At 41.5% G+C, this 260,946-nt stretch overlaps 3 protein-coding genes across 4 annotated transcripts; 2 read left to right on the plus strand and 1 right to left on the minus strand.

Moving 5' to 3' along the window:
- Window positions 1-26,349: 26,349 nt before the first annotated feature.
- On the plus strand, window positions 26,350-138,418 carry TRPC7 (transient receptor potential cation channel subfamily C member 7). The gene is made up of 13 exons (XM_050905336.1): window positions 26,350-26,396; window positions 66,401-67,178; window positions 89,711-89,893; window positions 106,172-106,336; window positions 112,262-112,478; window positions 117,898-118,131; window positions 120,021-120,285; window positions 126,651-126,846; window positions 129,730-129,951; window positions 132,950-133,030; window positions 136,075-136,128; window positions 137,454-137,529; window positions 138,276-138,418. Exons 1-13 carry the CDS (start codon window positions 26,380-26,382, stop codon window positions 138,416-138,418), a joined length of 2,631 nt encoding a protein of 876 aa, XP_050761293.1. The 5' UTR covers window positions 26,350-26,379.
- Window positions 138,419-192,386: 53,968 nt separating this feature from the next.
- SMIM32 (small integral membrane protein 32) lies at window positions 192,387-192,707 on the plus strand. Its single transcript, XM_050905047.1, has one exon. The coding sequence runs from the start codon at window positions 192,387-192,389 to the stop codon at window positions 192,705-192,707; it is 321 nt and encodes a 106-aa protein (XP_050761004.1).
- Window positions 192,708-201,932: 9,225 nt separating this feature from the next.
- SMAD5 (SMAD family member 5) lies at window positions 201,933-224,008 on the minus strand. Of its 2 annotated transcripts, XM_050905113.1 has the most exons (8): window positions 223,939-224,008; window positions 213,490-214,099; window positions 211,999-212,250; window positions 210,660-210,779; window positions 209,785-210,006; window positions 207,017-207,273; window positions 205,967-206,059; window positions 201,933-205,591 (listed from the first exon to the last, which is right to left on the minus strand). In XM_050905113.1, exons 2-8 carry the CDS (start codon window positions 213,890-213,892, stop codon window positions 205,577-205,579), a joined length of 1,362 nt encoding a protein of 453 aa, XP_050761070.1. In that variant the 5' UTR covers window positions 213,893-214,099; window positions 223,939-224,008; the 3' UTR covers window positions 201,933-205,576. The 2 variants fall into 2 exon arrangements, with proteins under 2 accessions (XP_050761070.1, XP_050761069.1); XM_050905112.1 differs by having other exon boundaries at window positions 201,933-206,059.
- Window positions 224,009-260,946: the final 36,938 nt, after the last annotated feature.

Consider the following 260,946-nt stretch of genomic DNA (forward strand, 5'->3'; position numbering starts at 1 on the left):
TCAGGCAAAAAATGTTACATAATATTAAACACTATCTGACTTACCTAAAACATTTAAGTTTTCTGAATAATAGATCAAACTGGGGCTGAACACCCTTTGCCTCACTTCTTTTCCACCATTTCTCTCTGAAGATAGATTTATGTAATATTTACTTGCTCATAGGATGTGCAGATTGGCTTCATTCAGAATTCCGGGTACCTTAATGGACACCTTTGCAGTACACTGGATTTACATCTTTTGTCTCGTTGCTTATGTTGCCTGTATTCATGAATATAAGACCTGACTTTCAGCTGGGGTAAACTATATAAATGAAAATTGCATTCCAAATGTAATTTTGATTATATAATTTTAACAGTGTTGTTTTGCTTTCTTTGGGGTCATCTTTTCCAGAAAGGTTATATTTACCTTCAAAATGCTATTTCATTTTCTCAATTGAATAAAAAGTCTTGAAAACATTTTTATGTAAATTTCAATGGGAAAGGTCCTGACATTTTGTCAAAATATACAGCTCTCCACTCAGCTTGCATTTATTCTTCTTTCATTTTTCTTTTTAACCAGATGAATATCATGTGGAGGGAGAAAGAAGAGAAAGGAAGCATTCACGGTATGATATTACAGATCATTAATTTATGATGTGATGTTATCCTACATTTTGGAACTGGGTCTGTTCTTCTCTTAGAGCAGTACATTTCAGTCTTCAAAAATAAAATGTGCTGTACCAGGCACAATTCTTCTTGGCATTGTTGCAGGCATAATCTGTCTTGCACACTTATGCCCATATGCTGTTGGAGAACTAACACATTCTTCGAATAAAACAGTTGTTGATAATTCAGGAATTGCAGTAAACATAGAAATTAATTTTAATTGAAGCAATTCTGAGGTGTCCAAGCTGTATAATGATACACTTTGTATGCTAGAAATATTAGGACGACTTTTTGCCATCCTAAATATGAGAACTGCTAAAAATATATGACCACTACTTTATGCTTTTTTTAACAATAATTTGAGCTGATACTGCTGAATCACATAACGATCTTGTAATCTCATTCCAATCCACCCCAATTCCTGAGCATGTGTGCGGTGCTAGGGGACAAGTGAGACTGACTCTCTGTGACTGCTTATTTGCTAAGCCCTGAGGCTATGAAATGCTAAATTACAGCCAGAGTGCTTAGCACCTTGAGGGACCAAGTCCTTCATCCCAGGGATATCGACAGCACAGAATTGCAAGCATGCTGCAACGGTGGTTTTGTTGTTTTGTTTTTTTAAGATCACCTTCAGTATTCTCAGAATGTCTAGTTTTGAAGCTTTCTCAATACTTTCAGGCTCTCTTCTGCAGTTTTGCAGGAAGGTGATTAGTTATAGCAACTGGAAAGGGCATGGAGATTTATTCAGGCATAGATTCAAGAAGTGCAAATGTCAAAAAAGAAGTTGAAGGAAGTAAATGTAAGAACAATCCAAAAGAGAGCAGCCATGGTAACAAGTTTACAGTACTACGTATTCTGCAAACACCATCCTGCGTGGTGATACCTCCTGGAATTTGATATGGATCCATAAGCTGCTTTTTCTCTAGTTGTGTTGCAGATAAAACCTATAATGCAGAATGTATTTAGGGAAATGTCTTGGCCCAGTGTGTGTGATGGCTGATGACTGAGATGGAATCTAATTTGATTAAGTTCTTAAAGTTCTTATATATTTGGGAGATTTACACAAAAGTGGATAGACAGAATCAAAAAGCCACAGGTCCATTATATTTGAAAGCTCCCATGTTTCAGGTTGCTATAAACAGAAGCACGAGATTGTTGAACCTTGCTAAGCACTTTTGAAAAGAGCATTACTTTCTGAGATATCTAAGAGTGAATGTGAGAGCAAGCTCTTTGCTGTGAAGTCTTAACCACAACTTTCATGTAATTGATCCTCACAAGGCATAGGTCACGTTGTCTTCAAAAAAATGTGTATGGTACATGGCAAAAAATCATGCTGTTTATCTGTAATTTTTTCATTTAAATAGAAATAATTTTTTTTCTTTAAAACATATTTCACTATTTTACAGACAGATTGACTCGTTAATTGTTGGCAAACTCAGTGTGTGCTGTGTGGGTGGGTGTGTTTCTGAAAAGAGAGGTCTTGTTTTAAACATTAAATTCCAAAACAATTTTCACAGGAGGAAGGCAAATATACCATAAGGAGACTAACTCATTGCCCCAGTAGACAGCCGCAGCTGAATTAGCCGTTGTGGATATATGGAAGCTGAACGACTAACAAACGTGTTTCTTATGGACAAAGTTCCTTATCGACAATGCTGAGCAGTGCCATATTGTGCATTTAGGACATCAGAAAGACAGAGTCTTGGTGGTCACAGCCCATGAACCCTGTTTCAGTGATCTGTTCTTCAGTGTGAGCTAGCAACGCCTCTCTCTACCTCCTTCCTCTGATCCAGACCAAAAGCTCCACCTCTGACAAGGCTGCACATGGTCTAACTCTCACTCCAAGGTCAGGTCGCTTATCTCAAACCCCGACTGTTGGTAATCTGGACACTGTCTTGAACTCCAGGGTCAGTAAAGGTCTTCAGTGTATCTCCAAGAACCGGCCTTCCTACCTCTAATTCCCTTTTTTGCCTTCTGCAATTTTACAGTTTTTTTCCCCCAATGTCCTTCTGGTCTGGCTTTGAATAATCAAGTCTTCCCCTATTTACAGCTATGAAGCACTGCTGCTGTTCTCTTTGTAAACTCAGACTGGCTCCCTCTTCCATCTCATTAAATGTAAAAAAGGGTTTCTTTAAAATTATTTCAAAGTCCTTCTAAGCTATCTCTACTTATATTATGTTTACTTCCAAGCTCTGCATAGCTCTCTACCAGGAACAGAAATGGTTAGATGCCCTTTGGAGCAAGAACAGGTTGATCCTTAAGAAAAAAGTCCAGCTAGTTGTGCCACTTACTTATTAGTTCCACCACTATTGATAGCTGTGTAGCATGACAATTTGGATAGCAAATCAGGACGTAAATATTTTCCAACATCAATTTAACATGGAAGTTTAAGGAATGTCCCTTGCTTCTATTTACCATGTTCTGCTGTATGGCTGCTGAAATCTCTGGCTGTTTCAGCCAGTCATTCATTATTCTGGCATTTCCTCTTTATGCAATTTAGTCCACCTTCCACCATTTGGGCTTACAAACTTCCTCAGCATTTCAGCTATGAAGACAGGTAAGAACCTGAGGTCTTTTGCTTGCCTGTTCATTTCTTTCAAGGTGCCTGAGGCACGTAGAATTTTTAATCATTTTCTCAATCTTTGTCAAACTGGACTGAAATACTTCTAGTCTGTGTGTGAGACCCTGGCATCTGAAGTGTCACCCAAGTAAGAACTAGGAGCACAGTGGTGGAATCAGACTTGCCTAAACAAAACCATGGACCACTAACATCTCTTACACAGATGCAATGATGAGAGCTTTTAGCCTAAGATTAGAAGTTAATTTTCTACTGTGGTGTTATTGCATGTATGATTTGATAGTTGTCTGGCTGTACTTAAATAGATACAATATTGAACACTACAGCAACTGAGTAGAAAAAAAGACTGACTTTAAAGAATGAGAGGTACAGACGTAGGGTTCAAATAAGTACTCGGGCAACTGGGAACATCCTCAACCCGTGAAAGCCATAGTCACAAAAAGAAACTCCTGACAAGAAAATGTTTGTCTGTATTATTAGTCATGTTTCATTATATTTCATTAAATAGATTTATAGTGAAAATCAGAGGATAAACTCTTAGTGCTTATTTCAATGCAGCATTTATACAACAAGCACTGCTGAAGCAACTGGAGCATGAAAATATATGGGATTCCTAACTTATAGGGTGCTTAACTCTAACATGAGGTTTTCTTGTAGACCAAAAGATATTTCCATATCTCACTGCTAGTATTAAGCAGTTCTGACAATCAATCCCACAGGACAATATTGGAATCCTTGATATGGGATTTCAATACTTCAAAGTTAGCTGGGTCAGGAAGAAGATTGTTTCTGAGCACGATTGTTTTATTGTTCTGGTACTGGCCATTTCCAGGATATTTACAGCTCTGAAATCCATTCTGTTGTTTAAGAGGTGCTAGGATGTAATTCCTTAAGAGGTTTGGATTGTGCATATGGCTGTGGGGGCCATTGAAAATCAATTTCTTGAAGTCTTGTATGGGATTTAACACTGAAACTCCAGATTTATGCTGTATTGAACCATATCTTCATGCAGATTAAAGGTGCAGAATAATAGTTGTTCTATTTTTGCTTCTGCTTGCACAGCAAATGGATACCTCATTGATGAGAAGTGAATGGAGAATGTCCTCCTTGTAGCACCATTTTTGTGTTCCTCAGATTTCCAAGAACCTTTTCTTTGAGTTATTAAGACTTCAGACTTTATGGCTGGGAGAACGTCAGGGAGAGTCCTGACAAACTCCTTGTAAAGTTTAGTTGAAAATAGCATTTCAGGCTGAAAAACAGAAAATAATTTCAAATACACTGATAGATGTAGTTTGGGATTATTTTTTTCATGAACAAAGTGTCCTTGATGCCTTTATATAGCTGCTGACAAAGTGCAAGTTAAGCCCAAGCGACAAGAAGTGTCTTTTAATCTTTTCAACATGGTTCTTGTTGCAGTAATGCTTGAGTTAAAGTCAGGGAGGAGCAGATCACATGAGTCCCTCTGCAGTCCCAGGACAGGAAGAGTCTCAAAAACTCGTCTTTCATCTTGTGTTCAGGATGGCAGTAAAAGATCAAATTACCAGCTTTCAATTCATGTGACAAAGTTTATACCTTAAAAAGAACTTAATTTTCATGAAAGGTTTCTTTAGGTGTTGCATCGTCCTTCTGTTGTGCTGATGATCTGGTGTTGAGCAGTGATTGTAACTGAAGTTCTTGTCTTCATGTCATCACATTGTATTAGATACATCATTGACTCCGTGGTGGGTTTTTGTGTGGTTACAATATAATGGGAAGGATATTTGTGTCCAGCAAACTAAGTAAGAAAAATAATTAGACGAAGGCAAGAAAGGAGGAGACACAGGAGCAAATAGAAGCAAAATCACATGAGTGTTTGAAAGAGAGCTACAAATAATCAGTCGGCTCTTGGTTTTGTTCCTCTGGGTTTGCAAAAGACTTGATATCTGTCTTCTGGCAGGTGGCTGTGTTTTTCTGGAAGAAATTGCTACACAGGGTTGGTAACTGCACCTGGATTTATCTCGGCAAATAATTTAAATGCTGTGGGTCCTACTGGAGTTTCAAATGGGTTACGCCATCGAATCTGGTTGGAGACACCACTGTTTAAAATCCGCTGCTCCTAAAATTCTGCTCCTAAAAGAAGCAGAAAAAGCATTAGGAAACTAATAGCATAACTATTCTTTTGTAAGATTAAAAGTAAGGAGCAAGAGTTGAGGCCAGAGGGACACTTACAACGGCTAATGCAATTTATAACTAGTTTGCTCTGCTTTGCTGTCTTGCTAATTTGTTTTAAGATGTTTCCTGATCCTGTCATCTAGATTTAGCATGCAATTCACCTTTCAGACAAAAAGGAATTTTCCACTGCTGCCAGAGCAGTGGGAGAGCAGATGGCTGAGCGCTGGGAAAGGCGGCGGCTCCTTGGTGCAGCAAGGGAGAGGGTAGCCTGCGACACCGTCCCCAGAGCCAGGATCCCTTCTGGGAGGGGAGGGTGAGGCATACTTGATTTCTGGTTCACTAATGCTTAACAAATAGTTTGAATTGCCTTGGAAGGGCATCATTAATGTCATTAAGATGAAGATTGGTATAGCTGCTTAGTGCTAATCTTGTAAAATCTCTGATCCTGGAAAAGAAAAAAAAAAAAAAATCAGTGGAACTGAGATGAAATTTTAGTTGGGGCTGAGTACACAATGTCAGAAATGAAGTGCACTTCTGAAAGTACCTCCTGGTCTTCGGTGTGGATGGAAAGCTCTTCATTAAGTTTTCTTCCAAATAATGCATAAAATGAGCTACATAAGGATACCATAATTTTACTCTAATTTAACACTCACATTCCCTTAACTATCCCGAGTCCTGCAGTATAGTGTGGCAATGGCAGTGGGTAATGTTTTAGGAAGTGCTTTAGAGCTGACAAGATAGGCAGGGATTTATTAGCGGATAGATTTTGTACCCCTTTGGCATCAGTTTGTTTCCCTGCAGTAAGTGATGGGATTTCTTGGCTGTGCTGTGTCCTTCTGCTTCTCATCCATCCCCACTTTATACTCCTGCCCCTCCAGGGCTAAACGGATGTGTCAGTTCAGATGCCAAATGAAAAAAATGGGTCGAAGAGGAAAGTAAAAATGGAAAAACTACTTGGTTTTGATAGACAAAAATAACTTCTAGTTGTTCTTTTTTGTTGCTGTTTTGTTTGCATTTAGCTAAAATGCTTCTTCCCCAAAAATTTAATTTGGAGACAAGCTGAATCATTTGTTCTGTTTTTACTTTGGTGTTATTGAAGTCTTTCGACCTTTTTTTTCTTTTTTTTATTGGTTTCAATTTTAAAATGTTTTCCATCTGAGGATTGTGAAATGCAGCCTTTTCAACCCACCGGAGACAAAAAATCCCTTCCTTTCAGAAACAAAGATATGATGGCTTTCAATGCTTCTTTTGGAAGCGTCCATCTTCCTCATTTTAAAATGAAGTTATTCTCAGTTGCCCTGAAAAAACAGCTCCTTTTACTCTACCATTCTGAGCCTTCCCACATTGAGATCTCTAATGCAGACTGAGGCCTGTACATAATATTAAAAATAATTAAAAAAACCCAAACAAACCAAAAAGCCAACACCTTTTTGAAGTTTTAACTTTTCCTCGCTGTCTAGATTCATCCTGCTGAACAACTAGGGAAAAAAAAAACCTAGATAGCTCAAAATTTGCTGTGTATAGACTACAAATGCAATAGGTAAAGGGGAAATTTGAATACTACAGCTGCGTGTGGTGAGCTTTGACCTGTAAATGCAGCTCTGAATACACATTATGGTTCAAAAGATACCACCAAATGCTTATTGCAGCAGTACCTCTGCAAGACTGTTTTATGCTGTTTCCAGGTAGCTGCTAGAGAGCATTTCCTCTGACCTTCTGTCTAGCTATGACTCTGCGTGAAGAATAATTGCATCTTATTTAGTCTTTGGCAAATGAAGGTGTACAAGAGAATTAAAAGGAAAATACAACTTTTTCCTGTGAGATTGCAGATGATCTCTTCAGCAGAGATCATTTTCCTTCAGAGTTGCAAAGAGAATCACAGAGATTATCTGAGAAGAGAATCTCTGCATCTCCTGAGCCATTCTCTTGCTGCTCAGAATACAAACAGCAAACTAGACTCCTGTTGCTGGACTTCGACTTAGTTCATTATAGGATGTTACTGGACTATTTTTGGAAATGCTGTAAGTCTATTAAAGTGTTAAAATACACTATGAGTGTCCAGTCATGGTTTCCAAAGCAGAAAGGCTGTTTTCTAGAAACAGTTTTGCTTTTCCCCACCAGACAAGAGCATGATGCTGATTTGTGATTGACAGTGCAAGAGGTGCTCTGGCCCTCTGGGGAGGGGAAGCTCTTGTGGGAACGGCACTGCTTTGTATGAACCCTAGGTACTTCCTGCAAGCTGATTTCTGGTGGGCGAGAGCTTACGTGAGAGAGCACTTGGTATCTTGAAGCTCAAAGCTCAATAAATCCAAACCAAAAGGAAAAACCTTTGAGAAAACACAACTTGGAGGGAAATCATCTTTCTTATCCCCCTAATTATTGGAAGGAAAACATAAAATGCAGGGGCAAATGTTGATTTCCATTGGTTTCAGTAAGTAATAAACATGTGGCCACAATATTTCTTGGTTATTTTCTTTGCCTTGCATAGAATAAGCAACGGTGGCAGACCTTTCCATCTGGTCTTAACACGGGAAGGCATCTGCAATGAGACTGCTTCCTTGAGGGCGTTGCAGTAGAAAGAGCTTAACTTAATAAAATGAAATCAAACAATATGGAGACTTCTCCTTCAAAGACTTTCCTTTAAGTCATTGAATTAAAGGCATCAGTTGGATAGGAAACCACACATTCAAAGACTTCTATGAGGAGCAGAGCAGCCAGCCTTTCAGCTATAGGTTAATATAATGTCTCTGATGTTCTGCTCCACCTTATTTGTCACTTTAGCAGAGTGCATCCAGGCAATTAGTTTAATGTTGTATCACCCTTCCCCTCTCTCCATGAGGAATTTCATTTTAATCACTGCAGAAATATTGACTGTAATAAGAAAGACTCATAGTCTATTAATTTCTTTCTCCATAGTAGGTTGCCATCACTAATAAGCATTACAGTCAGTTCATGCAGTGCTAGCTGTAGTAGCCAGCACTTTCCCTGATAAAATCTAGTTTCAGAAGCTTTCCAAATTTGGGAACTTTCAAGTGTTTAGGAGGAAATTATCCACATAGAACTAGAAACAGTTGTGATTTTTATTCCCAAAACTGAAATATATAGTGGAATTATACCTGTTTTGAGGAAATTTGACTGGGAATTAAAGTTGGGCATTTCTCATTTTGGAGACAGTCAAAACTAGAGAAAGATGGAAGACCAGGAGCTTCAGGATCTACATCCTTATCCTGATCTGCTCTTTTACCCCAAAGCAGTCAAATGCCTTGATGTCCAGCTGTGATGCATATTTTGGAACAAATCTTTGTTTACATGCATTTTCAATGCCTGAGGCTCTTGCTTTTGTTCCACAGTGGAATGGGGAAATCCTGTGATATTGAAATTACTTTTTTACATTGAAATACATACCTCTATTGCCATGATCAGCGGGGTCCTCCTTAGTAGGTATGAGAGCTCTCACTACTTCTGCACATTGACTTCATTAGTTGATAACTGTTTCCAAAAGTCAGTATTGAAAGCATTTCACTGGGTATAAACTTAGACTTTCTGGGTACAAGTCTAGTGCACAAGAGCCTGGTAATCCCTTCTCCTTTTTCCTAATGAAACTGCAGCATTCCTCCCCCCCCTTATTTTTTTAATTCAGCAGCTATGTGGTAGAGCTGCAAGAGCTGGCCTTTAGGGCTCTGCTGAAGGCTTAGCTATGTAGTTCAGTAATATTGCTTCATACTGTATAATGAACTGTACTTTTGAGGGAATGAACACACATTTCAAACATAATAATTCAGAGAAAAATGTTTTTTTATGTTTCTTTTATTAAAAATGAAACCATTCTCTTTGTATTTGCAATTTTGATCTTAACACAGGAATAATAACTTCAACAAGAGCAACAAAAGAATGTTGCTTTACTCCATACTAAGGGAAATATAAAGTTATAAGCAAGAAATGAAAGCTGTCTTGGCCAGTCTGTCAGCCAGAATGAATTCTAGAGCTGAAAGAAAATGAAGGAATTACAACTTATATTAATTTCAATTTCCTCACAGGCTTTATCCACATGATTACAACCAAAACAATCTTCTCAAGAAATGTGTTTTTCCACTAAACGACAAGGATTCATGTTGTGAAAAGGGCAATTGGCCACTGAGGTAAGATATTGCCGTATGTATTAGAAATTACAGAGTTTGTTTGGCTTCTTATTCTAAACTTTTGCTTGTTTGCGTTCGTTAGTTAAATAGTAACTTAGTAGCATTTGAAGCATGTTTGTCGTATTCTACCTGATGTACCTAATTCAGCTGAGCTTTGTTCTAAAAACTGCTATTATGCAGAGATATATTAGAAAAACTGTGCCATCTCCGTTAGCTTTCACATACCCCCTCTGAGATTAAACCACATCCCTGCCTGAAACTCTCGTTTGCCTACGCATGAAGGATTAAACTTATTCTACATAGTCAGATGTACCACGGTCAGCTTAATTTTGTAATTGAATTTTCTCAAATGCATTTTTTATGCTCATTACCCCATGAAAATTAGTGGGAGTTAACGTACAATAAGCTGAACAGATGAATAACCTAGTGTTTGAAATGCTCTGCAACAGTTCGTTTGGACCTGCACTACGAGCGAAAGAGCTGATATTTTCCTTTGTTGCAGTGCCCAGGGAAGCAGAGATGAAGTATCAGGTTTTGCTATTTGGATGCCATAAAACAGAGATAAAAGCCAGGTCTTTGTAGAAAATACTTTGCGTGATAACATACTAGTTTAACAATATTAGTCATGGAACATTTACATGTATATTTATTTTTTTGAAAGGCTTTCCCTAATCTTTGAAAATAAATATAAACATGTTACCCATATAGGAAAGCAGAGCATTCAGCTGCATCAAAGGATGAAGCAATATAGATGATCTGCATGATAAAGATGGAGATCAGCGGTTTATATCTTCAGCAGGAGTCCATGGGGAGGTACAGAAACCATCTGCATCGTAACCATTTTGTACAACTCTACACATCAGTTATTTACTCCAAGCTCTTCTTTGATCCTGTGTGTGGTATTATCATTGATCAGAAACCCCAGCTCAGCTCAGGAAGTATTGGATGCCTCACTTTCTTCAAAATCAGTCTGGAAACCTTCCCAGGGAGGCATCTGCTCCTTTAATTTGCTACGGAGATGTAGAATTTGTGAAGAAAACCAAAGCTGGAATAAACTTTAAGCATCCTAAATCTTGATGCTGTTGTGGTAGAAAGTGTGTGTAAAACAAGTGGAAAAAGCCCCAACAGTTGTTTTACTTTTAACCCTAAACTGTAACTGCTGACGTAAAAGGGACCAGTCTGTGTTGCAGAAACAATCCCTTGTTTCAATGATTTGTATGTGATAGAAGTGTTCTTCAATGGGTGCTATTTGGAAGATTATCAGTTACATTAAATGGGAAAATACTTGCCTATCTGAAGGCAGGTTTCCTCACTGGTTTTTTTGCATTTTACTTTCTATTCTATATGTTGCATACATCCAGAGGCCAACTTTCTGAACTTTCAGAGACTCTGCTACTTAGTATAGCCAGGGGTACTCAGTAGCAGTCCAAGATAATGTAGTATAAAACAAATAGTGTACAGTTCAGTATTGAAGAAATATTTGACTTGCCTGGGACTTTCTTGAACTCCTTTCTCCACTGTTCCCTTTGTCCTGTCATCTTCTATACCTTTTTTTACCATAACCTACCTTTATTTGGGAAGAGTTCCATTTAGGTTCCTCCAATCTGACATCTATAGGTCTAGCTCACCCTAAGTTCTTCTGAGCAGAAGTTAATCATCGCGTCTTCTCTCCTGAGCTTTTGCAGCAGAGTGCAAGAGAGACTTAAATTAGCTCTGCTTTTACTCCCAATTCAGAGCTTGCTTGCCTGTTTCTGCACTGCTACCGTCCATCTTGTTTTTCAAAAGTACCTCATGGCACTGACAGCCTGGGTGACTTGGTGGCGGGGAGCAGGTCTGCGACTGATGCAATAAGCCTTAACCAGCTAACCTGAGCATTAAATCTAGCTGTGGGGTGGACTGCAAATTTTCCATAAGAAGCAGGGGAAATAATGCAGTGGGAGCCTGTACCTAGTTTTATAAGCCCACTGCCAAGGTGTCATTTGAACGTGTGCTACTCACCTCATCTGGAGTGACTTGCTCCAGGCTGTGGAGGGAGTTAGCGATCAGATTGTGGCCAGAAATTTATATGCCTTGGGGTCTCTTTGCTTTGCTCTGACAAGGTCTTTTCTTAGTAGCACATGTGAGAGCACTTTTGCTGAAATTCTGTCTCTTTTCACTGAGGACGTGTTTTGTTTCCCTCTCCTTACCCTTTACTTTCTCTGTCTCGAAGTCCTCAACTCATTTCTTGCTTCCATTCCCTGTAACTGGCTTGCTGCTGCTCACCTGTAAATCACCAGCCTCCAGAAATTATTTTCTCTGGTTCTCTTTTCAGCCTAACTTATCAGGTGCCGCTTTGAACAAACAGCAATGTACTTGCTTTGAGTAGGAAACACATGAAATATATCCTTCAGCTAGCTTTTTTTTTTTGGTGGTGGTTAGTGGCATGAAACCAGGATTATTGCAAATAAATCCTGGAACCTGGCTGCTTATTACTTGCCCCTGAGTGCACCCAGTACAGAGTGGATGAAATTCTTGCTATTTTTTTCACTTTTTTCTGTAACATCAACTACAAGACATTCAAAAAAGATCTTGGCAAAAGTTAAGATGCTTTAATGCATTTAAAAGAGCAAAAAAGGTTGTTTGTAGATGTTCTTTCTTCTTGTTTTCCTTCCATCCCAGGAAGAGGACCCTTTCAGTTTACAGTCAAAAAGATCATGATGCTGGGTTGTAAGTGTATAGTCTGGTCTGGAGTAACTGTCCTGGGGAAGTGACAGTTTGTTTGTAAATGCAGCTGCTGTTGTTGAATTTAATGAAATCTTGAAGGGAAATTAGTGTAAGCATGCCCTCATTTTTTTTCTGCAAACCAGATTTTCTCATAGTATTATGCAGCTATTTGAAATGGGAAAATTTAATCCCTTTTTCATTACGTAGACTGTGTGTGTGGTGGAAGGGAATTGCATTGCAAGTCGAGTAAGTGGCATGACTACAAACCTATAATCAAGCTCTTGAATATTAAAGCAGTTCTATGCATTTTCCACCTCAATGACCCCAAGAATCAGTTCAGATTGAACCTGGTTAGTGCTGTTTGACAGAAGAGATCAATTAAAGCTTAGCTTCCTGAGAAAATTTTAGAGCTAGAGTTAGGTGAATCAGGAAACAAACATTTCTCTGTAACAGATTTTGGGAGTGGACTAAAAATTGCTTAATAGCCGACTATGGCTGAGGCACTATTACTGAACATATGCCAGAGTCTAATTCTGTATTTTCAGCAATAGAGTTACAACTCATTAAATGGTGTTTTCATGAACCAAGTGCTGTAACCATGAGTATTCTCCATTACCTTGCCCTACCTTCCCACGAAAATATGTCATCTAATATGAATTTTTTTGCGAGCGGACAATATGAGCAAAGAGGAGGTGGGAACTCAACATTACAGTGTTATTTACTTACCCTTAGAAACTGTATTTTCACCTGACATGTTTTCATGTGAATTTTAGTCTGCTTTATTTCTTTTCAATTTTATTTTGTGATTTGTCTGAAAATGATACCTTTTCTGCTCTTCATCCTGTGCAAGTACTTTCTCTGGGAGCAGCTCTTGCTTGCAGCTGCACCCACAGCTGTAGCTGCGAATGAAAAGCAGACCAAATGTGTCCGCTTTCTTGTTTCTGCAACAAAGAGTGAGGATGCACAGAAATGCTTTTATTCAAATTGCCATGTTCAGAGTGTTTTTTTATTTTCTTGACTTGAAGTGCTACTTCCATTTTCACTTTTCTGCTTGAGTGAGAAGATGACTGGTGTGAAGGTGAGCAGTGGTGGAAAAAGGGTTGACATCTTGGAAAAATAACTATTTCTTTGCCCATGTTAATGAAGAGAAAACTTTCAAACACAATATTATTGTAGGAAAACAAAGATATGAACACCAGAAAATATTTATATCGCTCACTTAAATCCTGGGTCTTGCTGATGGTTTGATATTGCTATGCTAGTGAATAAGTAAGTGCTTTATTTAACAGGCATTTTTTCACTAAAATTTACTTATGTTTCTGTCTCTTTCTTGGCAGAGGGGAGGGGGTAGATTTCACAGAAGGCAAATCAGAAAAAAGTAAAGGCTGGCTCTAAACAAAACTTCCTTGCTGTAGAGCTCAGTTAGAGTCAGAGGGCCACGAACAAATTATTGACAATGTAGTTTCTTGAACAAAAGAGCATATCTGAAAAATCTGGGGGTAGAAAAATCACACTGACATAAATATTTTTACTTATAACAGCTATAAATCTAAAATGTCCCTGCAAAGCCCCATACGCTTATTCTGGTTTTATACCAGGACAGGGAATATCATGTTCTGACATTGAAACATAGAATACAAAGGCAAATGATTTTTCTAGGGAACCACATAGCTTACAGATGGACAGGGAGGACATGTTCTCACTTGGTTTACAGACAATTGGCCTGGCTTTACTAGTCAGACCTCTCCGGTGTTCAGTTCATCTTTCCTTTAGTGCAATTCTGGTTTTAATTTGTAATTATTCTGATCTTTTCTCCAGCTATTATAGGGTTGTGGTTGGTTCCTGATTTACATCTAATGTCCTGTGATATCCAGAATGTACAGAAGCTCTTCAGAGTCCACCTCTTCCCCTTTTAAAGGTTTTAAATGTTTAACTTTCACTTTATGCCTGTGGATTGTTACATAAGGAATAACCATTGGAAGATCCCTAAAAATAACATTAAACTTACTCACTGCCTTCCACTTAATGAACTTCACTTTTCAGGACATCCTTCCCATATTTTTCCTTCTCTTTCCTACTATATCTCTTAGCTATTTAAATCCAGCTGTCCACTTTCCACGGGTTCATAAACTTCTCTTTTCTTTAACAAGTGAATGCCATCGTCATCTCAGAGTGTATAAAACAGAAGGATAATGAATCACTACCACAGAAATGAAAGACATAAGGAAGAGCCAGCTTGGATGCTAACTTGCTTTCTAGAGCCTATGGGAATACGTAAGAATAGAGGAAATATGCTCTTTTCGTTCAGCCCAAGCATTCAAAGCCTGCCTTCTATCAGCCTGCTAAAAGCAAGTCTTAGCTTATCTATGTGCCTCATGTCCTGTGTGGACGTGGGGCTTTCTCTGGTGCGTGCAATGCGTCTGCTCTGTCGCCTGCATCTGCCATCCAGCCTGGCTGAGGTCCAGGTGCAGATTGCCTGGATTTAAGGATTTTCAGCTCCCTCTGTTAGCAGTACCTCTTGATACTTGGTGAGGGAAGGGCTTTGCCTCTGGACACCCTCTCCCCCTCCATTGCTACTGCAGCTACATCTTCTTCCTATAGAAGTGCAAAGCCAAAACAGGAAAACAGGCAGAAGGCTGCAAACTCCCCCTAATCACTCTGGGAGCAGTGTCTAGGCAATATAGCAAATTTTCACTCATGCTTCCTGGGTAATCCGTGAGTGGATTATGATCTATTTCATGCCTTCTGGAAAAACCATGCCGTGGACATGCCTAGTCTCTTCTCATTTCAATCTAAAATGTGACATGAGGTGGTAAGAAAAACACCTTTTTATTCTTTAGTTTGCTAGACCACCAACCCTCTTACACCTTTAGTCTCAGCACCTCTATCCTGAAAGATTATTTACACCTATGCTCTTACTATTTTAAAAATAATCTATGTGTACACCAAGGTAGGAAAAGTATTACACAAAGAAAGTAGGATAGCCTTAATTAAATGATTTAGTGTTTGTGTAGTCAGTATGATTAACTTTTGTCCCTGTAATCACCTGAAATGATAGGACTAACAAATATTGCAAGGCATTTTAAAATTAAATGAAATGTTCCTTTGATTACATTAAAGATAATGTATTTTAGAACTATTCCTTCAGGAGCTGTTTCTCACCGGTGACAGCACTGATCAATTTGCCTTGTCCTTCCCTGCAGAAGTAATCTCTGAGTCTCCTTGAGTCATCATTTGATCAAAGTGCATTTGCAATTGGGTGATTTGAGCTGTCTGAGTTGTCATCTTAATGTAAAGGTCCTAAGGGAAAGAAAAATGAGAGAGAATGTGCTTATGCATAGGGTAATAAATTGATCTGAGTACGTGGATAATTACATACAGGTAGCAAAAAGCAAAAGATTTGGGGAAAAAAACCCCACTGTTCTTAAAAGGCTTGATAAAGAGCTGTTTGTGTTGTTATTTTTCCAAGAAACCCAAATCATGACTACTAATTAGTGCTACCCGCAGGTGTTTGCAGGGGAGAAACAACTCCTGGATAACAACAGCAGGACAGAGAAGTCCAATGCTCTTATTTCTTCCACAATTTATAGTTTCTTTGTAAAAATTTCCTCCAAAGGAGGAAACCATAAGAAGTATTGACAGTGCCAGTCTGATGAGCTATGAAGGTGTGGCTGGTTCATGCTCCCATACAGACCCTTGGTTCACCAGGGGAAGCTCTGCAGTCCTCTGGGAGGGCTTGACCAGAGAAGCAACAGCACTGCTGTTTTCATCTTTAGGGAAGATAATACTTCATTTGTGGATGGTAATACTTTATTTAGCAAAATCTTGGCTATGCAGAAATATGGCTTTTGGTTCCAGCCCAAGCAAGTGGGAGTGAGTTTGCATTTACACTGCTGTAGCTGAAGGGGGGCCCAGTCCCTTCTCAAAACCCATACTGGGGAGAGCACCAGTGCGCACTGAGTATGTTCTTGTGGGGGAAATGATGGCTGTAGGGAAAAGCCATCTTCCGGACAAAAGATATACAGCATTAAAAAAAAAAAGATTATGACATTATAAATATATGTATTTTACTAATACATGTAAAAGTTTCTACTTAGAGGGATTTTTGGCATTTCTAAAACAAATTATGGAGAGCATATTTTGAAGTTATTTGTAAAACTTGAAATTTTGATATTCTGTCTCTGGCTTGTCTTTTCTTTTCTTTCCCTGAAAATGCCAGAGGCACGTGGTTATTTTTAAGATGTTCTGAGGTAAAAACAATCTTAATCTTTGGACCAGAATTATGGGAACACAGGATATATAGGGAATTTCTCTTATCCCATTGTCGTGGTTTAACCCCAGTCAGCAACTAAGCACCACGCAGCCGCTTCCCCCTCCCCCTCCCAGTGGGGTGAGGAGGAGGAAAGCAAAGGAAAAATAAAGTAAAACTCGTGGGTTGAGATAAGAACAGTTTAATAACTAAAGTAAAATATAATACTAACAATAGTAATAATGAAATATAATAATAATAGTAATGAAAAGGAATGCAACAAAAGAAGGGGGGGGGAAGAAAAAAAAAACCAGTGATGCACAATGCAATTGCTCACCACCCGCTGACCGATGCTCAGTTAGTTCCCGAACCGCGATCCGCGCCTCCCGGCCAGCTCCCCCCTGTTTATATACTGGGCATGACGTTCCATGGTATGGAATACCTCTTTGGCTAGTTCAGGTCAGCTGCCCCGGCTCTGCTCCCTCCCAGCTCCTTGCACACCTGCTTGCTGGCAGAGCATGGGAAACTGAAAAGTCCTTAACTTAAGATAAGCGCTACTTAGCAACAACTAAAACATCAGCGTGTTATCAACATTATTCTCGCACTAAATCCAAAACACGGCACTGCACCAGCTACTAAGAAGAAAGTTAACTCTGTCCCAGCCGAAACCAGGACACCCATGCTTAGAGTCTGTCTCCAGTCTTCCAGGAGATGAGTAGACATTACTTTTTGTGAGTATTTCTATGGCATTTGGTACTAAAAAGAGGATGGGTAGAAAGGATGAGGGCAACAGTGTCATTGCTCTCATGCACAAGCCAGTAAAACCAGGGAGAAAAGGAGGATGTAGGGGGATCCAGGGCAATTGCAAACTTGGTATAGCAGGTTATGGTGTAGGTCACCTTGGAGAAGCTCAGAGTAAGCTCAAGAGCTTTCCCCGTTGTTGACCTGATGAATATTGGGATATAAACTCCTCCAAACAGCCTGTCAAATATGTCTCAGCACTGTTGTTACACACAGGCAAGAGACTGAGGCATTTCATAAAAAAGCACAAAGAATAAATTGCTGAAGAGTAAACTGGATGCCTGCATGATGGTGACTTTTAATTCAGAGTACAGTCTAAGAATATTGATGCTATCCAGAAAGCAGGATGGGATTTCCCACAGCTGCAAATCTTGATCAAAGTCCAAGAAAAAAACCCAACGAACACCAAAAAACTAAAAGCTGAACAATTTAATTAGCTCTTGTCTCTCCTCTCTTCACATCCTTCTTGGACTATATCATCACTAGGAGAGGAAGATACAGATTTAGGAGGCGATTTGGGAACAGAATTCAGTAACAGAAGCATTTTCTACTGCACGACTGCATTTGGGAGATCCTTGGGGGTTACGATAGCACAGCCTTGATGCAAGGACATGTCAGACTTCCTTCTTCCTGTGTTGCATTAGGCACCTAAGGTGACTAGCTTAAAAACCTGTTACTGTACCTTGAGGTGGCCTCAGACCTGCTGCTCCTAACTGATGTTGAGTAGCTCTTTGTGCCAACTCTTAGTCACTATTCCAGGCTGAAAGAGGATAGCAGGGCTAGAACCCATAGAGTGTCTTGTAATATTTGATAAGTTTCATTTTTCTGTGATTGTTTCTTCATTTTCCACTTGCCCTCTCCTTTCCTATTCCCCATTCTTTTAGATTTATCACTTGTGAGTCAACAACCTATGGCAGATATTTTTAGATTAGACAGAATCTAATAATTTGCGTAGATGATATGAAGTCAAGTATATGTTAAGGTTCATGTTGGTTCCATTCACCACAATTAAAACTGCTATAATCCTATAAGCCTTGGTTTGAGAATTTTAGCTTTGGGGCTACCAGTTGCCTTCATGATGGAAATTGGATGGAGCAAATGTTCCCCCTCCCTTTCCCACTTTCTTAAATGGATTTGCAGCTTTGAAAGTTGTTAGAAATTAGTGGTTCCATCTGGCTTGTCAGCTTCCTGTAATTTAAGTGTGCAGTTTCTGAAAGTGACTTTCTTCAGTACTGTGTTTCAAAATATGCTTTGATATAGAACGAGAGGCAGAACAATTTCATTTATAATTAGAGTTTAGTTTGTAAAGAGTCATTTAAAAAAATAAATAAAACCACAAGGTATTTCATTTGGACTGTAGTGTAATGCATGTGAAGAGCAATCAAAAGTAGTTTATTGATTTAGTGCCAAAATACTCATTGACAAGACAAACCGTTATTTTACTCAATCAGTTGAGTTATTTTACATGACTGACACCACAAGAACTTGAACTGATACTAGAAATGAGAAATCACGCATTTTCCTTACTTCCAACCCTTTCAGCTCTTACTGGTTTGAAAGCTCAGTCCACCTGGGCAGACTCTGTACATAAAGAATCAGAGAACTTGAGTTTAAAATTCCAGTGAGGATGGGAAAAGAGTTTTCTGACTAGTACAAGAATGGCTTGTACAGGTTCTGCTACTCCAGACAGTAACAACAAAGCTTATTCTCCTGCTTTTACCTAACCAAAGGTATGATACACTGGGTAATCCTCAAGGTTTTTCTACCTTGGGTAATGGTCATTGCTCTTGCATACTGAAGCCAATTGCCATAAGCTAAGTTAATAAACTTTTGTGTTTTCACTTTATCGACTTTGAACTTCAAATACGGCTCTGACTAAAGCATTGTGAAATTACCGCTGCTATGCAATGGCAAGTTTGCACTGAAGTTCAGGTTGGAAATCTCACCCTCTGTTTGAACACAGACCTTTTTTTTTTTTATTTTATTCTGACAGGATGCTATGCTGAGTCCTAACATATTTCAAAGATTGTTCTAGACACTTACAAAAGCCTCTTTGTGAGCTAAGAATTTCTGTTGACTTAAATTTAACCTCAAGAGGAATCTGGGTGATTTTGGGGGGAAAAAAAAAAAAATGCTGTGCTATGTAATCTGTCACTACATGGTACTTCAGTGAAGTCTACTGAAGCTGCAAACTTGCTATTGAAAGAACTTTAAACATTTTCTGGTGTGCTGGGTATCGTCTTATTTCATTTATATCCTATGATAGACAGGGTGTAACCTCTGAAAATATGCCAAGGAAGTTTCATTGCCTGGTAAATGTTACCTGAGGTACTTCTGTGCCAATTGCCTGAATTCCTTGTGTTCGTTCTTTGGTATGCTCTTTCTCCAGTATTCTGTACATTCCTAGCAAGTGCCATCTTACACAGCTTTATAAAGATGTACTTTCCTTTTCTTTTAAGAGAAAAGCTCTTAAAAAGTGCTTGAAACACTTGCAGAGACTGTATAATTTACCAAATTAAAGAATTTCAAAAAGTGATTGCTAGGAATTGGTCAGAAACCCTAATTCTTGCTTTGTTCTTGATTCTTGAATGCTGAGGTTTTGATATGTTTCCATGAAAACTTAGAAATTTTTTTTCTAATATAACTTCCTTGAAATAAAATTTTATAAATAAAAGACAGTTTCTTTGTTTAGTAAGATACACCTTCCAAAAAGGCACAGTCAACAGTCTTTACTGTATTTCTTTTTTCTGTGAATTTTATTATCCATAAATAAAATTGATAGTAACTTTGAGGTATGAAAATTTTTTATTAAATTATTATTAGCATAATTTATTAACATAAATTTTGTGTAACCTTATGTTGGTTTTGGTCACAAAATTAAGAAAGAATGCAACTTCTGCGCAGAGGCAACTAACCAAAACCTTAAAATCCAAAAACTATCCAGAAACGCTTTAGACTCCTTTTGGTTTCCTCTTAAGTCTTTCCTTCCTGGACTTCCTCAGAAATGAGGTTATTTGAGCAATAACTCAGCTCGGGAATCTTTTCTGTTCTAGTAAGTAAACAATGGTTCCTTTTTCCAATTAAAAAAAAGCTATGATTAAAAACCTGTAAGTCAAAGAGCAATTTCCTGAATAATGGGATGTCTGAAAATGTATGCTCCAGTGGTTTCAAATATTATGGTCATGCAGAGCAGGAGTTTGGTTGCTGCAGATCTGCATTTTCTTACTTACACATTTGCCTTTTCTTAAATTCAATTACATATATGCAAGGTGCTCATTGCAACAGCAAGTATATACAGTATATGTGTATATAAATGTATATGTGTGCATGTGTGTATATATATACACACACTGGCTTCTTCAAAGGAGACTGATATATCCGTGTTGTTTATGTAATTCCAGCGTTAGCTGCAAGGACAGGAATTTGCGGTCTCCTGTCAAACTATGTTCCCCACCATCCTTAGTCCCCTGGCATGGGACCACAGTCCTACAATCCAAAGCAGGTGAAGCCTCTCCTGTTAAGTGAACCGATACAGGAATCAAAATCTCCTAATAGCCCTTTTCAGAAAGAAAACAATTAGTCATCCCAATTACTGACATTAAATAATACAATAAAATGTCAGCATTGTTCTGCTGCAAAAAAAAATTAAAAACATATTAGGGAAAAGTAAGGCAGGTTGGTCTGATATGAGCTGTAAGATTATTTCAAAGCACAAAGAACTTCCCAGCAATAAAGAGTATTGAGCGGAACATGACAAAAGGATTTAAGATGCAAAATAAAAGCCTTTAACAACTCTTTATAGCTTCATTTTGAATTTACAGACACTTTCGGGGATAAGAAGTTTGGTATTAAGACTGTAGCTTGACAGATACCAAGGATTTGAAATCTAAAGCTTGAAGTTCTCATAAATCTTTCTATTAAGCTCTTCAACAAGTTCCAGAAATTCAGGCAGTTGGATCTGCAGTTATTTATGTGCTACCTGACACTAGCTAATAAAAGTGTCCTACTTCCTCAGAGGTATATAAAAATGTAAATTGTTTTGAGACCTCTAATTTACACATCAGATTTACGGATCTATATTTCACTTTTGCACATTTTTGCTAAATGAGCATTATGGCCTGGAGGGAGGGAAAAAACCTGTAAAATCCTACACTGCTTTATATACCTAGATATGCTTTCTGGATGAAATTCTACCTAATTATTAATAGTCTCTAACATTGTTCAATACAATACCCAAGAGCCCCAAGACTAGGAAGAATTGCATATTGTGAACATGAGAGCAATTTGTGCATTAACTTTAGTTTCCTCGTGCTATGAGATATTTAAACAAATAGCAAGCTTCAAGCATCTGAGTAACCCTGTTTAAATCCTGATGCCTTGGTAAATACTTAAGAAAAGCTTTTCACTGAAGGAGAAAAATGTGAATTTTTTAAAATTATGCATGTATTTTTCTTTATGTGTATGTTGTGGCTCATTAATTCCTCTCCTTACTTGCAGACTACAACACAGATGACATTTTGATTATCAGATGCTGCCTTGTGACAAGAAATTGCAAATTCTCCCCCGAATGCGTTAGTCTGTGATGCAGGAAGGCTGAAAGAGCCGAGACTGTGAAGAGGAACTGTAGAAATTACTCAGCCACCTTGAACATTGCAGTGCAGCACTGGAGTGATCATGATGAAGGGATATATTGAATATTCCTGTGGGAAAACAGCTTTAGAAAGGGCTTATTCTTCATAATTTACAACTTCTCACATACCTCTTTTGCCTCTTCCACACAGGGCATGATTTCACCATTACTACCTGGATATAAGGAACACGGAGATTTTTCCCAGACTAATTCACTGAATTTCAATTTTTATACTGAAATTTTCCAAGTTACTCATGGCATTTTCCTGGTGGGATTTAGTCATGTAGTTCCTGTTAAATTACAAAGTAAGTCTCCAAAGTCATTGGATGACTTTCAAAATCACAGGCTTGATGCTCTAATGTCAATAACGATTTCACTCAATTGGGTACATTGGTTCCCCGTACAGCATGTATTTTTCTTACCTGGAAAAGGCAAATTAAGTTTACTTTCCTCTATGGGCTGAATTCTAGAAGGCAGATTTGCCTCACAAGATATGACATGACACATTGGAAAAGTTTGAATATTGAAAGCAGTAAACAGAAGAAACTGAACAGGCTGCTGGGTTTTGGTCTTGGGCATGCATTCCCTGTTCCTAAAGCAATACTGATGCACAAATCAAGAAGCAATTGTACGCTGTTACGGTGACAATATGTTTACAATGTCTGTTTATAGGATTTTATTCCCCTCTGTTTTGTAGATGCAGAATTTTCAGGGGGTCAGTTATGCATTCGCTCAGTGTGCAGTGATCCTCTGCAAGCACAATTCATTATAGGGAGACTTTAAATACGGCCAATACAAGTAGCAACCAAAATCTTGTTTCAGTAGCTGAATCCAGTCACTCCAGTAGGTTTCCCCTACTGCTGCATGAGAAGGTTAACGCAGTTTACAGAAACTCTAAATGCTTTATTATATCCTTGCTTTGGGGAGAGGTGGATTTTGTTTATAGTCAGCCATATTTATAATAGACTCGTACATGTTTCCAGCATTGTAGCATATTTTTCTTAGATACACTAGAGTGGTTTTTTTTTCAGGAAAAAATAGACAACACAGCTTTCAATGACTAAAAATGTACATACTCCATTGAAGTACATTCCTATACAATATTAATTTTATTTTTTTATAACTGTGGGTAAAGTCAGACAAAAGTAGAATTAATATAAGTAAAGCTGTATTTATCTACTTGTAGAGGTGGAGGTATTTTCAGTGCCCACGATCTATTTCAATGACAGTTGCAAAATTCAGATTAACATTCAGGTTGTATCCATATATTCATGCAGATCAAGACAGTTTGGAGTAGATGCCATTTCGAGGCTGTTTGTTACTTTTGTTACAGAGTTTAACGCCAGCTATTGACACACCTTATTACCTTTTCTTACGTGAATAGTCCCCATTGGTCTCACTGGGATTGCTTACAAATGGCATGGGATAAAAACCGGAGTGTTCCTGGCATGGCACACCCAGCCCCATCTCTACAAAGGTCAACAGGACTTTGACACATCTCTGACACATACACAGGCAATACTCAAAACAGGTTAATTTGTATTGTATTTGTCTTTGTTGATACAACTATGCTGATACAACTAAAGCCAAAGCAAAATTTGAAGAAGAACTTCCATGAATGGACTGTGCTCAGTTGGGTCACAAGGAGGGGAAGAGAAGCACAAGCAGAAAGCCTGTAAAAGAGAATGGGAAAAAAATACCAAAAATCCAGTGTCATGGTGTCAAATGAGCACTGACTATTAAACACCACAATACTAAAAAACTCACTTTGTTCATACAAAAAGTAGAGCTGAATGGGGAAAAATAATAAAAAGGTAAAATATAAAGCATTTTTCTTTTTACACAGTTTTGCTACGCACTGTGAAAACTCACTCTCAGTCTATCTATATTTCTTGATTTCATTCAAATAGTAAAAAATCTCACAGATTATGGACAATATTATTGCATTTATGCAGTGTTGTGTCTTTTTAGGTTGGATACCTTAATTTATTATGATGCAAAGCAATTCATTCTGCTTTATTAATGGAAGTAATTCATACAAGCAGTGCCTAAACCTGCTCTCATAGAAATCGGAGCGAATATTCTCCTTGGCTTCAATGCAGAAGGGAACAAGCCTTACAATGTTATGCATCTGGGGAGCATAGACATTTCTGGAAAACCTTTTATTTCTCTGTACAATGGGGTAAATGAAGAACAGAAAGACTATGTTCAAGCTTAAATGAAAACCCAGTAGAGAAATATCAATTCAGTTGTCTAACTAGTGGATAGTATTTCTTCCAAACAATCAGTAAGCAGAATAAATGGAATAAAAGCTGAATAAATAAAGTTTGTATAGAAAAGAACTATATGACTGCATCATACAGTATTGAAGATACGCCTTGCAAAGCAGCTCCGTGGGGAAATAAATGTATACTAAAGTAAGCCAATGAAAGGCTGACTGAATACAAAGTACTCTTTATCTTACGCCATTACAGACTAAAGAAAGAGTGTCCCAAAGCCCCCTCCCTGCCCTTCCTTCACATACATGTGCTGCGTCCTGAGTGCATTGAAACCAGAGGTGTCAGCTCACCTGGACTGGAACGGGACAAGCCTCACTTGGGGAAAGCCTCTGTCACAGTGTTTCCTACCAGCAAATGTGAAGCTTATGAGTGACCATTCTGTGCTTTATCAGTGGCTCCCATCTTTGAGTAAAAATCCTAAAAAAGCAAGCCAAATTCAAGGGAGGGAAATGTGGGATGTACAAGCCTTCAGTAAGAGCCCAGGATCTGTGCGTTGCACTGAGCATAGGCTAGTCTCTTCTGAATCTACCTGGTGTTACAACAACCGATGTGAAAACTGATGGTGTTTCTGTGTTCTTTCCTTTGTTGTAGTTTGGTAAATCTATTAGTAGTGGCTGTTTTCGGTGTTGGTGTAAAATTCCAGAGGAAATACTTGTTTTAATGCTAGACCTTTCCCTACAGCTGCCTATTGTTGGTCAGTCTATCTGGACTGTGAAAATGGCTTGCCTCCTTCACAAGCTCAGGAGATACATTTCAGACTTTAAGGGCTTGGCTAGAAGGGAACTGGAGGGAATGAGCACTATGGTGGCAAACCTTAACCAAACAGCTAGAGAAGGTCTTTGCTTCGATCAATGCTACTTATCCAATAACAGCCCAAACCAGTTTCACTACATTATTTGCTTGTTGCCTGAATTTAGATGGGGGAAAAAAGTTGCTTTCCAGCATTGTGGAATTACAATAACTTGATATATGCCCTCACCAGAATGTCATATATTCTCTCATCCTGCAATTAATCTTGTAAAAGAGCAAACAATGACATAGAATTAATCAACCACTGTGACAAAAAGATTGTGATGGAAAGATGAACCCAGCTAAAATTAATTTTTTGAGCGACAGCTTGAAGCTTAAACAAGTGGAAAACATGGTGCAAATTGTACCTAGCTTCAAGAAAGGGATTTTAATGAGAAATGCAATGGCACAGTAATACTAATCAGTTAGAAAAACATGATCCACCTTGGACCACTGAGTGAATACCCTCCCCGTTCCTGCATTTTCCCTTCTCTTGTACAACAGACTGGAGGGAAGCAAAGATTGTACTGCATCAGTCACCCAGAGCAAACTGCAGAGGTGAAGTGCTGGTGCATTTGAGGGAGCAGTTGAGTGGACTTGTGCTCGTGTGCCAATGACTGAGACAATGTCCTTTGGCAAAGGCTGTATGATTACTGAAAACAGAAAGTGATTGAACCTTCCATGTATGCTCTGTTCTTTACTAGACAGAAGATAAACAGGAAGTGTCCTGTGAGCTACCTTTATGTCTGTCACACACTGACAGCTGTCAGGTAAGGAGAGGAACCTTGGGATCCTCATGCAGGCATTATTCTGCAGCTTCAGACAGGACAAGCATCAGGGAAATCACATAAATGTCAGCTGGTGTTCAGACCCTTAAGCCTTAGTTCCTGGCTGTAATACAGCAGACACCATCACCTTCTTATATTTAGGGATGTTCAGCTTTGTATGTTTTGTTTCTTTGGAGTTTTTTGGTGTGAGGGGCTTTTTTAGAGCTGAGAAGTCTTTTGTGTTCCTTATTTCCTTGAAACTTCAGAGAAAATCAGGTAATTTTTCCCAAAAAATGCATGCTTCCCTGTATTTCCAGGGTTGATGGAAGTCACGGAGGAGCCTGATTACTCCTCCCACAGGTTACTGGCTGAAGGGAAATTAACCCTTCCCCATTGCAGCTGAATTTCATCTTGAATAACAAAAGGAGTGGGTAGATCCCAGCTATTTCTCATGTTCTGCTCAACTATGGTTTAGCTGTCCTTACCTCTGCTAGTACTTTCTGGGTAACTGAAATACTGCTGACTTGTTGAATGCTGAAATGCTGCTGAACATCAATGAAATATTATCCTTACTTTTCTTTGCAAATTTTTTGAAAATATCACTGTTTTTTTCTTCCAAAGTTTAAGAGCTTGACTGACATGTACAAGGATGCAGTTTTGTTCAAGGTAACTTCCTAACTTTTCCATTTTTTAGGTTAAAAAAGCTAGTTCACTTAAAGTTCCTTTGTTGCTTCAATTTTTTATAAGTGAAAGTATAAAGCTAGTAAATATTTATGTAGTTGTAGTGATGATAATAACATGACTTCTCTTGGCTTTCAAACCTGTTTCAGGATTTGCAAAATCTTGTTTTTAAACAACAAAACCAAGCCCACAAACTTCCTGGCAGTAAGCTGTCTTCTTTATCTAAATTTTGCATATGTTAGATTTATTCCTTGAAAGAATATTTGAAAAAAGTACTATGAAACAGAATAGTTTTTAAACTCTGTAGGAATAATGAAGTACTTTACCGTGATAAAATATGATTGATTGGCTCAAAGAAGGCTTGCTGTATGTCTCACCATCTCAGATGGAAGGTGTACCTTCAGCTGATTAATGATCATGTATTTTTCTATGATTCCTTAGAACGGCAAAAAATGTACTAAAAATGGACCTTTATATGGAGGTGAAGATAAATGCCTGAGATGTGCATGAGATACATATTAACAGTGAATATATTGAATCTTAGTCTCCTTTTGTGCTTTCCTGTTCCAAGTCCTATGGACTCTAAAAATGGAGATAATTTAGCAGATAACAAAACAAAATGTGACATATGGAGTGATAGGGCTGCCTCCCATGCAACACCATACTTAAGCTAGTGAGATTTTACTGACTTCAAAAGAGGTCCCTCTTGGGTACTGTTAGCAGAACAGGGTTGGTAATCAGCTCTGTGCATCTGCAGCTTACTCCCTTCACTTCTCGACATATTCTTGCTTCCACTGCATCTTTGCAGCCTTTTTGAGTGATGTTTCATACATACAATTAAGTGACAAAATCGATCCCTTACCCACTTAAGGGGAGATGAGCCATTACAAAATAATTTCTAAACAAAGGTGTCATCATTGTGCTATATTCAGCTTCTGATTCTTAAATCCAGAAATTTGGGAGAAAATGAGATACAGCTAATCAACGTCCTCCTCCTTTCCCTCCCAAATGTTAGTTTCCTTATTTTAATAAAAGTCACTGCAATCATATGGAAAAAATGTTTGTCAAAACAACTCATATACTATGGCTGCGGAGCATGTCATGATATATAATTTTCTTTCTTTATCTGAGAGTTGTTATTGTTTCCCTTCAAGTCTCCTCTATTCCAGGCTAGTTGATTCCAATTACTTCAAATGCTCACTGTAGGTTGTGTTTTCGACGCCTACAGTCATCCGCCCTTTTCATTTTAATTGTAAAGAATTGAGAGAGATGAAACAATAAGTTGCAATCAACTGAGTCTCGTACTCTAACTCCTAGTTAAAGCTGCGTAAAACGGAACGGTTACTTCTTGTGTCTGCCAAGGAATATTCGAGTTTACACATCTGAATATACTGTTATTCTTTTTCTACACTGGCATATGTATGCTATGAACCAGATTCCTACCTTATCTCTGTTGGTTCAGAAGTTTCACAAGATGGCTATCTTTTCCTGTTCTCTGTTCCTGGAGTTCATGTACTGAAACTCTGGGAAGAGCATGATCTCAACCTGACATTACCTCAGTTTGCTTATATTTTGCAAGAATTAAAATCCTCTTTTCTTGTTTTCATTCTTATTTTGGTTTTATGTATATTTTGTTAACATTCTTATTTTAGTTGTACCGCTTATACTATGACAGCATAAGAAAAGCATTTTATGAAGACACAGGAACCCTCTTTTTTAATTGAGTGTAATTAATTGCAGAAAAATGCACTCAATTGGATGCAGCTCTTCATAACCAAGGCTACCTCTAGACTCTCTCACCATAAATAACCTGGTCTGTGAGCTGAGTAGCTCATCTTTCTCCCCCATGTCTCTCCCTGTACAGTGACATCTGTGGCTAAGCTCATCACACTGTGCACCGAGGTTGAACAGTAACAAAGCCGGGAGAAAGCTGAACTTTTCAGTCTCTGTCATACACAGTAAACTGTATGTCAGGAGAGCCACAGAAAGGAGTAAGACCAGTGATACCAGAATGGGGAGATATCTATGACGTTAAAACCATAGTGAGGATGGGTTATAAAGCTTTCAGTTTAAAAAAAAAAAAAAAAAAAAAATATCCAGCAGAAGAAATTTAAATAACTTCTGGAATGGAGAACAATTTTTAGGGTGACTAAAATTTAAGTTGAATTTCTACATTCAAGCTTCTCTCTGGTTTGTAAAATCACTTTACAGCACAAAAAAGCAACAGATGTGATCATAATTTTCCTGTGACTGTTGGTTCCACCTGCTGTATTGATTTATTTGTCTCTTCCTTCTACTGGATTTTGCTCCCATGATTTTATTTTTGTAAGTAAAAAGATGTCATCAATTAAAAATTCTTATCTTTGCTGATTATTTCTGCAAACACCTCTCAGAATTAAGTTTCAGGTTAACTTTGAAGCTATTTCAGGTTTACTTTGAAGCTGTAGTTTTTCAGACCTTTCTAGAATTCATCAATAGCCAGATGGAAGTACGTGTGTGGTGTCTGGGCTCGCAGGTCAGGACAGCCATGGTAAACAATCCTGTTCTGAAAACTTGGAGGGTTACCAACTGGCTCAGGAATGGCTACCATCTTCTAGACAATCCTTACAGTGCCAGCTCTGGTAGCACCCTTGGCAGCAAACAGCTGGAGGAAAGGATGATCAGAACAAGATGACCAACTGACTTTGGAGAAAAAAAGTTAAATCAAAGTTGACTGCCCATAATCCATGAAACCTCAGGACAACATGCAGCTGTAGATCCCCTGTCACTCCAGCAGTGTCAGTATTTTGGAAGGAAGGAGAGAGAGAAGGGACTGGGAGACCCCAGAGGAGCATGAGAAACATCTGCTGCTCCTGTCCTTTATGGCCCTGGCATATAGACCCTCGGGAGTACTGAACTTTCTGGCCTGCTTTTCAACACGTATTTGAGACCTCTGGGGGTCGTCTTGCTGCAATATGCTGTAGACACCCAGCTGTACATAGCTTCTGCAACAGATGTGCTTTCCAGATGTCCCTGGGACTTAAATAGAAGTATATGTGGAGCGGCAGCTGGCAACACTCAGCTCCAGAGGAAGAGGATGTTGATAAAAAGAAGGCAATGCTCCAGGAGCTTGCCCTGGTGTTGGCTTCAACTCATTGTTCTCCTGCTATCATTGAAGCAGACTGGAAGGTTCGGCACTGACAAAAGAGACTTTTCCTCACAGTGTCCATGAGAGCCTAAACACGTCCTATACAATGGTCACCACTAAGCTATGCTAGTGCAAGTGTTGGAGGTCTCAAATCTGACAGCTGGTTGAGCACCACATAATTCTTCAGTCCTTTTTGATTTCTCCCCCAAATTACTTTTTGAGGGAAATTTTCTGGGGGTTAATTATATATGGAACTGAAAGAAAAATCCAAGGTAGTTTTACCTCCTAAAATGAAGAAATTCCATGGCAAGCTTCCTTTTGAAATTTGTTGTGAAGCCAGACAAACAAGCATTTATTAGTAAAAAGCAAAACCAGCCTGTATGCAGCCAGTGCAAGGGTCAGCAAACCAGTTAAGCAGCTCCCCAGGCAGCATGCCGCAGGCCCTTTATTTTGTGTGTAATTATGAGTAGGCTGCTGCTGCACTGCACCCAAACTCTTCTTGAAGTGACTTTTCCAGAGTCCCTTGTCCAGCCTATTAGTATTAATGCCTCCTGGCCAAGTCTCATTTCTTTGGTATATTTTTTCCCCTATTTTCTGTCTCCTTTACTCAGTACTTCTCCACCGCCCTAGTCTGGCAGGATATGGTAATGGCTTTTGCACATAGGATATAAAAGTTTTGAGAATGAGAGCAGTTGAATCGAGGAACCAGAATGATAATTCAATGGAGTTCTCAGTTGTTGCCTTTTAAATGCCTTCTCTCTGTATAATTAAGAGCTTTATCTGGCTGCCCTTTTTCATATCTGTATTATTGTTGAGATTGATAAGACTACTCATATGAGTAAGGATTAAAAGATCATCCCTAATACGTTTTAGGAGTGCATTTTAGTGCTGCTGGAGGTCCGTAGTGTGTAGCTGTAGAACTGTGCTGAGTGTTGCTGGCTGCATATTTAATGTGTTTGGTGGGGTTTGGAGATTTTGGGTAACACTTATTGCCTCTTCTTTGGACAATATATTCATAGTTGGTGAACAATGCTGCAGAATAATTAAAAAACCCCAACCGGCATAAGTTCCTTCTCTCAAGGCAAGGAACTTAATCATGCATCATTTTTCTACATCTACCATGAGATCGTAGGTGTTGACACTTCTGAGTTGTTAGATATTTTGCTCTGTTTACTTCAGTAATTAGCTGTGTATGAAAGTATCCCTTGGCAAAAAACACTATGAAGCTAATACATCACTTAAATTTCACCAACACCTCGGTTTTATGTGTATTTTGGCCTTTGTATTGGTGGTGAGGAGCAGAAAGTTTCTCACGTGCCTAGAAATTGTTCTTAGTGTTAGACCAACAAATTCCTATACACATATTCCTGAATGAGTAAGGCAGCGTTCAAGAAGTAATAAATGGTAATCCCAAGCATATCTTTATTTTTGTTGTCCTTTTTTTTTGTTCCTTTAACTTCTCCTTTTTTCATAAGAACAAGTAAACTTGATTGTATTAGCAGTAATAGAAGAAACATAAGAGAAGAAAAAACCACCACACAATCCACACAGCTCGCACTCCCACAATTCAGAATGTCAGCACTACAAACAGACTGAGGATGGGTGAAGCAAGGAGCTGGGTGATTTATTTTTTTTCTTTTTAGCATGTAATTTCATGTGAGATGACCTACATTCCCGCTGTGTCTAAATGCACCCATAGTTAAAACAAAAATACAAACAAAGAAAATATGGTTCTAGCCCAGAAATAGTTTAGTGGAGTCACTTTGACTTATGACTTCAGCTTTATTTCTCATTGTTGCAAGTCCCCATCAGCCAGTCTGGCCACTCCTTCTGCTGGACCGTTTTTCATGTCAATCATCTGCTAACAATAGCAGACTCCCATTCGAAACTGTGCATCTTTTGTTATCAGAAATCAACTTTATCTTCAAAACAGTTATCTTTTAAATTACCATCATGGAAAGGACGGGGGAGAGAAGGTTTATTTTCCAATTTTTTCTCCAAGAGCTTGCCTTTTATGCACAAAGCCTCTGGAAGGAAAGACATCATTAACGCAGCATCAAAGAATCCAAAGAAAGAATAACCTTTTCTCAAAGCAGGGGTGGCTATTTAATGAACAATTCGCTTAATTTTTAGCCACCTTCTCCTTTCAGATGAAAAGCAATAGAAATATATGTCAAAGAAACCAATCATGGCAAAATCTCCGTCCAATAGGCAGAGTCTAATAGAAAGAGATGATAGTACAAAGGGCTGAAAAAAGCAGCTCTTCTTTCTTTTTCTCTCTTTTGTTGCGAGCACAAAGATAAGTGCATGGCAATCAGATGATTTTAATGAACAATCCAGTTGTTTTGCCTGGATGGTATAATTCCAGATGCAATCTGTAGAAGCTGTTTGAATATGAACTGGTTCCTTTCTAAATTTTCACTCATCTGGCAGGAGCATACTGCTAGTTGTCAAGGCAGCCCAATTGCAGTGGATCTGTCTTCTCTAGAGGGTGCAGACAAAGATGTGTGAAAGAGCGGTTGCAAGAAAAAATGGTTTTGAATGCTTTTTCCTCCACACACTTTGCAGGGGTTCAGTTTTATAACAGTGTGCAGGACCTGTCTGGTTTTGAGCGGGAAGTTCCGTCTGCACTGAATATAACATCTGTGGTGGTTATAAAAATCCCTAAGCTTTGGAGTTAAAAATTCTACTGTGTGCAATCAAAATCATAAACGAATATGGAGGCATAATGTGATCTTTTTTATTACACTTATTAGCTTGTTTTGGGAATGTCTGTGTGGCAGGTGTGTTACAGAAGTGGGAGAGAGAAGACTGTTGGTAGGAGTAATTGAGCATGATGTTACAAAGAGATTCAACTGATAAGTACACAGAAAATCTTCAATATTCAGTGAAACTATCTGGTAGTAAGATGGTTGGAGAAGTCATGTGAAAAGGCTGTTTTTACCGAAGACATTAAAAGATCTCTTAAAATTCCAGGCAAGTTTTCAGCAAGTCAGGATTTATGGACAGCATTTGCTGCTAGTCACTGTCCTCTTTCCCCTCACTTCTCGTTACCATGATCTTTTTAATGATATATTTGAAATATCAGGCCTCAAGCTGTATTTTTCCTCAAGAGTGGCTGCCTTTCTCTTCTTTCCATCTCTTCAAAATCAAAAGAAGCATATGCAAAACCTGTACGTTACATTTATGTAATCAATTCAATATTTTCTCAAAAGCAAAGTAAGAAAAATAGCTGTCTATGCAGAGAAGTTGAGAGGACTTCGGCATATGAAGAACATCTATATTGTTGACAGTAATTATAATGTTCCTTTTTTCTCCCTAATGGTTCTATTACTTGTATTATTACTTCTTTTCTTATGAAATGAATTATGTTCCTGGAGCTTGTGAAGAGACTCAGGCCTACTAACTAGACCTGGGGAGGTGAAGCAAAAATCTTATTCATCACTTAAAACAGCTCATAGCAAAGTATGGAAATAATAACTAGTTGGAAAATTCAAGTGATTTCCATGTTTAGTATTTTATGTGTACTTTTGACTGTAACTATTAAGGGCTTCTCTTGGATTCTAATGAGAAATTTACAGTTGTATGCCTGAATCCAAAAGATTAAATATAGGCATTAGAGGTTGCCTGGATGATTGTGCTTAATAGTCATCTACTGAAAAAGCTGTATTTTCAGCACTCAGTTTCAGTAATTTAGTACTGAAGGAGCCTTTCTCTGCTGGACGTTCATGGGAAGAGCATGAAGGGCACTTGTTAAGGTGCTGGGCTTTTCACTCTCACAGCTGGCTGTACTGAGGTATTGGATTTGGAAAGAATTGGCATCTTGTGTGTGTACTATCTGTGACTACAATGTACTGGCTTAGCTCTGCAGCCTGTACCTGATGGTGACAAGAACATCCTATAAGTTTGCAGAGATGGGAAATCTTAGGAGGTTTTAGGAAGGGACTCCTAGGATATTGTTTCTAAAGGAAGTTCAGCTTTTTGTTGTTATTATTCTTTTGGGAATACATATTTTCTTGTCTTTTCAATCAGGGTTCTTGCTTGGTTTTCTTCACTGTGAATCTTAAACATAGCATAGTACAGCAAATGCGGATTTCAGTTCTTTGTCTTTAAAGATGCACCCTCAGATTTCCAGCTGGTAAACTCTAGGGATTGATGTGTGACATTTTACTGATACAGTAATCAGAAGTAATTAAAAAATACAAGTCATGAATAAAAACATAACTTGAACAAAACCTAGACTTAAAATACATATTTTATTGGTTTTATCTAGCCTTCTTATCAAAATGATAATGCTTTGTCTAATTTGAAATATTAATTGTGTACTATAGGTAAAGGATCAAGGCAAACTGTATGTGCATGAAAGTGTGGCTTTGCAGATGATGCATGACCTGCATTTCCCAGCTGTGTGTAGCACTGGGCTGACAAAGCAGCTCACGAGTTTGAGATGAGAGCCCCTTGTGCAAGAGCAATCCTTGCCCCTCAGTTCTAAACTAGACCGCGTTCTCCCGCCCTCCATCTCTTCCGTTTTCAACCTAAGCAAACGCATTTTGCTTTCCAATGATAAAATCCAGCCATATTTAATATAAGTTGCTTTGCAATTTCTCTTGCATTTTTCTTATATTGTTTCTGCAGTCCTCAATCAAGAAAATCCTACATTAAAGCTTTTTGGTCCCTTTCCTAATGAAAGCAACTAAAGTCAATTTACTGGGCTTACTATGAACTTGCCTGAGTTTTTTGGGAAGGGGAAGAACTCCTAAAATTGGTGTGTGTGTGTCCCAAAAAAGACCCACGAAGCTTTGCAGCAAGGATCTCATGGTGTGAGAGAAGTGATGAGAAATGGATAGTAACATTTTCACAGCTCTTTTTGCACAATGATCTCTTTGCTTCCAGTTTAGGAAGAGTTTCTGTGTCTGTCTTAGCATGCAGTGAAGTCTACAAGGGCAGATCCGTATAGTGAAGCAGTTCTTGCTGAGGACTCGTGCCATGCATTTCAAAATGTTCAGTAGCTGAAAGCTTTGGTGTCCTTGAGAAGGACCAGCTCAGTTAGCTATGGAAAACTCTGCTAATGTGAAGGCTATGTGTAAAGTCTGACTTTTATTTCTACCTTTGCCAGAGTTGTGTTGTGACTTGGAAAGTGTCTCTTTGTCCTGTTAGTCAAGCATCAAAAATACTTCAAGTAATAAGTTGTACTAATACAATAATTATTCCTTAAAGAAAGAGAGATGTGTGTGAGATCTTCAACATTCAGAAATGCATTTAAGGGTGGGGGCTAAATAATGCTGTGGCGTTCTCACATTTGTCGTATAGAGCTGTTCTTCTAACATACGCGTTTATGAAATAGTTTGGATGAGTCAGTCTTACATTTATCTCACAGGGACTTGGACTGGTTTTTTGGATCTGGACACTGTCATTCCGCAATGTATTTTTATAGTGAGGGTTTCTGTTTCTATTTCTGTTTTAAGCCAGTTTTAATTTCCTTCTTGGCTATATTTAAAGGGAATCTATTACTACAGTCCGCTTCCCCAGAGTAACTTGATGGATATAGCTTTTGTAACATTGCATAAATTAGAAATATTTTCTCTTTATTACATAGTGTAGCGGTTCCATTTATTAACTTGTGTTGGGGAGAAAAAAAACTTTAGATCTGATTCTTTCACTTGCAAGTAATTTACTGTGAGTTGTTTTGCTTTATTGGATTCAGAGTTAGCTTCCAACATGGCAAGGGAGAGAATTAACAGTTGAAGGAGAAACATGTATTTTGGCATTGCATCAATATATTTATGTTTTTACTTGGCTCCTAATTTCGGCTTCAGGTCTTGCTGTTGCTGTTGTATGACAACTAGAACAGTCTTGTCAGAATTTTTTCTGTATTAGAGGTCTTGGAAGGGGTAAACAAATGCTGGTGTATTTCTAAAATGTAAAAGTTCCCTAAAAAGGGTAATCAGGCTAGCCTTATCTAATCAAAATACAAGCAGTACCCTTATAGCAGATCTCTGAGGTCATTTGAGATGCCTGGAGAGAATTTGAGAGATCCCTTGGGCCTTTGCTGCCTCTGATTCCCAGCGCAATAGCAGGAGAACAGAAAACAAGACATAGCCCTGCGCTTTACATTAGGTCAACTGATTTTTGCACAGGGGCCAAGTCCTTCTGAAAATAACAGCAATAATACTGATATTGTTTATCTTCTTCTAAGATCTTAAAATATCTGGATGTCTAAGTGATGTTGTTTGTCTCTTCCTGCCTGGAGTCCCAGCAGTGGGCTAGTAGAGGTAGCCAGCAGCAGCTCTCATCTTTCATCCCTCTACCAGGGTTTCCATCAGACCTTGGCTCTTCCACTGACAACTGCTCCTTCTGAGAACTTTGCAGGACATTTTTCTGAGCCAAATATTGAGGACAGATACTTGGAACAGGATCCCCTGGATTACTGAGGTCTGGAGTCACAAGTCCCTAATTTTCCACAGGCTTAACCAAGTACATTGCTTTGGCCAAAGTCCTCAGGCTCCCGCTCCCAAACAGGTGCCCCTCTTCCTGTGTTACAAGGACTTAGGGCAGGTGTGTGGTGCCAGCGCTGCAGACCACCATTCCTCATCCCAAAGAAGAACGGGACTCCAGACCCCTCTGCTCTCTAGTGAAGAGCTGTAGGAACTTTTGGCTGCCTGCATGCTGCTGCTTCCCTGGGCAGCAGATAGTGTTTATGGGAGACACAAATCCTTGCTGCCACCTGCTTCTTCAACTTTCTTGCAGCGATGGACCTTGAACTGAAGTCTAAAGTGAAGCCTGACTTTATTAAGTCAAGAGGGGTCTATTGCTGACTTGACTAGAGCTTGGACTTAATCTCTTATGGAGTCAAAGGATAGCTGACTGGGCCACACATGCTAACAAGTTTAAGTCTTTTTCTCTTTGGAAAAACTGGTGCAAGAATGGTTAACTTCCAAGTTGAGACCATTGGGTTGCAAAGTCAAGCAACGTGTTTAGTGAACGCCTTAAGGCAGTGCCATATTCTGTGCAAGCTCTATAATCCAGCCTGGTATTGGACAGGGACCTTTGAACAAGGTCACTGTCTCCTTTCATATACAGGTTGAATTGTAATTAAGGCAGAAATTTTGAAAAAGAAAACCAGGGTCTTCTCTCAGTGTTCAGTGGTTGGGAGTGGAGCCCCAAAAGGGTGTTTCTGTTGCTGGCTGCGTCAGTGCGTCTCTGTGATGCTGGGAGGAGTGAGGACACCCCTGTGCCTGGGGAGGCTGAAGTGAGATTGTAGGAACAGCTTCATTAAACTCTTTTGTGCGTCTGTCTAAATATAGTTTTTCTGTATGCAATTTCCTATATTGGTTTATAATAAGGAACAGTTTTCATGTCTGCTGCACTACAAACTCCTCCATCTATCAGTGACTCATCTGGCAGTGCAGCACAAAGGAGCAGCCTGGATTAAAAACGCTTTCCTATATGGAGCTGACAGAGATTTGTCAATGTTTGAAACTTTCCCATCACGAGAGATTTTTTTTTTCTCTTTTGTTTGGCTGCCACTGGCTTACATTATCATTCTTAATCTTGTAAGACTCAGAAAAAACTAAAGAAGAAAATTAAAGCTTTTTTTAGCATAAGAGGAATGAAGCACATTTTACTGTTTTTTCAACTACTGTCACATAGTCTGTTCCTGTGTGGCTGCTGGTTTCTCCTGCTCTCTGTAAACAATGTGAACTGCACTCATAGTTAGTTTGATTCATTTCCATAGCCTCGTTTGTGGCTGTTATCTGTCTCACAAGGAAAAGCCATCAATTCTGACACCGTTTAATTTACTTTTATTGGACTACAATAGTACAAAGGGATGCTTATATGTGGATTTGATTATACAGAAAATTAATCTTTTTTACGCTTTCAATAAATATGAATGGTTGCCCAATACTTCTCATTTTATTGCTGCCTCTTTCAGGCTCAGGCAGGCTCCCTTTGAAATTAGTTGGATTTTGCTATTTATCTCAAGATTAAAAGTAAGCATGAAAGCCCTTTGATTTTTTTGTTCTTTTGCTTAAGGACAACTACATGAGTATCAGGCATGTATCTAGCACAGAAACCACAATCCTACAGATCATTTCTTACACAAGTAAAATCCTATTGTGTAAATCCGATGACCATGAAAATCAAAACTCTGTTGCTAGAAACTTTCACAGTTCATTTTTCAACTTAAAATAATACACTTGGGATGTATGAACTCTTGTTCCTTAAGTATTATTAAATTGTCTCTTTAAAACTTTCCACTGATGGCCAGGTTAAGACACATAAATAATAGCAAATGAGCAGTAAATAATATTATTAAAGTAGAAAGTAACTGGTTGCTCTGCAAACAAACCTGTTAAACTTCCTACTAAGTGACAGTAATTATAGAGCATGTCTTGCAGAATCTCACCCACTACATACAGGGTATTAAAAAGTGTCCTGTTGTATCAGATGTGGACATTTCTATTTGCAAGGGGACGGCTGCCCCTCAGCTATATTCTAATGAAACATGACCAGAAAATCTAAATTGCAAAGTGGTTAATGCATTTAAATGGAAAAAATAATGTGCTTAGAGGCCATAAACATTTGTTCTTTTTATTCTGTAGTCGCTCTGTAAAGGATAGCCAAGGTTACACAATGACTTTCTAGAAACTTTCTTTTAGCGCAGGAAATACCGCTGGTGTTTGCATTGTAACTTATTTCAGTTATTGTGACGGCATGAGGATCCTGTAGTTCCACTGCATGGCATTGCACCTCTGGTGAGTATTAAATGCCACTATTACAGACTCTAAATCTACAGGCTGCTTTTCTTGGTTTATCTATCTCCATGACTAGACTGACACACGCCGGACACTGTGGTTGGGGCATTCTCCTGCTGTCACTAAACAGCAAAATGAATATTCCTCATGCTTCGCAGAAAACGTGTGGGAGGCAAGAACAGCATAAATGACACATCAGGTCTATTAAAGCAAAAGCTGATGTTGGTGGCAAACTGTAGTTAAATCCTGTCACGGAGAAGCTTTGCAAGTTCCTATGTCAGATGTTGGTCTCTCTTGTCATGCTGAGAAGTCCTGTGGATCATGAATTTTGGGCTAGGATTTGGCAGGAATCAGGCTGCTTGATTTTTAATATCCTCAGAGAGCCCCCCACTAATCAGGAAAGCACCTTAATGATCATGTAGCCTTGTGACATGAAGGTGTCATCTTCTGTCTGCTATCCAGACGGAGCCTGGAGGATCTCAGCTCACAGAGGAGGGGTCAATGGAGAAGCTGTGAGAAAACCTCTTAGTAAACCCCAAACTTCTTATGGAGATGCACCAATTTTAGACATGACTTCCCTTGGAAAGTTTCTCAAAGCCAGGAGATGTGGCTAAAAATTGCCTGCAATAGTCCACTCAAGGTGTGAGAGATTCAGACACTTGGGGTTGGGTTTGTGACCTGATGGACTGCTGGCCCTCATCCCTTTCCTCAGCAGCCCACCCAAACACCACTGCAGCCCAGCACAGGTCTAACAGGAGATGCATCTCCCCTTTTGTGCTCCTCAGAAGCTCACCAGGACTGTGATTGGGGCTGCTGTATGTACGCAGCAAGGAGCCGGGGACGACGGGAAACCATCCCCAGTCGTTTGTGCAAAAGCCAGGGAGATTCCCGGTCTCCTTTCTATCATGTTATTCACTAAAAACTTCCCTTCTGCAAGAAAAGTTTTAGTAAGGTAACTTTTTAAGTCTGTGAGAGAAGTTAAATAACACTAGAAAAGATACAGAATTCAATCTTTCCTAAAGCTTTAGATATGCTACCTGGTATTAACTCGGTAAAACATCACTGTACAAAAAAAAAAAAAAAACAACCAAAAAAAACAAACCAAAAAAACCACCAAACCACCAAAACCCTTACTTTAGAAATTGCTACGGTCTTTTTTTTTTAAAAAATAGCACAAAACTGCGGTGGACTGTTCTTTTGAACATTCCCATTGCCCTGGTGGTGTTCAACATGATGGGGGAATTGTTTGAAAGGAAATAAAATTTTAATTATACCTAGAAATGGTAGCGTCTGTCCCATCTGCATAACCTAACTAGTATGGCTGTCAATAAAAGTCAAACCTCTAAACAGGCAGATCTAGTATTTATGAAAATAAACTTACCTTAAAATTGTAAATAGAGCAAATTCTTTTAGATCTGAATAGTAATTGTATCTTGGAGCAGCTGATCCATTTGCTGGGAACCAGAAGAGCAGTGGGGCAGGCACTGCTTAAATGAGATTGGGAAAGAAAAAAACTTTGTTAGTCACTAAGGAGCATGTATTGCACTGGAAACTGTTACGGACTTGTCTGACATAATGGGTATGGTCAATTATAGGTAATCCTTGGTAATTAAGTATTGATCTTGTTTGCTTCTTAGGTATGGCAGCAGGAAAAAAACGGTCCCCACGCAGCTGCTGCTGCTCAGTTTATCATTTTAAAAGGCACAGTCCATTTGACTAGCACTCCTGTGTTGGTAGGTTGGATGCAACTCCCTGTGGGTCAGCTGTAGCTCTTCAGCTGTCAATGTAGGTCAACTGGCTGCCATGGAGGATGTTCCTTATCCGTAAAAGCACAAGTCCTCACGCGCAACTTCACAGCGTGCTGCATTGGTCTGTCTTGTAAGAAAGCTCATTTCACTGGAGCAGAGAGTGGTCCAGCTGCTCTTGTGACATTAGCAGTCCTAGTAGCCCTTTTTATATCTGCCCTGCACCACATGTGTTGCCACCCCCCTGTGACACAGCCACTGCCAATGTTCTACCTGGTGTGACACAGCCATAACATCACCAGGGCTGGTGCCTGTCGTTCGTGCTGCATCACTGTGAGGTGGCTGTTATCTTCCATCATTCAAAAGAGAAGAAACAATTAAATAACAATAAAAACGCAAACGATAACTCCTAAAATAAAAAAAAAAAAGCCAAAACATACAAACAAAAAAAATCCCACCAACTGGTAATGCTGGGGAGGGAAATTAAGTGGCTGTGGCAGCAGTTTAAAGAACAGCAGCTCAGCAAAGGTTAAAAGAGAATTAAAAGCAGCAGGTCCTACCCACTGCCCAATTTTAAAGATGTGTGTGGAATTCGCTGTTGAGATTTGCAAGTTGGAAGACTAAATTCTGGAAGAAAAATACTCGTGGAGTTGACTGAAGGTAATATTTCACACCTTTGGAATTAAAGACATGTCCAATGCCAAACCTTCATCCACAAGTGGCTGGTAATGCATGAGGAAATGCTTTGTACTGTGAGGGTGACTGAGCACTGGCAGAGGTTGCCCAGAGAGGTTGTGGAGTCTCCATCCTTGGAGATATTGAAAAGCCATCTGGACATGGTCCTGGGCAACTGGGCCTGCTTGAGTAGAGGGGTTGGACCATACGACCTCCAGAGGTCCCTTCCAACCTCAGCCAGTCTTTTATTCTGTGAATTCAAAATGTCTGACCTAAAATGAACATAGCAATCCTTGTAAAAATTTCTGTCATTAATTGCATAGTTGTCGTGACTAGTCTCTCTTGGTTTTGTGTCTTGCCTCATTTTTTTGTTCAGCCAAGAAATTTCTTTGCTTTTCATCCAGGCTGGTGCTGGACTCTTTATGTGAGTTTTTTGCCCTGAGCTACCTCAGGGTTTTCAAACCTGGAGCCAGCTTGTTTCTGTCCTCACTGTAACTCTGCCTGACTCGTACACTTCCGACTGCCTCCAGAGCAGACCGTGGGATAGCATGTCCTAGAAAAAATCCTCTTGTCACTGTAGTCATAGTTTAAGAGGAATCTGAATTTTATATTCTCTCCAATCTCTGCATGTTTTCAAAGGGATATTTTAAAAGGGACATTTTATTTTGCTGGTGGGTTTTTCTTTTTCTTTTAGTTTCAAGGACCATTAAGAAGCCTCCTGCAGTTTTGCCTCATTTCCCTGTGTAGATACTGCTGTTGGTTTATAGGAACCATTGTGTCCTTCTGTGATCAACGTATTTATCTTTTGAAACTTGATTAGGAAACTGCAGGCTGTATTTTTTCCGTTAAAGCACTTAATTTTTTCCCTTAAGAAATCCATTGACTCGCATGTAACACTCTAAATCCATCTTTTAATAGGCATGTTGTTTTCTCTTTTATTAGAGAACTACTTCACCTTCTCCAAAATACCCATGTTTCAATATGAAAAAGCCAAACTCATTTGGAGCATTTGCTTGCTCCTGTATACAGACTCTCGTGTAGCTGCTTCTGACTGCTTTCCTCTGTTGCAATTATTTTGCGTAGACAAAAATTCACCAGCAGCACTTAAGTTCAAAACGAAATAAGCTCTAGCAGGGAACAGTTTTCTTTTTCTTAGGCAACACATAATTATCCACTCCTCATTTCATATGAAATTTGTTTTCCCATTAGGCTTACAAGGGGCTGCAGCTGTCTCTTTCCCTTCAATCTCCCAAAAATACTCCACTGTTGGATTTGCTTTCTGGTCATTTAAGCAAATCAATTTAAAGCAAAAAATCACTAAGTTGCCATATCTGGAAAATGCATGCCTATGTTTATCTACCTACACAGGGATGGTTAGTGTACTGGCATAGACTGTACTTTTTGTTTATTATAGTTGAATAGCTGGTTCTATACCCAACACAGCAGGTACTGAAGTACACTGATTTTGGCCTCAGGAAGTAACGAGGTTGTAGTAGTGATGTTTTGGATTCCCCTTGCTGCGTAACAAGATGAAGTACGCAGACAAGCTGCTAGGGAGATTGCATGTTTACTCGGGATTTCTGCTTAAAGACAGGAACTGGCTTTGCAGCTACCTTTACAGTAACAGATTGGATGCAACAAGGATTTTGCCAATGCTGCAAAAACATTTCCCTTCAAATCCTGTTTATTTTTGGTTTTGGCATACTGAAACAATCTTCTAATTTCTGCATTTTTATAAGGAAAAATTACTCCTTTGTTATTTCTTTCTACAGCCTAAACAGAATGATTTGAAAGACTTAGTTTGAACAAAACCATGAAATCTTTCTTGTTTAATTCCGTATTCAAAGTGAGTAGGGGCAAAAGATTCTCACCCTTCTCACAGTTAAAGCAGCAGATTGGAGAAGCACATAGCACGTTCACTTTCTGCATACTGAAAGAAATGTGAAAGTATAAAATGGCCACGGTGACCTCTGTCTACAAATTACTCAGGTTTGGTTTAGGTAAAAACATTCCCTCTTCCTGAAAGAAAACCATTTTGAAAAGGTGGCGTATTTCCTCGATGCAAGCCTGAGCAGGACCCCCAGTGCTACCTTCTAAAGCTTTCCATGGAAGCCTGTTAGCAGAGGAAGCATTAGACTCTTTGACTATGGTTAGCCTCTTTCAATATAAGCATGAAAAAAACATTTTAAAAAATTTACACTGGTCAGAAATGTGAGTCAAAATACATAAATCTGTCTCCGGTTATCAACTCAGCATCTTTATTTATGAGAAGAAGATGGACAGGAAAGATTCAGGAGGAGCATCATTCACACTCTCTTGAGGCGCTGTGGATAATCAGCCTCAAGGGAAGCCCTGTAAACTCAGTGGGCTTTCTACCTACTGGGTTTAAGTTTATTTTAGACCTTTGGTCATGTCCTGGTGCCACTGAGCCAGAGATACTGCTAAATAGTCCCCTGGACTTCCCATGTGCTGTATGTACTGCAATAGCTGGACAAACCTACACAGTATCCCTTGAGTATTCTTTTAAAATTCTGAACTGGTGGAGGAAATAATGTTAGATTTCCATTAGAACTTTGAAAAAGAAAGATTTCTCTCCTGTCCCATTATCACCTTGTTAAATCTCTTTAAGATGCACCTTCTTGCCCTTCCAAGTTTCTCAGAAGAACAGTATAAGACAAATAGCTCTCATGACTCATCTCTTAGTGACAGGACTGTCTATCTGTGTTTTGGGGAGATAAGGTCTTGTTATCTGGCCTTCAAAATTGGTTGTGGACTGAATGCATATAGCAAAAATTTACAGAATATTCTTTTCCTACTGCTTTAAGATACACATATACGAACAAATAAAACTAATCATAGAAAGATGATTTACTTAATTCTATAGTCTACGAGTCTTGGCCACAGACTTTATCTTAATACCATGAAGCCTCTCCTAAAGACTGGGATGAGGCCCAGTTGCCTCATCCAAATTACACCACTGATTAAATCAGCCCTTTTACAGTGATGTTGCTGACATGGTTGACATTGTTTTCCAAATGATGGTTCAGTCCAGGTCTGTGAGGACGACTCCAAGAGCAAGACAGACAAGTCCATTTTGTTTCCTCCAGAAAGCATTGGCTCCTGTTTGCACACTGGCCATGTTAGGGTGTGCCAAACTGAAAGCTGTGTTATACCATCAGGTTTACCTGTGCCACCCCCATAATGCTCAGCTCTTTTGTGTTTATGAGAAGATACAAAAAAAAATTAATCTGGCTTCATTTGAAACTTTACTGATTCTTGGGGACTTTGTCACAAAACTTCTACTGATTCCAGACAAAGCACAAACAAGCTTTGTAAAGATCAGGAAAATTTGACCTGCCTGTTTGTTTAAATGATCATTGGAAAGAGGATTTCCCTTTAATAATCTTTATTCCAGTCACCACCATGAAACCATAATAACAGATAAAACATCAGCAACCATCTGTTATTCATTAAGCAATGCAAACCCACAGTCTATTACTAACCGCAAGTGCAGAATCCACAGTAATTAAATTTGGGTAATTTTTTCAGGAAATACTTTTGCACAGCAGAGATCTACCCAGGCAGTTGCTTTGCAAAATACTGACTTGTCACTGGTTGGGATAAAAGGAGAGTCAGAATAACAAGGTTTCCTACTCATACAGTTAGTTGGGTCTCACTTTTCTAGAACTGAGACAGCAATTTTTCTGGCTCTGCTTGAAAGAGGAACTTAAAAGTGATGGGTCATTGACTGTTGGCTTTAACAAGAAGGACAGAAAGCAGTTTGAGGTTTAAAGTTCAGTATCAGGACAGAAAAAGATTTAGGGCGAGATTCTGATTACTGTATTTCAAGGAAAGGCTTCTAAAATGATCTAAAGTTTTGGAACAAAAGCCAAGGCAAAAAGGAGCTGTCAGGCTGGATTTGGGTCAAGACGACAATAGGATGGGTAGACTGTGAATTATCTTGTGCTTTTTTTGAAAGAAATTTGGAAATTATCCAAACCCCCTAAATATTGGGTTCTGGAGTTATGGAAGATGAGAGATATGTCTACATCTGGTGAATAAATTTGTTTCTAATATTAGGCAATAGTTAACTCTCCAAATTCAGGAACATTTTGCTAGATGTATTCATGCAGGACAATCATCTTGTGGCAAGTGTTCAGGCTGAACATCATCTATTAGGGGTTTAGATAATTTATAAATAGTAGCTTGAGTCTCTAAAAGTGGGATTTGTCCTTTCAGACTCCGGTGTCTATAACTATACCCGAAATCATTGTCTACATTAATTTATTGTCAGGAGGAGAACAGGTATGCTGAGAACAGATTTGAGTCATCTAAGCAAAGCATATCTCAGCCCAGGAGTGCTTGTTTCTTTCCTTTGACAGCAAAGAGAGACTGTATGTCCAGCTAAGATTGTGATTACATCCTCTGCTCTGTAAACCCCCAAAGTTAGGTAAGATGAATCCCACCTCTAGAAGACATTGAAAGGAAGTAGAAACTTGCTCCAGCAGCAAGTTTCTCATGCAGAAAGAAACAGTGGAAAGGCAAAGCTCAAGCTGAGTTGTGAGGGATCAATGGAAGCTCCTTTCACCAGGTGGAAAAGACAGAAGGAAGGATGACCTGCTGTGGGTGAATGATTGCTGGGTAATTCCTGGAGAATCTCAGTTAATGGAGCTGCAGCTTAATTAAACCTCATCATTCATAGCTTGTCTTGCTTGCTTGTCTTGAACAGTAAATAGAGGAGGGAGGCAAATAGTACAAACTCTAGTGGCCTATTCACATTAATGAGCGTGAACCGTGCAGTAATGCAGTCAGCAGTGGGGTCAGGCTGGGGAGGAAAGGGGGATTCTTACCATGGCTGTTCTCCCCAAGGAATAGGAATGGGCTGGTCAGGAGAGCATTTGTTTGTAAGTAGAAAGAAAAGAGCCAAAACCTGCTTAAAATGTGATCTGAAGGTTTTTGACAAGAATACATAGCATAAGGACGCTCCCAGGCTAGCATACTGAGGCAGGTTTGGGTAGAGCACTATGAGTATGGAGTATGTGTGACGCTATAAATTTCATTCTTTGGGCTCCTTGCTTTAATTTGAGGAGAAATTAAAACCTGGGGTCTAATGAGAAGGCTCATATATAGTCAAAACAAAGCAGGTTAGAGGAGCATAAACCAAACTGGCTAAAAGCAATGATTGAAATTTTAAAAATTGCCATTTCAAAAGTTTGCACCGGAAAACCAATGCATGCATTGTCAGACTGTCATCTGCCTGACCTATGTTTGAGTAAAAGCAATCTTCTTTCATTTTTTCCTGCTCTTGCCACATATGCATCTGTCTGCTAACCTACTTGTGTAGTTCTGGCACTGTTTGAAGAATAAATAGTGTATCTGATCTCTGAGTCCAAGCTGAACGGCATAAGTAAGGAAAATAAGTAGGGACACAAAGAACCTGCTTTTCACCACTGTTTCAACGATCACATTTTTTTCCTCAAATAAATGTCTAGTTAAAAAAGAAGAAAATGTTCTCCTGTCTATGTCCTTTAGCTGATACCATCCCTTTCTGAGGGGCAGGGAAGGCTGTATGTGGTAGAGATATTAAATAACCACAGATGTGTTCTGGAAATAACTACCTTTCTGGGCTCACTGTGTAATATTTTATATTGCCTTATACTCGGCATGCAATACACTTTAGTAATGATGGTTGAAAATTTTTTTTAGTTTGATAGTCAATCCTCTTTTGATCAAAATATTTGCATATTTTTTACCTATCAACAATGGAGACAAAGTTACTCAAAGCTCAGTCACCTCATGCAGGGTTCTTAAATGTCACAGTTGATTATTACATAGATTAAAAATCAGAGTATAAGCATGAAGTATTTATCATACCAGTTAGGTTCACAAAAGATATGACATGAAATCCAGAATGTGAAAGGCCAGAGACATTTCTGAATCTTTCAGCATTTTTTGAAAGGTATGTAATGTTTTTACCATTTTCTTGTGATAATGTAGCGTGAATGGTCTGTCTCTATTGTTCATAAATCTGATTTTCTTGCATCCTTCCTTGCAAAATAGGAGCATGCCAAGTATAACTTTAAGTGAATTACAGCTGTACTTGACATGGTGGAATGAAAGGCCTGTTTTCCCTGACTCTCAAAGGTGACACTATTGACATTTTATATTTATCATGAAACAAAGCATGCAGTTTCAAGGATGCTCAAACGCTGCTGCCTTTAGAATAAAGTGCATTTCAAATGCTCTGAGGGGGTCATTCAAAAAGCTCATTTTCCAGAATAGTAAACAGCAAGAAATATGTGCTCTAGGCACATGAAGAAAACAAAGTACCTCAGGGGTAGTTTAATGCAATGGAATATAAACTTATTTGAAGTCAATCGGCATGCACACTGATTTACTGCAATGCATGCCCTGGCCTAGCAATATTACTTGGATTACATTGGTCCCCTGTTGAACTGATGTTGAAGGAATTTGCACAGTATTTAACCCCTTAATCCCCAGGTTGCTAAATAGATGCTAGGAGTCTGTTTTGTCTTTGATTTGCCTGGGTACCAAGCAAGAACCCCAGTGATAATACCAATGTGTAGCTGATCGTGACTTTTTAGAATTGTAAAATTTCACACCAAATATTCCTGAATAGAGATGTGCAACATAATTGCTGAACTGTTATGTTATGGTAGAGTTAAATAACTCCCTGTGCTGAATATGACGCTTCCCATCTCTGACAGTATCCTGTGGCGTATTGGCACATGTGCTTCAAGTTCATTCTGCACATTGCCTGTGCTGAATCCATCATGAAACCATGAATGATGAGAAAGAAATAGAGATGGTAATGTCAATAGTGCAGGGCATGGCATTGCTACGTGCAGTCTTGGTTTGGAACGGATAGGGGAAAGATGCTCTGATTAAGGTTGCAACTTCTTAATCCAAATATCGAAACTCATTGTGAGCTTAAAACTCCTATCTCTGAGCTCACTTCACTTAGCAGGGACTGCATTGAGGGTGATAAGAGAGATCTTATGTAATTTAAGTATTGGTGTACAGTACAAAAGATGAAGCAAAGGAAGAAGAGGAGCTCTATTCCTTTCTTGAGTTTCTCTTATCCAAGACTGAGGAAGCAAAGGCAGCAGCCAAACTAGAAATGGGTGCTTAAGAAAGGCAAGTAATTGACTGTTAGCCTTCAAAAAGAGATCTGATGAGAATTTATTATCTGTAGTATTTCACTTACAGCATATAATAGAATTTAATGTTGGAAGCCAGGTATCATGTATCTAATACTGATAACTATTTAAATTAGTCTCCAGATTAATGTTTATGTAATACCTTTGTTGCGTGGGTGTTTTTCAGACAGATATGAGGTTATCTGACTGGACAAATAAACATGTCCTTGGAAGAAAAATAGACTTTGCTGAATTAGGAAATATACCCAGAAAGATATCTATCGATGTAAAGTGTCTCTCAGGCTGATTTTTTTTATCGCTGAAAGTAAGGACTTTGTTAGGCACGTCTGCAGCTCACAGTCTAGCTGTCATGACATGGATATTCTTTATTAAAGTATTTCAGAAGGCCTAGCAATTCTCTATTGTCTGCAAACAACTTCTGACCATTGACAAAAGAAGATGCCCGAACGCTTACCCTTTAGAGGATAACAGTTGCATGAAATAAATCCTTGGCCTTTGAGTCATCCCAAATACATTTCAACATATCTGATTCTTTCCTCACACTGCCACATACTTAAGTATTTCAGATGTTTTGAAATCGTTTTTCAACAAAAGAGTCAGATCCTCAGCCCCCTTCTCACCACCACCTTGATACACTCATGAATGAAGGTTTTCAGAAGGAAACACTCTTTGTTCACTCCATAATAACACAGATTAATCTGAATTTTCTCACGTTTTGGAAAATATTTTGGATTTGTTTCAGGTTCTGCCCTCAATACCACATATTGACTATTAATTCCTTTTTAGCACTAATGTGTGGGCAAGCTGGTAGTGCGGGGGGCAAAGTGAACTGCCCTCTTTGTAGTGAGGATACTTGGAGGACTTGGAGCCCTCCCCCAAATTTCCCTTTTGTATTTACCAGGAGCAGGAAATTTCCCAGGTTTGCTGGGATTCAACCACAGGCAGGTTCCACTTTGGCATATATGTTTACTACTATTATGTTCATTTTATGCAAGTATCAAATTGGGGGACACTTTAAAATACTGTTGAGAGCTGGGTGTTTTTGAGATTCTAGTATACCAGTCACATTGCATAGCACAAAGATGATGACATTAACACAGATTTTGCTAAAAGGAGCTAAGTCACACACACAAAAAAGATTTTTTGTTTGTTTTTGAGCTAAAAAAGCTGAGAAGGATGCCAGTGAGAAACTGTTATAACTTCCGGGGGAAGCTGATGAAGCTACTGCAGGCCGATGATGCTTTTCTTGTCTACTGTTCTCACAGCATTCACGTGTGAACTTGACAAAGCCAATGTGGAAGGACATTGGCAGAGTCTCACCAGAAGGGCTGTGTTGTTTCATATTTTCTTTCTTCATCTTTTCTTCTGTGCTGAAAATGCAGAATAAGATGAAGGAGCCACAAATCTAAGCTGCGTGCTGAACATGATACAATGTTATACAGAATAACCCTTCTTTTGTGGATTTTATTTTAAGAAAAGAAAAATTATTAGAGATGAAAGCATTTGGGATGGAAGATCAAAGACAGAAGGAACGAATTAAATAAATACAGTGCCTGGAGCTTGTTGACTTCATTCAACATACTGTGGACAAGGAATTTACTAGTGGTTTTGTGAATTGAGCTGGCATCTTTGCTAATTTTCTCTTTTGTTCAAGCAATGAGTAGATATATTATGTCAAACACTTGGGAAAATGCATGGGATTTCTCCAGGCTAAATTTGGTGCACTTAATTATCTTTCTGTCATCAGCTTTCAGTGGTAGATCTGCCTACCCAAGATCTGAATCTTTCTACCTCCTCCTGTTGACTCTAGAGGCTGCTGAGGGGGACTTCAGTCTCCTCTACGAATTTGTTAGTTATTTCTGGACTTGTTTCCTTCACATAGAGAGACTGATGTGTGTATGAGCTGATCCTTCATCATTGTCACTGTCTTAAAGCCAAAAAAGGCCTTTGTACGGCCTTGCTCTCGAATACTGCTGTTCTCACTGTGCTATTTTCAAGAGTATCTGCTTTTGACCCGTTACTGGCAGTCCTGGAAAAGTTTCCAACAACTTTCTTGTTTCTGAAATATCTTAAGTGGCTATTTCTGATTTTTTTTTTTCTTTTGGAGATTAGAAATTTTTTAAGTACTGCTGGAAAGTTCACCTTCAGCTAGCTTGCTTTGGCTGATAACTCCGAGACCACTGGCATCACTTCAGCATCCATAAACAGATGTGCTTTAGACAAGCCTGGTCTGGTGATAACACTGTTTACAATAATGCTCCAGAGAGGAAGAAGGGCAAAAACCACGTCAGATTCAGAACTATATTTGTTGTCTTTTTGGCCCAGGACACATAGCAGGATGCTTTAGGACAGACAGGCTGCTAACTACAAAAGTTCACAGCGTTGGTGCTAAAGTGTACCTACTTAGCTGTCACCAATACAGCCTGAACCCTCTGTGTTTGCAAGTACTGAAGTGAAAATTTAATGGAAACCCTGATTTCAAGGGCTAAGTTTTTTCATTTTGTAGCTTGGGGTATTACCTAAGACTCTTCTGAATTAGGGTAAGATTGAATGAAGCAGATCATCATCTGTCCTACATTGTGTATGGTTTCCAGTGCACAAACGTTTAGGTGGAAAATCTTCTTTTAGACAAACGCAGTTAATCTTGCTTCTGTTTCTTGGCTTCTTCAAATGCTTGAAGAAATGGAAAAGCTATTGCAAAGTGTTATCTAATTTCCCCTGTAAAAGAGAGAAATTGTGAAGCGTAGCTGTCTCTGGGCTCTCAGGACCTTGTCTCTGCACAAGAGGCTCATCAGGACCGCACCGGCCATAAGGAGGACTTGTGTCCTCTTGCTCTTTGGCCTTGGTGATGGTCCCTGTGGGAGTCCAGAGCTACTCTTAATTACCCTACAGCACTAAGCTACTTTAAATTACCGCTGATGAAAAGTGGGCAAGGAGAAAAACAGCTTTGATATCATGCCTGTTTAACCTCTGATTATTTCAGATACCTACAGGATAAGCATGGCACAGCTGAGGGTTTGGATTCTCATTGGTAGTGTTTGTATTCATCCCCTAAGAGGCATCAAAAATACCGTGTTTTGAAGGCTAGCAACAGTGCATATTTCTGAGGGGTTGAAAAGTCAAAGAACATTTTTGTGCTCAAAATTTGAACCAGAACTGAAAACTTAGTGTTGACATAACCTTTTCCATGGAGTGGCCCTTTCTTTAAAATATGTTTCAACGTTTGTTTTAAAAACATATTATAACATTGATATTTCACATTTTTCCACTTTAAAATGATGTCATATTTACAGATTACACTCTAGAATCAGGTAGTGAAAGTAGGTATAAAGTATCTTACTATCATAGAAGCAAAACTGTCTCTTTTGACCTATAATTAATGGCATGTAAAGAATCAGTTATGATTTTGTAATTCTCTGGTTTTGTTTTGCAAGAAAACAATTTCTGAAAAGAGAATTTTCCATCACGTTCTGACTCTTATATGGAATATCTAGTTTTATTTTATGTCTTTTTCTCCCTCTGAAATATTCAGTATATAGAGATTTTTTTACTCCAATGTTTTGGTTTAACCCCAGCCGGCAACTAAGCACCACACAGCCGCTCGCTCGCTCCTCCCACCCAGTGGGATGGGGGAGAGAATAAAAAAAAAACAAAAACAACTCGTGGGTTGAGATAAAGACAGGTTAATAGAACAGGACAGAAAGGAAGAAAATAATGATAACAATAATATTAACAACAATAAAATGACAATAATATTACTAAAAGAATTAGAATATACAAAACAAGTGATGCACAATGCAGTTGCTCACCACTTGCCGACCAATGCCCAGTTAGTTCCCGAGCAGCGATCTGCCCCTCCTGGCCAGCTCCCCCCAGTTTATATACTGGGCATGATGTCATATGGTATGGAATACCCCTTTGGCCAGTTTGGGTCAGCTGTCCTGGCTGTGTCCCCTCCCAACTTCTTGTGCCCCTCCAGCCTTCTCGCTGCCTGGGCATGAGAAGCTGAAAAATCCTTGACTTAGTCTAAACACTACTTAGCAACAACTAAAAACATCAGTGTGTTATCAACATTATTCTCACACTAAATCCAAAACATAACGCTATACCAGCTACTAGGAAGAAAATGAACTCTAGCCCAGCCGAAACCAGGACACTCCAAACAACCAAAGATGTATGCTGCTTTTTCAGGGCTCTTATTTCAGCTGTTCATTGTGTGCATTGATTCTCATGATGACGAAGTAGCAGTAAGTCTTACGTTGATTTTTCTGTATGTACAATGTTTTGGGGAAGAGTCTTACCAGTAATCTTGTCCATGGGAATACTTGTAAGGAAATAAAAATAGGGGAAAATCACATGATCACTGTGAATTCTATCCGTAGTAATCACACAATCATATGCAATTTTGTACCTTATGAAGTTCCTTTCCCATAGGTATTTATTTCATTTCACAGAGTAGAGGAAGATTTGGCATTAACAGATGTAAAAGTTCTTGGCTATGCAATTAGAATAAAATCCTTTTTCCTTGAAATTATGCCAATTTACAATACTGTGAACAGAGGAACAAAAAAAATGAACAGAATGCTATAAAAAAACCTGAGAAGGTCTGAGAGGGAAATAAACTAATGAAACACGTAATTAACTGTACCTGGACAGAAAATAAATATTCATTTTTTATATTGGAGACAGATATCATCCCATTACTCTTCAGTTACTATATCTTCCTTCCTCGGGAAAAACTTTGCTTGACTAAATCCTTCCAGCTTTGTTCTGTTATATGATATTTTCAGAGGGAGTAATATTTAATTGAGATATAAGTAATTCAGGGCACATCAGTAGAAATGTTAAGATTGGACATCATTGTGAGAGTAAGACATATGCTCTGACTTTTAAATGCAATTAGAGTGGGATCCAGAAAGAGAAGGTATCATGGGGAAGAATGGCCATGGGATTTGTAACCAAATGTATTTGGGAAGCGTGCAGGAAGTGTTGCATAAAATCTGATTATAAAAGATAGCAGAGGGAAAGGATTCAGAAGGGAAATGGGAAGAGCTCAGGGCTAAATTTATATATGCCCAAGTGTAAGAGTGGCCATCTGGCAACTCATCCCTAACCTGCACTCTCGGGAGAAAGGAAGTAATGCTTTAGATGCAGAAAAGATGAGCAAAAATAATCAAACACTTAAAAAATAGAAATAGGATAAAGAAAATTAGAAAGGGTCCAGAAAGCTTTGGTAAAGTTTGGGAAGAAGCAATGAAACCAGAGGAGAACAGAAAGATTATTGTAAAGGGTAAGGGTTGATAAGGTGTTTGTAAGCATGTAGCCTTTCACAGACTGCTGTTCAGAAATCTTTAACAAAGCTGCAGGGCCATCTCTCCAGCTGCTGTTTTATGAAAAGAAAAAGAAGGGAAAGGTGTTGTACAGTGTCGTTTCCAGACTCTGATATCATCCTGAACCGCAGAATCACCAGGAATTCAGAGTGTAAAGAATTGGTGCCAGTACAGAAGAAAGCTCTCTTCCTCATGTCTGTGGTAGTCACATGTGTGTATCTGTGTGGCTTTGAACGTGAGCTCGAAGTGGTGTAGGGAATGAGTATGGGTTTGAGCAGGTGCTTAAAGTTAAGGATCCGTTCAGTTGTGTTGAATGAGAGTCTAAGCAACCATGGAGAAAATGAATCTTTTTTTTTTTTTTTTTTTGTAAAGTAATCTCTGAGGTTTGCAGAGGTTCAGCATCGTACTGGGGGGTGGGAAACAGCAGCAAAACCTCAAATATGTGCGCATGCACTTCTATAAGCAGAAAAGAATATACAGCCGGTAATGTCTCAGAGGATAAAGGACAGTCACTGCTGTTAAAATGAGCATCAAAAACTATAGGTACAATGCTCTCTGCAGCCATATCTACCTAGCTATGTATAGAAATATCACTGTCTATGATATGACCTTGACAAAACCTAGTCATAACTTTTAGAAGGAAATGAGTCTGTAATATAAGGAAGGGCACAGGTTATGTTTGTTAGAAGAAGGGAATGGAATTTCTATCATTCTAGTTTAAATTTCCCTAGCTTTTTAATTTGTAAATAAATATTTTTTTTCTGTATTTATAACTTTATAATGGGAATGAGGTTCTATAAGAAATTAAACACATTTCTTTGTATTCCAGAGCTTCTTCTGAATTAAATGTTAACTGTCCGATTTATTAACAGAAGACTTCTTCTTTGACATGTAGGGATCATTTACTTTTAATGGGAAAAAATTGCACCAGATCTGATTATCATATAAATTGTTCTTGAAATAAAATGGGTTAAAAGAAATAGGCACTTGTCAGACCAATCCTATTGCTGGTAGTGTCTTAAATCAACCCAGCACTTTTGTTCCCCTGCTGCTTCTCTTACCTGAGGGATATCACTTACTTATGACCAAATTTATCTATTGGGGATAGATTGCCGCTAGTCTTAGTAAAGTTATCCTGAAGTAGTTAGGTCAGTAAAAGAAGTAGTTAAAAGAGAAAAAAATGTCACTGAAGTGAATAAAACCATCTTAGAGATAATGGTTCACAGCTAGACAGAGAGTGAGTAATCAAAATGTATTCTGCTTATTATGTTTTCTAATATGAGGACACTTTGGCATTTATTTCACTTTTTTCATATGGAAGGATATTAGATGAGATTGTACAGCCAACAGGGTTACTATTCATAGATACCCTTGTAAGCTGCCAGTCATCACAACCGATAGCTCTGGAGAATGGAAAATTCATGAGATGGTAAAAGTAATATAAAGATGTAAAGCAATATTTTGCGTTTCATCCCTGGGTCAAAGCTGGTTCAGGTGGGTTTCATTCCAGAAATAATTAGAAATACATGCTATATGTGTTGTAATTATCTTCTAGAATTTTTAAAGATTACGCAAGGTAGGGCTACGTGCTAATATCTAGTTATAAGTAGTAGGATGTTGGTACAGCTAGTTCTACGTGGGCTTGGTAGGACATGATATATGCTTTTGGTTGCCCATCTTTCACAAGTTATAAGTGCTGGCCGGTTTCAGCCCTTCCTCCTTCCCCACCTTTCTTGCCTTGGCTTCTTCAAAAGCACAGCAGAACTCTGCTTCTTTTCTCCTGATCCTTTGGTTGTCATTTCAGGTCTGGGGAACAGGAGCAGGGAGCAGCGCAAAAAGGGAAAAAAAATGGAACCCTACCAAGCTTGCTTGTACTGTTAATGCTTTTGCTTTATTGTTTATATTTTAGCTGAGATGGTTAGTTTGAGAAGTTGGTGCTTAACACAAACGTGTGTTTGAAGGAAGGATCAAGGCAAGGTTATCAGTGACTAAATCAAACAGTAGTCTCTGGACAAAACGGTTTCGTAATGAAAAAATGTTTATCAATAGAAGCCAAAATTCTTCTGATAAATCATTGCTCAGCTTACACTTGTGTTCTGGTTTGTTCTGGTTGTGACAGCAGTAAAGGGATTGAACAGTGGAAATGATTAAGAGACAGCAGAGAGGACTCTGCTGAGTAACTGGAGAATTAACTACTCTGAAAATGAATCAGAAGCTTAGTACCATGATTTCTGAGTCTTTTTGTTCCATTTCATTTAAGTTTTTCCCCAAAAAATTCTTTCTTCAGTCTTTTTTGGTGGCATATGGATAACTGTCTGAAACATCAGACCTGAGCAAACAAAAGTAGAACTTTACATTCATTTTAAGGCCTTCTCATGCAATTCTCTTTCTGCAATATGTCTGGGAATAAAATAATATTTGAGGATAAAGAACACTGAGCTCAATAAGAACTCAAAAGCTTTCAAAACTACAAACCTTGAGAGGAATTTAAAGTCTCCATATTTCATTCATTCAATGTCATGACATAACTACGCAATTCCACAACTTCTAAAACTGCTTAATTGTTTCCACAGTTTTGTTCCTGCAGAGAAATATGTGCTTGCTTGGTTTTGGTAGGATGCAATATTTACTGTGTGTTTTGTTTAGTTTTAAAGATACAGGTGAGATGAAGTAAATAACAACTCAATTATTTCATACAAGAGTTGTTCTTGCCCCCAATGAGGTAAGGGCATTTTTGGTACAGCATACAGCAATGCAAATAGTTGATGATGTGAAGGAAAAAACCCAAGTTTTCTGTAATTCTTTAGTCAGTAAGTCTTTATTCAGAAGAGTTTTGCGTAATATTAGAAATAGATTTCTCAGCACACTCTTTTCATGTGAAACTGTTGCAATAGCAAAATGCAAAGCTAATCAAGATGAAAGGCAACTTGTAGAAGTTCAGAACCTTGTGATAAATGCCTTTTAAGAGAGCCAGGTGTAAGATTTCTTGGTTCTGTAACTGTGGGTTTCCTCTAATTCTGAGATGTGCCTTACCAGAAACCTATAACAGTAGTCTGAATATTTTTAATGTGCATTAATAATAACAGACTATAGACTTCCTCTTTTTCCCTCCTGCTTTTGCACTTCACATGTGTTAATCTGTCATAATTAATTGCAATTGGGAGTGCTGTCAGTATTTTATCAGCTGCAGATTTATGGAGTGGTTAAGCTGTTGATTATTGAGATTATTAAGAAGGTCCTCCTGATAACTCTGAGTGCTAGACATTGCTGGGGCTTGAGTATTTTTTTTTAGAAAAAAAGATGCGCATGAAAATAGAAGTGGTGAATATTTTCCAGTGGAGTTAGAACTAAGAAGCATCAGGAGACGTAATTGCAGCTGTACAGACACATGGAGCAGTAACGTAGTACATTGATTCCATACCTGATTCTTTTTCAGGATATATAAGGGAGAAAGATTACCTATGTTTAGTCAAATCAATCACATATTCAACCCTAAAATGAATATTTTTCAGATAACCTGGCAATACTGTCTATGAATAAAATAAATGAAAGAATGTTGGGTTTGTCTAATCTCCACTTCCCATCTACCCAATTAAAAAAAAAAAAGTGAATAAATTGACCTTTGCAAGTGTTCCCAAGCCTTAGAAAGGAAACATAATACGTTTAATGCAAGAGCCTGTAAACAGATTTGATTCTTAATTAGTTTGTTATGGTGACAGACAAGTATTGAAAGGCAGAAAATAAAACCCTGAAGGGGGAAGGGCCAGACAAATACCAAGATACTTGGAGGGCTATTTTTTTGCTTAGAGAAAAAGTTGTCAAAAAGCAAAAGAGAGGGGTTGCTCTTACTCCCAAGCTGTGTTAGCTACCTAAAGCAGAGGTTGGTGTCTGTGCAGCAATATATCATTTCAAGTTATTTCAACTGCATAAGTGAGTATATAGCTGTAGACTCTCTCTTTTTTTTTTTTTTTCTTTTTTTCTTTTCTTTTCACAGGATGTCTTTCCCCACAGAATGCTGTTCTCCCCTGAGCCTGGTAATATCCACATTCTTCTCATATGTTCACCCCTCTGGGCCCTCCTGACTTTCTCAGTGAACTCCAATAAGCCATGAATGGGGGCAAGAATAAAGCAGTCAGTGCATTTTAGAGGGCTGGAGGTATCAGCACAGGACACAGTGTCAAAACAGAGTGCAGTGAATCCTGCAGGTATGGGTGCCTCCCACAACAGTTAGAGGTTAATACACTCTCCTCCTTATTCAAGCCATAAAACCTCTCAGTAGGAAAAGGCTCACCCTCCTCACAATTGTGAGTACAGCTCAGGCTGGTGAAGGTAACTTAGCCGCCTGGGGATGTGGGATGAAAGCCCTGCACCAGCTGTCTTTAAGGGTGTCTGAAAGGCATGGTCTGGGATGCTGTTACAGTGCTGCTACAGAAGCCACACCAAGCTCTCAGTGGTCCCTGCTAAAATGGTCAGTGCCTGTGCCCATCATTTCCCTCAGGTGTTTCCATCAAATAACGTCTTCAGCCAGGCTGATTACACACATTTGAGACTGAAAGTTGGTGAAAAATCTCCTCTCAATCAGTGCCCTCGCTTCACCCAGTGCTGTGAGGGGGTGGGAGAGGGAGAACTTGGGGGCAAATCAACATCCTGCCGTCCTCTTGCGTGTGCTGCTCAGAGAGCCCTGCACTGCCTCCCACCGTCACCTCTCCACGCAGAGGGTTTCCTCCAGGCTTAAACTCCCAGAGACACGCCAGGTGAGGCGGACTGGTGTTATTTGGTAATTGCAATGGGGTGCATGATGAGGTGGGGATCCCTGCATCCAGGTAAGGAGGAGCGAGTGGGCAGGGGAGTTGCATAGATGGGGAAGGACAGGGAAGGTCATGGGTTTGGAGAGCCCTGTGTGGCTGGAGCTGTGTGGGAGGCAGTGGGAGCATCCTGGGGGGGCCCTGGGAAGAACACCTGCTCTTACCGCTCGGGATAGAGTGCAGAAGGGTGCATCAGCGCTCCCGGGTGCAGTTTGAAGTTGTGGTTCTGGCGGCTCTCCTCTGCCAAGCAAGAAAACTGATTGATTGCATTGACTGACTGTTTTGCGTGTTGGTTTCATTTCCCCCCCTCCGCTCCCGCCACACACACATGCACACCCCTCCTCTGCCACCCCCTAAGAGACAAGGTCTTCTAGGGAAGGCAGAAAACGATCTAAACCTGGGCACGGCAGACGGGGAGAAGCGGCACTAACCACTCCCAGGGGAGGGGCGGCACAGCCGGATGAGGCAGACGTGCGGCGTGTGAGGAGGAGAGCCCCCGACGGAGCCCCCCGCCCCGCTGGGCAGCCTGCAGGCAGCCCTGCCCTCTCCAGGAAGGCTCTCTCGCCACGCCTGCTCTGGGGCAGCCCTTGGGAGGGCGCAGGAACACTCGCCCAGCTCGGGCCGAGAAGGGGGCGCGCCGAAAAAAAACCCCATCAAATCCACACCTACAGGAGGACAACGGCGCGGGAAGAGGGGGAGGGAAGACGGGGAGGACAACGCAACTTCACACGCCAACCTGACAGCAGGCTCTTCCTCCAGGAAGCGAATCCCCGGCGCTCCCGGGGAGCTCTGCCCCAGCGGCGCCGGGGGGATGAGGATGAGGCGCCGCCTCGACCGCGCCGGCGGCGGCTGCAGCACCGCGGACAGCGCCCGCCCCGTCCGGCCGCGCTGAGCGGCGTTTCAGCACCGGGGACAGCGGCACTTCAGCACAGCGGACAGCGCCATGGGCGGCCGCGCCCGCGCAGCGCCGCGCCCCGCGCCTCTAGAGTGAAGCGGACCCGGCCCCGACGCGCACATGTAAGCTGCTGCCCCTGCGGGGAGCGGCGGGGCTCTGCCTCCTCCGGAGCCGGCTCTCCTTTCAGCTCCTCTGAGGAGGAGTGCCCTGGCTCTAATGTCGGTCCCCAGTTACGTACGGGGAAGTTTTGTCGGGGTTAGAGGTGTCTCGGTGCGACTCGGTCTCCTACAAGCCCTGAGTATGGGCTGGTGTGAGTGAGGTGGGCGGCTGCGTGTGAAATTGGTTTGGCTTTCTAGTCTTGGAATTTGTGCAAACATGCTTGGTCTCAGTGTACCTCGAAGGGCTTGTTGTTTGTTACCGGCCACATGGTTTGGAGCCACGTTGTTGTCTTCTTTTGTAGCTGGGTGAATTTTTTAAGGGTTTGTTTTTCCTGGAAACAGTGTGGCCAAGGCGAAATGAGGAAAAATGGGAGGTGTAAATACAGGACACTGTATCGTGCCTGTTGCAGCTTGCTGGGTCTAACGGTTGTCGGGAGTCCTTCTCTCCCCGTTTTTTCTTGTCTTGAAATAACTATGAAGTGAGCCATGAAACGGGTGCAGCAGTAGGGAAAAATGAAATACAGCCAGAACCGAGATTACCAGTTCTTTTCAGAGCTTTTTCTTTCTCTTTTTAATAGAACTGTTTGTTGAAAATCAGCATTACACTGCCCCCTGCTTGCACAATTAGAAATATTTTTTGTTGCTCTCGTCAGTAGTAAAAATTTATGAATGAACAGGTATTCCTCTGTTGTGTTCTCGGTATGATCTGAGCCTGAGTTTTGAAGTGCTTCAGCAATGAGGATGAATTATTCCTAGTTCCCAAAGCCAGATTAAAAAAAAAAAGTAAGACTCATTCTTGTCACGGCAGTTCATTTGGTGGCCAAACATGTTAATGAATGGACAATGGGAGAGAATGTAAAAGTAGTCTTGACTTTGGTATATCTATCTCACATGTGTTCTATGATACCTTTGTAATAATCAGTCATCTTCACAACCATATATTAAGGGGAAGCAAGGAAGGAAAAAACCCCAGTACATACATTATAACACAAGAAGAAGCCGAATACAAGAACCAAGGTGAATATTTTACAGTCTCTCCTGCTGTAAAAGTCTTGTATTAGTGCATGACATTGCTTTGGAATGGGAAAGAAAATGCTGATGCTTAGTTTATAAGAAGGGGGAGGGTGAGACAACTGAGAAGCAGTGGATGGGTTTTTCTGAAAGATTGCTGGAAGAAAGCCAAATTCCATTTCCTTTTTTCACATCACAAGGCAGAGCTGCCTCCTTTCTAACAGAGATCAGGGAGGACATGAAAAATTAGATGCTGGTAAAGATTTGGTGGTCTGTCCTCAGTGTTTCTAGGTTATTGGCCTCAGACCTTACACTTCATGACAAGAAGACGATGGGAGTGTTAGTGTGTATCATTCATCAGCATCCTTTAATGACATGAGAGGCCTGGTTTTTCTTCCTGAATGTATCTTGTGCTGTCATTTCTTAAAGGGATTTGAAAAGGTGTGGTTTTGCTGACTGCACCTGGACTTCCACAAGGAGAGAGGCCTCTTTTCGAAGTTTGACCTTGAAATAGAATTTCCTTTTATCTATATGAGCAGCGGGAATGGTGGGGAGGGGATATTACTTCCTGCAACTGCTTAGTAGGTCTACTCTGCAAGTGAAGGAATATATGCCTAAATAGAGCTAAAAAAATCTATTAATTGTCCCTAGATATGTATGCAACTTTTCAGGTAGGGGACTGACCGTGTTGCTAACAGTATTGAATTAGTGTTTTGGACATCCCAAGATTAAATAAGATGGCACTTAAGCATTTCAAAGCATAGAAAACTTTGGAATAAGCTGCTGTTAATCAAAAGCAACCACCCCAAATGATGCTGTGTCTGTATACATAGTAAGTCAGCGATATGTGAAAAAGGATACTTAAAACTTCTGTCTTAAAGGAGAACATCTTGACTTAAGGTAAGATTTAGAAGGCTATTTAAGATATTGGAGAAAAACAGGGTATCAGAGAGCTCTAGTAATACATGCCTATGCAGCATTTGGAACGCCAGAGTAGCCTATTGCATCCAGGATAATAAATGTGTGCAGTTGTGTTCAGTCTGTGCTCCTGACCTGAAGTCTGGAGTCTGCTTCAAAATATGTTGCAATTTTTTTAACTAAAAGTTGCAACATCCTTCTATTTTTGCTCTGAACAATCTGACTTACTCTTTTAAATGGATTCATTTCTATATCAATTTGTGTCTGCTTGTAGAGCAGAATTTCCTTAAGTTTTGTTCACATCTATAGCATGTCTTAGATGCTCAGGGTTTCTGTGTGGAAGCAAGGGTTAATAGAGGAAAATGGTCCGTTTGATGTATAAACGAGTTGTGTCAATTCTAAAGAGGCCTCAGGAAGTCTGCAGCCTTTATATGCCCTGATTCTTTTCAGAAATATTGATGTAAGTAGAAAGAAAAATAATAAGTAACGTGTCAATCTGACAGTTTCTGAGGTTCTGCAGGAACCAAGGGTAATGCTTTCAAAATGGCTTTCAGAAACTTACATTTCCTTTTCAACGAGACAGAGTCAACGTCTCATCAAAGCCTACTCTGATGGTTGCTTTACCCAACGTGGGGTATACTAATGGTTACATATCCTCAGTTTCTTCTGTAGTCTCTGGACAAAGGGGGCCATTGAAAGGGCACAGGGAGACTCCTGCCAACCTCTCTCCACTGAGTGAAAGCAAACCTAAAGTGTAGTCAGAGACCATAAGTTCCTAAAGCTGCCTTTGTAAATGCCCTGTTCAGTTTTTAGGCTTTAAGACAAGTAAAGGTTGACATCACCTGAGAATTCCGGAATTGCTGCAGTATGTAATACCCATTGATTTCAATACCTATTCAGACTTCAGATGTTTTAAAAACTCGGGCAGATACTATTTAGCCTGTCCTACATGCTTTTAAAGTTCTGGTTCAAAGCCATAAGTAAAACCTCCAATTTAGCCTCTTAAGGCATTTAGGCCTTTCAACATTTCCTCCAAGCCTTAGCTCTAGGTAGCAGCCTTGCCCCTCCATAGGTCCTTGTGTGGGACCAGAGAGGCAGCAGAAGGTCCCGCGTGGCATAGTCTGGAGCACTGTGGAAAGGAGGATCAAGGAGAAAGGACATCTGCTGGGGTAAGCTCAATATGAAGCAGCCCAGCTTCCTTCCTATGTCTGCCTTGTCCTACATGTCTGGGACCAGTTAAAAGAGTGTGGCTGTAAAAAAGGAGAGTTTCAGCTTCAACAGTGTTTTCAGTGACACCACATTAAGAACAAATCTCATGTTATGCCATGTTCCCTTTTCAGATGTTGAGTGTCTCAGCGCCCAGTACCATCAGTGCAAGTTGCAAGGACCTACTCTTAGCTGCTTTAATTAGAAATTGAGATGTTCCCAGAGGAAGATTTGTTAAGAGCTAAATCACCTTTCAGAAATTGCTGTTCTTCTCCACTCACTGCAGGAGTCCAGACATCTTATGGCTCCCTCAGCTGTGTAAAGCTGGATGCGCTTTCCTGCAAGCAGTACTTAGGCCCCGAGATTTTTGATTTTCTTTTCCCAGATCATTTTCTCTCCCACAACACTGCATACATTGGCATCCTTTCCTAGAAGAACACAATATTTAATTGCAGCGCCTGATGAGTTTGATCACTAGCTGTCTCAATAAAATATGCAAATACAGAGTCATTTCAATGCAAAGCACCTTTACACAAAAATGGTAAGAGAAATGCAATCAAGTTACAATTACTTTTTTTTAAGAGGGCACATTACACATGCTCAGTAAATATGATTAGTTCTAAACCTGCCTGCACATAACTGAAAAGCAGAAGAGAAAAAGGTACCGAGTACAGTCATGACATTACAGTAGGGTTCAGTTTCCAAGATCTTCAGCTGCTGCATATATTACCCTTTGCACTACCACTTCACTATCACGATTCAGTGCTCAGGTCAATCATAATTATAACTTTCTTTTCAGAACAGGAGTTGCTAGCTGAGCATTTCTCGTGAAATTATTCAAAGTTAAAAGTATAATTTTTTATTCATCTCTTCTTCTCTATAAAGATGATGAAGTGCGATAGCTGAGATATTGATCTTCTCTGCTCATGAGCAAGACTGGGGGTCATAATTCATCTGAGGTGAAGCCCTCTGAATTATGGTGCTCTTGCCCTTACCTGCAGGCAGTGGAGATCAACTCTGTGCTGTAGGGACATCCCTGCAGAACATTTATTGCAAGATAAATGTTGTAGAGTAATTATCTTTTTGGAAAGCAGGTATGCTTTTCTGTTTCCTCTTTTTCTGATGCAATTTCTGTTGTTAGAAACAGTGTATGAAAACAGTGTTCTCTCGGAACTGAAGAAAGTGAGATGAAGGTCAGGGTTTTGGCATGTTATTACATATACAACAAACTATCAGGGTTCTCCTTTAGAGGTAATAGCATACCAGGAGAGAAAAGGTTTTCTAAGAAAAAAAGAACAAAGTATCAAGAATTGTACTTGGGCATCAGGCAAAACACCTAATAGATTCCTCACTGCTGGAAATGATCCGTATTTCTGAGTTGCTTCCAGTACTGACCGTTAAATATAACTACAAACATAAGGTTGCCAAATATCTTACCATACCTGGTTTTTGAACGTCAGAAAAGCCCAGTGGAATTCCTCCAGCTTGAAGCAGCTATTGCAATTAACTGCCCTAAAATATTTAGGCATGTGCAATCCTGCCACACTCACAGGTCATCACTGAGCAGCTAGAGGAGCTGGACTGGTTTCCACTTGATCCCAGCAACAGTTGCGTAAGCCATCACCAGCTCATCCTTTCGAGTTGCTTAACGTTTTAAGAGGTTTAATATAACATCCAGGAAATCCCAAGACTGCAGATGTGTAAAGTGCTTTCTGGTACTGTAAGTCCCCATTTAACAAAGTCACAGTTCAGAAGTGTGTATTTGTATGTATAGTCCTTACTTGAACTCAGTAAGACTTCTGTGCAGGTTTAAAACTTAAATGCTGTCCTGAATAGCTAAGGACATGAGCTCCAGTTTAGATAAGCACTTTTGCATATGGTTAATACTTCATTTTAAGCACATGTTAGTCCTCTTGGCCTCACTGGGACTGCTTCTGAGACGAAAGCTAATTGCTGGGGACATTGTGTGTGTGCGTGCACATGCATACCTGTTTGCGAAATTTGGACTCCACTGCAATCAATGGAACTTGTACTGTTGACTTCAAAGGGGCCCCAATTTTACCCCAGGCATTTTGCTGCTTTAGAGACCTCTGTCTCCCTCTCAGTGTTAGATATGTTAATGGTATATTTCCTTAGCTGTTATTGTTTTCTCTTACAGAAAACTTCATGCAATCTTGGGAATTAATTTACTTAACCATATCTCCTTCGTTATTATTAAGTCCCTCATCTCTGTGTACTTCTTCAACTTTCAACCACACTAGAAGGGATTAGTTTTAAGATTCGTATAGCACTTTATCTCTCAGTGGAGCATGGGATGATAAGTTCAGTTTCTTCCAGCTTTTATTAAGTTGTTATACTGACGCATCAAAGCTTAGGGGGAGAGGTTCTTAATTATGAAGCTCTCTTTCAACTGTGTATGGTCACAAAATTGCTTTCTTAAGATTTGTTTAAATTTTAATGTAGCTGCTAAAAATTTGCAGTAAAATTTATTTGAAACTCTTCAGTACTAGATTTCTGTTCTAGATCAGTAAAAAAGTGATGAATTAAAAAGATAGATGCATATGTATATGTTAATTCCATAAGAACAGTTACCTTGGGAATTTCTGTGTCCTGGCACTTCAGGCATTTTGTGTTTCTGATACCCTTTGTTTTCCTGGGTTTTTGCTTGATTCCATTACTCTTTTCTTAGGTATTATTGAAGGCAATATCTCTACTCCACTTTGTCTCCTGGCACCTTTCCCTCTCATCATTCACGACAGCACTTTCAAACTCCAGTAGTATTTTTTCAGAGCAACACATGAACTTTTCATTGAGTGAAGGTCAAAACTGACTTGGAGAACAGATGGAGCATGGAAGGATGAACCTTTGCCACCCACTGAGCATTAACACCTGCTTATTTGTTACATCTGCCCGCTGCAGCTTAGAGACTCCTGAAAATTTTACCCAAGTGATTTAGGACTTGCTATTGGACTGAGTGCAAATGCTTTTTGTGAAAGAGGTGTTGTTTTTACCTTTTTACTCAGGCTGCACATTCTGTGGGCTTAGGGTCTAAAAAAGGGACTATGACTTTGTTGAGATGCTACTGCAATAAATCAAAAAAGAAGAGCAACATCAAGATGGCACTGAATGCAAAGTGTGAATGTTTTGAAAACACAGACCAATTTAGGATTTCAGTTAATTTCATACAATGGTGTGTTTACTCCCCCTTGAGCCCGGTTGCACATAGCATAGTTTTCTTTGGGGGTTCCAGAGAGGGTAGAATAAGAATAGTTTGCCTCCATCCCACCAACTCCAAGTGAAGGTGTTTCAGCCACATAATCAGTGTGGAAACTAATGACCCTTTCTGATCTGCCCTCTGTTTGTGGTCAGATACCCCTGTTCTTGTCTTTCTGCAGTAGCTCTCTGAAAGATGCTTACTGGGGAGCCATGCGACACGAAATCAGGAGTTATTCCTGTGTTTTTCAAGACTGGCCCCTGGATTTGGGTAGTTGTCTTTAGAGTAGCTGCCAACTGTATTTCAGTGAGAAAATTAGACAGTTGCTCATTAAACTGCTCTAGATTAGGAAACAGGAAAATGGTGTTATGTAGCATGAAAAAAAGCAGTGAATGAATAGGTGGTTTGCTGCTACCAGCTGAATCTTAGCAGAATATGCAACATATTTATCCTTGTTACTGTTATCCTTGTTAAAATTAGAAGCATGCTTTTTAACTTTATGGAACATACGTAGCTTATTGGCCTGATCCAAGGTCTATTGACGTGGGGACTCCTGCTAACTTTCTTTAGGGCTCATGCCCTCGAGGATAAAACTCAAGAAGAGTAATTGGGAGAAATATTATGTTGTGGATATCATTCCTAAATACTGTGTAATGAAGTTTTAAATAATAAAAATGGAAAACAATGTGTTCATACATTTCTTTTTGGCTATTTCTCAAGTTAAGAATGTGCTGTGTATCCTTGTTGAAATTCGGAAGAGTGTACAAGTCAGAAGAGAACTTGTCTGTTGTTCAGAAAACTAATCTTCTTTATTCCACATGTATCCTAAATGATTTTAAACATCTGGCCCAGATCATAAAAAGCTAGTAAGATCTGATCATAATGTGACATTTCTAACCTTATTTCATGTTACGTGAGATTATGACTCTCCGAGAATATAACCAACCTTCCTTTCTGGTTTTCTGCAGGTTGAGAAACAGCAATTACAAAAACATGCATCGAAGGCACACAACCCTTCGGGAGAAGGGCCGGAGGCAGGCCATCCGGGGCCCAGCCTACATGTTCAATGAGAAAGGCACCAGCCTGACTGCAGAAGAGGAACGCTTTCTCGATTCTGCAGAATATGGCAACATTCCTGTTGTGCGAAAAATGCTGGAGGAATCCAAAACCTTGAACTTTAATTGCGTTGATTATATGGGACAAAATGCCCTTCAGTTAGCTGTAGGGAATGAGCATCTGGAAGTGACAGAGCTCCTCCTCAAAAAGGAGAATCTCGCTCGAGTTGGAGATGCACTTTTGTTAGCCATCAGTAAAGGATATGTGCGCATTGTAGAAGCAATATTGAACCATCCAGCCTTTGCACAAGGACAGCGTCTCACACTCAGCCCCCTTGAGCAGGAACTGAGAGATGATGATTTTTATGCTTACGATGAAGATGGAACTCGGTTCTCCCACGACATTACCCCTATCATACTTGCTGCCCACTGCCAGGAGTATGAAATTGTTCACATCTTACTTCTAAAAGGCGCGCGGATTGAAAGGCCACATGACTATTTTTGCAAGTGCAATGAGTGTATTGAGAAGCAGAGGAAAGATTCCTTTAGTCACTCTCGATCGAGAATGAATGCCTACAAAGGATTAGCGAGTGCTGCTTATTTGTCTCTTTCCAGTGAAGACCCTGTCCTTACCGCTTTAGAGCTAAGCAATGAATTGGCCAGACTAGCCAACATTGAAACTGAATTTAAGGTAATTTACCACTGTGCCTTTTTCCTTGGGCTGAATGTATTCAGGGTACTGTATGTTTTACGGGTTTGATAAAGTCTTGGTTTGCCGTGTGAGGCGGGGGGGGGGGGGACCAGAAGCTACAGAAACTGCCAGATGTGTTAACTACACATTGATTCAGAGCACTGTGCATTCTCCAGTTAATAAATATTTGTAACTGAATATTGCATATTATAGCAGAGACATTCTTACTCGGAGTTTTTATGTTGCACACTGTGATTGCTTAGAATCTCTAGTTTGCAGTAGGAATAAAAATTAGATTATTACAAAAATGGAGACTCCTTTTTTGTAAGAAAGGTAAGTCTTTTTAATTGAGCAATCTATTTTAGAGGCAGAGCTCTAGAGGTTGGTTTAATGGCTTAAGAATCCAGTACATCTAGTTCTGTTACAATGATAAAAGGTATAAATTAAGCAATTTTGGTTCTCTGTAAAATAATTGAAATTGCATTGCTTCTTAATGGTTTGGTACTGCATCTGTATATGATGAATTTCATGAAAAAGGAGGAGAGAAAAGATCAAGAGATTGTTATAAGTTTATCATCATGCCAAACATAACAGTGGAACTTGCAGAACTCTCTTACAAGTTATTCAAGATTTCCATTATCATAATGAGTTTGTAAACGTCCAGTGTCATTTGCATTATTTCTCTAAGTCATTTACATGACATAAATAGCATTGTCTCCCTTTCTAAAATAAATTAGTTATGAAAAAACTAATTTTCAGTGGCTCAGTCATCAACATAAGACTGTTTTCTGAGTTATGACTGTTGTGCAGCTACAATCACGATCAGTGACACTGGGGTAATAAAATCTACGTTGTGAGTAAACTGGGGTAGGATGCCTGCCAGGAATCCATTATTTTTAATTTAGAAAACTATTCAAGTGGTAAAGCATCCATTTCAGGATTTGTAGCTATATGCGCTCCAATTTAAAAGTGAGAAGAAAGAACGTTCTCAGGCTGCTGCCTTTGAAACAGTGTAGTAAGTCTCTAACAGGAAAAAATACCCAAACCACTGAGCTCTTTTGGCAATAAAATTAGGGCAAAAATCTTGCAAACTCTTTCTACCCGTGTGAATCAGAATTGCAAGGACACAATTTAAAAGGGAGTTTTTACTTGAATGGCATTCAGACCTAGTAAAGCAACCTCGTTGGGTTCAGTGAATCTGGCTGCTTGAGTGAGGGTTACTTTAGTGTGAAAGCTCTGTGGGCTCACACCCAGAGTTAACAACATTAATATCTCATTAATGTCTCAGCTTCTTTTCAGTAGAAGAATATATATTGTGTGGCGCATGAGCAGCCTCAGTATTGCATGCCTGTCAGTTCTGATAAGTGTCTTGCTGCAGAAAAGTAAATCTATTTCTACCAGAATCCCTCCTTTTTTTCATAGAGCTGCCAACGTGGTCTAGACTGGCACTGGCAGGTAAAAGAATCCTCCAGGAACAAACAAGCAGTCAAATGTTAAATAGTCTCATGGTGGTTGTATCTCCCCAGCATTGGCAAATGGATGCGAGTAAATCAATACCAGAAAAACCATTAGAAACCCTTTGCCAAATTACTGTATTCCCAGGAAGGCTTTCCAATTTCATTGTCTTGTTGGAAGGTTCTGTGCAACACACATCTACGTATGTTAGTGAAGTACCTCAGAAGTACCCACACCACTAGTTTACTTCACAGTTGTCACATTCCTTTAGTATATTAATGCTTCCAGAAATAAGAAACTTATCAAGATTACAATGTATTCTTACTATAGAAAAAAATCAGATGTATGTATTTATGCAAAAATATTTATTCTTATTAACATAATCAGTGTGATGTGGAATAGGGTATTAATAAAACAGGGTTTTTTTCACAGAAAATGACATTTTGAGAATTCATTTCTAGAAAAAAATGCGATTGCTGAAAATGTACTTAAGAAGCCCACAAATAATGAAAATTTATGAAATCAGACAAGATCCAGAGGACTTTTTTTTGTGCCTAAAATACCTTCCTAGAATTTTTAATTTTTATTGCTAAAGTTCTGTAATTACAATTGGTGCTCAACAGATTTTTAAAATTATCACTTGGGATTATTTCAGAAGTTATTTATATGCAATCTTAGCGATACAGTTTTCAGGAGGTACAAAAAGTCCTTGAAATGGAAGGACACGAGTAAGATTTTAATAATATAGGTGGACAAATAGTAATTAAGTAATCTGAAGAAACTCCTAGCATGAGATAATTAAAATATAAATGCAGTGCCTCTCACCTGCTGCTTGCTGCCCTAAATCTCTTATGCAATAGCACCACTCAGCACATCAGACTGAGGAGCCAGTACATGCACTATGTTTTTAGAGAACATCAAATTTTTTAGGCGAGTTGCCTCTTTGTACAGATATGAAAGGTGAAACAAAACAGCCACGTGAACCACTTTAAAGGAGAAAAGTTGCCTTAGCTGTGGTTGGCCACAGTTTGAGAGAGACTTCGGTGAAGATTACTAGATGAAAATCATTTTATCCATTCTTTTTCACAGCGGCAGAAGCTGAATAGGTTGTTCTCACCCTAAATTGCTAAGATTCAGTCATACACTGCAGTTCTTATGAAATGCCTTTGCATAAGCATTGCACATCACAAAGTAGTATGGGAGTGTTATTAAGGTGAAAATGGGAGTCTGGACATATGCTAGATGACACTGCTGGCCTTTAGCAGCCTTTCTATTGACCGATCAATAGGTCTTTAGCAGCAAGAGTAGATGTTCTGGCTATCAGTCTGGAGTGGATATATTGCCTTATCGAACTCCTTTCTTGATGTGTTGATTTTGGCTCAAAAGCAACGTCAAGATAGTCAGCTACTATGTCTCTTGCCACATGCTGAAAAGAATAATAGCAGTGGAGACTTGGAGCTGGAAGAAAGAGGGAAGCTGTCAGAGCCGATCAATGCCGATGGTTTTACTAGAGCAGATACTCTATTGGGGTAAATCAGTGCCTTTTTACTGAAGCTTAGATGAGGCCACAGAAGATGAGGATCTGTCCCATTATTTAGAACAGGACAAACGTATAGTTTAGATCAATGTTGTTGTGCCATTATTTCAAGGAAATGTCAGCTTTTGCAATGCTTATTGAAGAGGAGGAAAAAAACTGAAGTGGAATAATCTTACATTCACAGAGAAGTCATTTTGTTTTTTCCCTTAATTTTTCTAGTGTCAAAATCTTGCAAAAAAGTTTTCCTATTAATGGGAGAAAACAAATCACTTTGAAAGATGTAGTCCACGAGTCTAGAAGTAAATAATCCCCCTTCCCCAAAACAAGATGAAAAATACTGAGCGGGTTGTTTCTACTGAAGATACCAGCAATGTGACTGCATTAAATGTCCTGGCAATTAGCCTAGAAATGGGGTGGGTAGGAAACCCCTCAGAGGTGGATTCTTGAAATTTCAGAAAAGAGAGAAGTAAATGTCAGAGTCACTGTGTACATTTGCAGGTCCTTATGCAATGACACCCTTCCGTAGTGGAGGCAGCCCAAGTTGAAAAAACAACCTTAATTCAGTGCTTTGCCATTTTTGTATATCCCATTTGAAAGCTCAAAATTAAGAACCAGTTCATGACTTTCTCATTCTTTCCAGTTTTCATTTTGTGTTTAAAAAAAAAAAGACTCAACATCCACTGGAGCAAGGGCAATACAGATTGGGGGCCTGATTTAGTCCACTGGATTAGGCCCTTGGTCTGTATTGCCTTTGGAAAGAGAGAGAAAGAGAGGGGAGCCTTCCTCCTTGTGTGGCCTAGAAGGTTCCTAGCGACCATGCTTCTGCAGACCGTAGGCACAACTGGGTAGGAAACTGAGGGGTTTATTTCAATTAAAAATCAAAAGTAAAATTAAAACAGAAATATAGGACAAAGTTGATGTGCTTTGTAGTTTTCTATGAAGGGTGGAAAACGGCCATTAGGCTAGTGATTAAAATACGAAGCTGTTTTGAGGGAGAAAACACATAATGTCAACCTAGCAGAGCTAGGATCCCTTTAGTCCACACAGGGAGGAAGACTCCCCTCTCTTTCTCTCTCTTTTACTCAAATTGAAAAAAATTTGTGTACACTCCCATTTCTTTCAAAGTTGGCAGACCCTGGGCCTGAGTCATAAAGCAAATAATCCTTCTCTCATCTACCAGTGTATTCTGTTTGTTTTGCTCATGTAAGTAAGCTTGATGTCACTTCCAGTGTGAATAACACAGCCAGGATTTGTCCATATAAACAAGTCATCACCCATGAGCCAGGCTGATGAGAATTGCTCTCTTTGGTCAAGAGAAATCGATCTTCCCCATGTCACCTTGGCGTGAAACAATATGCAGATGTCTTCACAGTTACCAGCTGTCCACAGCCAGGTGACTCATTTTGAAGACTGAAATATTAAAAGCAGAGTCAACAGAATCATTTTTATATGTCCATCGAACCCCTTAAGAGATTACATTTCTAGCAAACAGCCTGCAGGAAATGTCCTTGCAACTGTCTTTAACAGCAGTATTAGGCTTACTATTACTATCCACGTCCTGGAAGCAGCGAGTGAAACACAGAAAAATATCTCTGTTTACTTTTTTTAGAGCTGTGACTGTGCACTCCTGTTTCTGGTGAGATCCCACTCTACACCCGGGTCTGTTTTACAGCCTTGCATGCTCTCAAATTCGACTACATGCTTGTGTATGTCAGGAAACGTCCTTGTGATGAAGACAATCAGCCAATTCATTCCATTTAGCAATCCAGACAAATTAAATTATAGAATCGCAAAGGAGGCTACGAAAAGATCTCACCAACCATAAGTGGTAAATAAGATCTCAGCTCCTGTTGATTAAAATGTTACCGAAAGCATGATCCAAACCACCACCTGGAAGACATATGGTGCGTGGTCTTTGTTTACTACTCCTACCAACATTGTCAGTTCCTTTACTACAGCGTACCATGTTTTGTTTCTACATTATATGCCTCTTGCTGTCACTTTTCTTTTAACTGTTGTCCTTTCTCTAAAAAATGTGGGGATCCAAAAGCAGACCCTAGCTGTGAGCCTGCTCTTGTGTGCAGGTGAGCATCATGTCCAGGCTCAGAGGGCTGATGGGCTGCAACTGGCTGCTATGCTATTTGTGGGGAGCGATGGCTTGTGTGGCAGCAAGTCAAGTGTGTAGATGCCTACAGAGATGTGCCTGCTAGGAACTGCGTGTTGTTTCATTGGGGCTGCAGTAATGTAAAACAGCTGAGGCTCAAATCCCTAAATTCTCATGATGCTGAAAGAGTGGCAAAACAGCCCTGGAGCCTCAATGACTTGTATCTGTTAGGGATGATCGGGCATTCCTGCAGTACAGCTCTTGCTCCAGTAAGTCAGCCCCACTTTTTTCCTACCTAAATATAAATTGTTAACTTCATAGGATGTGCTTCGCCTAAATTTCTTAAGAGAAATGACTTTGTAAATTTTCTCAATATTTCTGGCTTTACCTCTGCAAATGAGAAATTGGGACCAGATCCTGCACTTTGCAGACGACCCTGTACTGCTGTTGCAAAGTAATAAGTGCTGACATACCTGGTTATGTCTTGCTGAGAAGCTGCAGCTTTTTAAGGTTTGTGGCTCTGCAGCATTGAAGAAGCCCTCCTAACCTCTTCATTTCTCAGGCAATCTGCAAATCCTGGGCATTGCTGAGGACAAATACATCAGAGATTGTAAACTCCTTCCTTTCCCCATATTGATTACTAAACTTGGTGAGATTTGACCTAATGAAAGAAGTCTAACTCTTCAAATACAAAATAAATAGGGGTTTTTATTTTTAAATTTGTAAGAAAATAAGAGGGGATTGTAATAAATACTGAGAAAATAAGATATAAAAATTATGTGAAGGCGTAAGAAAACCTGGAAAGAAGAGCCGACTGCAAAAGTTCAGCTCTGCTGTCTCGACTGGAAAATATTTTAGCATGAAAAATACATGCTGCACGGAGTTAAAAAAATCATTATTAGACTATTGTTTTTTTTAAATGAGTGATAAAAAAACCAGGAAAGGGCAGAAAACATTGGGAAGCAAAATAGTAGGAAGGGGAATAGCAGTGGACTTGGAAAGAGAAACATTCTTGAAAACCATCAGGCTGTAAAGCAGTAAGGCTGTGCTTAGAAACTCTGCTTCCTGCCCAAACCGAACACTCTTAGACTTGTTTGCTCTCAGGACTGACTGATCGGAGATAGCCCCTGAAACTCATCTCCCATTCGAAAAAGAGATTGTCGTGGGAACCTCCCTAATTAGCCCCATGAACACTCTTGTAAATCAATCACTTTATTTTTCTGCTCATGACCCGTTCTTCCTTGAGTGATCCTTTTATCCCTTCATAATCTCTTGCCTCAACATACTCTCTGCCAGATATCTTCCTTCTGATATGTTTGGGAACTCCTTTTGTGACTCATATTCATTATTTCAGCAAGATGCTCTTTGAGGCTTTAGTGTTTTTATCTGGCCTTTCTTTAGGTTTTCATTTAATTTTCCAGAATTTCTGTTCTTTTCTATTTTTTTCTTCCAGACAGGACTTGCGTTTTTTAAAGAGATGTTTTTTTACTTGTGCAACTCCCTTTTTTTCTGCTGCTTCACTTTGCTGGGTTTTAGGAAGAGAAGGCAGAAGGGAACTTCAGAAATCGGGCCTGGTAGGCAGAATATATTCACTCCCTTTTACTACTGTTTTTATTTTCTCCTGCACAAGTATCATCAATCTTACCTAGTTCCTGTTTTGAAAATTAAGCATCACCATTATAAATACTTTTGAGTATCTGAATGGCCGCTATTCCCAAGTGATTGTCTCTCGCACCAGGTCCTGTACACCGTTGTGACGCAACTGTTATTCCTCCTCCTGTGAGTTTTCTGACAACCACTCCAAAAAGCAGCTGCTTGGGAGTGAAAACCCCCTCTTCCCATTGTATCCCTTTCCTCTGCTACCTCTTCTGACTCTCATTGCTGAATTTCTAATTGAGGGAGCAGGGCACCGCGTCATTCAGCTTTATCCCAAATTAATGCCTGATGACACCGGTCATCAGCCTTTGAGGTGGCTGGGCCAGGACATCCCTTTCAGACCCTTTTTGTGTTGCAGTTTATGTTCTAATTAGCTTGTTCTCTGCTTCTCCTGTTGGCTCTATGCTATTTCAGTACCCTCGGCTTCTCTAAGGCAGATCCCTGCTGCCTTTGAAGCCATCTTGATATTCAAAGTCAAAAGGGTGACTCACTTTTTTATTTTTTTACCTAAATATACGTGACACCTGAGAAAGGACAAAAATGTATACATTGCTAAATGCATTTACACTGCTAGTGCATAGCCAAAAGACTTGTGGACTTCTGTAGACATGATGAAAACTGCTATTTCTAAAGATACGCTAGTAAGCTACAATCTTTTTTTCAAGTTTTTTGGATATGAACTTTTCCAGGTCGGTCTTTAATGAGAACATCATTTTTTCTTAGAGAAGGTCACGGATGTGGTTTGGTGGTTTTTAACCTTAAAAAAGAACTGTTTGTTCTCACCTAAAAGCCAATTTTCTCTACTGCCTCGAAAACATGTGCATTTAGAAGCTACGATTCTTTTTTTCAATTTTCACTTGTGCAAAGCAAATGCATAAGTAGGTGCAACCAATTACCCAACTCATAATACGGGAAAGAATCAAGTCCCAGTAAAGCAGGAAAACAAATTTCCTACTATTAAAATTTTAACTTATTTTTGGAACAAATTAAGTATTAAAATAAGAGAGGAAATTAAAAAATATCACGGAAATAGCCTGGGAGAAGGAGAATATATTTAAGCCTTGTAGTGAAATTTGTGTTTGGCTCACTGAGTGGGACTCACTCTGTACATGAGGAACTCATTCTCCATGCTGTTCTTTTTCAGAGACAAATCCACTAATAATAGATGCTACATTAAGTTTGCCTTGAGAGCTAAATTAATTAATTGCAGATACGTTTTGCACGGATGTGTAGCAGAGACTGTGGAAAATGGATGTAGAGAACCCTTCTGACCTTAAAAAAACACCAAATTTGTGACTCTTGTATTGTTCTCTTTAAATATTTATAGATCAAGAAATATCCTCTATATTTTGAGAGCTGTTATTGTAAGTACTCTTTCTATGCCTGTTCTGTGATTAAATCATTTTCTGCCTGGCACATTGCCCAAGCAAAATGGTTTTAAAATGTTGCATGAGAAGAAAATCTCCAAAGCTTTTCAGAGTGGTTTAGAACCGATGCCAAAGCTGTGACGCCTGGAGCTGTCTTGAAAAAAATACATTTGTATCTGCGAATGTGAAGGTATGTTAGCATCTGTCTGTGTCTATTCACAGTAAAGCAGAGTAGTAGACGCTGTGATTCATAGTGAAGGGTGTAACTCAGCCATCTAGAACCCAGACCTGCACCTGGAAAAAAGAAGACCATTATTCATGAAAGCTGTAACTCCAGGGACAGTACCAGCCACTGAGCAGTCGCGTAAAATTGGATCCTGGCCGCTGCCTACAAGGTCATTTAACCTACTTTATGGATGATTGAGTGACATTGTTGTTAAAATCTCCCAGCTAACTTTGATCAAAAAAGAAAAAGGAAACCTCTTTAAAAGTTGACAAAATACTTTCTGCAGGAAAATGTTCTCTTCACTTTCCCAAAGGAACAAGCCCATGTCTCTACTTTGAAAGAGTGCAGGGGAAAAAAGATTCTTTCAACACATCAGATCAGAGACAATGCATCAGTGTAAGAAAATGTAGTATTTTAACTAATGCCTTAAGGGTTTTGATCCCCTCAAAAAATTGTTTGGAGGAAACTTTTGGCACCTGGAGATGGCAAGACAGAAGCAACCCTGGAAATATTTGAATCTCTCAGCGAGTACAGCTGGGATACTTTTGTTTCCTGTGATGCTATGGCAAGTGAGACTTTCGGCAATGCCAGTTTGCACACCATCAGTGCAATGTTTATCACCCTTTACAGCTCCTTGGGAAGTAATTTCTAGTCCTACTCAGTTAAGGATGAACAGCATTGCAACTGCGGCACTTACAGCTTACTGTTTCCAGTTTGATTGCACGTAACAGCCCTGATACTAGAGCAGGATTCCAGTTTAGGTGAGCAACAGACATGACCATAAAAATATAAAATAACATGGAATCCCCTTATAATCATTAAGGGCAGACAACAGGTGGATTCACAAGCTGGGTGGGAAGGGGAGAGCAATGGAAATGGTTCACGTAACAAAGCAGCATAGCAGCTGCCTCGCCGCTGTCAAGCATTTCAGAAGCATTTTCATGTAGATAAGTTTTCAGCCAACTGATGCAACAATTTATTCAGGTAGCGAAATAAGTGCAAAACCTGGAACCAGTTGGAATTGGGCATATTTCTGTTGCTTTAAGGTCATTTTTGCTCCTGGGATTTCAGTGTTTCCTTACAAATAAGCAGCCCATCCTCCATCAAGAGTGCATTTCTGTCAAGTTGAAAAATCCCTATTAATGGATGTGGTTTTAAGGGACCTGGAGGGCAGGAGTTGGTAAGGGTGATGAGCAGAATTAACTCCCTTACGCATAAATAATCCTGGGAGGAATCTGTAGCAAAAGAGGGGAAAACCCAGCAACATTAATGTGTTTGTTCCTCCCCTGCCAGAAAAGTCTCATATTAAATTTCTGAATCTGAAGCTTCAACACTGCAGTAAATGGGTTGCACCAGGGCTGTCAGTGTGCTTTCTCTCTGCATAAATGGCTGGTGACTTCTGTTTTTCTTCCTGTTGTAGCCTGCTGTAGTGATTATATTAAGTCCAGATTTTCCATCTAGTTCTTAAACCCTGGGTATGATGAGGAATTTAGAAATTAATTTTTGTTATGTAAGGTGACTTTTATAAATCATTCTGAACTGCCAAGGCCTAGTGGCAACTAATTTTACTGAGCCATGATTTTCAGGAAATATATTTGTGTGTGTGACATCTTACATAGAGTAACTCGGAGCATATTGAACATATTTAGAGGAAAGGGTTTTAGAGTTGAGAGATCTCCTTTTCATCCTTCTTGAACCTGAACTTTTGATAGTGAATACAAGGGGAGAGTCATTTACCTTTGATACAGGCAATCTCTGAATATTTTGTAGTCAGGGTGAAGCATAATAAAGCTTGCAACATGTTAATCAGGAATGTAAGGTGTTTTGACTAAGTAGAAGGAAAAAAACAACTGACATTTTGAGATAATTTGTTGTGTGTGGAGGCGATTTGTATGAAGGTAAGGTTAAATACAGAGTTATATTAAGTTAAAGTTACTGTGATATAAAAGCAAGTGAAATAAGGATAAATTAAGTGAATATAGTGCCCGTGTGTGTTGTGGAGTCATATACACCACATATAGCTGAGTAAAGGACAGTAAGTAGCTGGTGTGAAGATTTAAGTGGCTTTTAACTGGCTTTTGGGAGCTCTTTTAGCAGAAGCAATGCTGTGATACCTGTTCCTCATCCTTTTTCTGCTTCTCGGAGACAAGGAGTTAAGAAAATTGTTTGGTTTTAGAGATGACTTTGATTTTAGGAATGAAGATGATTTGCCTGCATTGTGTTAGTCTTTTGTGTGCAAGCACTACTCTACAACAGCTTTTTGAGTACAGATGCTTAGAAGGATGAAGCTAGCAGATATAATGACTGTCACAAACCCAGCAGACAGGCAACAAATAGTTTAGAAATACTTTCAAAATGTAATTAAACATAAAAATTTCAGCTTACCACGATGTTATTAACTTCACATTTTGCATTTTGTAACAGCTTTAACATGGGAGAAAAGCCCCAGTAGCTGGCAAAATCATGGCTCATTTGACCATCATATCATCTTCAGATTTGTGGAAACCATGATTTCATCCTCACCCTTTGAAAGAAATAGGTACAATGAAGCTGGTGGACTAACCGATGGGTCTGATCCGCGTCTGACCACTGCTCATGGATTCCTCTCTTAATACATATGCGGAATAACGGATCGCATCTTGGGTTAAAAGAGATCCATCAGAGCAAACTAATCAATCAGCAGTGGTAGCAGTAGGTAGGATTTATGCTCTACCACAACCTTTCCCAAAGATCTGGGCTATCCCACAGAAATTTACCTTTGCCTCTCCAGTCTTTAAGCAATAAAGGGGAGACAAACTCCTCCGTGCCGCCTCTCGCTGTTCTGCCAGCTACCCGGCCCAGGTGCCAGGGGACTTTCTGTTCGCGCAGGCACATGGAGGCTGCTGCGGCAGAGCCGAACCGCCTGGGACTGTGCTCTGCCATGGCCCTCGCTGCCGCTCGGGAGAGGAGCAGCTCGCGTTTCTCTGCCAGGTTTGCTGCCAGCTGCTAGTAGCGTTGTGATAAATAGGGGGAATGAGTTGGCCAGTTGCCTGTGTTTAGTTAACAGTGACAGAGTGTTTTCCTTTCTTACCCACTGAGCGTACAAGACAAAATGAGTCCTGGTATTCAAAACTGGTGCACCTAGTCGATGGTAATGCAGAGAGGGCTCCTGCCACCTGCAGCTGGCTGTTTGGAAAGGAAAGACATATTGGCCCTTTCCATCCTAGTCACTGGATCCTCTGCAATGAGTACAGAGCTTGTAGGACTTTGAGCTTGCCCTTACTAGCACGCTCACAATTCATCTTAGAGAGTTTTCTCAGAGCACTTACTGATATAAAATTACATAGTAATACAATTACCCTTCCTCCTCCTCTCAGCAATAAGTGGTACCAAGAGGGGGTATACTCTAGAGTGCTAAAGACGAAGACATTTTTCAGAAAGACAAAATCAAATTATTGGAGAGGAAAACAGATGGAAAATGATGCTATTGCTATTGTAATATCAGTCCAATACAATATTGGTAAGCTTTGTGTTTAATTAGTAACACCAAATGCCCAAGCATTCCACTAATACCAGCATTGGTTTTCAGGGAATAGTTAGGAGCCGAGTGGTTTATTATGAGCAAGATGACTGGTTTCCAAAGACTGCTGCTCATTATTCACGTTGGGCAAGGACATCTACTGGAACTACAAATGAGCATAATTAGGACTATTGCTCTGAATAGAATAACAATATTAGATCAGCAGATGGGAGAATGGAGTCAGGTACGTTCATCCAAGGCACTGTAGGGAATTAATATCGTATTAATGAATGTAAACGAAGTAACACATTCTGAGGATCTCAAATCCAGCATTAAAGAGGATGCAGATGGGAAGTGATTTAGTTTATCCCTCACTGTGTTGTTAATTGTTGTTATTGTAGATAATTATAATGAACTCATCCTCACTGCGTCTAGGCAGACTATCCACGGGATTGTGGATAAACAGGAATGGTATACAAACAATTTTACATTGCCACAAAATGGTGCTAGGTACTTTAATGTCTATGTTTTTTTGGCATTTACATGATCAAAAATGGCAATTTCCTCGAATATAATTTGTTGCAGAGAACTTTACACCAGTGCAGCGTGGAAATCGCTCATTGCCAAGTGTGTCATTTCATTGTCACTATCCAAGCCCCAGGACCTGGACTTATTTCAGAACAGAGAAATGTAATTATACACTTTTTATGTTCATATTTCTGCTTAAGAAAGTGCTGCAGCATCACTTCTAAGTCTGCTTTTCTTAGAGAGAGGATGATGTCCATATGGTCAAGAGTTCTCTGCGCCAGGACTCTGCAGCTGGGACCACATTTTTCTTAAGTGCTCGGCTGCCGCTTAGGTGCTGTGGGGACCAGAATTTCATCCATTCTGATGCTTGTGACTAGTTTTCCAAGGAGCTGTTGTTGCTGGACATTGGGAACTGTGGTAGTTGGCTGTTTGAGATCTGGAAGACGTATGGTTATTTTAGTTATCGATGCAAGTTGCATCATGGCTCCCAGTTAAGCCAGCATTCACGTGCAGGCTGGATTTAGAAGGACTCTTTCTCCTGATATGCAGGTGCAGCTTGTAGCCAAAATTCCCATGAGAGATGGGACTCATAGCGCCTTTGAACATAAGTGTGTTCCTTGAGCAAGATGAAAGTGCCAAATTTAGCTCAGCTTAGGGGATAAACATAGCTGTGTTAAGCAAACAATTGCTTGAAATTTAAATCCATGATTTTCTCCCTGTTTTTCCCATCTGGTTTTCAGGAAACGTAGGGGTTTCAAGCAGCTGAGCTGAAAAGAGCCACCCAATTGAAGGAGAGCAGCTAATACATTTAACGCAAGGAAACTATCTATTCAGTCTCAAATTGTATAGCAAATATGGATCTTCCCTAGTGGAGCTTGTAACAGACAGATCAGGAATGTAATAAACATGGGAAAATGCCAGAGAGAAAAAGTATGGATGGCACGTGAAACGAGGAGCTTGGCCCAGAGGTAACTTTTGTGCTTTGATACGTCTGTCACATCAGAGCCGCAGATTTGCTGCCCGTCGTCTTGTGTGTAAGTGCTCTGTTGAAAATAATAGGTGGCAAGAAAAAGAAGTTAATCCCAGCACTGCGTTGGACCCCTGCCCTTGTGAAATGCATCTGGGGGTAAAAGAGGGATTCTTTCTGCATGACGATAAGAGTAAGGTTGAGATAAAGGTTCCTCTAATGCAAGGGGCATTTGCATTTTTAAAAATAAGAAAAGCCGTTTCTCGGTGTCATGTTCCCACACAAGGAGCAAGCAAATACTTGAAATTATTTGAGGGAGAAAAGGGAGAGGGATTTGGAGTCCTGCACTGCATCATGAGCTTGATTTTACTGCTGACATTAACAGATCCTAAACTCTTCTTCCCCAAGAGAATTAGCAGAGTATTATTTTGAAATGTGTAGCTTGTATTTAATAAAGAGAACCTGTTGACAGGACACAGGGAGACAGACCCTCTCCTTCACTGAACATCTGTATTCACTGCATTTTGCATGCCAAATCGTTTAGTTAATACCGCTGTATAGCCTGTCCTGTTTATGTGACATCCAGGGGCTTGATAGTTCGTCTTCTGAAAACAGGTGTTTCAGCATAAACATTCCAATGATCTTGGGAAAATCTGCAGGAAGGTAAAAAAACACCTTTTAATTAGTTGAGGAATCAAAAGCATGTAGCTTATTTGTGATGTGCGTTCAAAAACCAGCTGAGATGATATGAAAGAGAAGTACATGAAGCATCAAATGCCATCTTATACTGAAAAGCTGCTATGCCAACCTTGAGATTTTAAATACTCTAATTTTAAAAAAATATTGTCAACCAACATAGTTTCTGTTCTAAGTATATTTAAATACCTTCGGAGACTTGGAATAGGGTGTTAGTTCTATGTTGAATAGCACTTATGTTTCTGCACACGTGTGCTACAGAGATGCTCAGTACTGGTATTTGTCAAGAAGAAGGTGACATTGTGGGAAAGGAGTAGAGGAGATGGAGATGTTCTTATGGCAACTTCTTAGACGCGTATTAAAAAAAAGCTTGTACTCTGTTCAGGGTGAGAACTTTAAACAAGCCAAGTGATCCACTAACTTCAGCATAGAGAGAGTTCACATGTACAGGAAGCTTATTTTAAGTTTCAATTAGAAAAAATTCAATATAAGTAATAAAAAAAGTTGAGAGTGGACTGATTCTGAAATTTGTTGTGCTAGGGAATCTAAAACTTCGGCTAGAGTCAGGAATTGTGTTCTATCTCAGTCCTTAGCTTTTTCCTAGGATTATGTGAATGGATTCCTGGCTTTACTTCCCCAAATAATCCATCCATTAATTTTAGATTAAAAAAGAAAAAAAATACATTTTAAAGAGTTGTTTCAAGGGAATATCAAAGTGAAGTATTTTGCATTTTCCAATGTTTTTATTGATGGAAAGAGCTTGCAAAATTTATTCATTGATTTTGGTCCCACAGAAGCTGTGTTTATCACAAAATTTTCCGGAAGCAATTATCGGTAGAGTTGGTAGATACATAAGAGCTAGAGCGCAAAAGAGTAGAAACAAAACAGGGAGGTGCAAACCTATCCTTCCTGCTGCTTTTGACAGTTCCCACTTTAAAGCTCTTGGAACGTTATTCTTGAAGGTTACGCATATGCCTGGACCTGTGAAGGATGCTGTAAAAGCACAGTAACAAATTTTAAGGGATTTTCTAACTCCACCACAGAAATCATTAACACCATCTTGGCTAGCTTCTTTAAGGATTTGATATATCTACCAGTTAATAGGTATAAGGTGAAATCCAAAAAGTCAGTGGTTTGATTGATTTCTTACTGGTCTATTCCCTTGTTGAAGGGATATGCTCTCTCAGAGAGCAGCTTCTGCGGTGCATATGAAGAGATGAATTGCAGCTAGAAAGCCTAACCTACTGAGGAGAAAAAAGAGGCACCAAAAAAGATTTCTTATGGTAAATCAGTCAATGCAACTGCCATTGAAATGCTTGTAATGATGCGAGGGATGTTATTTTCATGGCTTAGTGGAAGCCACACAATTTTTTTGCTCCTCAGTCAAAGCATACTGTTGTTTTCTGGACTTCTTTGGCCAAAAATAATGTCAACACAGACAGCACTGTCTGTTTTGTCCTTGGGCTCTTTTTTTGGACGCATCTCTTGGTGTCTCCTGACGCTCCCTCACAGGATTTAAAATCACCCTTTGCCTGGAGGCACTGCCCTCTGCTCCACCATGCTGCAGCCTGGCACTCTTCAGAGAGCAAACAGTTGCCATGCTTATCTTGGCTGCATTTAAAAAGGTCCAAATTGCTTGGAAAGCAACAGAGACACACTTTTGAAATGTCAAACTCTTGTATTTGAACAGATTGCTTATTATATTATGCTTGCTGGAGGTGAAGAAGTCAAGGTGTGGATCATTGAAAAAATGAACCAGCGACATCTGTTGCTACCTCCAGACATACTTAGCAACATGCACCTGAGTAGTGAAATGTTTTAAATGAGCACTTGGCTTTATTTTCAGAGACATGCCCACTGAATATGCCACAGTACACCCAAAGCTCCAAAAAATCACTGATGTGCTGCCACTTAAGAAGCAAGAGAACATAAACAAACTTGACTTTGTGCTTTCTGGAAAATTAACTGTACAGCCTTGGTATAGTCTATGCATGTAGGCATTTAGTCTGGAAACAATAGAAATGCATTCAGTTGTATTCAAACATGTCAGCAGTTACGTGCACCGTCGACAGAGATCTTTGGAAGGGGTGTTCAGCGCACTTCAGAAGATAACACGGTTACATGAGCAGGATCAGTGCAGGGCCCTTTCTTAGCATCTCCTCTCATCGCCTTCCCTCCCACAGGCCTTGTGCTTTTTTTCATTCCTAAACATATGGCCAGGCACAGACAGTGTAAATACCCAGAAGGAAATTTGTCCAACAGCTTCTAAACTGGCTTGTGCATATTTTATGTGATATCTAATTGGCAAATATTTATAAGCATTTTGAATATTTGACATGATGGTTTATTTAAAAATTTCATTTCAAATCTAGCATGTAATATCACTGGCTTTCTGCCCCCCTCCTTTCTCTCACCTTTGTTTTCTTTCTACAGGCGTATTTATTTGGGGGAGTTTTCTGTTCATATTTACAGAATTACTTCTCCATTTTATTTCTGCTGCTGCTTCTCAAAATGTTAACCTAAGCAATGCAATATTTCTCTCCATGATATATGTGTATGTGTGATGTAGATTAAATACAAAGAGCCAAGAGCTTCAAGGAAACATAAAGAGAGGCTCTGTGCAACATGCCTACAGCTTTCATTTGCACAGCAAATTTAATGCTACCCAAAAATGCCAGATTTACTGCCGAGTACAGAGCTCCTGCATTGCTCAGAGACAGGAGGTTGGATTCAGCAGATTTGTGCCATGCGGTTAATCTGTGAATGCACTGAGAGCACGCAGAGGCTTTCTCATGCTATGATAGCCCCACTCACAGATGCTGGACGCTCGTGTCCATTAGTTACAGAAGTCTTGGATTTGTGTGGAAGCCCTCAACTTCCAGTGGAGCAGATTTATAAAAGACGATATACCATGGACACAGCCCTTGAGAAATAGTGGCTTTAATATATAGCCATCATCCTGTGTCTGCTCCCCTTTTCCTTCTTCTCTTTGGGGGGAAAAAAAAAAAAAAAGTGTATTGATAAGCAGCATTAGGCTGCTTTTTTTTCTAGAAAAAGGTCTGTAGCTTAAATCATTCTGAGCCAGATATGTGGTTATCTATTCAAAGGGAAACTCCTCTGTGATACTAGCTTTTCTGATCAGAAGTCTGACTCTGAAGCTTTAGTATAGGCTAACAGAACTATTAGTTGTATACAGGATAGCAGTAAAAACTGTGAAACTTGGAATTATCTCCGCTTAGCATATCTATTGATGGGTTGTGGTTCCTGTCCTGCTCTTTAAGGATGTTATTTGGAAGCAATTATTAGAGTGAATTTAATTAAATGTTCTAAATGGTAACATATGGAGTGATTTTCATGAATAGTGCACTTGTACAGATTGTTCTGTATTTGTGCGCCATGCACTGTCCTGTGGGTCTGTGGCCCCATTTCCAGTAATAAATGTGCAGTGAATAATCTACAATGATTACAACCAAAAAAATCTGCAGGTTGATTGACAAACTCATCCTACTTCATAATTCCTGAAGCCCGAAAGAAGATTGCTTCAGTGCTTCACTGAAACACATGCTTGCAAGTATGCTGGATGGGGCTTTGAGCAACCTGGTCTAGCGGAAGGTGTCCCTGCCCATGGCAGAGGGGTTGGAACTAGATGATCTTTAAGGTCCCTTCCAACACAAACCATTCTCTGATGCTATGAGTTATGATTTCATCAGCATCAGCAGGACTTAAACATAAACCCAAGTGTGTTCCTGAATCTGGGACTGGGAAGGTAGTTTGTAATTGCATATAAAGTTGTTTGATCCTCTTAGTTTCTGAACCACTGGCCCCACTCCAGTTTCTGGTGAAAGCTCATCTGCACTGAGGGGTTCAGCAAATCTCAGACCTGCTCACTGTATGTTGCAGCATTGAGGCCAGACATCCCCATGTGCCATCCAAAATGCACCTGCAATGTTGGCATTTCAGAGGTGGGCTCCCGCGGATGAAGTTCCTTTTCGATCCTTGACTGTGATTGTTTTTTAATTTTTTTTTTTTTAATTAACTGGCCAAGATAGGTTGCTGGTCTTACTTTTTCTCGTCACTAAACTTTTTACTCAGACTGCATCCCTCTGACCTGAAACAGCTCTTTTCTGAAGAAATCTGGGTGGTTTTGAACAGATGTGGAGACATGACAGAGTTCATTTAGAACATAATCAACAGATAATAATAGGGTACTCAGAGAAATTGCAGTGAATGACAAGTACCATCAGCCTTTTCAAAACAGCAAAATTAGACATTTTTAACTCCACATGCACAACAGTGTTAGAAGAAGCAGGAAATGACTAATTTGGAATCCTTTTATTATGTTCTAGTTTTTAAAAAATGATATTGTAACATTCTCAAGCATTACCCTGATCCTTCTCTGCTCGCTGTCTCTATAGGAAATAAAATACTGTTCCATATGTTATTTGAAGCAGACTGGCTCTCTTGTGTACTTAGTTGTATCCTTCATCTTCCTCCCTGAGGCTTGACAGCGGTCAGCTTGTCAGGATGCGGCCCCAGCATTCCTCAAGTATGATTTGCGGTTTTCATTACTGTAAAGATCCATCTATTTTATGAAAGTTGTAATCCTCAGACTTCTGTAATGTGGTAGCTAGTGGGAGTACTCAGGAAGGTTTGGGTTATTGTCATTGCCCGTGTCTGGTTTTGCAACGCTGCTGAGAGGACTGAGCTGGATTTTTTGTCTCCAGCCGTGAATTTCTTGTTGCGGTAGGAGGGAGGACCCCCACTTGCAGCCCACCGCCTGGTCAGGCTTGCAACCAGGATGGTTCCCCCCAGAAACGTATTTAGACTGGGAGGGCCATGAAGTGCCTGGTTTGGGTGTCGAACCCGGCTGGCAGAGGCAGTGAAGTGGGGACTGGCCCTTTGCACCCCAAGACACAGTGGCCGTCTGCCCCTCTGTCTCCTGGCAGGGTCACCAGGAGTCCTCAGGGCTCTGATCTTCAAAAATCTTGGGGTAACAAAAAGTAACTGGAAATGCGTCCCGGTTCTCCTTCATCTCTTCCTCGTGACTCTTCCACCTCTCGCTAACCCTAGCCCTGGGGCTGCAGCCTTCTGTCCTATGCAAAAGCGAGCCCCACCACTGTCACAGCACTCCTTTGTGCAGGGTGTGCAGGATCTCAGATGCTTCCAAATGTGTGAAATACAGGCAATTTATACAACACTGGCGCATAAATCACTATAGCTTCCATGTTGTTTGTAAATCTTCTTGGCTTCCTTGAGTTTTTCGCCATGAGTCATGACTTGCAATTCAGTATTTTATATGCAGGTAGGTCATTTCTGCTTGCGTCATCAAAGCTACACTATGCAAGCCAGGGTCAGGAGAAGCTTGGCTGTCAGTCTCCTGCTAATCTCAGTTTTTAGTAAAGATACAGCCAATAACCTGTGCTTGCAAAGGGAAAGACACTGACATGAGGAGAGTCACTGAGTGGCTGTGTTCTCACCGTCAGAATGAACAGGATTGTCCACGCTGACTGTGAGCATTAAGGAAGCCAGAACAAAGATGACAAATGCTTTTGTAAAAGGGATCGTCAGAAGACACAGCAGGTTCAGTGATCATTGAGGCTTGCCTTAATACGTGAGCAAAGTCTCCTGAGAGCAGGAAGCTGCTCTCCTGCCTGGCTGCAGATTGGCTGGAAGGCACTTCATTTTATTTTGTTTTATTTTATTTTGCTTTATTTTATTTGGTTTTGGTTTATTTGGTTTGATTTTATTTGGCTTGATTTTATTTGGTTTTATTTTATTTGGTTTGATTTTATTTTATTTTGTTTTATTTTATTTTGTTTTGTTTTATTTTATTCTTTATACAGCCTGTATCTTGGGTAGATTGTGTTGCTGCTTGCGTCTACTTAAAAATTGGAGTAAATAATTTTGAACAGAAAAATCATTCATAGTCTCTGCAAATGTACACAACCAGTAAAAACATTAGGCTTGGAGATGTGAATAAAGTTGGGTCTTGATGGAGTTTGCCAGCTGGGAGCCTGCCATTTACAGTTGCTTTAGAAGCACTTTCCTAGTTGCTAACTAAACTGCTTTCCTTAAAGAAAGCAGAAGAGGAAAAATAATCTGAGCTAATACATACTAGTTGTTCAGATGATATAGAAATGGTGATGAGAATTACCTAAAATGTGCTGGCTAAGAGATAAGCTTGTGATCTTTGCAAACAGTACATAGAGAATGGTATTAAAGCTTAGCAGAGTTCTCACCCTTGTTTTTTTTAAACCTGCTGGGCTAATTAAGTGTCTCCATTACCTGTGGCAGCCAGGTATTTCATTCCCAGCCCACATCTATTTTCAGATCTATCTGTATTTGCTGTCCTTCACAATTCCTGCAGTTAATTCCAGGCTGATACTTTTGTTTGGGCATCTATTCTCTCAGTGAACAGACAAGCTTTCTATTTATTGAAATTCATCTTGGTATGGCGAAGATTAAAGCATGGAATTGATTAGAGAGGAGCGCTTTGAATCCATAAAGTATGATCTGTCTTTCATTTACATTTCAGACCTTACTTCACCCCACGTTTGATAACATTCACTCTACAAATGTTAGGTCTATCTCCACAAAATACTTAGGTACTAGATTTAGATGCAAATGTACAATCATTTTCTGCCTGAACCTTGAGGACATCTGAAATCTTAGTGCACTAAATTGGCACATTTATAGAAGTCTTGGTGCCTCCATTTCTGCAATGGGGCATGCACCTGCTCTACCAGAGATAAACATCTGCTGGTTGTTTTATCTCCTTTTAATGAAGATTTGAAGTTCTTTCTGAACTCCATTTATCAACACCCCAATTAGAACATGCGGTCTGATTACAGCACTCAAGGAGGAAAAGGGAAACCCAGATTTCAACCTTTTTGGTAGATAAGAGGATATAAACATACAAGTTCCACCTTGCAGAAGGTCTCGCCACTAAAATATAGGCTACTTCCCAGCTGTCCTCCTCAGCCCCTTCTCCTAAACACCTATCAGAAATGGCATCTTCCCGTTTCTGCGAGAACGCTCTAATCCCAGCCCTGAAGTGCTTTCTGGTTCCCTGCGACTATTGAATTTTTCTGTGCTGAGTGAAACAGCTTTTCATAGCCTTCAGAATACAGGACAGCATAGTAAGCAAAGTTGGGGGACACACACACACATTAGAAGCAACCTCAAACGTATGACAAAGTCATTAAACCAACTTATTTTAAAAATATTCATTATCAAGAGCATCTCAGTTCTGAAGGGGAAAAACTGTCCAAAGAAATTTAGCCATGTCTAATAACATCATATTTTAGACAGTGCTGTTCTACCTAATTAATGAATGTTTGCACAGTGCTTTGAGATCTTTGCCTAACAGGGAAGGCTAATATGTTTCCATGTGTAAATGTTAGAATTAATAATTTAGAAAATATAGGAATACAAAGCCAGGTTACTCTTATCATTTCATCAAAGCCAGGTTTAACTATCTTTTTTGTTGGCTGCTGGGTTAATTAGATAAGCTGCTGAATTTAATTAACTCATCAAACCTAATTTGAAAAGATCTCTCAAGTCAGTAAGAGCTTGTCTTACGCTTATTATTTCTATTTGTTGCATTGAGTCTTTAATATCACCATTTTGTTAGGATATTAATTGTAGCCTTAATTGTGTTCTAATTTACTGCATTTACTCGGTGGCATTTTCCTCGTTTTTTAAGTGTCAGTATGTGAAAATCAATCACAATTTAATTTAAGGCAGTGAAATTACTCTTCTAGCTCTCTATCAAGTCAGCTACGTGCTATCTCTTTTCCCATAAGTGTGATTTGGGTTTGCAAGGTGAAATTATTTCACAGGAAATCATGTTGAGTTTCTGAAGTCCCATTTCCTGGAGAAGTGTTATGACAAAAATGATCCTCTGGATGCTCTTTCAGGACTGTTTAACCAAATTGTCAGGTAATAAATTTGAAACTGAAATTGGTATCACAACTATATAATTCATTTGACATCTGTGTGTGATGCTCCAGCTTGTTGTACCAGTCTGAAACTCCTTGAAAGTTACTAAAGAAAGAATTACTAGCAAAGAATTTGAATTGTAAAATTTGCTGTCATTTCTAATCCATTAGCAGGACCTTTGTTTGGCCATCTTTTCACATTCCTAGAAGATATGCCACAGAGAGAGGAGAGATCAAGCGATTGCTTAAAATCAAAATTTCCCTATAAATTATTTCCTTGTTGTTCTGTAAAGCATGCTCTATTGTGATGTAAACTATGCTGCTAATACAAACATTGCTAATTAAGCCTGGAGGAGTTCCTGTATATTTGTGAAAAGCTAGCTACATCCTGGGCGAAATCAAGTGCTTGCTTACTATTCCAGCCAGTAGTTTTGCAGAAGTAACCTTGCTCACAACTGCTCTCTCTTGCTTTTTTTGTTTGTTTTTTGAGGCATGCTTTCAAGTTAGTTATTAAATATGAGTTATTAAATAACTCATTTTCCTCTGTTTTCCCTTAGAATGACTATAGAAAGCTATCTATGCAATGCAAGGACTTTGTCGTGGGGGTGCTGGACCTGTGCAGAGACACCGAAGAAGTAGAGGCTATTCTGAATGGAGATGTGAACATACATTTGTGCCCCGAGCACCACCGGCCAAGTCTGAGCAGGATTAAACTTGCTATTAAATATGAGGTCAAAAAGGTAAGCTATTTCTTTGGGTCCCTGGTGAATACATCTTCACATCTAAAGTATGCTTCCTTGATGTCACCTGAAAAATAACAAATGAAAGAGAGATTTCAGTGGGACTAGGACTATCCCTAGAATTTTAGCATTTTATGGCTTGATTTGCATTTTCTCACATACTTTAATATGGAGTAGGTTATTTGCAAAGGGCATATTACAGCAGGTATGGCATTTATTTTAAAGTGATTGATAGACATGGATGTATAGATGGCCCAAGGGACCGCCCATGGAGCACAGTGCTTCTTGTGCAGGTCATGACCATGAGTCTCTGAAGACTTCAGCAGGGACCAAAAGTTGCTACCATACCAAACAGGTTCTTCCTTCCTTCACCGTGATTTACATGAAGGTAAGGGACAAACCCAGCAGATGCTGTAGCATCTTTGGCCACAAACTATAAAAGCAGATAATTTAGTCCATATCCTCACCATTCCCAAACCATTTGTCTTTCCTTCAAACTAGATCTTCTGCTTCAACTGAGGAAATAGCTGGTCTCTGCAGCCTGATTGAAGTCAGCAGACCAAGCCTCCTGTCTCTGCTCTCCAGTGCTCCCTGACCACTTAGCTCTGGTCCACATCTCGTGTTAGTCAGTCTCCAAAGCCACTTGTAACCGTCAGAAATGTTACCTTTTCTGTAATGTTACAGAAAGGACATATACAAAAAGGAGCAATTTTGTCACAGTCAAGACCCTTTACTGCAGTGTGATGGAAAGTGGTATTTAAATTTTTAAAAAAAGAAGTTTTGTAATTTTTATTCAGAATTAGATCAAAACCTCAAAAATCAATTTCTGACTAACTTGGAATTTTGATTTTTTTGAAAGCATGTGAAAGTAGATAAACATTGATAAAAAGTGATAGATTCCCAGCTTCCACTCTCCTAAAGCTCCAGATCCATATTCTAAGAGTTCAGATTTCCCCAAATCTACAAAACAGAAGGAAGATGTATATTTTAAGGAAAAAAACACAAAGACTGAATGACTTTTAGAAGTATTTTAAACATTCAGCTTTACGGAAGTGTGTTGTGTGAATGGAAAATTTGATTCTGGCAAATCCGAGGCCTGGGTGGTCCCAAGTAATTGCTTCTACAATAAGCATTGATGGAAACTGGGCTCCTGCTATGGGACTCGAAGAGCGTTCCAAATTTTCAAGCTAACATCTGCTCTCTCATTCCCCTCCCAAACCCACCACCTGCTTCAGTTTGCCTCTTGACTGTGCTGCTCTGCTGGCTAGAGAAGGTCTTTTCCTGTTGTGAAAGCCAATAATTAAAGAGAATCTTAAAACTCTTATTTGAAATGAATTGCTTTCATGCGGGAGCACATAGTATGGAGCCAAATATTTCCTCCTAGGATGTTGTGTCTCTGCATCATTCCTTCACCAAAACTGAGCATAACTTCTCAGTTCACTCTTGGTTAGATGTCTTTCAACAAGCTGGGTCAAGTTTAGTTATTGAAGCTGTTGCTTTGGTAACAGGAGGCCAAACTTGCTCTGGTGCTCTTTCAGAAAATGAACTCATCTAAAAGACACTGATAGCACCTACCTCATCAAGGAATAGTCCCCAGTGACCTATGGTCTGAGAATTATCATGAAGTTGGTCAGAACCTCAAGCCTTTTCAATGTATGAAGTCTTCCGCACTATTTTGCTTGTTTATTCTTCTAAATATTTGTGTCATCCTTTAGATATCAAGACCATCAGCCAGAGCTAAATTGCTGTTAGTTATTGTGCTGCTTTGAGTACATTCATCCTAGCTTAGTCGGTTTCAGACGAACATTTCCTCCATTTCTTATGTTGTATGTAAGCGCACCTTTTCATAATGCATGAACACTGGCCTAAAGCATTTGTGGTAGGTCATATACAGTTGATCTTTTTATGTATAAATACCTTCCTATGCCCAGGAAAGCTGAGCATCCTTTCTGGATCACAGCAACTTGTTGCTCACCGATAATAACTGTTAAACTAATTACAGAACATAAACATGAGCATTCATCAACCTCATGTTGACTCTCAGGTTAGCATTTTTCAGAATATTCTTTTCAGCAGGCAGTATATGTGTAAGATGAGCATTTAACTGCTAACTTGAAAGTAAGATAGTTCAATTTTTGGGAGGCAGAGACACATTCAGATAAACGGCTTCGGTTATTGGCAGTGACTTATGACAATAGACTGATATTTATCACACTTGCTGAACAAAGAGATTGTGTTATGGTAACACAATAATGATTTCCTTAAGAGGCAATATGTTTCAGGTACAAGTTTTTTATGCAGCTGAGAGATATTTAGGCTTATGTATACAAACCCTGTGCTTTGAAATCTATTTTCATTTTAAGAAAAACTTATAATAACGCGGGGTGAGAGGGAGGGTGAATTATTATACATATTTAATAAATCAATTCTTGGACAGATTCTGTAAATTTCAAGTCACTTTTTCAAAGCTAGTGCAATGACTCATAGGCATAAGCGAGATCACATGTGGCCCTCCAAGTGTGAAAGGCAGACTGAGGCAGGCGCACCAAGTGACTTCCCACCCACGGCGCCCAAACCCCCAAGCCCCATCACTTGGTCTGACAGTGCTGCCTGCCCAGGCCAAGTCCGGGTGCTGAGACGTGGGTGGCTGTAACTCACCCAGAAACAGTCCCAGAGATGTGGAGACCTTTCTAGTTTTTTAACTGCACTCTGGGACTGGAATGACACAGAAATAGTTGTGTTTGCCATATTTCTTGTCCTGGAAGTTTGGTTGGCAGGGTAGGACTACTGAAGGGACTACGGCTGTGCCTGCCACCCCTGCTCCCCACCTCTACCATTAACATCAACATTCAGATGGTCAGTTTTGCATTCTCCAGCTCAGAAAGCTCTAGATGAGCTAGAGAAATAAAGTTATTCTTACTTAAATGAGTACAGAGCTTCTGAAGTATTTTATATTCATTCTTTCCCATGAACAGCAAGAAGAATCTTAGACGAGACAACTTTAGGGACTTCAGAGTGGTCTGAGAAAATAAAATTAAAGAGGTTATGGGGTTTTTTTTCATTAAGTTAGTATCCAGACTAAGTATTTGCATTTGCATCTGAAATTTTAAGAAATATTTGATGTTTAAAAAAATCTATTTCTACCATTAGCTTCTTAATTCACACTTCCATATTAGTGCTCTAAGTGCCTACAGTAGGCTTTCTTTGATAAAAATTTGCAGAGAACAATTTATATTGAAAATTATTACTTAATATCCATGATTTTACTTTTACAGCTGCTGATGCAGTCTGCATTTTATCTCACTTTTATTTCCAGAGGCTGGGAAAGATGTCAAGGGCTCCCATCCTCAGGCAGAAGAGCACTTGCATCTGTAGAGCTTCATCAGGCCTTTGCACAAACTTTTAAAATCTTCCTTGTTCTTTTAAATTTCTCTGTTACTTCATCATCCTCATACAGTGCAGTCACCACGGCCACAGTATCTAATGGTATGACATTATGGTATACCATAATGGTATACCATAAGGTATGGTATTTTTCTTTAATAGTGGCAGCTGGTCTGCCAGCTTCTCCCATCCCCTGCCCAGCTCACAGCCCTCATGGCGTTGTCCTCCCCCTCAAATGCCAATGGCCACGGAGGCCAGGAGGCGGCTGATAGCAGAATTTTGAAACCGAGAGCCATCAGATTTCATTTTATGGATTTAAATCAACTCTGCCATCTTTTGTCTTTTTCTTCCTATGTGCCCACCTGAAAATTTTAGGGATGCAATTGATGCTACATATACAGCTTAAATTTGAAGTCCTAATTTAGGTTCCAACAGAATATCATCTTGATCTTGAATTCAGGAATTGTGTTCCCCAATAAGTCACACTTGGTTGGAGGTAGAGGCTGCACCTCCCTCGCGTGTAGAGTGCATGTCATGCCTGCACAGCAGGGAGCTCAGCCATCAACCTCGTGGGAGCTTTTAGCCCCAAACACTGCGCTTCTTGTGCCTCTGTCTTTGAAGGGCAAATCCCTGCTTGAAAATCCCCAAGTGCAAGGGCAACCTGCCCTTGAGCTGAATGTTCACAGACCTGTTCATTGATCACGCTCTATCGGTGCAGGAAAACCTTGTATGCACTTCAGGGCTAAAAAGGGGACTGAAGCCTTCTTACCTCCTCTACTCAGTAAACCTGCAACTGGTACCTTCAACAGGTTTTTGTCCAGGCCCTAAATGATCTTTCTCTGCACTTTTTCCTTTGTGCTTCCCATTAGAGTTCCCTGTTACCTTGCCCCTTTGCTACTCCAAAAAAGCAGTTCTCCGTTCAGCCAAAAGGACACAGTTTATTGATCGTTATCTTTTTTTCCTAATTTACAAAATTTGAGATGAATCTTGGAAAGTTATTCAAGAAAGCATCAAAAGTTCCAGACTTCACTTGTCTGTCTCTTTTTTCCCTTTGTTTCTGCAAAGCATGCTACTAGCACATACGAGATGCTGGCAAGAAAGCAAGTTTAAGGCTCTAATATGACTGAAGGCCTTCATACAGAGGATCATTGAAGAATTAAGAAATTCTGCCTGTACATATTTCGCAGCAAGGAGAAAGCTAAAATTACAGTAGTTTACAAAGTGATCTTTAAAAAAGCTGTATTACTCTAATTCTCTACCTTTCCTGAAAGAACTAAATAATCACTCTATACCCCAGGATGCTTGGAAAACTGCACTCAAATGTCCTCCTTTTGAGTTTTCCAGAGACATTTCTCCCTTCAAATTAGCTGTCTTAATGATTTATGATTCCTCAAAAATTATTACAATGGGAACAGTTTGTCAAGAGCAAAACAGACAATTTGCAAACATTTGAGCATTTACTGAGTCCTGGATTCTTTCCAAGAAATGGACTTTTAGCCCATGTTATGGGATTGTTGCAAATTTATTATTGTCTCCCCTGATATTGTTTAGCTATGCTTCGGACTTACACACTCCAGTCAAGAACTGATTTCTTTCTCCTCCAGCTGTGCAGGGCCTCAGGCGAAGGGTGGAGAAAGGTTGGGTGCAGGAAGAGCAAGAGAGCACCCTGCTGATGCTGTAGCAAGGTTGTTCAGGTGGTTTCTTTGGATATTGTGGGAGAGGGCTGTGGAACCATCGCAGTGTGAGAGCAAACACCGTGGCGGAGTCCAGCAGCTACTCATGGAAATGGCAAAATTAAAAGCAGCATTAAGGTGAAACAGGAATGATTTAGGTTGAGCGTTGCTGGTAGATTATAGCCAAAAGTGGCGTGAGTTGCTGAATTGGAGTTCTGGTCCCAAGAAAAGAAAGTAAGTGACCTTGAGCTTCTTGAACCAAGGATGCTCTCGGCTGTTATTCATGCAGGCTTAAAACATCTAAGTGAGAGTTTACTTCATGTTCTTGACTGAAAATTGCAGAATAATGTTTTTTATTTTCTTGAAACAATTAAATGATTTTGTTTTCAATCAGATACTGGAAATATAAGGGTATCACAGGTTTTCCCTGTGTGTGAACTCATTTCTAATTAAGCCAGGGTATGATTTCTGTCTGTGAGAGGCATAGGTACAGAGGCCGGGACAACTCTGTCTCGGACTCTTCCCTTGGACAGCCAATAGTGAGAAACTGCAGTTTTTGATGTACCACAACAAAACCATTTTACTGGTGTATATCAGCTTCACAGAGCCCTTCGTATTTTCTGTTCCCATTTTTGTCTGTACTGCTATGCTCCTTTCTTGTCATCCTTTAATGTTGGCAGGGAGCTTATATGTTGACATTTACGTTTAGGTCTAAAGCTGTTGCTTCTCTGTAGGAGGTGACATTAATTCTCCTTCTTTCCCAACATCAGAATTATCCGTGCTGTATTCTTTTAATTGCAGATGTTGAGTACTCACCTCTGTTTTCTCAGCAGCTCAGTTCATAGCCATCACAAAGCCAGAGCACCTTTCTCTTTCACAAGTTTCAATTTAATTAACAGTAAGACACACAAATTGGGTTTAAAAAAAAAAGATTAATAAGAATTAAACAGAACACCAGATGGCTGTGTAAATCCTATTTAATAGAGAGCTGGAACAGGAACTTTTCTCATAACTGTATTATTAATTAACATATGGAGGATGCTCCGAACAGAATACTCATGGCTGCATTAGATGATAATTTTTCACTGCATTGGTCACGTGGCTCAGATACTCAAGGGCATGAGAAGTCCCAGCTCTCATCAACTGCTGCAACAACCTCTGCTTCCCATTCATTTGCTCAGAGGATGCGGTTTTACCCTGCACAATACCTTGTGCACGAAATGCCTTCCAGGGTCCTTCTCAGCATTGAATGGGGCCCCACCTGCAGCATTTCCACCCCACACAGGAGCCAGAGAAGGTTAGTCCCTGAATGGGCAAAAGAACCAGCCCTGCTCCTGCTGAGGAGACAACTCTGCCCCTCAAAATGTGCAGTAACAACTGACACTGTCCCAAACACAGGCTGGGGCAGAGCTCAGCTGGCACATCTTAGGAAGGTTAACTGCAAAAGCTTGGTGTTTGCAAGAGAAGCACAAGAAAATAAGCTGGAGAACAGAGGGTAGGAGAAGCTCAGGGACGACAAGTTCTGAAAGTCCTTTTGGAGAGCAAGGAGTATATGTGTGCCCCGGTGGGTAGCTACGGCTCTGCGAGCTCTGTGTGCTCTCAATTTGCAGTTATCCTGCAAATTCCTGCAATGCTGTGCCCTGGGGAGGGACCGCTGCAGGGGAAAGGTGGAGAGGGCACACTGGGGCACACCGCCTCGCACACAGCCTGTGCATTAGCCTTAACACAAACGGAAAACTACATTTCGGTAACCCAAATGAAATGTTTCAGCTCCACAGCTTTCAGAGCTGTGTAGGTCACAGAAAATCTCTCTTGCGGCTGTTTGTCCTTCTTTGGAACAAAATTAAGTTTAGGAATTTCCCATGGGACGAACATTGATCTTTTTGTACCCCAATCGTTGTAACATGCACAGATATGGCTTGAAGCAGGACAGGGTTATGTTTTACCGTCTAAATGTGAAGCCTCAAGGAGGAGAACTCCTCAAGAAAAAAGGCTTTCAGGAAGATGGCTTTTTGCTTTTGTTTCTGTAATCCCTGGTTAATTTTTTTTCACTCTTTAGATTCAGGAATATATAACTGAGGTCTTGTGGAGTCATTGATGGCTTGGACTGTGGTGGTGGGAAGCAAAGTGTCTCTCATTTTCATCACTGGACAACCAGTCGATATTGTACAAATGTAATTTAATATCTATGTGAACAGTAGAAACACTGTGGTCATTCTGGACTCTTAAGCTTATCCATATAATCTTTCTTTTTACATTTTTAATCGCATATTACAGATGTTTTGTCAGAGATTGGAAAGGGAAGGAGTTACTTCCCTTCCTCACAGAAAGTGTTTTTATGTCTCTGAGTATTTCATTAGCAAGGTTCCTTCCTCCCACTAAAATCTGTGGTTCTGATGATTTCCTTTTGCCCAGATGTTTTAATTTCTTTTCTTTTCCAAGATGAATCTCATTTTGTTATTTCCTGCCCATACATCCATCCTCTCAAGGCTTGAATGAATCATTTCTCCATCCTGAGCGGTGTTTGCAATATTCCTAATTTACTGTAACATGCAGACTTAATTATTTCATTTGCAAAGTGCCACAGAGTCTTAGATGTCCATCAAATATTGACAAGAGAGCACGGGAACACATCAAACTCATTGCATGGATGTCCATCACAGATGAAAGGACTTAAAATTACCTTTATTAATAATAAAATTCTCTTAGAAAAGAGCAATTAGTATGGTCTGCTATAAACCTGACCTTAGTTGCCCCCCGTTTTGGCTTCATCTATCTCCCCATAGGCAGTAGACCTGCTAATGTGCATTTTGGATGGAAAGTCAGATGGGGATGAGTACAACCCCTCAAAAAAATAATAAGATTCAGTATTTCAGGTTACTGAGGGTGTTTTCCTAAGTGGTGTTCAAATTCAGATGTCTGCATGGGTACTGACCCAGGGAGTGGTTCTCCTACATGAGATTCTTGTCACACACCTCTAGATGTCTACATTTGAGTATGTTTTTGGGACTCTATACCTCGTGGTGAGAGGAGTCTCATCCTATGAGTGAATCTTTCCGTCAGCTCTGCTGGGAGTGAAGCCATCTATGCTGGAGGCATCCGAGTTTGAGTACCAGCCCAGCCTTTCCTCACCATGTAGCCAAGGGAAAATAGTTTACTGACTCTCCTGGGGGAGGAAGAGGCTAAAGCATTTTAAATTTCTCTTTCTGTGCCCTCTGCAGTTGTTTTTTTTTAGATACAAAAGGGAGCTTGGGTTTTGGTAGCTTTTTATTGTGGTATGTTTTCAGATGAATAATTGAATAATAAGGATTTCCAAGTGGTTTTGATTCTGCACAGATATGAAAACCCTGGAATATTAGAGGCTGGGACTTCCAATTCATTTGCTTGTTTTCAGCTAAATAATTCAGTGATAAGATTTATTCATACATGTGAAAAGAGGAGAAACCAGACATTAGCAATAAATCTCTTCAGAAAACATGCAGCCCACTAGGATATGAAACTGAAGTTTTCTCAGGAGCCAACACCTTATTCACTACCCTATAGAAGAATGCTTAGCACAAAAAAGAGCCTCTATCCTTGTCTCAGGGAAGTGAAATTATAAAGAAACTTTAGGTAGAACAAGGTTTAAACTGAACCAATTAAAGAATTTGTGTAAACTCTACATTTTCTAGTTGCACACCTCAAATATATCAGACTTAATTTTATATTACTTGAATTGAAAATGTAACAGACCAACAAAAAAATCCCATTCCATTCCTTCCACTGCTAAGAGGATTATTAATTTTGTGTTTTCACTCAGCACTGGAGAGCATTTCTGTCAATGGGCGAATTGCATTTGAAATGGTCCTGGCAGTTTTATTTACCCCATTATTTTCATTTTCTATTAGACTGATTTGTTTTTATTGGGTTTTATGTTGTGCCCGTTTAACAATCTGGTGCCTGGTCAAATCCTGTTTCCATCCACGTTGCTCATTCTAACAGGACCACGCTGTCTCCTTTACAGAGCTGCACCACACGGGTGGTTTTGGGCAATTACACAAGCACTGGGCTGACCTTCACTGCCTTGGTTCTGTCTTCTTGTCACCTTTGCAAAGTGAGATCCCGATCCTGTTAATGTACTCACTGATTTAGCAGAGAGCAGAAGATCTGTCCCAAACATCACGCTTGCTTTTATAGAGCAGACGGAGGCACAGGAAAGGGCTGTGGTTGTAAACTGTAGCTATGCTAAGGTTTCAAGTGTTCAAAATCAGAATTTTGGATTAGATAACTCGGGTAACCAGGAAGTGGATCCAGATACTGGATTTCCATAGAACTGGGGAATATGTGAGTATCTTGGGATTTAATGCAACCAAGTATTTCCCCACTGCCAAATGGTTCTAATAAGAAAGATATTTTGGTTCAGAAAGGTGCATGTAAAAGGTTTTACGAAAGGTGTAATTTATTACTAAAACCGTAATAAATACTTCTGGGTTTATGCCTTAAAAGTAACTCAGAGAATGAGGTTGCACAATTTGTTGGGGTTTTTTTCCCTGATAATTCCAGCTCATCTGGGCTCTGCTTACAAATATAAACCTTTCCCTTTGCTACCAGGTTTATAAATGCTGATGTTAGTCTCCAGATATCAAGTCTGAATATTCACCAAGACTGTCATGAAGCTCATCTACGGGATAAGGAAGAACCTCATGAATATTTGTGTGATGCCATTAGACAGCCAAATGAACCCCAGGGACAGAGGGAAAGCTGCAGAAATCCTCAGGGCAGGGATGTTTCCTTGCTTCATGTTCTCTGTGTGTGTCTGCAGCAACTGCAATATCTCAGAGGACCTTTTCTCATGTAGTGTTTATTTTTATGCAATGGTTAGATCCCACTGAAACGAGTCTTGATCAGTTGAATTTTCTTTCATCCAAGTTGAACAGGTTCCATGAAATTCTTTTTCGCGTCTGGATGAAGGAATTTGGACCTGCCGATTTACTCTGCCTTGTAAGGTCACTCTGGTGCAAAGTGTTTTAAAAACTGGGCATGTGGCCATGGAGGATCTCTTTTGTGAAAAGGTCACAGTCTCACAGCATGGGTATTTGGATTGGAACTTTACTTACTATTTTTAATCCATAAATAATAGGGCAAGTAGTTTTCTATTTCTTTCTTAAACTTTCTACAGTTTTACTTGCACCTCTTATCAGGCACAACAGCAACCAGTGAGCCAAGTTCCAGCCATATTTACCCTCTGACAGCCTCATTTGTCATGGTTTAATAGCACAAGCACTTGCTAAAGGCAGATTTTTTTTCCACACTCTGAATCATGAAATAAATACATTATATCCCATCTGCTTCTGTTAAGGTGTCTCAGAATAGTTTCTTCAAAACAAAGGGCTCTTTGTTCACTTGGAGGTTCACAGAACAGAGTACAAGGTGAAGATAAGAAAAGGCATATGCATATGTTGGCCTTTTCCTGCGCTGTGTATTTCCTAGCAAGCTTCAGTAATTTCCACTGAGCTCTGTCATCTCCTGCTCTGCATTGGGTGAAATGACTCTGCAAGTAAGTGGGTCTTTTACTGGATCGAAAAACTCTTCCAACACGTTTTCAATTCTTTTTTTTTTCAAGTTTTTTTTATTTTCAACAAAAGTATGTTTCAGTTCAAGAAAAGTATTTTATTCAGTATAAATCCAGACTCTTTATTTAGGCTTCGAGTCTTAAAAATGCTTAAAATATCAAAGGAATCTTCAAAAGTGAAAAGTGGTTTAAAAGCAAAGAAACTATGTTTTGGTTTAAAAGCAAAGAAACTATGTTTTGGTTTAAAAGCAAAGAAATTATGTTTTGTTTTAATATTTTCATTGTCTTTTTTTTCTGTCATGTGCACGTGGGCATATGTTTACTCTTTAATTCATCTGATCCTCTTTGGCGAAATGGCAGTATATTTTTTACCCTTCAGGGGCAGAGCAGTAATATCCTGCTTCGATCTTTCCCTGAGTTTCTTCCACCCCTGCCAATGTTTGCCGATACTCCCACAGCATCTTCAGCAACCCACTGAAAAAGGATGATTTCCTATCTCCTTTGAGGAAGGTTTCACTGGGAGAAACACGACATTGCCTACACAGAAGCGGAGATGGGCAAGCCCAACTTTCCATCCCTCCCTGCCTCTGGTTTTGCTCAAGCACAGCGCCGCTGCCGAGCCAATGCCAACTCACCTTCCAGACCAGGACTGGCTTCGGTCCTGCTGGGAACACCAGCACGGCAAGCTCAGCTCAGGCTGTATTTGTCTGTGAGGTGTGTCACGAAGTCTTCTTAATAATACTTACGTACTTTCATCTTTTCAGAGCACAAAAGGTGTGTGGTTCAGATCCCACCCGGTTTTTCCAACGTACGGATCCCTGCAGGAGCACTGCTCCTGTGCTCCCTGGTGACATCCCCGGCAAAGTGGGAAAAGCCATGTATACAATCCACTTGATGCATCCCTCATTTTCCCTTGTAATTCAGAGGCACAAGGTGACGATTGACTCAAATGAGTCATCAAAATGGTTTCGGCATTTTCGCTGGGACCTCCGGCATTTGAAGCATCACGCACCCAAGCAGGGGTTCCTGTGAGCAGGTGCTGCAGCCTAAAACGTGTTAATCACTGTAGGCTTGCAGAAGCGATGAGCTACATCAAAAGACAAATGTTTAATAATGAACCCAGAAAGGTTGTTCAAAGGACGTGAACGCAGCTACACGATGGAAAGAAAAATGGCTCATCCCTGCCCCTGCCTCTTGACATTACCAATGTTCTCCTGAAAATCTATTTATGCAGCTCCTTTGCTAGCTCTCACTCACTGATTAAACACACCACCGCTTACCTGAATTGCAGCTTTTGTTTGCTGAGGTTTGCCAGCGTTTGTTATAAGGCTTACAGCAAAGGGGTGAGCTGGAGAGGACACGACAGGAGTAGCTCTGTGAAAGCAGGACATTAAAGTCAGAAGTTTGCATTGTTAGTTCTGACATGCAGGTTTTTAAAGTGTTTTCACTGGTTCACTGATGAGTTTTTCCTTCCTACCTCAGCCCCTGGCTATTTAACGTAGGGTGCATTAACAAAGCAAGATGATCCCGTCTGAGTGGTTGATTCTTTTGCCTCAGTGGGAGATTTCTGCACTCGTAAGGAAATTAGTATTATTTTAGTAATAAAAGAGATATCGTTTTTTTTCTGCATGATTAATTCCAATCATCTGAAGCTGACCTCTGCCTTTTACCTGTCTTGCCATAAGTTTCCTTATTTCTGTCGACAGCATTTTTCTGTGCAAGATAGATATCTTTTTCTTTCTTCACCTGGCTGTAGCTTATCTGTTATGTGTCACAGGACAAGAGAGATGCCCTTCAGGTAGGGACCATGGTGTGCTTTGGATAGGGGGTTTAAACAGTGCCTAACCACTGACAGCTTAGGCAACTGCCGTGCTAATACTGAACAGCAGAAGTGACCGGGGTCCTCATCACAGGCTCTTTCTCTGTCCAATATAATAGAAAATAAAAAATGAAAGTCTCTTTATTACAGTGTTCTCCATCAGAAGTAACTTCCTATACAGTTATAGAGATATAAAGGTACTTTATTGTCTGTATAGTGGAACTCATGCATTTTTGAACAAGTATGCTGAGGAAAAAATCTCACTCTGTCATGAGAGCTGTATACTGCTTTCCCACAATGCATATACGTGATAAGCTATGAGAAAGAGCTGTCATACAGCAAATTAAATAGCAATGTGGAAAAGATATCTTTCAATGTGGTATCCACAGTGGTCTCTAAAACATTCACTGTATTTCTGTGTGTAAAACAGTTCCTTTGGGCCCTTTCAATTCCCACTGAAGGCTTTGAGAGATTTTTTCCATATTCTAGACAAATATTCACCTCACTCCTTAATCCCCTGTAGCACAGAACAGTGGCTTTTGGAGGTGTCAATACTTTCGTCTGTCTTTCAGTGGCTCTCAAAAATGCCACTTTGGCAGCTTCATTATTTGAGCTGGCTCTTCAGATTGATGTGTGATTTTATTTTTTTTTTTTTTTTAGCCTCTTTCTAACTTAAAAAAATGTGTAACTGACAGGCTGGAAGGAAGTACAATTTTCTTCCAAAATCAGAGAGGTATGCATGGTATAAGGAAAAACCACTGCCATCTACTGGGGTCCCTGTGCCGTGGGACCAGAAAAGCTCCCACTGCGGTTTCTGAATGCAGAAGCATTGGAAAACATTTTGCTTGAGCTCCCAGATCCTGATGCATTACCTTTATCAGCTTGGAGGGGACTCACTCTGCCCATGAGATAAAGCACTTAATGCTTTTAAATGGCTCTTTTTGGACCCGTGCAATCCCCTCCACTGCCAGTGCTTCCATTTCAATCAGCGATATCCTGCCCTTCTGCACAGCTCCGGCCACACCGGTCTTGTTGTAACACTTTCTGCCTTTATCTTCTGGGATGCAGCACAGGAGCAGCCACAGTTTGCCCCTAAAAGCCTCCTAGCCTCATTTTCCAGTACTGAAGAAAGGAAAATAACATTTAATGGGAACTTTGAAAAAGCATTGCAGCATTTAGGCCTCCGAAATTCAATATACTATATCACCATTTTTCATTACACTTTGAAGCATTCTACCTTGAAGCTTTTGTCTCATACTCTGTTCTTCTCTGTGCCTATGACACTAAGCAAAACATTAGTGTAATCTTTAACTTGGTGTCAGTGCCCTTTCCCAGAGATGAAAGTTAAATGGCTCTGTAATGTCTCTGATGAGATCTAAGATCAATTTCTGAAATTTTGATAGACAGAGGGTTGGCATTGTCCAAGAGTCACTGGGTATTTCATTAATATCTGATGGAGCAAACATAATGAAGAACTTTACTGCTTGCTGTAAGCAAATAACAGATCAAAACTCATTCATGCTCTGATCTTTCTTATCCTGATCTTATTTTTCCCTCATTTTTGTAATAATCAGAGTAAGATGAACACCATCAAGGCTCTATGGCATGCTGCCAATCTTTATTGTCTTGTACAAAATAAATTGTTCCAATGAACTGGGTTTTAGGGCAATTCCTTCTCAGTTTTCCTATATTTGTATATTTTCATTGTAGCTGTTCCCAGACAGAGTGAAAAAATGAACAGATTAAAATGTCTGATGAATTCTCTGAAATGTCAACCAGCAAAAGTCTTTGACTGTCTCATTGCCAAGGACAACTGAATTCCTGTGAATCAATTCTCATAATGCAGTGAACAATTATAAGAGCTGTTGCTTTGGCCCTTCATCTCAGAAGCCTACACATCTACCAGTGTAATTTTCCTTTCCATGAGTTGCTACAATTGCTGTTGAATTCATCATATCTGAAAACAAAATTTATGAAGGGAATCAATTCTCTGTCTAGCTTCCTTCTACTTCACCTTTCTGTCCATTTATAGAAAGATAATAAGCCCTAGCAGCATTAGCACAAACACAAACACTGGCCATTAGGAAATGCCTCCTTGCAATACTGCTGTCATCACCTTAACCTTTAACTTTAAATGCTCAGAAGGACTAGGACTGATGATTTATAGATTATCTTTTTTGAAAGCTGTCTTTTTTTGAAAGCAGCTTAAAATAAAGCATATTAAAATGTTAATATTTCCAGGAAAAAATTCTAAAGACAACAGAGGTTAAAAGTACTTACCAAATTTCTTCACTCTGATTTATTCAGTGGAAGGGGTAAAGTCTTATTTTCTATTTTTTTCTTTTTAAGAAATGCAGGCCCCAAAGCCTAAATTCATCTGAAGAAGCACATTTTAAATAGCTGCTAATGTGCTGTTAAAGAAGGAAATGAGCTATTCCACAGCAATCCTAATTACTGTGCAACTGTATTTCATTCTGCACTAGCAATGAACCGATCATTTAAACTCACAGTAATGATTTTGTTATTATGCAAACATCTAGAAAAGAGGCCATTAAATTCCCAATTTGGTCATTGTTTCATAGATAGTGAAGACGAAAGCACAGGTAGAATTTTCTCTACTTTTCAGTCCCAATAAAACTACCGAGTACAGCTGAAATCCCCCCAGCTGGTTGCAGCTTAAAGGGCTGAAGCAGGGCAATGGGGCAGCTGCCAGACATGGTCCGTGTCCACCCTGCCAGGCAGGGGCAACAGCGGCCATGAAGCCCCCTAGTAGCCTCTGCTTTCCTCCTCTCTTTCTCTCTCTGCCCCCTTCATCCTCCCCCTCACCTCCAGAAGGTTCTGCTTTTTGAAATAGTGGAGGGTTTTACATTTCCCTCCTAAGAACATTTATTCAGCCACAAAACTCATAAATGAAACACTCAGTTCTGCTAATGTAATCAGCTACATTAGCAGCATATTTATTTTTCATCTTTTCTTTCAGTTATTTTGCCTTTTAGTTGTCTTCCTTTGTGATTAAAGATAGTCACATTCTAAATTCAATCACCCTGAAGAACAATATGAAATAAAAAAGTTTAATTTTTTGTTATAAAACTCTTCCGTGGGATCCAGTGGTGCAGTAATTTTACCATTAAGAAACTGCCCTTTTCAGTTGTCTGCTGCTTGCCTTTTCTTTTTCCTCTGAGAATAAACTCAAGAAGAATCTCAGTTACAGGCTATAAAACACATACCCTCTGTACCAGAGCACCACAGCTTTTCCTTCTGCTTTTAAATTTGTCTTTTTGTCCGATGAGTAAAGAATGAGCTGTCATTTTTTGAAAGGTACTCTGAGATAAAGCATTTAAAGCAGCAAAATACCAGCCAGACCTCTTATAGTTTACAGGAGAAGGAGAACCGTGCAGAATGGTTCACTTTGGGTCCGTATGCAGTGAATAGAACAACATAATATTAGTGCTGTGTTGAGCGACTATTTCAATGGCCTGTGTCTTTAGCAAGTTATCAGAGGCTTTTTTCAGCTTGACATCAAAGTGCCTCTCTGTTTCTTTTCTGAATCTCGGTGTAGACTGTCTTACCTCAAGAGGTAACTTGCCTACAGAGGCACTTGGCCTAGATGGTTTGCTTCTAACAAAACTTTTATCTAGAGAAGACAAGAAGCAGAACTGAAACATTTTCTGCCAGAACCTGGGGGTTTTGGGTGCCTGGTTTGCAGTCTTCTGTTTGTGACACCGTAAGCTATGTTGGACAGAAAAGACGTGCCCTGTCTTATTCCACTGGCAAGTTCAGCAGATTATTCACTGAAACCTCGTCCTCTTCAGGCAATGCTACTGATACTTCTATTTCTGTTTCTCTTACAGTTTGTTGCTCACCCCAACTGCCAGCAGCAATTGCTCACCATGTGGTACGAAAATCTCTCAGGCTTACGGCAGCAATCTATAGCTGTGAAGTTCTTGGCTGTCTTTGGGGTCTCCATTGGCCTGCCCTTCCTCGCCATAGCCTACTGGATCGCTCCCTGCAGCAAGGTACAAACTCATTAGGGTGCATGGTTTTTATGGTCATTTCTATCCAGGGCCTGGAATGAAGTCACATATTTTTCTGTAACGCCGCTGGGAAGTGATTCATGCTACCCTCTAAGATTGCCCCAGAGGAGAGCAAGCTTGAGGTGTTGCTTGATATACACAAATGGAGCTATTAAGCATGGTTTGAGGTTCATCTTTACAGGTAAAAAAGGTGGGGTGGTGGGGGAAGAGGGTGAGACAGTGGGTGACAAGAAAAGAATAGGAACAAGAAATGGATAGGAGATAACAACATGGGAGTGGGGTGAAGAAAGAATAGAAGAACCACCAAAATGGGAAATAACTAAAGGAGATTTTTGTTGCCCTTTTAGTTAACTCTTATGTTTAAACTCTTGTTCCTTTTATGTTCTTTTTGTTACAGTTTCCTCCCTTCTTCAGGGCTCCTTTCTTCCCTTCCCTTCTTCTTTCTGATCTTGTATTTTTAGTTAGTGGAGCATTATTACGGCACTTGTGCCTGAAACTCTGGCAAGCCCCAGGGGACTGCTTAGTGCTGCAGAGAAGACTAGACTTAATCATACAATCTTTATGGTTTTGAGGGAAAAGATGATGAAACTTGGAAAACTGCTGTGTATCTAAATATGGCTGTGCTATGTCTCACAGCATCAGATGGATCAGGAGAGTTTTGCCGAGACCTAGAGGTCAAAGGACCAGAGCCAACCATTAGCTTAGGCAAAAGCTTGAGTTGTTTGTGGAATGAAATCTGTAGTGAGGTTTCCATTCTGAAAGAGTCTGCTCAAACAAGTGGAGATAAATAGGTGCGTGGCTGAGTGATAAACAGCTTTTTCACTACTCTTGCCACAGAAGAAAGGGGTGGCAGGGGAGAAGATCATTTCACATTCAGCAATAGCCAGCAACATCATCCATTACAAGTTAGAGGTCTTCAGCAGGAGGCTTATCAGAGGTACTTAAATTTGATCAAAATGACCCCTGGCGCTGGTAATGTATTCAGTCTTGAAAGCATCTTCTTCCATTTCCTTTAAAAGCCAGTGAGGAATCCTTTCTAAATTTGTCAAGCCCAAGAAATTATTGATCCATGGATGGGTATTAAGGAAAGACTACATTTTGAAAAGATTTATGTTAGTGCAATCAGACAGACCTTTTGAAAACAGTCTTCCAGAACATCTGAGATAATAAAACATGTTTAAGTCTTGGTGTCCTCCAAAATATCTCCAAGAAAAGTACTTTCTCTTAGGGTAATTGAGAATGTAACTGCATTTTCTCAAGGTTTGTATCAACACAAAACCCCACAGCTTTTATGAATACTGGACAGGACTCCGGAGTTTCACATAGAGAAGTGCATGTGAAAGCTGGGCTGTGTAGCGGGTGGTTGCGGTTAGGTCGTAGAGGGAATTCATGTGTGGAATTACCACGTTGATTCTGTTATGTCAGAATTCAGTCTAGCAGGGATTTATGAAGCTGTTTAATTTCCTTTACTTCTGTTGAATGTGCTGGGAGTTGGCACACCAGCCAACAGCAACATTTGTGGTGTATTAGAATTACAGAGATTGCATTTGAATATAGCAGTAGGTGGGGAGAACAATTAGACTAGAAATAAGTGGAGAATTTAAATGAAAAGCTAAGGGGAAAAAAACTGCGGCAAAAAATTCAAAATAAATCAGTTTTACAGCAGAAATAAGAAATTATTGAGAAAGTTATTTGGTTTTAATTTCTTGAGGTAGGTGTATTAAAATTAAAAAAAAATGTAGGGAGGGGGACTTAACTTTTCATTGACTGTGATTTCATTACACTAAACCTTGCGTGCGTTCTCATTTTTCAATGTCCCTTTCTTTTCCCCCCACTTTGGATTGTGAAAAACTATACGTAACCTCCTATCATAAAGTCAAATTGAAAGTTATTTCAAGCAGGAATTGTCTTTTAATGCATGGGTTTGCATTGATCAGAACAATGTAGGCTTGATTTTTGATTGGGGCCTGTGATAGAAATAACTGAATAATGAACGCATTGTTCCCCAAGAATTGGTATGTCACCCAAAATCGTCGTTATTAGGTTCAAGGGCTGAGGGTTGACGCACGAGCCTTGTATCCTCTCATAGTGTTATTGCAGACAATTTTACATAGGCGGCCTATCCGCTGAAAGGATGGTGATGTTAACAGAAGATTTGCGTGTGATGCTCTGAGCAGCCCAGTTTTGTCCTGGTCAATTTTACAAGTGTTTTGTTTGGTTTTAAGTCATGGAAACAATCTTGATGTTACACAACTGGGTAATGAAATGATTTTTCCATAGTAACAATCAGCTAAGATATTTAATTTAAATCAAATAAAACCTGTCTTAAAAGACACATGGATGCCCAGGCATGAGTCAGGGACTCATTTCTGGACTAAGACAGTGAGAAAAATGAAGGAAATCTCTATAATGTGGAATACCGCTTATAGGAGCTGTCCTGACCAATACTACTGAGTATCACATTCTTAAGATGTATTGGTCAAATTCTGCAGTTTCACATAGGGTAATAGAGTAATTCATATCTCAAAATAATTCCTTCGCTGTCATATCTTAGCAAGGAATAGGTTTTCAAGCCTTTACTCCCTAACAGAAATTTTTCTTTAATAAAACTCTGCAGGGTTAGAATATACCATATCAAATACCACCCTTGAAAATCTGGTAAATAGTATTAACTGGAGTTTGCAGCTGAACTCTTAAGTCTTCTTTTGCATTCAGTTGCACAGAGCTGTCTTTATTAAAACCAATTTTAGCGTCAGTCATTCATTCACCTCTGGATGCACAAACTGTTGACAAGACCCACAGAGTGCAAGCCCATCCTATCCTGAAATATCTGTGTTGACTCATCCATCTCATGGAGGCCATGACTCTGAAATGAACTGTTGCTTTATATGTTGGTGTCCAAAACTTGTTTCACTGGTGATCAAAAGAGAAGATAAGAGACAGAATGGAAAAATTGCACAGTCTGCTGCCCAAAAATACAATGACAAGAGCAAGCGGGAATGTTTGGACTGTCTGCAGAACTTCAAGAAGTATTTTCTTTCTTCTCTGGTTGGTTGAAGTGCACATTCTAATATTACCACACTAGCAGAGATCATTTATACACAGCTCTCATTGCCTGGGTTGTTCTCTGGCTTTCATGTAGCCACGCTGGGGATTTATGGACTGTAGCTCCCACTGCGACAGAGTCAGCATCATTTAAGCACTGGAATTTAATGGTTCACTCCACCTAAAGCTATACCTGTACCTTTTTACTCTGGGTATTTTCCTCACCAGTTAAGCTACATAAAATTTCTACAATATTCTTCATGTTTCTGCTATGAGCATAATACTGAAAATAGCAATGGCTTTTTTCTTTATGATGTTTCTATCTTTATTTGTTCCTGTCTTTTGGAGTAGAGATTAATTTGCATTTGGAAAACTTTGTTTCAATATCACGTTTTAAATATTTTCATTTTGACATGACTGCATGCTTCATTATTTTCCTATAATACATATAGGATACTAAGTCATGAAATGAGCTGTTCTCTTAAGAATGAACCTTTGTATTCACACCCTGTCAGTGTTTCTGTCTTAACAGTGAAAGCCAGGCACTTCCCTGCAATCCCGATTTGATGAAAGGTGATATTTTGATTTTTAAAAGTAATTGAGAAATTGATACATCCAAGTAAATACACACCTTGAGTTTAACTGTATCATGTTGCTTGAAAAATATATCTTATTGTCATAAAGCATTAGCCTGACTGGAGGAACTGACACTTCATTGACTTTATACAGAATATTCTAGTCAATACTTTCACCTCCTGTAGCTCTTAGCTAAAAATCAGTTTTCTGAGAAGACATGAGAAGCATCAGCTCAAGAAAAAAATCGTAAGCTTTCCACAGTAATAAAGGGGATAAAATGCTGATGTAACACTGACTAAATGCAGACTTTTGTTAAATCAGTAGAGAACTAAGTGAAATTACCCACAGAATTCATTTGGTTCTGTAATACACAGGATTATTTCTCTGATAACCAAGGCTGTGCTACTTTAAACTCAGGTCTCTTCTTTTTAAGTTTCTATAGACAGCCGAAAAAGTCTAATTATTTGGAGAGAATTCATGGTTCAATAGACAGTGCTTTTTCTCTTTTAGTGAATTCAGGGTAGAAATAAGTCTTGCACAGGTTGCAAATGCACTTTCTTAAAACTTTGTTGGTAAGGCCCCATATGCCTGTAGTTGTTGTCCCACTTTACTCTTGCAATTTGAGCTCTCCAAGACAGGTCATATGAGGAAAACATCTGAGATTACTACTGTATGGGACATTATTCAAACATAACCCGTCACCCCATCAGCTCTGTACTGGAAATACAAGTTCTGCTATAAAGTGTAAATCTACCCAACACCAGCCACAAAAAGCTGTTGAGAACTAACACTACGCCAAGGTTTACAGCAGAGGAGTGAACCAGCATCACAAGTGTTAGGATTGGTTTTAACACACTTCATTTACTCCTACATCTGCCATAACATTCCTAGACAAGATTAAAGAAACTTGGGGTTTGATTCAGTGCAATACCTACCCACTTAAACACATCCTTATTGACCTCAGAAAAAAGCAAGCATGTTAATAAGGGCTCTGGGATGGAGTAGATTTTTTTCTTTTTCTTTATTGGAAAGTCTTTCTGGTATTTAGAAACAGGCAAATTTTCCAATAGGATTTACTATTCTGTCAACTTCATAGAAGATTTATTTGACATTTTAAAAATTCAGAGAAGAAAAAGAAATAAGAACCGGAATCATAAGGCTTCCTTTAAATTTCTGCTAAACCTAAAGAGCCCTGCTTTTAAAATATTTCCTGCTCTGCAATCACCAGAGACCCGGGCTCCTTTGAACAAAGCTGCTATTGGAGATAAGTAAGAAAACAAGGAATTTCCTTTTTCAGTCCTTTTTCATATTTCCTATGAAGTTTTATGATCAAGTCAGTAGATATTAAGAAAATTTTGAGGATACTTTGTTATCAAGGGAAATGAATCAATGAGTAATATACTGCAAAAAAAATCCCATTTGCTTTGAGGGGGTTTTGGAAAGGGCACATACAGGACGGCACTTCCATTGCTGTCTATTCTGGCCAAAACCACAGGCATCGGTCCTTGTGCTCCTAAAAATGCTTTTACTCTGAAATCTTTCTGGAGTAATGTTTTCTTAGATCACAGAAAATGTAAAATGAAAAGAGTGTTATTTAAATTAATTAACAAAGAAAGCTTTTCAAGAAGACTGGAACAAATATTAGCTATAGTGAAGAGATCTGCTGATCTGATTCTTGGCTTAATGTCTTGAAATAAATCCTTGTGTTCTGGGGAGTGAATCTCCAGCTTTTGTAGTAATTATGAGAGAAGACTATCATACCAAAGCATATTAAAAGCATTACTAAAGAATCTTTAAACGGAAGGCTATTTCCTACACGTCGTTAATGAACCAAGAATTCAGCGTTAATATAAGATTCAAATATATAACAATGATGTAAGGTTGAGAAGTGGGCCCATCATTAGGATTTATATTGACACACATGAGTACATTCATATGACATGTATACACACAAACATGCCTCTCATATAAATGTCCTGTGTCTTCATTTTCCACTTACCATACAGCCAAGACAATTAGAGATTATATGTGGGTATAAAGGAGCAATATAAGATACTGCCATGCATAGAAAATCATCCAAAGGACATAATTTGAACTGTAATGCATAATGTCTAGCAATAGCAAAGAACAACTTGAACAAATCTAAAGCCCATTTAGTTCGTGATCTATAATTCATTTCTGAATCCTTTTCACCTTGGGCAAATGGTTAAAAGTTTTATAGGAAAAAACTTCCAGGAGGTGGATAAGGGAAAAAAAATCTTATGTCTTGTGTATGTTTCATTGCAGTTGGGACGGACCCTCCGAAGTCCTTTCATGAAGTTTGTGGCACATGCGGTTTCTTTCACAATCTTCCTTGGACTGTTAGTAGTGAATGCTTCAGATCGGTTTGAAGGAGTAAAAAATCTCCCCAACGAGACCATCACGGATCATCCAAAACAAATATTTAGAGTAAAAACAACTCAGTTCTCATGGACAGAATTGCTGATCATGAAGTGGGTATTGGGTAAGCAAAACCAGAATGTCTACCAGTCCTCCAGGGAAATTCAACATGACTAGGAATAGCATGATAAACAGTGACAAGACAAAGGAAAAAAAACCCAAACCAAACAAAAAAACCCACCCCCAAAAAAACAAAAAAACCCACCATGAGCCTAAATTAGAGGTTGATGGCAGTATTTTAATTAAAACAGGATCGAAGAAGATCTTGGTGACTGCTTTTGAAAATAGTGAATGACGCTTAGCAAATTCTCACTTTCCTGATTTTCCACTTTCTATGGTGAATGCTATAGATGTTGTCTGTTTGCCTCTGTTGGTTTAATCATTGCTTCTTAAAGAAGGTAATATAGTCATAGAAACCTATAGCTTCACTGTAGGACATTGCTCCATCTAAAGTGAGCAGAAAGAAGTGTGTCCATTGGGACATGGGTGACCACCAGCCTGTTTTATTACCCTGCAATGAGATCCTATTATATTTCACTGAACCTCAGTTTCTTCATCTGCAAAATGGGTATATTGTTATTTACTTTTTTGTAATGTACTCTGAGATCTACTGATGAAAACTGCTAGGTAGATAAGAGTTGGATTTTATGAAATTCATAGTATGAAATTGTTACTGGTGAGAGGACAGCACAGCACTCAAATCTTTTAGAAGAAATTAAGTTATCCAACAATTATAAAGTAGGGATTTATGTGGATGAACCCCTCAAGTGTAAAAGTATGTCACGTGCACAAGCTAAACTTCCAGGGAGTTTTAGGCAAATTCAGATGTATTACTTTTCTTGTAGGCATAATTTATTCCTGGCAGGTCAGCTACCTTGAACCACTAATCTAAACAAGCTCAGAAGGATTTATTGGGAAATTGAACTTATCAACTCTGCAGAATCTTTGTCTACCTCTTCTGTATCTATTTTTACTCACCACCATGATTTTGATTCTTTTCTCGCAGCAAATAATTCCACTGTTCCATAAGTACTGATGGCATTAACCCCCCCTGAAAAATAGGATAGGACTGCTCTGTCTGATGACTTCCTGGCCACCATTTCTTTGTTCCCTGTCCCTGCAATAACCAGAATCCCATACAGGATATTAGGCTAGAAAATACTGAATAGATGCCAGACTGCATAGAGTAAGTCTGTAAGATATATTTTAAAAATTATATTAAAGCAGTTGGATGAGATGATTAGATTTTAGACTAGATATTCTTTTCTTATAGGCAGTAGGTATCTGTCAGCCTGGTGAGTTCCTGAGAGATGAAGAAGAAAACTTTTCATTTAAAGCAAAGGTTTTCACTTTTCTGGGAGAAGAAAGGTGATTCATTGTACAGACTTCTAAATATAATGAGATTTTCTAATGACTGCCTACATCAGCACTGACAATCTTCTCTGGCCATTTTACCTGTCTGCCTACATAAAGCTTCAGATAATGTTTCAGCAATACTAAGGTGAAAATTTGGTGCACGTGGCCTGCAGACAGCTGGCATGGGGGCTTGCGCACTTGTTGAGTCCCATATGTGACCCTGAACTTTAAGGACTGTAAAAGCACTAAGGGTGGCAGACTGCCCAGCCTTTTGGCGCAAAAATCTTATAGATATTATAAATATGTATATGTAAGTGGAAATATAACTAAATAAAAGTAAATGCTATAAATAAATATCACAGGTAAAGTTGCCAAGACATGCTTTTCCAAAGAGGCAAATGTAAGTAGACAGTAAGTATATGTTTAAGTATAATAAATCTAACTCTTGTGTACTAAATATACATAGCTATGTTTAATCCTACTCGGCAACACCTGCAGTTGCCATCCTCAGACTCAACAGTGTAGGTGTGCTACCTACATTTCGATTTGTAGTACAATCAAAAAGTGTAATTTTATTTATTCTTAGCTTGTAAATCCCTTCCTTCTGTTTCTGTTCTCTTTTCTCCTTCATACTGTGGCAGCAGTGATGAATGCTGATGACACATTATTTGTTCCAACCATAGCAGACCATTTTTCAGAAATTAGTTTACAAGTCCCTGATCTTGGTTCTTTTTTGGGGAGAAAATTGGCTGTCTGAGTTATCTGGCTGTCAACCATAAAATTATGATGCATTATTCAAGGATAATGTGATACATTAGCATAGCATAGTGCGGCCACAAGTGAGCACAACCTGTGATAGCAGTCCCTGCAATTAATCTTGCTGGAGATATGAAAATTGATCCATGTGTATATATTTTAAGCGAAAACTACCAGTAGGAGAATTTCAGACTGCAATTATGCAAAAAGATACCATTGCCATCTCCTGCTCCCAACTATTTGTAATGCAGGCAAGTAATGGAGCAAACCGAGCAGAAGCAATGACTTTCAGCCAGGCAAGCACTTCATCCTGCTCCAAAAATCCATAACAGAGGCTTTACTTTCCATTAGCCTGCACCTCTGAAATGGCTGTAGAGCACCTGGCTGTGGATCAGCCAGGTAGCGTTAGTAGCCCATTTAATATCGCCATGAACAGCCAGATAGCATTTTAGGTGGGAGAACACATTTTTCGTCTCACTCCTCTTTGTTATTCATGAGCATTCAAAGGCTGCAGATTATAAACCTGTTAGTGCAGAGAAATACCACGATGCTCTGAGAGGAAAACTTGCCCCTTCGTACGTGGGGCACGGCAATTTTGGCTCACGCATCTGTGGCTTATTTTATGCCTTGGCTACCTCTCCCCCTGTGGCCAGGTCTTCCCATCTCTTGCCTTCAAGTGAGGAAGGCTGGGATTTTCCTCATGAGCAATATGGACAAAAGTGTGCACTGCAAGCAGGGAGGTTTCATTTAGAGAGCAAAAATCCCCACTGCAAAAGCAGCCGAGGTAGCAGTTAAGCTCTGGGTAGACGCAATCAGAGCACAACTCTCTCTCTTAATCCAACAGCCTTTGGCAGATCCAGGAAAGCTCAAAGGCAGCTCTGCAACATCAGCTGCTCGTGATTTATGTACCAGGCCAGTGGATACAAAAATCTGACAAACTGTTCCTTTTTGTGCACAGGTGGTGAACAGCACTTCTTGCACACTTCCATTCTTCTTCCAGACGGGCTGTGCTTGTAGCTTGACTCTCCTTCCCCTGCTGAAACCAGAAATGCCTGTCAAAGTGACATTTCTGATTATCCCCGCTGTGGGAGAACAGGCACAAGAGACATGCAGAAGCCGGAGAGCAGAAGCTGCTCATATTCCACCTCTCTGTGCATCAAACTCAGGGAAACGACCTCTCCCAGAACCATTGGGGGCCTCAGAAACACCGTATTGAAAAGTAATCACATCCTGGCAAATCTGCTTTGCCTAGCTGCCTTCCCTTATTTCTTACACCCCGTCTTATGTCCCATCCCCTGAATTTAGCTGCTTTTTCTCTTCTCAGTATTTTTACTTAAGGAGAAGCTTTGAATTACTCTCTCACAATGTATACACAATTACCCAGCAGAACTGACTGAATAATTACTGTAACTTTTCTACTTGTCCTGAATAGACATTCTTCCTTATGCATGGGTAAAAAATGATTGCCACACAGTTGGCAAAAAGAACGATGTAAATTATAGGCCGATAGTGTGATACTCTCATGGAGTGATTCTAATTTTAGTCGGTCTACTCGGTTTTAGACATTTTTTACTTCATTAATCTGTGACTTAGGTATATTAAGTGACCAAGATTAGAAACAAATTTGGATGGGAGAGTTAATATTTAAACCAGAAAAGACATTTCTGTGCATCAGTGAACAAGTGCTTTGGTGGGCAATATTATCATGCGCGTGATATTTCCTGAAGTGCTTTAGTACCTTTATACGACATGCATCCGTAATGTGTAGGGCTAATGTCTCCTATCTGTCACTTCTGGGATACTTTTTTTAAGCTAGAAATGTTTCTTTAATATTTCATCCTTGCTCTGGGACAGTTCCTGAGAAACCAATTCTTCCACCTTCTCCTTTAGGCTATTTATCAGTAAAACTTACTCATGGTGAATGACGGCTTGGGATGAAGTTCCTGCTTTTACTCAGCCAAGCACCTGTGGACTCGAGGAGAAGAGCTGAGAGGTTCCTCTCCTGCCCTCCCTCTGGCTCTGCTCAGCACTCAGCAGACCTCAGGCTCTCTCCCAAGACAGATCTATACTGGGCATAACCTATATCAGGGTACGCTTCCAAGGACCTGCCCAGAGATTCCAGGGCTATGGAGGTCACAGGCTAGCTGTGCCTTGGCTGATGGTGGTATTGATAGCTTAGCTTTCCTTTTGCTCTCAAATCCTTCCCCATGCACAAGGACTGACAGCAGCAGCTCTTTATTCCTCCACCCTCCGGCTAGATTCACACTGACTTGTTTCCTTCCCTATAACCCAGCCTTCAACTGCACCTCTTGGGACACCATGTTCTTCCAGGAGTCTCTCAAGTAGCCAAGCAAATGCATTTACATGCCGCACCACGAGAGCTTCCAGCAAAGAGGATGAAGAAGAGTTCACAAGAAGGACAAGGTTGCAGGAGGCCACATGGAAATTGGCAGGCACTGCTCCTGCTTTAATCAATTTAAACATGAATTTTGCTGCTGCTATGGAAACAGGATTGGGTAGAGTGCAGGAAATATTTATCAGTGGGTTAAATATTCCAATATTTTAGCTATTCAGAAGTAAGATTTTGGCCCTGGAGCCCTGCTGTGATTGAAAGTTGAGCAAGTTGGTGATTCTGACCTGAGCTCTTGGCTCCAGTTTGTCCATTGAATTCACCTGTCCTCTCCAGCACTCCCCAGTAGAACATGAACCTGTAAGTCTATTGTCAGAAAGATCCTAAATTCAGGCTAAACTCAGTGTTTTCAAAGCGGTAGATCGGACTTTAATGTATGGAAATTCATTATTACTTAATACATAAAACTTTATGAAAAGTACTGCAAGGGAAGAACTTCTGTCTTACCTTTTCTCTAATCGTACTGTATTTACTCCTGGATCAGATTTTCTCTCGCAAAGATCTGTTTCCATTCTCAAAATGGGCCCACCCACCATTTTAGGGAAAGAGGAAAACATCAGCAGAGCAAGCAATACCATTTTCAGTGGCACAGTTTAGCGAGGAGATTTTGGGGACAAGAGAGGAAATCAACATTTTTTCCAAATAGGTCAGCAGTAGGATTTTCTAATGTCCAGTATTTCTGAACCGTACTTTCTCTGACATCACCAGAAATCTACTTTACCATTGACTCACATAGTGAAATTTTGAAATTTCTACCTCATACGCACAAAACGACATATAAGCTTAAAGTTTTTAGTAATTTTAAAAAAAAGACGACACGAACCATTCTCAAGAAATTCAGTTTAACTGAAGAGTTTTTTGCTTCAGCCTAGAAGCCACTGTTAGCCAGGAAACAGGTCTGTCTGAATACAAAAAGCACCTTCTGTGTTCGCCCGTTAAACATGCTCTGTCCTTTCCGCAGGCATGATATGGTCAGAGTGCAAGGAGATCTGGGAAGAGGGTCCACGCGAATATGTCATGCATCTCTGGAACCTGCTGGACTTTGGGATGCTGTCCATCTTCGTGGCATCGTTCACCGCCAGGTTCATGGCTTTTCTCAAAGCGACCGAAGCACAACAGTACGTAGATCAGTACGTTCAAGATGATGACCTCAATAATGTCACCCTTCCCCCTGAAGTTGCTTACTTTACTTATGGTAAGATGCTTTTTGCTGTATCTAATGCTTCCTGTTCTTTTAGGCTAATGTGTGGCAGTGCTGAAAGCAGCTTTCTTTTTGTGATATTTATGTAGTTTTTTTCTCATCAAATCAAATTATTCTTCTCAGATCTACCCATTCCAGCCATCTTCCTAAACAGTCAGAAAGGAATCGAGACCTGGGCCTCATTCAGCCTCTGATCTTGTGCTAAGGCTACATTTAGGTCAATCAGATCCTGACAAAACAGCTTGAGCAACAAATAATCAGGAACTGGGAGTGAGCAGAATATAATTTAAATTACAGATGAATGAACCTGCTTGGTTTTCCAAATGTGAGAGGGGGGACACGTGTGAACAAACATAGGATCTAGAGCTGCATTTCTAACTGTTGGTGCACTCTGCACCTCTGTTACATCCGACACCCATGTAATGGAAATACAAACACCAATTACGCCCATAAGCTGCTGCTCCTCCAAGAGAAAAACTTTATTTTTGGAGAGCCTATATCATCTATAAGTGCTAACATTTGGAAATGCAGGCAGTAGCATAGCCTTGGCAACATTATTTTTGATGGCTGAAACCGTTTTTCTTTGATATTCACAAATGAATAGAGCTTTGCACCCCAGTGTGGGGACTGGATTCATTGCATGCCTCTGCAAGCTTTAGATGCAGCCCTGAGCAAAATCCACAGAGGGGCTGCAGGAGCTGGGCACAAAGGAGCGCCATTTGCTCCCTAGGGTTGTAAGATAGTTATTCTAGCAATGTGCTTGGGCTGGAGAGGAAGATCTGGGGCAGCAGACTTCATCCACTGTAGACGTGCACCATGCGGCACCAGAGACACGTGCCCTGACCCCGCACCAGGGTGCACAGCCACCGGCTCGCTGGCGGGTCCGTGAGCTGGTCACACCGGCTCAGCCTCTTGCTTGGTGTGTCCCCTCTGAAGGTACGCTTCCCTCTCCCTGCCCAGGCAAGCAAGAGGCCTCTGAGGTGATGTTGTGGTTTTCCTCTCTCTGGTTTGCCACTGACCCATTTAAAGTGAGTTCATGATACAAAGGTGCAAAGGGTCCAGAACAGAATGTGGCAACCAGATCCTGTGAATTCCTCCATCTGCTGCTTTTCCTTTGGTTCAGATTACTGCAAATAATGCCTAAGTTTACTTCTGTGTCCTTAAAGATGTCATGTTTTAGCTCTGAGCTTCATCAAGAAGCTCAGTTGATGCAAGGACATCTATAAGCTATATTAATATAAATGTTCAAATTTTCAGTAGATTAAATAAATGATGCATATCTGGTATCAACAAGAAGCTTTTTAAAGTAAAAATGTTAGAGTGACTAGGCTGCAAGCATTGGTTTTAATTTAAAGATAACATGAAAATGATACACTTCATGGTTACATCTGCTTTATCCAAACAAATCCTAACTTTCTTATCTAATGGTAAGGATAGAGATCTCAGTCTCTCTCACGCTTCCTTTCCAAATATTGACACAGTGCCATGTATCCAAATCTATAGCCAAACTCCACTGCATTGATGTTTTGGTTCTCCATCTCAAGGGCTTCAAATGGAAAAGGCACAGCACAGCTGATGTTCAACTAGGAAATGGAAAATATCAAATTTGTTTAAAGCCATGCTATTTATTTGCTGTGTGACTTTGGTAAATCCCAGTGACTTGCTCGTTTCTCCCCTTTACCATGTGAAAAATACAACTAATTCTTCTCACCCATATTTGTACAGCATGCTGTGGACTTCAGTGATCAGTTGTTCCAAACCTTTTTTTTTTCTTTCACTCCTGGCCAAAACCAAGATTCAGTCTTGAAAAGGGGTCATTTATCATCATAACTTCCATCTAACACTTTTTGTTACTAATACCTAGTGTACATGTATTGTTTTAGCCAGGAACAAGTGGCTTCCCTCGGATCCTCAGATCATTTCAGAAGGACTGTATGCAATAGCTGTGGTACTCAGCTTCTCCCGCATTGCTTACATTCTTCCAGCCAACGAAAGCTTCGGCCCCCTGCAGATCTCTTTGGGGAGGACTGTGAAGGATATCTTCAAGTTCATGGTCATCTTCATCATGGTGTTCCTGGCCTTCATGATTGGAATGTTCAACCTTTACTCTTACTACCTTGGTGCAAAATACAACCCCGCGTTTACAACGTGAGTACCTATGGAAAAGCAGCTGCTCTTGCAGGGCTCAATCCATTCTGGTCCATTGCTGCTGCAAGGTCTGCTCAGACAGTTTTTACTCCAGCTGTGTAGGGAAGTCCTATCCAGACTTTGCCTGGGAAACTTGTACCACAGCCTCCAGCCCTGGTAGCCAGCTCAAGGCCTAAATGTAGGGAAACGTGTAGTTCAGAAATGGTTATTTCTGGAAATCAGAATAACAGATCAGGAAAATATTTTGTGAGATGTTCAGTTTAATGAGTCCAGAGAAGCAGTGGAGAAGAGGTTAGACCTAAGATTATTGTTCTTAAAACTGCAAGCCAAAATGTGTGTAAAATTAGGGAGGATTTTTCTTATGTGAGGTCTGTTTTAGGATACCACCTGAGCGCAGCTGGGATTATTAGGTGCACATCTGCAAAGCCAGCTGCTAGTCGTGATGCTCAAAATAGCAAAACAATCCAGGATGCCGAGCTGTGTTTCTTAAATCCTGGCTGGGTACTTTTCAGCAGAGGCCGTGTGAAAGCTGCACAGAGCATCACACCAGGTGACTGGCCCCGCAAGGCAGTGGGTCTGCCTGGGTCATGCTCACCTGCCAGCGCTCGCTGGGTGGCCACACAGCCCTGCGGAGCTGGCTGTGCCAGAGGCCCTGTCTCCACCTTGTCAGGGATGTCGGGAAGAGAAAGAGGTTGGCAAACGCTTCTGGAATGAGGTTCAGACTGAGGTTGCTTTTGAAAAGGGAAAGCCTACAACCATTCGGAGGTAGCACAAAATGCAACCTTGATTCTCTGGGACCCCGGGAAGCCAAGCCCCAGCCTTGGGGGTGGACAGCTGAGGTCTTGAAGGAGCTGTCAGAGGAGGGGACATCCTGGTGCCCTGCTGTGTCTGAGGGATGTGTCCCATGCATCCACAGGAAAGCCTCCTCCCTTGCACTGTGATGTGGCACCAGCATAGCACCCTGGCGGTCAGCTTTGTGTCTCACAAAACCGACATGACTTGCCTTAGGGACACAGTGGGGACTTTCTGTCCCACACACCCATCTGTGAGGGAAGAGGAAAGCCTGGTGTAATGTTTTCCCATTGCTATGATCTGACTTCCAGGCAACCACGCCACACTTGTAATGCCTGAGCCCATGGCATTTACCAGATGCAGAGCAGACAGCAGCTGGCATTTGATGTGTCATTTCTCTAACGTGTCACATGGAGAGCTGGGGGCTCAGCTCGTATCTCCTCTAGGAGAAATGACCTTTTCAGCATCATTTCTGTCCTGTGAGTGGCTGTTTCCTTCCAAATGCATGGGAGCCAGTTTTACCACACCACCCTCTTGTGCTACATGTATCTTGTAACATAATGTTTACTTTCTCTAATTGAGCCAAATATGCCTTCTAGACCTCTCCTGTTACCTCAGGATACATTTTAATGGAAGGATTTATGAGGCGAGATGCAATTATATTTATCTGTGCTCAGTAGTAAGGTAGAAGAAAATTCAGTGTGTGGGATGTGACTTGCTTCTTATTTGAAGAGCAGATGCCCTTGAAGCACAAGACTTAATGAGAACTTGAGTCGATACCATCCTTGATTGCCTGGTGACACAGTAACCCTCAGTTATGGTATCCCCCAGGCACGTCGCTAGAGCACGTCACTGACAAATTCCAGTTGCTGATGCAATGCCGTGCAGTAACTCTCTCATTAGCACTCATTACCTAAGTGGATCTTCCAGTAGTTACTATCTTTTGGTGGAAATAATGAGCAAACATTGACTAAAATGATGACTGCTCACTGGAGTAAAGATTGCTCAAATGCCCGAGGGATGTTTGAATTGGGGAGAGTCTTGTCAAAAGGCAGTGCTCTTCCTCCTTAACTTCAGCCTGGTGACTACTTATCCTGGAGGCACTTCATGATGTTATGAACCAAATTTCCCATGAGCATAAATTTTCCTTTTAAGAATTTAAGAATTTGGAAGAGATTTAAAATGGACTTACTTCTGATTATTTAAACACACAGGAGTGTCAAATGATGATCAGTGAAAATGAACCCTTTCATCATATGAAACAAAGAGAATAGATTAACATTCATCCCAAAAATCCTTCTCAGACATCTCATTCAACAAGCTAGAAACCCTGAGGTATGCAGTCTCAAACAATTTTAATAAGCTAATGACAAGGTTATATTGACAGATGGGCAGCTACCAGCTCTAGCAATGTTTCCGTCTCTATTTTTTGTGAGCTGCCTGTGGGCCTTGCTGAAGGTGGCGTGCTCCTGCTGCCATTAACTTATTCATGAAAAGAAGGAAGATTTCAGTATTAGAGCTGAATAAGGAACTCAATTGTTCATTCACTGAAAATTCACTGGGGCAAAGAAGAATAACACTTACTTTGGTGTCCTCATAATCATTCTGTGACTTCAGAGATGTCACTGAATGCATTTCCTGGCGGGAGTGTTTGTGAATTCTAATAAGGATGGGTGAAATTTTACAGAAAGCAAGTTTTATGCTCAGAAATGTGTCTATTCGACTATGGGACCTGATTCTCAGAGATCACTTGGCTAGTTATGACAGAAAAAGACCGATTGGATTTGTACGCTAATTGATTGTGGCCAGTTTCAAAGGGCATTGAATTGACAGCTCACTGGATAGCCTCAGTGAGAAACCTTAGACAGCTACTCACTGAAATAACTTCAAAATACACATTTAAGAAAACCACAGCTTCCTAGGACGGTACATAGGCAGAAAAAAGAGTGTACATTTGTCCAGATAACACTCGGAGGGAATTGCTTGCTTAGTTCTAATGACAATAATCAGTGAATGTTTGATGTAACTTAGCTTTCACCTTCCCTTGCTATTGCACTTTTGAAATCACGTGCTCAGTTTTGCGTGTGTTGCCATCTACAGAGCAAGCACATAGCACCCCAGTGGCCTCTGAAACGAGTTACCATGCAAAGTTTCTGTCATTTCTTCTATTTTAATGTTCTGGATGCAAAGGAAATAAAGATGCAGTGGACTTTACTTCACACAGTTAAATACAGAGATTATTTAGGTAACCGTGGTATACTTTCAAAAATTTTTTGAAGTCCTTCAGTACTGAAAAGTAGACCATTTCCACGACAGTTGCAACCGACTCCAGCTATGTTTATCTGTTTATTGCATACTGTGTACAGAACACAGCTCTTGAAACAGCCTGTAATTAAGAACATGCTATGCAAACAAAATCAAAATGGAGGCAAGACTGATTGCGTTCCTCTTGCTTTCCGCATCACAAATCAGGCTGAAGGCTACAACGCGAGGTTTTCTCTCTCCCTCTCTCCAAAGGGAAATGTGATTCACTGTTCAGTGCCAATGTTACTTCAGGGCTTGAAGGCTTTTTTCTTCTCATTTTGCTTTGTCAAAATGTGATATTTTTGTAGACTATATTGACTGTATTGCTTTTTTGGCAGTGTTACATCTCAACCAATCAATTTAAGGAAATAACTCAGTCAGAAAGGAGGCCTTAAGCTTTCTTAAAGAGGAGGACACAAGATTGACATGAAATCATAGCCTTGCCATGATCTTTTTTGATGAACAGCACACTGCTGTACAAAAGCGAGGAAAATCTGCAACTAGGTGATTGCCTATGGTCTGTTTTCTTCCTTGATGCAAAATCTTTGTTTAACTTTTACAAGACTATGTGTATAGAAACAAAAAAATCTCTCTGCTCTCTCCTCACTGCAACAATCGGCTCTACCACGGTAGAGAGAGCGTGCAGGTACCCATCTCCACAAGGAGCATCAGTCAATCTGCCACTGCCAGATCCTCCCGCTGCCAGGAGCTGTCAGTCTGGGCAGGACTCCTGACTTCCTCCGTTCCTTCATTTGTCTGCCTTTGAGAAGGATAAAACACCCACTGACCTTGCAGGAAGGGGGTAAATTGCTTAGCTGGCAACGATGAGACACATCAGCATCTTGGAATCTTTGAAACTTGGCTCCAAATATCCTTGTCTCGTGTTTTAGTGAGATGTTCTCAAAAAAAACCCTAAATGATGTTCCCTGTGACCTGTGCCAAATCTCGTGCAATTTGGCAGTAATCTAAAAGGGAGAAGGAAAGAGCTGCCCAGCCTTTTTGGAGGGTAGGGATGGACTAGTACAAGGTCTCCTTAAAATGTTTCCTCTATGAGAGGGAGACCTGCGTCTGCCTGGAGGCATTGCTAAGAACTGTTTCGGGGTGCTATAGGTCAGGTCCACCTCTCATACCACCTTTCCAGTCCCACCACCACGGGCACTGGTCCCCCGCCTGACCCTGGGAATAAGGACTATGGACATTTGCACTGGAGCCTGGCACCCTGGCCCTTGCCTGCCTCCTCGACAGTGCTCAGGGCGGTCAGGGCCGCTCGCAGTCCTTAATTAACTTTTGAAGGAGAATCTGACGTGACTCCAGCACAAAGGTTAATGCTTAAGCTGTGGAAAAGGAGCAGAGTTGACAAGTTGTATTAAAATCTGCCGGCAGGGTGGAAAACTAAGGGAACTTTTCCAAATTAAAAAAGGAAGGTTAACAGGAGGGTGCAGCTGGGATCAAGGCTGGGGGTTATGGTTTTTATTAGTTTGATGAGTGACTTAGGTGGTGGGTTTCAAAGCTAGAGATTTCTGGTGTTACATGTGTTCTTTAACTGGAAAGTACAACAATTCTAGAATAAGCACTGGCCAGATTGCTGCCGTAAAAGTGAAGGGTATCTGACACATTAACGCCAGCTACCTTTTGCTGCAGATGAGGACAGGAGACAAGAGCAGAGTGTTACAGGAGAGGAAATGTTCAGCAAGTGGAAAAGTGATGGCACTTGCTTGCAGCGCAGTCATAGCTCATCCCACAAATGTAACTTTGCATGGTGTCCCAGCCTCATGTAAAGCAGCACGGGGGAGTCAACATGGTATCAGTGACTCTGAGTATCATGGAGACTCAATAGAAAGCCATATTTTAAATGAAGTTGTGCAACTTCTGTTTGAAACACCACTCAAGGTTACTCTCCACAAGTCAAAGTAGTTATACTGACTGAGAATAAAACCTAAATATTTACTACTACTTGTAAATGGAATATGGAATACCGTAAGTTATGATGGGAGAGAAATACCAGTTTTCTGAGGCAGAAAGGAATTGCCCAGTGCTCTGCACTAGCCTTTCAAAGTGTTGAAATTAATTTATTTTGCTTTTTTGCGTGGTGTAACTGATAGTGGAGTTGATGTAAAACTTATTGTTCCCTTAGGATATGTTGTAATTTGTGGCTATGATCTGTTTTTATGAACAGATTTAGCAGGATTAGGCTGCCACCGTAGTAAAAAACATTTCATCAAGATAATTTGTAAATGGCATTGTTTTCTTAGAAGGCATTTACCTCCTGGCAGGCAGGGAGAGAGGGGAGGTAAGTAAACTGTTAACATGCTAAGGATTGTTCAGTGAAGGCAAAATTGTTTCTAGATTAAAAATTAAGCAAACTGCTTCCAAAATGTACCAGCGTCCCTCCTCCTCCTCCTTTCCTTCCTTTTCAGCTGTGGCTGCTCCCCTTCTGCCTGTTACGGCTTTGACTCCTCTGAATCAGACTCTTCTTTTGACCTGTCAGTCCGGCCGCGTCCTTTCCAGCCCCACTTCTCTTTGTCGTTGCTTATTCCCTTCTTTTTTTCCTGTCTTTCAATCTTTTTATTTTCCTCTGGTTCCTTTCTACTTTCAAGCAAGGGTAATAACAATATCAAAATGCCTCTCTGCAACACCTTCTACCACTCCTTAATTTCAAATTTTTGCTACAAATGCTTGAGTATCATCTGACTTGTTTTCAGTCCCAAAGCAGGATGGGAAGAAAATCAAACTATGGGCTGACTATATTTGCACTGTGTGCTCGTTATATTAATGCCACTAATCAGAACTTTTCAGTCACTCCTCCTGGGTAAAAAGTAATGCTTCTCTTCTGCCCTGGAAACCACATATAAGGAGCTCAAACTAGGTTCCTTCTTCCCTTTCCCAGATAACCTCTGCCTGTCTTCTCTGGATGAGAAAAGGGTGAGTGAGTAGAAGAAAAAAGCCCTGCACAAAAAGTTTCAAACTGCAAGTGGCCCATTGAGAAGTCCTTAATAGGGACACAAAATCCAAGTGATAAATAATGCACCTGAGAAGAACAGATGGAGCAAATAAGGGGACACTGTAACTTTATAGCATTAATCAGAAATCACATTTCTTTATCAAATCAGGAAATATGATTTGCCACGTCCCTGGGTGATGGGTAATGGCTTACAATGACTGTGCCAAGGCATCATATTTATATTGGTGGATTGCCACTTTTATTATTAGCATTTGTCCTGGCTAACCTGGTGTCAACTCTATAAAGTGATTGTTTGCTTTATTTTTAGGGTAGAAGAAAGTTTTAAAACCTTATTCTGGTCAATATTTGGCTTATCTGAAGTGATATCTGTGGTGCTGAAGTACGATCATAAATTCATTGAGAATATTGGATATGTACTCTATGGAGTATATAACGTGACTATGGTGGTGGTGCTGCTTAATATGCTAATAGCCATGATCAACAACTCCTATCAGGAAATTGAGGTAAGATAAAAAATTAGATTACAAACTCAGTGTACTTAATTTTCACTATGTACATAATTATCACTAATAATGAAAATGTTAAAAAACCAAGGAAGCTGTAGCTTATTCTGCATGCAAGATGAGAGTGCTGTTGAAACACACATCTTTGTTACACTTTGTAAGAGTTAAGGCTGTGTCTGTCCTTCCCAAATTAGGATTGAATTAATAATTAACAATGAATCATGTCTAGACCAACTTCAACTTCCTTGTTTTTAATGACTATCTGTGAGTAAACCCAATTTCCTTCACATGTATTTAATGAAAGCAGTTTGTGATATTTTTTAGGCCCTGTGTCGGTTATGATAATTTATCCATGTGTGTACCTTTAGCTGCATTGTTTGCTTATGATAGATCAAGTAATGTTTCATCTGGCTTTTTGCCCTGTTCTCTACTGGTTACATGCCCAAGCCCATCTAGGGCTGAAACTCGTGTATGCATATTTAAAAAATCCATATTTTCCAAATACTAGGCATACAACCTTGATACGGATTTTTTTGAGGAGTGTTTAGGTCTGCAAAATGTAACTGCATGGACATTCACAAAAAGCAACTTTTAAAGGATATGAACACAGCTGTCAAGGAATATGAATAGGTTTCTGCAGAAAGGCGTTTGCAGGGTTTACCCAGCCTTGTTCGGTAGTATTGCTATTAGCAGACTGGATTTGCTAAATGCTTTGGACATGAACTACTCCCTGCTAATGTAAATAAAAGCAGAAAAAAAAATTATTTGGATAATGTTAATGCTGAGTCACCTCTTTTTTCTGATTTGTTAAATGTCAAGTTTCTGTAGTTGGGTTTGTATTATTTGTTCTAATCTCCCCTCAGAAGCTGACACTGCAAAAGGCCAGAGCTGAAAATATTTTCTCACTGTAATTTCTGATTCATCCGTGTACTGTAGTGCAAATATAACTCTATCTTGCGCATTCTGTAACTAAGTCTAAATGTCAGAGAGACCTTACATATGTTCTCTGCCCCAGAAGCTTTCCTGCATGCAGAAGGCAGAGTCATTTCCCCAAACGTTTCTAATCACTTAAGATCAAGCGTCTTCCCGAGTCCTCTTCTACTGAAACAAGATTTACTTCTGAAGGGGTCTCAGCCTCTTACTGCATTTTCTAGTTTATTGTAGTAGGTAGAGATGCTCTTGAAAGTTTCTGAAGAAAAATCTCTAAAAATACCTGAATAGGTGGCCTATATTAATTTTCTAGTCTAAACTTTGTGATGAACATTTTCCTGGAAATATACTTTATCATTCTTCTTGATTGCGTGGAAATTTTCAAAACTTTGTTAAAGAATGCTTGTAACTATCAGCAAGCAAAACAAGTGTGAGCTATTTGGCCCAGATCCTCCTACTTGAGGACTGGGAAAAACTGGTAAATCTCATACTAGTTCCTTTCAATCCTCAGTAGCAGGGAGATTGAAGGCAGTCATCCTACCGACTGCAAAGTCCCTTTTGCCAATGTGTTTATCTGACAACAGCAATGTCAGTAACGACAGAGGACGGTCATTACTTAGGCATTAAATTCCATTATGGTCAGTGGGGACATGTTTTACTGTTAGGTGGAGTGACAAGACCATATTCTCATGCTTTCCATTGAACATGTCTCTTCAGCTACTTCTGTTTTTCTTCTGTTTATGCCTCAAATATTAGTGCTTCCTGCCAACTTTGCATTTATGGAAAGAAAAAATCCTTTTGCCAGCCAGAAACCAGAACTACTGCCATCAGTAGCTTCTCAATTGCTGAACAGAAAAGCATTAAAACTGTTCACAGGTGATTTCTACTGTAATTCAGCTTAAGGCTTCTGTGAGGTACAACCCCAAACAATGAGAAGACCAAACAGCAGAAGTGAATGCGGCTCCATTGACAAAGACACGTTGCTGTAACTGTGACAGAATTAATCTCAGTCGTGTTATGCTAGTTTTTGACTGGGTTTCAGAGGTACAGGGTAATCAGAGGTTATTAATTTCAGCAGAACACAGACGTACATGAGTACGGGGTGTTGGCAGACCCATGCTTCTATTGATGCTGCTGACCTCCATATAAACCACAATGAAAACAGCTGTAGAGCAGCTGTATCTCATCCTTTCTTTTGCCTGATAAATGGTCCTGATACACGGCCCAGACCATCCTCCTATACAAATGCCAAGCAGATCCATAAAGCATGTGCTAACCTTGCCCTTGTACTTGGAAGTGATCCTGGCCCACCTTGACAGTTCATAACGGAGATTCACAGGCACCGAGTGATGGACTTTTTCTCCACCTTCATCCACTGAGGTGAATAGTAAGAGAATTAAGGTGTATTGATCTAGGGATACATGATGGTGAATGCAAACAGGATCCATGAGGAAATCAGCTAATGATAGAAGAAATCAGCGACCTAGCTTCTTCTATGGGGGATTCCTGGCAAATGCAGTGATAACAGTTAGCTGGCAGTTAGATAGCATTGCAGTTAATCAGAGACAGTCTTTGCTGTTGTTGTGCACATAACAGCTTCTTCTGCTTTCCATGACTCTGTATATGTTCTGACACATTCTTTTATCAGCATAGCACAAGCACCAGATTGTTACTGAAAGACAACCCCTTTAATATCCAAGGAAATAGGAATAGTTGGAGGACTTACTTACACTCTCTGTTTACCCATTGCTTTGTTCGGATTTTCCTTATTTTGAGATTACCACAGAGAAGCCTACAAAGACACGTTGTGTGCAGGGGTCTTGGTTTGGCAAACAGAAATCTGATTCTAGTTAAATCCTACCTGTATGTTTGTCCTTCTCATAGCTAAATTCCTTCCTATTTACTAATTATGCATTTGTGTGTTGGGTTTTTTTTTTCTCTTCCCTTCCCAAGGAGGATGCAGATGTGGAGTGGAAGTTTGCACGTGCCAAGCTCTGGCTATCCTACTTTGACGAAGGAAGGACTTTACCTGCTCCTTTTAATCTAGTGCCAAGCCCTAAATCATTTTATTATCTCATACTGAGAATAAAAATGTGCCTCATAAAACTCTGCAAATCTAAGGCCAAAAACTGTGAAAATGATCTTGAGATGGGGATGCTGAATTCCAAACAACGGGTATGTTGTATCTTCACTTTTCACCTTCTTTGTAGAAAGGATTCACACCAGAAACCTTCTGGAGGGGGTTGCACGGTACACATGCAACTATCAGGGACAGCACAGCCTCTTACTCAGCCTCCTCATTGCATGTTACTTGTATGACATTGCACCTAGAGGGTCCTCCCAGACTTGTGGCCTCATTATACTAGGCACTGTCTGGACACCAGGAAAAGAGCGACTTCTATAAAAGCAGGCACTTTTACAAGGGAGTTTCCCAAGGCCAAATAAGCAAGGTCAAAGAGGAAGGGCAGAAGCAGAGGCACAAATAGGATCCCAGCTTGTCTGACTCCTCATCTACCCAGCAGGCCTTTATGCCTTTTCAAAACATCCACCTTCCTTTAAGTGATTTCCAAATTAATTTTACTGTCATTACAACATTTACTGCCATTCCAGGTTTGGGAACAAGTTTCCAAGCAGTGCTTAATAACACCTCCTAGATACCTAAAGCTGTAATTAACAATCTCTCTACTTATATCTGCCTAGTGGTGTGTAGCCACTAATGGGTAGATCTTGCCTCAGCCACCACTGCTTTGGTCATGTGAAATAGAAATTTGCTTTGGAAATACTGACCACACAGCGGCACGCTTTCCTCAGCACTGGTGAGTGTCTGCATGACAAAGCAAGAGAGATGCAAGAGTATGGTTAGCATCCAGACCCTTCCCAACAGAATTAGCTTTGCTCCCCCTTGGGAAAATGCCAGAGAAATTAGAGAAAATTATGTTGCTCATAGAAATTATCTGCAACACAGTGCAGAGCGTCACTGGGATGAAGTGTTCCTCGCACATAAATTTATAACAAACACAATCCCACTCACAGGGCAAGTCCATCTGATTTACACTGGAGAAGAAAACACCCAAAACATTCACAGGAACTCAGCCACAGCCGCTTGGCTGCTGTCATCAAATTCAGAGGATTCAAAGACGCGAGGAGGCAGCTTTGCTTAAAAGTGTCCTGGCCTTTATTTAATTTTCTCAGCTCAAGCTGGGTTTGAAAGAAGAGACCACCAGGGAACCCATTCCTGGGGGAAAAGAAAAGCCCTCTGAAATGTGTTGTCTCTTATTTCTTACAGTCACTACATGTGAGAGGCCGGTGTGGCTCCTTGGCAGGCTGGCCAGCCTTTCTAGGGCAGGTTGCTAGTCCCTCAGCCTGCTCTCAGACCCATCCATCCAGGCTTTAAAACCCTGACTGTGTGGCACTGCACAGGAGAGGGAAGAATTGGGTGACACCGGGACTCTCCAACTGATATATGTAGGCAGCCAGCCCCTGGTTTTAAGCTTGCAAAAGGGAAGAGGTGTAATAAGAGAGACCGAGGAGAAGGAAAGGAAGGTTGGAGGAGTCTTTGCAGAGTTTGCCTTTGTAATGTGCAGCCTGCTTTTGGGCTTTGTCTGGATCTCTTGGCTCTCCTTGAAGGAGCAAACAGCTGAGCGATACAACTCATGCTGAACCATCCGGCTCCAGGCAAAACCCATGGCCTTGAGGGAGATCATGCTCCCATGAATTTAAAAGAGAACTGCTCAGGTCTGATGTTCATTCAGTCTCTGCCAGAGACTAAATTGAAGGGAGAAGTATATCCATGGAGTCTACTCCATGTTATCAATTAACTTAACTGCCCAACACGGTGAGCGTTGCCAAGATAGACAAGCATTTGGGGGCATTTTACTCTATAAATTCGTTTAACACTACTATTGATTACTGAAAGACCCACTGGAACAGTGGAGTCTTGAAATAAAAGAAAAGTTTGTCCTTTAATTATCTCAAATAATGATTAAAAAAGATAATATTTTTAAAACATTATTTGAATCTAACCACACAAAGCTTGCTTTGTTTGAAATTTAATTTCTGCTTCAAAGTATAAACCAAAGTAACAACATTTTCTCTAAGCCCCTCCTTCCCCGAGCCACATGAGTTAAAGTGTCTGGCTTGCCCTTTTTCGTGGAACTCATGCAAAATTCATAGTTTCCATGGCTTTGACATAAACAATTAAGAGTATCGGTCATTTCTTGCTTGCCTGTTGATTTTGTTCACAGATCATCTTCAAAACAGTCTCTGTAACAGCATGGCACACCTGACGAGTGAGAAATGAAAAAAATAATTACATGATTACTTCAGACTTTTAGTCTAATCATTATCAGCATCCTGATTTAAAAAAAAAAAAAAAAATCACCTATTTCTCAGGATCTCTGGTCCAGTCAGGGAAGAAAAACCCTTAACCAGGGCTTTCCCTGTACATACATTTGCATATAGGTTCCGAGGCCTATGATATGTATTGGCTCCTTTGGATCTATGATATGAATTAATTCCTTTGAATAAGTGATTTTTTTTTCATTAGGACTTGAACCAAAACGTTCAGAGGTGGATAACAGAGTCAAAGAAATCTGTTACAAATATTGTGTGTAGTCTTCAGAAAAGTCTCCTTGGAAGCTTCTGGAGTACAAAATCAGTAGCTGTGATGTCCTCTGATAAAAAATACTGCTCTATCTAAAAAAAAATGCATATTTTTGGTGAGCTAAAAAAGTAGCAAATGGTACTGCTGTTTTAAAAGGACTGATGAAAATCTATTCTGTTTCAGAATTTGTTTTTGTACCACATCAACTTGTTCTCTTTAAACACAAGTATTTATCTTTCTTCCTTTCTTAAATTGTGTTCTAAATTGATAATCACCAGTCTATTTTAGATTAACGTATTTTGTGCCTCTTAACACCTTCTTGTCTAAAACTTGTGTGAGAATACCATTTTTGTCTAGACAATTTAGAATCCAATTTTTTTTCAGTAATTTGTGGGTTTTGACCCTTTTCTGTCTTTGAAAAGTTTACTTTTTTAGATCTGAATGTGCTGGCTTTTATTGTACTCATACATCGAACCATTTCCTACTGTTTTTATAAAGCTCTGTTTAGTTTGGGGCTGTCTGGGTATGAGAAGCTATCATTGATTTAATTATGATGTTTTATAATTTCAGAAAGTTCGTTTTCACTCTAGCACTCGAAATACAGAAAATTTTTCTGGGAAGAACGCTTATAACAAGCCCACAAGATATCAGGTAATCACAGCATGAAAGCAAGAGCCAGGGAAGAGATCTGTCAGTGAACAGCTCTGACCTGCAAGGGTCATATTTGCTTTCTTTCAGTTGATGCCATCCTGTGACATGCCAGGCTGTGGCTTAGCACGGGCATGGGACTGGGCTGGGGCACTTCAGGACAAAAGCAGCCTGCCACCCATGGAAATACACATGATGTTAGCGTTTGTCATGCTAATTAATTCCACTCAAGGGTATTTAATTTAATACAAGAAATATCATTCAAGCTTTAATCCTCCAGTCTTGCACTGACAGCGTTTCATTTGTCATGACATAGAGTCACCTCTCCAGCCTTTGCATTAACATTGGCACATGCTTTCTCTGGCAGTGACTTGTCCTACCGAGCTAAACCTGCAATGTGGTATGGTTCAAAAATACCCGGGGCTGCAGCGGTGGCACGGGCTACCCCAGCCATCACAGGAACTAGCAAAACTGTCTGTCTTAGCTGGAGCGTTCGTGCCAGCTGATGTATTATTTCTTGTGCAAACATCTGTAGTAGGGTAACACAATAAGCAAACTGTGCCCCACAGGATTTTTTCCTTATTTTTTAATATAAGGTGAAAAGGAATCTGACAGCAAGTCTGAAGGAACTGACATTAAAGAGAGTTGAGGGAAGTAATAGTTAAGTTGGATAACATGTGCAATGGCAATTCTAGAAGTGGTTCGTCTTGTGTTGGTACAGCATCCAGCACAATGGGCTCCTAGGCTGTACAGCAGACCAGTAATAAATTTCTACTGGTTTTAAAAGTTGTTCAGGCTTTTGTGCCAGGATAGGAAGAGTATCTAAAAAGCTAAGTTAGAAATGGGATACGTTCACTCTGCCTTCTGGAGTTAGTTGACTTGATATCATCAAAGGCAAAGGGAAGAGATAATTGTGTCCCACTCGAAATGGCATTTCAGCATTTCTGACATTTTCCTGTCCATTCAAACCCACAGGTAACAGTAAGATGTGTCAGCCTCTGCTGGACTTGTTCTCTTCCTGTAGCTATTATTTCTAAATGAGACTGTCTAATATTTGTGGTAAATTAGACGCTTATTTCCAAGGTTGAAAAAGCCAAAGGTGGCTGTGAAAAATAGATAGAAAAAGATAACTACCTGTTATTTTGCTTTAATAATGCTCCTACTAGGTTTGTCTTCAAATGATCTTAGAAAGTTTCAGTTGATGCAGGAAGAAATTGCCCAGATAATATAAGGACAGTGTAATAGTCTTGATTATCTAAATATAAAGAAGAACAAACAGTTTGACAATCTGGCCAGCAAGCTTTCTTCTACAACTGGGAAAACCTTTGAAGCAGTAGCTTCTTGCTGAACTGTTTTCTTTAGTGGTATTTATCAAGTGATGTATCTGCAGTCTGTGTACTTGGACTACATACAGACAGTGGTCTTGAGGGATAAGAAAAATACACAGAACCTAAACATGCAATAATTTGAAAAGTAGGAAGAACAAGACAACACACAGCTGCTGTGATCTGGGAATAAACTAGTCCAGGCAAAATGATACCTTTATCAAACCCTCTTGAGCTGAGACTTTAAGACGGAGCATTGCTAAAATGCTGTGCTAAGCTCACAAGTTTTCCTCACTTTCAGCACTTCAGTCTGTCATGCTATCATGTCTCTATCGACAAAACTCAGGAAAGGATTTGTCAGGAAAAAAATAGAAGGAATAGTTTGTACTTCTAAAGGCTCAGAAGTATATTTCTTTGCTCTTCAGAGAAACAAAATAGCAAAGAGGTGAGAAATGAGCAAATTCCTTCACTCACTTCACTCTCAAGCTCTTCTACTGCCTGACTGATAACATGTGCATTTGAGATCACCAGGTTCGAGATCTGATGCCCCAGTGAGCAGTTGTCCCCTCTGATCACTGCTGACTTCCGTCTGATTTTGACCAGGGACATGAAGGTGCAAAGCATTTCCTCCTATTAGCGCTGCCCCGGGACCTCCCGCACTCATGTCACAGGACATCTGCAGTGTCCACAAACACAGCATCAAGAAGAAACTTGTGAATTAAATAGCAGTATTGAGGTCTGTAACAATGTGATCTTCAACAGTGCATATAAGTGAAGTCCAGAATAAAACACTATAAATAGCAAAGTGGGAAGACATCATGGCCTCCACATTAAAGACAAGGAACTGAGGTCCAGCAGGATTTATCAGACCCAAAAAGCCTATGGCTGAACCAGAAATTGAGCCCCAAATATCATGAGTCCAACTTCAGTGCCTTGGCCACAAATTTGTCCTTTTCTTCTCATTTCGCTCTGTGCTAGAAGCCATAGAAGGTGTTCAGATAGCTGATGGCAAATGCAGAGCTTGAAGGTTGTGCCAATAAATACATAAAAAAGATTGAATTCAGTTCAGAGTTATAATTTACAAATGCCTGACCTGTTCCTAGAACCTATTCTTTTAAGACCATTTTAACACCAACACTCAGTAGTTGAGTGTTGCATAGTATAAAAGATCTCTAAAACCTGAAGAATTTCAATTAACTTTTAGAGAATAGGGGAACAGTACTTTATAGAAATCAGATGTATTTGAATTGTTTCAAGTTTAGCATTCATTACCAAGAGGCTGTCTGTAAGTTTTGTTCAGCATTTCCCTGCAGTAACCAGGATTATTTTGCCAAGAGGCTATTTCATTCATTGTAGCTAAAAGGAGCAGCACTGGGGAGAAGGGGAGAAGCAAGGCTTAGAAGCCACACTGCAATATTGAGGGAAAAATTAATTACTTTCCTAAAGCTATTGGCAGAAATCTCTACTAAGTGGCTAAGTAGATTCTTGTTAAAAAGTGGTCACATTTTTAATATTTAGTTTCTGTAGACAAATCTGACTACAACATGTATTTGATAGACTAGGCTGCCTTAAGCTGGTGACTTCTATCACACATAGATAGTCTGTGGTTTAGTCTCGTTTTAGTCTAAATTTTCTCTGTCGTCTGTTCTGAAAAAATCATTTCTTTTTGGATCCAAGATTTCCCTACTTTCCCCAAACATTACTTCATTTATGTCTTCTCAGGTGACAACCCTACCTCCCTCTGGATTCTACTACCTTGGCCATCTTCAACACACCGTACGTGCGCTGTGCCTCATCTCTGTTGCCTTAATGACTCACCTGCTTAGCCAGATGCCTCTTTGATACAAGGACAGTCTTAGACATCCCATATTCCATGACTGCATGACATCATACACAAATGACTGGATCCTTTTTTGATGTTCACATGCCTTTTGCACTGCTATAATCCGTATTTGGCTACTAAGAAAAAAGAGCAGGTGTACTGATTTCTTAATTCATATTTCATGCTCTTTGCAGCGTTTTTCAGTGATGTTCAAAGCAGAGACATGTGATTGCTCTGTGAGTAAGTGAGCCCATGCTGGGAGAGGCTTTTCCCTTAACAGTGGCCATCTGGTCAATGACAGACATTTGTGCATCTGTTCTTGGATGCTCACTGAGCTCTCCTCTGTTTGCAGAGGATGCACCTAAATCATTGTCTCTGATAGAGCAACCCTTTTATGTTTATCATAGTTGAGATTTTTTGTCCCCATTGATGAGTGTCTTTTCTGTAGTGAAGAACTGGCAATGACGCAGGCCTTCAGCTGTAACCCAGTGTGTAGCCCAAGACTGCCAAAGTTACTTTCCTTCTAGATAAATGTAACTTACGCATTTTTGGAACAATATCACATTGCAAGCTCATATCCATAGCCATCTTCTACTATTTCCATATACGCTGTTCCTTACTAACAATCATCTCCCATTTTATAAGTCTACATGGCTCTATTTTTTTCCCTGTGCATGTCCCTTAAAATCTGCCATTTCCCTAAGAAACTTCTCTCACTTAAGCCAAATTCTCCACTGCTGTTCAAACTCTCTTTTCTCTGTCCTTCACTAAATTTCTCTCCTAAAACCCCAATTGCAAAGCAAACAGAGTCTTTCTGTTAACCTTGGGTCAGATGTTTAGTTCATCATCATGAGTGAGTTTGCTAACATCATTAATTAACCACTTATTTCTTCCTGTAAAGTATTTTTTATTAATACATTAAACAGTAACATGCTAAAGGAAGGCTCCGGATCCCATTTCTTAGCTTGCTATTGGATCATCTGTGTTTTCTCTCTGTCTGTGGGACATACTCCACATTCATGTGCATCCCACAAAATGCCCCAAAGTGCCTCATATGTGGGCTCATTACGGAATGGCTGTCAATCAACTATTGTATCACAAAGTTTATAATAGAAAGTATAAAATAAATGGGAAGCCAATAAAAAAATTCTCTTTGCATCTTCTGAAGCCAGGTTTTATCCACAGTGAAATCAGGTGTTTGGATTGCTCATAGTGAGTTTAGAATTAAGGCAATGTGGATAAGCTCATGTTAAGATAAGTGTTTCTGTTCTCTTTTCAGAAAATAATGAAACGTCTGATTAAGCGGTATGTACTGAAGGCTCAGGTTGACCGAGAAAATGATGAAGTTAATGAAGGCAAGTGGATTTTTATGATTGACACACATTAGAGCATGTAATGTTATTGCTATTGAAAGGGTCAGTAAGAGGGTTGAGCTTAGATAACATCCTCTGTAGAGAGCGAGCATGCTCATGCTCACACTAAGGTGAGCAGTGGTGACTCTGAGCTACCTTTACGCTCTTGAAATTCTGGGTCCTTAATTTTCCTTAGCAGAACACATATATCATAGGATCTGTCTTTACATAATCCTGCTCTGCCCTACAGTTCTACCCCTCCTTGCTTTACAACACCCATGATATTGCCAACACCTAACCGTGTCTTGGGGTCTAAGTAAAGCAATTTCTGGCTGTATTGCCCATGCCTGTCCCAAGGACTTTTTTTGAACTGGATAAGGATTTGTATGGCCATGGTGTCGTGTAGGATTTATATGCAGATGGAAAAGAACCTCCTTCTAACACCTCTTAACTGCTACCCTCCTGCAAATGTCCTGTGCAGGTGGAGATCAATACGTGGAGAGCAAACAGACTTGAGAAAAAAGATGAACTTTCCATCTATACTTGCTATTGCTGTCAGTACCACTATTGCAAGTACAGGTTATTTCCTATAAGTCAAATATTAAGTGCATAAATGCAGAGACATCATAGGGAGCTCCACACACATTCATGACCCAGGACACTGAAATGAATGCTTTCTCAGGTCTTAAAACCATAGAGATTAATTATTTGGTTCGATATTGCTAACAAGAATATTTTCCTCCTTTTAGGAGAACTGAAAGAGATTAAGCAAGATATTTCTAGTCTCCGCTATGAACTCTTAGAGGAAAAATCACAAGCTACTGGCGAGTTGGCAAGACTAATACAGCAGCTGAGTGACAAATTCGGGAAGAACTTAAATAAGGACATTTGATGGTGAACACAGAGAAAGGCAACTGGTTTTCTAAACATTATTCAGTCTCAACCAGCATCTTAGGAGGGCAAAAACCATGCAAAGGATGGGTACCACACACTCAACTTTTGCTAACTAGCAAGTATTAGTAGAAGCACTTTGCATTACTCCTGTGCTTGGTGAGTTACCAGTGAAATCTTTTACGACACAAAAGTGACTTACAGGTAAAAATATATGCCCTTTGACATCAGAAATAGATGCACCATAGGGAAGGCATCTCTAGTGAAAGGCAAAAAAGCCAGATCTTCACCCATCTGACTCTAGTGAAGACAGTGCAACTGTGCTCATTTATACCAACAGAGACTGTACTGATCAGAATTGGGGGAAGTCTGAAGAAAAGATGTGCCAAGCATATTCCTTGAAAAATTTTAAAAATTCCTATCCTTGGGTGTGTACTCTCCTTTTATGTTTACACGGGCATCCATGAAGATAAGTTTGAACAGCACTGTGGTTAATGAGAAATCATCTGCTGAAATGACCAAGGCAAAGTATGGCAGGTAGAGATCATCTACCTTTTAGACTGGATGACAGCATTGGAAAAAATGGACCAAGCTTGTTGGGTAAAACGTTCTTTCACCCCTCTGCTAGAACCTGATAAAGGGATTCCCAGCCAAAACCTCCTCTCTGCCTTCTCCAGCTATATTAGCTAGTCCACTAATGGATATGGTCTCTTTGTACACACCTAGCCTCTCTTTTATCCTTAGATGATCCCAGCTTCAACAACAGTGTCCTGAAATATTCATAACGATGTAAAACTCACTTCCCAGGAATACCCAGAAATAACATATATTGTGCTAATGTGTTCAGTTCAAGAACAGCATTAATCCAGCGACAGCGATGCAACTGAGCTCAGCTTTTGGATTCCAGAGGTCAAACAGCAAGCCATAGGGCGAGATAAATCACAAAGAACATAGCGCAGTAGTTTCAAACCTTTAAATGAATACGAAAAGGCTTCAATTCCACTGAGAACATTCTGACCAAAAAAAAAGAGGAAATGAAGGAAAAATCATTGTAGAAATTATTGTCTTATGTGTTTGGCTCTTACAGAGGACAAGGAAAGGATTAAAACTGTTTTAAAGGCTGCAGTAATACAAGTACTCGGATTGCACTTTTACAACTGGAAAGCGAGGAGTCTGCACAACACAACGACAAACTTGGATTGCTTGGGTTTTTACTTTTAGCTACATGATTTCAACGACTTAAAGCACACCTTACTACTTGGGAACCACTGAACTGTACTGTTTGTTTACAAGAGACACCTATAAGATGAACACTACATTTAGGTATCAGCTGAGAAAAACAAACAGAACCAGAAGATGACCTGTGATCAGTTCTTAAGTGCCAGATGAGAATACAGATAGCCTAATAGAATAATAGTTATATTTGTACAAAAAAAAAAAAAGAAAACAAAATAAAAAAGTGTACTGTACGTAGATCTGTTTAGAGAAAAAGCAAAATACTGTATTTTTACCTTTAATAAGATTATCTTGTATACTGTAATATTTTTACCTAAAAATGGGAAAAAAATAAAATTACCTCATAATATTTTGTTGTACATTGAGTGAAATATTTGCCTGATCTTTTGACTATCCAATAGATGGATATTTTTTTGCTTTTCTGCGATGTGTGAACAATGAAATCATTATATGAAGCAATTTTGCCGTAGGAATTCTGAAGCCTGAAAGAGTCAAAAAGCAAAACTTAAACTAAAATACATTTAAAAGGAATAAAACTAAGAAATTAAAGGTTCTGTGACCAACTATAGTCTGCAAAAATGACTCCTTATTTGTGGTGCTTAATTTAAAATCATTATTTCCATATTAATGTGTTTGTAAAATTACCTTCCAAGAACAGAAATTCAGCTCAACTGGCTTCAGACAAACATAGTGCTGGTACTGAGCGTGCAATCAAAAGTCAAATGAGTAACATTGAAGTTTACAGGCTTTAGCTGGTGTCGTGGTTTAGGCCCAGCCGGCAACGAAGCACCATGTGGCCGGTCCCCGGTGGGATGGGGAGGAGAAAATATAACGAAAGGTTCGTGAGTCGAGACCAGGACAGGGAGGGATCACTCACCACTTACGGTCACAGGCAAAACAGACACGACTTGGGGATAAAAAGAAATCAATTTAATTTGTTACTAATCAAATCAGAGTAGGATAATGAGAAATAGAACCATATCTTAAAAACACACCTTCCCCCACCCCTCCCTTCTTCCTGGGCTCAGCTTTGCTCCCGATTCCTCTACCTCCTCCGTCTGCAGCGGCGCAAGGGGGCAGGAACGGGGGTTGCGGTCAGTTCATCACACGTTGTTTCTGCTGCTCCTTTCTCCTCAGGGGGAGGACTCCTCACACTCTTCCCCAGCTCCAGCGTGGGGTCTCTCCCACGGGGGTCAGTCCTCCACGAGCTTCTCCAATGCAAGTCCTTCCCATGGGCTGCAGTCCTCCACAAACTGCTTCAGCACGGGCTTTCCCACAGAGTCACGGCCTTCTCCGGGCCCAGCCCCCTGCTCCGGCATGGGGTCCTCCACGGGCTGCAGGTGGAGATCTGCTCCACTGTGGACCTCCATGGGCTGCAGGGGGACAGCCTGCCTCACCATGGTCTTCCCCACGGGCTGCAGGGGAATCTCTGCTCCAGCGCACCTCCTCCCTCTCCTTCTTCACTGACCTCGGTGTCTGCATGGTTGTTTCTCTCACATCCCACTCCTCTCTCTGCTGCAGGTTTTTCAGTGGTCTTTTTCCCCCTTCTTAAAGATGCTATCCCAGAGGTGCCACCACCGTCGCTGATGGGCTCGGCCTTGGCTAGCAGTGGGTCCGGCTTGGAGCCGGGGAAGTTCTAGCAGCTTCTGACAGGAGCCACCCCTGCAGCCCCTCCCCAGCTACCAAACCCCCGCCACACAAACCCAACACAACCAGTAAGACAACTGAAACAGCATTTGCCCCTGATCACCCCAGCTGGGTAAGTGGTACGTGACAGCGCTCCAGCACAGGGTAGCATTTCCCATAGCTGTTGTCTGCAAACGTGGGAAATCTGTTGCTTTGCGCGATAGTTCTTGCAATGTAGTGTCGTGGTGAAACACTGAAATGTCGATGTTCAGCAGAGAGTACCAAATGCCAGTGTAAGAAGACAGACACTGCAGGTAACAATATTTGCAAGAACGATAATTCATCGCTTTGGGCTGCCTTCCACTACTTAAACCAGAAAACGCTGCTGATTTAAAATATTCAGTTTTCCCCATAAGAAGAAGGAATATCTTTCATGGTAATACTGCTTTTTTCTTTCCCCCCTTTCTAGCCACTGTGTAAAACTTCTTTCAATTTGGAAAACCAGCTCTGTTGCCACAGCACTGTCTTAAAAATGTATTTCATTACAGCTCTACAGCTGGTTCCTGATCAAAGCATTGCTTTACCCTTCCCATTCAGTGTTTTAGCATCCCCTCAGAATTTAAGTAGAATTATTCTAGGTAGAACATACAATAACCACCATAATTTCCATTTCTCATAATATTGCATGCCAAGTCACATGAGAAAGTTAAGTGGAAATATTATGATGCACTTACTTACATTTTGCACATCTAAACACAGCTCAACAAAAGTCAAAGTAGGTGGGTCCCAGATTGGATTAGACCTGAGACATGCATGTCCCATTTCCCATCACCGGTGGGACGTCATGGCAGGCCAGTGTCACATCAACCCACCTGCTGAGTTAGATTTGATCCAGTCTGTAACAGCTCTTATTTTTGGCTTTGAAATGTAGGATTTAATATTCCTTGGACAAATTCATACTGCAAAGGAATGAAACTTTGCCCAAACTCTTTGTAGATACAGAATTATAACTTTTTATGGGAAATATGTTAGAGAAGGGTCAGACAAAGATGAAACTAACCTGAAGCCATCCACACAAGCGTGAATATTCTCCAAGACATTATCCTAATTCTGCAAATCCTGCAGGCTAATCAAACTAGAACTTAAATAGACATCCTGAGGAAGATCAGAACAAAGCCATTAACTAGCCAATACTGATTTATTGACTGCCCACGTCTTCAGACCATTGTTTCACGCCTTGCAAAGACCAAACCAGTCAGCTGCTGCTAACAGAGAGGGAGTAAACAGCAGAAAGCATTAACATGGCTTGAAATAGCTGAACTGCCAGGTTTTAAGCCAGGAACCCCTGCTGACCAGAGGTGCAAATCCTGAAACAAAGGAGCTGCCCAAGGGCACCTGGCATCATGCCGCTGCTTTCAGCAGCGTGGGATGGTCTTTGCAGCCCACAGGGTGGAGGTGATGTTTCATACACAGCTTTGGTCTCACAGCTGGACTAATTCTGCCTGTAACTTTACAGAGAATGACTAACGACTACTGTCCCCAGTTCCCACAAACATAGTTTAAAAGTAAATAAGAAGCAAGAACGGTGTCATGAATAATGGCTTAGAAGACTGCCTGCATCCTGACCAGAGCTCACAGCACATTAAATTGTCAGAGCTAGGCTTTATTTTTAATTAATCTACATGAGAAAAGCATTTCCAGCAGGCCAAAAGAAATTGCCCTAATTAAAAGATGTAAGAGATTAAGGATCACTCAGCAAGGACAAGCCGGGACGCAGTCCATCACCACAAACGCAGGAGACCCAAGCAGCGTGGACAGGGTTTCAAACACATCTCCAGCTGGCAACAGATCTCTGCCTGCACCACGGCCAGGTCTGTGCTGCAGCCCTGGGCTGCAGGTGGGGAGGGAGGATGCAGCATCAGTCCTGCATCGTGGGCAGCACCACGCCGCGGAGCACCTCTGCTGCCTCTCATGCCCCAAGCAGGAACCTGGCAAACAGGTCTTTTCATTCCTCATTTGGCATTTGCTTCCCTGACTAACCAACAGGTAGGGAAATGAAAGCCACGACTTCATAGCCAAGGCTACCAGGACTGTCCTGCAAGATGGCTTTCAGATGGGGAGGATAGATGTTTCCTCTATCCAGACATTATAAACACTTTCCTTGTGACCCAGCCTGACCCCCAAAAGCAGCTCTGCCCTAGCTTTGGCCACAAATCTCTCACCACTACAGAGTTAGATGCTACAGTCAGCAGGTCCCATCGCTCCCTTCTTCGCTCACTTGGTTCATGCCCATCCTTTTACCTTGCCAGTGACTGGGCTGTAAACCCTGCAGGTGGGAGACCTGATGCTGGACACCAGCCTGCACAAACTACAGCCTTAAGGAACTTTTACTTACATTTTTAGTAAAAAAGGATAGAGAGGGCACAGGAGAAATAGCCCTAGCTTCCAGTGAGGGAAGGGAGGTGCGGAGAAATTCAGGGATTTGCCTTAACGAGCTGGAAGTCAGGGGCCAAGAATGGGACTGTGGCTCTAAATCTTATTTGGGGATATACACCCATTAGCTTCGCCCTCTCTTGGTCCCTGTTCTGCATCTTTGTAGGGCACGTACTCCAGTGTGAGGGATAAGATCTGCCAATGCCCGATGCAAGCAGCACAAGAGCAATGATAGGAAAAAAGAATCATTGCCTCAGTTATCATATATCATTCTGGGAAGTGATTCCCTCAGTCTCTGGGAGGTTTTAATGGCTTCATATCAATAAAGAGATAAGTCTTTGCTATAGCTGAATTTAAGTAAAGCCAAAGAGAAAGGGAGATAATAACCAAAGGGGCAAAATAACTAAGCTGGTTCTGGAATTTGTAATGCCTTTAACAGCAAGCAAAAGGGCACTCGGTTAAGGTCATTTGAGACAGATATTTAACACAAACCTGCAGTGTGATAAAGGGGATTTGGAAGGGCTTAAAAGGTTAATGAATAGCTAACAAGCTTGTTAATATATAACTAATGTTTACTATAATACAGACTAATATTTAATTCCCTTACTAATGATTAATTATTCTGCTGCAAGGGTTTAATTAGGGCTTACACAGCAGGAGCATGGGGGCATCTGGTGCTGAGATGAATTTCCGTGCGGCAGTTGCTGGCCCCGACTCCGGGCTCTCCTCCGGCAGCTCGCCCTGTGGTGGGCACAGCTTTAGGTGTCACAGCATGCCCGCGTGTCGAGGAAGCAGGAGGCTGACAGCTTAGATCTTCCTTAGGATGAAGGTTGTTCTCTTGTACATCCAAATGGGTGGCACACAGACTCCATAGGAAGTTGCTTTTGAAAACAAGCAAACAAATCCCGAAAGAAAACCTCTCCCTGTACCCCAGTGGCTGACAGCATCATGCACTGCAGCGATGCTCTCCCCTCGGAGCAGGTCTCCCAGTCTTGTTATACCGGTACCCAGCGTCACTTCTGACTGCAAGGATTGTGGAACAGGGATTGTGATAACAGAGATTGTCATAATTCACTCCAAGGTTTTCATTTGAAGATGAAAGCTTCCATCAAATTAGAAAGCTGATTTTATGCAAAAGTGTTTTCTGTACAATAACATGCTTCTAGCCAAATCTGCACGATCATTCCCAAACACAAATAACAAAACTGAGTTCATCCTAGAAAGAAGGTCATTGGGCACATGCATTTAGAAACAGCAGTGACTGATTTTATCAGTTATTCCTGCAGGCAGCCAGGACAGACAGACAGTGCTTCAGCAAGCTACTCAGAAGACCATACTCATCTTCCCAGCTCTGCATTTGCAGCCAGCCAAGTGAGCTCACAGCTTAGTGACTTTTATTTTGGTCTTTTTTCCCGCCAGGTCCACAGTGACACCATATCCATGCCACAGCTCTCAGGGCCATCAAACCTGAAGCCTGTAGAAGTAACACTTAGACAAGCCTTTAGCTAAAGAGAGGCCACCAATTTTGTTTGAAGGGCAGTCACTAAGCACATCTAAGAGCAGTACTGCAGCTCATGGCTTTCTGATACTATCTGATTTCTGCAAAGCAATGTTATTGTGATTAAAGTACGACAGTGAGCGAATAAGAGATACCTCATCAGAAGCGATATTCACTGCAGAGTAAAAGGACACAACTTGAGGGAGACTTTCGTACTTATTAAACACTCTTAACCATATGTTGTGTACCTAATAACACCTGACTTGGTCCCTGCTACCATCTAGGCATCCACCAGAACCACAATTTTCATGATGCTCCACAGTCACCATTTCTGCTGCGATAAGTACTGTTGTGAGAAATACGGTGTGAGTGCATGACAGCAGAGGTAGCCCATCGCAGGCACTCGAGCTGCGGAGAGGAATAGGGTCCTGGAGCAAACCAGCCACCACTTTCACACAGGGCAGGATGGAAGAGATGATGTTACAGACCTGAACCACAAACCTCCAGCAGGTTTTGCTTTCAGAGAAGAACAGGGTGGGAGCAGGCGTCTGCAGGCAGGAGAGCCAGGGGAATGAGGGCAGGAGATTTGCACCCACGGCAGCTGAGCTGCAGCACGGAGACTGCGGTGTACATCACCTGGCTGTGCCTGATCACCCTTTTGCATAAATTATAGCCCGTGCACTCTGCGTTTTACTTTTTTTTTTTTTTTAAACCTGTAGGAAAACATTCATGGGGTTCATGTTCTGCAGCCTTCCTAAGGTGAAAATGATGAGGAGGGAAAGGTGAGACTAAAAGTATAATAAAATGAGAGGAAAAAGTGTTACAGATGGATGTCAGCAGGCATAAATTAAAATAATAGCCCTTCCTCAACTGGAGTTACAGCCACACAGCATGAACTGCTGTCTCTGAACACCTTTCCCCCAAGGTGTGCAGACACACTAGCTAGCTCAGAGCTAACTCAGGGGTTTAAAGGTGACATAGATGTACCTATAGAGTCTGCTAAAAGCCAGCTCTGAACCTAAATGCTGGGTACAGCTCAGAGAGAGCACCATAAGGTAATAGGAATAATTGTGCTTGGTACTGTCAATTGATGCCCCAGCCTGCAATAACCCCACAATTCTTAAGACCCCCAAGTAGCCTGGTGGTCTGAGAGGAGAGAAACTATTTATTTTACATTCTTTCAGGAGGTTTTTTTCTGGCTTTTAAGTGTAAAAGTTCAAACCTCTTCTCCCTGCAGAGAGCTGCAAGGTGTTTCCCTATATATTCTCCATGCTTCGGAGTAAAGGCTGTGGGTATCTCATAGGGATTTCAGTGGGCATGTCCATTCCCAAGGGGAAAACACAAAGCAAAGCATTCCCAAACTCAAACACAAACTCGCGTGGGTGACGGAGGAGGGAGGAGGACTTGTGCCCGTCGCTGCTGGTTGTGGTCGGAGCCGGCAGGCTGTGCTCCTGAACAAGTAATCCACAGCTCTGCCTCTGTGATGCTCTAAAGCAAAACCAAAGCTACAGGAGGAAAAAAAAAACCCAATCCTCTTTCTGCAGGGTTTTTCTTTAGCTCATTATAGCAACCTGCCTACATGCTTTAACAGCGCATAAAGCCACAAGAATCTGGCTCTTGTTAAATTGTATTATTACACCAAAGAAATGTTGAACTGCTGCTTTCTTGTTCGAAGGAAAGACAATATTTCTTCAGCTGACTTTGATTCACTCAGATAGGTTTTCTTCTTTGTACTGTCTTACTTTTTTTTTGGTAAATGTCTACCTTGCTCCCAGGGGACCACATCTTTCAGCATCTCGCACTCATTCAAACCTGCACAAAGTAAAGATAAAAAGCTCCATAAGCAAAATTTTCCCTTCAGCTGAATTTTGTGTTTAGGACCTACTGTGGCCAAATCACCACCTGCTGCTTCCTCAAAGTGGAGATTCAGCTATTTACACTTATTTAAAAAATACAAGGATTCGGTTCTCCTCCAGTCCATACTTACCTAAGCCAAAACCAAACTGCTTTAAACTTGAAAACAAAAATCATGTTTCTGCTATCATCTCACATCATAAGCAGGGTTTTCTTCATACACCCTTCAAATTTTAGTAGTATTTCTAACAAAATGTGGAAAATTCCTAGATCTGAGGTACCAAGACACTTGTGATTGATAGCAAAGTGAATGACAGCTCTTTTCAAATTCTAATAGGGAATCCCTCCAGCAGGCATCCTACTTGGAGCTGGAATTTAGCCTTTAGCCTTTACCCTTTCTCGGCACGAAGTCTGTCCTTGATTAAAGACAACACTTCAGTCATAACCTAAACTTCCATAAATACAGTAGTTTATTTCTTGCTATTCTTCTCGCAGTGGTGAGTCAGAAATCTTTACGTTATGACAGCTTAAACCAACGACCTTGATGCTCTCAGATGCAATTAAGAGACAGGCAAAAGCTCAAGAGTCAAGTGCACCTCTCCTGTGCCGAAGCCGGTGTAACCTCATTCCTGACGTTTAGGTCTCCAGTGATACCAAGATGCACTGTCAGTAGTAAGGGACTCCTCTGAGGGCTGGGTAAAAGACAGGAGTGATACAGAACTATTGGGATAACACACCCACCACACTCTTCAATTTTAATTGGGGTTTTGCAGTAAAAAAGCTGAGTTGTCCCAGCTAGATAAGGAAGTTCATCTGTTTCTTGAAAAAAAGAATAAAGCAAAGATACATAAAAAGCATGCCGTAACTGAATTAGTGCATATCAGAAAAATCAAAACTAGTCTATCAACAGCTCTGTGTGTCAGTCCCACTGCTTCACGTGCTCCCCACAGCCCTCCTGCTCTCCAGCGCCAGAATTACAGGGACCTGGAGCCACCCTCACGCCACGGGCACAACCGTGTATCGGTGACGTACACAGCATAAACCACAGCCTGCATCTTGTTCAGGCAGAGGACTGCGGTTCAGAAACATATCGTTATCATCTAAGTCAGTCCTCTAAGCCAATCAATTCCAGCAATTCGCTTTGAAAATACCACCCACGTTCTATAAAAATTCAGATTTGAGATGCAGCCCACAGAGATTAATGAGGGTTTGAATTTATGCCTCGAGAGCTTCTAATAGTTTTATTTTTCTGCTATACCACTATAATCTTCCTATATATGAAGGCTGCTCACATACTTCCAGGTAGGGAAAGGGCTTGATTTCACAGCTAATAAAAATTGCATTCAGGAAAAAAAATAAATAAAGCAATTGCTATTACTCAGGCGGTATTTTAGCACAAAGTATAGTTATCTAAATTGGCGTGTAGTGGACAAACGGAGTTTCAGGTGGTATTGTTCTCAGTTGAAGCTTCTGCGATGTGCAGGTGGGCCCCGTGCAAGGCACGCAGCAAGGCAGCGTGGATGCACAGCCCTCCCGTCTGCCCCGGCGCGGGGAGGGGGGGCACTTGGCAGCAGCCTCCATAACGCTATGGGGGGGGGCTCCCTGCAGAAAGCTTTTTGCTCGAGGTTTGAGGAGTGAAGTCAGGAAACATAAGGCAGTGGCGGTAGCCAACAAGACCCTTCCAGTATTCCTCAGCTGGACGGACCTTGTGACAATGCCTCGCCACTCAGGCAGTAAATGCTGCTGAAAGCCATCCCACTGAGTGTGCCCATTAAAAGCAATCAAGCACACCTCTCTCTGCTTACCAGGCACTTCAGTATGAGTACTAAGCAAGTGTGTTAGTTTGGGCAGATCAGGCTGGAAAACGTCTCTGTGTACTTATATTTTACTCTATTACACTATGGACATAGGCAGCCCTAGCAGAGCACCTGGGTTTTGCCTTCCTCTGATAGTGTTGCTTTCAGATTTCATTTTTTCCAAGTTTGAATTGGACGTCCTGGGGGAAAGGAAGGGAAAGAACCCCAGTATTGCCTGAAAAGCCAAATAACCGTGTTCTCACAGACTATCAGAAAATCTCTCTGCCCTCCACCTCCTCTCAAAAAGAAAAGAGAGAACATTTATCTTCGCTTAGCACTGAATATCTCCTGTTATATATTTCCGAGTGATTCCAGTGCCTGTAAAGCTGTAGGAGACAAAACACATTCTTCCTCTCTACACATTACGTGTTAGACACCCTTGAATAGCTCTCAGGACTGTTCCGTAGACCAGGACCAGAGTGACGGTGTGAACCACTGCCGTCTGACACTTGCAATATTCCTGCTTCTGCGTGTGCATCTGTTTGAGTTGCATTGTGCATAATTCAGCACAATCGTACACATTTCTTGGTAATGTACTCAAAATAAGCATTACTCAGCTTGATGACTAGGTCTTCGCTTACAGCCATCTGGATGGTTTATTTTAGAAAGTGATTTGGAAGAACAGTGCTTTATTCATAATTATTATGAGGGCTCCGTGAGAACACGAAGGCTGCAGGGATGCAGCTCCTGGACATGGCTTGCCTTTCTCTCACTAGCCTCCAACTTCAGGTTTACCTTAGCAGATCCCACTTTTTTTTGAAGGAGGAAGATAACATTTATCATTAACCACAACACGCTCTTATCATCAGACTTTGAACAGCAACACCGCAAAGGCCACCTGGTTCCAGAGATGACTCACCATAAACCCACCGACCGAGAGTCGCCGCTTACACACCACCAGCACGTGTCAACCTGCGCTGGGCTACAGCCAGGTAACAGAACTACGCTTAACATTAATGCCAAGTAATGTTCAAATGATTCACTCAGACCTTTTCTGGAAGTGTTGCCTTTCAGGGTACCGCTTGCTGCGGCTGGAGCCATGCCTGGCGATGGCAGGCTCAGGATGTCACCGACATAGGTCTGAGAGGCTTCAGGCCTCCTGCAGTGCAAAAAGGGAGAGGCACTGTAAATTTAGGAGGGGTTCTTATGTATCTCAGCCAAGCCTCATGGCACCTAAATGATTTACTGCGCATTTGCTGCATTATTTATTGGGTCCCTTTTGCCCACACATGCAAGGAACGTGAGCTAGTGGCTCCGCCACAGATTTCGTACATCGTCCTAGCTCCAATGGTTTCTTCCAATTTTCCTCCAAAGGACACATTACCATGCTGTTTTCAAGGTAAATATGTTTTCCCTTGGGTGCAGAGGTCCCCTTGAGTGAAAAGGTCCCAATCAACCTCTGGAGAGGCAGGAACATGCCCAGCAGCCATGGCAGAATGAGCTGAAATTATCGCAAAAGGTCACTGAAAGAGTTTTTATTACAAACATGGTTCTGGTCACTGTGGATAAGCAGCCGTCTTGCTAACCACAGGGTATTTACGTGCCCAGAGGATAACCACAGGGTATTTGTATGCTCCGGCGGGTACTGCTGGACCCTCCTGCAGCGGCTTTCTCCTTGGAAGAGGCTATCATGACTGTGGAGCGTTTCCCATCTCTGAACCACTGAAGGCATCGGGGACTGGCTTTGCTTTCCCGTGCTGGCTCCTGCCGTGTGGGGCAAAGCCTCTGCGCTGCTCGTTTCCGCCAACGCTGCCTGTTTAGGAAATGTTTCCATCTGTAATTACTGCATAATGGGACGAAGCGAGGGTGCTTTGATCACGTATTCATTATATCTCCCCTGCTTTGAAGATAACTCTGCAGAGTGACAGCATCTGTTTTAATCCCTAGGTGGTGCCAATAAATACAGGAACTGGCAGTTCAATACAACGCTATCTGTGGTCTCATATTCCTTTAATAGCTAATAATAGAACAAAACTACAAAATATAGCAACGATCCCACAGCTGCAAACTACCCATTAAACCAACACAAGACGTGTAAAGGATGGCTGTTAGCAGCCTCAAAGCCAGTGAATCATCTAACGCCCTCCCATCTGCACAAAGGATTGCAGATTTCATTTATTTCTCCAATACCTGTCAGAGCAGAAAAAGAAGCGCATTTTAAAAGGGTATCAAAAATCATTACTGTCAGGACCAGGATGGAACCTCTTAAATTGCCAGATTTCACAGCAGAGACTGTATGACACTTCTGCAGGTCTTTCATAATCCTGCCATGTCAGAAAGTTATAGGGCTGCTTGCAATTTGATCTGTAAAGGAATTGCTAGTTGGGAAAAATAAGCAAGTCACCCATTATATTTCACAAAGTACAAAACAAAACAAAAAAAATAACAAGATAGAGGATAGATTTGGCTTGCTGAAATGGACAGATATTCCCCTAACTACATTGCAAGTGTCGGGAAGATGCACCAGTTTCTTTCCCACTGTGGATTTTTAATAAAAGAAACAGAAGCAAATAAGGAGGGTTGATACCATGACTCTGCAAAGGCATCTGTAATCTCCAGCGAGGCAATTTTGCCTGTAGTTCTTGCTATGTGGTCTCCAGGGACGTATTCTTAGCTGGCATTAATTGGCATGGAAAATCAATGCAGCCATGTGTATAAGCCGAGGTTGTTGCCTAGGTCTTCCTTTTCCTTCCCCTTCGCTTGCACAGAGGTGTTGTATACCGACAAATTGCTTCTTGGGATGATATGTGCTAACTCCACAGTTCCTCCAGTAAACTTATTTTTCTTTAATCCCCTCTGGTGCAGAAGCTTACGAAGGCAGTTGTGATTCCTGGATCTCTGCCTCTGGCTACACCCATGATGAATACCATTCCCCAAGTCTTGCAGACAGGATTTTAAGAATATGGTGGGAGAAAACTTAAATTTGTCAGGCCCCAGATGTCTAAAGTATTTTGAGTGCCGCATCTTTCCTGTGTGGCATTGGATTATCCTCATCAATACACTATTTTACCCAGACTTTACATTTCAAATAACAATCCTTTAGGGGTCCCTTGTGTCCATTTTTTGTTAAACACGGAGAAACGCACTCACACTTTTTTGCTGCTCTTTCCCTTGACACTCCATCCTTTTTTGGCTGTACCCTCCTGCTTATTCTTCTCTTATTTAAACCCGAATAGTTTACTTTTCTTTTTTATTTCTACTCACTTTTTCACTTATTTCTTTCTGGTCTTTGCAATTCTCTGGTGCTGGTGTGAGCATCCCAAAGAGGGCAGGGCAGAAGTCATGCAGTCCCAGCAGAGTGGTCCCCTCTTGCAGGACCTGCGGGGTTGAGTACCGTTTCTTGCTCTTTATCGGACGTCTATTAAAGGCTGAAATAACAAATGTGACCCTCAAACATGCTGACGTGTAAAACACACACATTCAAAAAACAGCTGAAGGAGTGAAGTTGGTAGAAGACGTGGGCAGAGGAAGGCCGAGTCAGCAGGTCCCGGTGCAGCTCAGCCAAGGGCCAGACACCCATCAGTTCACCCTGTCCCAGCCACGTGCTCTACAGCAGCGAGTATCACACCTTTCTCTGGAAACCAGAGGAGTGCAGTGAGCACAGGGTTAGAATATTCCTTGCAGAAATCATTTTTCTGTCTGTATTCTGCAGGACTTTATGTGCTGAGAACTGACTATTACCTCCGCAGGATAAAAGGGAAGAAAGACAACTTTCCAAGAACAAATGGACATTCAGCAGCAGACATTGGATAAATCTCCTAGAAGGCACGTTATAGGGATCCCAGCAACTCTGCAGCATAAATCACAGTTGTGACCATCCTGTATGTGGCTAAGAGGGAGCAAAGCTTACCTCTGTCTTCCTTCCCAGGGGCTGCTTCTCCAGTCCAGCGTCAGAGGGATTTGCTTGACAGTAGCAGAAGCAGATAGGAACCTGGAGTTCAGATAAATAATATAAACACGGAAACAATAAAATCATTACATGGATTGCATTTACAAGGGAATGAGAGCAGTAACGGTGGTGTAGCCGGGATGGTGCAACTCCACAAGCAAGAGTTTGTAAATGTCCCAAGGAAAGGAGTTTCTACTCAAAACCTTGTGTTTTCCCAGAATTATCATCTGGTCTAGCGAAAGGCTCTGCCTTTCCCCATGGATTTGGTGTCAGTCGTGGACAACACTTGATGCTGGTTTAAGTGAGTGCTAATCCTCGACTCTCGCCACATGAAGAGGTGTCCTTGTTGGACACCACTGCAGGCATGGGGCAGAGGAGGAACACGTCCAGCCTTGGCTCTATGACACTGCAAAACAAAGGACAAAACGAATCTGACTTAATAACACTATCCAAAAAGAAAGAGCTCATATCTCTGAGGATTTAAATTATTCTATCAGACGTTGCTCCTGGCATGAACTGTTGGCATGGAGACTGATGCGAAATGTAATACAACATAAATAAAATATTAATGACATAGGAGAAACCAGTAGTGATTTAAAGAGATACTGAGCTGGCAACCAAGCTACAGTTTGGAGTTCATCATACAAACAACAGGGAAAACTATGATTAAAGCTATAAAGGGTAATAAGGAATAGTCCCATTCTGCCAAAGTCTTCTGGCCATCAAAAACGCTCAGAAAAGTCTGGTTTGGCAGAGGGATGAAGTGAAGAACTTCCTAAAAGTGTTTTTCCTTTTTCCCAAACAGAAATGAAAGGAAGGCCCCTGCGTCACGAGCAGCAGGGCCAGGCCAGCAGGCTGTGGGACATGGCTTAGAAGTGCACCGGATACATCATAGCACTCATCGAGATCAGAAGAATGCTGTCACAGCTCTTGCCTCACAGTCTTGGGTTGCCTTTGCAAGAAAACCAATACCCAGAGGGGAGGAGAAAGGACATTGCTGGGGTGGGCTGCCCAGAGCTGGGAGCAGGGAAGCATTGTTGATTTTATTAACATGGATGTAGACTGAGAGATTCAGGCTCAAATCCCTGTTTCAGCAGGAAAATTGTTCCAACAGGTTCAGCTGAGTGAGAATCTAATCCCAGATTAGCAAAAGCAGTGTTAGGATGTTCACTGGAGGGAGGAAAAGGCAGCGTGAAAGATGTATCCCAGTCTCCCACACCCCGAGCAATCACCTTTCCCAGTAGAAATATTGCTTTTAGTGGTGCACTCCCAGTTTGAGAAAATTTTTCTTCTGCAAAGCTATTTCATTGAAAAATTCCCAGCAATCCCTAATTCTGAATTCTCACACTAAATTGTATTTGAAGTCACACACTTCCAAAACACGCAAAGATAATGAGCATTTAGTATACCCTAGAGCATGATGAAAAATACTACGTGAAATCTGATTCTTATATGAGCTTTTCATAGGCTCAGATAATTGCAAAGCTGTTGATAAACTGTCAGAGAAAGGCAGCAGAGGGGCAGAAATGGTCAGAACAGCTCCTGAGCTGGTGCAACCAACGTAGAGCTCAGTCAGACCAACTTCATTGAAATAGCTGGCCTCAGCGGATTTACATCATTGGACATGGAGGCAGAATTTCATCCCAAAACAGTACATTGCTTATTTATTAATGTTTAAAAGAATGGGACTTAAGTCCTCTCTACTTACATCCCTTTTCTTTTTGCAAGGCTTTGTGATCCACATCCCTTGCTCCAGATCCTCTTAGTGGTTGTGCGTAAACAGTATTAAAAAATAAATACATTTTCTGAAGCCTGACAATTTACCATTTACATAAATCATAAAAATTTCTCTTGCATGAATTGGAAGAGAAAGACGGAGTGGTTTGGGAATAATGTAAGTCTGTCTATCTGGACTAAATACCTGAGAGAGAGCTGGAGATTAAAAACTCCCAGATACAACACAAAGTATTAGTCATAATTTAAAAGCCCTGTCTCCAGGAGATAAAATTGTCCCAGGTAACTACTATAAATAAATGCTGGATTTCTGATACAAAACTTACAGCACTTCTTATTGAATGCTCTGTGCATCACAGAGCAACATCACAAAGTGTTACTGGAGAAGGACTTTATGTTGGGTGACAATGGAAACCGAAGCATAATCACTGGCGATTTGCGTACTGTCATTAACCTGCTGTTCAAAATGAACTGGAGACAACTGAGAGATACACCTCCTCCAGAGGCACAGGGCAACAAATTCAAGGGTCGTCTTCTTTTTGCAGGTGCAGATCAATCAACTGTGTATTTGTGCACGTGCAAAATTTGTCACAGTGCCTTTTGCACAACTTGCATAACTGTATCTAAAATATTTTAAGCATAATCACACTGTAGAAAGCTTACACAGGCAAAGAAATTACTAGGAATATTATATTGAGACAATACATACGGAACAAAATAAGTTCACATTTCTATCAGTTCTTCAGTGAATGAGAGCTAATGTTTGGGCTAGTCCACAGCTGTGTCGGTTTATTACGCACTATCTAGAAAGCTGCACGAGGTGCTTATTGACTCATGGGGATGTGGGGAAACACAGGAGAATGGTGTGGAAGTGCTCATTAAAGTGTTTAGCACATGCACCTATTGTGCTTGTTTTCCTTCTATTGTGTCTTGGGCAAGCCAGGAGGCTGGGCAGTTCTCGGAGAGAGGATGTCTGAAGTCAACATCAAAAATATTTTCCTGGGAAGTGGATGCTGCATTTATAAACAAAAGTACTCTCAGCCAGAGGCCAAGTGTCCTCATTGCCTGCTTAACGTCACCTCTGCACCTTCCACCGTCCTTCTGAATTCATCCCACAGAGGATAAGCCTCCTGCCTTACCTGCTGTGGATGAGCATCTGCAAGGGGCTTTGCTTTGCAATAGTGATGCTGAGTACCTATTCCTCTATACCTTCTCCATATAACTCCCCTCTATGGATTCTATATTCTAGACTGAAACTGTCTTTATTCAGAAATAACTACTCTGCAATTCTCACGTCATCGTAGAAGAAAAAGACAAAGAAAACCAGGGTGTCTTATTCCGAGCACCTGTCATTGTATTAAAAAAAAAAAAAGGAATACAGAAAACCTGTCCGATGAAAACAAACACCGACACTGATGAAAACAAATACCGACTCGTGGTTTCTTTCTGACAGGGCCCATGACCCCTTGCCTGACCATGCTTCTAAAAAAGGGTCTTTATCTCCTGGTGCCCTGCATTCTCCTCTTTCCTACAATGTCCCTATGATCTTCCTTCTCCCTGTGCCCCTTGCCTGTTCACACGCTTTAGAGCAGTTCCCTGCACTGTAAGCTCCTATCTGTCCTAACTACCAGCCTACGGTTGGGAGCTTGAGACACTAATCCCACTCAGATCAGTCTTTTTGGTGGTGTTATCATGCTATCACGTTGCATTATATTTTCATTACTATAGCTTCAGATATTACTTTAGTCCCATTAAATGCTAGCAAAACCATTTGTGAAGGCACTTGCAATTAGGTAAATAATTATAAACACGCTTATAATAATTCACCCAGGATGCAGAGCATTAGGCTGCTCAGGAAAAGCTCGTTCCCAGGCAGGGAGGTTTCAACAATAGTGCCTTCTCACCGCAGAAGGTGAGGGTGATTAGAGATGGATACCTGGGAGGAACGATCCCAGCTGTACTCCCAGCCTGACCCATTTTCTTCCAACCTCATTGAGTGTTGAAGACAGCCAGCACAGAGGGCAGCCCCTCCACTGCTGACCCTGGGGACTCGTACAGCCCCGTGATGTATTTTTCTGGAGCAGGGCCCACAGGAGTGTGTTTTCCTAGCTACTGTCTGCTGTATTGGGCAGAGCATTAACAGCATCCATTGGAGGGGCTGTTGATAAAAATCGTGTACATGGCAGCACGAAGGCATAATATTAGCACTGGAAGAGAATACCAGCAAATATTCCGTTTTGAACAGCAACAGCAAGGCAGGAGTGTGTGAGAAGTGCAATGAGCAGTCTCAGCAGCTTTTCCTATTTTTCTCAACTGCTTTGTAACATCATGCAAAAGCAAGATCTTTCAGCAACCCCATCAGAAACTATTTCCTAAGCTGCCTGCTGAGCAAACCTGAGAGACACCGGCACCAGGAAACCCATAGGAGTCAGCTGCCGTCTGCTTCCCAAACAGCAGCACGTACTGCTCTCCTCAGGCATTGCAGCAGAGCGCCATGTTTAAAGGATGGCTCGAACACCTTAAAAGCACCCATGTTTTGTCAGACTTCTCCACAGGAGACTTGCCTGGAGGAATTTAAGAAGTTATTTGCATCCTCTCCTTCCACCCCAGCCCTAGGGCTGTTTGCTGTCACCTGGAGACGCCTCCCTCGCCCTCCATGCTAGCTCAGCTCACGGCGTATCAGTCACTAATTTTACCAATGAAGGTTGTTAAAATAAGCCGGCTGATTTTGTGCAGAAATAGTAGCCCTTACGTAGTTTTTGTCAACTTTGGCTAGGACAGCGGTTATCATCGGCTGAGGAGTTGTAGCAAGCATCAAGTGGAGATGGTTTCTGCAGCTGTTTCAGCAAGATCCCAGCAGACCTCCTGGCTGTGCCCTTTAAATGTTTCTCTCATTGAACATTCAAAAGCTGAAGGGCTCAGACACATTCCTTGCCCCTCATTTCATCACAGCTGATCCAATAACATACAAAGGGAGCTGATTTGCCTTTGGAATGCCAGGTTTTGCAACCATGGAAATACGCAAATATGTTTCCTTTCCCCCTTCTCAAGGAAACAAAATACAACTGAAATACAAAACCACAAGAAGAAAAGAAAAGTTTGCATGCTTAGTGAATCCGGTGGTGAGCAAGCAGTATCAGCTGGGAAGGACTCGCCAGCGTCCAGAAGTGCCTGATACAAATTCTCTGCAAGGGATTGACAGCTTCGAAGATTCATACATTTTAATCTACTTAGCTGAATTGCTATAAGCTTGGCTCAGCTTTTAAGACTTGCTATAAGCTACCAAACAACCCTGCCTGATTAGCTTTAGTCATTCCAGCACCGCTTTTTGAGTCAGAAGGATTTAGTTTTTCTATTGCAGAAGATGATAGTTCCGCTTTGTAGGAGTAATGCTTGTATGCAAGGAAAAGTCAGCACCTGAGATGAACCTCAATGTATTTTCACCTCATGCACCCTCTGAGCTACATGGGTTTGTTTTCTTTAATGAGAAAACACTGATACTTTATAGATACAAGCTTTATCGCAGCAGAACAAGATGTTCACATCTTTAATTAAACTTGCTCATATAGTCTGTGGCTCACTTCGGATGTTCATCTCACTGGTGATTCCCACCCTAGTCTTTTCACACACCACTTCTCCAGGTGATTGCAGCCTATTTTTCAAAGGAAATGTAAATGTCTCCTTGAGACATGCAACAAAATTCCTCCAGGTAAATAGGAAAAAACTTTCGCAACTGCTTTATGGCTGCTCTCCAGTGCAAGCTGTGCCTTTCCTTTTTGCTGGTCTGTTTGCATTGCGAACAAAAGCACAGAGCTGCTCTTCGCTGAAACTGCTCTTGCTTTGTAGCGTTTCACCCTCCCACATCCAGCCTCTCTTTAGCGTGTATTTCCCTGCTGCGGATGCAAGGCGGCAGACGTGCGGATACCCGGGATGGCAGAGCAGATGCTGCGCTTCATCCCCCGGCCCGCCGGAGCGAATGAGCTCCTTGGCTTCAATCCCACTCCGACTCGCCTGCAGACTTTGAGCCCGGTACTTTTGACAGTGAAAGGTAAAGATGATGGCTCTTCATGCACTGCTTTAGTCATCACGGCAGAAATCATTTCCGTCTCCGTGTACCTACCGGGAATAGCTACAGGAACATACTGGCAGCATCCTGTTGTTTCTGAAAGAGAACTGCCCCACAAGAGCTTTCCCATGTTACCTCACTCCTTTGCTATCCAAAGCATCCGTCTGTCCTTGCTGGCTGGGAGAAGCTTTCTGGACATACAGAAGGGCCCTGGGCTTTCCTGGCAGCAGCGAGGCACAGCACTTAGCCACACTTACTTCTGCTCCTTGCAGATCGCCGGCATATCTCTGGCTTTCAAACCACCATGTTTTATAGGAGGTGTGCATGCGGATTCAGAGAGGATGCCCAGCTCTTACACAAGTGAACATAGGAACCGTGCTCTCCCCTCTCCTGCCTCCCCCACCGTCTGTCCCACTGATAGTAACCTGCTCTCCTGTGGCAACCCCTTTCTCACCATGCAGCCTCCCAACTTGCAAAAGCCCACAAACAAACACAATTCAATAATAAGGAGCTTAAATGCACTAACACACACTTCAATGCAGAAGCTGCTGTTGCTAATAGAAACAGATGCTCCATTTCTATAGAGGCAGTTTCCTCGGTAACTGATGCCAACACAGGGCCTCATCCTGCACGGTGCTGACTGCTCAATGGGAGCAGAAAACCACGTAGGAGGTGCTGAGCATCTTTCCATAAATGCCCTATTAAAAATAGGCAGTGTCTCTAGCTGTTTTGAAAACAGATTTTGATTTCCCTATGGTGTGAAATAGTTACAGGAGGGAGGAAAACATTCGCCCGTTAACAGGACGTTTGAGAATAGTCACTAGTTTGCAGCACACAAGCAATGTCACACCTTTAATCTCACACTTGAATATGTCATGGTGACTCTTTGCTACTGTTGGCCATTAGCTTCAACATCAAAGAGTAGAAACCCCATGGGAGTTAAATAATATTAAGGAACTTATCTAAGCATTTATCAAATGGCATGTGGGCCACAAAGCTGAGGCTCTCCCTGTGTCCTTACTCACCTGGGAATCCCAAGGGATCCCTGAGGGCTTTTCTCCAGCAGTGGAAAATTATGGAAATTTACTTATTCAGTTGTGACATTCACAACACAGGATTCCCTGGGCACAAAGGTCCCAGGGGTCACAGGAACAAGAATGAGCAGGTGAAAGTTGGAAGGCGTGAAGTATCCTGCCATTTCAGGGTTGTGGGTCCCCAACCCAAATCTGCACCTGGTTACAGGATCTCCAGCCACCCAACCACTGCAGCCACCGGAGCGTGCCGAGCCTCACGCTCTCCCAGCACATCTTCTGCCCATCTCCAGGGAGAAGGCAGCTGCCCACACTGCCTCAGGCTGGCAGCCACTGCCTGCACCCACCGGGTCATGTAATGTACGGTCCCACACCCGTCTGATTAACTGGAATGCCCTGCTCTGGGTTAGCCCAGCTGTCCGGAGGCAGCCGAGGTTGAGGAAATCAAGGCTCATGCCCCACTCCTTGACCGGCCCTCCCAGCCAACAGCAGGCACAAAGGTTGCAGGAGTCTGAGACATATCCGGAAAAAAACACACGAGACATAGAGCCTTTGATGAAGAGAGGTTGTCTCTCTAACTGCTCACAAGTACTACACCTGCTACTTTTCCTCCCATCACGGTCTAAGGGGCACGCATCCAATTAAGCTCTTAACAACTGTTCTCAACTCCTATTTAGTTTTGAAGGCTGCTGTTCCTGTTCACATGCACTTGGATGCTGAAAAGCTCTCCTAATTTTCCAGTAATACCAGATCATCTGAAAAAAAGATTTTATCTCTGCCTACAGACCTTGCACTGCCTGAGTATGGTCTAGTCTTGATGACACTTGACAGGTTATTGGACAATATAAAATCCAAAATGATGTTATCAGCACTTAATCTGGTTTGAATAGACTCTCCTCTGATTTCTATAGGTGTAGCATCAAGCAATAAGAAAAACTGTGATTTTACTGAGTTGCTTTTTTTTTTTTCTTTCTACAGAGATGGTGTGAAGAGCTATTACATTTTCCTTCCTCTGCCCTCAGATCTGCCTGACACCTCCCGTAAAAGAGCAGCCACTCTTTATTCTGCTGGGAACTAAACAGAGAGCAGAAACTATGGCTAAATGCAGGCTTGCCTCTCCTGCAACCATGGGAGAAGACACAAGGTCCCTGAAGGACAAGAAGCCACCATGAAAGCTCATCTGCTCAGCAGGGGAAGCCCCCGAGGGCTGTGGGTTTGGGGTCAGAGCACTCCCCTGACATCCCCTGCACACACGGATGTTTTGTGGACAGCTGTTTTACTGTTAACTGTGTTCACTGTGGAGGTACCGGGGAGTTCCTCCCAGTTCCCAGAGGAAAGATGAGTTTACCTGATATCTGCTGCCAGACAACCACAGTGGGACAAGAGCAGAACATGCTGCGGCTGGCCCTGGGGTCCGAGTGTGTGCTCAGTATGTACATGGCGTTGGCCAGTTTGCTGGCCAGGCAGAAGTCTCCAAGCCTGTACCTCAGCTGGCTACCTCCCGCGTTGACCGGCAAGAGACCCAGGAGAAGATCTTACCTATAAAGTCTCTACCTGCGGTCCTTCTGGGCTGAAGGCTGCTGTGGGACGCAGGCAGACAGTGGGGGCCATGGGACACCTGACCACAACCAGAGCTGGAGGAGACCTCCAGGGGTCATCTCCCCCATCTCCACCCCAAAGAGCAACAACCACGCCAACGTCACTCCTGGCAAATGCTTCTCCAGCCTACCCTTAGAGATCCCAGTGACAATGTCTCCAGACCCACTTCCCCGGGTTCATACCTATGCTGTTACCCCCACCAGTCACTCAGCTGTCTTTTCCCACCCTCCCTCCCAATCAATCACGTTTCGTCTGTCTTCTTCAGTTTTGTTCTGCTCCTTTTTCTGTTCTCTCCCTGCCTGTTCTTTCTCTAATTCCTGACATTGATTTGTTTCTCTTCCAGCTTTGAGACTCATCTGAGCTTTTCAACACCTTTTGTTCCTCCTCATCCTTCTCTTCCTTTCCCCCTCCCAGATCCTCCTCATGTTAGTCTCAAGCACGGACCAGGCTGTGGAAGGCAATTGGCTCTGAAAGCCTTTCCGAACTGTATTTTCCTTCTTGGAAAGAATCCCAAAAACAAATAATAAATGTTTATTTTAATTAGTGAGAGACCACTGGCCTAGTATTAAAATCACCTTCTGCTGACAGGATGCACTTAACTGACTGCTGATTTGCTCAGTCAACAGGGCTGCTGGATTCTTTCATTAATTCCAGCCAAGAAAAAAAGTCCCACAACAGACTTGGCTCTGCACACAAACAGCACCCGTAATTATGGCAGCACATCTGTAGTTAAGGTTAAGCCAGTCTGCTTCTGCAACCTGTGATTTTCCAGGCTTCTAAGCTGGCAATAATGGGACCTGCTGAACCAAAACTTCTGCATTTTGCTCCTCGGTGAACGTCTCTCATCTGCAGCAACACTCCAGAGAGGCAGGAATGCACTTTTAAACCAAATGAATTGGCAATTAAGGTAACTTCCCACCCCTCGTGTTAGTCTTCCCATTAGATAACTGCAGTGAATCAGGGAGCTTGACCCCCCAGCCCTGTGCGCAGATACATCGCTGGGACTGGTGGAAGTCCTTCTCCAATCTCTGGGTGTCATGCCTATGGCAGGGTCTGTCTCAGACTTCCTCAACGGACAAAAGTCAACTATGACCCAACCTGAAGTTTCTCTGACTCTCTAGGGCAGGACAACTCACTTGTTTAACGTTTGCAAGCATCTTCTCTTAGTACCAGTAATTTCTTGTTTTCCTTATGAAGGTTTTTAGATTGTTTGGAAGGGGATTTTTTTTGGCTAAAGATAGAAGTATCTCTTACACTGAGAATCCAGTTAATGCCTGTAAATATCAGCACACTGCATTTCCCCGCTGCTTGGACAATTACACTAATATCATCTCCCAGTGGTTGGTAAGTAGTTGGGGTGTCTCACTTTTACCATCACCATGTAGTAAACCCATTGGCGACCTTTGTCATGTCACGGTACCCGCATCTCTGTGTCCTCCGAGCAGTGGGTAGGCTTCCAGGAGAGGCACGGAGCAATTATTAATGCAAGTTCCTGGTGTTCATCAGAAGATATCCATCCAGCCCTCAGTGCCTCTCTCTCTGAGGGGATGGGGGAAACAGTATTCATCGGCTGAATCTGATCCAAGAGGAGACACAGCCCTGAGCTTGGGAAAACAGATAGACTTGCTTCGCTGCAAGGTACCACGTGCTGCAGCTGCCAAAATCCCCCAGGGGAGATGACCCCTGGAGACTTACCTTGAAGCCTGGCATAGCCCAGACCTGGGGAGGTGCTGGGGCGAGCGCTGGTAACAGGGCCAACCCGCCCCGGGCAGCGGGGGCTCGTCTGTTCCTTGCAGCCACCTCTGAGACGAACCCAGCAAACGAGCTGGGTTGCTTCGTGATTCGTCGCTAAACCTGCACCGCATTACCCCGGGTAGTCATCCCGGCCAAAACACCTCCAAATGATACCCCTCAGAACAGTTTTTCCAGATGGCGTTTGCAATACGCCCACTCATAAAACAGGTGATGCTGCTTTTGGTAGGACTGCTGCAAGCTCGCATCATGCTCCAGCAAACCTGCTCAAAGGTAGAAAAGTTTCTAACCTGCCTACTAATTAGTTGAAGGCAGACTTAAAAAAATGCCTCTTTCTACGTTTCTTTTAAATTACAAACTCCTTATCTCCTGATTCAAGGTTAATATTTCTCCTTGTTTAAGAGAAGAAGCCTGAGTCTGAGACATGTCAGCCTTTTGCTGGCTGACACATCCCTACGGACTGAGACAGGCTCACTTGCTAAAGTCCTACTGCCACACCATAGCAGAAATGTTTTGTTTGTTGTTCAAAAATTACATCTGAGTAACAAGGCTACAGAAGGAGAGCAAGGGTCTTTAGTAGAATAATTATTTTAAAATATATGCAGATTTGTCACAATGGGCTGTCCTCAAATCAATATGATGTCATCAAGCGCCAAACTTCTATTAAAAATTAAACCTTGAAAACAAACCCCGATAACATCCCATCCCTTTGCTGGGGAAACCTAACAGCCGACTAGCACATCAATAGTCACACATTCAAAAGAAACAGCCACCATTCATCACTCTCAAGCATCAAGAGAGAAAAGTTTGTAGCCACTCTGCTCCATGCCCCCAGAATAAGGAGGAGGATTTCCAAGGGCTGCGTTTGCAGCTTGCCTTCCTCCCCGCGAGTCACCAGGTAACGTTTCGGAGCCAGCAACTGCCAAGCTGAAACCTCTGCTTCTGACAAGCTGCTCGGTAAAGGTCAGCCACTTAGTAATGAAGCCATATACATCACCGGCACAAAGAGAATACAAATGACGGGCAGTTCTGGGAAATAGCAGTCCCTGTGCTGCGCATGCCACAGTATCTGTCAGCAATGGCCCCTATTTTTAATCTGCCCCGTGCCCCCAGTGAAGAGAATCAGAATAAATCAGGGAGTCAGGATGGGAAGTCATCTGTCCACATTTCTTCCGCTCCATATCAGACCAGAACCATACTTGAGGCTTTCTAGGAAAAGGTTCAGACAGGCATTCACTTGTTTCATGTGCCACATCAAGCACGGAGCACGCAGCCTGGCGCGCTGCTAATGCCACACTGACACTGCACGGGCTGAGCCGCCACCTTGCCCTGGAAACAGGGACACACATCCAGGGCTGTCCCCTTCCCTCTCCACGTTGGTGTCTCTGATGCCTGATTTCAGTCACGTTTTGTCCATCGCTTGTCAGGAAGAAAGCATCTCTTCATTTCTTATGAGCCAGAGGAAATCCTCTTAGAAGCAAATGCCGTGATGACACATTCCCGAAGACGCCGCACACTGTCCCACAGGGATGGTGCCATGTGTCACCTTGCAGCGGGTACAGCTGCGATGGCTGTCCATGGCTCTGATGGAGCTGTGAAGATCTTAGCTGGACCAAGCATGACTTCATGAATTATCTTTCTCCTGATAAACATACATATATAGTATATATATACACATATATTATATGTGTGTATATATATGCACACATACACATATACACATTATACAAAAATACAGATATATTGTATAAAATAAATGATAGCAGTGGACCTGAGGATGCGTTACTGATTACCTGGAATAATGAAAGAAGGCAGCAATTTATTTTTTCCTACAGCAGAAGGGTATTTAACAAAATTACAATTTAAACATTATTTATAGGGTAACCTTGTCTCCAAAACCTCTTACAGCGGAAATAAATTAGGGCTCATCCATCATGAGCAAATGCTGCTGTTCCAGTCTCCTCTGGTGCGGTTTCAGACCAGACTAGGCAATTTCCCAGGATTTCACCAAGCAGCTGGAGCTGATCCGATCTCGGCTGCCTTCGGCCACGCTCGGCTGCGTGGTTAATGCACCCTGCCTGCACGAGCGGTCCAGATGAAGTCAGCACAACGTTAAGGTAATCTGGAGCTGCCTGATTCAGATAATCAAAGTCAGATCCCCAGGGCTTGTCTCCACTGAGAAATCAGGGCAAAACATGCCACAAGCATTCGCATTAAGTCCTCCTGCTCCCCCCTAAAATTAGTTTCTCCCAGTTCAGCCTAACCCAGTTCCCCAAATGAACTGAGCTCAACGACACGAAGGTAATTGCGGAGACGAGTGAAGGTGTTGTGGTGGAAATTAGTGCAAAAGGCTGCAACTCAGCAGTATGGGCTTTGCCTGCTCTTTCAGACATTCCAGATGGGTCTTTGGACAAATTTCCATTTGAAGGTAGGAGAGTCATCTTCCCTCACCTCCTACCCACTATCTTATTTTAAGTAATGAATCACGTGTTTTACTTTTTCCTTTTTTCCCTTATGAAGCTGAAAATGCAGATCAAGCTTTTCTAGTCCTTCGAAGCTCCAGACTTCTGCAACATCAGCAGCAAACAACCTCTGCTGCTATTAAAGATTATTTTATCATTGCTAAGTGCCATTTGTCATAGAAGAATGACACTTTTCTGCTTTCTTAAAATATTCCCCATGGTGATAGACCTTGGTTTTTCCCTAATTAGCAAACTCACTTCTGATATTCAGAAATAAGGGAAATATTCCACTCTGAAATTTCAGGATTAACTGGAGGTCACATCCAGGATGTCTGTGAACCTCCTGAACCAAGGAGGAGGTGAGAAGACTGTGCACAGTGATGGGTCTTTTTTTGTCAGAGAAAGATGATTTTATACACTTTTATGACAGAACCTGAGACCTTGGAAATTATTTCTGTGTGAAAAATGACAGGGAAAAGCAAAGCAGCAAACAAAACTGCCCCAGAGCTGATGGCATGTCACCAGTGCGGCACGCACGATGTGCTTCAGCTGACAGCACTTTCATTAGCGGCCGAGCATGCTACATTTGCTCCAAGGTGCCTAAAACACGCCAGACTGACAGCTCTTCGGTTGCTTTATTGGGCCTGTTAGAGACAGTAGCAGGGAATCAATTAGCAGTCAGAATATTTAAGTTGTTTGTAACTGTGCGGACAAACACCCCAAAGCGACTCAGCCCGCTGCAGATGCTCGACCAGCGTTTGGTCACCCCGAGTCTGCAGGCGTTTTAAGCGAGGAGTCAGAGACAACGATAAACAAGGACAATTAGGGAAAATTGTCATCGTGCAGATGGAGCCATGAAATCTGGTCTGTCCCGCAGAGGAGGGATGTGCTGTGGGGCAGCTCGACCCTCACCCCCCTTCCAGGAGCCACGTTACCCCCCCCAAACCCCGCACTTTTTAAAGAAGTTCTTCCCTGGTATGAAAAACCTTTCTGGACTTAGGGGGAGAGAGTTTTCTGGGTCAATCCTGCCAGTAAAGTGCCTTTTACAGGCAGCAAATTAATTTCCAATATAAAAGCAGAGAAGTATGAAAACTCAAGAGGAAAGAGAAGGTAGGAAATCTAGGAAAATAATTGCCCACTTGGCCAGACTGAAAGCAGCAGATTGCTTTGCAAGCTTATTCAGACCGTATGCAAGTATCCAAGACTTTTCTCTTGTAACTGGTAAAATAATCAATAGCTACCCACTTGTGAAGTTTAGTGAAAATAATGAACTGGCGAATATTTATAGCAAAAGGCATGGTACATTAGGTATTCCAAAGGATTTATGTAAGCGCCACTTTCTTTAACACAGCTTTAGAGGAAATGCTTTAAGAAGCTTTATCAGCATAAAACATATTTTGGAATCCATGAAAATTAATAATTGGCATAGCAAAGTCAAAGCTATCTAAGTGGAATGACTTAACCCTGCTGGACAGTATTTTTCACTAACTATAATGGTTAATCTGCCAGTTGAGAAAGGAAAATTCTCTTCTCTTGTCAAATGCAGTGAAACAAAGGAGGAAACTTCTCCAGCTGATGAGGACTTCATGGAAATAAATGGAATATGGCAAGTTCTATAGAATAAGGCTCATTCTTCAAAATAAAACCAATTAACCCCAACTAAGTTGAGGAAACGGAGTCAGAGCGATTTCCTTGTGACTGAACTAAGCGCTGGATTTTAGTCTGGCCTCAGCCTCTACCTCCTGAGTGGGTATTTTCTTTGGACCAGGTCCTGTGGGGCTGGCATGAATTTCCCATCAAAGTCCTTTACTCTGAAATATTTGCACTGTTTTCACACCCATTCAGTGGTTGAGTCCAAAATAAATTTTAGGATACAAGTGGCAGAGCCTAAGGCTTGGATTTTCCTCCAGGAGGTTGTAGCGGGGAGTCCCTGCAGGGGCCAGGGCAGCATAGTCCTGCGCTGCTACACATTCCTGAATTTGCCCAATTAAATGTAGGAATTAAACATACATTTATGTATGGAGAAGTGTGACAAGGCTTTGTGCAGTTTAATTTATACCCTGAAATCTGTGGAGCTTCATATCCTACCCTGCCATTCTTGCAAAGAGTACCCAAACCCCACTTACCACCGTAGGCGAATTTAGAAGAAACTTCCTCTCTCTTGGGTCTCAGGATAATTTTGTGCTTTACAGAGTTGTTTGGGGTAGTTAAGGGCACCTCAGGCTTGGGATGCATCCTTCTGTAGCTACGAGCCAGCTCCTGGTAGCAATCATTCCTTCACAGAGAATTCACTTTCCTGCTATCATCAAATACATCCCTATTAACAGCTAGCAAACGATGCTCCCTGCCAGCCAAATCAAACAATTTCTGCTTAAAACCAACTATATGTCTTCAAGCGTCCTCCTACCAAGGGCTGCAAACCAAAGTCTCTTGTTTATCCTAAATTCATTTAACCCGTCTGTGGCTAGTTTCTTGCACATTCGTTCTTCTTTGCTGAGACCAGGGACATTGGCTGTTTACCCTGTTACATTAAATGGATCCTTCTCCGTTCCCTATTTGGAGGAATCCGCAAGTGCCGCTGGTGGATACCCCTGGGCTGGGCTGACCGCAGCCTTCTCCCGGCCGTCGCTTCTTCCTCCTGACTTCAGCTTCTCCCTTAATCTCAGGCTGCCGTTGTGTTATACAGACTTCCTGGAGCTGTTTAAAAAGAGATCATTTTGGTTCACAAGACTTTGCCCAAATCCTTCTCTTTTCTGGCATTTATCACCTGCTGAATTTTTGGGTTCTCCACTGGAAGAAGCCACCGTGTCAAAGCAGAAGTGGTTACCAAGGCTTGTCGAGTTTCACATGAAAGCCGCAAATACCACCAAACCACATAGAATTTGTCTCTTTGAGTTAGAATGGGTGAAGATTTGTAGCCTACTAAAATCTAAGATCAAATGAAATCTCCAGCATCTCTATACCACTAAAATGAATCATTCCCCCTCAACAAATTGGAACTGCTATACCTCTCAAGGTTCTCTTTGTAATCTACTCAGCCAACAGTCATTTCTACTTTATGTATGTAATTTGCTTTTGTTACAAAACTGTGAACTCCGAGAAACACGCTGTCCACCTCTCACTATCTTCCACAGCCTCCAACACAGAACTGATGATCCAATTTTTCATAGAAATACTCCTTACTCTCCATCATGAACTCCTTGGGGCAAGGAATGATTTTTTTCTCTTTTTGTGTGTTGTGCCTGACACAGCAGGGGCCAGATTTGCATTAAGAAGCATATAATAGGATCTACAGCATAATGCAGTATAATGAGTGATAACAAGTAGAGTAGTGAATGATGTCATTTAGTGCATAATATCCCTGTGGTTCCCTATCATCAGCTTTTTATTGAACAGGCTTGTCCTCATAGTTTCTTACTGATCTAAAAGTTTGCCTCTATCATTATGCCTGTCTGGGCGTCTATTTAATGTTTTTCTGCTGCAGCTCCTCTTTTCCTGTCCCTCTTTCTCAGCCTGCTCCAGGGAGCTGGGGACTACGTTCTTGTTTATCCCTTTTTTTTCCTTTTTTCTTTTTTTCTTTTTTAATTTCCTTTGCTGCTTCACTTCCCAACTTTGTAAGCAACATGGACAGTCAAGTGCTTCTGAAGGCCAACACGTGATATGCAACCACAGAGAGGCAGATTGGCCCCAAAACCAGAGATGATCCTCGCAACACCCCTTCTGCTTCCTCCACTGTTTAAGAAACTAAAACCAAACACTTTTCAGAGCACATCGCTGCCAAATCTTCGTCGAGTCTCATTAGCATCTGCTCAGGCTCCATTTGCAATACTCCTTCCAGACCGAACCACACAAAATGAGAAGGCAGCTTTGCTCTGACCTGCACCCTCCAGCTAGCGCCTTTGACACAGACCTGCCTCCCACCAGACCCAACAGCGAAGGGGCCGAGGACTTTCACATCCCGAGATTGTCGTCTCAGGTTTTAGCTTGCCTTGCTCTCAGTCCTCTTCCCATCTGCGCCACCTCCTGCTACTTCCATCTTCAGTCCACACATTTCAAAACAAGCAGCAGGAGCTAATACAAGGCTGCTTGCTTATATTTCTATTAATTATCTTCCCCTCCTCCCATCTGCCACCTCTCTTTTTCAGTCTGGCCCACCCAGCTCCCAGATTTATAGCACTCACAATGCAGAAGAGTTGATCGAATCCAATCTCTCAGCAAAATCTCGAGCATCTGCTGTTCCATATTTGGTTCTCAGCAAGGGCTGCTCAGTCCCAGCCTCATCTCCCTTATTTGTACCACAGTTCCCATCAGACCAAATGAAGAGCTTAATTAATTAATTGGTACCCGAACTTGAGAGTTCCATATGTATCATTAGACATAATCAAAATAGCTAGGCTGTATGTGTAAATATGTTTTGACTATGTCTTCTCATTTACTATGTGCACAGTAGCAGTAGCTAGAAGCCTCAGCTCGCCCGAGGATCTCATCACTGCAGGTCAGAACTAGGCAAGAGCTGCAGACAAATAAATGGAGGGAAGGGAGAGCAAAACAGGCAAAGACGAGCAAAACTTCTCCATGGTCTATATAATGTATTCACTTGAATAACACTCATATGAGTGTGGTTTTCTAACAGAAGCTATTAAAAATTTAAAAAAAAAAAATCAGAAGCAGTGTGTTCACCTCTACCAGGCTTACCTATTTTTTCAAACAGAATTTCTCAACAGTTAGTAGATTTCAAAGAAGAGATTTTTAAAATCATAACCACAATGTTTGATTTATTGCGGATATTGAGCCCAGGGTGTTTTCTGGCACAACAACAACCAGTGCTGGAGGCCAGGGCAGGTGAAGGCAGGGCCGGGGCCAGGCAGCTCTGAGCACTGTCAGATGCAGAGGGCGAAGCCCCCACAGCCCAACACTGCCCTTTTATACCAGACCCAGCTGTGTTTCCTGAGTTTCTTCCATGTGTCCCCCCTTGGGGAATGCCTTGTCCTGCATGGCCTCTGTTTGCATTTGCCATTCATGGATTTCAGCAGATAGCGGTGCACAGCACATCTCTCAAGGAGACGTGTTAACCCTTTTTGTACCAACATCATTGGTCTGCCAACATCAGCTCAGTGCAGCGGTGGGCTTGGAGACGCTAATGGAAAACCTATTATCCATCAGCCCAATCCCACTTCTGCTTTCTTTTGGAGCATGCTACCTCAGGCGTTCACTTATTAGACATTCATTATTTTTTCTGGAGCCCAGCTGCTTTAGCTCATTTCTTTTCTTCGCAGCGCAAATCATTTAGATGCATGCGTAGCTCTGAAACAAAGCAGCCATTTCTTCCCGCACAGCAAAGCCTGGTGCCTTCTGCTGAAGAGAATTCATGCACCTACTGTTCTCAGCAGCAGGGATGTAAAGGGAGAGAGTTGGGGGTATGTTTAATAAAAATATATCTTATACTGTTTACTGGCCAAAGAGTTGTTCGACAGATGCTCCATCCTTAGCTGTGTTTAAATTATTCCCTAAGCAAACAATACAAACTGCAGACTTCATCTTACTCGACACAAAAATAAACAGTACGTGCAAAATATATGGTCCTGGTATAAGACCCCATACAAAGAACACCAATTTCTCCTTTGCTTGAGTATTTTCTGCACAATGTTTGCTCAGTAATTTAGTCTTCCACTGGCTACAACAAATTAAATGTCAAAATCTCTTTGTCTTATGAATTTTCAAGACTAATAGTGAGTATCCTATTTCAGCTTAAATTATATTGTTGGTGAGATACCTCTTGATGGATTGTATAAATAAAGCCAGATACAGAGATAAAAAAAAAACCACAAGAGCTGGGTTTTTTCCCCATTTTTCTTAGTTTACTGAAGAGGCATGTGAATACTGCAATCATCAGCTCTATTTTCCCTAAAACTTCTGAGGTGTTTGGGTCCTTTATAGAGGAAAGAAAAATCACTGCCTGAAATGGATTACGGAAGAGCTGCTTTGCTGCTTTCAGGTCCTTCCTACCACATCCCCTCTGCGTCCTGCTTCGGATGCAGCCAAGAGGCAGAAGGGGATCGGGTCAGGCTGGGAGCCGGGGGGGTCCCAGGGCACCAGGCGCCCATTGCCCCCCAGCACAACCCGAGCTCCTGCCGCCCCTGGGTGAGCCGCGTGCAAGTGGCCCCTGTGAAACCAGAGTGGCTGGATGGAGCCAACGAGGCCAGCCCAAACCGCAGAGCCTCCCTGCCCTCCAGCCGGGGCCACCCCTCGACCGACTCCGATCATCCTTGGACAAGCCAAAACATGCAATTTGGCCTTCAGCCCAGCCTTGCACGTCGTTCCTGTAGAGCAGCGCAGATGCTGCCATAAAGACGATAAAAATCACTTTTCAGCTTGACCTTCGAAATCCGGAGCTATGTCAGACATACCAGACACCAGATTAAGGAGCAGGAGTGAACATATCTGAGGAAGGATCTGACCCGTCGCCCACCATGGCCCTTCATCCCGTATCAGCCCAAGCTGGGCTCTCCAGGGCTGCCACAGAGCCTGGAATAAGATCCTAGCTAACACTCTTCGCATGCACTTAGTATAAATGTTTCCCACTAATTAAATTATTTGCTCAGAAGTTGTAAATGGACTAAGCCTAGCAAAGACCTTTCATATGTCTATAGCCACCTTATGTTAATCCACAAACAAATTATACCAATTTATTTCTCACGAGACTCAAAAGGCAGAGGGAGGAAGAGTCAATTTAGAAACATCCTGGCACTGCTGCCAGGACTTTCCTATCATTTTCACCGCAACAGCAGAAGTTGGGCTGTTCTCTCGCTTTCTTGAAGCTCAAAAACAAAGCAACATGTAATGTAGCTCTCCAAAGCCCAAGAGCCGCCGTTCGCCTGCTGCCAGCAGAAGGTGCCTGCTGATTGCCATGTGCTTGGAGCCCACCCAGGCCAAAAACATGAATTTTTGTATTGAGACTTTTGTAACAGGGTCAGGGACGAGTTCCTGCCTTGATTTCACTCCTGGCAGACTTAAGATTGTCAGCAGCAAGGAGCAGAGGGGCAGGCGGGAGCCTGCTTCCTACTGTGTATGTAATTCACATGCTGCACCAGGGCTTTAGCTGGGGAAGTTTCGATACTGACTTTTTGGATCTGTCTCACCATGTCACTTCCCACCAAATATATTTAAAGAGAAGTCGAACAAAAGAATAGAACATCAGGGAGCTAATGGGTCTGATTCATGGTGGTGTTTCTCCAGATTTAGGTAATTCCTCTTCAAACTCCACTTCAGAAATGCAGAAAAACTGAATGCACAGACCAGCAGCAGGAGCAGAGCAATTTCTGTGACTAGTGATGCAGGAACAGTGACACAGCCCTTGAGGGAAAAGAAGGATGCAGGTGGAAAGGGAAGAAAGGAAATGGCCTCAATTTATCAATTACTAATTCAATGAACAGATTAGCAAAATGAGGGCCCAGGGGTAAATAAATAATGCTTTTGTTCCTGCTTAGCTCTGCTGTTCTGGCTGGAGGTGCCAAGCTGCAGGCACTGCAGGGCTGCTGGGCTTTCAGCAAGGGGCACAAGTGGCTATGTGGGATCAGATGGCTCAAGAGGACAAGAGATGCCCTCGAGGAGGGATCAAAAGTGCAGCTATTCAGACAACTGGGATGTTTCTCTAGCTCTTGGTGTATACAAACTAGTGTGGTGAGGGTGGACCAGTGATAGAGACTGCAGTATATGGACCTTTATGTTTAACAAGCTTTCTGCCTGAAGATAAAAATGCATCTTTGAACAGTAAAGGGGCAGGAGGGATGGCACCGACACCTTCCCGAGGAAAAAAAACACAATACAAAGCAACTTTCTTATCACATCAAGAAAGGCAGGGAATTATCATACCCAAGGATCCCACCCTACCTGTGGGTATTTCCAAAGGAGCTGAAGAAACATGGCCGAATTTCTCTCCATAGCCAGGGGATTACTTGTCCTGACTTTGCAGCAGGGATGAAATGGCTGTGCACGGAGGTGTTTCTTCTGTTTGTCCAAGTGTCCTTAATAAATCACATCTCTGCCGCACTTGGAGGGCGGCATACTGACACCTCCAGGTACAACCTGCCCAAGTGGCCACTCTTCAAACGAACCGTGGGTCAGGGGGATGTTAGAGATGGTAACAAAGCTGGCAGGATCCAGTCTAGCATCTCACGAGCCTTATGGTAAATGTCGCTAAAAAGTGTTAGGCAGGGGCTCTGTTCAACACTGCACATAGTTTACCTGAAGCAGGAGCCAGGAGGGGACAGGAGCGATGGAGGTCCTGGAGGGTCCACATTTGACACTGGTCAGGGAGAGCTCACATGGACTCTTGGGCCAGCAGACATGTGGGGGGAAATATTTGGCTGTAAAAACATCAAACCAAAGCAAAAAATTGAGAGTGTGTTACCTCAACTGACTCCTCAGGAGTGTCTTTGATAAGAGTTTTGCAGTAAGGAAGCCCTCAGTTTCTTAAGAAGTTGAAGATAAGGAACTTGGCAAGAATATATGGTAAATAGAAAACAGTAACCTGCTTGGAGTTAAGTACATTAACCACAATCCAAATAACAACACTGAGATTAAGGTAAGAAAAGCACAACAGCTCCCACGACCTCTGGGAGCTGCATGCATAAAATGGTTCCTTCATTTAAATAACAGTGTTACCAAAGTTTATTTCTTACTCAGCAGCAATGCTAAGAGGGAGGGAGCATCTCTTGCAGCTTCTTCTCACTAAGAAAATTCCAAACTCAAGAGAAAATACCTGTAACTGAGAGAAAGAGGATTTACTTCAGTTTTCTTTTACATCCACGTACATTGCTGAGTCTCATCCCACTGAATTATGATAGATCACTCAGTCTGGGACCTTTTTACAGTCTTCTGGAATTAGCTCCATTAACGAGTCATGGAAATATTCCATTCAGGCAAAGGATTAGGAAAAGATACACGCTCTTGGCGTGAAAATTAGCAGCACATCCGAACAAATTTAAGAGCTCCCCTCCTTCCACCCTGACACCAAAGGCTGCAGCCAGCAGCGGGCTCAGCCTGGCTGTCCCGGCTGGAATAAGGGCTATTTCATGTTTTGTGAGTGCTGAAGGAGGCACCCGCTCTGCTTGTCATCTGCTGGGAGTCAGACCAGCTGTAGGGAAGACCTGAGGGCACACGTAGGGGCTGGGACACCGCCAGAGAGGCAAGTACAGCCCTCGGGAAGGAGCTGGGTAGACCTGGGGTCCAACCTCCTCCATCAGAGGGGCCAGTTCTGCCGTGCCTGCCCTGACACCACGCACAGCTAATGCTCTAAGAAAATAGCATCTGCTCACGGTAATGGGCCTCTTATACCTCTCAGCTGCTGCAAGGGGAAAGTTGGATACACTTTCCTGTTCCTGTGAATTGGTCACATCATGAGGAATTGCTGTGAATCTGCTTTCCACTGATCGACGGCAGCTACGCGATCTCAACTACCAAATGCTGCTTGGGAGTTAGGAGAGTTTATTGTCGAGGAAACAGGCATATACAGGGCTGGTTCGTTAGGACGCATGAGATGGAAAATTCTTTCAAAATGCACTGAATAGAAACATAGATCAGGAGAAGAAATACATTGTAAAATGCCCCGTTGAACATTACTGTCAACGAACCCAGTAGTACAAATACTTTTACGATAAGTTTGCTTGTGAAAGAGACCGTGAAAGGCATTATTCTGCGAATATTGGTATATTTTCTTCTGCAAGATGGTACTGCACAGAGGTATCAATACAGGCCCCAAAGGAGGAGCAACCCAGATTATCTTGAGTATCAAAATGTACAATCGTGCATTGCTTGCAAAGGAAATAAGGATAACTTGGTATTGTATAACTATAGCCTCATTATCATCATGACTCAATTATTATTTTTACTGCATAGCTTTTTCCAGTGTCAGACCCACAGTTATGTCTAAATAAGAGGTTTATATTCCCCTTCTTGTAAATCAAACTCGGAACAAAGAAAATTTTGCAAAATACTTTTTGCTGACCTTTTGCTGTTGCCTTTGTGTTAGTCTGTCCCAGCCAAATCCCTGCGTGTCCTCTTGGACAAACAGTTAAACTCCTTCCACCAAAATTACATGCTGATTTTGCAGACCCCTTATTTCTCACTATTCCATTAAAGAGTAGAAACAACAGCATAAGACTTATCTAAGCAGTGACCCCAAAACATGAGAAACTTGCAACCTCTGCACAGATAGCCTATGAACTGAAAAAGGGCTCAGTTACTTGGCTAACAGAAATATTTACCCAGCTCTAGGGAAAATACTCAGCCACAGATTTTTATCAAACAACTTCTCTGGTGACAGTTTAATACGGAATTTGGACTCTAAAGGCTAACTGAACTTCAACAAGCTTTTCCTACAAAGAACACTGAAAATTGCACTTTCTTCTGGCCAATGGATACTTTCATTGTTTGTGGTATAATATTCTCTTAGCATATAGGAGATTACTCATAGTTTATATGTTTACAGACATAGGTCCAAACACATACACAGGTATTGTGTGTACCGCTGAGATGTTGCAAAGAAAAAATGCTGAGATTTTTGCATCTTGGGAGAGGTTTTAACCAGCTCCCAAATGTCACATGGCAGTTAAAATGGAACTATACTCATGTTTTTATTCAAATAACTACTCTAAAATTACAAAAGATAAGTACCACCTTTCAGCATGAATAAACTTGAATACATACTAAAAATAATTCTGCATTAACTCCTTAATTTACTGCCTTCTGGAAGGTGTAAATGGGTAGAGTTTGCTATTAGATGCTTTACGTAACCATGTGTCAAAAAATTCAATAGAATGAAAATTGCATATCCGAAAAGTGAATCTGCAGCATTTTACAATTTTAAAAAAAAAAACAAAAAAACCCAAAAACAGCTCAAGTCTTTTAGCTAAGCCCAAGATCTTTGACACAATTCACTTTTTCACTCTGAGTAGACAGCATCAAAATTTTAGGGGATGGACAAAGAGGTCTGAAACACGGTTTAGGGATTAGGGTACGATTCTCTCACCCTTACTTAGAACAGTTTGTACTTATGAGTGTGAGTAGCCCTGGCGAAATCAGTGAACTCGACTACAGAGTAAGGAACAACTCGAAATGAGGGAGGCAAGCAGTGTCTGACCCACTACTGACAAACGAACTCCACTGGTAGATTGTGGTTTGAGCTATAACCCACTGCCCTCCCCTTTTTTTTTTGCATATCACACCAGATTTTTTAACCCAGCCAAGTGGGTGTTGGATTAACTATTTTCTTGAGCATCTCTGGGTCAAGATGGCCCTGGATGGTGCTAGGAAGAAGCTCCTCTTCTACCCCACGCCCTCCTCCTCTTCCACCCTCTCTCACCTCTTACAGCTGACCCTGGAAGCCCAGAGCAGCGGGACCAAGAGGGATCTGGTTATCGTCTCTCCATCACAGTGCCACAGAGTTAATTCCTGGTCGAGGAGCTCCGTGTTATTCCTTGGTGAGAACAGCACAGGATGTCACCATTTGGCTCTGCTGCCATGGAAGATGCTGAGGTTTCTGCAAGCCGAGAGAGGAATTATTTATTACATATCACTTATTTCTTATAAATAAAGTTCTCTCTCTACAATGTGTGGTAATGGGTAGAAGTACACCGCAGTGAGAGGAAAAATGCAGCAACGCTTCAGCAATTGTTTGGGGTTTCTTGAGGAATGGCAGTGCTGGGTTGTGTTTCTTTCTCATAATTTGGAGGACAATTTTCATCCTTGAATCAAGCATTATTTTCAGAAAGTACAGCTGCTGAGATTCACCAGGAGAATATTTGAAACTGTGAATAATAAAATATTTATTAACCCAAGTACAGCAGATTACAGCCTTTTATTCTTAGAAGATACAGTGCAGACAGCTTCTTTCTATATGCAAGGATGAGTTCTGTAAATCCAAGTAAAGCAACATCATAAGCAGGCAAAGCATAATACAAAATGAATTCGTAAATACTAAGTAAAAAGTTTGAGAATTGTTGCAAAGGGTGACTTCTGATCATTTATCATTTAAAACATGGAAGGCTATACCTTACTGTAACAGAATACTCCAGGACTGATCATTTGGGCTGTATTGTTAAACATATGGTCTATAAATACTTCTGCCTTCACTCTGTGCCCCTTCTGTACACATCTTCTTTAATTACAAAGACACACATTTTTAAAAATAATGGTATATATTATCATACAATAGTTCTACTTCCCAACAATATAGTGTGTTGTGGTTTGACCCCAGTGTTGTGGTTTAACCCCAGTCAGCAGCCAAGCACCACGCAGCCGCTCCCCCCTCCCAGTGGGATGGGTAGGAGGATCGGGGGAAAAAATTAAAAATTGTGGGTTGAGATAAGAACAGTTTAATAACGAAAGTAAAATAAAATATAGTACTAACTGATAATAATAAAAATATTATAATAATAATAATTGTAATGAAAAGAAATATAACAAAAAAAAAAGAGAAATAAAACCCAGGAAAAGACAAGTGATGCACAATGCAATTGCTCACCACCCGCTGACTGATGCCCCAGCAGCAATCCGCCCCTCCTGGCCAACTCCTTCCAGTTTATATACTGGGCATGACGTTCCATGGTATGGAATACCCCTTTGGCTAGTTCAGGTCAGCTGCCCCGGCTCTGCTCCCTCCCAGCTTCTTGCACACCTGCTTGCTGGCAGAGCATGGGAAACTGAAAAGTCCTTAACTTAAGATAAGCGCTACTTAGCAACAACTAAAACATCAGTGTGTTATCAACATCATTCTCACACTAAATCCAAAACACAGCACTGCACCAGCTACTAAGAAGAAAATTAACTCTATCCCAGTTGAAACCGGGACATAGTGGTATCCAAATTGCAAGCTGATAAATGTGCAATAAGACTCTTTAATGTAACTCAAAGTTCCATTTTCAGGGAGGAAATTACACACTGGACCAGCTCCCAGAGGGAGTTTGTAAATTAATTTGGGGTCTTTAAATCACTATGCATGCAAGCTGGTTTTCCAATGTGTTACTAGGTTCAATAACATTAAGTAATTTGGGAGAAAAACAATTCCCTGTAGAACTCACAGGAGCGGATAGTCTTTCCACCAACTTCGGCCATTTCCCCTAGCACCAAGCCAGGTGCCAAGACTCCCCGTATAGCCAGGGAAGAGGTTCCTCACAGCTCTGCTGAGCTGTCTTCTTGAGGACCCCAATTTCCTTGTGGATGAGAGTGCTGTGATCAGTACCTGATGGACAAACTCAAATCTTTACATGTGAGTGCTGTAACACTTAACTAAGACAAGAATTTGAATACGTGTTTGAGGGCTGCAGAGCAGATTTTCAAGACAGGTCAGCAACCGTCAAGTTCTTTAAAAAGAAATTCTGACCAAAATTGTGACAGTGGAAACAGCTACAAGTTGTGTCTTCTGTAGACTTGTCCCACCCCACTTACAGTATTGTAGTGTCCAACTCAACATCCATTGTTGGTAGGACAGAACGTCCTAATTTTTCATTACTAAGAGATCTATTCTGTACGTAAGTTTACAGATCTCCTTGCTGTAAGTTTGCTCTACTCTGATGACTTCACCCCTCTGGAAGTATAAGTGCCTGCCTCATTTGGACATAAACTACCACACATTGAGAGTGGGAGGATTTTTGGAAGTCCACTGCTTACCCTTCTGTCTTCTGACCCACATCAGAAATTTTCCCCTGACTCCAACGGGAGCAGAGTTAGACCAGCACAGGCTTCCTTTTACAGCCAGTCCTGCAGTCACACATTTGCAAATCATTCTTAGATGGGGGTATTTATGCTGCAAACGTCTCTTCTTTTATTAATAAACACCTTTGAAAGCAAAGCCTTTGCTATGTAACAAACTTGAATTCAACAAGTGGACTTCAGGCATTTGTTGAAGAGCCAAAAAATACGAACATACAGTTAAGGAACTTTATCTTTGGGAGCAGTCATTTGCCACCATTTTCCTTCTCTCTACTTACATGTTTTAGCAGAGCTGCATGATTTTATGTCTTACGTAATATAGACTGGATAATTACCAAATGTCCCATATGTCGTAGGTCATTCCCATGGCTGTTGATGCTTAATCTCTTGTCTCCTGTTTCTCCATGAGCAAGCATCCTACCAAGTTTTGATGCACATAATATATTGGGTAGAGGAAAAGGATTCCTTTTCAATAATTAAAAAGGAAAGGGACAAAAAAAAAGAGAGAGAAATGTTTTGAACTGGCAGAGCAAAACATTTTAATTGAGCTGATAAAAAAATCAGTCCAAGAAAAGTACCAAAATCTCTCACGAGATGGCAAAATTTATCCAGCTCTGAATTTGAGGGGGGGATGCTGAGGGCAGGCTGGAATCTGGAGCAGAGACAAGAAATTATACAAACAGCAACAGTAGAAGAGAAGGCATTTACATGAGGTGCAATAAGCAGCGCAGCGCCTGACAGATTGATTCACAAGGAAACCATTGCAGGACCGTTCGTTAGTGATTGACACTTCAGATCCCAAGGTGAAGAATTCCTGAGGCTCCGACAGTCTCGTGTTTGGGGGAAGGTAATGAGAGCATTCTGTGAGCAAAGTAGGTCACGGCTCAGCAGGAGAGGCACGTTGTCACATTAAACCATGAAGATGCGTAGCTTCCAAGAGGGTTTCTTTTTTCCTGCAGTTATTTCGTTTAGCCAAGTATAATCCATATTTTAAAGAAAACAAGATGGTTGTAATTTATGGGTCACCCCATTGTTCTTGCAACGGCTTTGTGAAAGAGGAAAGTGATTGCACCATCTCACTACAAAAGATGGTGATTCAAGTAAGTAAGCTCAATCGTCTGAACAATATTCTGCAAATGAGTGTAAAAAATTGTATCAGAGAACAAAGCATGAGTCACACAGAATTACTCAACAAGAAACAGCAAGTCAACTTTCATAGGATTTGGGTAATGTGGATATCTCCTGAAGTTATGCTTAGCTGCAGCAGCAGTCATGATGGAAACAAGACACAGACAGCAATAAAAATACCCAGTCATTTCAAGAGTAATAAGTGGAAAATTTCAGGTGACAAAAACCAAACCAAAACAAAACTCAAGTCACATCGTATTTCTGATAGCTCACGTAAACTTTGCAAAGTGAGCCCAGAAATTATCCAAAGAGGTCTGAGGAACTGTGATGTTTTGCCCGCTATCCCGTCAGGAACAAGAGACTAATGACAGGAATGATTGAGGCTCGATTTTGACACTTGAGAGTACATAGAGTAGGTGTAGAAAAGATTACAGTTATGCACACAGATGGAAGAAGTAGATCGCTGGAGAACAGAAGTGTGACAGTATTAAGACAGATAAAGCAATTTATTTTATAGGAAACGATTATACAGTTGAAAATCAGGGGGCTTTTTTTTCCATCAGATTGAAAAGGAGAGAATATCTGATTTTATTCCACATGATCCACAAGGTGTCATGTGCTTCTGATGGTGTCAGAGAGAAATAAAACGGTTTAGAGAGTGGGTGAACATTTGGATTTCTACCTGATTGACAATGTGCAAGTCAGGGAATTGGCCCAGCATCAATGAGTATCTAATTAATTTTGGCAGTAAATACCGCCAGCACTGCAGGAAAATGGTCATGTAACAGGTTCAGAATCAATACACTGTCCTATATTTAAAGAGTCACCATTGAAATTAATAATAATTTTACTAATTCCCTGTCCCAGGCTTCCCCCTGTAGAAGCTGGAACAACTTCTAGGTTTAGGAGTGGTTTTTTGCCAGTGTTTCTCAGAGTCCTTTTAATCTAGTGACCTAACATAAAAAACCCCAAAATGCTGGCAGTCACCCACTGGGAGTTACCCAGATCTCAGTGAGAACTTCCTCCTAAATCTGGCAAAACATGGTCTTCTGCTCTGAATTACAGGATTTCGTATTGCTTTGCAGCAGTGACACCATGCACAGACCAGAAGAATATTCTGCATTCGAGTACTAACGCTTCTGTCTTTTGCACCAAGTAAAGGCATGCATAAAGCAGGATTGATTTCGAACATCAGAATGGTTTGTATTCCGGCATGCTGAGGCCAAATCCTCTCTTATAGCCAACCCAGGAGTTTCACATAAATTAAAAGACCAAACCTGAAATTCTATTAGAAAAGGATGGAAGAAAAAAAAAATCTTTAAGAAGGAGAAGCAGCTTGAGGTAGCTCAAAATTATTTCAGAAATTAATTGACTTTGAAGGAATTGGCAATGCTATTTAGGCACCAGGTAAGCAATTATTTATTTTATAAAGTAAGAGCTCTAAGGGCTGTTAAAAGTGAAGGGCAGAATACTTGAGCAAAATATACGGTTTTTTCCTGCTCATTTTCCGTAACATTATCTGTAAAACACATGCAGACAGTACAAAGGTATCAGAGCCTTTCAAAGTCTTTTGTATATTCTTCCTGTGCACATTAGAGATAGAGACATTAAGAGTTGAACAAATCATCAAAAGAAATGTAGGTGCCTAAATTCTCTTCGTTTCAGTAGCCTACATATTTTCTGAGGATCCAAGTCCAGAGACACCAGATGGTTGTTTTTCTCAGAAATTTAGGCACCTACACATGCAAATAGGTGCCCAGCAGTATTTCCAAGCATGTCCAAACACTTTGCTCTCTAAATAGCCATTAAAAATATTGATGCAACATTTTCATCCTATGAGATTTTTCTGAAATATCAAAGGGAAAAATACTTCCATGGAAATTTGTCAGTAATTGAAAAGATGTGCACCTCCAAGCTACAGAGTGGATACCACACAGATCTGTGATATTGCAGCCAAATGCAATACTACGCAGGGCAAAGCAACGACAGCGGCTCTAGGAATAACCTGGCACTGGAAGAGTTAAAAACTCCAGTTAAAGCTACATAAAAACGATGTAACTTTGTATTGCAACCACGCAGTTGTCACTGGCTGTGCACACAAGGCATCTGCGCTCCCGAGGTTCAACAGCCAAACTTCTCCGGCCCTCCCTACTCTCTAGGATTCCCCAAAAATGGATGGGGACACAAAAATACACTTGGGAAGGCTGATTTTAAGGAATTCAGCTGAAATTCACCCTACAAACATTGAGCAAAGAGTCTCGAACCACAAAAAGAGAAGTCCGAGGCAGCTCAGAGTGGAGAAGACCAGAAGTATTAATGCCAAACAAAAATACCAAGATTTATCCCTTTCTTTCTATGAACGTGGATTTTGTGTACTCTAACACCAGCAGAGCTCTCTGTTAAACCAAACAGCCGGTGCTGGGTTGTATTAAGGAGGAATAGGGTGTCACTTTGGTTCTTAAAAAGAATGTATGTTAAGAAGAATGTATGATAGGTTTTGTCCTAGAGATTTTTTTAGGTTCCTGGCACTTCAGCAAATTATTTTACAGCAAAATACAATGGAAGACTGTCTTGGGGAACAATTACAGAGTTTTAAAATGCAACAAAAAGTTACAGGGGAAAATCTCTTAGCTAGAATTCATAGTTTTGTCTCAAAGGGAATTAACAGAATTTTATGACTTGGATCTAATGAATGAGTTTCTTAACTTCATTAGCCATTTTTCTTAATTTTAAATACGGATGCCACAAGAGATAAAACCCCAGCATTTTAAAAGGGACAGGCCCTTCTATATTTGTCAAAATTGCCCTACTGAAGCTCAGTTCAAAAGTTCAGTTAAAGAGATTTTATGGCAGACAATCTGTTACAATTAATGAGCATTCATAATTAATGGCTGGCCTGATGTAGCCTTTGAGAAGGATCTCAACCTTTCTCTTTAAGATCTCAACATAACGATTTCTCTTTATGATCACAATCTACTTAAAAATTTAGCAATGGGTTAAATGATAGCAAGAGTTAGATAATCCTACTATTAACCGGAGTTAAAAGTCCTTTAGCTTGCTGTTCTCAGAGACTGTACCAACTGTACTATTATAAAGCATGAATTTTAATAACAATACCATACTCTATTTTGCACCAGCATAGGTTCAGAACTAATTAAAATACAACAGGAATGTATTTGCCTCTATCTAGGCAAGGAACATGCCTGAGTAACAACATCTTGCATCATCTCAGAAAGAAACAGCACTTGATAACGCTGCTTTCCTCTGCAAAGTTAAAAGTCGGGTGAAGTTTTATTTTACTAAGGGAGGGGGCATTAGCTGCAAATACTTCAAGGGGATGAGATTTGAGGTATTCTTATTTGCTTTATATTTCATGCAGTTTTCCTTTTATGAGCACTGTTATAAATGTGAAAAAGATAATATTGTTATCCTAACTGATATTGTTTTTTGAGCTTTTCAAATTTATTTCCATGAAGTTATGGCAATGAAATTAAAACCAATTTGTTTGCTCCATGAAAGAGCAGATGTTCCAGAAGCAATAAGATTTTAGATTATTAACCCTTGCCACATGCTGATAGATTTTCTTTCTAAGTGTATTCACTAAGCACAAGTTTCAGACCATCTTTGCTGGGGGCATTTTACAGCTTCCCTGGGTGGTGGCCAGTGAACACCAGGACGCTGCCTACTCACAGACGAGCCACCACCCTACGATGGAGCACCTCTCCAAGGCTTCCCAAAGCAAGGGCTCTTCCAGCATGGTGCGGTCCCATCCTATTTGGCAACCACGGGCAGCTACCTTGCCTTGGCTAACAACAATTACAGTCTTAGGCAACGAGAGCCAAAGACACCAAGCCATCAGCGTTAATGAAGAGGGTGAAGAGGACTTACAAGGTTAAGCTATGTTAACAGGAGAACCAAGAAGATGAGTAAGAGTGGTTTCCCCTCCAGCAGACGTTGCTGGCGGGGCTTGCCGCTCACAGATTTCTTTTCCCATCTCTGCCTGGCAGCTGAGCTTTCCTCTTTCTTCTGGCACAAACATACAAATAACCTAAAGCAAACCTTACTTTCCATAAAGGCCTGACTGGTACCCTCCCATAGAAACAAGGAGAGGGTGCTCCCAGGGTTATGGGGAGCCTTGGAAATGTGGAACGTGAGAAAAATTGACTAATTTCACCTGATTAAAGGCTGGGGTCTGCTCCAGGCAGGGACACTGCGTAGTCACTTACATAATTAAATGGAGCCTAAATATAAAGCGCTGATAATATATATCAAGTCCTTCTCCAGGATTCAGACTCCACAGAAGAAGGAATAAACAGACACAGAAACCTGACGTACAGGTCCATGAGCCTTTTTTCCCCCTTTTTGGGTGAATATGTTTGGTGAACAGTGCAAATCTTTCAGATCAGCTCTGCTGTAGGAATTGAAACTACAACTTTATCGTTCCCTTGTACATCTGCAGGTGGTTTTGGAAAGCAGAAAAAAGGGAAGAGGTTGTTTTTCTTAATGAAGGATTTAATAAAAAAATATTGAAACAAATCCTTTTGTTCTGCCGTCCCACAGATAACTTACTTTGGTTTGGGAGACAAGAGTTCAGCTGACGGAAACCTTGGCTCTGCTGAGGATTGACCATCCCCTGCCCTGGGCAGGCCACCCGCTTCCACAGATGCTCCGTGTGTTTTACAAAAGGTTTCTATCCTAATACTAAAAAGACCTTTGAGTTAAAAACAAGGCGCAATGTGATTTGTTGAGTCAGACTGTTATGAATGACAAATTAGAAATCATAAAACTGTTTTTCTTTATCAAGCAGCACACAAACAATTAAACTCCCCGATTCCCTGGCCTGCTGAGGAACACTGTGTTCAATTTTCCATTAATTTTTTTTTGCAGTCGTAGATAGAAATATGCCTTAAAGCGGTAGCCAGCCACACTGAGAGTCTGGTACTTCCCAAAATAAAGTTTATCTAAAACTCTGAGGTTTCTGCCCAGTCTGAGAAGGGTGATGTGCTGCTCACTCTCTAACCTGATCTGCTGTTCCTATCACCGAGGCGCACCCAAGGACCTGCGGGTCAGCCCCGTTTATATGATCATTGTTTCTCTGAGCTAACGCTGCAAGCAGGCTGAGCTTACACCGAGAGCAATAATAAATAACCAACCTTGAGCAACACATTTGCTTTATTAACTTACTTAAGCAGGGAAGCACACATGCAGCAAACCCTAATGCTGCTCGGAGGCGAGGATTGCCTCGCTGGGGCAGAGGTGGTGTGTTAGGGCAACGGGACGAAGGTTTAACTTCCCAGAGAGTGTCAATACCTATTAAAATTTCAGCTCCATCATTCCCAGGGTTCAGCTCCCTCTTCCACGCTGTTTTAAATGGTTCTTTAGTCTTTTTACCGCATCAGAGCACCTTGCCACCTTCAGTGATTAATCCTCTGGACCCCTGCAGGGTAAGGAAGTATTATCAAGTCCGTTTTTCAAACCGGGAAGGAGGTTGCAAAATAGACATCTTGTTGCCCAGAACCTGACCAGAGAGATATCCAGGCTTGGCATGCATGCAGGGAGGCAGAGGTGCCTCTGGTCTGTAAAAGAAACTTCCATATGTATGTCTAGGGGATCACCTAAGTTTAATAAAATTCACCCTCATCACTTGGTGTCGACTCCCCTCAAAATTTACAATCAATATGGACCTTAAAAAAAAAAACAAAGCAAAAATCAATAACCGGAGAAGAAAGAGGAACCCTGTCCACCCAACCTGTCATCTGCTGTCCGATAGACACAGCCACAGCTTCCCATCACTGACAGACCATGCCCAGATGCCTGGCAAGAAAGGGGGGAAAATTTCTGACGCCAGACAGGTGAGTTGTACAAGCAAGAAGCCATGATTAAAGACAGGTTCCGCTAATAAAAGAACACTATGATGATCTGTGAAGCTTCCCGAACAATCCTTGTCTCACCCCAAACACCTAATGCTGGCCAAATTAAGGTAGGGAGAAGCAGGGCAATGCCAAAGGAAGAGGATTTCTAGCTGACAGTTCAACACTTTCTCAGAAGATGATGAGGACCCTCCAGCCCCTCCTGATCTGAATTCCCTACAATGAAGCTAATATTATGATTAAACATGAAGTTTTACAGCTTACCAGTGGAACAGGCAGGAGGAGGGTTATATATACAGGTGGGATGTGGTTTGTGCAGCAGCCTGGAGAAAGACTCATTTTATTCCCTTTGAGAAGAGACATGAATAGGAGAGAGATGAAAAGCACTGTTCCCCCCGGCCTCCCCAAATCCGCTTCTGATCCCCAGAGAGTGTATTCAGGATGGGGCAGACATTGCCTTTTATTCATACTGCAGGTTGGTAAGGGATTGCTAGCACCAAAAGCACAACGTATTCGAAACTAAAACCTCACAGCAAGTTGTAACACTTCATCCCGTCTTTCCTTAACTAAAATTCAACCCCCAATAATTGGGGTTAAATGCCGGGAATATAGACACTGCTTACAGCACGTAAGCCTGTTAATGCACGTACCCGTTCTTGGACATATCTCCCTGGGTAGCGACAGGCTGGACCAGGAACCAGCCCCAGGGAGCACCGTCGTGCTGCGGAGACAGGACTAATACAGTTACAAGCTAGGCAGCCCGCAGAGCTGCAGCCCATGTCTGTCCGAGGACCGAGCTGACACACACCTGATGACCTGGGCGAAGCCTTTCTCCTGCCCGGAGCTGGGCTGTCGCAGAGCCCAGCACAGCGTCGGCGTCCCCTTTCGCACCCAGCTCAGCTCACGAACCAGTGCCTCAGGACTACAAATCGGTTTAAGTGTAAAGGAGGTACCAAAGACAACCTTTCTTTACAATTACACCTTTCGGTTTTACTTCCAAGACACCCTCCTGCTCATGTTCTACATGCGCGGATGTACTGATGCTGCATCCCCTGGAGCGTCACTGGACGCCCACCCACACACTCCTGGCTGCATGAAAATCAGTTGTGCTTTCCCTTCTATATACACCAAGCAAGCTATGGTGAAGAGGAAAGGAGAGTTTTTTCAGGACACAGGGAATCCACATATCTACCACACAGGGACACAAAACCTTTCGCTATGGGTGAAGCTCCTAGCACTGCAAAACCTCTTTGAAGCTCTGTCGAGCTGCTGCAGTACGCTGGACCGGTGATGGGAGGGCAGGGAGGCTGGGATGCTGCCACCCTTCAGTGAACAGCCAGAGTTATTTCCCTACATCCAGTTGAGCAGTGGCAAAGCTTACCTGGATGGCAGGAGGTGCAGGATGCTTATTCCCCGGCCTCCGATGGAGCATGCCTTGGTGAATCATGACACTCCTCACAATCCAGAGAAGAACAAAGGATTTGGATGCAGCCCTGATCAAATGCACCCAAGCTCCCTTCTTCACAGACTTCTCTGGAAACTTTCTGAATGCTTCTGCTGGTGCAAACACGCCCTGAGAAACCTAATGCTAGAAGTTAGTTTCAAATAGCACACACAAGCTCTTTTGAAACAAAATATTTTCAAGATGTCTCTGCACTTGGGCCAATTTCTTCAGGCATCCAGCCCCATATTTAAGCACCAAAGGCAAGATCCCCAGATTAGGTGTCTAGTGCTTAGTTTTATGCCCCTGCATTTGAAAATATGGTCCTTAATATCTGATTCTCAGGCACCTGAAAATAGATATTTTCCTTTGGAGTGATTAAAAAAGGAAATAATCTCTGTATATCATTTTTATTTTCTTCCCTTTATATGGTTTTAAGGCTGCTTTTATGCGGCACTGGGAAGTTACAGCCTGTGATTTGTTGCATTCTGATCTGCTAATAGAAACATCCCCCTGACTGCCACTCACTCCTAAGAGCAGGATCGTAACGCAGATTGTAAATGGTTGCGTTACTGAGAAAGAGAATGTTTCTTTCCACTTTCATTTCCTTCAGTTGATATTTATCGTGGTAGGGGTTGCATAAGCATGTACGAGAGAGATCATGCATTATTTACCAGTCTGGAAGTGGGGAAAGGCTCCAGCCTTTCACAGAGCAGCTGAACCCCGAGCGGTTCCCACCCGCTGAGATTTGCATCACGTTTGGTGGTAGCTTGGCTGAAGGATCGTTAAAGCAAATACGATCGCCCTGCCCGCCCGGAGAGCAGCAGCGGAGCGGTGCTGAGGGTCGCAGTCTCTGTTTTCCCTCCTTTCAGCTCTGGATAGTTTATGTCACTATTTATTTCACACTACGGCAAGCCCGGATGAAGCTCAGGCCAGAATTGCCACCGAGTCACCGCGACCGTCGATAAATTCCTTGAGGTCAGCTGGGGCTCCAGGAGGCTCCAACACCTCCGAGACAAAATTTCTTGCTCTTGAATGTGGCTGGGGGAAGACATGCCCACAGGGGAGGGTGAGATAGGAGCGGGCAGAGAGCCTCGCCAGCCCCGGCATTGTCCCCGTGATGCCACCAGGACCAGCGATGCTGACCCAGCTTCCAAACGCGCCAGGAAGTTGCAACACTCGAAGGTTTATTATTGCTAAACTCCAGCCAGTGTCAGAGGCTCTATGTTTGTCCTTGCAGCAGCATTGCCAGTGCACATTAAAAAAAACCTAATGAAACAAGTCATTAAATGCTGGAAACCTTAAAAAAAAAAAAAGAAAAAGAAAACAAGCAACAATAACAACAAAGCTACTAAATAAGAAATAAGTTAATGAGGAAAAATTACAAAGAACTAAAGTTTTTAAACATTTTTCCAAATTAAGGAGAACAAAGGGAAAGGATCAGCTCTTACTTTTGCAATTAAGGTATTATTTATGGAAATTTAGCTTTTTTTAAGATTAAGCCTGGGTACAGTGCTGCAGAAAACACATCTGATTTACTCCCAGGGCTTCTCATCAGTTTCTGTGTCGGCTTCAGCCAGCCAGCCAAAAAGCAGGAGGAGTTCTGTGCGCTCCCGAGCCTGCGTGCACACAGGGCGCTTGTAAAACACCCAGAGGAGTTATCCCAGCGGCGGGTGGTTGGACTGTGACCATTAGCAACAGTCCTCAACCCAAAGCGCTAGCACCGGAGCTGAACTACTGTATATTTGGGGCAGGAAACAAATTTTCCCAAGAATGAGAGATAACATTTTGTAGGAGTAAAAGGGAAAAAAGAAATACAGATTCTGGCTCTGTGTCTGCGTGCAACCTGCACGTGAAAAGGGGTGGAAAGAGGAGGTTCAGAGGGGGCACCCTGTGTTTGCAAGGAAGAAACACGCAGCCACACGAGGTCGTACGGAGGCGCTGACCTGGCAGAGCAAACAGCCCCTTTGTCCCCTCCCAGCAGTAGGGTGACTGTCCCATGGACGCGACTGCCCCATCCACCTCTGGGGACACCTCCGATGGCTCCAGGGAATGCTCCCTGCTGGCTCGAGGGAGGGAGGGAGGTGGAGGATGAGCACACGGCCACCAAGGAGCCACTCGGGCAGAGCCTTTCCTTCTCCACCTCTGCCCAGTTTGACTCCGAGCCATCAAGCGGAACGCCACGGGGCTGCCCAAAAACACACTTCTGTGCAGGGAGAAAATGCACCCGCGACGGCGACATTCCTGTGCATCTTTTGTAGTATTTTTTCCCCCTCTTGCAGAGTTGGTAACATTTGCAGAGAAGCTGTTTACAACAAACTTTTTGCTCAAGTATGTGAAACATTAAGACTGTCCACGCTATTTATAGGACTCAGCCCCCAGATGCCTTCCTGCTTTTCCTACAGACTAATAAAACCTATAAAATAAATAAATTAAAAAGGATGCAAAGTTTGGTTAAACTCAAAAACAGTTCAGGGAGGAGAGAGCTGAACACGGGATGGTCCTGGGAAGATATCCAGCCTTCCAGACATCCACGTCGTGCTGCTGCTCACAAACTCTCCGATTTCAAGGAGACACGGTGGGTAAAACAGTTGCAAACTATATTAGCTTTTTTATGACTCTGTTGATTTTTCCAACCCCCGTGCTGGCTGCCTGCCTCCGTGCCCTGTTCTTTGAACCTGCACAGAGTAAATAGGCGTAACTACTGCGGCTCTGCGGGCAGGAGACGCGTCCCCAGGAGGAGCATTAGGTACAGGCAGGGAAAGACCCCCCAGCCATGCTGGAGAGCAGCATGTGGGAGAGTCAGCCCACTTGGGCTGAAAAGGCAGGGAGGGGGAGAGAGGGGGAGAAAAAAAAAATACGAGAGAAACAAAAATCAGGAAAGCCTTAGAGGAAGATCTCCTTGTGAATTCAAAAGATCCCCAAGACTTGGAGGTACACACGCAGGTAGCGGCTTTTCTGAGGACAGATGCAGAAGGATGTGAACAGGGATGTGACAGCCTTCAACCGCCCCAGCAGAGCTGCTGGAGGCACAAGGGGTGTAACTGGAGCACCTGGAGCTTGGCAGGAGATCAGGAACACGCTGACCGGGGCCTCAGAGGGTGTTGCCCTCTAGCAGAGACTTTATTTTATTTGAATCTAACTGACCAGAAGATTTCTCGCCTCTTCATTCCCCTTCTCCCAGCAGAAACATTCATTATGCTAAGTGAAACGTTTAACCACCCGGGACCGTTGGCTGCAATATCTCATCGCAAGCAGCTTTAGCGTTTGCTTGGATCAGCACCCTGGGACTGGAGAAGGTGTTTCACCCTTTCCTCCGCTCAGTTACCAAGTGCTCCTCTCTTCCTCGCTCCCTTCGCCCCCGGCTCTGCCCCCTGCCCCTTTTTCAAGTTGCAATGCGTTGAAAGTATTAACGGCCGCTTATTTGATGCATGGGAGCGAGAGATTGCGAGAGCGAGCTGGCAAGCAGCCAGCAGCTAATAGCAGCATAAAAGCAATTTGATGGGGGGGAAAAAAAAAAAAAAAACATGCTAATTGTCAGGCTGGAGAGGGTGCTGGGGACTATACAGAAGGGGGGGGGGGGGAGGACATTTTCTGATTACTCTAGATTTTAACAATAAAGGTCTGAGGAAGAAAGAAAGGTTTTGATGCAATTTTCTTCTTTTTGTCCCATTCTCTGCTACCCTCCCCCAGCTCAAAACCTCTAGCCAGAGCCTCAGGCACTCACGGGGATTTATCAGAAGATCTCTTCCTTTTTAGCATCGCGTGTCGCTGCCAGATGCACCACGGGCGGCAGAGCCGGTCGGCACCACCATGCAGTTCTCCCCTTCCCACGGTAGCAAGTGATGCTGCGGTGGAGCTTCTGTCGGGGGGGGAAAAAGTCATGTTTGACAGAACCCTGCACAGTCCCACCTCGCAGCTCGGCTGAGCCGAGGACGGAGAGGAGGTTTCCAAAGAACTAACCCCCTCCCATTTACATGGAGGCTTTTTGGGTGTTTCTTTTTTAAACAAAGGGACATTGAGCAATTTTTCTTTTTTCTTTTTTCTTAATATTTATTTTTCTCAAAGCAATCGAAAGGAGTGCCTGGAAAGCTCAAGCAGAAAGCTCAGCCTCTTAACGTTGGCTCCACAGTGCGCCGTTAACTGGGATTAAGAAAGTCAACTAATGCTTCACAGCACCAGGATTTCAACAGCACGGAGCCTCCCGAGGCAGAGAACCGCGACGGCAAATCCAGCAGGATCTCAAAGCAGCAGCCGCCTCTCCCCGCAGGTGCCATTTAACCCCGGATTTGTGCGCATCCCACTTCTAAAAATCAGCTGGAAAGCCATCGTGCCTTCCCTTCCCGGAGAGTGAGCACTGCCAGCCAGAGCCTTGGCTCCTCTCCGCCCGGCTGCCGGTGCCGGAGCTGGGTTAGGGAGAGCTTTTTCCCATGCAGGTGGAGCGGGGCTCCCAGCAGACTCCCGGAGCTCCCAGCTCATCCCTGCTGACCAGCAGATGATCCAGCGCATTTCCCCAAAAGAGGTGTGCTGGGGAAACGAGGGCCAGGACACGAGGTACCCATATCATTTTTGATTAATATTTGTGGATGAATGCTGTAAATATGAGCCAAGAAGATTTAAAAGAAAGTCACTGAGCCATGCAAGTGAATTAATTTGCTTTTAGACAAGATGCGGCTGGTTTTCAGCCTTTTACAAGCAGGAACATTATTTCTTTCCTATGCCAAAGACTGACTGCGTTTGCTCTCCTGCTTTACTTCTGCCGTGGAGGAAATTTAAGCAAGAACATGTATAGTGAATTGCTAAATTCAACCAGTGCCACTGAAGCTCACCTAATCATTCAGACCAACACGCCCTACCTGAGCAGCACACCGAGACCCGTGAGCTCCTCCGCTTTTTACATGTCGACAGCCAGGGTGTTAAAAGAAGGGGAAATAAATAAGCCAGACCTGGTGACTTACATCATTCTGTTTTTCTTTCTGCTCTTGACTGTGACACTCATTGTGCTCTTCATAAACTGCCAGCTGAAAAATTCTTTTTTTGCTACTCTTCCTTACGACAGATCGCTCAGAGAAGCGAGGAGCCCGTGGAGGACACAAGCTGTCTGACACCAGAGAGCAACTATGTCTTACAACAGTAGCAGGCATCAGAAACCCTGTGCAATAAGGCGTTCTGGCCATGTGTCAGTGAACGGACGTGACCCTCGTTAGAGTAATAGGCTGCATCGCAGGAAAAGATTGCTGAAAAATATGCTGTATGCAAATCGGAATAGCTGTAAATAAAAAGCTCTGTTATGAACTAAAGAGAGAATGCTTTAGCAAATTTATACAGTTTTGTGCAAAAAATTGCCCCATAATTCCCGATTACGCTCTATATGTATGCAAATGTCATCATCCACCCATTCAGTGTCCATACAAGGATATTTGCATTAACAACAATCTCTGATTTGGGCATCTGGTGGAGCTTGTTACCCATGTTTATGAAACCATAGCATCAAATGTAAAAAACACAGTGTATTTACCTAACGGCTCTACGCTGAGGATACGAGTTTACTTTCCAGACCCATTTCTCTCAACTGCTGCTGAAACTGCGTGGTAACGCAGTGGGAGTCCTGCCAGGCAGGAGGAGAAGACGAAAAATGTTTATTTAGACTTTTGATTGTGATTCTGTTAAGAGTGTTTTTGATGTTTTACTGCATCGTCGATCAGGTTTTAAGTTACCAGTTATGTGAAACACTAAATACCTAAGGAATTTGTTTTCAACTTTCTTAAGCTACAAAGGAAATTACTCGCCACGGCATGAAACCAAAATAATCAGGATGGGGAGAAGGAGGGAGAGAAAATAAATATCATTAATAGTATGTAAACTAATGAAAGGGGAGACCAGAGTGCTCCGAGTTCAGTACACAAAGTAGATAACTTCTGAAAGCCATAAAACGCAGCTTTACAGGAAGAGTTGCTTTAATGCACAATATCCCCACTCCTTGCTCTTTATATAAATCTAGCACAATTAGAAGCATGCTTTATCAATACGGCAACAGCTTGATTCAACATTGATCCCTGGCAAAAACCGCCATATGAATTTATTAGCTATCCGATTCTGTTCTAAAAGCTTCTGCTTAGCCTTGTTACCTGACATGCTATTTTATAGATGCTGATTTCTAGTCAACTTGGAGTTACAGCACAATTCCAGATCAAACTGCACGAACCCCAGAACGGTATTTGTGTTTCCCACAAACAGTGGGCAAAGGGCTTTTTTTGTTGTTGTTTCTTTTGACCCCAGTGGCTCAACATACAACTGAATTGCAGCTATCCAGAAACACGGAGTCCTAAACCCTATTTTTGCTCCAGTTTTTGCTAGTGGATCATCTATCAGAAGAACGGGGTTCAAGTGGTGTCAGATGCTGTGCCCCTAAATCCCTTCTTAACATGCAGAGTACAGCAGAGGTGCTGTGTGTATATACGTACATAACTTATTTAATCCAAATGAGGAGATTTTACAATGCAATTACACACAGATACAGGCTTGCACTCGAGCACACAGAGGAAATGTGTATATACAGGAACCTGTTTGCAAGCTTTTTTTACACAGAAATTGCACAGTTGGTAACACTTCCATGTCATTGTCTTGGTTACCATGTTTTATTATGCTCAAGTAAGTTAAACTACTATATAACAGGCTTAAAATATTTTAGTCCTCAATAGGTGGCCAATTTTTATCTCCTCTGAACTAAATTTAACTGGTGTAATTCCAAGTAATTAATGTAGAAAGCGAAAATAAATTCAAGTGTATTTATCTCAGCCCTTTTTGAATAAATCAAGTTTTATCAAATCAGGCATTTCTTATTTATTTTTTAAGTAACGACAGCTTGTTTCCAGCTATCAGCCATAATGAGTTTGGTCTAAGAATTTCTGCTGGCAAAAGCCTCAGGACCTGATAAAGCACATGTTGCATTGCACCCTACTGTACTTTATTTAAATGTGCAAGAATAACCCCAGAATGAGCCTGTTTTTCTCCACAGCCTGATAGTTGGTGTAATACCCCAGAAGAACCTGTCATGCTTAGAGTGCTAGCTGATTTACTGGGAAAAAGCTTTTATGCATGCCCTGTGTTGCTCTCATCGACACCCAGAAGCATTTCTATTGCAGAAGAAAGTTCTGTTAATGACATTTTAACCAATGTATGAAACGTATGTATAGAAAACATCTGATATATGCTCTTTCACTAGGCCCAGAATTCAAGCTGACCATAAAATCCACTTCCCGACCGCAGGCACGCCAGAGAGGGACCGATGGGCATTCATTCACTTGTAACTGGTTTATTAGGCGCATGACACACATGGGGTCCCAAATGTATACTCCATCCCTTCCCCTCCCCTTCTGCCAGCCACGCTCCTGCCCCTGACACAAACACACCATTCACTCTGTCTTTACAGCAAACCCCACTTTCTCAATGTGCCTTTCAAAAAAGCCTCTCGAGACCCACAGCCCGGCAGCCGCCTCCTGCCTGATGGCTTCTCTTCAAGGCAGACTGGAGGTCGATATGCTAAAACACGAAGGACAAGTGAAACACCAGAAATCTGGGACGCGATGCTGTGAGAAGCGGGGCGGCCCCAGTTCAGAGAAGCCCTTAATTATACGCTTCGCTTTCAAAAGATGAGTAGCTCCCATAACGCTTCGGAGAGCATCCGTACACTTAAAATATACAGCTATGCGCTCTGCTGAATCAGGACCTGCGTGTTAAATACGGTTTTAACTCTTCTTCCTCTGGGCCAGGGAAACAACCCATCACTTCCACTTGGAAGCAGTGCAACCTTTCCCATCAGATGCCACCCTTCCAATGGATCATTATTATTATTATTTCAGTCTGTTGGCTTTAATCTCTTAATCCACAGACTGTTTTGAACCCAGCTGCCCGAGCCGCTGGCACAGACACTGCCTGCGGGGAGTTTGCCGCAGCACTGGTACTGAGTAACCCAGGAGGAGCCGCCAGTGCGATGCTCCTCTGCAAGAGCACCCCAAAATTGGGAGCTCACTCATCCCATTGCTCTGCCTGAGCACTGGGTTTGTTAACATTTCGGGGACCCAGCAGGACCCGTCTTTCTTTTTGCATTTCCTACCTGTAGGTGGGCTGTGGTGGGCTTTTCTATGGGTATTCACCCTCCTGCATTTCCCTTTCCCCCAAGCAAAAACCAGGAGCTGAGCGTTTTCGACACCTTGTGCCACATGGCCATCACAACCGATGCTTGCAAAGGACTCACCTGTAGGACTCGCAAGTCTGTCAAACTACACAGCAAGGCAAAAGGCAAAGAATAAATCCCAAAAGCCAAATATTTCACCTCTATTTGGGATGCTTCAGGCTGGTAAATACCTGGGGCTGCACAGCAAAGCAACGCAGCTTTGCTTTCCGCATGATCACACTCTCCAAACGGGTGTCAAACCTCAAGAGCCACAGCAATTTGTAACTGCACTTGCTCTAATGAGTTTTCTTCTAGTAGCATGATCAAAAGAAATGAAAAGCCCTTATCCCAGGACACCACTTCAAAACAGGAATCACCAATTCAAAGGCTCCTTCGCAACTCAGCTGCCATTAAGAAAAGAAAGAGAAAAGGCTGGGGACTTATGTAAAGCCTTTAGCGAGTGCTAACAAGAGCGAGGGTTTAGTTACACTCCTCCTGAGTTTTTTTCTGTCCTTCCAAAGTTACAAAGAGTGATTTCAGAGAATGGCTGAAGAGGCTGAGTAGCGTCCGAGCCTCAATTTCCTAGTGAAAAGCGGCTGCCCCTGACTCATACACAGGAGCCAGACCTGATCCCAGCAGACGTGTTGGGCAAGAGGTTTGGTTCTGCTCTGCCAAGGCAGAGTGTCCCTCCCTGAATGCTGCTCTGACCACGCTCCTCGTTCTCCTAAACCTTTCGAGAGCCAGGAGCTTTATTTACCCGGTATTCGGAACATTTAAAACACTGGCAGATACATCAGACTGAGAAGATGAAAGGAAGCACAGTTGGATTGTGTTCATAGCGCATTTAGCTTTAGGAGGCTGTTTCTTCTGAGCCTTAACTCACAAGACCCTGAGCAAATACAGAAACTACAGGTGTAAGCAAAGAAGTCTGGTTTAAATCCATACAGAACATCTCCCATGCAGCAAGTTACACACACTGCCACGTCTTTGCAAGTTTTTTTCCTCCTCTCTCCCTCATTTTTGCCCTCCTGGCAATATCAAATTCCTCCCTGCGGGGCTGAGCATTTGCCCAGGGAGTGCCTATAGTACCACTGGTGAATAACCTTCATGGACACAACCTGTTCACTCCTAAACTTACAATTCTAGATCTAACATACTATATTTACCTCTAATTTCTTACAGGAAACTTAAGAATTCCTTCTATAAAGATCTTTTGGAGTGAGACTGCTCACCAGAGACCTGAAATCTCACAGATCTCAGGAAAACTAGTCTCCATTTGGCTTTTACAGAAAAAAGCCTATTTTGTCTACTTTGCGTTGTCTCTTAAATTCTTCTGATCCAGCTCTAAAGTCGAAGTCACCCACACAGCTCAAAGCTTTCTCGAGAGGCTCATGAGTTTGCTGACAGCAGTTGCTATATCTAAGAGACTTCAGAAAATGAGATGTTGCAGGAGTGACTGGATTACACAGCACTTCTTATTTAGTCTTGGAAATAACCATGTTGTTTGCAACAGCAGATATGCAACTTCAAACAGAGAATGGAAAAAAGGTATTTATAAAGAACAAAATAAAACTGGCCTTAGAACAAAAGAGCTGTTAATTTTAAAACCCCCTTTTTTTTTTTTTTTTTTAAATGTCTTACAGAAAAAAGGAGTCGTCCTGCAAGGAGCAGGAACACAGAACGACTGGAGACGACCCAACAGCTTCCACCCCCCAGAACCTCACACCCCAAGCCCCTCACCTCGCCTCTCCGCAGGAGTGAAGTAGTTTTGCAGGGTTTGTCTTTGTGGGGGCATTTGATAACTAAGTAGGCTTATTTCTGAACCCAAGTTTGAATTTTATTTTCTTTTACAAGACTGAAAAAAATTGAGATTTCACATTAATCTGCCAATGTGTATAAAAACTACCTCTCATTTTGTTTTTATCAGACTTTTACCTTGCCTCAGTTGTCCTACATCGCCTGTAGCAGGTACGGGCACCTAAAGCATTTCCACAACATTGTCACTGTTTCTGCAACCACCCCTGGCACCGGAGCAGCTGAGTCTCTGGTAACTCAGAGCACCCCTTTGATGACAGTCAAACCCAACTCATACCTCGAGCAGGAGGCTGGAGGGCTCCGGTGACGTACGGCAACACGGCTGCCCGTGACCACCCTCTGGATGTGTTGCCTTACTCCTTTCGTCCTGCTTCTCTTCCCTCCAGCGTAGCACCAGCAAGTACCATTCGAACAGCAATACAGAGAGTTTATCAATTAAATACAGAAGTGACTGACTTGGCATAAATCTACTTTGCAGCTATAGCTGGTCTGGCTTGTTAGCAGTTTCCCCAGTCACATACATTTAAGGGAAACATCGTGGCTAGCACAACAAAAATTCTGGATAAAAGAGAATTTTACAACGTGCTTCTCTCGTATGATTTTCTATAATCTGTGTCTTCATTTCTTGCACTAAAGCGAATACTTCTAGTGTTCTAGAGCAGAGCTCCTTCAACGGAGACATTCATGCAGAACTGCTCGCTGCGGGATTGCCCAACAGCAACCGCCTGTTCTAGATCGGGTGTGACCATCGCCCTCAGAAAATGGGACACTGTTGTGATGCTGGCTTCTTGCCATCCTTAGAAGAGCAGATGATTACCAATCCAGCATGAACTTAAGGTAGTAGTGAAAAAAAAGTTTTGCCTGGCAAAGTATCTCCGCTGGGATAGATTGCCTGCCTCCAGATTTTCGGAATGAACTTTTAGACTGATTTTTTTGTCATTTCAATGTTATATGCTGTCAGTGGCTGCAATGTTTTGCTTTTAACTGGACCCCCACGTGCCCTACAACCGCATTTACCAGATGATGAAACTGTGGCCTCAGACTTACCTTTAGAAGCAGAGAACAGGAGGATTAAGAGAATCCCAAGTCAGACCTTCCCTTGAGTTTGCACTCAACTAGAGCCGAAAAATGTCGCTTAAAGAAATATTTGTACAGCCCCCTTGAACATGTAGCCCTGTAAGGCAGTTAACAAGAACAATATATTTTAAAAGAATTTGATGCAAACTGCCTGGAAATTGTAACACAGTGGAGCACCTATCACACAGGTATCGTAAGTGTTTGTACTCAGGCTAAGTTGTCTTTTATTAAGGCTTGCTCCCTCTTTTTAATGTGAATGCGCCCCAAGAACTCTATCAGCCAGAGGATTCTTATGCGGCATCTTGAGGTCTAGTCCTTTGACTGTGCTGGACTTCACAGACCTCTCAGAATTGTTTTAGAGCAAAATACTGCTAAATATAGAAACATAGGGCAGAGAAAAAGCCAGACTGCGTGTTTTAACCTACCTGCAACAAATGGCTAGCACACACTCAAGGCATGACATGCCATTTTCCCCAGCGTGTCTGAAAACCTGGGCAGAGTCCCCTTCACCCGGGTAGGGGACAACACACATAACAGGTGAATGAACAAAGACTTCAAAATGATGTTTCTTATGAGGCTAAAGGACTCTTCTTCCAACTCGCAGGAGTTGGAAAGTCATGGAAAAGAACAACTGAACATCTGGGAGAAGCAGCAAGACATTAGGACTCAAAGAGTATTGTCCTTTCAGTGGCTTTGGTGATGGTTTTATGCTGTGGGGATTAATAGTTGTTCCCCCTCCCCGAATTTAGTTTCCACTTTGACTTTTGCTGTTCCCACAGCACAACAGAAGTCCGGGGACTGACGCTAGACAGCTTGCACAAGTCTCATACCTCCACTCTATAGCTTGCGTAGGCTTTATTTTTCAGTCTAGGTAAGCTACTTTCCAGCATGCAGCTTTCTTCTGCTTTGCTATTAAATTCGTGAGTGGTCGGAGTGAGAATTCACACCACAGAGCTACAGACAACCATCTTTGCTGCGCCTGTATGATAAAAATACACAGGATGACATTTCTTTACTTCAAAGTTTATACACAGATATCCAAAACTAAGGGGAATGATTGATTATTTTTGTTCAAAGTTACCAACCCAAAGTGCTAATGCTGACTGACTACAAAACGCTAATCAGCATAAGCCAATTCTCTCGCCAATGCTAATTGAGCATTAAGACCATGCAGTATCTAAAAACATTTACATTTAACTGAGTGGCTGACAATTCACAGGTACGTTGGGACTTTTTACAAATGCCTCAGTGCGCACAGAAGATAGCTTATTCTGCATCCTAAGTCAGAAGATTGACACTGCTTAAGATTTCAAGGGAAACTAGAGCCAGTATCATCACTGAGTGCAGCCCAATGATTTTTTTATGCTAGCAGTGTCTGGAAAACATACGTTCTAAATCATATAGGCCAAAATACTGAATTTGGCAAGTTAAATGGAATCAGCATTTCCATGATACCAAGTGCTTACTTCGAGAAAGCTATTTGGAAAAGCCGGACTTGGAGCACTGACTTGACACTCCAATCACCAATGTCCTCTGACCAGAGTATCTATAGTAAAAGTAATTTCCCAAATTTTCCTGATTTCTATGAAACAGTTTTTCTAGATGAGTAGGATTTCTTGGGATGGTGTCAGAGAAGGCACGGTCCTTGGCTACAACAGGGCAGGCAGCGCTCCAGGACAAGAAAGGCAGATCTCTCTTGGCACAGGATATAGGACACCCAACGTTTAATTACTTTAAATGCCAGCGAGATATTTGCTTTTTATGTAGCAGTGAACAGAAGTAGCCTCTGACTCATTTAACACACAATGCAGGTTGGAGTGGGGGTGGAAGAGGTGGGGTTTGCCCAAAGCTTTTTTCCTTCTAAAAAAAAAAACCAAACCATAAATGAACAATTTCACAGGTTACATTGGCTAGCTACTCACAGAGATGTAACTATCAACTGTTACTATACCTCTAAATTCCCCAGAAAGACTAGTAAGATTAACAAAAACTCTTCAATTCTATAAAATAATGATTTAAAAATTTTAATAACCAAGATTTTTTTTTCATTTCTTTGTTTGTTTTTTTACTTATATAGAAAGCTATTAATACATGTCCATATAAAGTTTCTGGAAAACCAACAAGCCACTGCAACATTTAATTTGAGATGTTACAAGTTACACTGTATCATCTAAGCAATACTATCATAGTAAATCTTCTGGGAACTTTACATGGCAATCATTGTTTTGGAAGCAAAACCATCAAAACAGTATCAGGACATAAAAAACCCCAAATTACTACCTGAGTGATTGGATCCTCCTTAGTATAGTGCAGTTGCACATTCAGAGGAAAAAAGCTACTATTATTGATCAGATGAGGGAACTCCACAGAGTACTACTGCAAGGTGGCAGCCTGCTAGCCAAATTAAATCCCAAAGCAGGCAGCACAGCCAAGATCGAGCAGTATCAACACTTTTGTTTCAGTTTTATACTAAACAAATAATTTGTCCTTTCTGTAGTTCTTATTTGGATATCCCTGTGGAATTGGGATTCAGTATTTTTGTACTCATCCTGCCAAAAAAAAAAAACCCAAGAGATTTCTTTTAATTTGTGCACACCACCAATTACTATATCAACCTCTATTTCTGTAGTATCTCGCTAAACGAGATAAGTTTTCTTCCCCTCAACCTTAAAAAATAAGGTTAGTAGACAGTGAAAGAACAGCTCACTAAACTTCTCCTAAATTTCCATTTTATTGGAACAGTACTTGAGTTAAGAGAGATTCGAACAGCCTTCATTTCAATGAAAAGGCTATCGGTCATCAGTTTAAAGCTCTACACATTCAGACAGGATGACAGCTCTTTAAAAATGTTATGGTCAGCCACAATGGTAAAAAAACCCAACCACCCCAACCACCCCCAGCACAATGATCAGAGTGTTGCTGAAGCCTTACAGATACTCAGTTTTTGTACTACTGATTTAAATATTTTCATAAATACCAACAAATTGATACCATTTTGGCTGGCTGCATTCTACAACAAGACAAAAGAACTCTTAAATAAGTTAATGAAATGATTTAGTCTCTGCTTCCAAGAGCACTGCAGCTTTTGCATTACCAAAAACCTATAGAAAAGCATTTTTCAAATTATGAGATCACATTTGTACGAGGAGTATGTACATGGTAAGGCATCAGCACCGAGAGTTACAAGAACTCATAAATCAACCCTTGTACACAAATATTTGAGACGTACTGAGTTACAGATAAAGGAAATCAGAAAAATCTGTGGGTTTTTTTGTTTTGTTTATTGAAATATGAGCAGCAGTATGCAAAAAATATCTTTAAAAACATAACATAGCAAAACCTATAATTTTAAAATTAACAAAATAAAAAGATGTTTAGAGTTAAATGAAAAAACTCATTGCTAAAACTGTGTTTCCTACAATGTAAACAAAAGCATAAAGGTTATGCTTGCAACAAACACAGAAGCAGGTTTATGGAGCAGCACAATAAAGCAACATTATGTTGTAATCTGATGGCTTGGTCTATTGATTTGAATTCAGAATGGGTTACCTTCCTAAACAGAAACTTCACAACTACCAAAAAAAAAAAGTTAGTGACATGTTTGTCTTTTGAAGCAAAACATTTAGAAAATGTTTTGGTTTGTTGTTTTTGTTTGGTTTTTTTTTTTTCTAAAAACCATCACTAGCAACACTTTGGGCAACTAAAACAATATCCTGAAAAACACTGTTATTTTAAACTAGGGAGAAAGCCTGACACATTTTAATGCTCTCTAGACTTACACTGCAAGAGTATCTGCCCAAGAATTGACAACTTTCACATTGTAATACTGTGGGGGGGGAAAAAAAAAATCATAGCTTCAAGCAAAACCCAAAAGAATTCCAGTATTTTAAACAATTCTACACCGAATCATAACACACGGGCTGTTTCATCATTCTTTTGACTATGGGCTGTTCTGTTAGATTTGTCTCTCATCGGTCAGTCATACTAGAAAGTTTTATTTTGGTCCTATAGATACTATAACCCAATGTCATCCCTTCATGTACAACTACTTCATGCCTAATGCAATTAAATGAACGTAATACTTACGCAAGGCACTGGATTGACTGCCGGCAAGACTGAAGTCCTCTAAGGAGGAATATCCAAGCTACTATCTTATCTTAGTGACTATAAAAGCAAACCCAGAAAGAACTTCAGTATATGCCTCCTCTAGGCTCTTTGCTGGTATTGCCAAAGCTGTTAGTTAATGCTGTGGTTGGTGCAAAGTAGAAAGATGCCCAAAAAGAAGAAAATACACTACAAAAGCCAAAACAGTTTTCACTGAAGAGTAACGTTCAGTCTAAGCTGGGCTACACTGGAAAGGCTCCATCTTCCACTACCACACTACTGGCTGACTCAATTTCTCCATCCCTCCATCTAGATCAAGAAGTGGCTTATACACAAGTGTGCTGCAACAGAAGCAGCACTCTCTGCTATCGCTATACTTAAAACATCATTAGGGTCAAATACTTCCCCATTCAATCCATCTGTGCACCGATACCTGAATTTTGTATCAGCAGCACAGATGAACTAAACATGATTCGCAACACCGTGAACCAGTAGCACACAAAATTTGCTAACTAAAAAGCTCTCAAAAAGTCCTACTTAAAAGGAACAGAAAAGTAGAACATAGACAAATCTTACTGGGTCTGCTCCTGCAAGCCTACCCTGGCAAAATCAGCAGTCACAAGGATATCCCCAGCACTGCATATATTACAGTTCAAGAATATGTACACAAGCAGAAAAATGCCAGAGTACTTTAGTACTTAATGACAGCATCAGAAGTGGGTTAACTGGATATTATTGCAGAAATTATGGTTCAGTGCATGGGTAGCCAATCTAACCACAATACTAGCACTAAGCACCAGCTCTGGCTCATGAACACCCACTTCAGCACCCATTCTTGAGTCATTTAGTTGGCCACAACTAAACACAGAAGCGAACAGAGATGAAGGCAGGTGAAAAACAGTTTGGATAAAGTAAAATCTTGTACCTACAACTGAGATCTTTCCTTAATCCAATGTGCCATGACATTTATTATAAAATCTAGTCAAGAAAAAAAAAATCCTGTAGTGTCAAATATACATATTCAGCAAGTCGACAAAAGTCAGGCCCGGGGAGAAGAAAATAGAAGCCTGATCCTGCGGCCAACTGACTTCGCATCTTATTTGATCAAAAGAACCATCTGTGGGTTGCAGTTCCAAAGAACGAAAGAGAAAACCCCAAAGGTGAGCGGCAAATAATGTTATTCCCCTTCTCCTGAAGATGCACTTGTTTGTTTTTAAACACAGTTGAGAAACTGCTTAAAGAAACCCCAAAAACAAACAAATAAACAAAACCCCCAGCAAGTAATACAGAAATTCCTGTACAAAAGAACATTAGGGTTCTGCAGAAGTGTTACAGTTTATTCCTTTAAGGCATTTCATAAGAAACATTTTGACGACACGTAAACAATTTTATTCCTTTAAGATCATTTGTTACTTAGGTACCATATGATGCATGATTTCCACATTTGAGCAGAAACTGTCATTCAATAGAAGACACAACAGCTTGTGTAAGCAATCGATGTCTCAGGATTGCAGTAATTAACTGCAACACATCTTTTAGTAAGTATTTGCATTTTAGAGTTTTCAGCCTCTCCCCCAAACAGTGAACCCTTTTCTGAAGAGGTGTTCAGGAAAGAGAAAAAGGAGGGTGAGAAGTTAAAAAATACAATAGGTCTTTTTCTGCATGCAAAGAAATGTTGTATACAATTCACTTCTAATTCTCTTAGAGTATTTCTTTCAGCCTCCTCTTTTAATTATTTCAAGGGGAAAAATATGCATACGTTATTTAACTGATTTCTTTTAGTGTTTAGTACAGTGTTTAAATTCTCTACTGAGTAATACAACAGCACAGGCAACAGGATTCCTTACAAGTGAGTGAGAAACTTCATCATCATATTAATGCAGTCCTTCAATCCCATAAAGCTGCCAACTACAGTTACGAGTCTTCTGATTGAACTCCTGCCATCAGGGACAGGATCAAGACCACTGTTTCATGTAGGCTACAAAGAAGTGATTACTTTTGGTCATTACCAACAGGTCTGTATTAAATTACATGATCTGGAAGTAAAAGCTTCTGCATTCAGTTACTAATTTGCTAAGCCACTCACAGTCTTCCAAGAGACTCAAACTCATACTGAAAGTGAATTAAATACAGTGTAATCACTAATACTGCATAATGTCTACTGAGAGATTAAAAAGGCCTAACACAGATCAATTCCAGACAGGTAAAATAAAACAGCTAGAACACCAAAAAGAAAACAAAAAACTTATTCCTTCCAAAAAGTAGTAAGCACTGCCATTTACAAATAGTAGTGTTTATGTTAAAATAGAGAAGGGTACCTAAAAAGAAATAGCCTTGGCAACCAAATCCAAATGGCATGAGTGTAAATCAAAGCAAAACAAGAATTACTACTCCAGAAACATGCAAGATGTTTACCTTGTATCGATTACTATTTAAAACGGTGGTTAAAAGAGATATTACAAAACTGAAGTGGGAAAAGGCTAAGAACTGCTATTCTGCATTAATATACAGTGTGTTTATGACAGTATTTTCCAATAGACAATACAAGTGTTTTTACACCACGCCAATATTTGTAAAAAGTATATTTCATGTGTACACTTAAAAAAAATCACATTGTTCAATCTGAGGCAAATTAGCCATAATAAAGTCTAATTTTGCTTATGACAGATGTCAACCTTAAGATGTTAAACAACTACGCTAAAAATACAGCTTGCAAGCTGGAGCTGCACATGTTCGAACAGTTTCATCAATGTTAAAAAAAATCCCAAACTATGATATGTATTTATTTTCTGAAGTCAGTCTTCATACCTCTTGTCCCTACAGGACAAAAAGAAAAAAATTTTCCAGTTAAGACATATGCCTGTTTAAGTTCTAGGGGAAGGAGGGGAAAAGTGTTCTGAATTTTTCAATAGACTTTTTTTCCCTTAGGGCTCAACTGTCACTTAAGCATCACAAGAACAAATTGAAATGTAAAACTGATTAGCTATACACAATGGAATTGGTCACAAAGGGATTTAAAAAAAAAAAAAAAAGTTAAACCGTAAGATCCATTCTCCATATAGCTCACAGTATCCACACTGGAAGTTTCTCTAGAATTAGAATAAGTTCGCTAAAAATAAGGCTGAAGATAGAATTTCAGCACTATGAAACAGATGAGATGGGATTAAGAGGAGAACCCATTTGTGTAAGTACTTTATCCAGCCACTGGAGGGGCCCATGAAGATGAATTTCTATCCAGCATGGGGTGCTCGTGACATCTTGTCGGTGATATTCAGCTCCCCAGCCCTACAAAAATGAACAAAATGTTACCAATCAAGTTGAGGACTTGCTTGTCTTTCAAAATAACTGTACTAACAAGAAGCAGGAAATCATGTTCAAAGATACTTATCTGAAGGTAACTTACAATCTAGCAACACTTATTATCTAAAGGAAAAAAAACTGAGGTTGGGAAGGAGTGGGAGGGAAACCGCACCTGGAAGCCTGAATCAAGTCTTATCTGCTACAGACTTGGAGCGACTACACGAGCTCCTCTGTGGAGCGCACTGCTGACTCGAGAATGACTCCTGGCTGTGGCCACATCTCTCTTGTGTTTCTCCCTCCTGCTCCCTATCCTCCACGCTCTCAAACTGAGCAGTATTTATTATAATTGACAAAATAAACAAGACATCTTTTGGACAAGATGCAAAAAACCCCAGGAAGGCGCAAGTCTGGACTCCATGCTACATCTGAAGTGGACATCATCTTGATAAAACAATCTTGAGAAAACACTACTGCGAGAATAACAGCACAGTTTGACTTGATAAATTCAAATCGTCTTTTTTCCATAACCAATTTTTTAAAAAATATTAATCTCTTTGAAGGAGTTGCAATTTTTTCTGCAATCAATTATGCTCCTCTCTACACACATTCTTTTAGTGGTCTTGTAGTTCACTTTGTTCCTTCAAATTTAGAGCATGAGCTCAAATCTCCTTTAATAAAATTACAGCAACCACAATGATTAAATCCTTGTCCTGAATACCGAAGTAACTAAATACACAGCCAACATTCAACACAGCAATCTGTGCTTCTCCCTTCTTGCATCGATTGCCCTCTCCCCAAATTAACCATTTTCAACATACTTATCATTGAAAAGAACCGCATCAGGTCAGAATAGCTTTGCTACATTATTACAGTGCTAATGTAATTACTGATGAATACCCAAATCCACAATAAATTTAAGTGCCCTCAAAATAATTTGTTTACCTTTACAAAACTCATTCGAATGGTGCACATTTTGGTGAGCTCATATACTGCTTCAAATCCATGGTTGACAGACTGAGCTAAAAGCTGAGCAAACTCCTGATTGTTAAAAATTTTCAGACTGCATCCACTAGGAATCTTGCATACAGTTGTTGGATGAAAGCCATGGTGGTAGTTGCAGTTCCTGCTCTGTACAAATATGCTGCTATCACTTAAACACTCAGCATAGACTTCCCCACCAACATAGTACAGATGAACTCCTTGAAAACAAAGATAAAAACGTTTCAAATTAGTTTTTTCCAAAAATGTAGTACTTAATAAAATTCCCTCGAAATCAGAGACAACAAAGCCAATTTTCTGCTTGAGGAGCTTTTCAGAAAAGCTCTTTTGCCCACACTACAAAATACTTTCTCATTTCAAAAATACAGTAGGCTTCATTATACATCAGCCACTAGATGTCCTTCTCTCATCAACTACAGAATAGAATGAAAAAACTACTTCCACATGTCAACAGTTATTTCAGGCTATTTTCCTAGAGAACTTACGTTGATTTTAAAACTCCAGTTTTATAAAACTGGTAGCTTCTGCCTATGGCAATTCCAACAGAAATAAGCGTCCTGGGAGAAGGGGCAGTGATAGACATGAATGAGAAAGTATATCCATAGCCTGCTCTGATTTTCAGTGTATTTTATCAAGCAAAAGGAGAAGTACATCCAATTAGTTGCACAACTTATATACCATCACGCTTTACAGACCTTAAAATCAACAAAGCCCCTAGATTTATCACATCTGCCTGGATTCAGCTATGCACATAAATGCTTCCCTCCCTTCATGTTCTGAAGCGTATATAACACTATTACTGACTAAAAATTAATACAGAAAAGCTGCTGAACCTTTCAGCACCCAAACACAGACTCTCACTGCTACTTCAGTTGAGATACTCGCCTTCCTTCTCCCAGATCTTCTCCCTTTCCCGCACCCACCACTGTTATATGGTTGGGATACAGTTCAGTTTAAGTCTTCCTTGCAATACCCTGAGAATCCACTGCAGACTATCCCGTGGTTTGCCAGATGAGGCTGCAGCAAGTCAACAGATGCAAGTTAATCTTTCAGACAGCAGCAACTGTTGTGAACATTGCTAGATCCACTTGGGACTAAGGTAGGATGAAGGTTACACAGAGGAACCATTGGCTTCAACAACTATAAGCAGCTGTCAGAATATCTGGGGTGGGCAAGAATGTATTTTCAAAACACAATCCTATTTATTTAAAAAGACAGGGACCACCACTTGCTAGCTAACTTCTTTTGGGTAAAGACCTTCCGATCAATCTCTGAAGAGGGGAGCTGGATAATATAACAGTCTGAGAAGAACACAGATACTTCAAAAATAATCCAATGCACAATTAGAAGTCACTTATGCTTGGAATGCAATGCTTCTACAGACAAAAGCTTCGCAAATAGGATTGGGTAGTTTTAAGGAGGCAAAAACCCAAGACCTTCCAAACAAAAGCCATAAATAAATAGCATTTTATCCCAAAACAATCTTAATTGTTCTCAGAACCGTTACCATAAAGCAAAGTTTTAGTTTAATAATTAGTATTAGAGATGTAGACATTTTAAAGCTCATTGCAGCCAATATTATTCTACAACATGATGTTGGATCCTTGTTACATTTCTGACCTTAGGCAGACACGCAAGATTTCTCTGCCAGTACCATCGAAAGGGGAAGCCAAAACAAAAGAACCTGACAAACCACCCACGCCCCAGAAATCAGTTGTTCCCCTTTATAACATTAAATTTTCTCGGACAACAGCATTGCAGAGTGAAGTTTCCAACAGATATTAATATAACTTGTGGTCTCTGGATTATCTGCAAAATTTTGCTGTATTTATAGTAGTTTCTAATTAAAAGACTGTTAGGGGACAGGATGGGTCTTGAATATACATTACAAGCAACAGTGACTTTCATCAAACAAAACTCAAGACCAACTGTACCAAAGGCCTCTAGATACGTGCAGTAGAAACAGCGTTCTCTTCTCAGGACTGACTTAGTTACAAAAAAGGAGATATTCAGAAAAGGCGTACTACATTTTAAGATAATCCAAGCACATTCCATCAAAGATAGAAACCGTGCATCTATATGTGCTATCAGCCAAACAGTACAGGAAAACTAGAAGATCTTGCAAAACCTGCTGGCTCCAGGAATCCCTCCCACACACATACACACCCCATGGATTCACTCAGACAAATGAGCCCTTGCAGTTTTGCATTAGCACTTCAAAGTCCTGCTGCCAACTCACGCAAGATCTTTGAACATACTGTAGACAGCAGCATAATACCTTGCATGAACAACAAAATAAAAAAAAAAAAATCTTTGATATACTGTAAAGTGGTATGAAGAATTTGATTTAAGAAGTAGATATAACACAGAATACCAGAAGTCCTGCAATATGTTTCTTGGCTCTGAAACACAAAATTCTACATACAGACTATCATTAACCATAACAAACAAGCCCCTATGACAATATAGTTTGGTAAGGAAGAGGCAATATTTAACCTTTTAAATTAGTGCCTAAGAAAAATCTATGCAATTCCTAGACTAATTAGAATCAAACCATGCCTAAGTTGTCTTCCGATACTGGAGAGGTAGATAATATATCACAGATTACTTCTACTATTCTTATCTGAGAATAATCATGTTGCAGCATACAGAAGTTGAAATAAAAACAAGGACTTAGCTTCTCAATCACGCGTAACACAACTAAGCTTTACCTTTTCCAATATGTCGTCTAGTGTTCTCAATTGTTGAGTTGCGATTAACATTTGAGAGCAAACCTAAGCAGAACCTGTTTTTATTATTGGAGGGATCTGTAAACCCATCTACTAAGACACTTGTAGAAGATGCATGAAAAGCCTCCCCAACACGATTATTTAATTCGTAATACACAATCGAACACCAGTGTTTGGGTTCTTCATAGGCAACAGGCTGAACATCTGAAAATAAGCAAAATGGAAATACCAGTTTACGTAAGTGTTAAAATATTAAATCTAAAACTGTAAAGCAGGCCTTCAAAAATATCAACAGATAACTAAAAGCTTAGTCAACAGCTTTTGGGCAAGATGGGCAAGAACTGTCCTGATTAAGGCCTTAATGATTTTTACTTTCATGCATTTTAGCTAGTCCATTGATTTTATAATTATTTTCCTATTTTAAGCCTGATATTAAACAAAAAAAAACTGCATTAAAAAATACAGATTATTATGTGATATCAGGTGAAACGTGATTCTTCTCTCCACTTTTAAAAAATTTGTTATAATTGGTATTTTGGAACTCCATTTTCAGAGCCTTTGTGCATACACAATTCCAACAGCAGGCAAAGGTAGCAGAAAATACTAATTCAGAGAAATGAAAAAGTTCAACTTGTTGTAAGCCTTACTACGCATCTGAGGCTTTAAAAGTAAGAGATGCAAATATGCAAGGCAAGTTTTATTTCTCAATTCTTTCTGTTACAGTCCCAGTTTGCCTCGGAGGACTGCTTCCACTTATCAACAAGGTTTACTGTGCCATTTGAAGTTATTTGTTCAATTTAGTCATGAGTTGTAAGAAGCTAAACTCTGTTAATTTTACACCATACTATACAACTTACCTCTGGTAGATATATTTGGCATGATTTGAGGGATCATTGTATTGCTTGTGTCCATAGACTGGGAATTATCCTGCCCCATTTGATCATCAGGGGGCATATATGCAGGAGGTGGAGTATCAGCTACAAACAAGAAAAAATAAGAATAAACCAGAATAAGCCTCAACAATTTAGAATATTTATTTATTCATTCTACAGTTGTAAACACACAAAAATACTCTTGAACAAGGGATATTAAAACATTTGGACCCATTTTCAAAGTAACCTGAAGACAACCCAGCCAGCTGTCTTTACACTAAACTCCTTCAATAGCTGGATTCTTACCTATGGGACTAATAACAAGACTGGACACCTGAGAAAAACTAAAAGATGCGCTTTTTTCTTTTTGCCTTTTTTTCTTTAACAGCTGCACTCCGGCAGCTGGGCAAGATGACTACAGCTCCCACTTTCTGTCACACAAACATTAGCTTTCTTGCCTACCCTCTTCTCCGTGTTCAAAAAGAAAGTAGTAGAAGAAATAACTTTATTTGCCATAGCATAACGAAGGCCTAAACCTTTTTAAACTTTTTTTAAATCTTTTTGCTGCTTCTGTAGGCTGAGTTCATTATAAAAGCGTGGATCTCTGCATTCTTCCATTCAACACAGTACTCAGTGTACGAACACACCATTATCCCCTATTTCAGAAATTCCCTCCAGATACCATTAATGCATCCATCCCAGTGACCACAGTACTTATCCAAGAGGGATACCCCACTGAATGGACACTCTTTTTGCGGCACTGGACAGCCAGAAAGAACACAGATGAGGCCACTGAGCTACTGGAAAAATAAATTCTTTAACCTACTAACTTCTTGGCTTTATAAAACCACACCAATAACCAGACAGATTCAATAAGGCTTCTGTCCTTTGCCCCCTATCAATTGTTGGTTTTTTCCCTATTTTCACCTAAATTGGTTAAATTCCTATCAAAAACTTGCTATTTTTTCCAGCTAAATACCATATGTGTCTTTATTTAGAGAAAGACACCAATAAACTTCTTGCTCAGCCTCTTACATCTGCTTTCTTTTCATTGCTAGATATGCTTCTAAAGTATGTATCAGCTATTCTACACTGAAGCTGTGCAAAATAACTCACCACTATCGTATCCATGACAAAAAACATTTGGAAAAAATAAAACTATAACAATTAACTCTGCCCAGTGACAAAACTAGGAAGAAAACCCCCTAAAATGCAAACGGAAAAGCAATTTATTGCAGGTATCACAAATTCCTGAGGTAGTAAGTCACAACAGTATGTAACATTTCAATTATTTTTATTAAGTTGACATTTAGGCCATACTTACCTGGTAGCTGAAATGGACTAGATGGTCCAGAGCTAGCTGGGGAGCTTGGGTAAGTGCTGCTGGCTGGAGAAGGTGGATAGGGACTGTTCGGCGAAATGGAAAATGGAGTGCTGTTGGGTTGCTGGAAAGAATCTGGAAATGTCGCGTTGTGTGGCATATGTGGTTCATTGTGGCTTAGGTTCCTGAACTGAACTAGTAGACTGTGCTGTGGATTGAATTCACTATGTCTAGGCACTAACACTGGAGGTAGAACTGAAAAAAAACCAAACAAAAAACAGATAAACTTAGATTAAAAACTGAGATAGAAGGAAAGAAATACAAATAATGGGCTATTCTGCTCATCATGAAAATTTCAACACTAGCTGGGGTAGAAAGAGGAGTAGGGGATTCATCTGTCATGCCTTTACCCCATCCTCTCTTCGTTTTTTTTACATTACGCTTCATGGAAGACTCAAACTTTACACTCGCAAAAATCAGAGCACAAACACGCTTGTATTTCATGCAACTGGAAGCAGATCTTTTTTAAAAAGAACCAAAACAACAGTCCACGCGGCACACACCAAAGTACTGATTTAGAAGTGCAAAACTCACTGTATGTGTACATTATCAAATCAGTAAAAATGGAAATACAGTCTATATAACCATAGCCAAACTATATAGTTACATATAGTTCTTTGCACTGAAGACAAACAAAATCTATACTGCAATATACAACTATTGCTAAGCTGGAGTTTTAACTTTTCAGTTCAAGAGTGTTGAGTCTGGAATTCAAGTGCTACAGTAGAGTGCTTGAGCACTACAGCCGGTTTCACTAGAATTACAACCATTTTGTGGAACGGAAGCAACTTTTCACTATACTTTCCAGCGCAACATACTTCATCTCTCCCACTCATAACCACAATCCTCCTCACCTCCTCCCATGGCAACATGCCTTAACAGCAGACTTGCTACCTGACACAAATTTGGTACGTACCTTGCTCTAACTGATCATCACTCGTGGTTCCGTTCAGCTCTGCTGCCTACTAATGGGAAGTCAAGTGGGGAACACTACATCCTCGAATTTAATTTTTTTTTTATCTCCTCAATTCATGTCACTCACTCATGAAATATTAAGCCCCTGAAAGAAGGCTACCAATCTCCTTGCAAGGACTGAGGTTTTTAAACAAGTTTCTCAGAGAAACTCAAGTCTTTTGATCACTGCTTTCTATTTTATTACAAATGAGGAGTTTGCCACTAACTTTAAGGGTAGCAGGCTTAAGAGATCTGTGGGAAAAAGTGTGATTTACCACAAAGAAAACCAGCTAGTACAGAATGGACAACACAGCTCCCCAAAACCCCACCAGAAAAGTACACTTTGAACATTCCTCTTCCAAACTCCCTCACACACCACATGTAATTTGTTATACAGTACTGGAGGAGGAGGAGGGAGTGAACAATAAATGGTTCCTGGAGATTTTGGTCAGTTTTTAAGACATCCATGTTCAAACATACCTGGGCTCTCCACCCTCTTATAGTGGTATGGATTGATGCAGACTTCCTTCTGTTTAGATCCAAAAGGAAATTCACAAATATCCAATGGCTTCAGCTCGTGATGGCTTTGTAGATCAGGCCAACGCCAAACACGACAGTAAATTACATGGGGAAGGCCTTTTCTGTGAGAAACCTGAAGTCGTCCATCTAAAGAGCGGGGGATAGTAACACACTTGCTGGGCTGTCCTGGACTGCTCAAGGCTTTCTCCAGTTCTTCCATAGCACCCTTTTTCTTTTTCAGCTTTTTTACCAAAGCATCAACAGCTTTTTCTGCCCATTTTTCCTCTTCATCTCCTTGTTTCCAGCCCAACAGACGCTTTACAGCTGGGCTAGTAAAGGAGAACAAACTGGCCATTGACGTCATTTGACACAAGTCTTCAAAAGGTTTGTTGGGTTTTGTCTGTTGGGTTTTTTTGTTTAGCTGTTTTTTCAAATAAATGTCAGTGTATACCAAAAGCAGTTATTGCCACTGATGAGCTGTATTATTTCTTGGAGGCTGACAAATGAACATATGGATGTCAGTGATGAAGTCTTCACATCAAAAATAATGATCGATTCCTCCAATTTAGTTCTATTAAAAAGATAAGTTAACAAGTAATTAGTAAACAAGTAAATAATGTGGTAAAACAAAAAGGCAGATATTAAAAGAAACCCTTTTTCAACCCTAGCCATTGCATCTGATTTTGTTTCAAAACAAAATCCCAGAAGTACTAGGACCTCACCCCAGAGCTAAATAAAGTAAAATGTGATCAGAGTTCCCAATTCTTGCATTACTGATTAATGGGAAAAAGGACAGTCAAGAGACCAAAGGGACAGCATAGTTTCTGTTAATGTTCCTTAAATCCATGACTTTCCTTCAGAAGACAGGCTTGGAGAATATGCTTTAAAACTGGTATCATATCCCTGTCATGGTGCTTCACCAGAAGACTTAAACTTGCTATGAAGAAACAGGGAAGAGGCACAGTGGAACCAGTAGTTCCACAGCCAGTACTGCCTGTATTGAAGTACTGAGCTTCTCAAATGGATCTTTACTTCCCAAAAGGAGAAAATACTAAAGCATCTGCTTGTTCTTGAGCTCTAATCAGGTACCCCATGTTTTTTGAAGAGTATTTAAAAAATGAGGAAGAAACTGTAGATAACTAAAATAAAACCAGAAACAATTAAAAGAAAAACCCAATAAAAACTCCACACCAACCCTTCCCCAGCCACTCAGAAAGGTGGTCAACCTTTCCAGCTGCGGCTATTTTTATGCTGCACTTCCTTATATCTTTTAAGAAGAATATTTGAAGCGCTGGATATTTTTAGCCTTTGGAAAAAAAAAAATTGTTTTCTTTTCCCCAGAAAAAGAGGGGGGGAAAAGGCATGGTGGAGTAAGTACTACAAATGTGACCTTTACTACAAACTGCCTCAGAAAGGAGAGGAGCAGAACACCGCTGTGCAACTCAAACAGCACTCATGAATGGTGGTGTTTTCTACCACTCACCAGCTCTAATGCAAATCCTCCCCCCACCAATTTAAAGAGTAACGATGACAAGAGGAAATGATGTGCTGTGGCAACGAACTGATAAGAACTTGTAAAATCCCTTGTGAATACTAAATAAGCAAGTATAGACAATGAGCAGCTGGCAAAAAGCAAGAGCAGAACTAAGAGAAAGGATGTCAATAACAAAAGATGCTTCCTTTCTTGCTACAGAGACTGCCAAACAACATTGTCTCTCAACTTTTGATAAACCGTGGTGAATTAGAACACCTCACATATCCCGAGACACCAAATCTGCACATAAGAGAAAAGGGGGGGAGGCGGGACGCAAGATTTAAGTACCTCTGTGCTGGTTCTCTTAGATTGCTACCTTTAATCAAGGGGATCTTTTTTCCTCCCATCTTTGATTAAATAAAAGTCATCTGATAAGGCTTTTCTAAGTGTCTAGGCACATTTACAACCTCACTCATACACATGGACGGGTACTTTCCTATAACAGAACCATGTATTAGGCATCATCAGCCAAAGATACAGCAAACATCCCGAGACAAAGCATTTATAATGTCCCACATGTAATCATCCTAGATCTTCTACTAGGAAGGTGGAAGGTGAGGAAAGCAGGGAACAAACCCAAGGACACTTGGCTACGAAGAACAGTGTAAGTTTAAAAACTTATAAACACCCTTTACAGGAAAAAATCCATTTATTTCACACAGTAGCTTAATCCCATTGGTACTTCTTTGATTATTCAGCTTTGTTTCAATAATATGGAAAAAACTGGGAAAATCAAAACAAACTGAAAAACTGTTTGAAGATCTTTCTTCCTAACCTCTCATAAAAAGCAAAATGGAAAAAAGGAAATTAAGAGAACACAAGTCTCCCACTGCTTCAGCAAGTCCTTAGAAGAGGGCATTGCAAAAAAAAAAAAAAAAAAAAAGAAAAAAACAAACAATTGCATATCACCTTATTTCTTCAGAAATAAGGACGTCTGCACTTTAAGTATAATTTAGTTCCCTAGAACTATTACACATATGAGAACCTTTGCACCCTTCAAAGTAAGAGGAAATACATAAAGGGAGATAAACTTGGGCAAGAACACAGACTAAATTTATTCTTTTACTGAGGATAAAAGTTTACTGTTCTAAGAAGTAAAAGCTGTTTATAGTCGCAATTAACTTACTTCCAAGCCTTGCGTACATTCAATAGCTGTAAGATATCAGCAATTGCTCACACCCCTAAAAAAGGAAATGAACCCACCTAGAATCTCAGACTAGAAAGAAGACAATTAAAAAAATTCTACTTTTGTTTCTCAGCTATGCTTTCAAAGAACCTTACGCATCATTAAGGCAGAAGATACACTTGAAACTTCTGTAGTTAAGCCGAGATTAAATGAGATTTTTAGAAACCCTTCTTGCCACCCTGATCTATTCCATTACAGCTGCCCCATCTATATTAAGCAATCAAGTTTACAGATCTACAATTCTATTCTATGATCAAGGGGTTTTTTGTTTGTTTGGGTTTTGGGGGTTTTTTTTTTTTTTAGTATTTTGAACACAACAGTAACATGCATCAACTAGGAATGAAATTTTACTGGTTGTATATCATTTCTACATCATTTACCCACAAGTACACTCATGGAATAAACAAGCTAACTAAAAGCAAAGAAAATTGGAACAGTTCTACTAAAATGATGCTTTGCAGTAACTAGTGTTTGTAGGGCAAGTGTCAAGAGAATTTTGATAAATGACTGTCCTATAAAATATGATTTTAGAAATAATCTGCTTTGAGTAAGTAACATAATTAACTCTAAAAACTTTACATTAGTCTGAATACCTATTAACAAAAGCAAAACCTAGTAGAACAAGTATTCCAGAAGCATCGTAACAGGTTTGATCAAAACTGCTTCAACTTCTTAAAAAAAAGTTTCCACATACATGCTTGTACTATAGCCACTGAAAAATGAGACTGTTGAAGTTGAAAACTTTAATAGCATTTACTGTAAATACATTCTGGCCACCCATGAGGCTTTCAAGACTCTTCTGCTGAAGCATATTTTTACCTGTTCAAGAAAAGCAAGGGCAAAAAAGAAACCCTGCAACAAACTACTCCTAGACTTTGAGAAGTACAAATGACACTGAATTTATCTCATTAAAGGCCTTTCAGAAGTTCATTTTGGAAGGCAAAAATACTGAAGGTTTACAGCTTTTGCTTTTTCTTAAGAAAAGAAGGTAGAATTAAAAAGCTTCATGAATTATTTGTAGACTAAAAGTATTTCCTTCTTTGGAGCTATTTAAGGTCACAAAGCAGTAGGTTCAGCCATTTATGTAGAAACGAAACATTTTCATGTAGAAACTGCAACTCTTGTAGGGTTTTAAAACTTCTGAATGAGCAGCACAAACCACATTTAGAACATTTACTTGCATTTGATGTAATTTCAGCATCTAATTTTTGAAAGGTTTCTAAGTAATCATGACATCTGCTAGGAACAGCTTCACCAGATCATCTATATTTACAATCAATTTCTTCCAAGGCTTTAAAAGTGCATGTTATGAGCTGTGATTGCAGTACAACAGTGCATCACTGTAAGATTTGAGCACAGAAACAAATGCTTTAGAGAGTCACATTTTCATTCATAGTGTTGCAAAAATTACTTGTATTGTTGCACCTCTAGATGCAGCTGGTAACAACTTTCATGGGGGGGAAAAAGCTTTCCTAACTTTCCTTAAGAGGCAGAGGGTCTATTATGGATTACCTTCTTTTATTAAATAACTTTTCAGCTGAGCTATAAAAGAACATCGGCTGAAAAACACGTTATTACATTTAAAAAACCAGTTACAAACACTCTTTAAAGAGTGAGTGTAATACATTGCATGGGGTAGCATGAGGGGGCTTTTAATGGGTGAGTATGAAAGGAAGTAAGCGCTGTATCAAAATTAGACTTTAGGGCATGCATTATTTATACATTTAAAGTTCTTGTTAATGACTACAGCAAATGGAAGGAAACTAGTTGTGTGAACAGGTCCATTGTTTGAATCCCTTCTTAATACCTCATCAAGCCAGCTAGATATAAACAAAGTTGGCTAACAGCAGAACTTACAAATTACATTTCATTTGTGAAGATAGGAGAAACAGACTACCTTTCATCTACCATCACAAATACTAAGCAACTCAACTATCTTTTGCGTCCTCTTCTGAGATTTTCTTAGCCTACTATATTAAACTGGCAAGTTTAGCAGATTAATTTGATTCGCTATCAAGGAATCTTCTTCTGGCTAAAGGGGCCTGAGCAAGACTCACAGCACAACAGATCAATATTAAAATAAATACACCATATGTAATTTTATGAGATGCACTTTTTACATAACATGTTGTGCCATCAATTCCAAGCTAATTTCCCACCTGCAAAATCTAAATTTAAAGTACCATTAACCAAGCAACCCATCACCCCAAGCAGCATGGCTATGAACGATGCTTTTCACAAGCATAAGAATAAAACAGGTAACAACTACATGGTCCTCATCCTTTCCTACTGCCAATACTAAGCTTGTATTGCAAATGTACAAGCACTATTCTTTTCCTGCTTAATTTACTTGTTTGTAAATTAAGAAAGCTTCCTGTAGCATCATACCCAATCTGAAATAAGGAACTTCACTGCTCATGATTAGAAGCTGCTTTGAGACTCAATTTCATAATATAAACAAGCCACCACGTATAACTAGCTACACAATTGGTAGTTCATTAGAGCTGCTGCAGATTTGCAGTCAAAACTGTATTTTGCAGTCAGCTCTTGTGCTTAACTTTATTGCCCCTTCAAACTTAGAAGGGCTCAAGTATTTTGACTCCATACACACATTAACATATTACATATGCATACAGAAAGCTCAGAAACTCTATTACAGCATATTATGCTATATTCAGTTATCAATATTTTCTTTACAACTATCTAAAACTACCACCTCACACATCAATTTCACCTGTTTTTATTAAGGTCTTTCTTTCCTTATAAGTTTCCTGACAGGAATTACACAGGATTGTGCTTGGGTTTTATTAGCATTTTCCCAAGTCTACATCTTACATTGTAGCCTAGCATACAGTCCCATGCAATGGCATGCATTAGAGCGTTTTCTTGAGGACAAATATAGAAGAAAAGTTAGCTCCACAGTTTTTCCATACACATCAAGGATAAAATAAATCCCAAGGTTACACAGTGGTTAAAAAAACTTGGGTAACAAACTTGAAGGGCCTACATAATCCATACCATTGCCATAGCCTCTCAACAGAAAAGGTTTTTCTTCAATTATCCTGTGCAACATCTTAGCCATGAAGAATATCATCAATGAGGTAACTCATTTTTTTCCCCCTCCTGCCCTTAAGGGTAAGTAAAAGATGAAAGGATAAATGGTATCAAAAAGGAACTTGTGGTATTTTCATCAGAACTGGGCTTGCATATCCAAATGCACATCCAGTTGACCAAAACCTATGATAAATGCTTTTATACTAGCACTAGATTTCTTTGCTTCAAACATGCCTTGTAAGGCAATATATTCTAACTAATAATACATGTAAACAAGAACAGAAAGGAATTGTCTGGTATCTTCAAAAATTTTACTAACCGTGACTGCTCTCCAAACAAAAAAATGTATTGACAACTTCAGACACGGCTTTCTCACACAATACTTGTTCTTTTCATTTCCACATCTGTACATCATCTAACACAGCTTAAAAAAAACCTGAAGCATTTAGCTCTGTCAGCTGAGAAGTATTTAACTAGCACTCTCTTAAAAGAAACATAACAAAAACTGAGGCCAAGCACAAGGAGCGAGTAATACATCGTACATGGAAGAAGTGGAATCATAAAAGCCATATAGCTCAGATAGCAAAAGTGATGCTTCTGGTTTTTTCTTAAAGTCTTCTCAAAAATTACTGTTAAAAAAATTATACAAGTGATAATGATTTATATCACAAGAGGTCCAGTCAGAAAGAGTTCACTAACAGACCTCCACTGCATTTCAAAAGCACCCTCACTTCCAACTGATGCCAAGAAAACCTCAGAAAAAGTGTAACCAAAGAACAAAGTTTTGAATTTGTTCTGCATCATGGCAAAACTAGAGTTTAACGGTGATACAGGGGAGGGGAGAGGAAGGGAGAAAAATAAAAAATTTCCCAAGCCTAAAAAAGTTAGTATCTATTTCTTAAGGCATCCACTTAGAACACAAAAATCCAACGCTCAGAGGGCCCTGGTCTCTACAACTACTCTAATTACTGAGCAATTAGCTTTTGTAGAAGTTCTCAAAAACTACAGATTCCGCCTTAGAACCAAAATCTCTCTCCCTTAAGTGTTTTGTCAGAACCGTGCATTTTCTCACACTTCTATTTCAGCTAATTGGCACTTTCCAACAGAAGCATTATGCTGAAAAATGCCATCAACAGTAGTCAGCACATCTGAAAGTCAGCCCTGAAACTGCCTCATGTTTTTAAGGTTATTTAAGATCTACTCTAGCCACAGCAGATAACTACAAGCTGGCATCCATTTCTTAATTAAAATTACATACAAGAGTTCACTAAATTTCACTGAACGTGAAAACAAAAGCCTATGCCTCCATTGGTAGGCTGGTGGACATGGGCAAGCGAGTGGGTGATTAGGAATGACCTCAGTACTACACCTGGAGAAAAAAATGGGAAAATAAAGGACATCTTATACTTTTCACAAACCCTAAAGTATGTTAAAAAATTAACAAGCTGGACAAAGCCTTCCAAAAATTTAGATGCTCACAATCAAGACCTTCATTAAAGAAAAAGATCCTAAATACTGCCACTAAAAATGTGAATTGGCAACAAAAAGTGTAACCTGAAAGAAGGGACTGTACACTTTCATAAAGCTTTTAAAGAGGAGAAGAAAAATAAAGATGTATATGTGTGTGTATACACTTCCACTCCAATTGAATTGCATTAAGACTGTGACAAGTTTACAAAGGCTACAGGATTTGGAGGGAACACTGACAATAGTAATTCAGCAAGCTTTTTTTCCCCTTGCACAGAATGAATGAATGGCAAAGTATTCTAAATTTGTCAGTTTATGACATCCACTGACCCAGAATTCAGAGACACTACCTCATAGTTGGTGGATCAGTAGCAGCGATTCTGACAAAGATCCTCTGTCAAGGATGACAGTCCTGGCAGGCTCAACCTTGGTGGTAGGTCAGTAGGGATACAGACTTGGCAGGCGGCGTTCTGCACCTTGCCAACCCACACTGGTCAAGCACGCTGAAGTGCCAGCCAAACTTTTCTACGTGGTCACAGGAACACGGCTAAAAAGGCTTCCAGAAAACAGCGCAGGAACTTGCACTGCGACTAATGATAACTGCAAAAGTCTTCAATTACTGTTTGACTTGCTTTTAATGACTTGTTTATCCACGTTAGCCATGAAATATCTAAAGTGTTTTCAGCTCACACAAGAACAAATCTTTTAATTCTGAACATAAGCTCCTTACCTGTTGCTATTAAAAAAATCATTTAAAGCTCTTTAAAGAAGAAACATTAACACATTAAAATTAATTTCAGCAAATCTATCACAGACATTAGAAGAAAGTTGCATTTTAATAAAAAAAAAAACGAAAAAACCCACAACTAAACTGGCAGGGAAGGAAGATATAGGGACTTGCATAGAACTGCCACAGCAGTATTTCTGCAGGTATGTAATTCAGCCAAGAGCAACAAAAGAGTTCTCAGAGTTTTCTTTAGAGAACTATAAAGAAAATATAGAGGACATTTTTCTGAAATTAAAAGTGTAAAAGTGCCCTCTGGAATATTAAAGATTGCAACATAATTTGCAAAGACCATTTGAATAAACCCAAAAGTCGCTTAACTGAGCACAAGCACTCCATCTTGAGATAGAATTTCTTCCAGCTCAGATAATATTCTATCAGCATGAAAACTCTGCACAGGAGATCACCCAATTAAAAATCTGGCTTCATAACAAGAACCAACCAGTACAGGGTTCACACTTATAGCTCCTTCAGGTTCCATCAGAGGTTAAAAACTCCCAACCTCAAACAAAAAACATCCACCACAGCTGCATGCAGCATCATAGCAGCACGCCCTTTTGTTGTGACCTTTTGTCATCAAGAGAAAGAAATGCAGAGGAAGCCTCTCTTCCTCCTTTCCCATTTCTTATCCTCATCATGACTGTCCATCTTGGGCTTCCACTAGGAAAGTTTTCTTTAGGAAAAAAGAAAATTCCTCCCTCAAGTGTATTTTCTCCACATTTGAAAGGAAAAGAAAAGTTTGACAAAGGCAGGTACCCCAATAAGAACATGGTTTGTTGGGGTTTTGTTTTGCAAAAATAAATGCCATTAAACACTTCGCAGCAATTTCAAGGCCAAGTGAAGAAAATTTTAATATCAGAGGTAAGAGTAAACCACTATCAAACAGTAGAGATTAAGACATTAAATTCAACAGCACCCTACACAGACAGGGCACTCTCAAAAGTTACAACACACTAATTATGAAACATCTTCAATTAAGTTATTTGCTGCTTCTATTAACTTCCACTACCACCAGTTGCCAACTTCAAAAAGTATTACAGCTTTTGATGAGCATGGGCACATGACTGCAATAGTGTGTTTGCACCCTTTTTTTTCCCCTTCCCTTCAATCAAATTCTGTGATTCCTCAGAATATCAGAAGGATATTCTGTGCAGAACCTCCATAACTGAAATATGCAATGAACAATGCTCATTTCAGTTTTCAGTATTTTAAAGCCACCCATGGAAGGTAAATTACCTGAAATTAACAAAGGAATGAAAACCAGCAGGAGATTTCATCTAAAATCATCACATACTGACGATCCAATTTCCCATGATGAAACAAAACTTACAGGCTGATGCAAATTTTGACAGTTATTCCTCGGAGGTTTTGTTAAAGCAGAGAGCCCAAGTCATTCACTCAGTAAAATCTCTAAATCCCTACAAATTCCACCAAAAGATTCAACAACTATTACTGAACCTATTTAATAATACATTCAACAACTACTGCTGCATCAGTTCTTCCCTACCTCATTTTGCTGAGAAATACCTTCATTTAATTAGCTTAAAGTCACATCAGAAACTACACAACTGGAAGAGAGCACAGATCACTTGATTTCCAGTCTTGTGCTTTTAACCGCAAGACCATATTTCCTCTATTAAGTTTACAACCCGCAGAAAACAAAAATTGCCATTCTAAATCACTTAAGCGGTCCATCTGTTGTCAGGCAGCTGTCAGTACTGGATGCACGCAAGGAAGGCCAAGGTGGACAAGTGTGTGTACCCTAACATCGCCTCCGCGGGAAAGCGCCTCTTTACCGATGGATTTGAAACATGTGGATTTGTTACTCTCCCCTTTCCTTTGGTCAGGCCTTACTCCAGTTAGGAGCGGAGTTCCTCGTCTTAAAAAAAACAACAACAAAACAAAAAAGAAACAAAAAACACCGAGCCTCTCATTAGCATTGCAACAGTTTGCTCCTACAGTTACGTGCACGGACTTATTTTTATCAGCACCAAGCGTGTTTTAACAGCCCAGCACCGCGATCCTGCGCTCCCCTTTCCCTCCCGGGGCTGCTCCTTCCTCCACACACCGCTCACCCGCCCCCTCCCCATCCCGCCGCCGCCCGCCACCCCCCCCCCCCCCCCCCCCCCCCCGGCAGCCCCCGGCCCGGCCCGGGACGACCCAAAGCCTGTCACCGCCGGGCCCGCGCGGCCGGGGGAGGCCTCGGCCCCTCTAAGTTTCCGAAAGGCCCCGTTTTCCCCCACCACCACCACCCCCCCCCCGGGAAACCGAACCGCAGCGCCCCGACTCCGCTCGGCGCTGAGGAGACGCCGCTCCCCCCCCGACCCCCCTCCCCCGCCACAACCCCTCCCCCCCCCCCTCCCTCCCCGGGCCGCCCCGACCCACCCGGCACGGAGCGAGGCCGCCTGCCCGCCGCGGCGGCCCGGGGCGGGTGTCCGTTAGGCTGGAGGCGCCGGTTGGGCCGCGGCCGCCGCGCTCGCAACAAAACTTTATTGGGAGCCCGCGGAGGGGACAGCGGCGCGGCGGCGCCGGCGGGGCCAGCGCCGGGACCCGGATGTGCGCGAGGGGCGGAGGGAGCGCGCGGGCGGGATCCTGCGGGCCGCGCATGCGCGCCGCCGCCGGGAGGAAGCGGACGCGGCGGGAAGGGAAGGGCAGGGCCGGGCTGAGGTGCCGTGTCGGAAGGGCCCTGCGGGAATCGAACCTGTACCCGCAAAAGAAAGTGAAATAAATAAAGAAGCGAGACGCTCGGGGTTTGCGGTCGAAAAATTAACTTACCCCAGGACGGAGGAAGAAAAAAGTTTCCTCAAGCTCAGCGCGGTCCCTCAGTGACCCCCTCACGAGGAACGCCTCTGCCGGGGCCTACCGAGGGCCCTAATGGCAGCCGGTGGGCCAAGGCCGCGCTGCGATGCCCGGTGTGCTGCTGGGGCTGAGGTGCAGCACCCTCTCCCGCCCGGTGCTGCGGGCTGCCTTCCCGGCGGCCGACACCGGCTTCGGCCCTCGCGCTTGGGGGTTGTTCTGCGGCACTGCTCGGGTTTTATCGGCAGTGCTGAGGTACAGCTGAGGGCTAGTTCCTAAAACCGCATGGCAGAGCTTCAAGAAAACGTGTTAGCAGTGTTAGGAATGACTCTAGAAAGGACTGTACGGATGAGGATTTTCACACTGTATATAGTGCCAGTATGGGGCAAATTCCTACTTTTCTCACAATTATCGTTATCGCGTGAAATGGAAACGACCACTGTTTCCTCAAAGCTATTTTTTGAACAGCACAGAAGAAAATTTCAGAGAGGCACCAGGCCAAAACCACCTCCAACTTGCCACAGCAACGCCTGACCTTGATTAAGCATACTGCAGGCATAATTGTTCGTTTCTTGTAATTTTTAACTAAGTAAATTGATTGATATGAAGGTAAATTAAAGAAGAATTGGGTTCCACGCCATGACTTGATGTCAGAAAGTTTTCGTTTTTTAAACTGCCCTCAATACACAACTGACTTCTGGAACTCCAAACACCTAAATTTCCGCTAGATCTGAAGAATGTGCTCACTTCCATTGAAATCGATAATAAAAATCAGTTGTCCATTCAAAGGCCTCTCGTCGCAGGGAAGGACTGGCAAAGTCTTGTTTCCCTTACAAAGGACGAGATACCTCAGAGCAACGCATGGAAGGCTGAAGCTCTGCTCTTCTTCACTCGGTTGACGAGCAGGTGGAACTGCTCGCCACAAACTACTGTTGAGGCCCGAACTCTGATGGCATTGAGAAATTTAGCTTTATATGGGCAACAAGAACATCCACAATTAGGGGAAAGTATTTCACACTTGAGCCCACAAAGTGATTTTAAGAGGAAACTTTTCCTACAGGAAGACTACTTCATAACCCAAAGGCTGCCTTCCTCAGAGGAGGCCGATCGGAGCCTGTTTCAGACACACTACTGAACTGAACTGAATCCTAGTGTGATCCACTACAGAAATTCCTACAGAAGAGTTTCTTCCTCTGGCAAAAAAAATTGTGTAGGAACAGATACCCGAGGCAAAATCATTTGTACGTAAATTTGTATCTCTGTTGTAGGACATGTAACTACACCATCTTGTAGCAGTTAAAAATCTGGCATACCAATTGCATCTGGCATGCCAACTGAATCTTGCTATCAAACAAATGCCTTTCGGAAAAAAATATTAGAAACAAGCAAATGTACGAAAAGTGATTTTATATATACATATATATGTATATATACAAATATATATATAATATATATATGTAAAAATATATATATACACAAATATATATACAAATACATATATAATCAAGCTAAAAAGAAGCCACATGAAACCCCATGTTTTATTTGTATAAATTAAGGGTCAAACATCTAAAAAAAAAAAAAGGCAATATAAAGTTTGTAGAAACAGGGAAAAATATCCCATGAGCTAAATTAAAGTTTCAATTTCATATATATTTGAGCTTTGAAGAAATTTTCTTCTGGTTCAAAACTACGTGGCTCGATTATTTTTGATGTAAACAGAAGTTTTTAGCGCTAGTGTACTCTGATCGGATCTGTACAGAGGTGAATTAATAGCCCAACAGGATATCTCTACTAAAGTTCATGACAGCGGTGAAGGAGCAAGGCTTTGGTGTAATTTAGTCAGAGAACAGAGCTAACCTTTGGGGACTCCTATGTATCTCTGCACCAGCAATTGTTCTGCTTTGGCCAGGCAGTCCAAAATACGGGACAAAAAAACCTGTTGGTCTTTTTCCAAATCTTTTGTGTAACTTAATTAATAAACCAAGTAACAAACAACAAATTGGCAGCAGGCATTTTAGGTGTTGTTCATGTGCCAGCCATCATGTCTCTACGAAACAAAATGTTCTCTTATTGAGAAGTTACAAAACAGTTGTATGTTGTCAGATGAAGCTACAACGCAGAGCTCCGATGTGCTTCCTCCTGCGGAGGTTTTAGAGTTCCAGTGATGAGGAAAGCTGAAGGTGTGCACGCAAGTGTGTGGGAGAGGACAAGGACAACTCTAAGTTTTTCAAAACGTTCTCAATTTAAAACTACAGGCAAGTTAGACATGCTTGCAGCACACCGCTCCTCAGAAAGCAGTGATTCTTAAGCACAGTATACAGACTATTTTGGAGTATGGTAATAATGAATATGATCTACCGGCTGAAAAATAGTTTTCCTCTTTTTTTTTGCCATTTTGTCACAGGCTAATGTTGACTGGGCAAAACCCAAATGTCTAAAGTCAAGTTATCTCCTTCTGGTCACTATACAGAGTAAAGGACAAAGTAAATGACATTGGCTGTCTAATGATTCAAGTCTGTATACTCTTAAGGTCACAATAAAATTACCACCACTTTCACCACTGTCTACTTCATACATGGTTTCCATCACTTAAATCTCTAGTGCCACGCTCCAGTGGGTCCACTCTAATATCAACTTCAGTAAAAGGCTTGCAACAAGGAGACTCAAGGCATCCTGAATATAGTTTCCAGAAATCATGTGATTTCACAAATTCATGAATTCCACAACTCATGGAACCATCAATCCTCCTTTAGCATTGGCAAACCTAGATTTTCCAACACAGAGACATGCAGCTGTGATAATCCACGGAAAAATGACTGGCTAACCTTCTACTTACCTGAATGTTTTAATTATTAATTGTGTGTTCAGATTCCGCAGAGACAACTGCACGTGTTTTTACTTTTGGTCCTGCCTTGTAAAGTCAACTAAAGTACAAGTACCTGTCTCACATTCCTTTGCACACAGTCTAATGGCAATGAAGACAGAAAACTGCCTTCTCATAAACCATAAACATTACTGTAGATGTTTACGTTGAAGCTAGCTATAACTTTACGGTCCGATCAAAGTACAAAACAATCAACAGAAAAACTACCGCTGGTTTTTATCAGGCCTTGCATGGTTGAGAAGCAACCATGAAGTTCAACAAGTATCTTAAATTACATTGTTTTGATATTTCTCTCCAGATTTTGAATATGATTCCTATATTTCTTAATGAGATTTTTGTTTGGTTAGAAATGAATAGTTTGAAAATCAAATAGATTGTTGGAATTATAAGGAAATAGTCTTGAAAAAAGTCGCTTTATTATGAAACTTTGGCCTTCCTGTGACTTCTAAAATGACTGCATTGTTCAGCTTAATTCCCTATCGACTTTCTAAATTGCTGGGGGGAGGGGGGGGAATGTTGTTTAAAAAAAAAAAATATATATATATATAGACAGTTGCCATGTCTCTACCCACATTAAACATTTGCAAAGACACTTTATAACTATGTTAAAAAATTCCTGTAGTGTGAAAGATGGCTTGGATATTTAAGCCAAATCTAGCTTAAAAACAGAATTGGGGGAAATGGATAGGATAGCTCAAGAAAGTTCCACTCTCACAGCTGTCAGCTGAGAAGAAATGGGGGAAGGGGGAAATGCTGAGAAAGGAATTTATTTTTCTTTTGGCAGTGAAGAGAGGAACATGCCATCCCTGTTTGAAAAGTTTCAGGGTGGGAAAGGCTAAGGAGGGGCTAACATACTATACATACCTTTACATATATTTTTGAGGCAGAAAAACAGTGTTATGTTTGAGCAGGGTTCAGCAAGTGGAAAGGGAGGTGGCATTCGCTGTGGCCATTTGGTCCTCTTAAATAACCCCGCAATTTACAGCACGCTGAGAACAAGCGCAATAGATGGTGACTGCCTCACCAGAAGGCAATACAAACGTGTACATTGCATCACATATGTAAGAAAATGAAAAAAAAAAGTTCAGTGTCTGGAGGAAATACATTAAAAGTGTTTATCTACAAGGCCCTTGGTAGTTTGGGGCTCCTATGAAGTTACACTCACTGGCTCCCAGCCTTTGAATTCTAGGAGAATAAATTATGTGCCCTGTTATTGTTACAGCCACGCTTCTGGGTACCTTGCATGACTCAGCTCACGCAGCAGTACAGAGAAAGGGAGAGAAGAATCCGTCTTGTTTCCTGAAGCTACAGATATAAGACGTTAACATGAAATTGTAGACCTGAGGAGGGAAAGGCAAGCCAAAGGTATACTTCCCAGCAAGTTTAAGGCTGCAAACTTTTCTTCCTAGACTGGAAGAATAAATGAGATGAGACATGTAACTGAATACTGGTACATCTATGGAGATGTTAGAAACAAAGACATTATGTAAAGGTTTTGTAAGTTCAGCTCAACAGTGTCTTTTCACACTCTACAGAATAAAAATGTGAATATATTGGGGATGGTATATCCAGTTTGACAGACCTGAGAGTCAACTAAAGGTGCAAAACTGAACGCGCAATTCAAGAAATAAACGTCTGAAAAACATATAAAAAAGGCAAGATCCTAAGAAGGGAAGAAGGACACTGCAGGACAAGTAAGACATATAAGAAGTAATGAATAAGAGAAGCCTTTGCCTGAGAACCGTCACAAAGTCCACATTAGAGTGTGAACCCTCTTCCATTGACACCTGCGGATAGAGTCTGGTCAGGGCAGAGTACTGCTAAATTGGATCTGCTTCTTGGAACGGGGGGTGGAAACCTTCCCGGAGGAATGGAAAAAATGTCCCAGCTGATTAACACGAAGTAATACACTGCTCTCACAGAGGAAATGATAAAGAAAAGAATTTTAAAAGGCATGATTCCTTTGACTATTCCTCCAGCATTGCTATTTTTCTAGACCATCCCCCAGCTTGCCCTCACCATTGCATCAGCAGTACAGAAACATGTAGTACTCTCATTCTTCTAAATCAGTGATTTTCAACTATTTCTAGAACATGACCTCACATTATAAGAACATTTTCTGGAGTCTGACACCCACTACTAAGCTCAGAAGAAAGATAGCCCCTGCCTCCTGAATGCTGCCTGCAACAACCGGACCGAATACCTGTGGACAACAGAGAAATTGGACCATAGAAGTGGGACAGAAAAGGTAGTACAGAAAGAGAATGAATCTAACATCACAGTTAACTTCCTTCCACGTACCATAACCACGTGATCACTATGAGCTTCTTCCTTTTGTGAAAACTCTGCTCAAAATTAGCCGTGAACAAAATTGTGTCTTATCTTCTTCTTAAAGATTTATTCACTTCCCTACCACTTGTTTTATGTCCCACACCGTTAGCCAAACGCAGAGCCTCCTGGGTGTACTCTTCAACGTTATCGCCTGCATATACCCAATTTTTCCTACAGCTCTTCACCTCGCAGCCCAAGCGCTGCCTTCTGATGCTCCCTTTTGGAAGTGACTGGCGTTCGGGTGGGACGCGTTCTCGCTTTGGGACAGTGAGGAGATCTAACATGCAGCCTCACACTCAACATAATCATCTGTTGACACAGTCATGAGCTGGAATTCCATTTCTTGTAGCAATAGTTGGGACCAACATCCACAATAACTGTGCACTGAAAACTTGTATTTGTGGCTCCATGGCCAAAACCACAGGAAAACTATTTTTAGCGCAACAGAGCTCTAAATAGTGGAAGCACTGAAAATTTAGCTCGCATCTTGGGCCAAATTCTTCTCCTGGTTACACCCACTCTATGGAGAAGCTTGAATATAATAAACACTCTGAAGCAGAAATTAAAAAAAAAAAAGGGGAAACTTTTGCTTATGAGTAAAATCAGTATTTTAAACTTTAAATGAAGAAAGGTACATATCCTCCAGCATTTCCTCTGGAAATAAATAAAAGGAAAGGAAAAAGGAACAGTTTGAAATAGAAGCGATCTATTACAACAATTGTACCTATTACGATAAAGAGAACTCATCCCACTATATATGTCTGGACAATACCTATAGCTAAAATCTCTCTCCATTCATTATGCAGATACTTTTGGCTTAGACCAGTGAAAAGGACACTGAGTTTATCTGTATCTTGAGAGAAGACACAGCAGATGAGTGTAGCCTATGAGTAACAAATCAGATTTTAATAGCTAAGCCTACACTTAATTACTCACAAGCCAGCTTTCTAACAGCAGTTTTATCACCTCGGGATTTCACAACACAAGACAATTAGTGATGGCAACGCAGAGTACTCAAGCTTTCTCATGTAGGAACCGACAGGACCTGACTTTCTCCTTCTGGCTGTGTTTCTGCCAAAGTCCCCAAGTTACAGGACGCTGGGCCTTTACAACTTGTATTTAAATTTCGTGGCACACTTAGGGACACAACTTTTTTTTCCACCCTCATGACCAAATAGTTGGGTTTAATAATTTCCTCTACAGTATCAAGATCTGCATATAGAAGCATAATAATGTCTATTATAAAATTAAAGTGCTTTTGGGCATAGTGTAGTGCAGGTTTTGGACAGCATGTTGCAAGCTATTTGCTTCTCAAAATTTCTACAGAAATTTTATTTTCCTTTCTTTGCTTTTTGTTAGGAGCACAGGAAACTGGATCATTTTCTAAAACAAGAATTAGAACTTTTTGGAGAAGCCAGTAAGATGAGAAAATCACAAAACAGGTTTTTTTCTCATAATAATAATAAAAAATGTTATTTGTCATTCACTGTTTTACTGTTGATGAGTTTTCTTCCACTCTTTAAGCACTGCCCTATGACATATGTTTTAAAAGGGAATACAGGAAGGAAAATCAAAAGGCAAACAACACATTTTCAATTTTGGTTACATATTGTTACTGTCTAAACACCTTCCTATGTCACACAGTAAAGGAAAAAATAAAAAGTTGATAAATGCTCCAGCTGCTTAGATGGGCCCCATGTAAGGCACTGTCACTAAAATAGTTCACCACCCTAATTACAATTCACCACATCTTGGGAATGACATTTAGGATTCTCGAGGCGCTTTTAGATAATTTTTAGACTCCGCGTAGAAGTTCAGCTGTCACGAAGTCGGTTTTATTTTGTAACAGATTTTATCCTTTGGAATGTTATGTTTGGATTGAGCTGAAGATACGGAAAAATACATGCAATATAGTTTGCTTACCCGACTGAAATATAAGTCCTAAAACAAAGCTGAAGGTTTTTGTCCTTTAATGTTCATATTCTAGCCTGTGCTTGTCTATAGCTATTTAGATTTGGGGGGGGGACGGGGGGGACGGGGGGGACGGGGGGGGGGAGGGAAGTGGGAGAAAAAACTCTCTCTTGCTGCATTATTCCGACTCCATTAGTGTAGTCAGAGAGAATTCCTGCTCTCTATCCAGTAATTAAATAAATATTTAACATTGCAGGATTTAATTGGAATCCCAAAAGTTAACAATAGCCTCTGCTATCGGTGTTGGTATCTCAGGGGCTCTGTTTTCACAGGCGTATATTTAGATCTCGGCCACATCGCCCACTTGCATTACGAATAGTACAGCCCCCCCCCCCCCCCCCCCCCCCCCCTTAAAAAAAGAAAACAAACAAGAAGCTCAGTAAAATCTGGAAACTTTTATAAAGTGACGCCATCTCCGTGAATCTCCTTCCCTCTGCTGCAAAACATACTTCAAAGTTTAACAAATTAAGTGGCAGGCAGGCTCTCGTTAAAAAAAAAAAAAAAAAAGGCAATAACAAATGAACACGGCTTTACCTTCCAGCAAATTACTGCAGCTCCATTTTCTGACCCCTTATTTTTTCACTAGTTCCCTTCCAAGTGATTTCTATTTCTCTCTCTCCCTCTCTCATGCTGGCGGCAGGGCGGCTGGGGAGGAGCCCTGCGCGGAGGGTCCCCAGCCTGCCGGGGAGCAGGGACCGGATCGGGTAACACACCCAGCAGCACACCCAGAGCTGGCTGCAGAGAATTCAAATTCCCACTTTAGAAACTTTCTGCAATACTTGTGTGTCAAGTCTATTTTTGCTTCCTTCCTTCATCCTGTAATAATGCTCTTCGGTCCGATGCAACGCAGCCATCTTTTGTGCTGTGTCTTTCATACAATCCGTAGATCAAAAGCGCTTTGCCGGTGTAAATCCTGGCTTTGCCAGAGCTGGCTGATCCCTTTCGGTGAATAATTTATCTAGTTTGCAAAATGGGAACAACTACAATCACAGTGTGTTGACTCTTTGCATTAAGTCTCTCTGCACAAAAAGAATACTCACAACCTGAATGCATTTAATGGATATAAATGTGTGTATACATGTATAATGCATATAAATAGATATATACACACATATAAATATATATATACACATTTAAGGCATTCAGATGGTATGTCTATGCGCACATGCAGACACACACCTCAAAATGGGCCAGTTTAATGAGGATAATGGCGCTTTCCATGTAAAAAATACAATTATAAAGTATGAATGATCTTCATACCAGGCCTTCTACATTTGCATTTTACCACTCTGTGTGTATATACAAAGATGGCAAAAATAGAGAGTAACATTTATAAATGACAGTGTACGTCTGCAAAAGACGGATCGTTCTCTGTGAATCTACTGAGCTAAAGACAATAAAAGCTGATTAGTCTTGTTGACAACAGAGCTCATAGAGGTTTCAAAGTCCAGTAAATAGGAACAGTCTGACAGCTGCACACCCTAGAAGAACCACTTAAAACAGAAAATAAAATCCATGTGATTAGATGCTTGCAGAATCAAAGCATTTCTTACTAAAATAATGAGATTATGATGATTATGTCTAATCATTAGCCCTTGGTCTTCATGAAGATGACTACGGTTGTGTCTAAATAATCAGCTCAGCCCTCTCAAACCCTAGTTCGTAAGAAACCTTGCGTCTCCCTCACACTGCAAGCTTGAGTTCCCTTGCCAGAGCTCCAATTATCTGGCAAGATCTCAGCCAACAATAGAAAGGAAGGTTCAGACACCTTCCATAAGGCATACAGCGGGGAAGGATGAGCATGGCTTGTCAAAGGAAAGTCAGACTTTGCAGATCACTACTGGATTTGTTTGAAGGATTCAGCCAGAGTGGGTGGAAGATAATATTCCTCTTGGTGTATTCTACCTGGATTTCTAAAAGACTCTTGGCAACGTCTCCCACCTTTCTCAGGGAAGATAATCTGCCAGGGGAAAGAAGGTAATGGTCTCCTAAGAAGGTAGAACTACTCAAAAGAAAGGCAGCAAAGAGTGGCAATATCTGGTTACTTTTCACTGCAGAGGGAAGTGGAATTTCATAGGCAAGCGTGTGCACATTGGTGCTGCTCAACGTATTGCTGAGTAAGCTGGAGAAGGCAGTAAGACGATCTGTGGATAACAAAGTTGTCTAGGAAAGTGAAGATGAGGACTCAGTGTGAAGAACTGAATAAGGAGTTCACCATACTGAGTGGGAAACAAAAGGCAGATGAAATTTGGTGTAAATGTAAATGTAAAGTTGCACACATGGGAGTGAAGTCACATCCGAGATGATGTGCTCTAACATATTATTACTCAGGAACAGTATTTTATAATAGTTTGGTGCAGGTGTTGAATGCATTTTTTATGACCAAGGAGTGCACTGAATGTCAGGAATTGCTACAAAAGGAATGGCAAACAAAGCAAAGAAGATCGGTCTGACGCTGTGAATTCCTGGCGCACCTGCATCTCAGGTTCCATGCAGAGGGCCGGTTCTCCGTCTCAAAAAGAAATGCTACATCTGGCAGAGGTACAGACAAGGCCAAAAAGAGTGATCTGAAGCATCAAATGGGACCCATGCAGGGAATGTCTAAATAGCCTCTTCTGTCTGGAAAAGAAACAGCCAAGAAGGGATATTACAGACATCTGCAGAAAGCCCACGTGGAACAGGGAAGGGGAAAGAAGACTTTGTCTTCCAGTTCTGGAGGAGGTGAAAGGAAGCTTAGCTGCAGGCTTTTGAGAAGAAGAAGGTAGTTCTTCACACAAAGTGTAATAAGGGGTTCAAAGCTCTGCCACCGAACATTGTGGCTACTAAAAGATTACATGAGTTCAAAAACCAAAACCGGTGACAGAGCAAATTCACAAAAGAAAAACCCATTAAAGGTCTCTAAATAGAAGGACACTGACCTCTGGCTCCGGAAGTCCCTCGGTTGCAAATTGCTGGGCGCGTATTCTGTGCCATTACTGTTTGCCCTGTACTTATATTCTTCCTCTGGGCATCCTCTGTTGCTGGCTGTTGGACAGGACACTGAGCTGGACAGACCTTTGATCCCACCCGGTAGGTTCATACTCATGTTCTTCACATGCTGTTAGGAGAACTGCTTTTCATCCTGAAGCTCATACCTCACTGCAGTCGTATTTTATTGTCTAAAATATCACAAATTCTGGCCTGCATTTTTTCCAAATTGTGTGATACCCCAGTTCTACCTCTCCACCATTCTACAAATGTCGTTACATATTTACAAATGACACATATAAATGCATCTGTTAACAGGAATGAAACTCTTCTGGTCAAAAACTGAAATAGTTTTTTAGTGTACCACTCTGGCTTTCTCAATATGTTCAGGCGCAAAGCTTCCAGAAAGTCAGTGATGAGTTTACACTATAAAACTCAGAAATGCATTAATTATTCTAATCTACATTAAGAAACTATTATTAAGAACTCCACATGAAAGGTAGTTTAAATAGAAGCTTCAATTTAGTGAAGCTTCAGTATGGTAGAGCACAACTATGCAGAGCTTATAGCCCAGCGCAGATACTAATTGAACTAACCATATAACATCTTTTCATCCACATTTTTGTATCATTAAGTACAACAACGAACGTTATGTTTGGGAACGTGCATCTTCCAGTGATACCAGAGCTGTGCAATAATGGGAAACTTCCTTTCATGCCAAACAAGAAAAAAAAAAAAAGGCTTTTTTACATTTTCTGTGAAGGGAAAATGGTAGCAGGGAGGATGATCATTTGGCATTTGAAAAGTTGTGTTTTGATAGAAAAAAATTCCTTTTAAAACAGTAATGCAAATGAGGAACATCTAATGGAAAAATCATTTCCAAAACTTGTGTTTTGACAGTGATGAGATGGGATTGCAGTTGAACTTTTCCATTTGTCCGTTCTCCTCCTTCCCTAAACTAGCAGTAAAATGCAACATATTTCACAAGGTATTTTAACAAATTTATATATGCCAATGGGACTGATTTAGGCCAGAGTTTCTTTGGTGCAGCTGAAAAGGACAGCAAAATACTTGATGAATCTTTAATTGTTACACTTTGTAAGAGAAAGGCATTTTCATTCTATTAGAAATACAAAGAAAATTAAGTTCAGCTAGAAAATGCCACATGTCCAAAATCAGTCAGATATATCGGTGGCAACTTCAGAGCTGAAATTTTTAATTCAACCTCCAACTTTGAATTCCAAAGACTAACCTGATACAGAGGATCTCGGGTGTAAAAACACAGAGCAGTTGTAGTTGCACTGCAGTTCCCACTACCCCCTCAATACTGACATTTGGGGATTTCATAGACCAAGGAGGTGTTTCCATTCTAAATTACTAAGGATGTGTTTCTGAGAAAGCCACACAATTCAACTTGAAATAAGCTCTTTCCTGCCTTTCTTATACATAACTCATCACACCCAGATTTTAATATTTGTGTTCTTGTTTCAAACCTACTCTGCCAATTTATTGTATAAGCAGCACTTTGATCTTCATTCTGTTGAACAAATTTCTTAGAAAAACTCTGATTTTGTTGCCAATTAGTGGGATAGTTGGAACTGCTGATAGAAGGCTATAAACCTTGGTTTTAGGAAAATACTGATTAGTGCTTACATTTAAGTATGAGAATAATCTCCCGTCTATTCAGCGAAGTATTTATGGCTATGCTTTACTTTAAGCACACGCTTAAATTCAATTAACTTCATTTTAATCATGGGCTTAAGTGCTTTGCTCTCTCAGGGTAATAAGACCATTGGCATTTCATTTAGCTGGCTGAGCTTGTTTTTAAGTAAATCTCGTACTCTCAAGCACAAACTGACAAACATGCAAATAAGAGTTACCTTTTTGCCTAAAGACAGAAAATTATAAACCGAGTAGTTTTCCAGTCCATGAGGGGAAGCACCTAGGCATGGAATAGATTTTCATTTCCCTGATACTATCATATTAATTGTCTGGTAGTGAAACGCTGCCTTGCAAGAAGACCTTGTGCCATCTTTGATCTCCTTCTGTACATGAGCAAGGAGAGACATAAGCGTTATTTTCCATTGAAATGAAGACCGTTTGTTTGCTTGTTTGCTAGACAAAAGCAAATGTCTTTGAGACATTGTGGGCCATAGCTTCACTTGATATAAATTGGCACGTCTCTTTCATTCCAGGGGAATTACACTAATTTTACACCTCAGAGTACATCTCGGAGACTTTCCACGTCATGTATAAACTTGAATAGAGAGTTTCTGTATCATGAGGTGAGATCATAATATGCAAGTGTTTCACAGACATAAAACTATGAGGTCTGGGAATGCTTGATGGTAGCTAGTAAATACAGTATGGTCTGGTCATTAAGTGGGATCAATTGCTTATAAGAAGAATAAACCAGTTGGTAGGCAGAGCCAAAAAGCAGTTTTCTTTACCATGGTACTCCCAATTAACAGCTTTTCCCCACCAAAGCAGTAAAATGCAAAATTATGGTTTTATTAAGTCGACCGTGGCTCAAAAAAACCCTTTCAAATGTCATTAACACTTGATCCGTTCACCAGAGACGTGACCATTTTAAAAAGAAGGAAAAGAATAATTGAAAAATTTGAACATAAACCAGCTTACACCACTGGCTAGAATATTTCTGATGCAAACTGAGAACTGACATAAAATAATGCCAATTTTACCACCATTCAATTTTCAAGGAAATAAATTGTGTTATGTTGTCATAGTCATTTCAATTAACATGAAATAAAAGATTTTCAGAATTTTCTAACACTGTTAGTGTTTATGGAACCAGACCAAAAGCAAACGCAGCAAAATTGGAATTTCTGTTTTCCATACAATTACTTCTATGAATAGTGATATTAACGAAGGCTTGGTGTAAAAAAATACATTGAATGCATGTAGCATACTTCCATTTTTATCTTGTGAACATTACTGCAATTATTTTCATATACAGGAAAAAATATTCCTAGCGGAAGAACAACAGTGCTGAACGGATATTGGGAGGACTTCAGACAGGAAACCTGGTACCTTCAAAACCAAGAGTTTTGAAAAGTTTTGAGTGATTTACGACCAGTTTAGAGAGCTGAGAAACTGCCACCGGCTGCTCCTCTCTGCAAGAACTGGAAGGTGACTGCGCGTACAAGCAGGGTGCTGTGGGTGCCAGCACCTGAACCGCCACACGCGCCTTTGAGGATATCCCCAGGAGAAGGCAGAGCCATCGCTCGCACCATCACGCACCCCAGGGAGCTGGTCCAGCCTGGAGAGGTGGAAGGAGAGTGGACTTTCCCTCCTGCAGGCCAGTATTGCTGCAGGAAACCAAGTTGAATGATAATGAAGTGAGATTATGAGAAGCTTGCAATGAGCACTCGGGGTTTTCTCTCAAGTTACAACATATTGGTACTGCTGCTGGTGGCTCCAAAATTTATGGACAACAAAAATGCTGAGTAGGATGGCTTTCCCAGGTCCTACCCTTCACCCGACTGACAAATACCTTTCTCCGACTTGAAGAAATATCGGGTTTGGTTTGCAGAGGTCTGCCTCTGGCTGATTGCTTCCCCTGCCTGCCTTTTGTCCTTTCCACTTACTTTGGCAGGCTTTGCACTGAGAAGAGCATAATGCCGTGTATAAGCCCTAAATATATTATTTATTCCTTTCTTCTAAAATGAAGAAAAAAAAACGTCCGGGGGCAGAATGATTTCAGGCTGTTCAAATTCCTGACATGGAAAAACCTGTGGTTAGTCAAAGATAATCCTATTATTTCCACCAGTTTTATAACACTATAACCATCGCTTCCCATTGGGTGGTTATGAAGCTACATCAATGCAAAGGGAGAACAAAGTTAAACCATCCCAGCTTCTGAGTACAGAAAGGCTTTCGGACCTCCATAAAAGTTCACTTCCTTGTTGTAAATGACAATAATTCAAGACAATTCTTCCTAGGTTCTTTGCATTTAAACATCAAATAAGATCCAAGGCTTCAGAAGTGCTTTCAGTCTGCGCTGGAAATCAGAGAAAAAAAAGTAGTAAGAGTTAACAGCTTCTTTGGAGCAAATTGTCATTTACAGCCGGTTCACCATTAATGTGTACCTGAGCAACCACTCTTGAGTTCATAAAGTTTAGTGAATTCAGTAAAATTTAAATGAGATTATTGTATATTAAAGGCTAAGTCATATGGGTTTTTATGCAGGCAAAAGCCTTGCTGCTTTCTTTCTCAATAGGGGCTGATTAATGACAGCAGAATTCAGCTCTATGTTAATGCACCATTTAGTGCCCCACTTTTGCACACTGCAATGCTACATCTGTGCCCGTTTCATGTTCTCAGTTAAATTATAAGCAAAAAAGAATAGATTGAAATGGTGCATTCCAAGTATCTCTCGCATAGTCTTGCTCGTAAGCTGAATGGCCCTTTTTGTAACCAAAAGGATCAGAAACAGCCTCCTTTCCCAACTGGAGGTCTTTTTTCAATCTGGCTTTTAAAACTCTTTATGGTAGCAGAGAGAAAAAAACCCATAGTCTATATTGATGCTCTGCTTGCAGATTGTCCTCCATAGCAAGGGGCACAATGCGCTTCCCTGGCCGATGCATGGTTGCGCGAGAATCATCCATTTTTATCACTTTCAGTTATTGTTTCCTTCCCTCGCCACAAATATTTCCCACAGTGCCACTGTTTTCTCTTGGCCTCCTTACTCATCCAAGCTAATAGTTAGGGGCACACTGGGCATTTTGTTATGCTTTTTTTTATGTTCTGGTAGGCATGCAAACACTCAGTAGGGATTCCATTATGTTTTAGCACTTGTGTTGAAGGGTGAAATAACTTCACAGCCTGTCAGAGGAGTGATGCATCATGAATAGTTCCTTCTTCATTCTACATATTTTTATTTAAACATTCTTAACCATGTTTTGTAACAAGCTGCTTTCACTGTACTAGACTGTCTGGAGGAGGAGGATCTGTTTTAACTTTCAAATGACCGTGAAAGATTGGAGAGGAACAACAAACAAGAACATCTCTGTATTAAGTTATCAAACTTTTTCCAGGGATCTGAGGCTGGAGAGCCAAATGTTAGCAAAGAGTTTTTACCTTCGTTTCGTGTTTTGCTGCCTTTGTTTTCAGAAATTTACATTGTTTTCACCTGGGTATTGATTTCATCTCAAACTTTGACAGCTTTGTCTCTTCTGTGATTCTTTGAAGACTGAATGTGTCAGAATTTACAGAGGAAAGGGCAAACCAGTGTCAAACCCCACAGCGTCTGTGTTCCCCATTGGCACCCTTTTACTGATAATCTTCAAATTCTTGTCAACAACTCCTACGTTTCCAACACCAGAAAATGTCAGATTTGCCATTTTTATTCTGTTACTGGAACTCATCTCATTACCACATTCAGCTAAATAACTGCACCAAGCCTTTGGTTAATGGACATCTCTGATGAGTTCATTTTCATGAAACATCCAAACCTCCTTTTACAATATCAAACATGTGAAGGTCATTTAGCCTTAGCGAGTGGCCCTTCCTGGAAGGGACTGTGACACAGGTCAAGGATGGAGCATCAGCAAGGGAGAAGAGGAAAGGGCATTTTCTTCCTCTCAAAGCTCCTCACAGTACAGTTCAAGCCAGAAGTTACTGAGTATTCCTGACTCTTCCTCAGCTCTTTAAAACAAGTCTGTCAGCGTTGGAAGGATTTTGTGTACTCACAAGACGAAGTCAAGTCACAAAATCTCTTCTCAGTCTGATAGTGTCCTTCTGACTTACCCCAGCCCCCTTTTGGGTTTGCTTTTGGAATCTCTCAGGGGTTGGTCAAAGCCACCCGTTCTGATGGTAGATCAGACTGGGACGATGCATTAGCAGTAGCACAGCCTTCATTATCTTGCCTTATGCACTAACATGTGCTCATCGCTAACATTTCTTAAATAAGCCGCAACATGATATGTTCCCCCAGATGTCCACCTTTAAAAACAGTCTAGACACTAAATTCTAGAATGTAAAGTTGACAACCGTAGAGCAATTTCTTCACAATACTTGAATCAGGAGCATCTGTTGTCGCTTTCCCCTAAACCCCACATGAGACTTAGGTCATGACTCAGAGTGTTGTTAGTCTTCCTTCCTTCCTTAGGGTTTCCTTCCTCCCTGCCTCCAGGATGTGGGTCCTACACCAGCTTTCTGCCTGGAACAAAGGGTGGCCCCACCGCGGCATCTCGGGCTAACCTCTTGCAAAGGAAAGGAGTTCACTCCACACACAGCCCCATCAGTTCCTGCTGACATCCAGGGAAGGGACAGAACTGCTCTGCTGAGACTGCTCGCTTTGATGCTACTCCTGGTAGTAGTATCAGGAGCATCAGGCCACGGAGCCCATCCAGGGGTCTGCTTAGCAAATCCAGACCTGGCCAGGTTCGAGCACTCTGGGCAAGGTCCTTCATTTCACTCAGCATCCACAGTACCAGGATGCCGGTAGCCAGCAGCTGTAAAAAGCAGGGTCATGAAGTACAGAGACCATAGCAGTGTGCTGGCTTGTACCTTGCCAGAAGTCACAGGCTGTGCTCCTCACACGACGCACCTCCAGAAATCGGTGGTCTCATCCCCGTCCCCACGCTGAAACCAAAGCTCGGCTTCCCAGCCGATGCCCCGTATCGGCTGCAGTCTGGCCTGTACGATGGATGCCAAGTTACTTACATGCAATGACAAGCTTCACATCCTGTCTTCTGTCCCAAAAGTAAAAAGCAGAGGGGGAAAAAAAATAGTTGAATTGGTCCATTGCTCTTCTAAAAAGATAGCAGTGAACTGGACTCGTGCAGCCTGCACAGTAACGGGAAACCTGAGAACCCTCTTTCTAAATCTCTGTAGTTCTGTGCTGATTTACAAGTCCTAAAGACAAAGTTCATTAACAATATTCCCGCTATGACTTGACCTGGGAAAATTTTTTTTCAGCCTTGGCTAAGAATATATCCTAAGAATGGTAACACGATATTATCCTATTGACCCAGCAGAAAAAGATTCGGGACTGATTAAAATAGATGGCTATACGAATTCAGTGGCATAGATGTGCAAACTAAAGTGCTAGCACCAAAATAATACCAAAAAGCTTTGAAAAAGCAGTAAAACATTTTGGATCTGTCCTCAAGCTGAATTATCATTGATCTGCTATAGTGGGAAGAGTTGAAAGGAAGCTTTAGCCTCAAAACCCATGGTAAACAATAACAAGGTTTCTACAACGTGATGGCAAATTTACACAAAATAAGGAGAAAATTTTGGGAAGCTCTGCACCGTGAATCTGGACTGCCTTTTTAAGGAATACCACGTAGTGGCTGGGGTTTGCAGAAGTGATTCAGTAAATTTAGCAGCACGAAGGTAACAGTTACTTGTTTTTTCATCAGTACCATGGTTTTGATAACAACCCCCTTTCCTTTGTTTCAATTTTCTGAGAATTTTGAGAAAACCTTTTTTCCACTTTTTGAAAATAAAATCAACAACTCTCTTACTGATCCATTTATTATGGGAATAACCGTGAACTGCAGGGTAAAATTGCTGGCTGCGTGCAGCTGATGCTCGAAGGACATGGACCAGACTTGGTGCTCCCTCCTGCCTCACAGACATTTTATCAGCTAGAAGAAAATTAATAACATCCCAGCACTGATTTGCATTCACCAGCTCAATGAAAGAGAGGCAACACAGAAAAAGTAACCACATGGGAATGTACAGAACATTAAAACCAGCAGCAAAAGATAGTGTATAGTCAAAACACAGGTGCTTCATCATCCTATTTTCACTCAAGTATCCATATCCTCAAATAACCTGCATAAAAATCCCTGGAAGAGGTGGTGGTGGGAGGACTCCAGAGGATCAAGGAGACAGTCTGAGGAGGACATGGGGCTGGCACCAGAGGATCAGAGGCAGCAGGAGGTTTCTGAGTTCAGCTTCTTCACATCCATACAAAGCTGCCAGATCACAGACTGGGCTCTCTGATAGGCGACGTGCTTTTATTTTCTCAGAAGAACAGATAGGACCTGTGAGTTACACGCACGACAATTACGGTGGTTTGTGAATAGAGAATAAATAAAATACACCCTTTGGGCTTGCTTGGCCATGAATTTTACAGCTAATAATTCAAAATCAGGTTGAGAAGCGGACCCTTGCTGAAGAAGGGGAGAGGAGAGGGCAGGGCTGGACACCACAGTGCACAGCCGTGCCAGCTGCCATGAAGAGTGGCATTCTTTACACCTAATACGCTGAAACTAAATCACAATAAAACAGATACCTTAAGTCTAATAGTGTCTGCGTACACATTATTCTGGTTACGTGCTCCCTTCATCGGGGTAAGAAAGGTGCTTGAACAGCCAGAGCTGCTGAAGAGCAGATGTCTCGTACACTTTTTTACCATCTCTGGTCAGAAGAAGGAAGGAGAGAACCCATGTATGCTTGCAATTATAAACCAGGGGCCTGATCCAGAGTCTATTGAAGTCAACAGAAACGTTTCCATTGACGTCAGCAAGTGCTGGGATGGGCCCCCAGAGCTTCGCTGAATGCTAACATCTTGACTGTTGTCAGCTGGAACTTCGCTGGGTGAATTTCAGGACTGGCTTGGATGCCCAGGTTTCCTCTCCTCGCACGGTGTGAAAAAGGGCAGCCTGCAAGCATGGGGCTGCAGGTTTTAAGGCTGGTTCTAAACAAGGACCAAGCTTCAGCATATTGTGCAGCAGCCTTGGGCTGTGCTAAATTAATGCCATCTGCTACTGGCCTTCCTCCCCTCGCCTCCTCCCACCTCCTCCCTCAGGGGGCTTCTGACAGTGGAGAATAGCTGGAGTACAGTCACAAGCATCACGCCTCTTCCTGTCCCTAACACACCCTTTACACCCTTTGTTTCTCTCTAAGTGTCATGGGTGGAGTAGGATCCCAGTACGCTGGCTCCAAACCAGCTGGCAGCATCTGGCCCCATTTCTCCTGGACTTGGTGAACCTGAAGCAGGCAGGGCCTCCCTTCTGCAATCTCCAGGGGTTAACGATGGCTTTTTTTACCCAGGAGAGGAGTTATTTTCAGTGACGTCACCGCCCTCCTGGCTGAAAGCTTACGAACTTTCCAAATTCAGAGGAGAATTGCAAATACCATGTGAAATCTCTTCTCACCCCAGGTTGAAACCTTTGCCAACAGCCCTTTCAGGGGAAGGCTCCCACTGCTAGTCTGAAAGTTCAAAAGGTAGGAGCCATTTCTCACCATCAGTGTTTGTGAAACGCAATTGAAAGTAAAGATCCTAATTACATTTGGCATTTCTAATAGTCAGTCTCCCGCTAAACAAATGACATCATTTGTGGCATTGGCAGTAAAAGAGCCCACTGTAAGAGACTGTAAACAAGAGTCCATCCAGCCTCATTCTGCTCTAACAAAAGGAAGGGAAAGGGGGGGGAATCTTGCTAAATGACCACGATGTTCACATTTTTTTCAAGTATTAGACATGTCCTGATACCTCTGCAAAATAATTTTGAAACGGGGGATAAAACACGCTCAGAAACTGGGACTTTTGGCCACCATAAGAAAATCACTGCGCTCAGCAACACGCAGCCGCCTGGGCTGGGGGCATAGTCACCCCTTGTCTTTCTGGATCTGAATTTTGTGGGTGTTAAAGATCTGTGGGGCTGGATTGAACCTCCTCCTGATTATTGAATGCTGTATTTGACATTTCTATGGGATGCATTTTCCAAAACAGGACTTACATTCACAATTCCTCTTGGAGAAACAGTTGCCCATCATCACTCCCTTCCTCATACCACATTGCGTGCTCCCTGCCCTTCACCTGCGGTTGTCACAGCTCCCACCTCTGTTGAAGGGGGAAGAGATGGTTGTATTTAAGCCTAGAAGGAGCTCCCTCTAGAGAGGAGCAAAGTGGCTCTTCCCCAGCGGGGAGGAACTCGCCACGATTTTGGTGTAGCAATGCATCAGCCTGGCCTTTTGGGGGAAATACCAGGATGCAGGAGCTGTGCACCAAATCATGATTAAGGGAACAGACAAAAATCCCTTCCCTCCTTCAAAAAAAAATTAAAAAAAAAAAATATATCTCAGACTGCTGTATTTCAGTCTCAGGTTGTGTATTTTCTAGTTTGCCCCTGTACAGCAGCCTGTCCCGCGGCTGTGCTGGGAATCAGCGCAATGCCAGCTCGGAGCGACCTGTGCCACCAACACAGGAGGATTCTTCAGAACTCTCCTTTCCTCGTAATGATCCTGCTTGACTCTGCTTAGTTTGTGATATTTGAGGGCATCGCCGCGTGAGGTGGTATGAACACAGACCATTAATTGTAATAGGATGCAATTAGAGGCTTTTTGATATCTACATGCCCGTAACTATAACCTGCATTCAGCTATTTTCAGCCCTTCATGCAAATAGAAGTAACATTTGCATTCATATTGCCCTTAGTGCATAGATGTGCTAGATGATAAATTAAAAGTACAGTGTAAGGGCAATACCCATCTGTTCCATGTCAAATACATATTATTTTTTTCCTTGCCAGGTACTGTAGATGGGTGCCCTTTGCCAGATTTCTTTTTAGGCAATTGCACTCACAACTGAAAAACAACTGCTCATTTGGACTGTGAGTCAAACTGCGATCTTAATACTTTCCCACTGCTCAGTTTTTGAAATCTCCTTCCTAGTTGTGCTTCTGATAGCTTCCTTACCCTAAGGAAAGATCATCTCCTTGGTCTTTTTTTCCTGTGCAAAAGTAAAATAGGGGATACATTCTTGATCCAAGCATATGGAAATATCCCCTCGCCTGCAAAGTGAGATGGGTTCATAATGTTCCTTTCTCTTATTAATTTAGTTGCAAGACGCTCTCTGAATCACTCGCAGTATCATCATGCAAACCCTTTCACGGTAGTTAGGCTTTATTCATAGGAGCACTCGCCTTGCGGAGTGTGAAAGAGGCCATTTATGCTTAATAATGATAATAACCAGCAGTTGGAGACTGGGAAAAGAAAGGAAAATAAAACCCCGCAGAACTTTACAGGACAGGACATTTAGTGTTGCCAGGAGGGTGAGAAGGTCAGACATCTGGTGGTTAGTCTCGCCCTGGATTACAGGCAGGAATGCACGGCCGCGGAGGTGGGGCTCAGCCAGCCGCCGTGGCAAAGGCGCTCGTGGCCGATGGGACTTTGGGGTGCCCCAGTGTGCCCCCCATTTGCACGAGACCTCTTTTGTTTGGGGGTGCAGAGCACAGAGCGGGCTCATTCTGCACAGCCAAACTACCAGGGAATGAACAAGGAGGAGGAAAGCGTGCCCTGAAAAAATTTTGGAGATTAAGCTGGGGTAAAGACTACCAATGGAATATTTATGAAATCCTTCAGGAAGAATGTCATATTCATCCTTGTTAATCATGAAAGAAACCCAACAAACAGGGGTCACAGAGACCTGCGTGCCTTCACTCAGTGGTCTCAAACTTTCTGGGCATAGACTGCCAGATATTCATAAAAAAGTGTGTGTTTCAGGAAGCCAGCTGCAAACCACCTTGCCACTTGTAGATCCTTCTGTAAAGGGCCACAGACGTTGCTGCTTCATTCTGCTCTAGTAAGGCAAAAACATTGCAAGTGTGCTGAAACTGCGAGTATCAAAACCAGGCGGTGTCTTTCTGTGAAAACAGTGGGATGGAGAGCTCGTATGGTCAGCACTCACTTGGCCACAAGTCATTGATGTATATACAGTAAGGGGATCTACATTTTCCTAAAGCCTAGAATAATGCTTGAGTTTAACCTTCAAGAGCTCAGCAATGCACAAGAAAAGGAGTATCTTACTATCAAAGCCTGTAAGATCTTACAGTGTTTTTCCTTCGGTGCTGCAATTTCAACACTCCCAGTATTTGCTGTAAGTTATCTCAAACACTCACTGTGTTCAGTTTACGTTCATCTCCATCTATTTTTAACAAAAAATAAACTCAAACGCACATTGGAGCAGTACAGTATTTCTCTTGAGTATCATAAGACTGCTTGATCACATCTTTTCCTGGCACTTAGTCCATTGGTTTATGAATTATTTTCTTACGCTGAGTGCATAGTTGATAGTTTAATGGCTGGAAGTGATTGTTCTCGAAATATGGATGGAGTTGTCATGGTAATACATTGCTAGGAAGATTAAGGCATGCTTAAATTAAGGCATGCATTGAATTCTCAGTTGTTTTAGCTACTCTTTCCTTGCCATGTTTGGAGAACATCCTATCTACTGCAATCCTCCAAGACATCTTACTGGATTCCCCGTCAAGTAGTGACTAACCCAATGCTTTGAGTCACCAATTTGCCATCCCTGGGCTCCGGCCAGTCCCGTGCGGCGTGCGCAGGGGCCGGCGGGGCAGCGATTGGCCTCCAGCACTGCCTGTTTTGCAATACCAGGAATTCCTTCCAGCCCCTTTGAACTAAATCCTGAACAGACTCACACTCCGCCGGAGCATTTGGCTCCAAGATACACAGGAAGGTTTTCAAAAGCACAGAAGACTTCAGACAACAATGAGAGCTGGTTTTCTAGCATTTGATTTTTAAGAGTTTTAAAGGAATTGATAGTGATAGATGGGGCCTGAGGAGATTTTCAGAAACACGTATTGAAAGTGTCGCCTCTGGCGTTGCCTCCCACCCGCCCCACGCAGCAATTTGTTCAGAGAAAGTCACCAATAGCGATTCCTATCAAACACTGACAAAGGAGATTTTAGTCGAGTATCTCCGTATTTCTGATAGACCGATAGCATTTCTGGCTTCTGTTGAAAGAGATCAGCTGACACCAGTTAAATCTCTGGTCATCTGTGACCTGTCACTGGGGATTTTTTCACACAGCCTCACTGACAGAGACGGAGATTGTGTGCATGGGTGGGAAGGGAGAAGCATCATTTCCCCAAAAGCAGCTCCCTGTAACCAGCCCACTTCAATGTTCTCGGTAGATTTAGTCTGTGCCTCCCCATCTACGCACAGTGAAAAAGAATATATACTAAAACCTTATCTTTGAGAAAATTTGTATGGGAAAGGAGCATTATTGGCTGTCCCATGCAGGGTCTCAAATCCATGCTGGTATTTGAAATATGAGCAAAGGTAAACCTTCAGACATTGAAACTCAAGGAAAAAAAAAAAAAACCCAACAAAATAAAAGGCCAGTCTGTGAACATGTGGAAATACAATTTTCAGAATTGCCTAAATGGAACAGAAGCCCTATATTTATTTCTGAACATCCTATTGCTGTGGACAAAGCAAATCCACAGCAGTAGGAGTTAGCAAACAGTTTATTGTCAAATCCACTGACAAGGAGTAATAACTACTCATTGCAACTGCAGTCAACACCTTTCTTGTAAATCCAGCAAATAAATATTCACTGCCCTGTACGTGATCTGCAGCTTGCAGCAAAGATGACCCCAAGCACATCCCAAGCACATGGGAAAAGGATCAAAACAAAAAGCACGTGATGGTTCTTAACAGAAACTACATTATCCATGGAAGGGACAAACACACATGGCCTTCAGATCCGTGTAAAACAATACCAGGGCTGCAGCAGGGCTGAAACTGGGAAAAGCAGATGCTGCCCAAAGCAGAATCTGCTCGAGAAGTTTAACATGCAGAACACATATCAGGAAATCAGAGCGCTTTCATGTGAGCAGAGAAGAGCTCATTGCAAGCTTATTTCCAGCTAGCATCGATGAACCAAATGACAGAGAGACTCAAGAGGCAGAATTCAGACCCAGATCCGTAAGTTCACTCAGTCTGGTTGAGTTAGTCCTTGTATTCAGCGTCTTGTGGAGACAGGAGCCAGCTACAGAAACGAGGCCTGGCTTAAGGTCAAGAGCTACTGAAAAACATAGGAACAGTTCTGCAGCATTTCCTCTTAAGAGACGCTATTATCTACAGCAAGGAGCAGAAAATTTCAGCTGGTGCTCATTCATGGGAAATTAAAAACTCACACAAAGCATGAGGATCCCTGAGACACGGCAGGAGGGGGGAAATCCCCCCCAACCCACATGTTTTTGACTCCTTCAAAGATGCGTTCAGTTTAACCCTCAAATCTAGAGCTGTTTCTGCAAATGTAGGAAAACCATCTCTAGCTTTTTATAGGTGCCAAATCCATTGTTTTGGCTAGAGAGTCAAATTAGCTTTGGGCCAGTGGAACAGACTAGATGATTTACTGAAGTCCCTTTCGCAGTGCTTGCCATAATTTTATAAACCAATTACAACATGCAGAGAGTTTTAAAAGCATCCGAGAGCAATGTTGGCCTCCTCGTGCGGTACAAACCTGTGCAGATTGCGTGGAAGTTACCAGCGTTGGTTCTAAGGACTGACACATCTTAATTCTTTTAGTTATTCCCAATTCACGGTAACAGAATGGTAAATTTACACCGTGTTTATTGCTGATTTAGAACTAAGACTCAACTGCTGGCTCAACCATGAAAAAGTGGCAGATAAATCTCCTTAAATAAAATGGACAAATACTGGTGGTGTTCATGTGGGCTGAGTATCTCCAGAGGAATGCTCTCTCCTTGAATGGCCCTGGAAGAAGGTGTGGAGCTTCGTGTGTGTGTGTGCAGGTGGGCATTCACTGTTCTCCATGCACACAGCTTACAGATGGGAGAGAAAGAAACCTCTGCACTCAGCTACAGCTGCCTACACAAATAGCAAAGCTCTGTTCACCACATTTCAGGTCCTCCATTCTCTTTCTACACCAGGGTATTTGCAATCAAATCATGAAGCGCTAAGAAGGCGGCAAAGACCAAAGCTTTTCCTCATCTGTCATTACCAAGCATGAGAAGGCGATGCTCAGAGTCGCAGCGAGGAGGTGCAGGCGTGCTGCATCCGTGGTCCTCACTGCTGCATCACTCCTGGCCTCCGTGGATCTCCTGTGGGATCTTGCGGAAGAACTGCAGTGCCATGCGAACGGGGTGAGGTGAACGGTAAATCTCAGGCCGAAAGGGACATCGGAAACATCTGGGTCTTGCGTAAGAGAGGTGGCTGCAGCGCTGGTATTGCTGTTGGCTGCCCGCCCTGCCCCGGGGCAGCCGCAGTGCGGTGCAGGGAGCGCAGAGGCTGCAGCGGATCTGAAGAACGGAGCGGGATGCAGCAGCCCCGTGTTTAGGATGTAAACCCAGCCTGCCAGGGTGAAGGAAAAACAGCTTGTGCCCTGAGGCTATTCTTCCCCTTCCTTTCTTAAAAAAAAAAAAAACCAAAACCAAAACAACTTGCCCCAAAACCCAAAAGATTATTAAGAGCGTGGGGCTGACACCTTCTCTAAAAGGATTTTTAAAAAATCCTGTGCCTTTTCAGAGTGTTATCTTAGGGAGAGTTATCCCATAGGCATCACAGGAGGCTAAAACTCCCCTCCTCATCAGGAACGACAAACATCACTCGCACAATTAACACGGCTCTGGCACTGGTGTGCAAGCTGCCAGCCAGGGAAACATGCAAAGCAGCCACTTGAAAAACAAAATTCCCCACTTTCTCGTGCATGTGGAATGAGCATGATTTATCTGGGCAGGAATTTGCCCTCAGTGTTGATCTCCTTAAAAGAGACGGTAACTAAAATAGCTACAGGCCGCTTGAAAATTAACCAGTTGTCGTGTGTAGTGACTTTCCGATCTTTTTCCCTCATCCTAAACCCAGACTCTTATCCCAGCATCCGTGTCAGTACTTCGTTAGCCCCTATCCCACAGCAGATCATGGCGATGTTTCTGCAGGGGGCAGAGATTGGTATCACTGTTGGATGAATGCTAATGCAGTGGAGGAGCCGGGAGCCCCGCTGGCACGGGCTGCTGGGGCAGGAGAACCATTCCCAGCTTGGCCCAGGCAGAGAGCTTCCCAAGAGTGGGAAAGAAAAGTTATTTGGTAGGCAGGGAAGAAGCCAGCTGACACAAATTGTTCACCCAGCCAAACAACCAGGATTGCAAATATCAGGAAGCAGGATTAGAATCACAATTCGTTGGCACAGATGTTATTGGCTTAATATTGTTTGTGAAACCTAAAGTGAATTGGGGGGGGGACGGACAGGACCTGACCAACCAACCACCAAAAAAACCTCCCAAACAAAACAGTCTGTCTTTTGTAGGTTCGTGTACGAACTCTCCCACGCAGCCCGGGACCAACTTTTGGATCAAGGCCTCAGCTTGGCTTTCATTTACTAGCCAAAAACAACTGAGCGGATTTACAGGGGGGCAGGGCTGGGTGATGTGAGGGAGGTTGTCATCTCCTTGGGTTGTCTGGGCTGGTTTATGTTTCCTTGTCTGCATCCCAGCTGTAGCTTCCCCATGCAAGGAGGAGGGAGATGAATCCTACTCACTTTGAAGAGCTCCTCACCCCTGATGGGTGCCCAGGGCTGGGCAGGATTTCACCCCTAGCACCTATAGCTGTCTGTCATCAAGAAGTGATTATCAAATCTGAAATGCCTAAGGCGGATGGGGCACACCTTGGGCAGGAGAGCTCCTGAAGGCAGCGTATTCGTGGGGAAGCTCTAGACAATTAGATGCTGTCCCACATGAAGACATCGTAAGGATGATCGTATCATCACTGTAAGGATGACGAGGTACCACACAATGTAACAGAAGTTTTATCAAGTCTTTTTACTCAGGTTATTATTCACAGAAATCTTTGTTTTAGTCTTTTGCTTAGAAAAAACAAGAGTTCATTGAAGGGTTTAATGAACCTTTAAAGACATCACTGCAAGGACTGCTAAATTAACCTGCCAAAACAGCATTATTGAGCTCCTGGAAATTCACGACAAGGAAATGCGTGTTTAATGTACCTCATTTAACTCCTATTATTCAGAGAAATCAGCAGGTGTATTTCTCTGAAGCACACGAGATGCTAATGGTGACAGCATGCAGTCATTCAGCCTGTGCCTTTCTAGAACTGAAGAAAAACAGTCGGAAAGAAAAATACTCTTTCCCCTCTCCCCAGAGCCCTCCAGAGGCAAAGGGTTTTCTTCAGGCTCTCTTTAAAGATCCAGCGTTTTTATTCTTTTCCACCGCTTCAACCAGCACTTATCTTGCACTTGCTGTGCGCTTCACTGCAGTTCAGATGCCCCATTCCAGCAAACTTCCCTTTATGCACCAACACCTAAATATAGAGGTACTTACTTATGTACTACTCTTGCAGTGTCAAAGTAAATACTACTAAGTGAGTTCCTGGAGCACAGCTCAGCTATCTGCCTTAGACAGCTGATTATCGCTGTTCTGGCCTCTTGTAGCAAAGCAGCGCAGATTGGCTCGATTGAACAAATGTCCACAAAACCAAAACCAGGGCGATGTCGCAGGTGAGACAGGACAGGTCCACATGTGAAGCACGGGGCAGGAGACCTGGCTGAGTCTCCCAACACGCCAGAGGCATCCCCAAGTTCATCTGACCCATACTCTCCTCTCTTTTTGTGCACTTCAGACCCAGGCTGCAACCCTGAAAACCCTTACTGCCCTGCTCGCTCGCCCCGGGGAGCACTTTAACACCTCACCTGAAACATCACCGAGCACTTAATTTCTGCACATGCCCCAAATTGTTGCAGTTCCCATGGCCCCAGCACGGCATCCCCCCAGTTTACCCTTCTGCAGACCCGACTTCTCACAAGGTGCAGTCACGGTCAACCCCACACTCACGCAGCAGTCAGTGGTCCAGGCTGAATTCCTATTTTTTGCAAGAAGAAACTGAAAGCTGCATCTTGCACTTCCCCAGAGAGCACCAGGGCTACCAAACTATTGGCAGTTATCTGTGAACGCGTTATTTTACCCTGCAGATAAAGGTGCACAGACAAATAATTGAAGATTCACTGATGCAGAGAGCAGGATGCTATAGCACACTGATCCTGGGCTCAGGCAGGGTGGAAGGGGAACAATTCTGGTCTTTGCTTCCAAAACTGCTCCATCTGATGGCGAATTGATGTAAAACATATCCATAACCCTAGAAGTGAGAGTCCAGGTCCAGCTGAGAAGCTGGCCCATTGCTCTTAGCTTCCACTTTGAGCACCAGCTGCTTTGGTAGCATTGCAGCAGGGTGCAAATGCTCCCACCCAGCAACAATAACACCAAGACGCTCTTATCACAGCAGCTCAAGTGCTTAGAAAGGGGATTGCATGAAACTGCCCATCACAGCCACATCTGGAAGCGGCCCTCCAGACCACCGACTCCAGTCCAGCATCCCCAGGGCAGCAGCCCGGGACCTGTGCAAGACATTTAAAGCGGGGTGATCTCTGTCCCCTCCTCCCCAAGCCTGGCAGCGCTCCCAGATGCAGTCTGTCCTCCCATCAGAAATGCTGTTGGTGAGGCTGCAAACAACAGGACCATCCCCAGGCTTTGCCAAAGAGACATCCTCCGCTTCTGGGCACGTAACAGCAAGGGAAGGATGACAGGAGAGTAAGAAACGGATCTTTATTTCTTGGCTTCGTGCTCCCTATGGAAAGCAGCATTGGGGAGCTCTCCCCGCTGGCCAGTGCTCACTCTCCCACTTGCTGCTGGTGCCAAGCGCGTGGCAGCAAGGGTCAGGATTGCAAACAAAGCCTCGCTATTGGGCTGGGTGCATCCTAACATAAGACAACGGAGGCAGTTGGAAGAGATAAAAAAGAAGGTTATTCTGCTGTTTCCCATAACGTGACTCTAGATTGTGCTAACGAGAGACGAGGGCACAATCTGTAAGTAGAGCAGTTTGAAGCAATAATGCTATTTCCCTTGTTTCATTAGACCTTCCTGTTTGACACTGAAGAGGACAATCCTTCCTGCTGTCCTGTATCTGCATTGCTCAGTATCCGTGTCCCTTTTCCCCCCACTTATCTTCATTCCCATGCAGGTATCTGCAGAGCAGTGCAACCAGCAGCCGATGGGCACGAGCTCCCCAGCCCCTCTGCCCTCCATTTCCCTCAGTGCCACAGGTTTCTGGAAACAATGTTGGATTGCTCCTGCTTACTAAATCAGTCCCGGTTTTTACAGCACCATTTAAACTACTTCCTCAGGAAATTTCACAGGCGCACTGGCAGGCATTGATTTCAAGCAGAAAATATCCCAGCAGGAAACTTAAAAAGGAAAGATGTGCTGTAATTATATCTCTTCTGGGCTTGCAAGACGGAGGAAGACAAGATATAAACTAACACATGCACTGAAGCTATAATGTGCAGTAATGCTGTAATTAATACAATCAAAGCTTTCAGAGCACTTTTCTTGCACTCGGAGTTTTGAAGCCTAAGTGCACAGCTTTCCATTTGGGGCACACATGATCACAGCAGTGTCGTCGCTAAATGGCACAGACCGTCTCATCTCATCTCTCCGCAATCCAGTTAAACAAGCACAAGCAATTAAATACCTGTGACACCTTCTGGTTCACAAAAAGGGCCTGAGATGCAGGTTTTCAGTCAATTTCTAGAAATAATAAATGCTTTAATAGAAGAAAAACAACTGCACAATGAATGTGGATAAAGGCTCTGAGAAGGTCTGAAACTACTTCACACTGTCACAACAATAGACGTTAATTTTATGCAGCTTCTCTGAAACTACCTTTTCTCAGCCAGTTTAGGATCGGCACATACATTCCATCCTTTACCTAAAGGAAAATTAATCTGTGGTGTCTTTTTGCTTCAAAGCATACATGATTTACAAAGCCTGGATGGGTTTTAGGGTGATAATTATTTTCAAGTGAAATTCCCAGATGGAGAAATGAGGGTTAGAGTGGGGGGACTAGATTCACGGCTTTTTTTGTTTCAATGAAATTAATTTCAGGATGCGTGTGCCAGAGACACCAAGTATTTTGCCGTAAGCCCCATGATAAGCCTGCAACTGAACCCAGGTTTCCCATAGTCCAGACAGCATCCTACCTGTTGGATTGTGCCTTCTCTCTATAGTACTCCTAAAAGGCTGATGTCCTCTGGCTGCAGAGCAGACGTAACACGGATTTAAAGTCTCTCGGTATTAGCTTGCTATCTGCCCCTCCTTTGAAAGGAGAACCCTACTAATAAAAAGGGATATCCCGCTCTTCTAGTGTCCCAAAGCCACCCCATCATGTTGGGCAGCAGTGTGGAAAGTCCAGAGTCAGACAGTCTCACGTGAAGATTTAGTGAGGGATTAGCCCTTTTAGCCAAGATCAGTTGGAATGAGATTGCAACCACAGACCACGTCGAACAGGCTGCAAGTCAGCACCAGGAGCCGCTGAGCAAGAACTGTTTTCACTTTTAACGTCCTTGAACTTGCAGTGCACAAGACAGTCGCCCTGTGGAGCATTCCCGGCCCTGACGCAGCCAGTCCCTCTCCAAAGTGGCAAAACCAATACTTTCACCCAAGGGATGAATACGATGAGGATTTTGGGTTTTGCTAGGTTTTGACCATGCTATTTAAAAAAAAAAAAAAAAAAAAAAAAAAATCACTACCCAATTCTTGCATCTGAAAATTTGTCAAGCAGAAACGCAATTTGTTTTTCTGAACCTGATTTTGCAGGAACTTCTTATATAAATAAGAAGTAGTTTTTCATCTCCCACTTCTGTAATTTAAAGCCTATTTTGACTTTGCCACGTACACTCGGGTACAAATGTCACATTTGTTTGTGACAGGGGAAAACACGCTTATTATTTTACATCTCTCCTCAGAGCAGATTTACCTGTTGTGGTTTGCAGGCAAAAAAAAAATCCTCATTATTGGCACAAGCAGGAATTTCAGGCATAACTTTATAACCACGTTTTATAGATCTGATCTGCGGGTGGAGGTGTTCCTGGAGACGCTCCTTTCTCACCCTGCCGCTGCCTTGTAACTTGTTCCACTTTCCTCACCTCAGAGCTAAAGAAGAAATGAAGCTTTTATTTCAAGGCTCAGTTTTGCGTTATTACCAGCACAGCTATTTATAATCCCTGGAACAATAGCTGACCTTGGCCCAGCGCGAGCACTTGGATACCCTGTGCCTGCATTGTCCCGCAGCATTCCCACCCCGCTGCCTGCGGCTGCCTTCCCTCCCCAAGGCTGCCAAGCCCTTGGACGCAGGGTGGGGACATAACAGAAATCATAAACAAAGCGAGGCAAGCCACGACACTCAAGGCTCGACTGACAACGCGTCCGAAGCCGGGGAGAGGTGATTTCTCCCTCCCCCAGCAAGCGCAGAGAAAAACTTCCCCGCTGACCTCTGTAATGAGACAGTTTGCTGTGCTATCAGCAGTTGCTTCTTTGAAGTATAAAGCAAACTCTTCTCCCTGGTGGTTTTCTTCCTTTCTTCCTGGCAAATAAGCCAGGTGTCCTGGTTTTCCTCCTGGGTTATTTTTGCAATAAGGAAACTGCAATTAGAGAGGAGCGGAGCATGCACCGCTGCCTTGACCCTGCAGCCTTGCAGAGCCCCGGCTGCCAGCGCAGTCCTTGGGCAGCCCTGCTATGGGTCAGTGGGGCGAGCCCGCTGTGCTGCAAGGGAGGGAGATGCTGCCAGCCCCCGTTGCCCTCGTACACACGAACAAAGCCTGGATCCCCTCGCTTGGTGCTTATCTGCCAGCCCTGCCCGCGCAGCCCTGACAGGGCTCCTCAGCTGCACGCTGTGCAAGTCCCCCGGCGTGTTTGCAAAAACAGGGCGGTGTGGTGCGATAAAGCCAAGGCCGCTGGCCAGCGTGCAGCCAAAGGGCCCGGCAAGGAAGGGTTAGTGAGGAGGGGCTGCGAGCAAAGAGGTGTCAGAAATCAGCCCCAAAGCAGGGGGTTCCCCTGCTTGCTATGGGGTAAGATGGACAAACCTGTAGGTTTGCAACACTGCCCACAGAGAGCAGGTCCAGGGGTGCAGGGAGCTGCCGGTCAGACCGGCCGGAGGTCCAAGTGCTGCTTTGGGCTTGCTTTGGAGCAGAGATCCCCACCAGAGGGACCTCTTGCTCAGAGCTGGGGAAAGCAGGCTCCAACCATCCATCCTTCTGGGCTGGCTCCTGCCCCGGTGCCCAGGCTCAGCTCCTGCCCCGGGGGGAGCCATGGGCCGGGCAGAGGCAGCTCTCGGGCTGCAGTGCCCATCTGTTTCTCCCTGGGTCAACACTTGGGTCTCCCTGGGTCAACACCTGGGTTCAGCTTTTTCGGAGAAGAGGCCTGGATTTGCTGGGGAGAGGGTGGGAAGCTAATGCAGGCAGCAGCCCATCTCCTGCAGGCAGTGGGGGGAGGAAGGAGGGCAGCCCCACACTTGGCTTCGTCCTCTCAGCATGTGGCCATCACGGCTACCATGAAGTTACACTGTTTGCTGAAGTCAAAATATCCCATATGGCGACAGCGAGGAGCAGCAGCCCTCGCTCTGGGCCCAGGCTCGGATGAATATCTCGGGATACAACTACCGAGCTCCCAGGAGAGCAAAGCCCTGTTCTCATTTTCAAGGAAACGACACATCCTCCTTGTTCCGGCAGCAGCTGCCGCCGGTGCGTGTGAGGAAGGAGGTGCAGGAGTGACGAGGTGCTTTTGGCCTCGCTTCTCAGCAAAGCTGCCGAGGAGCCACCGCGTACCCACTGCTGGGGCACGGGGACTTCAGCATGTCGACAACTTCTGCCTGTCTCCATCCATCCCAAATCAAACCTTGTTGAATAAGAGAAAGCGCACGTGCATGGTCCTTGTGCCACGCCATCAGGCAGCCCGAGATCCGACAACCATTCACTGGGAATCACGTTCCTTTTCCACCTGATTTAGACCAGACGCTTGAATTGCGGCTTAAATCCAAGGAGGGAGGGAATCTTTCATCCCCCACACTAACATTTGTGTAGGAATTTAACTTAGTTCCTTCTGATTTTGGGATTTACCAACCAGAGTGAAATCAAATCGGTACATTTGCATGAAAGTTTTTGAGAAACTGGATTCCCTGTCTCCCATTAAAAACCACTTCTTTGCGAGATCTCCCCATCCACACCTCAAAGGAGACGCAGAGTACCCATCCATCCCCAAAGCTGAGGAGCCACGCACAATTAACCCCTCCGTGGGTAGATCTGAGGCTGCACAGACCAAGTGGACGTTATCAGAGCGGCTATTTAAGGCTGAACGATTTCCTCCTCCCTCTCCTAATAGGATCCTCAGCTGGCGCAGGGCCCGGGGGCAGGAGGAACCTGCCAAGGAAGCAGTTCTGAGCCCTGGCCGCTCTGCTGGGAGATTTTTATTTCTCTCTAGCATGACTCCGAGTATAATTAAGCTCCCACAACAATTGGATTAGAGGTTAGATTGCCTCCCAAAATCCCCAGGAGAGCAGCAAAAACAACAAGGGGAGGATACGGAGCTGCCCGAGAGGCAGTTTGTGCCAGCACACACCTGCAGCGAACCTCAACCAGCCTCACAAACAACACCCAGCGGGTCACGTAACGCCGGGAGGATGGGTGGCCCGGCAGCACCCGCAGCAGCCGCCGCCTCCCGTTAATGTTGCATTGCTTTTTCACGTTAGCCCGGGTTAGCAAGAGCAGCCTCCGAGCAGAAATGCTGGGATGGAGTTTAATTGCTGACGCTGTTTGGAGAAGAGGTTCAGGGGCAAGTAAACACACACGAACATTTACAAGCAGAAGCCTGCGATTAACCCCAGTTTCCAGATGGCTTCCTTGGAAGCGCACTGGAATCACTGCTCTGTCGCAGCATGTATGGTGCTATGAGGCAGCACCAGAATTGAGTAACACCTTAAAACCCTTTCTCTGGAGCTGGTTAAAGCGCAGAGGTTTCCTTCCAGCCCTGCTTCCCCCAGCACCACCCGGTGCCTCCATCCAGGCTGGAGCTCCGACCCGCATCATCAAATTTTTTACAGAATTCAGTTTAAAAAGCCCTATCTCCCCATTGCAAAAGCAACGTTAAGCAGCCAGCGGAGCACGGGTGGGTGCTGCTCTCGGCCACGCTGCCTGAAGGTGGCAGTGCTGCCGGCACTTTGCCTGCAGTCTGGCAGCGGTACCTCTGCGGCAGCGCAGGGGACGGGGACCTCCGGGCCAGAGAGACAGGGGCACTCAGTTATCTAGCATCTGGTCGCCTGGCTCCGCACCGATTCAGAGTAACTACCCTTATAAAGTATAACTCGGTATAACTCGGTATAACTGCCCTTATAAAAGGGACCTGAAGTTTTTATGCCCATTTGCTATATTCTATGGCAGCATCAGATGTTTTACTGTCATCCCAGGGAGCATACTTTTCCCCGCTCCCACCAAGGCTGGCCACAGGTAGCAAGCCAAGGGCTGCTCCTTCCCCTTTCCAAAAACTTCTTTTTCCTGGGAGGGGAGTAAAAAAAAAAAAAAAAAAAAAAAAAAAAAAAAAAAAAAATCAAAACAAAAAAAAAGTCAGGATTTTTCTCAGGTCATCCTCCAAGAGCAATGGTGGAGGCAGGGGAACCAGGGAACTTTCCCACCTCTGGGAAAACCTCAGAGATTGGCACTGTCCCTGCAGGACAGGAACGCTGCTCTCCAGCCTCTCCTAAGGCACTTCAGGTAGAAACACGTGGCCTAGTTAGAAAACAGCTTGCTGGGCAGAGAGCACTTAAGCCCTGGCACAATATTCATTTATAGTTTGATAATAAGAATGGGGACATAATGATTTATTTTTTAAAATATTTTTGGGCTTTGTGGTGTATGCTTTCATATCAAAGAAAGTGAAACCTTGGGAATTAAACCACATGAAGAGCAAGAATTTTCCTGTTGCGTAGGCACTGGAAGCAGATGGACTCAGCTCTTGACTTGGGTTGGGTTTTGGGGGTTTTTTGAACCACAAAGCCATAGTTACAGCCGTGAGAAAACCTCTCACATTTTGGACACTGAGATCCTGCTGATTTAAGGAATTTTGAGGATGCCCAGTGCAGTTTGGCTGTTTCAAAGTTTTGTTCTGCTGTTAAAGCAAGTTCATCCCTTGTACCTGCTGGATTGCAGCCATCCCCTGCTCCTGCAGCCGGGCCCACTGCATCTCCAGCGGCGCCTGGGGAGGGGAAGACTCCCCAGGGAAGGGAATTACCTCTTCACTTCCCACTTCTTCTTTCCGTTTGTGTTTTAACATTTCATTCTTCTCCCTAATGTGGAGTCCGATCTCTGTGTTTCCAGAGGTGCCTCCTGCCACCCCCCGCTAGTCCTTTCCTCTGCTCGCCTCGCCGTGTGCTGCAGCACGGGTTGCTGCTGACCAGAGCTGCCCGAAAACACCGACTGCCCCCTCCATCCCAGCCGCTCCCGACGGCTGCATTTTCCTTCTCACCCTTCGTTGCATGAGCGGGGCCCGGCACTGCACAGGCACCGTCCTGCCCTGACAGCTCAGCTGGAGAATCCAACCAAATTTAGTTCACAACTCGCCATACAAGTGGCATGTCCATATATTGTTATTTACTTTGGTGGGAAAGATATTCCTGAGAACAAAACCAAACATCCAAAGCCACCACAAATCCTTCATCCCATCATCATGCAGACTTGATAACACACTGAGCTACTCTGTTGGTGGATCACGTTCTCTGCTGCACATTGCTGTGTCTTCAGTGCCTGCTTCTGTCCAAAGCCTCTGGTTCAGGTGGCTTTCTTGTACTTGGGAAAATTATTCCCATCTGATTTATACTAGATTCCATCAGTTGTTGTGGGTTTTTTTGCCTACACCTGATTGCACAACACTTCAAACATGCTCTGTATGCACCATGAATCAGCTATTGATTTTTTTTTTTTAAATATATAAATAATTTTCAATGATGATAAAAATGGTAGTCCTAAATGGTACCTCAGAAAAGTAGCAGTCACCCACATGCACGACTCCACCTGGTTATTAATAAACTTTGTGCTGACAACTGAAACGCTTAATAATTATATGGTAAAATTCCAACCTCAAAATTGTCCCACAGCCTTTGCAAACAGCTTGTGCTTCCCTGCATAAGTGGTAAGGCCCAAAGCGAGCAGCCTTTCCATGAGCAAGAAACAATGGCTGCAGGCTAAGAATCCACAAGTGCTCTGAATTATGTGCAGATGAATTCTCATATTGATGTTAAGGGGGTTTCCTTTCTTGATATGATCATTTCCTTTAACTGCTGAACTTGGAAGGGAGCCGTCCCCTGTGCCATTGTGCAGGGCTGCGCTGCACTGGCCGTGGGGCGGGTGTTTTTGGGAGGGCTGCGTGTGCCGCTCCCGGCTCTCCTGCTCCAAAGAAGCTGCCGTGCCCCCCGGGGTTTAAGTGCAGCGGCATGGGGAGTCATCCTGCAAATGTCAGCAGTGAGGTGCCCCAGCCACGCTCTGCTGCCTGGCAGAGGAGAAAAACCCCCGAGATCTCCCTTGGTTTTGCTGCTCACGCAGGGGGGGTCACTGGGGGGGGGCCGCTGCTCTGCAAGCGTGACAGCCCCCTGCCAAGTCCCTGCCCTTCCATTAGGAAACTCAAGTCTTGTGCTGTTTAGTCTTAGTTTTCTCCTTTGGGGCAAAGGGCAGATCCTCCCCAGCATTGCCTGGTGTCCTCGAAACACCCCATCCTTTCCTGACCCATCACTTGTTGCCTGTTCCAGCCTTTTACCTTTCCTCCCCGGCACCATCCGGGTCTCTCTCCAGCCCCACAGCTTTCGTGCAG

This window comes from Gymnogyps californianus, chromosome 14 (assembly GCF_018139145.2).
Source record: "Gymnogyps californianus isolate 813 chromosome 14, ASM1813914v2, whole genome shotgun sequence".
NCBI classification, from domain to species: domain Eukaryota; kingdom Metazoa; phylum Chordata; class Aves; order Accipitriformes; family Cathartidae; genus Gymnogyps; species Gymnogyps californianus.

Coding starts and splice junctions, on each gene's coding strand:
- TRPC7 (XM_050905336.1), top strand. Junction 89,894..106,171: donor TTAAATATGAGGTCAAAAAG/GTAAGCTATTTC, acceptor TTTCTCTTACAG/TTTGTTGCTCACCCCAACTG. Junction 118,132..120,020: donor AGTTGCTTACTTTACTTATG/GTAAGATGCTTT, acceptor GTATTGTTTTAG/CCAGGAACAAGTGGCTTCCC.
- SMIM32 (XM_050905047.1), top strand. CDS start 192,387: ATGTATAGTGAATTGCTAAATTCAACCAGTGCCACTGAAGCTCACCTA.
- SMAD5 (XM_050905112.1), bottom strand. CDS start 213,892: ATGACGTCAATGGCCAGTTTGTTCTCCTTTACTAGCCCAGCTGTAAAG. Junction 210,780..211,998: donor TAGTCCATTTCAGCTACCAG/GTAAGTATGGCC, acceptor TCTTGTTTGTAG/CTGATACTCCACCTCCTGCA. Junction 210,007..210,659: donor GCCAAATATATCTACCAGAG/GTAAGTTGTATA, acceptor GCTTATTTTCAG/ATGTTCAGCCTGTTGCCTAT.